The sequence below is a fragment of the Schistocerca nitens genome, chromosome 7 (genome assembly GCF_023898315.1).
Source record: "Schistocerca nitens isolate TAMUIC-IGC-003100 chromosome 7, iqSchNite1.1, whole genome shotgun sequence".
NCBI lineage: Eukaryota > Metazoa > Arthropoda > Insecta > Orthoptera > Acrididae > Schistocerca > Schistocerca nitens.
The window spans coordinates 218,483,876-218,709,940 of NC_064620.1; the positions used below are offsets into that span (position 1 = coordinate 218,483,876).

Here is a 226,065-nt window from a genome sequence, read left to right on the forward strand (position 1 = left end):
CCCTGCCTGTCGGAACTAGTTTCACCGACCTGCCCGCAGGCCAGGTCTGTTTGCATATGGCGTAATTTGATGTGGCGGATTCTCATGGTTCATCCATGGACCCAGTACAGATGTGCTCCTCGGCAGGCTAGAGGCCTAGGGCGACGTTTTTCAGGAGTTATGATTGTCTCACCGTAAGTACATTGTACAGTGCGGCATTTTATATACATTTTATGTATTGTAGTATATTAGTCACTTCGAAAGAAGTTTCTATGTTAGAAAGTATGGGTGGCTGGAATATTCTCTTTCAAATTATGAACGTGGCAAGGGTCAAATACAGGGAACGAAAGGCTATTTACAATTTGTACAGAAACCAGATGGCAGTTATAAGAGTCGAGGGGCATGAAAGGGAAGCAGTGGTTGGGAAGGGAGTGAGACAGGGTTGTAGCCTATCCCTGATGTTTTTCAATCTGTATATTGAGCAAGCAATAAAGGAAACAAAAGAAAAATTTGGAGTAGGAATTAAAATCCATGGACAAGAAATAAAAAATTTCAGGTTCCCCGATGATATTGTAATTCCGTCAGAGAAGCAAACGACCTGGAAGAGCATTTGAATGGAATGGACAGTGTCTTGAAAGGAGGATATAAGATGAACAACAACAAAAGCAAAACGAGGGTAGTGGAATGTAGTCGAATTAAATGAGGTGATGCTGAGGGAATTAGATTAGGGAATGAGATAGTTAAAGTAGTAAAGGAGTTTTGCTATTTGGGGAGAAAAATAACTAATGATGGTCGAAGTAGAGAGGATATAAAATGTAGACTGGCAATGGAAAGGAAAGTGTTTCTGAAGAAGAGAAATTTGTTAACATTGAGTATAGATTTAAGTGTCAGGAATTCGTTTCTGAAAGTATTTTTATGGCGTGTAGCCATGTATGGAACTGAAACATCGATGATAAATACACTCCTGGAAATGGAAAAAAGAACACATTGACACCGGTGTGTCAGACCCACCATACTTGCTCCGGACACTGCGAGAGGGCTGTACAAGCAATGATCACACGTACGGCACAGCGGACACACCAGGAACCGCGGTGTTGGCCGTCGAATGGCGCTAGCTGCGCAGCATTTGTGCACCGCCGCCGTCAGTGTCAGCCAGTTTGCCGTGGCATACGGAGCTCCATCGCAGTCTTTAACACTGGTAGCATGCCGCGACAGCGTGGACGTGAACCGTATGTGCAGTTGACGGACGTTGAGCGAGGGCGTATAGTGGGCATGCGGGAGGCCGGGTGGACGTACCACCGAATTGCTCAACACGTGGGGCGTGAGGTCTCCACAGTACATCGATGTTGTCGCCAGTGGTCGGCGGAAGGTGCACGTGCCAGTCTACCTGGGACCGGACCGCAGCGACGCACGGATGCACGCCAAGACCGTAGGATCCTACACAGTGCCGTAGGGGACCGCACCGCCACTTCCCAGCAAATTAGGGACACTGTTGCTCCTGGGGTATCGGCGAGGACCATTCGCAACCGTCTCCATGAAGCTGGGCTACGGTCCCGCACACCGTTAGGCCATCTTCCGCTCACGCCCCAACATCGTGCAGCCCGCCTCCAGTGGTGTCGCGACAGGCGTGAATGGAGGGACGAATGGAGACGTGTCGTCTTCAGCGATGAGAGTCGCTTCTGCCTTGGTGCCAATGATGGTCGTATGCGTGTTTGGCGCCGTGCAGGTGAGCGCCACAATCAGGACTGCATACGACCGAGGCACACAGTGCCAACACCCGGCATCATGATGTGGGGAGCGATCTCCTACACTGGCCGTACACCACTGGTGATCATCGAGGGGACACTGAATAGTGCACGGTACATCCAAACCGTCATCGAACCCATCGTTCTACCATTCCTAGACCGGCAAGGGAACTTGCTGTTCCAACAGGACAATGCACGTCCGCATGTATCCCGTGCCACCCAACGTGCTCTAGAAGGTGTAAGTCAACTACCCTGCCCAGCAAGATCTCCGGATCTGTCCCCCATTGAGCATGTTTGGGACTGGATGAAGCGTCGTCTCACGCGGTCTGCACGTCCAGCACGAACGCTGGTCCAACTGAGGCGCCAGGTGGAAATGGCATGGCAAGCCGTTCCACAGGACTACATCCAGCATCTCTACGATCGTCTCCATGGGAGAATAGCAGCCTGCATTGCTGCGAAAGGTGGATATACACTGTACTAGTGCCGACATTGTGCATGCTCTGTTGCCTGTGTCTATGTGCCTGTGGTTCTGTCAGTGTGATCATGTGATTTATCTGACCCCAGGAATGTGTCAATAAAGTTTCCCCTTCCTGGGACAATGAATTCACGGTGTTCTTATTTCAATTTCCAGGAGTGTAGTTTGGACAAGAAGAGAATAGAAGCTTTCGAAATGCGGTGCTACAGAAGAATGCTGAAGATTAGATGGGTAGATCACATAACTAATGAGGAGGTATTTAATAGAATTGGGGAGAAGAGAAAGTTGTGGCACAACTTGACTAGAAGAAGGGATCGGTTGGTAGGACATGTTCTGAGACATCAAGGGATCACCAATCTAGGGCAGCGTGGAGGGTAAAAATTATAGAGAGAGACCAAGAGATGAATACACTTAGTAGATTCAGAAGGATGTAGGTTGCAGTAGGTACTGGGAGATGAAGAAGCTTGCACAGGTTAGAGTGGCATGGAGAGCTGCATCAAACCAGTCACTGGACTGAAGACCACAACAACAACAACAGTATATTTGGCACTTCGAAAGAAGTTTATGTGTTATAAAGTATGGATGTTAAGAAGAAGAAAATTGTGGCAGTTGCTCTTGATTTGAACGCTATGTACTCATACATTTGTGGACAGAAAAATCACACATTAACTGTAGAATAATAAATGTAACTCATGGGTAATAATCAAAAATAATGAACATAGTAGAACCAAAATTTTATTGGCAGCCACCTATCACGTTGGTTTACACAACTCTTCCCTGCCTTATACACTTCTTTCAAGAGACCTACTTTTTCTGAGGTTATTTCTGAAATCAGTGAAGGTATTTTAAATCCGTATTGCGACTCCAAGGAAATACATTTTTTGTCACCAAATGTGTTCTGTTTTATTGAAATAAAATAACAACAGTGGTCTTAATGAAACACACAAACCATTTGGCTTGCTTTCTCCATCTAAAAACATTTCTTTTCAAAAGATGTTGATATTAGAGTTTAAGAGTTTTGCTCACATGAGGGAGAAATACAGAAGTCCTTATATTATTTGTCAACTGACGTACCCTTGAGAACCCAAAATTTGTCAGGGAAAAGTGCTGAACTCGTCTGGAAATCAGGGAAATATCAGAGAACTTAACTTGAGGAAACTTGTGGCAAACCTCAATTTGCTTTGCTGCTGGTGCAGAAATTATATGTTGTGCGTGTGTTACCAACATGCAGTCGTCAACATATGAGTATCTCCAAATTACAGGATTTACTGTCGAATAACCAATTTGTTAAAAGAGTATAGTTTGTCCATAATGGACGTGTGAGGGATGGTTTTTATGAGAAGTTAGAAATAATTTTAGTTTTGTAGTGATCCACACTAATAATTTTCTAGTCTGATTCCTCTATGGATTGAAATCTTCCACACATAGTGCTGTAAAGTATTTGGTAACATGGTATTTCTTTCTTGGTTTTTATATTACAGTGGTGTAGATTTGAGCTCATAGTTGGCTGCAGGACTGCTTTTAATTATACACATAGTAATTATAGTTAAAATGTCAGTTTTTGGACATAAACTTTAGCAATATTCTTTAAATCTAGCCTCACAGAACATTCTCACAGCTGTTTTCTGCAAGACCGGCAGCCTATCTAAGTTGTCATTCCATCATTAATATCTGAGGCACTAATGAATAATTTACAGTCTTTAGTGTCACAGTGTCTTTACATTATTTAGCTAAGATACATTTGCACAAATATTTTTGTGTAGTTTTATTGTGAAGTAATTTACTGATCTGAATGAAAGATATGTTACAATTGAACTGTGTTTGAACAAACCACAACATCCAAGACATCCAAACTTGGTATCAGCGATTATGACATAGTTATGGCAATAACAATAGCCAAAGAACAAAGAAAGCTAGAACAAGCAGAATGATACAGGTGACAATTATTGAACTATATGAAAAAAACATAAATTAGTTACTAACTACGGTGTACACACGCTTTATTCAACAAGTAAATGTCATTACAGATATTCGGATTTAGGTTACGACGTGTTCGACATGCCTTCCACTCTTGGTGATGCTGTGACGCAGACGAATAGCGAAATTCTGCATCACCCGCTGAGCTGCCGGAACATCGGTTCTGTCGATGATCTTGTGAATGACGTGTTTTCATCTCAGCAATGGTTTTTGCGTTATTGCTTTACACCTTGTCTTTAATGAATCCCCACAAAAAGGAGTCGCATGTAATCAGATCCGGAGAATATGGCGGCCAATCAAGGCCAATGCGAGCGGCCTCTGGGTACCCCAGAGCCAGAATGCTGTCCCTGAAGTTCTTCTCCAGGACATCAAACACTCTCCTGCTTCGATGTGGTCGAGCTCCGTCTTGAATGAACCACATCTTGTCAAAATCAGAGTCACTTTGGATAATGGGGATGAAATCACCTTCCAAAATCTTCATTTACCGTTCGGTAGTCGATGTGCAATCAAGGAATATCGCACCGATTATTCCGTGACTGGACACTGTACAACACACGGTCTCCCGTTGAGGGTGAAGAGACTTCTCGATCGCGAAATGCGGATTCTCAGTACCCCAGGTGCGCCAATTTTGCTTATTGACGAACCCATCGAAATAAAAGTGGGCTTCATCGCTACACCAAACCATGCATGCACATACTAAATCCCATCATGTCCCGTCGCTAGCGGTGTAGTTTGAACGTTCTAACGCAAACCGTTCAGAAGTTATGACGATTTTATTTCATATAGTTCAATAATTGTCACCCTCTATGTGATTCACGTAAATCATTGCGTTAAAAGCTATAGAGTGAGAACGCGCCTGTTGACGTCAATCCAGACGGCCACTCATCATAAGTTATGATTTTATCATCTATTTTCGACAAACCATGGTTTCTTATTTGTACTGAGTTTAAAATCCGGTTACCATTTGTTCTACTTCCAGTGTTTTTTGTGTTGCCGCAATCTCCATTGGCGACTAGTTATCAATTGCTGGCACGTTCATTTCGTCGGACTGCGTTACTTCGTCCAGTTTTTCACTAATGTTGTTTCCTTCCATTGTAAAATTCTAGCAGTAATTTCTATATTTACTTAGAGATACTACTTATTACTGCGGATATGACTAGTTTGCTGGCAGAATGGTTTCTATCTATATCTAGAATTAACAACAATATAAATGGCTACACAATCCGTCACTATATATAATACGCTATTCTAATAAATGAAATTATCTGTACGATAGTAACAAAAACTATTTACCCAGAGGTACTAAGAACATACTTCCAAAAGAGTTGTACGTATTGGATGCTAATGTGCGTACTATGATTCAGTTGATATTAATAACTGAATTTTTACTCAAATCTTCCAAAGACGACTATGTTCGTGAATGTCTTGTTATATTCTGTAATTACTTATCACATTAATGTATTCCGTTCATACACTGGAAAGTTTTTCATGAAATGGTAAATTATTAGCGTTAGTACACGTTCATCTCAACAATTCTGGAAAATTATATTCACACAAAATTGGTACTTCTGTTTTGACGAGGTCAAAACTCTCGCATGATTCGAATGGGAGACAAATAATTAGAATTTTATACAGGTCCTGTCACGCAAAGGAGCCATTATACTGCAATTAGTTAGTAGACCTACAGATGATGATGCAAAGGCGTGAATGACCTCGTAAAGTCAGATGTCTGTTACAAAAATCATTACATTTCGTTCAAGTCAGATTTGGAACTCGCGTATTTAATTTCAGGTCTGTAAAGTTTCTTGTATTTTCTTACCAGACTCTTGTGTAGTGATTTTACTTTCGCGCAGGAGAGAAATTATTCCGACGTCTTTTAGTAGCCATAATATTGTATCTATTATTTCTTGATTGTTTCGTCTAGAAGACTGCAAGATGCCTGCTTTTTACATGTAAATGTAGTGATGTGTGTAGTACTTCGATACTAAGAGGAAGTGGGGGTGATTGTGTAGCAAAATCTCTTTACGTTTCAGAGTAATTACAAAAACGGCATTCGTGTATAGTGAACAGCCCTTTCTCCAAAAGAATCTCATCGCTTCGAATTCTTCTGCAGTAATAATGCTATGATACATGTGAAGATACGTTTCTGAAATGCTAGTGGAGAAACAACTCATGCTAGCTGCACGGAACCCGGGAAAGTGGATTAATTCTGAGTTTCAACGTTACCTGCAGGAATATGATTACAATGGGAAACTTTTTAAAATTTCGGAGAAAAATCCCATTTTCAGTGTAAAATTTATGAAAATAATAAATGATTCACTAGATATTGACACTCTGCGCAATCATAATAAATTTGTTATTAGAATTACTTGGGTATGAAAGAAAAGAGAGCCCTGACAGCGAGATTCGAACCGGAAACCTTGCGCTTATGAAAATAAGCGCTTACTCGCCCGCCTGCGGACTACTAGCGACAGTACAAAATATACAGAGTGGTCTGCTTTCTCTGCCCGCTAGCAACCGAAATACAATCGACGAAACTGATGCCAAAGCAGAGTTACGAACACAGCGTTTCGAAATTCCTTCATCAAAGAAGACGAAGTAAATATTCCTGAATTCCAATCAAGAACAGCTGCAAACATGAGTAATGTAGAAATAGATATTCTCGGAGTAGTGAAGCACCTTAAATCGCTTAACAAAAGCAAGTCTTCCGATCCGTATCGTATACCGGTTAGGTTCCTTTCAGAGTATGCTGATACAATAGCTCCATAATTAACAGTAATATTCAACCGTTCGCTCGACAAAAGATCCGTACCCAAAGACTGGGAAGTCGCACGCGTCACACCAATATTCAAGAAAGGTAGCAGGAGTAATCCACTACATTACACGCCCATATCATCTAAGTCGATATGCAGCAGGATTTTTTGGAACATACTACATTGTATTCGAATATTGTGCATTACCTCGAAGAGAACGGTCTATTGACACACAGTCAACACGGATTTAGAAAACAGTGTTCTTGTGAAACATACCTAGCTCTTTACTCACACGAAGTGCCGAGTGCTATTGACATGGGATTTCAAACTGATCTCGTATTTCTAGATTTACAGAAGGCTTTTGACACCGTTCCTCACAAGCAGCTTGTATCCAAATTGCGTGCTTATGGAATATCGTCTCAGTTATATGACGGGATTCGTGATTTCCTGTCAGAGTGGTCAGTTCGCAGTAACTGACGCAAAGTCATCGAGTAAAACAGAAGTGATTTCTGGCGTTCCCCAATGTAGTGTTATAGGCCCTTTACTGTTCTTTATCTATATAAACGATTTAGGAAACAATCTGAGCAGCCGTCTTAGGCTCTTTGCAGGGGTTGCTGTCTTTTATCGACCAGTAAAGTCATACGAAGATCAAAACAAATTGCAAAACGATTTAGAAAACACGGGGCAAAAATTGGTAACTGGCCCTAAATAACGAAAAGTGTGATGTCATCCTCATTAGAGGTGAAAGGAATCCGTCAAACTTCGATTACACGGTAAATCACTCAACTCTAAAGGCAGTAAATTCAGCTAAATACGTAGGAATTACAATTATGAACAACTTAAATAGGAAGGAACACACAGAAAATGTTGTGGGGGTGGCTAACCAAACACTATGTTTTATTGGCAGGACACTTAGAAAATGTAAAAGATCTACTAAAGGCACTGCCTACACTACGCTTGTCTGTCCTCTAGTAGAATACTGCTGCGTGGCGTGGGATCCTTACCAGATAGTACTGATGGAGTACATCGAGAAAGTCTAAAGATAGTCAGCACGTTTTGTATTATGCGACATAGGGGAGAGAGTGTCACTGGAATGGATTTGGGCCCGAATGCGAAAATATTTAGTTGACATCAACCTACATGGGGAGAAATGATCATTATAATAACTTAAGGGAAATCAGAGCTCGCACGGAAAGACATTGGTGTTGGTTTTTGCGCGCGCTGTACCAGATTGGAATAATAGAGAATTAACGTGAAGGTGGCACTTAAATGTGCTTTTCAGAATATCCTTGTAGATGTAGAAGCAATCTGAAAAGCTTGTAAGGGTGGTAAGTGTGTTGCAGTGGAACCTGTGCTGAGAAATAACTCTTAAGAAACAAATTCGCTAACTTTTCCCGTTCCCGACTAAATTAAGTATGGCGTGTTCTTCGTTTGGTTTTCTAAAACCGAACTAGGAAAAAAAAAGGGCATGGGACGATAGTAAGGATCGAACCTGAGCCAGAGGCTGAGCAGTCTCGTGCGCCAGCCCAGAATGGACAAAAGCAGTTTCAACAATGGTGCACTTACAAACAAATGGCTCCAGTTACTTTAACATCGTCTTTTAAAAACTTCTTAATCAGTTATTTCAACACTCCCATTTTGTTTAAATGCTCAGACTATTCATAGTATCGAATAGGAGCCTATCACAAGGTTAGTGACTCAGGAACAAGCAAGATATACAATGGACTGCTGCACTTGAACAACTATATTGCAGAAACTTCAGCAAACGTCTGGAAGTACAAAACTAAAACATTACTTTGCCTGATGGTGTAAACGGAGGCGATCTTCTGTGTTGATCATGTACCGCAGTATGGCGCAGTCATAGCTCTTGATGTAATGTGCTCTATACTTTTCTTTTTTCATCATCATACATCTACAGAAAACCTATAGAGGCCGTCTTGCTGATGCTAACAGCCATTTCCATCCGAGGCATTTTAATCCACTTTTGTAATTACGTTAGTCTAACTGAAAACTTGAGATTTTCACGCTTTAAAGGCTAACCACAGATTCGTGTCAACAGAATCAAAGGTAAGCTAACTTCACACATCTCCGCCTTTTTCTTTCGTGTCTTAATCTTCCCGTTGTGGATGGACTTCCTTCCATCTTTTTCTACTAATTACAGTACTATAACTCTTACGGATGTGCCAGCTAGATTACTTAACAACTGACACAACCACTGATCAGCCAGAACATTATAATCACCGACCTACTATCGATATAAACCCGCCCAGGCTATAGTTGCGCCAACTGGCGAGGAATGACTGCTAATCAGACGCACGCACGGTGCATGTACGTAGTATCAGTGAGCGTGCTACCCATATGTAGAATTGGGAAGACGCGCCATCTATCAGAGTTTGACCGGGGGCAGATTGTGATGTCCCAGAGGCCCGCACGAGAATTTCGGGAACTGCACGACTTTTCAGGTGTTAAAGGAGTGCTGTGGTGAGTGTTTTCAACATGTGGTGAAACCAAGGTGAAACCACGTTCAGATGTGACGGGGTTGGGAGGCCACCCCTCGTTACAGATGTCAGACGTCGGACGTCGTATGCTGGGCTGACTGGTAAAACAGTACAGGCAGCGAATTGTGGCGAAACTAACATCAGACGTTAATGCTGGGCAGAGCACAAGTGTGTCTGAATGCTCAGTACACCTAACACTCCCAACAACGGGCCTCCAAAGCAATCGACCCATGTGTGTGCCAACACCACGACAGCGGCAACTATGATTGAAATGGGCATGTGACCGTCAGCACTGGACTTGGCAGAGTGACAGAGTGTCGCATGGCCTGATGAATCCTGATGCCTTCTTCATCATACTGATGGGAGGCCGCGAATCTGTCGTCTTGCAGGTGAACAGCTCCTTGACACCTGTACTGCAGGATGGAAACATGGCAGTGGCGGCTCCGTAATGCTCTAGGGAAGATTCATGTGGGCATCTATGTGTCCAGTGGAGCTTGTGCAAGGCACCATTATGGACAAAGAGTATCGTAAGCTGGTTGCAGACACGTACAGCACTTCATGACGATCATGATTCCTGATAGCAGTGGCTTTTTTCAGAAAGATAATGCGCCATGTGACAAGGCCAGGAGTGTGATGGAGTGGTTCGAGGGACACAGCAGTGAGCTCCAATTGATGTGCTGGCTTCCCAGTTCACCAGATGTGAAGCCGATCGAACACATCTGGGATGTGGCTGAATGTGGCATTAGAGCTCATCGCCCCCTCCCCGGAATTTACGAGAATTAGGTGACTTGTGTGTGCAGATGCGGTGCCAACTCTCTCCAGTGACCTACCAAGGCCTCCTTGCTTCCATGCCATGATGCAACGCCATGGTTATTTGCGCCAAAGGTGGACATACCGACTATTAGGAAGGTGATCCTAATGTTCTGGCTGATCAGTGCATATTCTACATAGGGACAGATTTTAAAATGAGCTTTACAGAAGAATACAATGCAGAAACTTACAAAAGTGAGAAACATTTTCATATTCATCTTTAAGTCAATGAAGTTCATGGTTACAGATATTACAGGATCGATATATTATGTAGACGTTACATGGTGACCAGATTTGTTCTTTAGATACTGGTAGTAACCTCATGAGGAATGTCTGGGGGAAGAATATGTGCCAGATGATGCTCTTGGTTAGCAGAGATGTAGGCCTCAGACGTCCTATAATAAACGCGAACATTTCATTTAGTGCCTTCTAGTTGACTTCTTTGGGATGGGCAGACGTTTGACAAATGAGGCATTCGTATTCTGCCACAGAACAGTTCGTAGAGGATAGTGTTGAACTGAAAATTCGTAGGTGTGAGCCCCATGTAATGCCTGATATCTTCCTTGGGATGTCATTCACAGCTTCCGCTTTTAGCTTTGTGACATGGAAATTCTGCTTTTAAGTGAAGGTGCGACCAAGTACAACACATAAATATTTACGATACAGTGAAGCATACAGTTTTACTCCATGACTTGATGCACACAGTGTAGTCTGTGCCTGGCTTTGTTTAAGACGAAAAGCACAAAGCGGAGTTACATCTGGGTCTGGACGAAGTTGATTCTTTTCGTAATAAATACTCTTCTTATTCAAAGCACCTGTGAAGTGAACGTCCAGTTTCAAAATGGTTCAAATGGCTCTAAGCACTATGGGAGTTAACATCTGAGGTCATCAGTCCCCTAGACTTAGAACTACTTAATCCTAACTAACCTAAGAACATGACACACATCCATGCCCAAGGCAGGATTCGAACCTGCAAATGTAGCAGCAGCGCGGTTCCGGACTGAAGCGCCTAGAACCGCTCGGCCACAACGGCCTGCTGAATGTCCAGTTTCTCAGAGGACTTAGTCTGAACTGCTGAAGCAAAATGATCTGCGCAAAGAAAACTACTGGTTTGTTCTGGGCTTCAGGATCTCTCTTTAGACAGATCTTAAAAATGCCTGTAATTTTCTGTCTGGAATGGGCAGGACATCTGTTGTGTAGTTATGCATGGACTATTTGATGTCCAGTGAAAAATCTTCAGATAAGTACAACGACATATATGTTAGACACTACAAATACTTGTGGCACTTTAGAGTCCCATCAATAAAAAGGGACGCCATACGACACACTGACTGACTAAGATCTCATGCATCCACTACTCTTTTCCACCATGGATATTCAACTGACTAGCAATGCGTGATACGAGTGTTGGTAGTAGTAGAACAAAGTATGTATGGCCCGACTCTCCATTGTTGTCAGATGTATCCAAGATAGCGGCGAACACGTCATCCAAGATAGCGGCCTGTAGACTGGGCAACAGCGAATGACGTAATCCAAGATGGCGGCCACGACATCAGCTAATGATGCAAGTGCCATTATCCAAGATGGAGGCTTTAGGCGGGAAAGTGCAACGCCCCCAGGTGAAAAGTTTGAATTTTGGCGGAAAATTGAATTATGTGCTTCTACAGGAGCCCCGCCGCCACTTTCCGACATTTTTGCATGATGGTACCTCGTCCTCTTGGAAAATGTGTGGGAATTTCGAATTTTGGAGGGATTTTTTTTCCTCCACTCACGTGACCTGCCTTGGTGGCACACGTTCAGTCTTTGCTGAGCTGTCATTTTGCAACCATCATGATGTGTTCGACCATCGAGGTGAATGCGGAGGATGGAGCGGCTTTCAATAGCTGCATTACATGTACACATTCGAAGGAGGACTGTAGCCACAGTTCACTACATGAGGTATGGAAGACTATGATAATGGAAGAGTGTTGGAGGAAGAAGCAGAAGAATTCAGTTCAGCATATTGTGACAATGCAGAGGGATGGGGCCAAGATGAGTGTCATAACCCATACATGCTCATGCGCAAACTGTCGAAATGTTCCATATAAAGTAGTCATTCTCCCAAAATGGAAGAGGAGGGCAGTTTATGTCAATTCGCTTCAATGGAAGCATATTCGTATACACGATATACACCATTGAAGAGCAACTGCTCATCCCCATCTAGTTCCCCTCCACCAACCCATCCTTGTGACTGTACGGAATGTGTTCTGTCGAAGAGCTATTGGTGTCTGACTGGGAGGAGTTTAACAGCCATGTTGCCTTTAAGCATACAGCCGAGGACTGCCCCCATAGCCTCCTACACGAAAAATGGAAGCGAGTATTAATGCTTGAACATATGAAGATGAAGAATACGGTTCTGCAAATAAATGCTTTGCATTGAGATGCATTAAATATGCATTACAGAATGCATGAAACGTGTGTCACAGCAGGAACTGTCTGTCATTTCTAAAACCTATATAAAAGCTCCCACCCCAGAAAAGACAACTGGCTCCGATCCAGCAGACCAAAGAACAGAGCAAGGTCGCGAGTTCACCGCTAGAGGGCACTGCGATAGGTCACATGATCATGCAGTTCAGCTAATAGGAGCTCAGCATCATGATGATGTAGACATAGTGTATATAAGGAGACCCGAGCAGCTGCTCAAAATCTATCACCTTCAGTCAGACAGTCAGTCAGCCAGGATGATGAAGCGACAGTGGGCCCTGCAGAACAGGATGAGGAAGCAGCGGAAAAGTAAGTATCTACTTTCTTCTATTATTATTATGATTTCTGTAGCAGCAACATATTATGCTGATGATTATTTTTCTCTTTCCACCAGATGTATACATAGAGTCCCCCTCCAGCTTGTTGCGATTAGCACACATGTCAGCTAGATCCAATCTGTCGGCATCGGCAAGTTCCATCCCATTGGGTCCAGCACATGTGGTGGTGGCAAGCTCCAGCCTGTCAGGGTTCGCAGGTTCCAACCTACAGGTATCAGCACCCAGGCATTGGCGGTTGCAGTCTCAGCCATGGAGGACCCTCTAACGCAGCTTCTCAGCATGCTGGATCAGGTTAATGAGACTCTTGTCTGTGCTGCTAGATACTATCAAGGGTGCAACATCGTACTGGGCTCCATCATAAGCACCATCCATTGAGCCAAGCGAGAGACATTCCATCATCAGTGCAAGAACAGATGGCTAACTGCGCTGGTGTGGATGTTGTGGATGAGAAGCAACCCATCCCCAGTGCACAGACACCTTTACTATTTGCTTCATGCGATACCTTAACAACTAGTGGTTCAAACGTCATCTAGGAATTGAAATTTCATGAGACAGTGACATGTCAGCTGTGTTAGTGCTTGAAAATGTGCCAAAAAATATTAAAGTGCGTTTTCCAGACTATGAGTGGGATGAACTTTGTCGTGCAAAAGCTTACATCATGAGGCATATGACTATGGAGTATGTTCTGGCCCAATCCTACCAGGACATCTACTGTGGAGATCTAACTGTGAGTATATTATCAATGTATGATGATGCTACACTAAGAGTTAAAAGTGCAGATGGGCAGAACATTTACATGCAGCACTCAACAGTTGATAACATGTTCAACCTGCACTCAGTGATAACTACTGTGATGGAAAGACTAACCAGATGGCTCCCTTATGTTCGAGCTGTATACATTGATATCATGAACTGGCTTCGTACATGCAGCGTTCACTTAGAAGATATAGATCATTGTTTTAGTACCTGTATAAGTGCTGTGCCAAAGTCTTACGCTATCCGTACCAGATAGGGTTGATAGAAGACATAGAGAAGATCCAACAGAGAGCAGCGTGCTTCGTTACAGGATCATTTAGTAATCGCGAAAGCGTTACGGAGATGACAGATAAACTCCAGTGGAAGACTCTGCAGGAGAGATGCTCAGTAGCTTGGTACGGGTTTTAGTTGAAGTTTCGAGAACATACCTTCACCGAGTAGTCAAGCAGTATATTGCTCCCTCCTATGTATATCTTGCGAAGAGACCATGAGGATAAAATCAGAGAGATTAGAGCCCACACTGAGGCATACCTTCTTTCCACGAACAATACGAGATTGGAATAGAAGGGAGAACCGATAGAGGTACTCAAGGTACCCTCTGCCACACACCATCAGGTGGCTTGCGGAGCATGGATGTAGATGTAGATGTAGATTCGTCGAATAGGTGTGGAAAATGTTGAAATTAAATTTACTGATGGAATACCAGACTATTGCAATGCACTGATAACATTGAGGGATATACATGAAGAATATGAGAGATATAAGAAGCAGTTATTTTCCAAATACTGCACTGCTGCTGCACCAATTAAAAAGAAAGAAGCAATTGATTTTTTTTGATGGCGACAATGCTATGTATAATTGTCAATGGAAAATAAACAAATATATTTGCTATCTCAAAGATGTGTTTGCATTATTTCTCTATACAAAATGACCCTGCATATAATGTCACATGTGGTTAAGCACATTTTCTTCTTATATAAAAGCCTATTACACACAAGGACCTACAACAGTATGTATCATGGCAGGCTGGGTGAAGCAACCTCGCCACAAGGACTTTGTTGTAGGTGACTGGTCCTGCGACAATGAAGATCTGGAGAAGAAGACTAAGAAGAATGGAGTGCTCCTTCCCGACAGTAAACGAGCTATAATTGTAGTTTCCTCCACCTGTGGCAAGACAAATGTTCTCACAGCTCTGTTAACAGACATCGATGGAGTCCGCTTTGAGTGTGCCTACATATTCTCCAAAACACTATTTCAACCCAAGTATCAATTACTGCAGAGAATATTAGATGGCGTAGATGGTGTAAGTTACAGGGCATTCAGTGAAAGCAAAGACATCCCTCCACCTGAAGAAGTAACGCCAATCATGGTCTTCATACTTGACGATGTAGCTGTTGAGAAACAGGACCATATCTGTAGATATTTCTGCTTTGGTCATCATATGTGAGTCAAACTTATTCCAGGATCCCAAAACAGTTTTTGAGGGATAACGCCAACCTCATTATAACATTCAAACAAGACAATCTCAATTTAAAACACATTTACCAGGCTCATGTAGGGACTGATGTGTTATACAATGAATTTGTAAAGATATGTGGATATTTCTGGAATCATTCACAGTACAGGTTTCTTGTTATTGATAAAACTTGAAAACTGAATGATGGTAGGTACAGTCAGAACTTCCAGGAGTTTCTCCATATATAATAGTAAAAACAGGTGAATGCATCAGTATACTCTACACCATGGACTAGTTTGCACGCATGTTGGGTGCATATACACTGATATGAAACTCTTGAGGGAAGACTTATCATACTTGGTAAGGCTGTAAGGGAATTAAACGACAATCAGAAAGTTTTTGCACTTGACCAACACTGGCTAGAGAAAAGAATTAACACAATTGAGGGGGAAATAGAAGCTGAGGTTCTTATTATTGAGGAGGAGGAGGATCCGGGAAAGAAGAAGAAGAGGAACAAAGCTTATATAAAGCCTCGCAATATACAGAGTTCAGATTGGTTTGTGTCAAGATGTCAACTAAGCATGAAGTCATTCAGGTGCATAAAGCTGTTTGAGAGAAATTACGTTTGTTGAGGATGAGGCATATGGAGCAGTAGCAAACACTTAAGAGAGACATTTAAACCCATTACCGAATCTATCAGAAAGCTAGCATCTTGAGATGATGACAATGTTGAGAACAATCCAATTGCTGAGTTCACTAACCAGTACATGACTAGGATAGATAGAACATTCATTGTCAGCAAGGAGAGGCCGCACATGCTCGGCTCTCAATCTATAAGTTTAACCGATAATACAATACGGATCTGGGCTAAAGAGTTAAAAAGAACACCTGGCTTAATGAAACTCATCTTCCTAAGAGCCTCAAAAAACTTAAAACACTCCACCAGTGATCACAAGGCGTATGGAGAAATACTACAGTCGACTGAAGTATATAAGAATGCAGACAGAACACTGAAAAGCCCACAAGATTCTAAATACCCTAGCATTATACAACCTTTACTGAATGAGCAAGCCCAAAGCATTGGTGAAGGTCCTGACATTCAACATTCTTAGTTGGCGACACTGCGCCGACGCGGACTCTTCGAGTATTTGCTGCACTAAATAATTATAAAAAGCGTTGTTATTAAGCTATTTTTAGACGTGTTCAGGTGTTATAAATATAATATAAGTTTTATAGAATTAGTGGAAGTGTTAGTGAAGTATAAAATAAGATTAAACGGGGTAAGAAGCGTATTTTTCTTCTCGCGCCTGTAGCACGAATCCTAGGCCTAATTTCACGCGCGCGAATCGTAAGTAAGCAGTGAATTAAACTTATAGATAAACGTTTCCAGGTGGTATAGATATAATATAAGTGTTGTTACATTAGTGGAAGTGTTAGTGAAGTGTTAAAGAAGATTAAACGGGTAAGAAGTTTATTTTCCTTCTCGCGCCTATAGCACGGATTTTAGGCTTAATTTACGCGCGTGTATTGTAAGTAAACAGTGAGTTATATGTAATCACCAGTTTTTTTTTATTCAGTACTCTTTCAATTTATTTATATCTGCCTGAATAGTTTCTAGGGTCCTTTGTTTACGTTTTAGTCACTACTTAAATCAGCTTATACGATTTCTGTTTTTACCATGAGTGAGAAGTGTGTGACATGCCGTAAGATCGGTATGGTGTGATGGGTGCTGTAGTTTCTTTCATTGGGGCGAATGTAGTGGCGTGGGAAATGGGGACATAAATGAGGCTCACCAGTGGTATTGTAGGATCTGCAGTAAAGATAGGAAAATACTGGAACAGGAAGGGAAAATTGCAGCCCTTCAAGCTGACCTAGACAAGGCAAGGGAGGATCTGGACAGGTTAAAGAGGGAGGAGGGTGAACAGAGGTGGGAAGTGGCAACAGGTAATAGAGTGAACAGGCAAAGGAGAGCATCAGACAGCTTTGTCATAAATCTTGAAAATAGATTTGACCTGTTGCCTCAGTCAGAATCGGATGAGCCTCATGTAGCTGAAGCTGTAGAAAGGGCACAACAAGCTTTCAAGGACTTGAAAAAGGTAGGGAAATTTGTAAAGAGAAAGAAAGTTCTGTTGTTAGGTAGTTCCCATGGTAGAGGTGTTGGCCAACTACTGCAGGAAAAATCTAGGTCCAGAGTACCAGGTCACAAACTTTTTCAAGCCTAGTGCAGATCTGGGTCAGGTAACAGAGGATGTAGGTGCTTTATGCAAGGATTTCACAAAGGAGGATGCCGTGGTTATAGTGGGTGGTCCGGGAAATAGCATTGGCAGAGACCCTGAATATTCCATAGAGAGTGACCTGGTGAAGATAGCATCAGCAACGAAGCATAGGAGTGTGGGATTTGTGTCTGTGTTGAGACGCCATGATCGGCCTCATTTGAACTCTTCCGTAGGGAGGGTGAACTTCGAGTTGGAGTGGCTGCTTAGGACGGATATAGGGTCCCATATTGGTTTGATTCCTGTGGATGCTATCGATAGGTGGGACTACACTAGGCATGACCTTCACCTCAATAGGAAAGGGAAGGGAAAACTGTCTGGGTTGATTGCAGAAAACTTAAGGGGGGACACTGGCACAAGTGGTAAAATACCAGTGCTCACAGGTGTCAGAGGGATGCCTTTTTTAGGATAGGGAAGGGGGAAAGAAAACGAGTTTTAAGAGAGATTGGCAGACACACTCAGTTTGAGGAAACAGATGAACAGGAGTCAGATTTTATCATACAGCCTCCATTTAAACAGTGTTTAACAGAAAGTAATCAGAAACTGCCAGTTCATCTTCGCCAAAGCAGTTACAATCCCACTAGTATGCAGTATCAGTTATCTTTATTACACCAGAACATTCTGGGACTTAGAAATAAAATTGATGAACTACTCATTTGTATCGATGAAATGAATTCATCTAACCAAATTGACATAATCTGCCTGTCTGAACATCAAGTGACCACTGATATAGATATGTTAGACATTTCAGGATTTAAGCTAGCTTCCTACTTCTGCAGAGTAGATATGGATGGAGGAGGAGTTGCCACATTTATCAAAAACTGCCATAAATTCAAGAACATTGACATTAATAAATTCTGTTTAGAGCAGCATCTAGAAGCATGTGCAACAGAAGTAGAGTTCCATAACAGATCCTATATAATAATAACTATTTACCGAGCACCTGCAGGAAATTATAATCTATTCTTAGATCATCTAGAAGCTCTTTTGGGTTATTTAACAGGAAGAAACAAAGAAATTTTGATTGCTGGTGACTTTAATACAGATTTTCTAATGCAATCTTCCAGTAAACATTCACTGCAGTTAGTAATGTTGTCTTTCAATCTAACTCACACTGTAAACTTTCCAACTAGGATCACTAAATCCTCAAGGACAGCCATTGATAACATTTTATAGACAAATCAAAGAAACAAAATCATATCATAAAACCTGTTATAAATGGACTATCAGATCATGACATGCAGCTCCTTGTTTTAGATGTAAATTCTAAGCAGATTATCAAGACTGCTAAATCTGAGTACAGGAGAGTAGTCAATCAACCAAAAATTGAGTGTTTTAGAAAACTGCTCAAAGATATGAACTGGAAAGATGTTTATAGTGCTCATGACATGAATGAAAAATATAACACATTCATGAACAATGTCAGTAACATGTTTGAAAACTGTTTTCCTCTAAAAGTTACTCAAATTAAACAGAAGTCTATAATAAAACCATGGATTACACAAGGAATAAAGATTTCCTGTAAGACAAAAAGGAAAATGTATCTGTCGACCAAGAATAGCTCCAATGCAGATGATTTAGCTAAATACAAGGAATACTGTAAAACATTAAAAAAAGTAATTCAGATATCTAAATAAATGCACTACGAGAAGAAGATAGCAATGTCAGGGAACAAAATAAAAACAATATGGGATATAGTGAAAGAGCAGACTGGTAGAACCAGAAAGGAACAGGAGCAAATAGCACTAAGGGTAGATGACACATTAGTAACTGATGGGCATAGTGTGGCAAATCTATTTAACAAGTACTTTATATCCATTACTGATAGAATGGGACTTTCAGGATCAGTAAATAATGCCCTTGAATATCTGAAACTAGCCTTCATAAATAGCTTCAAGTACATGAACATATCACTCACTTCACCAAAAGAAATAACTTCCATAATAAAATCTTTAAAAACAAAGCATTCTAGTGGGTACGATGAAATATCAACAAAGTTAATTACGGCATGTTCTTGTGAGTTTAGTACAATTCTAAGTTACTTGTGTAACCAGTCAATTATAACTGGGACATTTCCTGACTGGCTAAAATATGCAGATGTTAAGCCTCTATTCAAGAAAGGAGATAAAGAGATACCATCAAACTACAGACCGATTTCACTTTTGCCAGCATTCTCAAAAATTTTAGAAAAAGTAATGTACAGGCAGCTGCTCAACCATCTGACCACAAATAACATATTATCAAGAACACAGTTTGGATTTCTGAAGGGTTCTGATATCGAGAAGGCTATTTACACCTACAGTGAAAATGTACTTAATTCATTAAATAACAAATTACAAGCAGCAGGTATTTTCTGTTATTTGTCAAAGGCATTTGGTTGTGTGAACCACAACATCCTTTTAAGTAAATTAGAATTCTATGGTATCACAGGCAGTGCTGCAAAATGGTTCAAGTCATACCTCACTAACAGGAAACAAAGGGTGTCAGTGCAAGGGACTAGTGAATTAAGTCATCAGTCATCATCAGAATGGGAAGAAATTACATGTGGTGTCCCACAAGGATCCATCTTAGGGCCATTGCTTTTTCTTGTGTACATTAATGATCTCTCATCAGTTACACTGCCAGAAGCAGAGTTCGTTTTGTTTGCAGATGACACAAGTATTGCAATAAATAGTATGTCAAGTGTAGTTCTAGAAAGATCTGCTAATGATATTTTCATGGATATTAATAAATGGTTTAAAGCCAACTCACTGACATTAAACTTCGAAAAGACTCACTATATGCAATTTAGAACCTGTAGGAGGTTTCCACCCAGCATATGCATAAAATACGAAGAAGAGAAGATAGAAGACGTTGACAGTCTTAAATTCCTGGGATTACAACTTGATAATAAATTCAGTTGGGAAGAGCACACCACAGAACTGCAGAAACGCCTTAACAAATCTGTATTTGCAATTCGAGTGTTAGCAGACATAGGCGACATGAAAATGAAAAAGCTTGCATACTTTGCCTACTTTCAGTCCATAATGTCATATGGTATAATATTTTGGGGTAACTCTTCAAGTCAAACAAAAGGTTTCAGAGTCCAAAAGCGTGTAATACGTATTATTTGTGGAGTAAATTCACGGACGTCCTGTAGAAACCTCCTCAAAGAACTGGGTATACTAACTACTGCCTCTCAGTATATTTACTCATTAATGAAATTTGTCCTAAATAATATATCTCTTTTTCCAACAAACAGCTCAGTTCATACATACAATATCAGGAACAAAAATGATCTGCACAAGGACTTAAAAGCACTTACTTTAGTTCAAATAGGGGTCCACTACTCAGGAACACCCATCTTCAATAATTTGCCAGTAAACATAAAAAATTTAGTTACAAATAAACATCAGTTTAAAAGGAGCCTGAAAGACTTACTAGTGGCCAATTCCTTCTACTCCATTGACGAATTTTTTAATAGAAACAAATGATGTATTGTATATATTCATACTATTAGTATTGTTATTTCAGCTTAAAAAAAAATAAAATAAAAATTGACATGTTCCACATCCACGAGGATCTCCTCAGCATGGATCTATGGAACGTAAACTAATCTAATCTAATCTAACATAAATGAGTGAGCAGTCAACCCCCCCCACCCCCAGTATGTATATTATGATGAGGCAGATGAACTAACAGGTAGACTTTGGCTGTTGATGGTTTCGGCTGCAGCAGGTAATACAGCACATTCGAATGCGGTAGTCTGAATAATTTCACAACTTAGAGAAAGAGGAATTATCAAATAGTAATAGAAAGTATGGAAACAGAAGTGTGCGATTTGCAGGGGGGGGGGGGGATGGGGGGGATTTCCCCCCCTCTGCATCAGACCATCCCCTCCTCTGGTTTTACTTTATGCATCCCAACCTGGGATGTTTATTTCCCACGCACTGGAGTAAAACTTTACATATAATTTAAATTTGTGGAGCCGAACACTGAAAGTTTACTATTAATACTATTAATGTGTTTGCTTATTAATTTTGAAAAAGTGTTATGTAGTAGTTAAGCATTTCAAAACATTTAGAACTAAATGACAAGACGACGCACGCCACATTTCCGTAGCATGCCACAATGTTGCAAGACGTCGCCCCAACGTAAACGAGGCTTTAGAGCCAGGTCTGTATTGTATGGTGGATGTGATGTGTTGCGTATGAAACTAAAACCTGCAGTCAGATCCAAACGTCGTGGAAAACTGAGAAGAGGTGTCATCCTGCAGCAAGATAACGCTCGCCCACATTCTGCCAAACGGACAGCCGATGCAATAAAGGAGTTGAGATTCGAGGTGCTGAAACATCTACCATACAGTCCAGACCTGGCTCCAAGCGATTTTCACATGTTTGGACCCTTAACGGAAGCACTACAGGGAAGAAGATTTGAAAGTGATGAAGACGTCATTGCTGCGGTGCAAAATTGGTTACAGATGCAACCGATAAACGTATTTTCTGATGAAATAAAAAAAAAAAACTCATAAAACGTCGGGAAAACTGCATTGAAGTCCAGGGAGGTTACGTAGAAAAATAACGCATGTTTCAGTTTTCTATCATCAGAATAAGTATAAGTATAGCTTTTCACAAATGTGCCTTTACTTTTTGAATTCCCATCGTATACCTGTATGTAGATGATTTTGTAAATAAGCTTTACCTATAATGTACTTTTAATGATATAACAAGGGATGGTTTTTCTGATAGTGCATACGCGTGAATAGTGAGTTTCGGCATTAACATCTATTTATAAATAACTGTTTAACCATGGGTAACGCCACGGTCCAAGCTAGTAACATATATAATTATACTAACTCCCTAAAACATCCCCCCCCACTGGTAAATGCACAAATCGCACACTGGGAAACAGTAGTTCAGAAACTGCACAAATTAACATGCAGAACATACCCTCACACACATGTGATGATTAAAGGACTGGATGACTTATGGCAGATGGATCTTGTGGATATGGGTCTGTACAACCGTGGAATAAAGGTTTCAAGTATATTTTAATGGTCATTGATACATATTCTAAATTCACATGGGCATTACCTGTGAAAACAACGACAGGAAGAGATGTTGCTGCGGTGTTTTTGCTGCAAACGGGAATGAATCGATGTCCAGACAATCTTCAAAGCAATCATGGTGGAGAGTTTTACAATGAACATTTCAAGACTGTGATGGAGCAGTACGGAATACACCACTACTCAAACTTTACCCACCTGAAAGCGAGCATTGTTGAGCATCTGAACAGAACAGTGAAAGCTCAAATGTGGAAGCAATTTAATCTTCGTGGGTCAGACAAGTGGATGGATATCCTACTGCAGATAATAGCAAGGTATAATCGAACCAAGCAAAGTACAATAAAAAGGAGACCGGTTGATGTTCATGACAATTCACTCATGCAGTCGGTATATTTCCACATTAAAATGCTGGATCCACACAAACAAAGGTTTAATGTATGTGACTTAGTATGTATTTCAAAGCAAAAGGCTGTATTTGAGAAATTGTACCTATGAAACTGGACAGCTGAAATATTCACAGTATCCAAAGTGCAGAGAACGAACCCCCGAACATATATCTTAAAGGATAGCAAGGGTGAAGAAACTGCAGGATGCTTTTTCACAAAGGAATTGCAGAAGAGCTCTGTACCAGATGTATTCCTCATTGAATGTGTAATAAGATGTCGTGGGAGTAGAGAACTAGTTAAATTGTTGGGATTTCCTTCATCAGAAAACAGCTGGATTAATGATGATGAATTAGTATATAACAGGGTGCATGGACCTCAATCTTCTCAGTAGCGTACAATGCATGATAGGAGACACACCATAATAAGAGGTGGAGTTAGTATTCTCAACAAATTACCAGTTGAATTACGCATTCTGGGATATAACTTCTGTGGACCAGGAAAAAAGCTTCAGAAACGCTTGGCACATGGTGATACAGGTATTAACCTACTTGACGAAGCCTGTCTAGAGCACGACCTAACCTACGCTGCAAATAAGATCTCCCAGCATGTCATGTCACAGATGGAATTTAGGCTAATAGAGCCAAGAAAATAAAATGAAGAAAAGATTTTGGTATAGATCAACGTGTGGCTGCATTTGTTGTTGATAAAAGCTTGTGTGGTAAAGTTAAGTTAGGCTTAGGAGTGATGAATTTCAAATGAATTATGAAAGCAGCGCAGTCTGCTTTGGGAAAGAAGAAGAAGAAGAAATCAGGCTGCCTGAAAAGCTGCATTCTCACCTCGATGTGTGCAGCTAAGCATGCAATGATGAATAAGAAAAAGAACAATAACAAGAAGAAGGGAACACTTAAACCACCTTGCGTTCTACCTTTACCCAAGACATCAGGTGGAATAATTCCGTTCCACGTTCCAGCCCTTGCGGCTCTATCAGCAGTAAGATCACTCACAGGAGGGGCTGCAGCTGTAGCCAAAACAGTCAAGAATGCTCAAAACGCCCAAGCACAGCTAGAGGAGCCAAGAAGGCATAATCGTGTCATGGAAAGTGCAGCCATTGGAAAGGGTCTATACTTGAAACCATACAAGAAAGGACTGGGCTTTATCATAAATAAAAAAAAAATAAAAAAAAAAAAACTGTTAGCTATTCTACCTGATCAAGCATTCACAAATAAAGATCTGCTTAAGGTTGTTAAAAAAAAGAACTCCACGTTCCAGGATTCTGTGGTGTCTTTATGTGAGATATATTATCAAAGACAATGTGGCGAACTAATGAATGCGGAATTGTGAATTTAGATGTTGCAGGATGTCCTGGAACCCATTGGGTCTCAAATGTCAAGAAAAGTGCAACCCCCCCCCCTCCCCCTGTCCATCAGTTGAGGTTTAGATGCGATACCATACACTCTGACGTTAAAAGAATGAGTGTCTGTATTACGTGCAAAATTGCTTTCCACCGATTGATTTAAGTTCTGGTGATTGAAGTATTATGCTGATTGCTCTGGAGATGTACAACAGCATCCCAAATATCACAAAGCCCAACAATAAACTGTATCTGGAAACTGACAGCCAGAAGGAGATTCTAGAAATACAACCTGGTGCCTACGACATTGATGATTTAAATGAAGTCTTAAAACACTCTGGAAAAGGAATTGAACTACGTACAAACATCAGTATGCTTAAATCTGAAATACAAACAGAGAATGTGATGGTCGACTTTAGGCAGAAAGATTCAGTAGGTTCACTGTTAGGTTTTGCAAAAGACCGTGTTTTGGTGAAGGATTCCAGTAAATTTTTTGCATCAGATCAGGCTGCAGACATACTACCAGTCAGCACAATCCATGTTGAGTGTAATATGGCTACAAACTCATATCTCAATAATAAGTTGATTCACTCTACTATGAATTCTTCCCTACAGTTGGAACCAGGTATAAGATAGTTCAGACCCCCCACAAACGCGATATACCTCCCGGTGACAGTTCAGACATTGAACTATCTAGAGATATGAATTGTGGATCAGAATAATCGACTTGTTGACTTTTGGGATGAAGAAATCATTGTACGTCTGCATCTAAGACAAGATGGGGGTAAGGTATGAGGCTAGCATGCAGAGCTCACAGTCAGTCAGCGTGCCAAAAAAGTGCAAGGTGGTAACACACCTTAATTAGAGTACCTTATTTCAATTGGTCTCAAGCTGTTCCATGACATCACTCAATGCAACACAGTCAGTGGAGTATGATGATCGAATTATACGTCATAAATTCCACTCACATAAGCCCTATGCTTCAACCACATTTAACAAAAATGATAAAATTAGGATTGTTATTCAGCACCAGGATGCTTTAACACTACCTTGCAAGAGCTTTTTATATCTGGACTGCACATTTAAGAAAGCTGATGGCACTGAGGTAACTCTCGAAGCTGACACGTAATGCTCTAGCATTCCTGTTTCAAGAGCTCCGTTATGAACTTAATGGAATAGAAATCAACCATACACATAATGTTAAGCTAGCACCAACCCTTAAGACGTAAGTTTCAGTCTCAATTTCTGATTCGAACAGCTTGGAAAATGCAGTTCATAGATGTGCCAGATGTTGGATACACTCGATTTACTACTTGCATCCCTCTAAAAATGCTTATGGGTTACTTTGAGGACATGCAGTCAATTATTATGAATGCCAAACAGGAACTTATTTAGGTGCGGAGTGCAAGTGATGCTAATTCATACACTCAAGCAGAGGCAGAGGAAGTCGAAATCAAGATTAATAGTGTAGTATGGAAAATGTCCCACATCAGTGTTGCTGATGAGGAGCACTTGAAATTTTTAAAAGTTCTGAATGCTGGCACTTATCTGCTGCTAACTTTCTGATCATGGGAGCTTTTTGAATACCCTGTGTTACCTACAGCATCAACACATACATGGGCTATTAAAACATCAGTTCAATTGGAGGCACCTCGACTCATCATACTTGCACTTCAAACTCAAAGGTGAGGGAATGTATCAAAAGACTCAAGCGAATTTGACCACTGCAAGTTAACTAATGCCAGAGTCTACTTGAATTTGGAATGCTATTCAAATGAGAATTTACATCTACAGTGGGACAGCAGTGTATATAGCATTTGACATGTATGCAAGATTCTGTGCATCTGACTACGAAGAACTTGAAAATGAGGGATGTCTACTCACTAAACAGTATTTCAAGAAACTGGCACCAATAATTGTGATTGACTGCTCAAAACAGAATGAGATAATTAAATCAGGACCAGTAGATATATGGATTGAATTTGAATCTTCAACAAACTTCACAGACCACACTGCAGTGTATGCTCTAGCTCTGCATGACGGTAGTCCATTCACAGGTATTATGCAGCGAGTTGTATAAACTAATAGGTGCTCTGCTAGCTCCAGCACAGTTCACGAAGTTACCCCAGGGTGTAAGAATCATAACTGACGTTCAAGGGTTCTATTACAATGAATGCAAGCGATTCATAATTAAAGACTGTGCAGTAATAGCCTTCACACAAAGTGATGCAATAATAGAAACATTCACAACAAGCATTGCATCGCTGAAACCTTTCAAGGATGTGAAGTGCATTAAAACAAGGAGATTTTAAACATGTCTGCAGCAGCAACTGTTAAAATTCTTCAGAATAAAGGATGACAGCCAGAAACAGTTGCAGGATAGAATTTTTTTATTAAAACTCTTGACCACGGTTTCGGTACATATAAACATACCTTCATCAGAAGTAAAACTTCTAAAATTACATCATGCCATGGAGAATAATAAAATAATTATGCCAAAGGCGTCGTCAGTAATTTAAAACATCTCCATTTATACGACATGGCATGATGTAATTTTAGAAGTTTTACTTCTGATGAAGGTATGTTTATATGTACCGAAACCGTGGTCAAGAGTTTTAATAAAAAAATTCTATCCTGCAACTGTTTCTGGCTGTCATCCTTTATTCTGAAAACAAGGAGAAGTGCAAAGTTGCTAACACGTTTCTTTCATGGACTTCACTGGGACGATCCTGGTATGCCTTATTATTCAATTATCCTGAGACCATCATCTTTGTCAAAGGCAAGAAGAAGATTGCATGGATGCAGTGAATCTTCAAGTTTGCATCTAATGTATTCAAGACTTGAAATTCTAAGGCTGCCCTGCTATCCATAAACTCAAGAAGAAGAAGAAGTGCAAAAATAGTGTTGTGTCTGCCTATGAAAATGTAAAATTACTTTTAAGTTGGATTAATGAAAATAAATGAATTTTGTACCTCTCATTCTGTGTTTTTCTTTCTTTCTTTCTATCTAGCCCCTACTTAGATAGCACCTAGCTATGCCCAGATCCTTTGCCTGTGGCTTTGTTCAAGCACAGGAGATATAATTCCAGCCATGTTTGCTACAAGTCTTTGGAAGTGGACACGATCACGCACTGCCTCTTCCCAAAAACCTCAACATGGATCTCATCGAGTGCTCTTCACTGGCAAACAGCCTCGCAATTTCCATTGCACGGCTTCAGTCCGAGCGCTCTGCAGTCGATGATCTCCGTACTCACAATGCCAAACTGAATCACGCCATATTGTCGGCTATGCAAGCCCTCACCGAGACATGATGCCTCACACAATGTCTGTCAATACCACCACTCTCTGACTCCAGCAACGCACCATGTGGGACCTTGATGCCGCTGCCCCCTGCACCGGAGATGCACCTCGTGGAACTTCGTCGCTGCCAACGCGGACAGCTTATCTGGCACATCAGGTTAGTGACTCTCTTGTGCTACCGATTCCTGTTCGCAATGGTCCCCGTGCAAGTTCGCCAGCCCAGCTGAATGCTGTCACAAATTGTACAACACACAAAATTGTCACAACGGATGGGACACCAGTGTGTCATAAAGCATGCTGACTGCTGCTACATAAACTACGCCTCACTAAGGCCACAATGGAGGAACTTCTGCGGGCAGGTATTGTTCATCTGATCTTCACCCATACATTTAGTTCTCAAATAGGATGGCACAGTGCGCCTTTGGATTGACTGTTGCCGCCTCAACACGTGGACTGTATTAAACAATTAACCGATACCTCATATACAAGACTTTGCACAAGTACTCAGCGGAGCACGCATCTTCAGAGCCTTGGACTGCTGCAAGGCATATTTACAGATACCCATGGTACAAAGTGACATACCAAAGACTGCACTGATCACACCTTTTGGCCTCTACAAATTTTGTTACATACCTTATGGTCTCAAAAACGTTGCCCAAACTTGGCAACGTTTTATAGTCTCCCTTCTGTTTAACTGCACGTATTGTTACACATACCTCGACAACATACTCATATTTTCCCCCTCTGACAGAGAATACGAACTCCACCTGGCCATTATACAAGACTTATTGATGCGTAACGGAGTCAAGATCAATATCGACATGTCAGAAGTCCACTGCACCACTGTCACTTTTCTGGGGTACGCCATCTCCTCAGAAGGTATACACCCCCCTCAGGAGTGGGTTGGCTGCATTCGCAATCTAACTCTCCCAGTGTCATTTCATGAATTACACCAGTTTTTAGGAACTATCAATTTCTACCGTCATAACCTGCTGATGGTGGCAGCAATCCAAGCCACTCTGACTGACACATTGGCTGGGAAACAAACCTCGGGCAATTACTGAGTACAGTGGTATGACAACATGGTGAGAGCTTTTGAAGACTGTAAGTCAGCGTTAGCATGTGGTGTCACTCTCGCCCACCCTTTGCCAGAAGCCTGCATCTCTATTACAGCAGATGCAAGTGATTGTGCAATCGGTGCAGTCCTCCAACAGCATGTCAGTGACACGACACAACCACTCTATTTGTTTTCCAAAAAACTATCTATGGCTCAATGTAAATGGTCAGCATTTGACAGAGAATTGCTTGTGGTTTATGAAGCTGTATGATATTTCTGCACAGACATTGAAGGAAGGAACACAGCTATTTTCACAGACCATTGCCCCCTTGCAGAGACTATCCGTAACACCGCTGTTGACCTTCCCCACGTAGATTTCGGCAGATGGATTTAATTTGCCAATACACAACAGACATCTGATACATCTGAGGTTCAGAAAATATGGTGGCCAACTATCTCTCACATATCACTGCAGTTTTGTCCCCCATTAATTTGGAGAAATTGGCCCGCTTACAGGACAATGATACCAAATTGCACAACCTCAGACAGGATCCAGATACTTCCCTCCAGATACTTCCCTACAGGGCTCCGTCAGGCCACTGTGATGCGATATGTCCATGGGCACTACCTGGCCCATTGTATCCCTGTGCTATATCACCAAGTATTCACTACATTACATAACCTCTCACATCCGGATGCTAAGGCTACTATGCACCTTGCTACAGAACGCTTTGTGTGACTGGGTGTGAAGAGGGATTGTCGTACTTGGGCTTGTGCTTGTTTACAATGCCAGCACAGAAAAGTTAGCAGGCACACACAACCCCGTCTACGTAAATTTGACATCCCAAAAGGCCGCTTTCGACATGTGCATCTGGACCTCATAGGACCATTACTGTGTCTGATGGTTTCAGGTATTTCCTGTCTGTCATTGACCACATTACACGTTGGGTGGAGGCAATACCCCTGCAGGACATCGCAGCAGATTCCATAGCATGCGCATTCTTATCCTCCTGGATAGCTTGATTTGGCTTCCCTACATCCATCACCACCGACCAGGGGAGGCAGTTTGAATCCCTGCTTTTTAACAAACTCTGCGTACTATGTGGGGTGGATAGATTCCGCACTATGGCTTACCACCCACAGAACAATGGACTGGTTGAGTGGTGGCACAGGACTCTGAAAGTGGCCCATATGTGCCATGCGGTGAGTGGTCCGATGCCCTTCCTTGGGTTATGTCAGTAATACGCACAGCTTACAAGACAGACCTCCAGGTTTCACTTGCAGAGGTCCTGTATGGCGAGACCCTAGTTCTCCCCACAGAGTTCATCAACAACAAAGCAATCATCGACCTGTCCAACATCCCACTCTTGTCGAGCGTGTCCGGACGCACGAAGCTGCAATCCGCACACCCCCTCCATGACCACACACCCGTCCTCGGGTCTTTCTGCATTCTGGGCTCTTGCGAGTTCATTGTTTTACAGGTTGACACAGTCAAACCAGCATTACAGTCACCTTACTGTGGCCCACATTGAGTTGTGGCTCACATGGACAATACTATGGACATTCTCATCAGTGGTCATTGGCAGACAGTTTCCCTTTAATGCATGAAACTAGCCTGGACGATCGGGGAATCTGTACCAGCCCTCTCGAGTCGAGTGTTCCTCCATCAGGTGATGACTGTGATCTCACACAGACTGCCCACTCCCCTGTGTCCCACCACGATCATATGTGCATTGAGCCTCCATCTGTGGGCAGCTCAGTTGTTGCGTGTGATGATACTCTACCCTTGTATCACTCAGGCACTGCGTGTGACAATCCACAACCTCAGGCCCAACCACATGTTGTGTGTGACATTACCCCATCGCAAGTGTTGGCACCCAATGCCCCCACAGAGTGTTCCAGTGTTTCTCCTGAACTACATTATTTTTCACCACTGCCTTCCCTAGTGCCCCCTATGTCCACTGTTGATGAAATCAGCATCTCAATCAATGCCTCTGAGTGCCCATGCGACGAGCTTTCCTTGCAGCTCCACAAGGGATCCATCTTCGTCCTCCGCATGGGGGACACTTCACGCAAGTCCACCCCTAAATCACATATCACCATCCTGCACACAGTCCCCATCCCAAACAGGGTAGATATGGCTGGCATAGCTACAATGTTCAGCACCGACGGGATGCTCAAGATTCGCATCCCCCCTCTGCCTGTACTGCAACACCAACATTTTCCATGCCAGTCCAGTTCACATTCACAGGTGCAGGTCGACCAGTCTGTCCCCACCACTGGATGGCAAACTATACCAGCGCTAGTCCACCCTGCACAGACAGCATGGACTCTTCGCACACGCCTCTATCAACCAGCGAGCATCCCACAACAGCACTACACAGGAAGATGCCCATGTCATTCCCCCAGTGCTCGGGGAGGGAGGGGGGGGGGGGAGGCCTCTGTGGTGACCATCGACATCGAGTAACTGCCACCTACCAAGTGCAGAGTAAATGGTCTCTGGGGACTTGAGGTTCTTTGGTTTTGGTCTTGTGGACTTCGGTTGCAATGTGCATGTTGTGAATTTCCGTAGGGTTTTTCTTGTGTTTTGTATAATTATACGAACTTAATAAAGTGTCTGATCGTAATTGGTTGGTCAGTCACTACAGCCAGAAAACCCACAAATTAAAACGTAACTCATTAAATTAACCGAATACATTGAAAAATTGGTTCTTTTTAACAGTTTCTTCAACTACAAGAGTTAGGCTGAATTATTTGTTTAAATCACGAAATTAACAAATATAGTTATGCGAACAATACTTTTGACAAAACTGTTCATTACTTTGGAATTAATCAAGGGCTGACTTTTCTAACATGTTTTCGAATATAGCCAAATACATACTTTAAGATGGCTCTGAGCACTATGCGACTTAACGTCTGAGGTCATCAGTCGCCTAGAACTTAGAACTAATTAAACCTAACTAACCTAAGGACATCACACACATCCATGCCCGAGGCAGGATTCGAACCTGCGACCGTAGCGGTCGCTCGGCTCCAGACTGTAGCGCCCAGAACCGCACGGCCACTACGGCCGGCACATACTTTAAGGTCACTAATATTTCCTCTTCCAAATGTTTACAATTATTACAGAATTTATATTTTTTTATATGTTAACAATAGAATTTAAGTTACAAAACAATCACTGATTTCACCCTATAATGAAAGATACTAACTAATAATAGTCAAAATAAATTAGAAAATCAATTTCATACATAAAACTAAGCACAAAATTAGATCTGGTGTTATATTCTTTAAAACTGAGGGCCAATCTTTCTCTTTTATGGAAATGCAGATTGTATTCACATATGTTAATGGTAATTAGTTAAAATTGAAAAAAAAAAAACGAATTTTAAGGTGGCAGATGGCAAAACAATAGGGAAAGTAAAAATATCCCAGCTTGCTTCGTCACATGTACCATTGTATGGAATACTCCATTTTTTTGTGGCTGTGTGGATACTGGGAACTTGGAGATAATTCTGTATCAGTAGCTATGTTTTTTTTTCTGTAAATGGCAAATTTGTGTTTTCTTGTACTAAAATCTGTATTAAGGTCCAAGTTATTTATAGAAGAGCCTCCCAGCTCAGTTGTAAACTGAAAATATTGTGATTTTAAATGGTGTAGGAATGTACCTAATTGTCTGGTGATACTAGTTCACAAACACAGCCTTTCATCAACATATCTGAACCAGTACTTACTTTTATTATTCAGTGCCTCCTTTTACACACATATGAGTAGCATCAATTATGTCATGTAATTCTATTGGAGCTGGGAAATTTTTCTATAAATTTCTTGGACCTTAACACAAATATTAGTACAAGAAAACCCATATGTAGCATTTACAGAAAAACATAGCTAATCTCTGCAAGTTCCTAGCATCTACAAATATGGATCTTTCCATTCAGTGGTGGATCACCTCATATGTGTTCCATTATCCAATACAGCCTTACAAACAGAACTACAGATCATCAAATAAATCACTTTCAGCAATAGCTATAGCTCTGCCCTGACTGATAATATTCTACACAAAAAGAAAATAAATAAAATAACATTACTTCTGTATGCTGGCCAACAGCAGTCACTCAATAGTTACAAAGCGTGGTGTAAAATTCCATATATTTGTAACATTTCAGACAATCTTGCCAAAGTGTTAGTCTCACAACTACCGACTTGCATTTTATAATGCCACTAAAATATCAGAACTTTTATTCAGTAGTAAAAAACAAATTGCAACCCATGGCAAAGACTGATGTGTATAAGATCACTTGTAAGCAGTGTCAAAATGTGCATGTTGGTCAGTCAGGCAGAGCTGTGGCAGTTAGGCTACAAGAACATGAGAGAAAATGGTGGTTAAGGAAAGAATGATTCAATCTTTGCCAATCATTATTTATCAGAAAACCATTCATATGACATAGAATGTAAAGTTTTACATTTTGTCAAGAAAAGCAGAACGATGATCCTACTGGCAATACTGAAAATCAACAAACTCATGACACAGAATGCTGCCTAGTATTAAATGATCAGACTCCATTTACATTTTCCCCTTTGTTAAATTAAATTTTTGTTACAGGAACTAGATTCAAATTGTAAATTTATTTTATTTCTGATCATTTGTTGAATGTATCTCTACATAAAAACTTTGTTTGCACCTTTTGTAGTCAGTGTCATTATTGTAATATTTTCCTATGTAAACACACTGTCGTTTTTGTATCTTTTGTGCAAATAATACCTATGTAAGTCACACTTCATACTTCATGTTTATCTCTGTTTTGACACTGAGCTGTCAACTGAAGATGGACTGAGAAGCCAAAATCCAGTTTGAGACCAAACAAATATAATTTTGCAGAATATGAAGAAGTGTTTTTCCTTTTTAATACTATTATCATGTTCTGCCAAGAACTTGATGGAAAATTGAGTTACTGTTATAAAGCTATGATAGTTTCATATACTTTTATGTGTGACTATCAGCAATATAAACTTCTTACTTCTTTAAAGTATGTACTGGTCAATAGTTCTGTCTCATAACAATAAAACACATGCATCATTTAACAGTACATTTTCACACTAATTTAGTCTCCTGGAAAATCTCACACTAAGGCTCTGCAGTTTATCATACTGACATCTGATCATCTTTTTTAATGCAACATCTCACTCATTAAAATTTTTCAGGCAAACAAAAATGGATGTTGCAACCACATGATAGCATGTGTACTGTTTGATGTTGCGAAATGAATCAGTAGCATAGAACTAGCTTTATGGAATAATGTGTTCATTATGTGCATGGTCTGTGCAGTGACTAGCATTAAAAAATGGATGAATAGAGTTACAATAGGTTTTTACACAATTAAATAACATCTTTGCAGATTGTATGAACAAAACAGTATTGTACATTAAGCATCAACCAAATGAGGTTGTGCTGTTTTTCAAGACTGGCCTTGTATTCAAAAGGATGCAAGCTCTAATCTGTATCTGACTATCCTGATTTAGGTTCTCTGTTGTTTCCCTGTATCACTTCAGATAAATGACAGGATGCCTCCTACTGTGAGGCCACTGCTGATCACCTGCCACATCCTTGTGAAAATAGACTTGTACTTATGTAAATGCATCCATACATAAATTATGTTCTGTGTTCTTAAAATATAATACCGTGACATTCTTAGAAAAGTGATCTATGGATGAATGAAACTACCATTGCTGTTAGTACTACTTCTACTACCAATACTACTACTACTACTACACCAATGCTCTAACCTCTCAGTGGCTTGGATGGACTACCAGTGATTATCAAGACCCGTCCAACTGAGAGAGCTGAAAAGGGAAGTCCTCCAAATCTACACTCAAATTAAAGACAGCAACAGAGCACTATTGTGCCATAATCAGTTTGATCTCATTAAGGGAGGAGGTAGGTTTGAGGTGGTGGCAGATTTGATGTGATCTCCACCTCTTACACTCATATAGTGTTCTGAAGCTACCAGGTACCTATAAAGTTGTGTACAAGCTGCATTATGACATCATTCAGTAAGAGAGGTCAGTGTCCAACAAATAATAATATTACTGAGAATGAGAAAGCTTGTGAACTCGACAGCACAGTGACCTTTACCAAAGATATTGTGACATGCCATGACATGATGGACATTGAACTAAAAATGTTACAGGAAGAATGGTGAGAAATTGGGCTAACACAAGTGAAATATAGAATAAAGAAAGTAGAGAAAATGTCAGCATTCAGTTTTACTTTCAACACACTTGCATTACCAGAATATCTAACAACATATACATTATGACAAATCCAGTGAGGTATTTCAAGTGCCTGAGGCTTGGTGCACTGCAGTACACGATAAGCTGAAACTTTCTGGCTGTAGACGTGAAAAATCAGCAAGTGCACAACTATCAAAGTGAACATCCCATGTGTAGCAGGAATGCAATGTATGCACTACAGAATGGAAAGTATAGAATCATAAAGAAATTCAACAAATCTTTTAGGATGAAGGAAAACAAGCATTCAAGTCTGTGGAGCCTCTAAGTTTTACAGCCTCCTTGGTCACAGTACCAGGGAAACTTGTATGTAAAGCTAATGCTACTGTACAGGTGCAAACTGTCAAACTGCCAATACTGGTTCAAGTACCTGTATCTACAAATGGAATTGCAAGGAAAAACCTATTATACTGCCCATAATTGCTCCCAAATCGACAGTTGTGCAGAAGGAAGAGATCTCACTGTAACAATGGAAAACTATAATGCAAAAGCATCCCATGTCCATGCCAGCAACACCTTATGTAACTACTGGAAACTCAGCAAGAAGGTTCACAGAAAAGCAAAGGCAGCATACTTAAAGTCATCAGCTCATAGAACATACTTATCCACAAACAGAGAAAATATTTATGTGGGTGAAACAAAAAGATCCCCTACCACTCCCCTTATTAGTTGATGCAATTTGCCATGACAAAGAGAATGAGGGGAAAAATACACCCACTGTCTTTCAGGATTCATAACCCACGAAGAAGAGTTGAAGTTTTTATTTCTACTGCAGGAAAGACCACTAGGCTCATGTTTACAAGAAGTATACTCCAAAGATTCTGATGCTATTTTGGCAAGATGAAGGGTGTACCTTAGTGTTAAAGAAGCAAAACATCATATGGCTGTGTGTATCAGTGAGGTGTACCACTCCAGTCTTACCACTGTCACCATTTCCTTGCAAACAGTTGCAGTTGCTATTGAGTTATGTCATTGAAATATTAAGATATCAGATGACACTAACTGCAATTATTAGTGACAGGAATTAAGTCTTATTTATATATTTTAGTATCACTGGGGACATGGAAGGTACCTCCTAGAATGTAGAGTGAAGATAGGGCATCCTTGGCATGCAGCTGGTTAATCCTGCAAAAGCCAGTACACCAAAGAGAAACATGAATGTGAACAAATGGTCCTTTTCAGAACAAGCCTTAAAATGACTTCAGTTAAAATGGAAGGTTTATCTGCAAATACAGAACTTTTACTCTCTGACATGTGCAGCAAATGCAAATGTGATATTTTAATCTTGCACGAAACCCATAGAGGACCTACCAGCCATAGAACAAAAATCAGAAGCATCATATTAGCTTCAGAAATATCCCATGAACAATACGGGAGCTTAATGTTCACAAAGCCCGGCCTTATGGATCGATCAGCTGCAACGATGCATATAGATAATATATAAATTTTAACACTTGAGATGAAGACAAGCACAGTGACACCTCCATCTGCAAGCTCCCAGGAGCGGTTTTCAGGTTCAGAGAGCCAAGAGCTTTCAAAAACAGTCAATCAAGTTCACAATAGGAGCTTTCAGTAGTCACAGTGCAACATGGGGCTACCAAGAGACAGATTCCAATGGAGAAGAAGTCAAGAGATGGGTAGAGAGATCTGGACTGAAGCTTATACACAATCCCAAATTACTAGCTTCTTTCAACAGTGGAAGATGGGCTGTGGATACAACCATGACACTATATTTGGAACACATTGGCTAACTCAGCAATCAGTTAAGTTTGTAGAAGATGCACTACCAGGAACTCAAAATAGACCCATTACACTGACCATACAAGCTGTATTTTGCCCACATATCAACACATTTAATAGGAGGTTCAACTTCAAGAAGGCACATTGGAGATTTTTCACAGAAAAAATGGACCCAGAGATTGATGAGATACCTCCAGTTGCTAACTCTTATGAAAATTATACAGCTCACCAGACAAACATTTTGGAAACACATCCCTAGAGGCTGCCAGAAGGAATACCCAGCTGGGCTTCATGACAACATACAAATAACCCTTGAAATGTATAAGTGGCTGTACAGTACTGGTCTATTATCTGAAGATGCTTTAGAGACTGGGAGGAGCTGCTCCAAGTCTTAACCTCTATTAGAAGGGAGAAGTGATGTGATCTAGCCATGGAACTGGGTACAAAACAGAACAGCAGAAAGCCTGGAATCTACTCAGAAATCTCAGCAATGACCCAACAAGCTCCAAAACACTTCAGACTGTTGCAGGGTATACAGGCGGACAAGACAAAAAAATTCCTGATTTTCCAGTTAAAAATTCACTTTTTCCTGGATGAAAATGTAATTTTTCCCAAGTGAAAGTCACTTCTTCCCTGTTAAGTGACAGTACACTTTTCCTCGGAGCTGTAAAGATTATTGATCCTTTGAAGAGCAAGGTTTTATACACCAATGTACAACTTCTCAGCACTTTAGGAAATGAAATTCAGCAAGAAAGAATGTGTTTTGAAAAGATCTTTGATGTGCGGCAACAGTACAATGCATATTATTACATTACAAAAGTATAAATATGAATTCCACCAAACACAGAATGGTAGCTTCTGAAGCACTGAAACTTGGATTGCATTGTGCTTTTGTCAGTCAGTCATAGCTCACATCATGTTATCTTGCCAGCCAATTACAGGAGATATTCAGAGCATAAGGCCACATGGGGTAGTTCTAAAACATTCCTGGGGTTTTCTGGTTTTTTTTTTTTTTCTTTTTTTTTTTTTTTTTTTTTTTTTTTCCCCAGAATGAAAATTTTTCCAAGATTTTCGGATTGTCCCAGTGTGTATACAACCTGTAGTGTTTTGGCAAACCAAATCGCCCATCAGTTTCTGCTCAATGGGAAAACCACCCACAGATTACCCTGGCTTTCTATCATAAGAGACCTGGAAAATGAATACTATTCATTTGAGGCACCTTTCACAGTCGAAGAACAGCGGATGGTAACAGATGAAATGAAAAACAATAAGGCAGCCAGCCAAGACAATTTAAGGATTGAACAAATTAAACAATTTTGCACAAAAACTCTTATGTGGCTAATAGACCTGATGAACAATTGCATCAACACCATGCAGATCTCCACAATCTGAAGAAAAGCAAGAGGAGTACCCTTGTTAAAACCAGGGAAGGATTCAACAGGTGTAAATAACTTTTATCCAGTATCTTTGCTGTGCCAGCTGTTTGAGGCCCTTGAGAGAATGGTTCTCAATAGAATATCCAGACCTGTAGATGAGGTCGTAAGGCCTGAACAAGCTGGCTTTAGACCAGGACACTCATGGACTGGGCAGATTTTGAATTTAACCCAGCACATTGTAGACAGATATGAAAGAAAGTAGGTTACTGGTGTGGTTTTCATTATCTGAGTGAAACCTGTGGTAATATTAAACCTCAGTATACTGATGTATAAGGTTTGTCAGTTGACTAAGGATTTTGGATTTTCAGAATTTGTGCACTGTTTACTACAGAATAGGTGCTTCTTTGTTACCATGCAGGGGAAAAATAGTGAGTGGAAAAACCAAAAGAATGGTCTCACTCAGCACGTGTATTAGCTCCATTGCTGTTTAGTGTATACTCCAACAACCAGGCAACGCATCCCTGTGGCAGGCATTTATATATGTTGACGATACGGCCGTGGCTGCTCAAGAAAGCATCTTCAAGAAAACAGAAGAGAAATTAAGTAGCAGCCTTGAAATACTGGAGGAATCAACGAAACCACCTAAAACCAAACCTATTTAAATAAAATAAAATAAAAATAGCAAAGATGCAGGTTTGCAGTTTCACCTGAGGAATACGGGAGGCAAAAAGAGACACCATGTGGTTGGAAAGGGCAAGAACTAGAGCACTGCTACACTTCCAAATACTGAGTTGAAAAGTTGGACAGCACTCTGTCAATTAAAGTGCACTGTTTGGGCACTAAGCAGGTCAACGCTAGGGATAATATTGTTTGTAAACTGACCAACATAAACTGAGGTGCTGATCCACAAGTGCTTTGAAGAAGAGCTGTTGTACTCAGTTTTTGGCAGCTGAATATGCCACACCTGTGTTAAAGAATTCGACCCACATGAAACACATTTGTGTGGCCATAAATGAGTTGTCTCGCATCATATCAGAATGTCTGAGGCCCACATGGACAGTGACAGAGAGGATCTACCATCTCACGGAGATAGCTTCCACCAGCATGCACCGGCAAGATGCTGAGGAGGCAGAGAGGGAGAAACAGAGGACATAATTGTCACCCTCTACACAGGCATCAGCAACAGCCCAGGCAGCTTTGTTCAAGAAAGAGCTTGCTTTGGACATCAGAGCCAATCAGTGTCACCATTGAGGAAAGGAGACTTTAGCTGTGGAAGGAGGCAACAACAGATCTTATCCTGGAGCTGAAGGAAAAACTTGCAGCTGGAAGTAACAGATCCTTCACAACCTGGAAGGCTCTCAACAGGCTGAAGACTATGGTCTCAAATTGCAAGAATAACCTTGCTTGTTGGGGCCACTTTGATGGGGAAGCACTGTGTTAGTGTGGGAATGTCCAAACAGATGACCACCTACTGAAGTATCCAAATCTCAGCACAAACTGTACCCCACAAGATTTATAGCTAGATGATGATGATGTGAACTGTGTAGCTGATTATTGGATAAAACATATTTAAAGTTAAAATTTTATTACAGTTGAATTATACTAAATCTTGACGTATGGTGTTCTAGACATGAAAAATAAAATAAGTAAATAAATTAGTATTGATGATGTTATTTAGCTATTATTCATGGAGTAATGTGAGATAAAACCTGAAAATGATTAGAGGCTGCAGTGTTGGTGTGGACATTCTTGTCATCCGGCTGCAAAGCATGTAGGAAGAATATATAGTCACCTAAAATCTTAAAAATGTGGTGTTATTTCACAGTTGGAACTCATGGGAATTGCTCAAGTGCAATGCAATTTGTGAAAAAATAATTGTGTATGTCCAACTGGTGTCAAGGCAATATTCAAATAAAATCAGGAGCCATTATTGTTCCTGACACAGTAACTGTGGTTGCAGAACAACAGGAAACCTCCAATATTCATTTTCTGAAAGTCCTAAGCCAATGTTCACAATCCTATGAAACTCAATTCATGATAAATAAGAAGTTCTTTGTCTTTTCACTTCATCAGCTGTATTAACTATATTCGTACAGCTATTTTCAAAAGATAATAACTGCTATTTTTCACATCTAGAGCCATAAAATATTTTAATTAACTTTATCAGCATCAAAGGCTGCCTCAGCAAGAGGCAGAATCCTCCAAAAGCATATTTTCCTTCTCTCTCAAGTCTAGATACCTAAAGATAATAATATAACAATGCACACAATAAACTCACTGCTTTCTTTTAGTTGTTTCTTTGCTGATGGCAGAGATGCACAAAAGCCATAGATATTCCACTGCATCCTCACAGCCAAATCATTGTAGGCCCTTTATAAAATGTAAGAAACTATTAAACAATGCAACTATCAGCACAATTGTGTGTCTTTCATGCAAAAATGTCATCTGTGCCTTTTCATGGCAATAAACAAATATGTGTAAAAGTTATATTACACTCTTTGTGCATCACATAACAGGGAAAGACAAGCAGCACTGGGAAAGTTCAGGTCCATACTATCATGAATGAACCTAACACCTTCTGGATCATGATTGTCAAGGCTTAGCAAACAAAGAAAGTATAAGAGACCATGGCAAGAATTTCTGAGTTCCTCAGACTTTTACACTGTGGCTACAAGAGTGTAACTAAACAGTTCTCTTTCAAATTACACACACTATTGCACAGTCAGTGGTGGAATATTTTTACAGTAGACCAGTAGTGTGAGTCAAGAATTCACCTTCAAACAACACTGGAAAGTCGCACAGAAAAGAACATTAGATTTTGGGTTTGCCAGTATAGAAACCTATAACCACCTCTTCCTCAGTGAAAGTCAGAATGTTCCTTGTCTGTAGAGAAGAACACTGCTCATGGCTTTGACAGAATTTGTTGTGGCATTCTGATGTGCAGCTGGATCCCTAACCAAAAGTGATCACCATGGAATTTTTTTAAACAAGATGTGATTGGAAGCACAGTATCCCTACTACTGGAAAGAACTATGCTGGCCACTCTCCTGAAACCAGGAAAGGATTGCACAGTCCCATGTGGTTATCACAGTATTGCTCTCAACAGCTGTGTGAGAAATATTCTTACAAGGATAGTCAGAAGCCACAATACGTGGATCCTGGTGGAAAGGAGTCTTTTGAATTACTTCCAGTGTGATTTCAGAATGTATGCTCATATTGTGTATAATCTTACCTGACTGGAGGTAGCTATACAGAAGTCCCTCCTTCATGAACGAAACATAAAAGGAACATTTTTTGACATAGAGAAGGCCGGTGACACTGCTTGGAAGTACAATAACATCTGTCAGCTTCCCGACTGAGTATTCCATGGATTACTTCCTATTTTACTGAAATTCTTCCTTTATGAGCAATATCTTAGAGACCAAGTTGGTATTATCTTCTCTCAGACCATTTTATTCAGAAGAATTGCAACTCTCAGATTTGTATTTTAAGTTTTACTTTTTTTGTTGATGCTTTTATTAGTATTTCATCCATGGTAAAGAAAGAGATTAATAACTTTAAGTTAGATATAATGGGAATTAGTGAAACATGGTGATAGGAGGAACAGGTATGACTTCGAAACCAAGGGCCAATTGTCCCAATGGAAACTGCCTGAAGAGCCAAGACTGGAAAAAATTCAAAAAGATCAAGCATTTGTGAAGGTTGTTCTCAAGGTTTTCTTTGTTTACAATGGGATAGTGCATCATGAGCTCCTGCCTTATGGTCATACAGTCAGTAAGGAATATTACCTGGAAATTAAGTGCCATTTGCATGAAGCAGTCTGAAGAGAATGACCTGAACTGTGGCAAAACCATGTGTGGAAACTGTATTATGATAATGCTTCCACTCGCACCTCAATGCTTGTTCATGATTTTATGACAAAAACCAAAACCATTATGTTGCCTCAGCCACCATATACACTTACACAGTCCCCTGCAACTTCTTTCTGTTTCCAAGGCTGAAGAGAACCATGAAACAACAAGTTTGTTTGCGTGGCCATCCTCCACAGCAAGCACAGAAATACTTGTTTTGTAAATAAAACTGCCTTTTTCTTGCAGCAACTTAATTCATTTTTCCCAGACATGTTTCACTCTAAGGCATCTTTAGTGAGATCCAGAATCATACAAATAATCTCAAAATAACAAAACTGTATTGTTATAGATCCCACTGAAGATGCCTTAGAGTAAGAAAGAGGCAAAATGCATCTGGCAAAAATAAATTAAGTTGCAGCAAGAAAAGGCAGTTTTATTTACAAAACAATTAGAACCATGAAAGGATGTCATTTTGCCACCTGAAATGAAAACAGAATTGCTGATGGAGCAGAACACCATAGCAAGTGAGTTTTAGAAATGCTTCCAAGATTGGAAAAAGCAGTGCCGCAAGTATACAGGCTATAAATTGTATAGGCTGACACAGAAAATCCTTTTAGTAGAACACAAGTAACTGATTTAAAATGTCTAGAAAGATGTGTGTCCATTTCCTACAGTTGTCCCAGAAAAAGTAGTTCATCATGGGACCATGTTTTTGGAAAAGTGGACATTACTGCTGCGGGTATTGACATCATGAGTGTGAGTCACAAACATGTAGGCCACAATTGCCATTGAGGTTGAGTCACTGGAAGGATAAGCACAAAGTGAGATGTGTATAGCATGCGGGACATGACACGATACTACAGCGCGACATGCATCTTCTGCACATGCCACACTGGTCCAGTGCATCATATTGAGGTACATACACATGGTTTGCATGCGTCAGTTGGTGATGCTCTGCTCTGACAGAACTGAAGTGCATGTACCCTGGAATTTTCTCAAACAGTTTTACAGAAACTATTCAGTGAAAATATTTTATTTTTGCCTTATTTGTAGCATTATATGTCAGCTTTGTGGCAAAGTGCCCATCTCACTAATGGTCATACTTATTGTGATACACACATTTTAGCAAGATACTGCGAAAAATTTGAAATGTTTGCAATGAAGAATAGGGGTTGCTATGATTTTGCAATTGGTGGATATTACACCATATTTTGCAACATATGAAATTTATCTAACATACTGAATTTTTCTTTAGACTTGAGAGGAGGTCTCTATCTGTCTCCGATTTCGAGAAAATGGATTCTGTGCAGCATGTTCACTCCCGATCTCACATCCATGTGAGTGAAATATTCACAACATCCCTCATACTTCCTAAACTGCTTGAGACATTGAAACGAGATGTTGGTGAATGATAGCACCCAGGGAGGAGAGTATTTTGCCAATTCATAACACATGGAACTTTTTTACCTCTGGTGATATATCAAAAGTGTGGGGTCCGCCCACTCATCTCTTACAGGGTGTCTAAAGGATACTGCCTTCTCGGATAGCTATACAACAATTCAAGCAAATCATATTAATAGTTTTTATTACAATAAAGAAGATTGACAATACTTAACTTTCGATTTACAACGAGTTGTTGCAAGCAATGGGTGGCATGCAAACAAGCAGTGTCCTTCAATATATACAATGTCCATGAAAGCAGTCACACTTGCCCATAAGTCATTGCTAACATTAATATCACTGCTCTTCCAGGCCTCTCTGGTAGTGCCTCTGCTAGTGTCCATCTTCTAACTGTCCTGCCGAGTCTGGCAGGAGTGGCACTTATATTCTCTTTGTATAGGGGGTGTTCCTGTCAAGGTGTAGTCCTAGTCAGCAGGCTATTGGCTGATGATGTCTCACAGCCTTCTCTGCTCTTGCGTTCTTCATCTTCGTGTTGGCACTTTTCATTATGCCGAAACATGAAGTTATACTTTCTGTTTTATTCTTTTTCAATCCAGGGACTGTAATTTTTTAAGGGTTACAGACAGCTAGTGAAACCAGAGTTCCCTAATATGACAATAATCATGAACTTTCTTCTCTTATGTTACTGGAAACTGACACAATGAGGTTTTTTGTACCATATTGAGCTCTCTGGTTGCCAGTTACCAGTTCAATGGGATACTCTGTTTCAGAGTTCTGTAGCAATAGCTGCTGCAAGGCGAGTTTGCACAAATTATACTGTGTTTTGGCAAAAGGACAGTTAAACCTGTCAACAAGAGAAATGTGATCATTACTCATAAATGGTGATGCTTCTTCAACTGAGCAATTCACACAAAAATAGATCGCCAATTCTGTTGGAGTTTTTGTTGATTCCCTATTACCTATTGTATTTTGACACTGAATGACTGGAATGGGAACTTACTAAAGGGTTTTATTCCTTTCCATCATCTGAGCAGTATTAAAACAATAATGAGCATACCCTTCAGGAGGAATGACTCACACATTCCAAATGCTGGTTACTCAATCACAGCCTGCCAAACTGACAATGTGTGATTCGCAAATAAAATAGCTGTTATTGAGAAAAGTAAACAATTGATCCATCCCACAACATAATGGTCAGTGTATCTTCAGCAGCTGAGAATAATGTGTGTGACAGGAATGCAGAAGCTACCCAGGTGTACCTTATGAGAGAAAGAGTTTACGTTGTTCGAAAAACATTGTCATGAAAGTAGATCTGCCTCTGTCAGTGATACATTTCAGCACTCTTTCAGGATACTTATACTTTCAGAATAATGTTGACCACTTCTCCATTGGTGTAGTCTGTCATATAATTAATTTATTAATGCTGACAAAATGTAAGCAATGACTGAAGTACTTTTTCTTGTCACTACGAATCAGTTAACACTTATTATTCGTGAGGGCTTCTCAACTGTTTCTAGCTTGCAGTGGAAATGTGATGTCCACATGTATGTAGTATAATGTCTCTTATTACATCCACATCCAAGTAATGACAGTGAAACTTACATACTTCAGATCTTGGATGCTTTTTACCAGGAGCACAAAGGGGTCATACCTGTGGAAATTACCCTTTTTTGACTTTTTATTACAGATCATAGAGAAATGCCAGCATAGCAGGAAGCAAGTAGATAACTTTGTTTTACTTTCCTGTCTTGCTTCTAGATCACATGATTTTGTAATATCCCTTACTTCCTTATTCACTACCCTTATGATGAATCAATCGTCTGTCCCTTGTTATGATCTGAAAACATTGTGGAGGCAGAAGATATAATCCCAGTGGCTAATGGCTCACCAATTATTGAACTGTGCGTTGTTCTTGACAAAAGAGTGAACAAAACAAAAGACTATACAGACATATGTAACTGAGGACTATTATGTACTAACGGAAAGAGATGGAGCGCTTAAACGGCAAAAAATGAAACACTACTCACTGAAAATAAAATTCAGTATACTGTCAGGCTGTATTTTTTAGATTAGTGATATTTCCACTGCCCATATGCGCCATGCCGAACTGAGCTTATGGCAGGACTGCCTACCTTCTCCCTGACTCACCCCTCCTGCAGTGATCATGTGGTGTGTGGCATGAGAAACTGTGCTGCAACCACAATGCCTCGCGACCTGATGCAGGTGCATTTCGTGTCCCCGTTACATCATGTCCCAATTTGTGCAATCCCATTTGAAGCTGCGAAGTCACAATGCGTACCGTGCTGCGCTGCGCCACGCCACAGGCACTATACGCATCTTAATTTGCACCTAGCGTAATACGCTGATTATCGGCAGTCATTGAGTTACCTGTGCAAATGTTATTGCAACTCTGTTAAATGTTAGGATGGAAGGGAGATTTACTATCACTGAACTATGTGATATTCATTTACTTTAGGGTCAGGCAAAAGGTGTTACAAGGACAGCTGTATGAATTTATCGAGAATGCTTCCCACAACGAAGACTTCCTGCACTATCAACAATTTTTGTTCTTCACCAAAGGTTTGTATCATCATAATTCTCTACTTTTACTTAATTATTTTGTGATTCATTCATAGCAAACTACAATAGTTTTCTTTATCTTTAATTCCATATGTGAAACGTGTTGTCTGTTTTGATATGCTTTCATTTTATTATTAAGTAAATCATGACAGAATACACTTGCGAGTACATATTTAATTTGCATAGATTGAGAGATACTGGCTCTTTACTACCCCATGCAGAAGGCAGAGGCCCACAATGCAAGAGTGTATGTTGGAAGCTGAGGAACAAATTCTGGACAGTATCCATGAAGATCCTATTCAGACTACAAGAAGAATACACACTAAGTGGTTGTACTGCACACGTCATTCACTGCACTTTGCAAGAGAAGCATCTGCCACCTTACCATATTTAGTGCAGACAAGCATTGGAAGAGAAAGATTTCCCTCTGTGACGAGAATTCTCAGAATGGTTTGTTACAAAATGTGGAGCATGATTTGGAAACAGATGAAGCGTGTTTCATTCACGATGGAACAACCAATTTTCATAACATGCACATGTGGAGTGCACACAATCCATGCCAAATGGTAGCAACACATTTTCGGCATCGCTTTTCCGTAAATATATGGGCCAGTATAATCGATGATTACAATATTGGGTCTTGCATTTTACGTGCACAAGTAACTGGTAATTATTACTGAGCCTTTCGAGAGGAAACATTGCTACCAAACTTTATTACAAAATATTCCATTAGCTGTATGTCATAACATGTAGTTCCTCCATGATGGTTGTCCACCTGACAAAGGTTGCAGAGTATGGAGATATTTGAATAGACAATTTCCAGGATGATGGATAGGAAATTTTGGTCCATGTTGATGGCCAGCACACAGTCCTGATTTAAATCCACTGGATTTATATTTTTGGGGTCATATGAAGGAACTTATCTATGCTTAGCATGTAATTAATGTGGGCAAACTTATGCAGATGATTTTCTATGCTGCCAATACCATAAAGGCAAATGTGTGTGTGTGTGTGTGTGTGTTTGTGTGTGTGAAAGAGTGCAACAAAACTGGTTTCCCCATAACAAAGCATATGTCGAATCAAATAGTGGGTATTTTGAACACTTATTAGAGTATTGGTGTAACAGGGAACAAAGTACAGTGGGTTTCATTTTCGTTACAGTACTGTTGTAGAAAAGGAAAATAATCTGAATTTAATTTTCGTTATGCTAGTGTTGTAAAAAGAGGAAGAAGTTGATGGTAATTAGTGCATAACAAATTATGTGGTAACTGGTTGATTTTGTACTAAGGGGAACACGTTTCATTTGATGTTAGCTTTTCTTTACTATAACAACCTTCATTATTGTAATGTTGTAAAAGAGAAAACGTCTGGTTGTACTTAATTCATTGTTTGCATAAAATGAATTACACATTCTTGACAACACAGTGACTGTTAACAATGTTTGTTTCAGTATTGTTGTACACATCCAATTTTTATATGGTCTGGTTCTTCCGTTACCTTTTTCTGACCACTGCACCGATGTCGGCAATACACAAACAAGGTCATGTGCCGTCAGATAACAATTAAACAGAAATGCATCTACTATCAAACCTATAGATATCTATCTTTTAGAAATGCAAAAATAAAGAATGACATTTTATTAGACTTTTTTGTAAAGCACACCAAGATGTACCGTCTGTATAATTTTAGCAGCTTATATACCATCTGAGGCAATTACTTCGAAGGAGACAATGTTGATGTTGATGAATAAATAAAGATTACTTAAGAAAAACAAAAACTCCTATTACTTTTAGATCACAGCACATATTAGTAAATGAGGTACCAAAAGTAGTAGATGAGTTTTGTTGTTTTCGCTGCAGAATAACTGATAATGGCCAAAGTAGAGAGAGTATAATATACACACTGATAACAACAGAACAAGCATTTCTGAAAAAGAATAATTTATTAATGTGAAATATAAATTTAAATGTTAGAAAGCTTTTCTCAAGGTATTTGTTGTGAGAGTACTCTTGTGCAGAAATGAGATGAGAGTGCTCTCGTACACAAGTGAGAAGTGTATGATAAACAGTTCAGGCAAGAAAACAGAAGCTTTTGAAATGTGGTGGTACAGAAGAAAGCTGAAGATTAAATGGCTAACTTGGGTAATTGTTAAGTTGGTGCTGAACAGAACTGAGGAAAAAAGGAATTTATGGCACCACTTGACTAAAAGAAGGGACTGGTTGATAAGAGATACTGAGGTGTCAAGGGATCATCAATTAGATAATGGAGGGAAGTGCATGGGTTCCACTGTAGAGGGAGACCAAGGTATGGCTACAGTAAGCTGGTTCTAAGGGATGTAGATTGCAGTAGTTCTACAGAGATGAAGAGGCTTGCATGGAATAGACTACTGTGGAGACTTGCTCCACACTGTTCTTTGGACTGAAGACCACATCATTTCTATGTTTTAATACCTTCTCTACAGCAAATATTTTCAGATTTTATTTGTTAAAACTCAGTGATTCAGGAATGAAAAAATTCATGCTGAGTGTGAAAAAAATTTGAAAATAGTTTGCTTGCGCACCTTTTCCTGAATGAGCATCAGACAGTGCTCCATGGAACTCCATTTCATGATCTTCTTCCAGCTGCCTAAAATAGTACTTATATTTATTTGAATCAGAAACGAATAGAATACATGGTTATTACCATTAAAAGCAAAAGAAAGAAAGAATTATCAAGCTGCATTACTTGTGACCAAAATCTTGCTACTTCAATTGCACTTGGAGTTGCAAGCAGATCTTCTGTATGAGACACAAGGCACAGTTAACACTCCAGTATGTGTTTTGTGGTCTGTGCGTCGCCTCTGTCACAGTTGCTGGTGTTTACAGGTGAGTGCCATTCCTGGAGATTACTGCTGATCTTCCAACTCCAGAACAAAAGCTCTTGAGTGACCTTAACATGAAGGGAGAGGGAGATCAGAGTTGTTCTCGAGTCAAGAAATCCACAATTGTTTTCTTGCTGTAGCTGCTGTTGTTTGAAAGACGGAAGTGGGCTTGAGGAAACTTCTTCTGGACCTCAACCTTGTGGCTGCTTGAACTTTCCTATGTAATGAATGGTTTTCCTGATTACCTTGATTTTTTCTCTCCATGCTGGCAGCTACTGTGTGATGAGTATCTGGTGGTGCTGTGCCTGCAGGCTGGATGAGTTGTACAAATGGTATTGGTTTCAAACAGCTTGTAACAAGTCTATATGTTCTGTTTTGTACTTGACAACTATGCGTGCATGGATAGATTTGCACCAGACTGGGTGCACATACCTTGCAGCACTGTAAGAAGTTGCCAGAGTTCCCAGGGTTTGTGATCAAGACCTCCATGTACTACCAGTGATCTTGCAAAGGGTATTATTTCTGGTTTCTTCCTCCATTCTCATATTCTCACAGTGCTGCTTGTTCATCAGAGTACCATCCAGAGTGACTCCCAGATGTTTAGGATGGGGCGTATTTACTAACTGAATCTCTTACCATGTGATGTTGGTTGGCAGTCAGCCAGATAGGCTTCAACACCCTCAAAAGATTTCCCTTGACTCACTAATGCCATATCATCAGCACAAATGGAACTCCTTGTGTTTACTGAAGGGTATTGGTCGTTGTTATAGGTGTTAAATAATATTGGTGGAAGAACACTTCCTTGTGGTAAACCATTTCTTTGACATCTCCAGTGACTTTGCTGATCTTGGAAGTTGCCATAAAATCTCCTGCTTTGAAATAAACTTTGAATAAGTTTGTTGAAAACTTAATCTTTGGTTATCACGCAGAAAATGTACAATGACTGAGAGTGTCATAAGTAGCCAAAAGATCGATAAAAGCTACTCCTGTAATTCTCTGGTTTTAAAAGCCATCCTCAATAAGTTGTGTGACATTTAGGACTGAGATGTACAGCTTTTCCTATGTTAGAACTGGCTTTGCAAGTGAGTAATACACATTTAACCTTTACAAAAAATTTGAAAAATATGGCCCATCTACTTCACATTCACACTTCTTTTGCTATGTGCGATTTACTTAATCTATTCTTTTCTTTATGCTTGTATTTCTGTGTCATTTTCTGTATTTTATTTATAAATCCTTGTCCTGTTTGCTCTCTCATAACTAATCATAGGACTTAGAATTATTAAATCTGATGTATTTATCACTTCATGATTGCACTGTTCTGGCTGACAAATATTATGGTAACACTACATCTCAAAAGGGGGAGGGATAGGGTGTAGTGACTGGGGAGAGAAAAGGTGGCAGGGAGATGTAGAAAGGGTTGGAGAGAAGTTTCAGTTGAGTAACAAACAATGTAAGGAAAAGACGGATTGCTACTTGCCGTAAAGATGACACTTTAAGTTGCAGACAGGCACAAATAGGAGACACTTACATATTAGCTTTCACCCACAGCCTTTATCAGAAAAAGAAGCGCACGCGCGCGCGCGCGCGCGCGCGCGCGCTCGCGCACACACACACACACACACACACAAATTTCATTCACACAAGCAAGCACACCTCATGCACATGACTGCCGTCTCTGCCAGCTCGGACCAGAATGCCAACTGTTCAGTAGTGCAGGAGTCACAAGTCTGATTTCTCCTGAATTTACTGTTGTATGAATGGCATGAAAGTTGCAGTATCTGGATGAGCAGAATTACCTGCATCCAAGCACAGATGTGAATGAAAGTGTGTAATCTTTCTTTCATGCCCTACCATCCTTCTTGTAATATGTTCTAAATGCTTCACAACGAACTATTTTGGTCAAAGATGTTTTCAACATTCTGTTTTTATATATTGAATGAAACAGTCACAAATACACAACACTGAATTTCAGTATTTGTTAAGTTAATGCAACAAACAAGTACCACTATTAGCAGTGAAATATATTCAAAGGCTGTTTGAAGGCAGGTGCTCATAGACACAAGTGAATAATTATGAATTTGAGAATGAAATTCAAAATGTTTGAGACACAGTATCTCTGTAAACACACAGTTTATATTTGTACTGGGTAAACTGTTAGTGAGAACTCATTTTCCCATAGCTGACACTGTCCACTGCATGACAAAATAGTCACATTACCGATGTGAAGATTCCACACTACACAGAGTACACTGTTGCAAGTATGATGAACAGTAGACAGTAGAGCAGAAAGCACAAGCGATCAATAGCTATTGCTAGAAGAATCCAGTTAACTTGATGGCGTCGATGTGAGGATGTACGTGTCAGAACACGTCGGCTGTCATCACCAATGCTCACATTGCCCCCGCTACTTGAGGCTTCAATGCTGCTGTCTTCCATTCCTGAACAGCTCTCATGGCGGTCTTCTGCTGATGGTACCTGTGGATGTACAGTTGGGTATGAAATGTTAGTTACTAACTAGATTCTCTTACCTGTATTTTGCTTAGAAATTATATCAATTACATAATGGAATTTAGTACAACATAATGGATGAACAACAAAACAAGTTTGTTATTTTAAATGTTCATAAGTTTTTATATCAGACCACATAGATGAGGACTGTGTGCAAAGAAGCCAAAACATTGGTAGTTTTAACTTACCATAACAAAATTATACAGCCAAGTAATTTTATTGAAGAAGTTCATTAAATGAGAGATTTGTTCTGCTTGCAGTGCTGTCAACAAAGAGCAGTAGAATCAGTATGTCAGGCATGTGATGGACCACTACTAATCATATAATTAGCGGGGAACTTGCTCTTTTGCAATGACCACAATCATATTTCAGATGAAATGACATGGATTGCTTCTCTATTGTTGTTGTGGTTTTCAGTCCTGAGACTGGTTTGATGCAGCTCTCCATGCTAATCTATCCTGTGCAAGCTCCTTCATCTCCCAGTACCTACTGCAACCTACATCCTTCTGAATCTGCTTAGTGTATTCATCTCTTGGTCTCCCTCTACGATTTTTACCCTCCGCGCTGCCCTCCAATACTAAATTTGTGATACCTTGATGCCTCAGGACATGTCCTACCAACCGATCCCTTCTTCTAGTCAAGATGTGCCACAAACTTCTCTTCTCCCCAATCCTATTCAATACCTCCTCATTTAGTTACGTGATCTACCCACCTAATCTTCAACATTCTTCTGTAGCACCACATTTCGAAAGCTTCTATTCTCTTCTTGTCCAAACTATTTATTGTCCATGTTTCACTTCCATACATGGCTACACCCCATACAAATACTTTCAGAAACGACTTCCTGACACTTAAATCTATACTCGATGTTAACAAATTTCTCTTCTTCAGAAACGCATTCCTTGCCATTGCCAGTCTACATTTGATATCCTCTCTACTTCGACCATCATCAGTTATTTTGCTCCCCAAATAGCAAAACTCTTTACTACTTTAAGTGTCTCATTACCTAATCTAATTCCCTCAGCATCACTCGACTTAATTCGACTACATTCCGTTATCCTCGTTTTACTTTTGTTGATGTTCATCTTATATCCTCCTTTCAAGACACTGTCCCTTCCGTTCAACTGCTCTTCCAAGTCCTTTACTGTCTCTGACAGAATTACAATGTCATTGGTAAACCTCAACATTTTTATTTCTTCTCCCTGGATTTTAATACCTACTCCAAATTTTTCTTTTGTTTCTCTTACTGCTAGCTCAATATACAGATTGAATAACATCGGGGAGAGGCTGCAACCCTGTCTCACTCCCTTCCCAACCACTGCTTCCCTTTCATGTCCCTCGACTGTTATAACTGCCGTCTGGTTTCTGTACAAATTGTAATTAGCCTTTCGCTCCCTGTATGTTACCCCTGCCACCTTTAGAATTTGAAAGAGAGTACTCCAGTCAACATTGTCAAAAGCTTTCTCTAAGTCTACAAATGCTAGAAACGTAGGTTTGCCTTTCCTTAATCTTTCTTCTTAGATAAGTCGTAGGGTCAGGATTGCCTCACGTGTTCCAACATTTCTACGGAATCCAAACTGATCTTCCCCGAGGTCGGCTTCTACCAGTTTTTCCATTCGTCTGTAAATAATTCGCGTTAGTATTTTGCAGCTGTGGCTTATGAAACTGATAGTTCGGTAATTTTCACATCTGTCAACACCTGCTTTCTTTGGGATTGGAATTATTATATTCTTCTTGAAGTCTGAGGGTATTTCGCCTGTCTCATACATCTTGCTCACCAGATGGTAGAGTTTTGTCAGGACTGGCTCTCCCAAGGCCGTCAGTAGTTCTAATGGAATGTTGTCTACTCCCGGGGCCTTGTTTCGACTCAGGTCTTTCAGTGCTCTGTCAAACTCTTCACGCAGTATCTTATCTCCCATTTCGTCTTCACCTACATCCTCTTCCATTTCCATAATATTGTCCTCAAGTACATCGCCCTTGTATAGACCCTCTATATACTCCTTCCACCTTTCTGCTTTCCCCTCTTTGCTTAGAACTGGGTTTCCATCTGAGCTCTTGATATTCATACAAGTGGCTCTCTTTTCTCCAAAGGTCTCTTTAATTTTCCTGTAGGCTGTATCTATCTTACCCCTAGTGATATGCGCCTCTACATCCTTACATTTGTCCTCTAGCCATCCCTGCTTAGCCATTTTGCACATCCTGTCGATCTCATTTTTGAGACGTTTGTATTCCTTTTTGCCTGCTTCATTTACTGCATTTTTGTAATTTCTCCTTTCATCAATTAAATTCAGTATCTCCTCCATTACCCAAGGATTTCTACTAGCCCTCGTCTTTTTACCTACTTGATCCTCTGCTGCCTTCACTATTTCATTCCTCAAAGCGACCCATTCTTTTTCTACTGTATTTCTTTCACCCATTCCTGTCAATTGTTCCCTTATGCTCTCCCTGAAACTCTCTACAACCTCTGGTTCTTTCAGTTTATCCAGGTCCCATCTCCTTAAATTCCCACCTTTTTGCAATTTCTTCAGTTTTAATCTACAATTCATAACCAATAGATTGTGGTCAGAGTCCACATCTGCCCCTGGAAATGTCCTACAATTTAAAACCTGGTTCCTAAATCTCTGTCTTACCATTATGTAATCCATCTGATACCTTTTAGCATCTCCAGGATTCTTTCATGTATACAACCTTCTTTTATGATTCTTGAACCAAGTGTTAGCTATGATTAAGTTATGCTCTGTGCAAAATTCTACCAGACGGTTTCCTCTTTCATTTCTTAGCCCCAATCCATATTCACCTACTATGTTTCCTTCTCTCCCTTTTCCTACTGTCGAATTCCAGTCACCCATGACTATTAAATTTTCGTCTCCCTTCACTACCTGAATAATTTCTTTTATCTCATCATACATTTCTTCAATTTCTTCATCATCTGCAGAGCTAGTTGGCATATAAACTTGTACTACTGTAGTAGGCATGGGCTTCGTGTCTATCTTGACCACTATAATATGTTCACTATGCTGTTTGTAGTAGCTTACCCGCATTCCTATTTTCTCATTCATTATCAAACCTACTCCTGCATTACCCCTATTTGATTTTGTATTCATAACCCTGTATTCACCTGACCAGAAGTCTTGTTCCTTCTGCCACCGAACTTCACTAATTCCCACTATATCTAACTTTAACCTATGCATTTCCCTTTTTAAATTTTCTAACCTACCTTCCCGATTAAGGGATCTGACATTCCACGCTGCGATCCGTAGAATGCCAGTTTTCTTTCTCCTGATAACAACGTCCTCTAGAGTAGTCCCCACCCAGAGATCCGAATGGGGGACTATTTTACGTCCGGAATATTTTACCCAAGAGGACGCCATCATCATTTAACCATACAGTAAAGCTGCATGCCTTCGGGAAAAATTACGGCTGTAGTTTCCCCTTGTTTTTAGCCGTTCGCAGTACCACAACAGCAAGGCCGTTTTGGTTAGTGTTACAAGGCCAGGTCAGTCAATCATCCAGACTGTTGCCCCTGCAACTACTGAAAAGGCTGCTGCCCCTCTTCAGGAACCACACGTTTGTCTGGCCTCTCAACAGATACCCCTCCGTTGAGGTTGCACCTACGGTACGGCTATCTGTATCGTTGAGGCACGCAAGCCTCCCCACCAACGGCAAGGTCCTTGGTTTATGGGGGGAGGTGCTTCTCTATATCTGCAGCTAAATCCATACTCTGAAATCCACTGTGAAGTGCATGGCAGAAAGTAATTATCTTTTTCGCACATACAGGGATAGGCAAAACAATGCAAACACCTATACCTACTTGGGAATGGCTTATTAATAAGAGGTTGGACCCCAATTTGCCCATAATACAACTGCGATTTTTCTTGGAATACTGGCATATAGTGAATGTATAGTCTCCAGAGGAATGTTATGCCATTCTTTGATCAGAACCTCTTGGTCTGCACTCCAATACCGCCCACAAGGGTTCGATAATGTTTGAGTCAGGGTATGGTGCTGGCCAGACAAGATGCTGCAGTTCAGTTGCATGTTCCTCATACCACAATTGTGCTGTCCTAGCTCTGTGAATGGGTGCATTATCGTCCTGAAATGTGGCATCACTGTTGGGGAACAACATTTGAATCATGGTGTACACTTTACCTAAAATGTTCACGTAATCATTGGTTGTAACACGGCCTTTAAGAGTAATGATGGGACCAGCAAAATACCAGGATAGGGCTGCCCACACCATCACACTTGCACCTCCATGCTTAACTGTTGGAATCAAGCAATCAGGATTGTAGGCTTCTTTTCGGGTTCTCCATCCGTAAACCCGCCCAATATTGGAAATAACGAGAATGTTGTCTCGTCAGACTATATGATGTGTTTCCCTTGATCAGCCATCCAGGATTTATACTCCTGACAACATGTTTTACACTTCTTTGTGTTGGTTGTCATCACTAATGGTTTTGGTATAGCAGCTCATCCACGAATATTTGCTTTATGGAGTGTCAATATATAAGGGGTCTCAAAGATGGCTATTGAGCCCTGAAGTCACTTTTACTGCTGTAGTTTTGTGTTGATCAAACAATGGCTGAAATCTTTAACTGTGAAAGTCTTTTTGTTGTGCTTATCTGTGACTCATCATCTCTGCTATGTGGCCAGTAACAACTTTCCTTCTTAAAATGTAGTTTTGTGTTGTTTTGACACAATTCGTGTTAGCATATTACAATCTCTGTCTTTCAGTTTTGATTGGTGCCAACTATTACGTTTACACAATGATGCTTTGTGTAGGCTGTCATGACTGCTGAAACAGTTGCTCTTGAGACATTCAGTAAGTTAGCTGTCTTGGTTACTTATGCTCCAGCTAATCAGGCCCCCACAATCTGCCCTCTTTGGAACTCTGTTAGGTCTTTCATTGCACGTTGTTCTCAGCCTCTGAATGCAAGTACGAAGTGTGCACTACTTGTAAACAACCTGCGCTGATGCCTAGTCCATACTAAACATGCACGGTCCAGCATGATATGTGCCTTACCTGTATTGTAGACCGTCAAACACAACCATCTCATTAGTACCACTGTTCACATTATTTTGCCTATCCCCTGTATTTAGCATCTTTCCAGTTCTATTTTCATATGGAGCACAGGAAGAATAGGTACTTAAATACCACAGTGCATGCTGCAATTAGTCCAATACCGTCTGTGTAGTCATTACAGGAGCAGTACATAGGAGGCTGCAGAATGTTGCTAGAGCACTGCCTCTATTAATATTTCTCCTTGAAAGTTTCTAAGTATGATTTTTCAATGCAGCTGATGTCTCACTTCAAGCATCTTTCAGTTGTGGTTTTTCAGCATATTTTTAATGCTCTCTCTTGAGCCAAATGATCCTGTGACCATTCATACTGCTCTTCTTTGTAAGTGTCCAGTATCCCCTGATAGTTGTATTTGGTAGGGGTTCCACTCAATAGACTAGTATTCTAGCCTGGCACTATACTGTAGGATGAAAGGTTAGTGGCAAAGAAACCACTTAAAAGTTATTAGTGAGGAAATGCATTTGCAAGAGTGGTTTGATAAATGGTAAATTTCTCATACGAAGTTGCCTGTTTGGCATTTTCATATGAGGGGCTAGGCAGCTGTCTAGAGTAAAACTGAATTGAATGAATTCTTGTGCCTCAGATAACATTAAAAGAATCTTTGCTTCTTGATTAATTAATTGAAACATGTTTAAAGAAGCACAAAAGATGAAGTGCACTTGACTGCTCACATTATATCACTGAATAGGAAAGCACTGAAAAACTTAATGTTGTGGTAATAGAAGGTCACAGAATAAAGGTGACTCAACTGAATGAACACACTATATCTTGCACATAAAACTAGGTATGAAAAATCCACGTCAACAATTGCTGTCTTAAGAGTAAATCTTTTGACTGATGATATGCTTTAGTTTTTGCAGTGGACTTGCCAACTCATGTTATCATTTTGTTAAGATGTTGTCGGCTCTGGTCTTTTGTGCGATTTCTGCATAATTATTGTGAAGTATTGTTGAAGCTGTGCTATTATTTATAGCTGTTTTACTTTCAATATGCAATTTTGTTCTATGACTTTGCCAGCCTTGCAAATCCTTACAGCATCCTTCAGTGAATGAGATGACCAGCAAGGTCTTAATAAATTTCATGCAGGATATCACAAGAAATTCTTAATTTTATCCATTTTTACTGGATGTTGAGGCTGTATCAAGATTTTGATAGTTGTTTGTCAGCTTCATTCACAATGTTCACCAATGCTAATAACATTATTATACATATGGTGAGTTTCAAGAAATGGCCTCACGTAAGTCTGTAAGATTCCCAGACAAGTTTTTCCTTATGTGAGTGTGATCAGTTGAAACATATAATGTGTATAATACTGTGACTAACATGATTGAATATTGTGGAAACAGACAAATAAATTACAAAATAAATGCTAGAATTGAAACCTCCAGCCTCGTTTATAATGTTTTCTAAACTCCTTATTCCTTAAAAGTTTTCTTTAGCTATTATTCCAGGTTTTGTGCTCCTTGCATGACTGATGCCCTTTCCTATAATTTGGCTTGTTTACAAGAAGTCTTCAACAGTAGCTGTAATATATACATTTTGTTTGTCCAGTGCTCACCAACAATTGTTGAAGAGCAACTTATAATTGACATGCTGCTCAGATTAACTAAATTAAAATTTTTGTATCTGTCCTTAGGGGATAATGTGTATTGCAGTGATTAAAAACTTCTCAATAGACTTCCAAAAAAAAGCTAAGTTTTGGTTTTTAGTTTATACAAATATTAGTATATTTATGCACTTACTCATTTTGTACACATTAGTGTTTACTGAATGTTGTTGTTGTCAGTCTGAAGACTGATTTGGTTTAACTCTCTATTCTAGCCTATCTTATGCAAGTTGTTGTTGTCATTCTGAAGACTGGTTTGGACTAACTCTCTATTCTAGCCTATCTTATGCAAGTCTTTTCATATTTCCATTACATGACTACTCCGCACTTTACGCTTAAATGCTAGACGGAAGGTTCACATAACAAATTTCAGACTATTGCACGAGCATTCCACTATCCAGTCACACGTGAGAAGAATTAGCATCTAAATCTTTCCATGCAAGCTCTGAATTCTAGTATTTTATTACGAAGGTCATTTTTCCCAATGTAGGTGATTGAAATTTCATGAAAAAATCTTGCCGCAATGTGAAACACCTTTGTTTTAATGATTAACACCTCAACTCTCGTATCATATTGATGAAACTCTGTCCCTTGTTTCACGCTAATACAAATTGAGCTGCCCTTCTCTAAACTTTTTTGATGTCCTCCATCAACCCTACATAGTAAGAAGCCTGTATTGTGCATCCGTATTCCAGAAGAGGATGGATAAGCATAGTTCCATCTTCTAAGATTTATGCTGATAAAATGCAGATTTTGGTTTGCCTTCCCCACAACATTTCCTATGTTATGGTTCCAATATAAGTGCTTTGTAGTTGTTGTCCTCAAGTATTTAGTTGAATTGACAAACTTTAAATTATTATGGTTTGTTGTGTAACCTGAGATTCAACAGGTACTTTTTAGTACTCAACTGGAGGACTTCACACTTTTTATTGTTTGCCACTTCTGCACCATTCAAATATCTTTTGTAAATTATTTTGCAATTTGGTTTGCTCATCTGATGACTTTAGTAGGCAGTAAACAACACCATGAACTGCAAACAATCTAAGAGGGCTGCTGAGATTCCCTCTTACATCATTTATATAGATCAGGAACAGCAGAGATCCTATAACACTTCCCTTGAGGAGTGCCAAATGTCAGTTGTATTTCAGTCAGTAACTTGCCATTGATCACTACCAGCTGTCAGCAAATCACGAATTCAGTTACAGAACTGAGGCAACACTCCATAGGCATGCAATCAGATTATAAGCCACTTGTGAGGAACACTGTTAATGTCTTCTGGAAATCTAGAACTATGCAATCGACTTGAGAACCCTGTCAATAACTCTCATTACTTCTGGTGAATAAAGAGCCACTTGTGTTTAACATGAATGATATTTTCTAAATTCATGCTGGCTATGAGTCAAAAGATTATTTCTTCTGGGTATTTCATAATGTTAGAACACAATATATGCTCCAGAATTTCATTGAAAATTGATGTGAGTGTTATGGGTCTATAGTTCAGCAAATTACTATTATGTCATTTCTAGCCTGTTGCTGTGGCCTGTGCAACATTCTAATCTTTAGGTAAGGATCTTTTTTTCAAGTGAGCAGTTTATATGATTGCCAAAAATGGAGATATTTCATCGACACACTCCAAAAGGAATTTAATTGGTGTGCAATCTTGTCTTTATTGTGTGACTTAACAACATTATGAAAAGGATAGTTGCTACTCACCATATAGCAGAGATGCTGTGTCACAGATAGGCACAACAAAAAGACTGCCAGAAAGTGAGCTTTTGGCCAATACAGCCTTACACACACACACACACACACACACACACACACAAAACCACAATCTCTGGTTGCTGTGGCTTCAGCAGTCAGAGACTGCGGTCATGTTTGTATGAGTTGTGCCCTTCTGTGACTCAGCATCTTTGCTGTTATGGCACAAAGTCAAGTGCTGGCACACCAGTTGGGAATGACAGGGAAGAGAAGGCTGTGAGAAGAAGTCAGCCAATCACATGCTGACTGGACCTTCCTCCAGAACGACAACATGACAGCAGTGGCCACCATGTCAAGAGGACATAAACGCTGCGACCAACTGGTGAAAGCCAGTTCAATAGCAGCTTCAAGATTAGCGACTTCAATAGCAGCGTAAACAATAGTCACTTCACTTGTACTCTGTACATACCATAGACTTGGGATTGTCTATACTGAAGAAGATTGATCATTTTGCATGTCGTCCTTTGCTTGCAACTCATCTGTGTGCTTGCCAAAGTTAAGTTTACTTTCACATTTACCTTTCTTATAAGGCTACACTTCAGACAATGTGCACCAAGCTGCTTAAACCATTCTATAAACAGGCGAACAGAATTAAGTCATGCCCTTGGTGATATTCACAGCATGAACATCAAGATTTCCTGTCCAGACAAGCACAGTGTTAAGCTTGTGGCATTAAATGTCACAATTTGTATCTTTGCAGTGGAACAAACATAAGAATTCTGCCCACTCACATAATTCTCGTCACAAGGCCCATGTAATCAATGCAGTGTATTCAAAGCCTTCTGCAGGCATTAGCAAAACTCACAAGCAGTCTGTTTCTTCAGTGCTATGACACTCCAACAAACTTTTTGTTCATTTGCATATTAGTGGAAAAAACGTGAAATTTCAGTTGGACATGAGTCCCTCTGTTAAATTTCTGAATCATAACACATATGAACTGTTAGGCTCTCCATGCCTGTCTAAAACTAGCACACACCTGACGGCTTATAATGGACAAGACATTCTCGTTCTCGGAAAATGTACTTTGCCTGTCATGTATTGCTCGCATATGCGATCTGTGACTTTCACTGTGCTACAATTCTGTGACTGTGAGAGCATATTTGGCCTTGATTCATTTGATTTATTTGTCTTTCAAATTCAGGACAATGTGTTGTCAGTGTCTGCATTCAATGCAAATGACAGTGTAGCTTGCTGAAAGAATTCCTTGAACTCTGTTCTGAAGGTTTAGCCAAGGCTAACAATTTTGTTGCACATATTACTATGAAAGACAATGCTCAGCTGAAATTTTGCAAGGCCAGAACTGTTCCCATAGCATTACAGGACAAGGTGCCTGTTGAAGTTAAAGAATTGCAAGATAGCGGAGCTATTGCACCCATACAAGCTAGTCAAAGGGCAAGTCCACTAGTTTTGCTCCCCAAACCTTCAGGTCGCATTCACCTCTGTGTTGACTTTAAGTCTACAGTCAACACACAAACTGTGATTGATACTTATCCAATGCCACCCCCAGAGGACAGCAGACAGATTAGACACTGGACACTGCTTTTCAAAAATTGAATTGTACGATGCATATCATCAAATACCATTAGATGAAGAATCTCAAAATGTGTGTTGCCAACACTCATTCGGGCCCTTCAGTCACATTTGTTAGCCATATGTGATCTGCCAGTTCCTTGCAATGTCACAGTATTGCAGCCAGTCTTACAGTGAAAGTGAACTATTATATTCGGTTCATATCGAAAGCTGCACAAATTGCAGCTCCACTGTATTGCTTGTGTCAGAAGAATTTCCCCTTTGTTTGGACAAATGAGTACCAAGAAGCTTTTCAAAAACTTAAAGATGCATTTCTCAGTGATCGATGCTTGGTTCACTTTGATCCTGAGAAACCAGTTGTGGTGCAAGTTGACACTTCCTCTTTTGAATCAGTGCAGTGCTTTCACACAGATTTGGTGATAAAGACAGGCCTGTTGTTTTCACATCAAAAGTGTTGTCCAGAGCTCATTGTAACTATTCACAAATAGAGAAAGAGTCATTGGCTACCATGTATGGTGTCACCAAATTCCACCACTATTTGTATGGCAGAAAATTCTACTTAGTAAAGTCCTTGTTTCATCCCATGAGGAGGGTTCCTGTACGAACTACCCAAAAATTGCGAAGATGGGCTTTGCTGTTGTCTCAATACAAGTACAAGATTGTGTATCATCTGACAGCTCAACATGGTAATGTGGACGCACTTTCACATCTTCCGATTGACACTGATTCAGACTATGATGCTTCTGCTGCATCTTCTTGTTACATTGATGCTCAGGGTTCTGAATTGCTTCAATCCCTTCCTCTAAACTATAGGAAAATTGCACAGGCCACGGAAGCTAGTTGAGATTTGAACATTTTGCTACAATACATTCACACATGTTGGCCTCGCTCATCACATAGCATAAAGAAATCAGTAGTGCACCGATGCTTTGCATGTCAGCATAGCCTCACTATACAGCAAGGTGTGATTCTTGTTCAAAATGACAGTGGACAGTCAGGTGTGTTGGTCCCCAAAGCTTTGCAAAATGAAGTGTTGCAATTACTTCACCATGGATACTGGGGGATTGTTCATATGAAACAATTAGCGTGTCAACACTGTACTTGGCAGGGTATAGACACCCAAACAGAACAGATGACATCACAGTTGCACGCATGTGTGGAAAATCAGTCTGATCCACCACAAAAATTCTCTGCTTGGCCTAAGTCGCAATCACAATGGCAATGTGTGCACATAGACTTTGTGAGATCTTTTTGGAACACTTGTTGGTTGATTGTGGTAGACTCTTATAGCAAGTTTCCTTTTGCTGTGTCAGTTAATTCGACAATGTCATGTAGCACAGTTCAGGTGTTGGCTTGTATTTTTTGCCTCAATGGTTTGGATGAAGTCACAGTGTCGGACAACGGTCTTCAGTTCACATCGCATGAATCTGAAATGTTCTGTGAACACAATGGCATACAGCATCTAACTAGTGCAATTTGTATGTTTGCAGTGGAACAAACATAAGAATTCTGCCCACTCACATAATTCTCATCACAAGGCAGCAAAGTAGAATGTTTTGTCAGAACCTTCAAACAGAAGATGACCAAACTTCACCACACACACCAGGGATCAAGCATTGCAACTGTTTCTCACCTCCTGTTGTTCGAATCCATGAGATGGACCATTGCCGGTGGAACTGCTTCATGGCCAATGCCATCGGACACCGCTTCACCTGCCCCAGCCTCCTCAGCATACGGTGCTGAAGGAAGACTGCAAGTATCACTACCTGCCGCATGATGTTGTGTTTTTCAGGGTTTTTAGTGACAGCAGATGGTTGGCGTGAGGCGAGATTCTTTGTTGACTTGGTGCACGCATGTATCTCATTTCAGGCCCAGACAGATTGCAGAGCCGAAATCACAAAAAAATTTGCCACTGTCATGTGCATGGTGATCCTTCTGTATCTCTTCCCCCAGATTCACGGATCCTGAGGACAGTGCGGCCACAGCACCTGCCAGAGGGTGACATCATGACACTGCAGGATGACCCCATGGAGACAGCCTTCAACTCCTCCGCCTCCTCTCATCCTATCGATGGAGCTGGACCCGCCCATGCCGCAGCAACTGACACCTCTTACATATGAGTATGGTTCTCAGGAGGTGGACGCGTACCCTTCTAGGCATTTTCTGGGGACATTTCCACCAGAGCGAAGGCTGGATGGCAAGGTATGACTGGAAATCTGACGACCCCTGCAGTCACAGCTTCCAGTCCATCAGAGCCTCCACACTCCTGCCTCTGCTCCTGTTGTCAAGCTCCATCTATGATGATGGTCTGTCACTTTGGGGAGGAGGAATGTTATGACATAAAGTCAAGCACCAGCATGCCAATCAGGAATGACAGGGATGAGAAGGCTGTGAGAAGAAGTCAGCCAATCGCACACTGATGGGATCTCCCTCCAGGACGACAATGCAACAGCAGTGGCCCCTGTGTGAAGAGGACATAGCGCCGCAACCAACTGGTGACAGCCAGTTCAATTGCAGCTTCAAGATTAGCAACTTCAATAGCAGCAACAACGATAGTCACTTCGCTTGAACTCTCTATGTCGACAAATTTGGGGTTCTCCATACTGAAGAAGATTGCTTATTTTGTATGTTGCCTTTTGCATGTGACACATCTCTGTAATTGCCAAAGTTAAGTATTTTAAATTTCTTTTTGTAACAAAACTCATTAATATGACTTGTTTAATTTTTTGTCTAGTCATCTGAATATGCAGGCTTCCTAGATGCTACATTTTCTATATGATGACTAGCAACTATCCTTTTCATAATATTGTTACATTCCATCTTGGATTTTCCATTTTGTGACTTAAGTTGCTTTGCTGCACATAAGGGTATCCATTCCCAAGTTATCAATGTTGGCAGCAGATATTCATTCAAATTCTGCAATATTTGCTGCATCTTCTATGGCCTGGGGCTACAATTTTTGCACCGCACTCTTCCCACAAAATTAAATTTCCCTTGATACCTCACTGTGTGTCCTAGCGATCTATTACTTCCTTTAATCAAGTTGCGCCATAAAGGTCTTTTCTCCCAGATTGATTCAGTGCCTCTTCACAGCTTACTCAGTCTACCCACCATTCTTCTTAGCAGAACATTGCAGAAGCTTCTATTCTTCATGTCTGTACTGTTTACTTTCACATTTACCTTTCGTATAAGACTACACTTCAGACAAATACTTCTTAGAAAAGACTTCCCACCCCTCAAACACACAATTTATGTTAACATATTTCTCTTTCTCAGGCAGGCATTTCTTCCTATTATGAGTTTTACAAATTATGGTTCATAGGTATTCCAAGGAGACTGCAACAGAATTGTGTGCTGCCTTTTGAAGGCAGCCAGGAAGGCTCTTTTGACCCTGACAGTACATCACTGCCTCTACACAGTAAATTTGCCCTCTAGGTATCCATTACCAACAACAGTACTGTACAAACTTTCCAGCATCAAGGTGTTCAAATCAGTTGGACAAGATAACACACAGAATGAAATGTAAATCAACAGCATTGGGCTCCCTACATTAGCAAATGCAGAATTTGTCTGATCCCTAATGATCATCGTAGAAGGGTTTGGAGGAGGTCACATACCAATGCATATCTGAACTATGCAGTCACCAGCAGTATATTTTGAGTTCACAGATATGCAAAGATGGGCACATTTAAACAGTCTATTTTTTATGTTGGTGTTTATTTTATTCTTATTTCATAGTATAGTTATTTTTTTATAATTTAAGTGCACACACATTTTCAGAAATGCAGATGAAGCAAGTTTTTTTTTTTTTTTTTTTTTTTTTTTTTGAACAGTTCATTCAAGCCTTAAAGCTACATCTGAATAACATTACACAATTAGAAGACAGCTTGAAGAAAGACAAACTTGAGTTTACAGCATTCGTAGATTCAGAGATAGCTGGAATACACTCTTTAAAATTTCTGAATATAGCAGGGATAAAATACATTGAATGACAGTTTGTTTAGGCATTGTGCAGAAATCAGGCTGCAGCTATAAGTGTTAAAGGAAATAAAAGGAAAGCAATGGTTGCAAAGGAGCAAGAGCACTCACAGGATAGTTTGTAAGGGGAGGAGCAGGGGGAAACCTGGGGATATAGGGTATGGAGTGTTTTTAATACTTCAGAAGATAAATGGCAACTTGTAAGGAGCTATAAAAATGTAAGAAGCTATAAAAAGGTTCCAGTTGCGACCTAAGTAATGCTGACATTTAAATAATATTTTTTTGAAAGAAAAACACCTGACTACATTATATATATTTTTTTCCTTCTTTAAGAGCTAGGGGTTGGAGGGTCTCGATCCCCCTTGCTCCCAGGCATAGATGCCCTTGGAAGAAACTGAAACAGGATAGTAGACAATCCTAACCGTTATTCAATCTGTGCATTAAGCAAGCATTACAGGAAACCAATGAGAAATTTGAGGTTTTCCAATGACATTGTAATTCTACCAAAGACAGCAAATGACTTGGAAGAGCAGTTGAATGGAATGGATAGCGTCTTGAAAGGAGGTTATAAGATGAAGATCAAAAAAAGTAAAACGGGGGTAATGGAATGTAGACAGATCAGGTGATGTTGAGGGAAGTACACTGGGAAATGAGACACTAAAAACAGTAGCTGAACATTGTTATCTGGGCAGTAAAATAACTGATTATACCCAAAGTAGAGATGATATAAGATGCAGATCAGCCATAGCAAGACAAACATTTCTGAAGAAGGAATTTCTTAACAAAGAATATAAATTTAAAGTATTATGAAAAGGAAGGACTGTCAGCAAATAAGCTTTCAGCCAAAAAGGCCTTCATCGAAAATACACACACACACACACACACACACACACACACACACATGACCACAGTCTTTGGCTGAGACTGTGGTCACGTGTGTCTGCATATGTGTGTGTGATGTCTATTTCCAATAAAGGCCTTTTTGGCCGAAAGCTTACTTGCCAACAGTCTTTTTGTTGTACCTATCTGTGACTCAGCATCTCCACTATATGGTGAAAAGCAACGACCCTTTTCATAATATTGTCTTATTCCATCCTGGATTTTTCGTTGCTTAATATAAATTTAAGTGTCAGAAAGTGTTTTCTGGTGGTATTTGTCTGGAGTGTAGCCTTACCTTTTTATTGTTTACTCAGTCCACCCAGCTAATTTTCAGCATTCTTCTGTGGCACAGTATTTCAAAAACTTCTATCCTGGTCTTGGCTGAACTGCTTACCATCCACTTTTCAGTTCCTTACAAGACTAAATGCATGGTCAACTGTTCTTCTACACTTGAACTATTGTTGTTCTATATAATCTTGCACAGACGTTAGTGTTTCGTGTTCCTTTTTGAGAGTAACACAACTGCCACTTTTTCTGATTGAATATTGTTGTCGTCTTCAGTCTGAAGACTGATTCGGTGCAGTGCTCAGAGCCACTCCATCCTGTGAAAGCCTCTTCATCTCCAAATCACTGACATGTACAACCATTTGAACCTGCTTACGTATGCATCCTTTGGTCTCCCTTTACAAATTAGTGATTGCTTTCTGCCTCAGGGCATGCCCTATTAATCAAGCCTTCCTCCTAGTCAAGTTGTGACAAAAATTTCTTTTTTCCCCAATTCGACTGAGTACCTACTTGATCTACCCACTTAATCTTCAGCATTCTTCTGTAGCACTGTATTTCAAAAGCTTTTGTTCTCTTCTTGTCTAAACTGCCTATCATCCACTTTTCATCTCTGTGCAAGACTACATTCTTAACATCTAAATTCATGTGAGGTGTTAATAAATTCCTCTTTTCCATAAAGAAGTTTTGTGCTGAAGCCAGTCCCTACTTTGACCATCATTAGTTATTTTGCTGGCCAAACAGCAAAACTCATCAAGTGCTTTTAATGGCTAATTTTGTAATCTAATTCATTGCCTGATTTAATTCAACAACATTCTCTTACCCTTGTTATACTTTTGTTCATCGTACAATGTTCTTTCAAAACACTATCCTCTCTGTTCAACAAATCTTTCAAGTCGTTTACTGTCTCTGATAGAGATATAATGTTGCTGGCAAACCTTAAAAATTTTATTTACTTTTCTTGAAAATTGATTAGCTTTCCAAATTTGTCATTGGTCCTCTTTACTGCTTGCTCAGTATACAGACAAAAAATATTGGGGAAAGTCTACAACCCTGCCTCACTCCCTTTCATGTCCTTTGCCTCTTATAAATAGTCTGGCTTCTGCACAAGTTGTAATAAACTTTTACTCCCTGTATTTTATCGCTGCTACCTTCAGAATTTAGGAGAGTTTATTCCAGAGAACATTGTCAAAAGCTTTCTTTAAATCGAGAAATGTTACAAATGTAGGTTTGTCTTCATTCATCTTACTGTCTAAGATAAGACATAAGATCTGTATGACCTAATGTTCCTACACTTCTCTGGGACCCAAACTGTTCTGCCCTGGCTCATCACTACCAGTTTTATTCATTCTTCTTGAAATAATTAATAACAATATTTTGCAAACATGACTTATTACACTGATGGTCTGGTAGTATTAACACTTGTTGGCACCTGCCTTCTTTGGAATTGGAATTATTATATTCTTCCTGAAATCTGAGGGTATCTTGCAGGTCTCGTATGTCTTGCATGCCTGTTGAAATAACTTTGTCCTAGCAGGCTTCCCCAAGGATCTCAACAATTCTGTGGGTGTGTTGTTTATTCCATGGGTCTTGTTTTTGTTAGGTCTTTAAATGCTCAGACAAATTCTTCTTGCATTATCGTACCTCCCATTTCATCTGCACCTATTTCCTCTTCTCTTTCTATAATACTGTCCTCACATTTGTAACCCTTATATAAATCTTTTAAGTATCACTTCCCTTTTCAGCTTTCTGTTCTTTGCTTAGTACTGGTTTGTCATTTGAACTCTTGATTTTTGTACAGCTGCTTCCCTTTTCTCTGAATGTCTCCTTAATTTTCCTTTAGGTGGCATTTATTTTACCCTTAGGCACGCATGTTTCTACAGTCTTGCATTTGTTGCCTTGCCATTCCTGTTTTGCCATTTTGCAGTACTCATCAATCTCAGTTTTCAGACATCTGCATAGAAATGCAGCAACTGAAGAAGACTAAAGGGAACATGAGCTCCTTGTCCAGACGAGGAAGGCTCAAGGGACATTGACTGGCCACTGTCTCATCTTCTGCCTTGTGCCATCATGCTGATACAGTATGGAGTTTTGCCAACTTTCCAGACTGTAGAACCGCTACTTCTCATTCAAGTAGCTCCTCAGTTGTCATCATGAGGTTGAGTGCACATTGCACCAGTCCTTCCGCCAAGAAAAAAATTGTTGGCAACATCAAGAATTAAACCCTGGTCCTCTGCATGGCACCTATCGCTCAGCTAAGGAGGTAGACTGTCTTCTCTATTTCATCTCTCAAGATGACCACTTGGTCTTCTGTTGTGTTCATTATACTTTTTTGAGCCAATCATTAGGTAATGCTCCCTTTGAAAGTCTGAGAAATATTTGGTTCTTTTAACTTATACAGGACCCATGTCCTTAACTTCATACCTTCCTGGAGTTTCTCCAGTTTAAATTTTCAGTTCATAACCAATAAATTATGGTCTGAATCCACATCTGCTCCTGGATATTGACTACAGTTTAAAATCTTTCAAGATCTGTCTTACCATTGTGTAAGTTCTTTCAATCTCTTTATCTACTATGGAGCTAGATGGCATATAAATTTGTACTACTGTGATGAGTGTCAGCTTTGTGTCTGTCTTGGCTACAGTAATGCTTCTACTATGCTGTGCATAGAAGCTTACCACAATTCCTATCTTGTATTCATCTGACCAGAAGTCCTGTTCTCCCTGCCAACACACTTCATTAATTCCCACTATATCCTTATTACACCATTCCATTTATCTTTTTAAATTTTCTAGCCCATTTACCAAACCAAACAATGTAACATTCCAGCATCATTCTGAGTATTCCCTGTCCAGGGATCTGAAAGGGGGATTATTTTGCCTCTGTCTTATATTACCCTTGAGGATGCCATCATCATTTAAGTGTGCTGTAGAGCCTGCATGCTCCCAGGAAAAATAATGGCTGTAGTTTCCCCTTGCTTTTAGCTATTCACAGTATTAGTATAGCAAGCCCACGTTGGCTAACGTTACAAGACATTTTTTATAGATCAGTCAATCATCTGGACTTTTATGCCTGGTACTACTGAAATCCTACTGCCCCTCTTCAGGAATTAGCCTCTCCACAGTGGCTGCAGTTTCGGCTATCTGAGTTGTTGGGGTACACCAACTACCCCACCTCATCAAGGTCCACAATTCATGAGGGCGAGTGGGGTCTGTTCAGAACATCTAATCTTCTAAACATATAAATCTGTCTACTGGTTATAGCTGCCCCTTGTAGTTAAGTCATTGTTGCTATCACATGACCACTGACAGCAGTTTCACTATGGTCATCCTTGAAGAGGTCAGGTCTGTTTGTTGCCAGTAGGTCCAATATATTTCCATCATGTGGGTGTTTCCAAACTATTTATTCTAGGTAGTTTTCAGAGAAGATTTAGTAATGTTTTGCAGATTGTCTTATCACGCCCACCACCGATGGAATTAATTATCCCAATTGATTGTTGGATGATTAAAGTCTCTGAGAGCATTACTAAGGAATATTCATATAATGAATTGAGGTTTTCTTTAAAGTTTTCAGCTGTGTTGGGGCTGAGTCTGGCAGGGGAGAGAATGTCTTGCCTAAATAATTTTGCCTGTGGTTTCAGTTGCTGTTTTGGTGGATTTAACTTTCTCATGTCCTGTGAATACCACAGCATCTCCATTTTCCGTTAGCATATCCTTTCAGTGCACTTCGATTTACCACAAAAATTTAACTGCTGTCGATTTCAGGTTTTAGCAAGCTTTCTGTAAGTGGTGTTATGATTTCCGCTGCTTTATAGGACAGTTTCCGACTCTGCGGCTTTGTTGCAAAAGCTTCAGGAATGAATAACTAGGAATTTCATTTCATCTGTGAGGGCCATTGCTTTAAATGTTTCAGGGTTCCTACAGCTCTTCTTATCTGGAATGTGAAATGTAGCAAGTTTGGACCACTCCATCTGTATTGTTGTACTCCTATTGACAATTACATTTTTCCCCTTTATATTTCTACTGTGTCTGATGGATCAAGCTGTGTATATATTACATATACTCAGAATAGCCTCAATACTGTACTTGAATATCTCTCATTAATTTATTTTCAGTTGATAGTTTTCAACTTGCTGGTTACAGTGATATATTTAGTTCTGTTTAAAGACATGTTCAATAAAAGTAATGTATAACTGGAATTACTATAACAGCATTTACTGGAGATATTCGAATGAGCATATCATTAGTTTTGAGAGGACTAGTCCACTCAGTAGAAGTCCTCGGTCCATGTTTTCCAGTAGCTATCTTTGTGTGTCCAGAAACTAACTAACTTATAATTGTAATTAAAGTTTGGACCTATCCAAATTTATTTTTGCTATTTGAGCAATTATATTTGCTATATCCTTCAGTATTCGGTTAAGTCATTAATGAAGAGTTAGTATAAAGTTACATAATTTCAAACATGGCAACTGTACTTGTAGATAGATAATTCACAGCAGAGGCATAGAAAATAGTTCTGCAATCTTTTTTACTTTGTAACTAACCATATATTATGTAAACTAAGTTATTGTTTGAACATATATCTCATCTGCAAAAGTAAATTCTTACCTTACAGTTTTATAAATTAATTTTTATTTATTGAAGCCATAAAATATTTCACCTATCGACAAATATTCACCCCCTCCCAGAAAACCTGCAGTTTGGGCTTGGAAATTGAGGTGGCAACATCATTTAGTACCATGTGTTGTAATTTGTTCATGTCTCTGTGTCAGTCTGTGAAGTAACCACCTGGATAACATCTCAATGAAAGTTCATGGCTCGGATTATGGAAAGTGTATCAAAGTTCGTACTTAGCAGTCACCAGTTTAATTTATCTGTGAGAGTTCGTAGTCACTCATATCATATTATATAGTGAAATGTATGAAAGTCAGTCTGCCATCAGGACTGTTTCAGTTCACATCTATGTGTCCTTCAGTATCTTTGTGAACTTCTTTGATTGAGACAAACAAGAACTATGTTTTATTAGTTTGCACTTTACAGTTCTGTTATTGTCTTGTGCCACAATAACTGTTTATAGTGACTATGTTTATATGAACTATGGTTAGTGGAAGAATGAGGTCTATGACATGTATTGTCACTGATTGTATGGACTGGCCTGATTTTTGTGATTTACAAAGAGAAGAGTTAAGAAGCTGGTCATAGTTCAGAAAATCAATTTCAATTTAATAAATGTTTGAACAAGTGAAACTAAAAACAATGGTGAAGTGTCTATTATTGTTTAACACCATAAAGTTTTCAGTTTTGAGGTGGTATTACTGAGAAGAAGAGGCTATAACTAGGTTAGTACCATTATAAATGGATGGAGAGTCATGTAAACTAAGGATAAAAAATAAAAATACTCACAACCCTTTGGTGTAAGTCCAAGAAGTCACTGGATCCTTGAATTCTCTGGATCAAGCCTTCTAGTTGGCTCAGAACCAGAGAGTCTTAATCAGTTCTGGAGCGATGCTATATTAATGACTAACTCTAAATACTATAAATGATCATCATTGTCATCATTCTACTGATTTACTACTGGTTTTCCAATTACTTGTATGTTAATCACATTTCTATAAACATAGCATATTGATCTATGGAAAATATTTAGCTATGTACCCCAAGACTGAAAGTATCTTGTTCTGTTTGTATTATCATTTACAATACTAAACTCTAAAAATATTATGAAAAGGATAGTTGCTACTCACCATATAGCAGAGATGCTGAGTCTCAGACAGGCACAACAAAAAGACTGTCACAAAATAAGTTTTCACCCAACAGGGCCTTTGTCAAACATAGACAACACACACACACACACACACACACACACACACACACACACACACACACACACTGACACTCCCACATGCATGACCACAGTCTTTTTGACAGGAATAATAGTTACACAAGAGGGAATTCAAAAGTAACTAGAATAAGTAGGATAGGAAAGTTCTGGCAGTTGTACAATGTGGACTGCTACTCTTAACAGTTAATAGACTGAGGGATGAAGTGTGATTTTATGATGGAGAGAATATACCTGATAGTATTCTTCTCAAATGAAAGTATTTTTCAAGTGTGATTTGTATATGTCATACGACTGTGAGAAAGTCTTCAAAACAATTTTATTATTTCTAATCTACTCATCTTTTTAAAAACATAATGTAGTCTATGTCTCCTTACATGTCTGCTTGTGTCTGTGTATATGCGGATGGATATGTGTGTGTGTGCGAGTGTATACCCGTCCTTTTTTTCCCCCTAAGGTAAGTCTTTCCGCTCCTGGGATTGGAATGACTCCTTACCCTCTCCCTTAAAACCCACCTCCTTTCATCTTTCCCTCTCCTTCCCTCTTTCCTGACGAAGCAACCGTTTGTTGCGAAAGCTAGAATTTTGTGTGTATGTTTGTGTTTGTTTGTGTGTCTATCGACCTGCCAGCGCTTTTGTTTGGTAAGTCTCATCATCTTTCTTTTTAGATATATTTTTTCCACGTGGAATGTTTCCCTCTGTTATATTCGTCTCCTTACATATGTGTTTATTAGGTGTGTATAACATGGAATATGGTGCTGTAAATGTTATCCCCCAATACATATGGTACACACAATTTATTTGCAACAGTTTAACAATTTTAGGTCAGTTAACAAAAGAAGAAAAGAAGATTAATATTTAACTTCACATCAAAAATGGGTTCATTAAAGATAGAGCACAAACTTCCATAAGAGAAGATTGAGGAAGGAAACTGAATGCAGCATCAGCATGCTTTAACCATCGAGTGATGTTGCTTAGTAACTAGATTAAATTCCTGCTGCATGAGCACTATCTCAAGGACATTTTCCATCAAGCTTAGAAATGCTGTGAGTCATACATTTTCTGGACAATGACTTTATGTGCCTAGCTTTACAATCCTATCAAATTATGTAAGGTAGATTTCATTACACTACTGCAGAAACTGTAGTGAAGCTGCCACATACTGAATGATAGGTAACTGTGTATCAGTTTCACTGAGATCTTGTGACTTCCCCTTTCACAATCCCTGTCAGACTATGCTTTCCTAGTTTTCCTTTAATCTCCATTGGCTGTTCTTTGTTTGTCAGGGGATTGTCAATGTATTAATGCAAGATGGTATTCATAAGCCATTAATTTAAGGTTGTTACTGTGTAGAGATGTAGCTTCGCTCCCTTTCTCAATAAGCTACGTAACTTCAAACTGTGTTCAAAATAAAATCTGTGGTGAGAAAATGTTCATATAAAGCTTCTGAGAGATTTCTCTCTGGCACTGATGTACGTATTTGGCAGGACTTTTGAACACTGTAAAAGGACCAGATAGAAGTTGTCATCTACATACCAAATGAATTGTTCATATAATAATTCCAACAAGTGCTTTCTCATTTTTATTTATCCCTGAGGCAAACATGATTTGTCACTATACCATATGCTCACTAATAAATTCAGAAACAACACGTGGCAACTCTGATAAGAATGATCAATAGTAATTTTTCATCATATTTACTCAAGTAGCATTCATAAATCTGTGACACTCACCAGCAAGACAATGTGATGTAGCCCTAACATTCTGCCTGGCCAACCAAGGAGCAGTGATTGCAACACCCATGGAACTGGAATGCTGTAGCAATTGCGTGATAGGTTTAGGACAACAACAGTCACCACCAGTGACAAAATCACAAGGTGCAGTGAGCTACTGTAAAAGAGCACTGAAAAACAAACAAAAATGTTTGTTAGAGGTAGTTGGAAATGATTGAGTCCAGAGTAAATCGAAACACTTGAAATGATTATCTCCCATTTCTCTATGAATTCATTTAGCATATCAAATGCAGTGAGAAGTTTTAATACAGGAAAAAACTAAGATTTTATTTCTCCTTGTATAAGGAGAAAGAAGTTTAATGAATAGAGAAAAGATAAAAACTTCTCATTCTGGCAATGAAGGAAAAAATTAACATATTTTTATATTATATTTCCCTTTCAAATAAATGTACTTCATCCTTTGGTTTTCCCCCTGCAGATCCTATCCATGTAGTGTGCTTCTGCAAGGTCTGCAGAAATCTCTTCTACACTGTGTGTGTGTGTGTGTGTGTGTGTGTGTGTGTGTGTGTGTGTGTCTGTGTGTGTGTGTGTCTGTGTGTAAAGGGGGAGCTGTTTTCTTTCTGGCATGAAGTAGTGGACCCACATCTCTCTCTTGCTAATAAATTAGTGCATAAAACCAGTTGGATTCTTCTTTAAAGTGGACCAAAGATCAGGGAGAAGTTTGTTTTTAAAATTGCTTTTGGTCAGCTTTCAACAAAGGTATCACCTTTCTTGCACAGAGCTTACATAATTCTTCATGTACAATGTTCCTACTAGTTCTTCTGACATTCCTATCTCATTAGCTATTTCATACAATTTTAATTACTATCATCAAATATCATTTGCAAATTTTACTCATGGCTTGTGTTTAACAGAATTACAATCACTTTTGAATTTAGTAATTCAGTTTTTAACTTTTGAAAGTGAAGGATCAGATTCACTATAAACCTTACAAACTACGGATGAATTTATTTATTTATTACCCCTGTCATAAATGGATATGCAAACTACATCATCAAATTCAGTTACTGTTATGTCACTATTATGTGACACTGTGAGCCATCAGGCCTGATGTTTGTGGCAGCTTACCACATGAGCCACAAACCAGAGCTGGTAAAAGGCTAACTCTGGCCTGCCATAAGCCACTTCACTGTTTACCTCTGTCAGTGCTCTGCCGTGAACCTTTATACCAAATTGTAAAATTGTTATGACTGTGTTTGTTTTGTGATTCTGACTTTACCTGTGTCTGCTCCTGCTGTACTCATGTTAAAGGACATCTTCTAAACACCATGCACTACACTGGAAATGTTTATTAGCCGAACCAGTATTTGGGCGTATAACCCATTGTCAGTGGCATATTATGTATCTCAATATCAGTGACATGGATGTCGGTTATAAATTCTGTGTGATATTCAGCTTGATGTGCATCCAGAAAGCAAACAACCATTTGGATACAAAGAATCCAATTACAACCATGTCTATGTGAAAATTATAGGATGTGAAATCATTCCTGTCTCACAGAACACGGGTTGTCATGTATGTTACTGCTGTCACATCTTAGGCAGTGACAATTCTTGATCGTGTCCGACATAACTGATGTGTCAGACATGATCAGGAAATGACACTGCACAAGATATGACAGCAGTAATAATATACATGACAACCTGTGCACTGTGAGATAGGATCAGTTTCATATCCTATCTTATTAAACATAGACATGATTGTAAATGGGTTCTAGACATCAATATGATAGCTTTCTGGATGCCCATCAAGCTGAACGTCATACATAGCATTGTTGATATAGAGATACATTACATACAACTTTAGACTGGTTATACGCCTGAAAACCCGTTTGGCTAATACACATTTCAAGTGCAGTTCATGATGTTTAGAAGGTATCTGTCAACAAACATCTAAAAGCTGTGGAGCACCAAGCATTCAAAGTTTTTGATGTATTCATGCTTAGTCTTGGACTGTGATAGGATTTTTTTTTCATGGCTTGACTGATGAACTACTCTGTTTCGCAGTTTGTTTCAGGTATTTGTGTTGAGTTTTATGTGAAAATAATTATTTAGTGTTGTCTACAACACTTTTGACATTAAACTGTCCAAAACAAAGAATTTTGATAATTCATGGTATTGCAGTTTATCCAATTGAACAAAATACACACAGCAGACCTTCTATAAAAGCTATACACAAAAAGGTGTTCTACAGATTAAGTTGACTCTTGACTCATGTATCAACATGACAAAAGAAGGGAGATTAGGATTTTACATTCTCAATGATGAGGTCATTAGAAACAGAACACAAACACGATGGATTGGAGGATGGAGAAGGGAGTTGTCAATGTCTTTTCAAATCTACCTGCCCAAAATTTATCTTAATTGATTTGAGAGAACCATGGGAAACCTAAAACTGAATGGATCTGAACTGCCATCCTCCCAAATATAAGATAACTGATTCTTGCTGACATCAGTGCTCTCTCTCTGTGTCAGATGCTCTCCTAGTAGGGTATGCACACACAATGAGAAGTAGAGTGGACAGCAGGAAAGTTTTCCAGTTTGCCAAGTGACTGTGCAGCTAGTGGTTCCAGATTTTACAGTCTTCACACATATTACAATATATTTTAATCTGTGACAATACATAATGATGTGCTAAGATATTATTGAGGCTACAGCCACATCACATTGTTCAAACTCTATGGGCTTTTGATTGAGTATTCCTCAAATTGGAACTATTGAGAGTTGTGTGGTTGAAGACACAGTCCTTCAACAGAACATAATGTTAGTGGTGCCTAGTTGTAACCACACAATACACTGTTTTCACACTGCATCTGCTGTATCCCTATGAACCTAGCAATGTCTGAGATCCGCACTGTACTCTATTGCAGGTTATCCTGTTTATTAGGGCGGTATCTGCTAATTAATAGCTGTACCCATTTGTGGTTCAATTCAATTCAATTCAATTCAATTTATTAGCATCCTTGTAGTACATCATCGAAATGATACAGGACTTGTCAATAAACATTACAATTTAAAATACATATACATGAAAATTTGTAATTGAATTTACTTGTCACTTAGACATTACAATTTTAATAGAACTTTTAGAACATTAACATAAAAATATACAAGTAGGATAACAACGTACAAAAAAAAAAAGTTAGTGATTCTCACATCAAAGATTATTTACATTCTTACATTAACACTGTTTCACACTTTCATAGAAACAGCAAGTATTTAAATGTGAGCAATTACACATATTTATTATGTCAGGGAAATATTAACTGCACTTTTATTGTCAACGATTCATAAACTCTTCAATACTGTAAAAACTATTGCTCAATAACATGTTTTTTAATTCTCTTTTAAATATGTACAGGTTTGGTATTATTTTTAGTTCTTTGGGGAGAGCACTGTAGAGGATTTTGGTTTGGTATAGTACACTTTTGTGATACATAGCTGTTTTATGAATTTCTCTGTGGAAATCATTCCTATTCCTTGTTTTGTAGTTGTGAAATTCTCTGTTTAATGTAGAAAATTCCTCGTGTTCTTTTAAGAAACATATGCTTTCGTATATGTATAAATATGGTAGTGTCATGATTTTTAATTCTTTGAAAGCTTGCCTACAAGAGTCTCTATATCCTATACCTTTTATTATTCTGACTGCCTTCTTTTTTAGTCTAAATGAGTGTTTTGTTAGACTGATGTTCCCCCAAAACTGTACGCCGTATCTTAATAAACTGTGCATGAATGAGAAATAAACACATAACACTGTTTTAATATTACATGAGCTTTTAAGCATTCTAAGTATATAACATGTTTGACATAATTTTTTGTTCGATGATATTACATGCTTTTCCCATCTTAAGTGTTCATCAAACCATACTCCCAAGAATTTAGTGTATGATGCTTGTTCAATAGTACATAATCAGATATATTACGTTCTGCTACCTTATAACAATGCTTATAATGATATAGTCCTTTCAACAAAGACTTTAAGTAATTATAACTGCAAAATCATATGTTATGATTAAAATTGAAATGAGCAGGGTATTTGTTTGTCAGTTCATGTCCTTGATGAAATCAGTTTCAAAACATGTATTACAATGGCATGAATAGTTTCCAAAACTGCCTTATTTAATATACTGAAAATTATATATTTCACAAAGGAAATATCTGTCGCCTTTAATAACATGTATTGTGAAATTAGATATGTAAAAAGAATTGTGATGTGTTAAAATATTTTGTGAGAAACAACAGCACTATCAGAGTATTTGATTAATTAGAACTGTGTACTGTTAAAGAACAGACAGCTTTGTTATAAAACTACTTCTTTTTAAACTACATAAATGACAGAATTATTTGAATGTTACTGCACTACTGCTACAAGAAATATCTGATTTACAAATTTATTTTATTACTATAGTATTTGAGCTTTAATTTCTTCGCATAATATCTTTCAGGCTTTCACAGAGCCCTGAGCTTCTATAGAAAATTATTTCCAGATATTTCTAACTTCATCAAGTTGCTTTTTTGACAAATTAATTGATTACTTTTCTTTAAACTAAATTTTCATCTGAAAGCAAAGAAAATAATCAAACTGAGGACACAATCATACCTACTAATGGTGTGTTTCCTGCCATTGCAGGTAACTTCTGAGAAAAATACAGCAGGAACAGGCATATAATTATTGCTGTACAACCATTGAGCAAAATCTTTTCTCCTGCATTTGGAGGTAACCAAAATCCTGCCAGTGTCATCAGAACAATTGCTGAAATATTTTTTAAAAAACATAAATTAACACTATAAAACAAAAATTATGCTATCGCTTCACATGCACATTCATTTTAAAGTACTTAGGAAGACAGGAACATTAGAGTTTAACATTACACTGATGATGAGGTCATTAGCCATGGAATACACATTCAACTGTGCCCTTTTAAAGGGACCAACCAATTCCTTAAGTGATGTAGGGAAATTATGGAAAATATTTGGAGGGATCAGAATGTTTTTCTTCTATTCAGTTTATTTTATGACCATCAGTTTTATTCAGACCCCTGTCTTCATCCTTGATTCAAGTCTTCATATCCATTAAAACACTGGTACCTGACATCAATAATGCTCTTTGTGTATTTGAAAGATAGTTTTTCTTTATATAAAGTCCATCAATGTTTTGAACTTCAGTTAAATCATTTAACTACATAAAACATACATGATACAGAAGTTCTCACCCTGAACCTTCTTTAATGACTGGCAATTTTTATTACAAGAACACAGAAAATTATGTAAGAAAAATAGTTTATGACATTACTAAAAAAGACAAGTAACACACATTACAGTCATTTTCAGAGGCTCCTTCCATGTTCCTGAACAATGGCCAGTGGACATGTCACACCACTTACTGTTCATTGTACTTAGGCTTCAGTCATGCATAGTACATGGCTGTGCCATACCGCTGAGGAGACCGAAAATTACCAGTAGATCAGTATACCAACTTTGAAAGTCAGTTACTAATAGGATTTGATATGAAAGCTGGTATCATTCATTTATGAATCTGATGCCACAAATTTGTACCCTTTCAAGTTACATATGGAAGGCTGATGGGGATTTTAAGTGTTGTCTTCCTGAATAGGAGTCCAATGTCTTACCACTGTGTCACCTTGCAGGATCAAAAGATCTGAACCTTCACATTAATGAGAAGTATCATTCACTGTGTTAAATGATTACTGAACTGTAAGTGACTGAGAAGAGATCAGTGCAAACAGCTACTCCAACTGGCATTTAATCCTTTCATGTTGCACACTGTAAAGTTTATGTACCATACAGTACCAAACAATTTTGAATGGACATCGGACAAATCATTTACTCAGCAGTGTGCACCATTTTGAAATTTCTGTCAGGTTAAAACAATATCCCTGAACCTGAAACCCTGTCTTTCGCTTCAATGCTTTTGCCTGGCATAGTTCCTCATAGCACTTCTGCAAACATTTCTTGATTGCAGTTACCAATAGCTGTTAAGTATTTTATGAAATACATACATCATGTAAGTAACTAAAACTACTATTTGTACTTCCATCAAAGTTGTAATGACAAATATCCTTTATTTGTTAAGTACATGAAGTCCATTATCAAATCATGACCTTCATCATAAGTATTGAAATATAATACAACTAGTACATCTGTAAACAGCGAGTCTTAGCAGTCATGAGTGCCATGTACAAAATCATCTACAATATATTATCAGTGCGCCTTACCCCACAGCACCAGGACATCATGAAAATATTGGTTCTAAATGGACAAAGTTCAAGAGCATTGTACAATACAGCTTACACAGATATTTTCCAAGCAAAGTTGCAAGGATTGGAAAACACCTGATATTATTCAACAAGCATTTTATAAAGCTGCTCTGAAGGCAAAGAGACCTTCACTGCAGATCTGGATGTAGCCAAAGTCTCATAGACAAACAAAACTGAAAGAAAGCCACAATTAGTGTAAGAAGAGGGATGAGTCAAATGCTCATTGAATTTAGAAGTGCAATTCCACCTACTAATCTAAGAGATAATCCAAAGATGTTTTGTTCTTATGTTAAAACAATAAACATATCAATCATCAAACTGGAAGAGGCAGGGAGGGAGGGGGGGAGGGAGAGCAACTTGAAAAACTTAATTCCTTTTCCCAAATTTGTTTCATTGAGGAAGATCGAACCACCATATTGAAGTAAGTGACTGTGGAATAGAGTCAAATAATACTGCTCAACAGAGGAATACAAGTGGAGTATCTATGTGATTCTACACAGCATATGCAAGAATTTGCTTCCCTTGTAGCAGCAACCTAAGATAAGTTGCTGGAGGAATGAAGCATTTGTAGTGACTGGAAAAATCTGCATTCATATTTTAAAGGAGGACTGTCAAACATGCACATAACTTTAGACTCATATTGCTGACATTAGTTATTTAGGAATTTTGGAACATGCTTAATGCTTCTGGAGACTGAATATCTCTGTAAGAATTAACATGGATGAAAATGTGTCATGGTTTCTATGTTGGAATGCTGGCACTGCTTGTACAGTGGAACTACTAGTAATCCAGCACTTTGAATTCACTGTTAACTGCTACTGAAGGAACAAATAAATTCCAGCCATGAGTTAAATCCTACCTCCAAATTAAAAAAAAAAATGTAAAAATGGAAAGACAGTGGGGCTAAGGAGAAACAATGGGAGAGAACCAATAAATCAATAACTGTTTCCTGCAGCAACTTATTATTCTTCCCAGATCAACAAAGCACTCTCTTTCCTCATATTTCCCATCATTCCATTTCTCTGGGTCAATGAGTTTATGGTACATGTACCAAAAGATTAAAATTCTTAGGCTCATTAAAAAAAAAGGTTCCTTATATGTTTGCTAGTTGATAGTATTTGGCTGTAAAGCAGACCAAACTCTTTTGTTTAAAATATTGGTAATGTTCATATCTGATGACTAATTTGAATCATATTTAATGTTAAGTTAATCAATGCTCCATGATGCATACCTGCAGCTGGTGTGATCACAATGGCAGAGTAAGCAGGAGATTGTCGACGGAGAGTGATGTTGTATGTGATGTCAATGTATGGTTCTGTACAACATGAGTAATACTGTTCAGCTCGATTTCCTTTTACATCCACTATCTGCCATTCAGAATTTGTATTCCACAGGTCCATCTGCAACTCAGGTAATGACAAACAACATTGCCACATTGAAAGAATGAAGTAGTAGTTAAAAATGTTTCCAAATGTATGTACATTTAATAGCTGAAACATCTAACTCAGTTAAAATTAGTTGTCACCTGACTTACTGCACACAGTAAACATCTCTTTGAAATTATATTCTCATCCCTGTTCCTTTTGGTGTTTGGTACAAAATAATGGAGAAAAATATTGGGATGACAGGTGCAGGAAAAGCCAAAGCTGTGAATGTATGATTCAAATGGCCTCAACAAGATTCATACTTCACAATGCCTATCTGGACTTCTCGATGTATTACATAAAATGTAAGACTACTGCACATGAAAATTCCAGAATTGGAAATTATGTGGGTTCCATCTTTGCAATTTTACCAGGCTCTAAAAGCTTGCCAGTTAAAATAGTCTTTTAAGTGTGTGTTCTGCTGCTGCTTGGTGAGTAGATTTTTTAACTATACTAATTAATTATATTCATGTGTTTGCCTGCTAAATTTAATCAAGTAAATTAGAGGAAAAACTGCTACTTTGTAAAAAGCTGCTGTATCTCATTTACACTAAATAGCTCCTGTTTACCTCTTATATGTAGCTTAATATTTACTTGACTACAATAGCATTTTTCACAAAAAATTTATATAACTGCTTCTGTAAATACTGAGTTCTGTTTGCAGCACATAATTATGTATCATGCAGCTTGCAGCATTACAATGTCATGTAGCCAAAAGGACTTCCCAATCCTTGAATATGTATATTACTATAATTTGTGGAAAGACAGTCTATGAAGTAATGTTTTTAATTATCTTTTAAATTTGTTGGTATTCCAGATTTGTTGTTTGATATTGGATTGGAGCTTGTTGAACATTTTTGTACCAGAGTTGCCAGCAACAAAAACCATTAAGGAATAAATGTATTGGAAAGTGAGTGTAAGCACTCAAAAGTCCTTACAAACATATCTGAAAGATGTAAAGTACTTTTCACAATATTCTTACTGCCAGCTTCTATGGAACAAACATTTAATTTACTTTGGTTGCAATGCCTCACAAGATAATTCCTGAAGACAAAAAGGAGTGAAAATATGCACAATAAGCCAACATCCTTGCCTTTAGATGAACACGATGAGAGTTGATTGTAAGAGGAAAATATTCTGAACTGTTCTTATGTAGTTGATGTTGGACTGTCGATTGGAAACTACAATTGTTTATTAGATAAAAGATAAAATAAAACAGTCAGCCATGTCAGTCATATTTATTTTCTCCCAGTACATTTTTGAAAGGCTAATACTCTCACCTTCAGGTGGATTATTGGTTTAGATAACTGTTTTGTTTGGTGGATGTAGCCAGTTGTCTCTTTTGTAATTCATTAAACTACAAATAACAGTGAAATGAAGTTCAAAACAGACAACTGGCTATATCCTGCAACCAAAACTGTAAAGTAAACCACTGATCCACCTGAGGTTAGTGTGTATGCCCTTGAAATACACTGTGGGACAAAATAAATGTGACTGATGTAGATAGTTAAACAATGGAAACTCCAGGCTGGAATATAAATTCAGACATAGATAGTTGTTTTAATTTGTCTTTTATGCTGAAATGAGCTTCTTGGTTATTTTATCCATGTGTTGATTCCATTTTAACTCTTTATCCAAATGAACCACAAGGAATTTTATATAGGATTTTTCTTTTAGTGTAAGGTCGTTAATGTCTGCTTCTGAAGAAAACAGCATCTCCGCTACATGGTGAGTAGTAATCTATCCTTTTCATAATACTGTCATTATTCCATCCTGGATTTAGAATTGTTTGATATAGTCTGAAGACAACAGGTCATTTTTGCTTGTTTTAAATCACGTGATATGTCTTGTAGGCTTGTTTAATCTCAGCTATGCCTGCTAACATTGAGTTTGAACTTTTGATGAGTTTGCTTTTATCATCAGTAAACACTACAGTTTTTAAACTGACCTTTAAAGTCACTGGAAGATTATTAATGTAAGTAAGAAAAAGAATGGGCCCAGTACCAACATTCTGACACCATACTTGTTATGTTCCGTTAGCCTGAGATTAGTTTCATGCTTCTGTAGCAGTCTGTCAGTGAGACCCTCTGCTTTCTGTTACAGAAATAGGACACCATCCATGCAAGAAGGTCACCAAACAAGATATTTTTTCCTTATTTAGCACTATCAAAGCTTCATTTGTGTGGTCTTATAATGCTTTCTCCATGAAGAATCCTTTATGAAGGCCAAACGGAGAGCAAGTTAACAAGTTCTGCTCAGTTAAATAACTCAGTATTTTACCATAGACCATTTTCTCAAACACTTTTCAAAAGAGCGGTAGGAGTGAAATAGTATGTAATTAGAGGTGGTTTGCTTATCTACAAATTAGAAAAGTGTGCTACTCAGCACATTTAAGTCTTTCAGGAAATATGCTCAAAGTCATCAACTGGTTTCAAAGAAATCTTAAGTGTCATATTATCTAGATGGTACAAGGTTGTGATATTCTGCTAGAAACACCATTGCAGCCACCCACAAGGATTACAACATTTTAGTGACATGGTGAATTCTGTAAGAGTCCTTGAAGGCTGTATTTTGAAAACTAATGTTTGTTTGTAATGCAGAGTGTGTCTGCGCAAGTAACTCTAATGCATCTGTATTTGGTTGTTTATTAGTGGATGCAGTGTTCTCTGCCAGTGTGAGGAACTTACCACTGAATGTGGTACTCAGTGATTTGAAAGTGTCACTATTTCTGCCAGAAGTATTTTCTGGAGGCTCATTTTCATTTGGCTCTTTTTTTTTGGTTTAATAATGTTCCACATTTTTTGTGTTATTCTTGGAGAGTTTCATTTTCTGAGTATAGTGTATGAGTCCCACTTTTTTAAATAACAAACTAGAGGAGTATACAATATTAGTTGTAGCAGAGTTTCAAGTTTTGATTGCACCTTGTCCTCTGAATTAGGTGAGCCCTCTCTCCCTAGCACAAGGTACTTTAATCTCAGGAACAGTCCATCCCTTAACCTTTCTTCTGTTCGATTACGAAAGAGCTAAATTTTCCATCTACATTGTCTGTTTTGTAAATTTCTCCCCAGCATTCCTTCCATTAAATGACTTGAGCAACTCATTTTTCTGATTCTGCAATACAGTACTTGTTTTCTATGATATAAAACTAACTGATCAGCGTATTTCATTGTTAACATTTGACAATCATACACATATTCACCATTAACTACTGGTTTTACAGCTACATTACTGCAGATTGCTGAGTCTAAAAACAAGTTGCAATGTTTGTTGCACTTTATCCTTCAGTCCTTGTAGGGAATTTTACTATTGATAATAACCTAAATCTGGACCTCAATCAATACTACCTGAAAGAAAATCAATATTAAAGTCTCCACAAACAACGATTCTCCAATTAAGTCTGCATAACCCTATTAAAACTGGCAAAGGTCCCAAGTTCGAGTCTCGGTCCGGCACATAGTTTTAATCTGCCAGGAAGTTTCCTATTAAAACTGTTTATAGCTACTTTATGAAACTTCCAATACTTCCTGTTGGTAACATGGGAACATTCAGTATTGCAAGTTTGTGTATTTCCTGATCTACTGTTGCGGTAAAACATTCAAATACCTTAATCATTTCCATTTTTTGCACGATATTTTGACAACCAACCAGTCCTCTTCCTCAGGTGCTGTGAGTTGCACTGTCATATGTACTTACAGCTTTGACTCCAACTTGACTGTGAACTATTGCCGGTCCCACGCCACTATTCAGCTGACAGTGAGTTTGACTTTCAACACCCACTATGCCCTTTTGTTTTTCAGAGCTCATACTGAGATTCCTCAAAAATGCATTCTCTTAGCATTTTACAGCTCTGGTTGATGTGGTGGCCAGTGAGATCATAATAAATTAATTGCTGAACCCCAAGCCCTGTTTAAATTGAATCCCCCATCCCTGTTTATTAGATTTTATGACATCCTTATTTAGATAGATTCCTTTATTATGCTGTTCCAGAAACTTAATGTTTGATGTTTGAACACAATAATTGCCTCCTTGTATTTCATTTCAGCATTATATTTGCAACAGTATTCAATGACAGCTTATTTGCATGGTTGTTTCAGTTGGGTGCATTGCTAATGTTCTTCCCATCTCTCCTCAACTATTTTCATAGTGTGTCCCATGTAAAACATGCCACTTTCAGATGGAATTTGGTACACACTGAACTTTCGATTATCTAGATCATCCTTAACATTGCAAAGAAGACTTTTCATCTTTTGAATGACACTGCCTACAGACAGATAGATGTTGATCCTATGAATAATATTGAGAGGAAGATAATTACTCCTCTCAATGAGGCTCTTATAACTTGATAACTCAAGCAGTTGCGCTTTCACAACTCTATGACATTCTTAAGGTAAACAAGGAAGGCATTCTTCTTAGACTCATAGTTGAGTGATTGACTATTTTTTTATTGGCACGGTTTTAGCATTCCGCACAAATTGTACAACTGATATTGGACAGATTAAAAAAAGTTGCAATAATACATAGCAAATAGTAGGCAAATTAATATTAGTTTCTTACAGTTTAATTTTTAAGTAACTTTTTTTGGTATATATTCAGAAATTCTTTTACAGAATAGAAACAGTGCTTTATTAGAAATGTCTTTAGTTCAATTTTAAATATGGGATACATAGCAATTTTTATTTCCTGTAGCATCTTATTGTATAGTATTACACCAGTATTAATTATGTTCCTCTGGAAGGCTGTGATTCTGTGTTATTTTTATGTATATTTAATTTTCCTCTGGTACAATAGTTGTGCACAGTTTTGTTCTGTAGTAGTTTTCCTGTATTCAACAAGTAGTCTCTAGTGAACAAGCTAGTTTCATAAATGAATAAGCTTGGAACATTCAGAACACAAGCTCAGTAAAAAGAGATACAAGTCTCCATCCTTTTAAGGGCACAGATTATCCTTAGAGCTCTTTTTTGCATTCTAAAATCCTTTACACTGTGATTGTCCCCAGAAAATGACCCCATACCAAAACAGTGAGTGGAACTGGGCATAGTATGGGTGCAGTACTGTTGGTTTGCTTGTTGTAGACTTTAATATTCTTAGACCATAGAACATGGATGAGAGTTTCCTAAACAATTTATTTATATGTGTGTGCCACTTGAAGTCTTGCTGAACTAACAGACCCAAAATGTTGTGACATTACATTTTCTAGGTGATGTACTTGAATAGATGTTTGATTAGAGGGAGGAAATAAATGAAAGTTGACACACATAATTTTCTTCAGATTTTCAATGAGTTTGTTTTTGTTGAACCACTCAGAAAGTCTTTTCATAGGACTTTCTACAGTTGAATGCAATGTCTCTCTGCTGGATTCAGCAAGCAATAAGCTGGTGTCATCGGCAAATAGCATAAAGGTTTGGGGACTCATATATTCAACAAAGTCATCCACATGAACCAAGACAAGTAGTGGACCTAATATTGAGCTCTGTGGTATGCCATATTTTATTGGAAATTGCTAGAAAGAAAGCTGTTGTTTCTCATTTTATTCTTAGTGTTGAATTCATGCTGAAGTGATACCTTCTGCCTGTGGGTTTTTAAGTAAAAACCAACCAGCTATATGCTACACCTCTTACCCTTTGTCTTTCTAATTTTTCGAGCAGATTTTTATGGTCCAAGCTGTTGAAGGATTTTGATACATCTAGAAAAATACCTGCATTGAATTTATGTTGACCAAGCGATTTTAAAGCATTATCTAAGAATTCAAAAATCACTGTCTGTGTGGATTTAGACTTTCTAAAACCATGACGTGTACAGCAAGAAGAGAATGTTTATTTATAAAATTTAAAAGCCTGTCATAAAGAGTTTTTATAGAATTTTTGAGAAGGAACCCAACTGTGACTCAGGTCAGTAGTTCTATTTTTCATCAGAAGAACCATTTTTAGCAGCAGTGAAACTTTTGCTATTTTGAGAATATCTGGAAAGACATCAATTTCTAGGAGAGCTTGAAAATTTTCACCAATGGTGAACACATGCTTTTAAAATGAAACAGGTACTTCATCAAGGCCACTTGACATTTTATTGCTTAATGATTCAATTTTACTTATAATTTCATTAGGATTTGTTTCAAAAACATACATAGAGGCTTCCAAGATCACCAATTTGCTGAAGGAACTTGGGATTGGTTCTTTACAGTTTACTTGATTGTGGTCTTCAGCTAGTGAAGTGAAGTGAAGTATTCATTGAATTTTGTCATGACTGATTTTGGGTCTGTGACTTTTGAGCCCTCTAGTGTTGATGACACTTCCTTTCTTTTGTACTGGGCTACAAGTTTCTTTCTTTACAGCTCTCCACTTGGATGTCATGTTGTAAGATGAGTTTCTTATCAAATTGTCACTTACATAATTTTTGCCTCTCTGACTAATCCATCAAAGATTCTTTTGTAGGCTTTAGAATAATCTGCAAATTCTGGTGTAAATCTACACTTCTTACAACAATACTGCAGAACTCACTGGCAATTTTTATGCCTTTAATTACCCATTGCTTATTGTTGTTACAGTTTACCAGTTTTACTTCTTTTGGAAATGCTGCTGCATTAAAATAGTAAAAAAAGATAACTCATGTACATACAATCAACATTGTTCTGAAAGCAGATGCTTTCCCAATCTTCCTTACCCAGTAAGAAATTAAAAATTCTAATATTATCTTCAGAAAAATTTCTTTTTTTTTCTACTTTTTTGCAACAGCTACTACCTTTTGGGTATTTCTAAACATAGCAGTTCTGCCTCATGCTCACTATAACCCATGCACAGTAGGCTACTTCATTTGTCACAAGTGTCTGAGATGAATATTTGGTCAATGATGGAGTTTGCATATTCTGTTAATCTCATTGGGCAGTGCACTTTGGAGATCATATTGAATGTGTTGGTCATATTTATCAAAGCATCTCTGGTACTGCTGTCATTTGAAAAATCAATGTTGAAATCACCACAAATATTGTCTTCATATTTAATGCACTGATCCTGCTCATCAGAACCTCTAGGTTGATCATGAAGTCTGGCAGATTTCTACTAGGTGCTCTATATATGTTAATAATGATGAAATTAGGCTCTGGCAGCTTAGTAATGGAAGTTTGAAGTCTTTTTAGTTGGATCAATGTAACTTTTATTGATATCACAAAAATATATCTGCCCTTGCAGAAAGATATCAGAGCCATCATGTTTGGAGGACTCTTGGCTAAAATGACTTGCTAATGCATATCCTGAGATTCACATTAATTTTACTTTGTCTTTTGTAGCCAATTAGTAATGCAAATTATGTCTACATTTAGTGTATACTGGAGTAGTTTTATTCGTGAGTGCTGAACATTACAGCATAATGCAGCAACATCTGTGCATTTAGGAACTTTAGTTGCAATGATTTCTAGTTCTTTATCTAATGGCATTTCTAATACAGCATTAACCCTACAAAGTTGTCAGTGTCTTTCTTATATATGGCTTATGCTTGCTGGTAGCTATCAATAGGTGCATTAACTTCTGGAGCTTCTATAAGTTTTGCCTCATTCACCTCTACCCTCTTCAGTTTAAACCATTTCATAATTTGAGTTTAATTGACAACTAGCTTGTTTGCTTCTGGCCTATTTGGTTTAAACCAGTAGGAAATTTGCATTTGGTTGATGACAATGTTGTTTGTAACTTGTCTAAAACACTTCATAATCTCTGTTTGTTTGCCACTTATCCTTTTTTCTTCTCTCTTTCTCAAAATGCAAGTGCATATTGTTCGGCTAGTAATTCCTTTCTGGGCATTTAAGTGAAGTCCATGGACTGTATAGAACCTTAGTTCCAACCTACTTACGCCTACAAGATAAGCATTGTTAAAGTGAGATCTTAAACTCCAGTGATAAACTTGTTTGCAGCACTAATTTTGCTGTTCACCTGTGACCAGGGTGTTAAATCATCATAATGTGGGATATTCACAATGAGTACATTTGTATGAACTAAATTATTTAAACACTTTCTCATTTCCATAGTACCCTTGTATGTTGGTAATATTGGCACACCTACATACCAGCTGGCAGACTATCCGAAACACATTCTCAGTGAATATGCAACACCGCTTAATTTGTACACCATCTCAGGCAATTGCAGCTCCAGGATACAGGTATTGTGATCAGTGTCGATGCAATCTCTCTCTTCACGGGAGACTCACTTACTGAATTCTTGGAACTGATTGTGCAAACGTTTGACAGCTGTTGTGCTGTTCTTTTTTAGGCCCATACTGATTTCAAGTTATTTCTTGTTTGATGGTACATACAAGGATCATTTCATAATTTATGGCAACTTACTGGCTTGTGATAATGCAGCAACATGGAAATCACATGATGTGCATTGAACCAGAAAGGCAGTGTGTATCTGAATTACAACGTAAAACAGGGTTCCAGTACAAGAGGTCACAGCAAAAGGGTGAAATGAAATACATGCCTTGAAACTCCATGCAAATTTATTGTGCACAAATACAAATAGAACAAAAATGAATCAAAATCAACTACTATCCTTCAAAATAGTCACCAAGTCCATCCACTCAGCGTCACCAACGATGGGAAAGGCATTCAATGCCATTTTAATTGCCATCAATGTGTACCACATGTTGCTGAAATACCATGAGGAATAGCACGGTGTATGTCACTGACAGCACAGGAGAAGTTGCAGTTGTATTGGGCATTGATGGTGTGGCTGTCCCTAACAGAGTGACACTCCAGAATACCATGCCTGCCGTAGGCCAGGATAAGCAAACCTTGATGGGTGATGGATTCCGTCATACCTGGTGCCATCATGGTGAAGCTGGATAACACCATTTTGCTGATAGGGTCTTCAATTCTAATTCATATACTCATGCCCATGTTTCATCAAGTGCAATTGCCTTCCAGCTCAGTTCAATCCAAACTGATACTACTAGACTCATATCATGTCCACTTCTGCACTTCTGATATGGACACCTGTTGTGCACCAAGTCCTGGCATAAAATGTGGGATAGTGCTTTGAGTGACATACCCATCCATGATGTTAATCCCTGCACAGTCCAACATTGGTCCTCTGTTAAACATTGTTCAATAACAGCCACGGACCTGTCAGTAACGACTGAAGTGGGCCGCTCACTTCATGGCGAGTCTGTCATTGCTGCACGTCAATGTCTGAAAGCCTCCACACAACATGCAACTGTTCGATAGGACAATGCCCTGTCACCAATAGCTGCTCATAGTCCTGCATGACATTGAGTAGCACTTCTGCCAGTGAAAAAGGGATTTTCATGTATGCTCAGTCTTCAGTTGAGCTTACAACCACCTTGTAGCATGGCCAAGTTCACACTGAATGTTTCAGGCACTGGTACTGAACCATACTCACATGTGGTCATGATTTGTTGGTGGATTTTGGTATTGTTTGCTGTGGGCTTTTGAATGTATTTACTGTAATTATGGTAATGCTACATGTGTGTGAAACATACCATTGTTGCCATGACTTATGGAATGACCCTTGTATTATGAGCAAACCGATGGTGTGGCAGTGTATATTCCATTATTGCCTGTCATGGTGAATGCATACATTGAACACTTTGAATCAACAGAAGTTCATTATTTCCTTCTATCTCCAGCATAATTTGATGTTTCAGTGCTGCAAATTCAGGTGTTACAGAATGTAGGTGATGTTGTCCATTTGGCTAGATAAAAAAAAGAAAAAAACACAGGGGCTTGCAGACAGCTGACACCAACGTTTCTTCTACAAATTCTTCCTTAAACATACTGGCCACCACTAGTGGTAGAGGACAACTCATTAACATTCCATCTGTTGTTCATATAATTTCCATCAGATGAAAAGTGGGTTGACATAAGCATGAATTCAACCAATGTTGTTAGTGCTGGCCCAAACTTTTCTCCTGCGAGGCTTGAGGAGTCTCTTAAAGGTATTATTGCAAAGAGAGACACCATGTTGAAGCTCTTCTTGGCCCAACTAGAAGTTCTGGAGCTGCTGGATGAAATCTGCTGAATTCTGTGTGTGGTGCAATTGCCCACAAAGGGGCTGAACATCACTGTCAAGTGGTTTGCTAATTCATATGTTCGTGCACCAATGTTGCTAACAACTGGTTCAAGTGGTATTACTTCCTTGGGGACTTTAGGTAGTCTACCAAGTACTGGTAGAGCAGCTGCTCTTGGATGAAGTCTCTTTCCCAAGTTCTTGTCTTGGAAAGTGTGTTGGAGAAGCTCAATGGTCTTCCTCTTCAATCAGTTGGTAGGATTGTTTTCTACCCATCTGTAGGTATTGTCTTCTAAAAGGTCAAACATTTTTTGCTTGAATATTTCCATCATAACCGGTCTGTAGAATTTTCTTTATCTGCTGGGAGAATGACTTTCTCAGAGACATTTCTGTTCTTTCCTCTCTTACTTGGAGACGTTTGGTTTTGGTGGAACAGCCCTGGTACATGCATGGCACATTTCACATTTTGTTTCCTACATGATGTCACATGGAAGTGCAAGAGCAACCTGTTTGACCACACTGATAAATTCTGCTGTTGGTAGGGTCATCGGTGTCAGTGCAAAATTTAGTCCCATTCCTAGTACAGATAAGGTAACATCATCATTATGTTCTCTGTACTGTTGATTACAGTTCTCCAAGGATTTCCTCTGGTGGTTTAGCTGTAAGACATTTGTGTTTAGCAGATTGTCTGAAAGTGACCAACAGCCATACTTATCTAACTGAGTATATCAACTCCCACAAGGCAGGGAAAAATGTTGACAACAACTGCAGGTGGACTGTGAAGAGCTCTCTTGAGGTCTCGTCAAGTCTGTGTCAAACGTAGCAGATCCTCTCCTTAACTAGGGCCCTGCTGTCTCTTCTGGTGATCCGTTGCTGTGTGGAATTCTGGTGTGATAAAAGACCTTCACAAAAGACAGTATGTTATGGTCCACTCAGCATCTCAGTCGAATGACAAAAGACTCCAGAAGTTGTCCTTTCCTGTTCAGGACCTTATGAAGCTTCTTAATTTTGCTGTACATCTCCTCACCATGGAGGTATGGAGGTATGTGATGTGTGATTTTAGATTTTCCCAGTGTGATTTTAGATTTTCCCAGCATAGCAAGATTTTGAGCCAGGCTGTGGCATCCCGAAGGTGCAATATTTCAGCAAGCTGACTTCTTGCTGTTTTCAGGCATTCCTGATGACTGACAGTCATCTGCTGAGTGCAGTCTTTATATCCTCTTCCCTCTGGCAACATATAGCAAGCCATATCTGCATACACACCTGGCACAGTGGTGGGGAAAGTGTGTTGCCAAAACATGATGCAATGTCCTCAGTCTTGTTGCCACCAGCACTGGACACAGGTCTCTGCTGGTGCATCCATAGATTACATCTATTCCTCTTGTTTCAGTCAGGCTTTGCCTACTCCTGCTTTTAAAACTCTCATGAACCTGTGGTTTTTTCAGTTTATTCAGGTTTCATCCCCTTAGTTTCCTACATTTCTTGATTTTTTTTTTTTTCAATTTTAATTTTCAGTTTGTAACCAGTAAATTATGATCACAATCCACTGCTGTCCCTGCAAATGTTTTGCTGTTTAAAATATGCTTTTAGAAACTCTGTATGATAATGATACAATCTATCTGAAACCTCCAGGTGTCTCCAGGTCTCTCTCATATGTACAACCGCCTTTCACAATTACTGAGCCAAGTGTAAGCAATGACTAAATTATGCTCTGTGTAAAATTCTATCTGCCAACTTCCCCTTTCATTCCTTCTCCCACTATATTTTCTTCTCTTCCTTTTCCTCGCTGTAAAATTCCGGTCCCCCAACAGAATTAAATTTTCATCTTCCTTAATTATCTGAAAATTTCTTTATCTCAACATACATCCTTTCAGTCTCTTCCTTCACTGTGGAGGTAATAGATGTATAAATTTGTACTACTGTGATGAGTGTTGGCTTCATGTACATTATGGTTACAATAATGCATTCACTATTCACTAGGCCATTCATAATAGCTAACCCACAATCTGATTTACTTATTCATAATTGCCCCTACTATTTGATAGTGGTGGCAGAACACTCACATAAAAGAAGGTTATAATTAGGCAAGCTTTCTGAGTCAGTGGATCCTTCTTCCAGCAGAAGGATTGAAGGGGAAGGAAGAGAGGTGAAGGAAAAGGACTGGAGAGGTCTAGGAAAAGGGATGGACTCCAGAAAAGTCACCCAGAACCACGAGTCAGGGGAGATTTACTGGACGGGATGAGAAGGGAAGACTGATTAAGTCTGCTGTACTGTAAAAATATTAACGATGTCCTTTCATGTTGTCTAAAGAGACTATGTTAACTGATCTTTCCAATGGATGATGTATGCTTGTGGCTTGCACTGGTATACCAACTGGCCCTAGGTTCCTTTGACCATAGACATTTTTGTAAGTTTGTGCTATTGATTGTGCCTTGTTAATGTTCCAGTAAAGAAAATGTTCAAATCCAAATATTCTTTCATGACATGTTTCCTTGATTTACCATTCCCTTTTACCCTGCTCACCTAGTAATACTATTGTATCTGTATGTTGTGTTCAATAAGGAACAAATTCCCATAAAACTGCTCTCTTTCCTGGTGAGAGATTTTAGCAATGTCACATCAGTTTGTTATGTGCTCTTGCGAAGTAAGCATGGCTGTGTCACTCTCCATTTGCCCCAGTGAAGAATAGCATTCTGTAATCAAGTTTTTTGTGGTCTAAAGGTCTACCAGAAGTTGAAATCTGTAAAGAACTTCAGCACAATATGGGGCAATGCTTTACCATGGCGAAGTGTTAATCAGTAAACTGAACAATTCAAAAGCAACCAACGAGGTGTGAAGGGAGAGGAAATGGCAGTATGTTGTATCACATCCACAACTGATCACAGCATTGAGTGTGTGTCTTGATTTGGAATAACCGAACATGACTGTTGATGAAGTGGCAAACCAAATACACATAATCAAGACTCTGCAATGACATTGCCCATAAAAAGTTCAACTTTCATAAAGTCTGTGTAAAACAACCAGTGATAATTGCAAATAGCATTACATGGTAATCTGTCAGCAGATAATGAAGGTGAAATGTTTTTGAAACGAATCATCACTGTAGATGAAATGTGAACTCAACACTTTGAATCATAAAGCAAGTGCCAGAGCATGGAATGAAACCACCCAGATCTCCAGCCAAAAATAAGTTCAAGAGTCAACCATCTGCAGGTATAGTGATGCTAATAGCTTTGGGGTGAAGAGTAAACAGGCAACGTTTCAGTGATATCCTTTGCAATGTGTTGATGCCTGAAATCTGAAACAAATGTCAGTATCTATTGTCAAACAGCATGGATTTTTTGCATGACAACACACATCCACATATAACTGTCCACAGTGTCAGAACTATTCAGAACATATTTTGAGATGCTGGGGCATTATGCATACAGGTCTATCAAAGGTGAAGAATGTGGTGCATATGTGACTTCCTGCTCAACAGAAAAGCTATTGGGAAGCTTGTGCAACAATAGATGAAGTGTACTTAAAAGCAGGATGACAGTTGAAAACGATGTCACTGTAAATTTTGTACTGTTATAAATTAGAAAAAATGTCATGTAGATGCTTTTTGACTTATTCTTGTATGAAAGCTGTTGCGCATCTGTGAAAACATGAAATTTCCATATAGTTTCATCTTCATTCTATACTGTTCTCTATTTTAATATGCAACAAGCCATTATCTAAATGTTATTACCTTCAAAGCTAGATTCCTGAGACATTGTGGTGGTAAATCAAAGATTTTTTTACCATAAACATTATTATGTTATCATTCCTCACAAGTTAAACCAAACTCTGAGTATAAAGCAGCATATTAAAATGATATATTTTACCTCAAAACCATCAAATGGTACACCAAGTTGCAGATCCACTTGATCTCCATCATAAGTCCAAGAGCCAAGTGTTAAATGACAAGTCTGTGTATCATAAGGCCACAGACGAAGATCAAGATCACAGAAGACAAGAAACTGTGCAGGGGGTACCCAGAAGACTTCTCCAGTTGGAAACACAACACAATGAGAATTCCCATAATGATCAATACTTGACCCGGATGCACTGTTGGAAAATTAAAATGAGTTAAAATAAAGTTAAAATTAATTGCATACCAAATATGTACAATTTATACACAACTCATCTGTTACTAGTGTAATTAAACACTTACAGTATAGAAAATAAAGCGAAAAAGATAAAAATATTAAGTTGAAAGTACTAAGCATTTTACATTGTCATGCCAATCATCACAAGCCATCTGACTCTTTAAAAATTTTTGTTCAGTTTTCAGTTATAGAAGCCACCAATGATGAAAATTTATTTATTTATTTTCTTTCATTTTTTTTTTCTCTCTCTCTCACTCACATTCACTGTAAACTACCAAAGTATCGTTTCTCTACATTACTGAATTTTGACACACCACTGTCAGTGCATACCTTACTGTTGCCACTTCAAGGAAAGCCACAGGTACCTTTACCTTTACACCAAATAAATACAGTTTCATTAACAGATATCTTATGTCTACTACGTGTAGAAAGGAAGAAGGGTGAGGGTGACATGTATGTTGATTTTCCAAAGTCTTTATTTGCATTTTCTGTAACATGGTAAGTCTTGTAGGCGATGATGTCTCTGTCGACGAAACTTTCCAGTCCAGACACATTTTTGCATTTTCTGTAACATGGTAAGTCTTGTAGGCGATGATGTCTCTGTCGACGAAACTTTCCAGTCCAGACACATTTGGAACACCTGTTCCTCCTCGTACAATGGCCACTGTCAGCCATCCATTGCCATGAGTAAATGTATCGTTAATGTCAATGCTGAAGTTAAGTTTACATCCACAGAATACTGCAGGTCCATCTAGAAGGGCGTGTGCGGCGACAGATTTGATTGTGTTCTTCTTCTTGTCGGCGGCGGAAGTTGTCATTTCGACGTCTTCTATTGTTTTGTATATTGTCTGTCTTGCACGTTGCCGTTGTGCAAGACAGACAATATACAAAACTATATATACTACAGAAAGAGAAAATGAAGTAGATGAAATGAGGTGGAAGATATGATAATGCAAGAAGAATTTGACAGAGCACTGAAACACATAAGTTGAAACAATGCCTCTGGAGTAGATGACATTCTCTCAGGACTGCTGAGGTCCTTGGGAGAGCCACCCATGACAAAATAGTTCTGCCTGGTGTGTAAGATATATGAGACAGGCAAAATAGCTTCACATTTCAGGAAGAATGTAATAAACCTATTTCCAAAGAAGACAGGTGCTGACAGGCATCAACACTACCAAACTATCAAATTAATAAGTCATGCTTGTTATATAGTGACATGAATTATTTACAGAAGAATTGAAGAAACAATAGAAGGTGACGTCTTGGAAGATCAGTTTGAGTTCCAGAGAAAGGAAGGAACACACTAGGCAACACTGACCCTACAATTTATCTTAGAAGATAGACTGAAGAAAGTCAAACCTATGTCTATAGCTATTGTAGGTTTAGAGAAAGCTTTCCGTACTGGGACACACACTTGTAAATTCTGAAAGAGGCAGGGATAAAACACAGGGTGTGAAAGTTTATTAAAACTTGTGCAGAAACCGGACTGCAATTATAAGAGTTGAGGACATGAAAGGAGACAGTGTTTGAAAAGGACGAGACAGGGTTGTAGCCCTCCCCCATTGTTATTACATCTGTACATTGGCTCAGCAGTAAAAGAAACCATGGGCAAATTTGGTGAGGGATTTAAAGTTCAAGGAGATAAAATAAAAAAAAATTGATGTTTACCAAGGAAATTGTAATACTGTCAAATACAATAAAGGTCTTGAAAGAGAGGTTGAAGGGCATGAATGGCATCTCCAAAAGAGGTTATCAGATGATTGTCAACAAAAGTAGAACAAGGAAAACACAATGTAGTTTAATTAAATCATGTGACACAGAAGGAATTAGATTAGGAAATGAGACAATAAAAGTTTACATAAAACAAGGGAAAGACAACCATTCAACTACAGTGGATCAATGCATGGAGCACAGAAACCCATAGCAGAAAACAGCATTCAAAGGGGTGAATATTGTTTTTTGTTGTGTGTTTCTGTGCTCCACACATCAATCAGCTATAGGTAAGTGATTGCCTTTTGCTTATTTTATATATTGCTCCTGGCAGGAATTTCTATTAATGTTAGACACTAAAAGTTTGCTACGTTGGCAGAAAAAAACTGACAATGGTTAAAGTCATGTAGACTGTCTATAGCATGAAATACAGTTTTAGAAAGTGGAAATTGTTAACATCTAATGTAAATTTAAGTGTCACGAGATCTTTTCTGAAGGAATTTGTCTGGAATGTGGCCTTGTACACAAGTAAAATGTGGAAAATATGCAGTTCATGCAAGAAGAGAATAGAGGCTTTTATGTATTTATTTATTCATTCTTTGCCCATGGACCCCAGCTGAAAATCCAGCTGAGAGTATTGGGTGTGTCATACAATAGCCTATTAACATCAAATTTGATTTCATTATATATAAATGAAACAAATAATTAAACAGAAATAGTCCATAATCATACAAAGGTTTTACATGTTTCACATTATATGTACACACAAATCCAAACAACATACAGAAATGATAATTTTTAAAGGTACATTTCAGTAATGATATATTTCAACACCATCTTAGTATTCACTCAAACTGTATATACATTTCTCTGTGAGATATAGTTTCAAATGATTTTTAAAGCATTTTAGATCTGTTTCTTTTTTAATGATTTTGGGGAGTTTATTAAAAAAAAACCTTTTGCCTGCTTCTTCTGGGGCAGTCATAGACAGTTTTAGATTTCTGTTTATCATGTAGTAATCTTCATTTCCTCTTGTACCGTGTTTGTGTACATCTTTATTTAGGAGGTGTTTATCACTTGACCTTACCGCCATTATGCTTTGGTATATGTACAGTGAATATACTGTCATAATATTATAGTGTACAAAAGCTTGCCTACAGGTCTGTCTTGGTGGTATTTTTGCAATGCATCTCACTGCCCTTTTCTGAACTGTGAATATTCTTTTTAGGTAGCCAGCTTGTGCATTTCCCCATATATGAACTGAATAAGACAAATGTGGGAAGACAAGTCCATAATACATTGATCTGAGGACTTTATAATCCACAGTCTTAGCTGTTTTATGCATGATGAAGATCTGTTTGTTTATCTTTAAATGTTATGCTACAGGAGATGGCTGAAGATTAGATGGATAGATCAAGTAACCAATTAGAAGGTGCAGAATCGAACTGTAGAAAAAATAAATATATGGCACAACTTGACTAAAAGGTAGGATTAACTGATTGACAGGTCACACCCTGAGGCATGAAAGAATCATCAGTTTGGTAATAGAGGGAAGTGTGTATGTGTGGTGGGGGGGTAGGGGGGGGGGAAGGGGAGGAATGATAACAAAGTGAGGGGGAGAGAGTGAAAATTGTAGAGAGATATGAATGGATAAATAAAGCAAGTAGATTAAAATGTAAATGAATGCAGGTTTCAGTAGTTATTCAGAGATGATGAGGCTGGTGCAGGATACAGTTGCTCGCAAAGACCTTCATCAAACCAGCCTTCATACTGAAGACCACTGCCACCAGCACTAACATAACAACAACAAACTCTCAGAGATGAGGAAAAATTCAAAACCCAATGTCAGCATTCAGTAACTATCAATTATCAATATCAGCAAATTGTTGCCCTCATATTTAAAACATTTTTATACAGGAATGAAGAAAAATGCTAAATTTCATGATGTTATGGAAGAACCACTGATTTTACTTTATGTTACCAATGATAAGAGATTTTGTGTTATTTTTCATTTTAAAATTGATGCAAAGTTTTATTATCCCTATTACTCCTTTTATAACTCCTCATCAAATATGTACTATGCAATTATGCATGACCAAGCAAGTTCTGAAAGTCAGGATAATTTGGTGTATTTTTGTGTGTGTGTGTATTGGCAGTACTAATAATTTTGACTCCATAGGGTGAGTGCTGGATAGCTATTCTGTCTCATGGTGATACACAGAATATATACACAAAATCTACTCACCAAGCAGTGATAGGAGAACACACACATAAGAAAAGGTTTTACTTACACAAACTTTCAGTGTCAGTGTCTCCTTATCCTGGCTGAAGAGTTGTAGGGGAAGAAAGAGGGACGAAGGAAATGGACTGGACAGGTTTAGGAAAAGGGGTAGAGTTCAGAAAAGTCTTTCCTTCTCACCCCATCCAGTAAGTATCCCCTGACTCAGGATTCTGTGTGGCTTTTCCTAACTCTACTCCTTTCCTAAATGTCTCCAGTCCTTTTCCTTCACCCCTATTCCTTCTCCTTCAACCCTTCTGCCAGCAGAGGGAGCCACTGGCTCCAAAAAGTTGCATAAGTAAAACCTCTTTTATGTGTTTGTTCTCCTGCTACCACTTGGTAAGTAGATTTCTTTTTATCTTTCCAATTACATTATGTTGTCTAAAACTGATTATTCTCATTGTTACAGAACACATTTAGTAGTACTGCAAATACCACAGCTTATTGGTGCTTGGTGCTTAATTTTCCATAATGACTCAGCAAGACAAAATTAATTATTGTTGATCTTACCATAGGAATAATGCTGTCATTTCATTATTTTTTGTTTAGGATAATTAAGTGTTGTTCTATCTTTCATCATCTTGTTTTTAAGTAGTCACATTGTGGTTATGAGCCAAGTACATGAAAATGTAGTGGATGCAAGCCGGTCTGTCCTTCTATGGAAAATGCAAAGCAAATCCAGTGTAGAAGGTATTGTATGTAAGTTTAATATAAAGAGATAAATTTATAGTAAAGAAAAACAAAAACAGCAAAGTAGCTTGGAGACATTATCATATACGTAATTTTATGACCATCATTTAAGAAGATAACAAATTGTACGAGTGAAAGTTTGTAAAAGGATATGAAAAAAATAAACAGATAGGAGAAAATAAAAATGAGGTTGCTAAATTTGAGCAAGGTAGTGCATTGTCTTACAACAGCTGTTTAAATCATGTGATAAAAGTGGCATCCTTTATAAGAAGTGCTGTAGGTAAAATTGTAACTAATAGATAGACTGCTGTGCACCACAAGAGTCACAGACAGACACAATGAAAAACAATATATAGTCTTGTTCTGCATCATACTATTTGTTTTTTAATATGCATATTGTGTATTTACTAGCAATGTACTTTACCATCTGCATCATGCATTTATAATTAGCATTTATTCCAAATGTTGCAAATAACTATTTAACATCAATATATGTTGTAAACATGGCTGCCTTATCATGCACAGGTGCCTGTAGTAACCTGCTGGCTACTGCACCTACTGCTTATGCAACTCAGGCCACTATGACAAGCATAGTGCTCATGACACGCATAATACGCACTGACATTCAAATGGGGCACCCACAGATACTCAAGGCAGTAGCCAAGGGCAGCACTGTCACCAACCACTGTCACCTGGACTGCCTGCTGGGTGGGGTATCGAACTTGCTTCAGAATTATTATGTACTGCAAAATCACCTCTCCCTCTTGGATAGCATTATTATCTTGTCACTGGAAGAGTTCACTCCCAGCATTATGGTTCCAGTGGCTCTGCACAGTGGGAAGTTCTCCACTTATCATATCAGTCACTGGGGGACCTCTCACACAAAACTCCTGGCATGCTCTCATGTGTTTTGGCTGGGCATTGATTGGGAACTGGAACACTCTGTCATGGGTTGCCGCAAGTGTTCAGGTCACCAGGCAGTGCCGCACAATGTTTTTTTGCCATTCCCAGGCCCCTACTTAGCATTGGGAAAGAGACCACCTGATTTCTCTGGTCCCTTTTTAGACACCTTCTGGTTATTAGCCCCTGATACTTTTCCTCATTTTCCTTATGTCATTCATTGTCCATCTCCAACAGCAGATGCAGCTGTCAAGGATCCGTCAAAGATTTTCTCCGTAGAAAGCTTGCCTTGCACCCTGGTTTCAGACAGTGGTCATCAGTTCGTGGTGCAGTCTTTTAGGAACTTTTGTACATACAATGGCATTCACCACATCATGGTGCCTTCCTTCCATCCATGGTTGAATGGTGAGGCAGAACACTTTGTCCAAATATTTAAGACACTGATGCACAAATATGCTGAAGATTTTCTCAACTCAGGATGCTCTCACTTTTTTTAGATCACAAATAATGGCATTCATAGGGGCCACAAGTTCCACCAAGCTCCTGCACGGCCATTAGCCATGGGCACTACTCAACATCTTGGTGCTCCAAGAGGACATCCACAGCGGTACCAATTTTGTCAACATTCCTGCCCAGCATGGCTGTCTGGGCCATGGATTTTGGACAATGTCCTCACTCGATTCTAGCTGTCATCCACAGCCAGTGTGCTCACCATATCTTCATGCTTTGCACTGCAGATTAACTCAAGGCATGCCACTAGAACCAGTTGGATGCAGGGCCCCCTCCTTGGATCATGCACCCAATGCTATGCTTTTCATTGGCCCTTGCTGCTCTTGGGGTTGGGTAGGCCTCACTATGCCCACCTTCTCTGTTGACCGATGCTCCATCAGCACAACCAGTGGGTTTGCTTCTTGTGACTAGTGCTCCTGCCACTGCATGGAGCAGTCGCTGCCATCAGCAGGAATGGAAGCCAGTTCCCTTTCACCAGAGCCCCTTCTCTCTAGTCAGCAATTGTCACCCTTGGGTGATGCCCCTCATCATGGACTCTGAATTCCAGATGGTTTCTTCCCCCTGTCATCGGTCCTGTTCACCAATCACCCAGGAGCCCATAGGGATCCCCTTGTACCAATCACTTTCATCCAATACATGATGGCCCAGGAGGATCGGGAACTTCTCACACATTTGGCTGCCACCCCTAACACCTCCAAAGACACAATGGATGTCTCTGTAGTAACAGTATTGTGAACAGTGACACATAGCACTTCCCCCACAAGGAAAGAGGAGTGTAGTAACCCGCCGGCTGCTACACCTACCACAGACACAAGTCAGGCCACTACAGCAAGCTGACATCCAAACAGCACAGATACCAGGGGCCACACCATCAGCGACCACAGTCATCTGGACTGCCATGCAAATGCAGCACAAAGCCAGTGATACAATACAGAGACGACATCTTTATAAGGCTGTACAGGAGTCTCCGGCCCCTCAGTTGTTAATAGTTCAGAGATGTATAAACTATCTGCTCCGTATTCTTGTTATTGTCACTCTGTCACTCTGCCAACATTGTACTCTTGTTGTTGTCATCACTCTGTGACCTAATAAATTTGCATTTCTTTTATGGCAGTGTGTTTCCTTATGTCCTTAGTTGGAACAGTGCCTTGTACACAGATGCATATACAATGAAGAGCCAAAGAAACTGGTACACCTGCCTAATATTGTGTAGGGCCCCAGTGAGCATGTAGTAGTGCCACAACAAGACGAGTCATGGACTCGACTAGTGTTTGAAGTAGTGCTGGAGGGAATTGACACCATGAATCCTGCAGGGCTGTCCATAAATCTGTAAGAGTACGAGGGGGTGGAGATCTCTTCTGAACAGCATATTGCAACACATCCCAGATATGCTTAATAATGTTCATGTCTTGGGCATTTGGTGGCCAGCGGAAATGTTGAAACTCGGAAGAGTGTTCCTGGAGCCACTCTGTAGAAATTCTGGATGTGTGTGGTGTCACATTGTCCTGCTGGAATTTCCCAAGTCTGTCAGAATGTACAATGGCCAGGTAATCAGACAGGATGCTTATGTACATGTCATCTGTCAGAGTCATATCTAGATGTATCAGGGGTCCCATGTCACTTCAACTGCACACGCCCCACACCATTAGAGAACCTCCACCAACTTGAATAGTTCTCTGCTGACATGATGGGTCCATGGATTCATAAGGTTGTCTCCACACCAGTACACGTCCATCCGCTTGATACAATTTGAAACAATACTCGTCTGACCAGGCAACATGTTTCCAATCATCAACAGTCCAATGTCAGTGTTGATGGGCCCAGGCAAGGTGTAAAGCTTTGTGTTGTGCTGTCACCAAGGATACATGAGTGAGCCTTTGGCTCCAAAAGCCCATATTTATGATGTTTCGTTGAGTGGTTAGCACACTGAAACGTGTTGAAAGTCCAGCATTGAAATCTGCAGCAATTTGCGGAAGGGTTGCACTTCTGACATGTGAAACAATTCTCCTCCATCGTCGTTGGTCGTGTTCTAGCAGGATCTTTTCCCAGCTGCAGCAATGTTGGAGATTTCATGTTTTACCAGATTCCTGATATACACAGTACGCTCATGAAATTGTCATATGGGAAAATCCCCACTTCACACTACCTCAGAGATGCTGTGTCCCATCGCTCGTGCGCCAACTATAACACCACATTCAAACTAACTTAAATCTTGATAATCTGCCATTGTAGCAGCAGTACCCAATCTAACAACTGTGCCAGACACTTGCTGCCTTATATAGGCATTGCCAACTGCAGCACTGTAATCTGCCTCTTTACATATCTCTGTATTTGAATATGCATGCCTATACCAGTTTCTTTGGCACTTCAGTGTGTAATAATGTCAGTTGCATGAAAACGCTTAAAGATGAACAAATGAAAGGAAAATAAATAAATATGTGATTGCTTAATGCTGCTATGAAAACTATGATATGGCAGAAATTACAAAATTTCTTCTTCCATGAACTTTTTATTGGAAAGCTATGTGAACTATTCTTTTCTTATTTCATTATCATTTCTATTTACCTGTTGTAAAGGATAATATCTGGCTGCCAAATTTCATGATCAGCTAAATGTAGCTCATGGAGTCCACCCCATTCTGTTTTATTCCACTTCAGTTTCTCATCTGTCCATGCCTGCAACAGTTGTATTACTGTATAATAACTTAAGAGTAGTGTTATATTATTGCTGAAAAATTAATCTTTAGTCACAAGTTGACAAGAATGCACTAACAATTGCTTTCATGGTCATTAGTATCCAGTTATTGAAAGTATGAAGAATATGCCTGCATTAATGTTCATAGAACCTTTACGCTTAACTATTCTTTCTTTGAATGCATATATATAAAGCTCAAAAATTTGATGTTGTTGGCATTAAATTTTGGATTACACAGCTAGTGTGTTAAGAATCTGAGAATTTTATGTGCACAATTTCATACATCAGCATGAAGATAAAATTAACTGGAATTACCACACAGCCAGCAAAAAAAGATTTTCCAGGAATAAACGTGATAAAACTTTGAATAGTAATAGGCATTGTGCTTTTTAAAATAATGCAGCCACTAAACAAAAGGGGTAAACATTTAATGACTGCTAATAATATATCACAGAATGAAAAGCATTCTCACTCTGACCATGAGACTGTAAAAAGTACCATTAGGAGGCAGAACAGTGGTAATATTGCAATTTAGTATTCCATGGCTGTGGAAATAAGAATTCCACAGTAATTATCAAATATTTATAAAAAAACTAATTGTTTAAGTATACAGTTCAAAAGTACAGTAAAACTGAAAACTACACTGCACTGTGAGCTGCCATTAACATACACAAGAATATGCCTTGCCCATAGGTATGGGCACCCTTGATGACGTTATGCAAAGCTTATAAAATTGTTAACTTCCATGCTCCCACCTATTAAATGAATAGCAAGGATTTTGAAAAACTAGAAAACCTCTGCAGTGAATGAAAAGAAAAACTGGATACATTTACTAAACATCATAAAATTGTCCACAAATGTCAACCTCATTACCCAGGTTGGGATGGAGACGAGGTTCAAAAGTAGTGTCAGAAAGTACCCAGCTCATAAAAGAACCAACAGGAATAGTGAACAACTGATCAACCTATGTAGAAACTACAACTAGGTCCATAAAGTTGTGACATCCAAACATCATTGCAGGAAAGCTAAGACACGTAATGTCACAATACTATGTTAGAGGAGTTTTCCACTGGAACATAACCTGCAATATAACAACACAATAAAAAATTGTAGTACCAAAGAGCTTGCTGGTAACTATTCTTCATGATACCTAAATAAAAAGAACAAGTGTATCAATTAAAAATCCAGGGAACAAACAGCACCTTCAGAAAGGGCAATAATCATTACAGACATACCAAAGGGATTGATAGAGGTGTTCTGGAGGTGAACAATGAAATGTCTAAAAGGTAAATGAGCAGAAGACAGGACAAACAATCTTGCTTGAGAATACAAAGAAGATACCACAGGAAATGCGTTGCCTGGGGCACTGTTGGTTGTGAACGTGGAACTCACGTGGACTCAAATGAGGATACCACAGGGCACGGCAGGGCACTGGTTGTGCGGAGCCTGACAACATATGATCATAAGTGAGCTCACTTGAGGTGATGCCACTGGCAATGGCTGGGCAGAAAGGTGTGGCCCCCATGAGAAAATATAAGGCAAAGTACACTGCCCATGAGTCAGTTAAGCAGTTAGAATTCAGGTGAACTCCACAGTTAGCACAGATAGAAGTATACTCACATTCATTCGGTTTGTTCAGACAAGCAGTAAAGATTGTTGTTGTTATTCCCGACCTAGTACCAAAATACCTGAAAGCATCTGGTTAGCCAACATCATAAATAGCTAACTGATCAGACCTCCATCATTATATCTACATCTACATCGTGATTCTGCAATTCACTGTCAAGTGCATGGCAGAGGGTTCATTGAACTATCTTCAAGACATTTCCCTGCCGTTCCACTCTCGGACAGTGTGTGGGGAGAACCAACACTTAAATCTTTCTGTGTGAGCTCTAATTTCTTTTTCCTTTTTATGATGATCATTCCTCCCTATGTAGGTGGGCACCAACAAAATATTTTCAGACTCTGAGGAGAAAGTTAGTGATCGAAATTTCATGAGAAGATCCAGCCACAATGATAAACACCTTTCTTTAAATGACTGCCACCCCAACTCATATATCACATTCGCGGTGCTCTCTACCCTGTTTTGTGATAGTATGAAACAAGCTGCCATTCAGTGCAGTTTTTTTGTTGTCCTCCATTAATCCTGTCTTATGTGGGTACCACACTGCACAGCAATACTCGAGAAGAGGACATCAAGCATAGTATATGCAGTCTCTTTCATAGATCTGTTACATTTTCTCAGTATTCAGGCAATAAAACACAGTCTTTGACTTACTTTACCCACAACGCTATCTGTGTGATTATTTCAGATTCTGCTATTTGTAATTTTAGTCCCTAGTTGCATTTATATTCTTTAGATTTGTGTGATTTGTTGTGTAATCAAAATTTAGCAGATTCCTTTTGGTACTCTTGTGGACGACTTCACACATTAATTAGTTAGAGTCAACTGCCACTTTTCACACCATGCAGACGTCTTGTCTAGCTTGTTTTGTAATTTTTATTGATCATCTGATAATTTATACGATGGTAAATGAAGGCATCATCTGAAAACAATATAAGAGTGCTACTGAGATTGTCTCCTAAATTGTTTATGTAGATCAGGAACACTTCCTTGGGGAATGCCAGTTATTACTTCTCTTTTACTCAGTGAGTTTCTGGCAATGACTACAAACTTTGACCATTATGACTGGAAATCACAAATCCAGTCACCCAACTGAGACAATAGACCATAGGTATGCAATTTGATTAGAAGTCGCTTGTGAGGTATGGAGTAAAAAGCCTTCTGGAAATCTAAAAATACGGAATCAGTTTGAATCCCCTGTCAATAGCACTCATTACTTTGTGAGAATAAAGAACTAGCAGTGTTTCACAAGAATAATATTTTCTGAATCCGTTTTGGCTGTTCTTCAATAAATCGTTTTCTTTAAGATAACTCTTAGTGTTAACACAGCATACATTACAAAACCCTACTACAAATCAATGTTAGTGATGCAAGTCTATAATCCAGCAGATTACTCCTATTTCCTTTCATGGATATGGGAGTGGCTTGTGCAACTTTCCAGTCTTTAGGTATGGACCTTCCAATGAGCAACTGGTTGTATATGATTGCCTAATATCAACTTATCACATGAGCATACTCTGAGAGGAACCTGACTGGTCTACAATCAGGACCCGAGGCCTTGCCTTTATTAAGTGATTTAAGCTGCTTTGCTACACTGATATGTATTTCTAAGTAACTCAAGTTAGCAGTTGTTCTTGGTTCTGGGTATTTGCTTCATATTCTTTGGTGAAGATGCCTAGGCTGCTTGGTGGATGTGACATAACTTTATTTTATGGTGCTAGGTGTGTGGCATTGGTCACGGATTATCAAGGATTGTCTGCTGTTTGAAGAAACAATAACTACATGCTACAAATTATTGGGGTAGGTCACCGTTCTTTGAAACATCAAATCTACTCAATCCAGCATCAAACAAAAAGATGGAATGGCTTTGAAAATCTTTGCAACAACAAATATGCAGGTCAATGGCAGAGCCAGGAGTGGAAGAGAGCCTAGAGGGCAAGATAGATGGATGGCAGGAGAGCACCTGGAGAAAATAGAAAATGAGGCCAGAGTGAGCAGCTGCAGATGGGCAGTGCCTACAGGTCAAGGTAGTCATCCCAAAAGCTGGCCAGGGTTGGAGCAGCAGCAGTGGTGGATGGCAGTGCAAGAACAAAGACGATGTGCAGAGGCAGCACCCAACAGCTGCACGAGGACACAGAGGAAGCTCTGTAAATGATGGCACATGGCAGCAAACAGTGGTAGCAGTATGATTTCAGGTGATGAGTGGAACACCTTAGCAGCCACACCACAAGACAGGGATTGTGTTTCAAGCAATGGCACTGGAGCTCAAGAGACACCCAGCTGGCAGTTTGTTAATTTGTCGGAAGCATTCAAATTAATACTGAAACCGTTTGATGACACTAAGAATACTCTAAATGAGTTCCTTGACAACTAAAATATTGCATTTGAACTCATAAATCCAGAGCAGCATGACATTCTGCTAAAATAGCTGGCTCAGCACATGGAACATGTTAGTAAGAGATTCAAGTTCCTCTTTGTGAGATGTACATGGCATTGTTGTAGAAAACTACGCCAGCAAAAGAAGACTTGATTAGTAGGCATGCAAAATGTTTGTGAGTTCACAAGAACATGGGAAAGCAAAGCATAGTGAGGCTTGCAGTTGGATGCAATGCAGCACTTCTTTAGAGAAGCTTTCAGAGGTACCATGTGAAAGTCAAGAGTTAGAAGGTAGCCTGATACTCATCTGGAAGTTAAGCAGAATGGTTTTCATCCAAGGGGTTTTCAACAATAGGATTAAGACCATAGTGCATGTGCACGTTGAACAAAAAACATTAGCAGAGGCTATAGAGGTCACTCTGATGGAAGAAAGGGCACAATAGTCTCAGCCAGAGAGAAAATAAGCACTCAAAGTGGCATTGTGGCACCAAGAAACAAAAAGAAAGTAACGGACTATTTTGCATATGGTAAACCAGTGCACATTTCAAGAGACTGTCATGCTGATAAAAGAGTAAGAATGGTAGGGCGGGTTGTACCAGGAAATGGAGGAGAGAGTACAAGAGTGCCAGTGAAGACGGACAACATTGGTCTCACCGTGTTCCTTGGAAATTGCAGGGAAACAGCAGGAATACGTGCAGCAAGATTTTCACAGCATAACTTACCCAGGCACAGTGGCCTGTGCCCCCAGTTGAAGTCTTTAACATGTTTTACATGCAAACAAACCAGTCACTACACAAGAGACTGCACGGTGTGTGAATGGCAAAACTCAGAGGAAAAATGAAAGGCAGAGAAACCAAGTAAGGGTGTAAGAAAGCAGTTGCCTTATACCTTGCCTGGAAGGATATTAACAGTCAATTGTGAAAGCAGAATGAATCTTTAAAAAACTGGAGTGAATGGCATGAGATTTCACATGGATTGGAGGGGGGGTTGCAAATAAGCCTAGTTTGAAGAAGCAGCTTAAAGTATGTTGGGAGGTATAAATCATCGAAGGAATTAGGATTCAGGAAATTGCTAATATGGTTGCAAAGACTGAGGAAGCTTTAATCTTCAGATTGCAGATGAGAAGCAGAATGTAAGTGAGGCATTGCTTCCACATAATCAGGAAAGCTGTAGATCTTCCATTTGACTGGCTGGTGGGTAGAGACTTATTTAATGAAAATGGACTCATAATTAATAACACTACCAAGGGCCTGTGTATCCATGGGGAATGGATTAAAACAAAGATGAAGCAAGAGTGAGAACTCTGAACAGTGTTCATAAGAGAAAGATAAGACTCTTTCAAAACAGGCTGAGATGCAGAGACACAGGCACATAGATTAATAAAATTGGAGCAAGATAGTGAGCTCTGCACAGTACATGCTCAGAATGGAGAAGGCTGTTTTGTAACGGGCTCAGTTGTGGAGCAAATGTATGTACAAAGGTAATGATCAGTAGTGACAGGAGCCAAACTGTCAACCAATAGCAAGAAAAGAAAACGAGGATTGCCGGAAAGAAGTTATAGGGACACAAGCTATTATAAAGAAGGCCCTTAAGAAGAACAGGTATTCAGGTTAAAAACAGAGGCAAACAGAATAAGAGAGACTATCATTTCAAAATAGGAGGTCACCAAGGACATCTATTTACCTGAGGCACTGGGAAAAGTGGACTCAGGAGAATGCATAATGAGTGTGCTGAACAATACAGATGAGAGCGTGTCAGTAGAATTCCCACTGCTGATAGCGGGAATGGTACCAGAGTGGAACTTGTTCTAAGTAAATCACTTTTATAAAGATAAGCCACAGCTGAAAGCTCACATAAGTATGCTAAAAGAGAATATCTGTGCGAGTCATATGGATGTGGAAGAAAAAGACACAGCTATTGAGCTATGCAACATGAATAGTAATGTTTTTCATTTGCCAGGAGACAAGTTATATACAGATAGCATCAGGCGCGAAGTAGAGTGATTTGTTCATGATCCTACAGGATACTGCAAGCACAAAAGGATATGCTGCTGAAAGAGATTTAAAAAATGTTAGAACATGACATCATAGTACCAAGCATAAGTGGTTGAAAGTTTCCACTGATAATGCTTCCAAAAAAGATGGACGCCAATGGAAAGTCAAAATGGGATATAGTCACAGACTACACGCAACTGAATGGAATCTCCCTAAATTCAGTTTATCCATTGCCGAGGATAGGTGAAATTCTTGGTGGTCTAGGAAAGGCAAAATACTTTTTGATCTTTGACTTAGCAAAAGGCTATTAGTAGATCTTATTAGGTGAAGAGGGTTGTGAAAAGACAGCTTCCTTATTGCATATGAGCATTATAAATACAAACAAATGCCCTTGGGCCTTAAAAGAGCTCCAAGTACATTTGAGAAATTGATGAATTATATTTTGATAGGGGTACAAAGTGACAAATTATTTATCTGCTAGGATGACATGGTGATTTTTGGCTCTTCCTTAAAGGAACATAATGTGCAACTAATACAGGATGTACATAAATTCCAGAAACACTTTCAATTATTTATTGCACAAAAACTAAACATTGTACAGATGTCATACATATTTCATTTTGAAGAGAAACTCTGAAATTTTTTCTTTACAAACTTTGATATGTGAACCATGAGTGACCTGGCAGACATCAATATGGTAATCGAATTCTTGTCATACCCATCCCAGCATGGCATTGTCGACTGTGGCAGTCGCTTCCCATATTCTCTCCCGGAGGTTTGCTACATCACATGGTAGAGGCGGTACATACACCAGATCTTTAATGTGTCGCCATAGAAAAAAGTCACATGGAGTGAGATCTGGTGATCGGGGAGGCCACTTCATGAAACAGCTGTCCCCTTCTGTAGCACAGCCAATCCATCGATGCGGTAGCTCCGTATTCAGGTATCCACGAACTTCATTATGAAAATGGGGTGGAGCCCCATCCTGCTGAAAGATGAATGGAGAGTCCAATTGCATTTGAGGCAACAGCCATTGCTGCAACATGTCCAAGTAGGAATATCCAGTGACAGTGCTCTCGGCAAAGAAGAATGGCTCGTACGGTTTTCGACATGACAAGGCACAAAAAACATTTACCTCTGGGGAATCACGCTCAAATTCAATGCAGTCATTTGGATGCTTTGTACCTGAGATTCAGCAAGTCCACTGTAGCACTCTTGTTTTTGCCGAACTCCAACACAGAGAAAGCTTGCCCTGCACCTGAACTTGCCATGTTTGTGACTAGCGCTGACTATCGTCAAATTACTGTGGCAGTATACATGAAAAAAATCTTTCAGGGTTTCTCTTCAAAATGACAGTGTAAGATATATGTAAAATGTTTGGTTCTTGTGCAATAAATAATTGAAAGTGTTCCCAGACTTTATGGACACCCTGTAGAATTGTTTGATTGGCTTGGATTCTACATACTAAAGCTACAGGTGGACAAATCTGAAGTTTTGCAAAAAGAAGTGTTCCATTTGAGTCATACCCTATCAGCCAAGGGATTGAGGCCAGACTCCACAGAAGGTCAAAGTGATAAAAGAGTATCGACAGCCTAAAGCAAGGAGGCAACTGAAGGCTTATCTAGGTATCGTCATATACTATAGGCATTTTATAAGTAACATTAATAAAATTGTAAAGCTTTACATGAATTATTAAAGAAAGAAGTTCCTTACACCCTGGTGGTCGAGCAAGAAAATGCTTTTCAGCGCTTGAAAGAGAAGGTGACCAGTCCACTGATACTGCAGTACCCAGACACTGAAAAAGGACTTCACAATCACCAAGGATGTTAGCCAGATTTTTGTTGGGGTCATCTTAAGTCAGGGAAAGATCAGAAGTGACCCACTTGTCGAGTATGTCTTGAGGACACTGAATAAAGCAGAATGGGGATACAGTACTACTGCGAGGAAGATGTTAGCCAGATACTTTATGCCATATGTATTTGGCAGAAAGTTTCTGATATGTACTGACCATAAACCCCTCACATGGGGAAGCAGCATATTAGACCCATCATCCAGATTAATGATATTTAGATTAAAGCTGGAGGGATATGACCAGGTAACACATAAAATCAGCAAACAAAATCAAGTTGCTGATGCAGTCTCATGAGTGAGAGAGGCCAGGGTGGCTAGCACATGACTGGAAAGTAACAATAGCCTAGGTCATGAGGTGGCAGAAGAGTAAGCCAATGCATAGGTGAGGGACTCACAGGCAGGTGAAGACAGCAAGATGGTTGACATACATGATCAGATGGGACGTCCATCCTCCAAGGACACAGAACACAAGGCAGCTAAACCAAGACAGTGGAAGAAATTAATGGGGACAAAAAAAGCTGTGATACTACAACATAATCATGGTTCTCCAGTTGAAGGACAACAAAGTACAAGAAGAATTAATGAATGAATAAAAAAAGTACTGACTATAGAGCAGAATTAAAAAGGATATAGAAGATTATATCCAGAAATGTGAAAGCTGCCAGAAGAACAAACTCACTAGGAAACACACAAAGATGCCTCTAGAGATCTTTAAGATTCCCAAACACGAGAAGTGTCATATTGATTTGGTAGGTACAGAATACCATCAGTGATACTGAATGAGGCAGGAAGCAATTTCATAAGTGAAACCATGAAAACAATGTGCAAATTGTTGCATAGTGAGAAAATGCAATATACCAGCTAACATACTCAAATAAACAGAGCATGAGAAAGGTTGAATCACATGTTAACAGAAATGCTTCAACATTGCATAAACAGACTGCAAACAGACTGGGACAGGTAGCTTCTGTATGTCGATTTTGTGTACAATACAACACCACACAGCACAATAGGATATATACCATACAAATTATTCTTTTTATAACAATGAAAACAATCAATTATTGACAAAATTATTTAATTGGATAGATAAAAAATCTACTCACCAAGTGGCAGCAGAACACACACATAAAAGTCTGTTGTGATTGGCAAGCTTTTGGAGCCAGTGGCTCCTTCTTAGGAAGAAACGTTGAAGGTGAAGGAAGAAGGGTGAAGGAAAAGAACTTGAGAGGTCTAGGAAAAGGGGTAGATTTTGGGAAAGTCACCCAGAACCGCGGGTCAGGGAAGACTTACCGTATGGGATGAGAATCCTTCTGAGAATGTCTTTCCTCCATATCCTGTACGGCAAGTCTCCCCTGACCCATGGTACTGGGTGATTTTCCCAAAATCCACCCCTCTTTCTAAAATCCTTTTCCTTCACCTTTCTTCCTTCCCATTCAACCCCTCTGCCTGAAGAAGGAGCCACCGGCTCCGAAAGTTTGCCAATCACAACAGTCTTTTATGTGTGTGTTCTGCTGCCACTTGGTGAGTAGATTTTTTATCCATACAATTAAATAGAATTATTCTTTTTAGTGTATACAAAATTCCAGGGATACTACAGAAGAATCTGGTGAGGCTTATTATAATTTTAATGATTATATGGGAGAACTGAAAGTGTGGATGCAAGATATGCACCAATGTCAGAGAGGACAGAATACACAATGCAAGATAAAGAACAAGAAGCATTATGATAAAACACATAATCCAAAATAATTCTATTTTGATGATACAGTTCTATTGTTTGCTTAGAGTATACAATGAGGTAGATCGTGTAAACTAGATACCCAACGGTGAGGTCTGTACACGGTAATGTGAATGAAGGGACCCAGTTTTGTAATCTCCCTAAAAAGAAATCAATATCTTATGGTTCATGCCTACAGGCTGAAGGAACTAAACAGTGTACGTGAGTGGGCATCCAATAATAAACTAACACTAAATCTTAAAAAAACAAATGCTGTTAACTTCTATGTCTGCAAAAAACCACACTATAACAACTTTAAGTTAAACAATGAAACTATAGAATGTGTAGACTACACAAAATTTCTTGGTATGCATGTAGACAGTCAGTTAAAGTGGGGAGAACATATTAAAATACTTAGTAACAGAATCGCTACAGCATGCTATGCTCTGAGAATTCTGACTGCAGTTTGTGATACTACATGTGTCAGATCTGTATATTTTTCTTATATCCACTCTGTTATTACCTATGGAATAATATTTTGGGGAGTCAACAGTAAAAATATTCAAACAGTTTTCAAATTACAGAAAAGAGCAATTCGTATAATAACCAAGAGTGGCAGTAGGGCTCACTGCCTTGAACATTTCCAAAAGCTGGAAATCCTAACTGTCCCTTGTGAATACATTTTTCAAAGTGTTATGTATGTAAAAAAAAATATTGACTGCTATATGAAAAATTCTTTAGTACACAGCTATGAAACTAGAAACCAATACAATCTGCATCTAGAGAGGAAAAATAAAGTTAAAACTCAGCAGAGCTTGTTGTACAATGCTGTTAAATTATATAATAAATTACCCCAAAAAATAAAAGATATTGACACAATCGGACAGTTCAAAACAAAACTAAAATTCTTTTTATTAAATAAAAGTTACTACGCAGTAATGGACTATCTGAATTAAAACATGTAGTGTAATTAAAGTATCCTGCATTGTAATACATGAGGAAATCAAAAATTGTACAGTACTATAAGAAAATTACAAATTACACAAGGATATAAAACTAATTTAAGATACCTCAAAAATGTGTGTAAATACAAATTTTATGTGTATAATTGTAGGTATATTGTATTGTATATGATTTTGCTGACGAAATCCACACAATGTAAATTGTTACATGGGTTAATAAAGAAATCAATCAATCAATCAATCAATAATTCCAGATGTCAGCATTGTACTACATCATTGACATTACTCTCCTGCAGTTGGAGTTTAGCACACTTGAAAACAACCATACACACAGGTCACAAAATTTCAGCCATCACCCAGACTGTATTATGGCGACATGGGAAAAGCAAAAATTTATAGTGTAGCTTCGAGAACTGTGAATTATTTCAGTTTGCTAGCACTATGGGCACAACATATGAGGGAGATGAGGAGAATTTGAATACAGGTTTTGTCCCAAGATTTGAAGGTGATGAGGGTGTTGTAACTTCAACAAGAAAAGGAACTTGTTTGAAGATGGTGTACTACCCAGACATTGCCCTTTCCTGCATGAGGATGACCCCCCTTCCCCCCTCCATGCCATTTTCAGATTTCAGTGAGGAATTGGAGCCATGGCCAGCCTAATCACAAGACTATAACAGCATTTTATGGCCTCCAACAGTTAAGGTACCACATGAAATCAAGATTTTCTACTTGCTTATTCTGGAGCTAAAGTATTTTGACTTCTTCAGATGTTTAATCCAGGTCTGGATCCAAGTAACCTAATATACACTCTGTTGAAGAACCAACTAAATGCCTACTACACTTTGCTTAATGTTTTCAGTACAACCCATGACATCATCTACAATGTTACACGACTCTCTGCCAGTCCTTCAGACCTGTAAACAAACTCAAAGCCTGAAACAATTATGTTGCCACAAGGCTGGTATCTACTCCTACCCTTTGGGCACAATCAATATAAAGGGTCCCAATAACATATGAGCAGGCATGTCATGTCCAGAACATTACATTTCCATTTGGGCAACATTTCAGGGAACCAGTTACTTACAGGAAGTTTTATCTGAGAAGTGTAATGATTCATTTTTTACAGCAGTTAACAATCTGCCTACAGTATCACTTGGGATAGTCAATGAATTCATGCCTGATGCACACACAAACTCTGTGGAATCCTCCAATCCGTTCGCTGCCAATATTATTCCATTATCTGAACAATCAGCTGACCATCTGTCATGTATCAGTGAGCTTTTGCCCCACAGGTTTTCGACAGCAGGGAATAACACTCATGGTAACGCCATCACTCCTGTCTGTGAGCAGTGTTCTGCCCACATCTCCATTGAAGATATCACAATCACCAGTCTTTCTGGACTCTACTGTATTTGAGATGTGGACCAATCGATGCCCAAGTGTTGCACTTCAATCTCTTTTAGCCTCCCACAGTGGCATAGCATCACAGTGTTGGGCATCTCTCAGGACTACTCTGTATCCCCGACTTCTGTGCTGAGTGGTGACAATGATACATTCACAGATAGTGGTGCAGATTTAAATTGTGATACAATGATGCACTATGTGAAGTGCTTCACAAAGCTGTGGATGCAGTTGATGCTTCTTTGACAGTGGTTCTCTTAGCCCTTGCACCATGTCATTAGCACAGGACCAGGTACCTACACTTGCTACTTCAACAAACACTCTTTCCTCATAGTCACCTTCAGGACCTGCCACAAACTTCTGCTACTCTCCTCAATGGCAAAGTCATCATTCTCTGGAATTATGATGCACATCTTGGTTTTACATTTTCAACAGTCTCTTGCCATCACAGATACATGTCTCATGACTTGCAATGTTTTCAGGGAGAAGAATTGGCACAACACACAACTCCATCCAATGGTCCATGCCTTGGAACACACCTACACAGTCAACCTCTCAAGACTCTTCAGGCTCGTGTCAGTGTGGTTGACCACAAAAGCCCATTGCTGCACACAGGGTTGCTGCTATTGCTTGCACGGATATACTACAAAGGCTACTGGCAGAACTTCCCAGTTTTTCGATTATTCACTCTTAGAAATTCAAACACAAATACTGGCCCACACCAGGAAACACCTCCATCCACAGTATATGGAAGAAGGTTCAATCTTCAGTGACACAGATTTTGTAGCTGTTCTTTCTTCAGATTCACTCCGAATGGTACCCATCTGGACCAACCTCAGCATTCGTATCATCATCCAGGATGGCTGCAGCATTGCTAAAGGGCTCTTTATGACGTCAGCTACAGGGACTGGGAGACAGCCATCGAAGTCACCCACACTCATGGGTGTCAACAACAATGACCCAATGTGCCAAATGCATGGGGACACCACTGTCAACGCCAATCTCTACACCATTGCCATGACTTTGCCATCTCTCCTACTGGGGGTAGTGAAGTGCTGTATCCCCATGCTTCTCCTAGGATGGCTATTACACAGTAATAAAACCAAGGTGGACCACTTTACCTACCAACAGGTGTCCACTGTCAGCATCACAACACTGGCTGGCATACATCACTTGCATTGCCACTAGTGGTGCTACAGTTGTGGAACTGTTTTGCCTCTGTTGACCACATGTCCACCAGGGGCTGAAGTAGGTAACCATCAGTCTGGCTTGTACTTAAGCAGATGCCATTTGTTAGCAAGACAGTTCCATATGCAGAGCCTTACCTGCATCTACTCTGTGCAGTCCTTGAACAGACAAGCCATTGCCATGAGCGGCTCCACTTAGCAATGACCACTGCCTCCAGAGCTAATTGTTCAAATTTTTCCATGTAAAAAGTGAATAAGAAACCATGTCAATGGTATCGATACGTGGATGATACATTTGTGGTTTGGTCACATGGCAAAAAAGCTTTACAGGAATTCTTTTGTTATTTAAATAGTATAAATCTTAAAATCCATGGAAATGGAGAAAGACAATGCAATATCCTTCTTGGATGTCTTCGTTATGAGACAGACTGATGGCAGCTTGAAATATAAAGTCTTTCAGAAGGTTATACGTACCGACAGATACTTGCATAAGGATTCCAGTCATCATCCACAATAGAAAAGAGGTGTAATTAAAAGTCTAGTGGGCAGAGCTAAAAGGATTTGTATGCCGGAATACCTGGATGCAGAGTTAAAACACCTAAAGCAGGCTTTTGAGAAGAATGGGTACTCTAGTAAGGAAATAAATAGAGTTTTGCAACCAAATAACAGGAGGCCTAAGGACAACAATAGGACACAGCACTGGACGAACGCTGTTTCTTTACCCTTCATCAAAAAAGTAATGGATCAAATCGACAAGATTTTAAGGAAACATAATGTTTGACCAATTTTCAGACCAACTAAGGAAATAGGCCAAGCAGTTCGTTCCATTAAGAATAAACGTCCCCCTCTGTCTGCAAGTGGTGTATACAAAATTCCGTGTACGTATGGTAAGGTCGACATTGGAACTACAAAGATAAATATAAATACACGGATGAAGGAACATAAAAGTCTTTGGCGACTATGGAAAACAAACACATCAGCTGTGGCAGAACATGATCTTCAGTCAGGTGATCACATAGTGAAATTTTCAGAAACTTAAGTTTTATGTACTTTGTCAAACTATTATCCACGACTACATAGAGAAGCCATCAAAATAAATAAACATGGGGATAATTTTAACAGAAAAGAAAAGCCATGAAACTCAGTGATATATGGACAGTGGCACTACAGAATCGATGAGAAGTTTTTATCTTTGACATACTATGATCGATAGTTATATTTTATCTTTGACAAGGTTTATCTCTGCTATCACATGAAATCCAGACCACGCCCACTTTCCACAGTATTTAGACTGCACTTCAGTGTCCGACTCATCAGTCGGCAAGACTCGGCACAATCAGGGTCACCTCTAAAGATGTCCAACATAGCCTTGTACGAAACTTCAGGGATAGAAAAGTTCCATGGACCACGGCCATACAACCCAGAAGAATTCTCATCAGAATCAGTTAGATGAACTCATCAGAGAAAACTGTCAGATGAAACAGACACAGCTCTCAGATAAGTGTGGCATATCATGAGAGCATGTAAAGATATCATTGCAGAACTGTAATTCAGAAAACTGTGTTCCCAGTGTGTGCCTTGAATTCTCACTCCTGACATGGAACAGTGGAGACTGGACATCTGTCAACAATTTCTTTTGTGTTTTGTGCATGAATGTGATGGGTTTCTTGACAATATTGTGAGAGGAGATGAAGGATGTGTTCCCTATTTTTAACCTGAAAACAAGACAGCATAAACGGAGTTTCACCAGAAAGGATCACTAACACCAAAAAAGTTCAAGATAATGTTTTCTGCAGGCAAAGTGAAGCTCACAGTGTTCTGGAATGTTCAAGGTGTGGTGCATTTTGAATTTGTGCCTAAAGGCACCACCATAAACTCTGCAACGTACTGCAAGACCCCCGAAAAACTGGCAGCTTGAATCAAGAGTTCATACACATATAGAGCACCCTCTCCTGTAGCACAACAATGCCAGATCAAACACGAGTGCTGTGACATCTGTAACAATCTTGAGTTCACTGTCATGGCTCATCCTCCTTACAGTTCTGACTTGACCCCAGCCAATTTTTATCTGTTTCTTACACTACCACCCTTGAGGACTTAACTTTGATAGTGATGGAGTGGTGCAAGCAGAGCTGAGGTTGTGGCTTCATCAACAAAGTCCAAGATTCTATAGTATAAGTCTCAACATATTAGTCTCTCATTAGGAGAAATATGTTCATTGCACGGTGACTATGTCGAGAAATAAATATGCAGACAAGAAGTATAATGATGCAGAACGTTAAAAGAGTTCGCTTTATTTTCTAATAAAAGAATTTTCACACAAGAAATTCAGAGGCATTACTGCTCACCATGCCCTCATATATTCTATCCTTCAGTAAAATGAGAAGAAGTCTTAAAGCATAAAATAATAAAAACTATCCTCAACTGCCTAAATTATAGTGATTCACAGAGAGGAGACATTGACGTAGACTGAATGGCACATCAATTTTCCACAACCAAGCTCTTGTCATCCACTTCTCTAAGACATGCAGATTGAACTGAAATTGTGAAGTAGTCTGTAAACCACATTTAGATATTGCACAGAATTGCCTTTAAAATGCTTACATTCTGGTCTGAGAACAGGTCTGGTTCATTATTACACTATGTTAGAAAATGTTCTGCTTGTTAAATGTAATTCTGTGTAATATAAGCAGATAATACTTTCCCAGTTTCAATAACTGTTAAGTTGATGTGCAGTACTATCATTTATTACAACTGTGGTATCACCAGCAACCGATACCATGCAGGGGGGATCATTCCACTATATGAAGTTGGCAACGGTGGTTATGCAGATTACCATGAGAGGCAGCCACGGCCAACCGCTAACCGCAACCATCAACTACCTAAGAGACAAGCCCCATTGGATCAGCACCATGAGCTCTTTCGGAGACTGTGCTTACCACCACCAATTACCTATTAATGTGCATGTGTTTCAAATTTTTTCAGAGGCCAATTTATTTTTGCCATGTGTGACTTTTTTTCACTGTGTTGTGAATCATGGCTACGGCATCGCCAGACATGTTCTTATATCAAATCATTCAGTTGTAGGCTCAGCTCATGGAAGGCATGAATAAGTTACTGCAATTCCACAGTAATATGAAGGCAGAATTCTCTGCTGCCCAAACACTGCCACAACAAGCAATGCCTGCCTATGTGCCACAGCTCTGACCGTTCAGTGCTCAGCAAGAGGAATGGTCTGAATACAGGGTGCAGCTTGATGTCCACTTCTCAGCTCATCAGATTCAAGGTATGGACAGATATCCATATTTGTTTGTTGTCAGTAGGCATCAATGGATATTGTCTTCCGTGCAAATTGTTTTCTACCACCCTCCTGAAAGTATTCAGTACAAGGAATTACTTGCTACTTCAGACAAATATTTTGATGAACAACTGAGTATGGCAGCTGCTCATACAAATTTTTTAGACAGCTTACGGAGCCTAACCAAACTGATAAACATTAGGTAGCAAACATACAGGGCCTAATTAGACAGTGCAAATTTCATTGTAACTGTGGCAAATATTACAGTGATGCTAAGTTGTATGATGCAGTTACTCAGAACGTTTCAGACACTTGCATTAGGAATCAATTTTTGAAGTTTTCAGATACAGCATTAAAACAAGAGCTAGATTGAGTGGAGTCACAAGACACTCTGGACAGTGCTGCAGTTGATTTTGAATCCTCACATATTTTTATAGTGCATACAAGAAGTGACAGTAAACAGCTTGTGTGTTCAGGTCGTGTGTACTACTGCCATATGGAATAGGCAATGCCGCATTGCAACTTGTCAAGTGGCAGGCATGAGGTGCAAAGTCATGTCTGCTTGTGTCTGTATATGTGCGGATGGATATATGTGTGTGTGTGTGTGTGTGTGTGTGTGTGTGTGTGTGTGTGTGCGCGCGCGCGCGCGCGCGCGCGAGTGTATACTTGTCCCTTTTTTCCCCCTAAGGTAAGTCTTTCCACTCCCGGGATTGGAATGACTGCGTACCCTCTCCCTTAAAACCCACATCCTTTTGTCTTTCCCTCTCCTTCCCTCTTTCCTGATGAAGCAACTGTGGGTTGCGAAAGCTTGAACTTTGTGTGTGTGTTTGTGTTTGTTAGTGTCTCTATCAACATACCAACGCTTTCGTTTGGTAAGTTACGTCATCTTTGTTTTTAATAGAGGGAAACATTTCACGTGGGAAAAATATATCTAAAAACAAAGATGATGTAACTTACCAAACGAAAGTGCTGGCAGGTCGATAGACACACAAACAAACACAAATATACACACAAAATTCTAGCCTTCGCAACCAATGGTTGCTTCACCAGGAAAGAGGGAAGGAGAGGGAAAGACGAAAAGATGTAGGTTTTAAGGGAGAGGGTAAGGAGTCACTCCAATCCCGGGAGTGGAAATACTCACCTTAGGGGGAAAAAGGACAGGTACACACTCGCACACACACCCACATCCAACCACACACACACACACAGATACAAGCAGACACTTCTAAAGGCAAAGAGATTCGGCCGAATCTCCTTGCCCCCACGAACGCCCGCCCGCGCCCTCGCATGTGCGGCCGGACACGGGTGCATGTGCGAGCGCACACCCGTCCTTCCCCCCCCCCCCTCCCCAAGGCAAGTCCCTCCGCTCCCAGGACCGGAACGACTCCCCACCCTCCCCCCCCCCCACTCCCACATGGAATGTTTCCCTCTATTATATTCTTATCTTCTAATTATTTAGATGAAACTGAGGTTTTTGGTCACTCCTCTGATAAGCATTTAGAAAAATTGAGGAGTCTCCTTCCAGCACTTTCTGCTGTCAGATGGAAATGCAACAAGGACAAGTGCGCCTTTTTAAAATGGAAATCAAGTACTTAGGACAGGTGATCAATGCTCAGGCTTTTCACCCAACACAAGTCCATCTCAAAGCAATTCATCAGCTCACAAAGACCTGTAATATGAGTGAACTGCAAACAGTGTTAGGGAACCTCATTTATTATATTGGGTTTGTCCCAAATTTGGCCTAAATTGTTGCACCATTCCATCAACTTTGTTGGAAGACTGTCCCATTCATATTGTCCAAGTAGTAAAAGTCAGCCTCTTGAAAATTAAAGGAATCGTCATTGAGTGACACTTGTTTCAAGCAATCTGATCCCACCAAGCCTGTCATCTTAGCAAATGACACTTCCTCACATGGAATTGGGACAGTTCTTTCACACAAGATGGAAGCTTCAGACAACACTACCACATTTGCATTCAAACTATTAAATAAGGCTCAGTGCAATTATTCACAGCTGGAGAAAGAATCACTTGCAATTATTTACTGAGTGAATAAGTTTCACAAGCACCTGTATGGGTGAAAACTATCTAGTAACAGACTACAAGCCATCAACATCATTTTTCAGCCTACACTACCCATTCCCACCATGCACAGAAGTTGCAATGTTAGTCTTTAATTCTGTTGAACTATCAGTATGAGATCATATACAGACCAACCACCAAGCACCCCAATATGGACACCTTTTCTTGTTTGTCTGTCAGGAATGATTATTCGGATTCTAGTTTTTATATGGACACACAGGATTCAAAATTCTGCAAGGATTCTGCATTATGCATCAGCAAACTGCCCAAGCAACGGCTGCAGATAATTACCTACAATTCTTATTAAGGGACATTCACACTGGATGGCTACACCTGGTCAAGGCAATTTTCAGCTCTCTGGTTCGGCGCTACTTTGCACACTGCCATGATCTGTTGGATCAACAGGGTGTCATCTTGATCCACACAGAGTCTGATCATTCACATGTGCTGATTCCACAATTGTTACAGAGAGAAATTCTCCAATTGCTGGATGAAGGTCATTGAGGCATGGTGTGAACCAAACAACTCTCCTGACGCCACTGCACAAGGGTCAGGATGGCTCCACAAATAGAACAAATGACTGCTAGTTGCCAGATATGTGTGGAGCATCAAGCTGCTTGACACCAAAAGTTTTTTGAGTGGCTCAAACTGAACACCCAATGGCAAAGACTTCATATAAACCTTGCAGGTCCGTTTTGGAATAGTCGCTAGTTGATGGTTGTTGACTCTTTCAACAAATTCCCTTTTGTGTTATCTACACAGGGCACAATATCATCACGCACCATCAAGTCCTCAACTCCAGTTTTTGTATAGTAGGCCTACTGGAAGTGATTCTCCCTGACAATGGACCCCAGTTCACCTCTGGTGAGTTTAAAAAGTTCTGTGATGCTAACAGAATTCAATATCTTACTAATGTACCATTTCATACACAGTTGAACAGAGAAGCAGAAGGCTTTGTCTGTACATTTAAGCAGCAAATGAACAGACTATGTGCATCCCACAGTTGGGAGCAAGTATTAATGACCTTGTTGGCAACCTACCTTTCTCAGTAAAGTAATGGCACATCACTTGGGAAAATTCCTGCAGGGACGCTACCACAGCACATTACTGCATCTTCTGCATCTGGCGTGGTCAGCTGTGGTTCTGCAGTGCACTAAATTTAATGTTAATGAGACTTTTTGGTGGTTGCAGATGCTGAAACTGAGGCATCATTGTTAAAGTTGTTGGTAGCTCTCTCTACATGACTCAGGTTCCCTCTGGTGTGCATAAGCAGCATCAAAATCAAATTTGCACTTGTTGCCAACATGATCCTGCCCATAGTTTCTCAGTTCCAGATATAGCCCACAACAGATCTCACCACCTCAGCTGCCCTCACCCTCCCAGCCGTCCAGCCAGATGAGGAAACAATGGTGGTCAACGTGGTGGCACTGATGTCACCATGGTACCCGCAGCACATGACATTGAAATTCTGCTGTCTTCGCAGGTCTGCCTTTCTACCTGACTCTGAGGACTCACCAATTGCTTCATCAGGCATGGGAGAGCCTCAGTTGCTGTCCATGTGTGTGTACCCTACATCTTGTTTCTCACCCATTATTGCCAGGCATCCTCAGGGTGAATGTTTGGGTGCGAGCAGGAGTGATTCATTGGACACAGCTCCACTTCCTGCCTCCTCAGTGACACTTGTAGGCAGACCTCTATTACTTCCCACCCCCCCCCCCCCTCACTTTTCCATTGTTCTCATTCTTTCATTCCCATGGTTTGTGGAGGGATGGGAGTGGGGGTGGGTGGGGGGGAGAGGAATGTGATATCATCAGCAATCAGTATCACAGAGGCTGCATCATTCCACTATACAAAGTTGTCAATAGTAGTTATGGAGATTACCATGAGAGGCAGCCAAGAGCAGCTGCTTCCTCCAACTGCCAGCTGCCTGAGGGACACACCCCCTTGGATTGACACTGCCAGCTCAAAGCATCACACTAATAAGTGGCCTCCATAGGGAACCTCCAGTCTCTACTGTTTGGGCTCTAGTTTTTTGGACTCAGCATTCCAGTTACAGTATTTGAGTCTCCGGTATCTTCAATCTTCAGTTTAATTAAAAGCAGCTTAGTCAAGATATAGATGTGAGTACAAGGGAAAATGACTCAGACCTCTGATTGTTACCAGATAGTGATTAAAGTTCAAATAGGACTTATTAGTGGCATTACCTGTACATACTCCACACTACTATCTGCATTTATATCAGGACATTCAGTGGAATCACTGTACCAAGTTAAGTATATAGTTATATTAAATATTTAACTGGTGTATGTTTTTTTCAATCTACAATTCTGCCACAGAACCCAATGCCATCCCAATAGGAAACAACAGTAATAACAGAGAAGAACATTCATTAATACAAAGCATCTCTCATGATGATCAATGCTGCAGAAATTATTTATTACAACAATTGAAGTGAACAGTTATAAATCAGATACTAAATATATCTCATGATTATCAGTAATATTAAGTATCATTTATTATATTAGTGAAGAGCAATATAAATCAGATACTAAGTGTATCTCCCTTAGGCTGAAATATTTTCATTGTTTCATCTTCACAATCTTATCAATCACATCTGTCACATATCGTAAATATTTGAAGTGAGGAAATCAGTTCAGCTTGTCAAATCTGGTTTATCAAGCATGACAGATTTTAATCATACATACCATTCTCATCCAGCCATATACTGTCATCACTGATTTTAACTCATCCTGAAACATAAAAGCCTACTTTAGCAAGTTGTTGTAACCCAAGGCACTATTAACAAGTTCCCTATGCAACTGACCTACACAAGAAATAACAATGACATTAAAAATTGTAATAATAGAGACCATGCTCCAAAAAGCAGAAGTGTTGAGTAGTCAAAATGCACATGCAAAAAAGAAAGAAAACTTGCTAGCTTTCACAGTAATCTGTGCTGAAATCTGCAGGCCCTTCCCAGAAGCTCACTCCCAAGTCCATCTTCCTCCTGACCCCAACGACACCCCAAACACCCACCTTCTACATGCTCCCCAAAATCCACAACCCCAACAATCCTGGCTGACCCATTGTAGCTGGTTATTGAACTCCCACTGAAAGAATTTCCACTCTTGTTAACTAACACCACCAACCAATTACCTGAAACATAGCCTCCCATATTAAAGATAGTAACCCTGTCCTTCAATGACTCTCTGCCTCCCCCACCCCTTTCCTTCCTGGATCCCTACCCATCACTGTTGATGCTGCCTCTGTATACCTTCTTGGCCTCTTGGTTCAGATTCATTGATGATATCTTCATGATCTGGACATAGGGCCAAGACACACTATCGTCATTTGTTCACAAACTCAACATCTTCTCTCCCATATGCTTCATCTGATCCTTCTCAACCCAGCTTGCTACCTTCCTGAATGTTGATTCCACCTCTCAGATGGCTCCATCCACACTTATGTCCACATTAAACCAACTAACCACAAACAGTACCCGCATTTCAACAGCTGCAATCCCTTCCACATCAAAAAAATCCCTCCCATACATCCTGGCCATGAGTGGATGATGTATTTGCAGTGATGAGAACTATTTTGCCCAGTGTGCTGAAGGTCTGATGAAGATCTTCACAGACAGGAACCCATTGAACAATATCCTTCGTAAGGGCTTCCATTATCTCTCATAATGCCCTGAAATGAGGGACATCATAACCAAGATCCTTCCCATCCCTCTTAAACTGGTGTTCCATCACCCACCCAACCTACTCAACATACTAATCCATTCCTAAGCCACTCTCACCCACTCTCCCTATGGGAGAAGAAGGTGCAAGACCTGCCCAATAACCCTGCACTTCCTGCTCCAGTCCTTTCACAGGCACAGGCCTCCAGTGTAAGCAGCCATGTAATATACCAACTCTGGTGTAAACACTGCATAGCTTCTCATGTCAGTATGACTACAAACCAGCTGTCCATCAGGATTAATGGCCACTGCCAAACTGTTACCTAGAACAAAGTTGACCACCTGATGGCACAATATGCAATTGATCATAACTTGCTGAATTTCAATGACTGCTTCACAACCCATGTCATTCAGATCCTTCTCTCCACCACCAGCTCCTCTGAACTATGCAGATGGGAGTTATCTTGCATAACATCCTTCACCCCTGTAATTGTCTTGTCCTCAATTTCCAGTAAGCCACTGCACCACACCCTCCACCTAACAGTCTCCCCTCCCTCCATCCTGTCACCTCTTCCCAGTTCACATCCCCATATCACCTTTAGTATGTGCTGCTCCTAATTGGCTCCAACAATCGTGCATCACATGCCTAGTCTGTGCACCTGTCATCCTTTCCTACAACATTCCTAGCTGGAAAACTGGCTGACTCCTTCCAAGCCATTGGCCATCCATGCTCAACCCCTCTGTCTGCCTTCTCTCTCTCTCTCTCTCTCTCTCTCTCGCTCTCTCTCTCTCCCTCCCTCCCTCTCTCCCTTCATCCCTCCCTCTACCCTATCCCACCCAATGCAACCTGCACTCCAGCACAGGCATATTGTGTCCAGCCGGTGCCCTTTATGGGCACAGACATATTTGTACTCTAACTCAAAAAAAGATTGCTTCAAAGGCTAGCAAGTTTTCTTTGCTATTTAAGTGTGCCTGTCAGTGACTCAAAAACTCAAAGCATCTGCTTTTCAGAAAGTGGTTTCCTTTACTCCGAAGTATTTACATTCCATCAGCACTTCCCTACAAAATAATAATTACAAGTTATTATTATCATGACTATCATACAGTTTTTTCCATGATGACATTATTCCTTCAGATTTTATTCAAATTTTAGTTTACAACTCTGACGTAATATACATTGCATGACAAGCAGTCCTTTGTACAATAGCATCTTTGCAAAACTTGCTAATGATATTGATTACTAATAAGTTCTTATATAACTTATCTGCTAAAGATTCAACATGCATTTCCCGCTCCAGATTGCATTGAATGATTAAACCACAGAATTTTACTCTAAACTCTTTATCTTATGTGGCTACATACCACATCAGAACCGCTGCAGTAAATAGAATTTTACGAAAGACCAGCCATGCTATTGTGAAAGAGAGGATACGTCATACCAGGTATGAACTAGACATGAACGCTCGTCTGTTATTTAGTTGCCATTTACTTCTGGCCGGAGTCCTCTCACCATTGGACTGGGAATGGGTGGATATGACTTTGGCGGCACACCAACGAGCCAATTTAAGCAGGACTACGGTGAAACAGGCCGATAAATTTGAGCGGCTTAACCGTGATCAAGAAACTACTGGGTCCAATGGCATTCACCGCACTGTTATCAACTTCTCTGACAAGGAACTTGATGAAGCTACCATCTCGGCTCTCAGTAAAGGATTGAACTTTGCCCCAGCTCCACGTAAGTTACCGGTGGTTGAGATTATTAGTGGAGTGGAACAAGCAGTTCGTCATCTTCCTCAAGAAGCAGCGGACGACGTAAGGCTTGCTACTAGCCTGATTTTAGCGACATCCAAGCCGCCTAAGTCAAACATCAACAGAGAGGAGAGACAAGGACTGAAATTGTTGCAGAAAGATGAAGATCTAGTTGTTCTACCTGCTGACAAGGGAAACGCCACGGTAATCCTCAATGCTACAGATTACCACAAGAAAGTTGGATTATTACTGGAGGATAGCACATACAGGATTCTCAGACGGGATCCCACATCGGCGCTCAGCAGGAAGACAAGGGAGCTACTAAAAAACTCTGGCCTCTCCGACGAACTGGTGAAGAACTTACGGCCGAGAGCGCCTAGGCCACCAAGACTGTACGGTTTGCCAAAGGTTCATAAGGAGGACGTCCCGTTGAGACCGATTGTTAGCGCTATTGGCTCTCCTACGTACAGGCTTGCAAAACACTTAACTAAATTGTTGGCGCCTATAGTTGGTCACTGCCCACATCATATTAAGAATTCAAAAATGTTTGTTGATATCATAAAACAGATGAAGATAGGCCCAAGTGATATCATGGTCAGCCTCGACGTGGTTTCTCTGTTCACCAAAGTACCTGTGGATGACACCTTACAACTGTTGGCTGCTCATTTTTCCTCAGAAATTTTGAAGTTGTTCCGGCACACCTTGACGACCACTTACTTTTTATACAGTGGAAATTATTATGAAATGACGGATGGAACAGCTATGGGTTCGCCGTTGTCACCAGCTATAGCGAATTTTTTCATGGAGGACTTTGAAGAACGAGCGTTGAACAGTGCTCACCTCCGCCCATCATGCTTCTACAGATACGTCGACGATACTTTTTTAATCTGGCCACACGGCAGCGACACGCTGCAGCAGTTCGTCGAACATTTAAATGGTGTACATCCAAACATAAAATTTACATTGGAGGTAGAGAAGGAAGGGAACTTACCCTTTTTAGATGTGTTGGTAGAGCGAAAGCCGGATGGACGACTGGGCCATTCTGTGTACAGGAAGCCAACCCATACAGACTTATATCTGCATAGCCATAGCTTCCATCATCCGTCTCAGAAGAGAGCTATGCTGAATACTTTAATACACAGAGCCAGGACTATTTCCGACAAGGACCACCTCGTTCCCGAGATTAACCATTTGACGACTGTTTTCAAGAGGAATGGTTATTCTGCCGGTGAAATTAAATCAGTTTTGTCCAAGAAAGTAAGACACGATGCCAGCCATATACAAGAAGAGGACCAACACATAGCGCGGCTTCCTTTTTGCGGTGCTACAACGAGCAAGATAGCCAGAGTCCTGAAGAGGCAAGGAATAAAACCAGTTTTCCGACCACCTAGGAAAATTAAGGAAATGTTGAGATCAGTCAAGGATAGTCTCGGCTTAAGAGTGCCAGGAATTTATACTATTCCTTGCGAATGCGGCAAGAATTACGTGGGCCAGTCTGTAAGAACCGTTGCCGACCGCTGCATCGAGCACCAGTGCCACCTAAAATACAGGTATTTGGAAAAATCTGCGGTGGCTGAACATAGCCTGCTTAACAAACATAAGATTTTATTTGAAGAAACCAGAGTAATAGCCCACGCATCGAATTACTGGGACTCTGTGATCTGGGAAGCAGTCGAAATTAGACTCAGCGATAATAACTTTAACAGAGACAATGGCTATGCACTTAGCAACACTTGGAAGAGTGTACTGCATAAAGAAAAATCGCAGAGAAAAACTTCCCGCACTTTACCTCCTGATTCAAGGGATGGCGCTGCAAGCAACGCAGGATAGAAGCTACATCTATGGAAGCAGAGGGCACCACTTCACTACGCGCCATATCGCTGTTGCTATGACGTATTCCAGCCAATCAGAAGCCATCCTTGGCATATAAAAGTGGGAACCTCGCTAGCTCACGACAGTCAGTTTTAGCCCTGACGACGACCATGGAGGTAGTGGTCGAAAGCTTGGAGTTTTATCCAGAATTGACGCGGCATGTACACCGAGAGATTTTTATTCTTTATCTTATGGTTTCACTACGTATGTACAGTTTAATTTCATCACTGTTTACTATTGTCGAACTCCATGAGATATGTCTTACTGGTGCTTATATTAACATGGCTTTTGTTGAAGTATTGAACAATTTCGTTTGTCACAATACTGCAAAGAATCTCTGATTCATTAAGTGATACCTTTTTTATACATGATAAATATATGCGTAAAGATGTACTTCGCAGCTTGGAGATCAGTAATGAATGTCATTCCCATAAATCAAAAACAGAAGAAGGCTCAATACTGCCACACCTTATTTTAAATTAGTAATTTTAGAATTGTGATGACTATTTTCAGTTTGAAGAAGTACAAACTATTTCAGTTACTCAAGACATCAGTGTCACATGGCAAGGAATGACTGCTAGTCAGACACATGTACGGTGCTGTCTCTGTGTAGAATGGGGTAGGTGTGCAATCTACCTGAGTGTGACTGAGGGCGGATTGTGATGACCTGGAGGAAACTGCACAACTTGTTGGGCGTTCAAGGAGTGCTGTAGTGAGGGTCTTCAGCATGAGGCAAAACCAAGGTGAAACCACATCGAGATGTTGTGGTGATGGGCAAAAACCTCTCATTGCAGATATTGGACTATGTAGGCTGGGTAGACTGGTGAAACAGAACAGTCATTAAACTGTGGCAGAACTAACATCAGTCTTTAATGCTGGGCAGAGTGTAAGTATGTCCAAATAAACAGTGCACTGCATACTCCTAATTATGGGCCTCTGCAGCCAATGACCCATGCATCTGCCAATGTTAACACCATGACGTTGATGACTACAGCTGAAATGAGCATGTGACCATTGACACTGGATGTTGGTGCAGGGTCCGAGTGTTGCATGGTCTGATGAATTCCAATACTTTCTTCATCATGCCAATGGGAGGGTTTGAATCCATCATCTTCCAGGGGAACAGCTCCTTGACACCCATACTGTGGGACAGAGACAAGCTGGTGGCAGCTCCATTATGCTCTGGGGAACATTCATGTGGGAATCCAAGAGTCCAGTGGAGCTCATGAAAGGCACCATGACAGCCAAGTTGTACTGCACACTAGTTGCAGACCATGTACACCTCTCCGTGACAATCACGCTTCCTGTCACAAGGCCAGGAGCGTGATGGAGTGGTTTGAGAAACACAGTGCTGAGTTCCAATTGATGTGCTGGCCTCCCAGCTTGCTAGATCAGAACCCAATCAAACACATCTGCGATGTGATGGAATGTGGCATCAGAACTTCCACCTCCCACCCCCCCCACCCCCTCCAAGGAATTGATGAGAATTAGATGACTTGTGTGCACAAATGTGGTGCCAACTCCCTCCAGTGATCTACCAAGGCCTCAATACTTCCATGTCACGATGCATCACACTGTTATCCATGCCAAAGGTGGACATACCAGATATTAGGTAGGTGGTCATAATGTTCTGGCTGATAAGTCTATATAAGGCTGTATTACTGTGTAATGTATGATCATGTATTATTTTCTTTGTCCTACTTTATGTATATATTAATATGCTGAAGTGACAAAAGTCATGGGATAGTGATATGCACATATACAGATGACAGTAGTATCACGTACATGTAAGTATAAAAGGGCAGTGTATTGGTGGAGCTGTCTTTTGTACTCACGTGATTCATGTGAAAAGATTTCTGACATGATTATGGACCGATGACATCGCTGTTTGGTCCCCTCCCCCAAATCAACTAATGAAGCTGACATGTCATGGCCACATGATGGGAATTAACAGACTTTGAATGAGGAATAGTAGTTGGAGCAAGGTGCATGAGACGTTCCATTTTGGAAATTGTTAGGGAATTCAGTATTCTGAGATCCATAGTGTCAAGACTGTGCTGAGAGTACCAAATTTCAGGCATTACTTCTCACCAAGAGCAACACACTGGCCTTTACTTAATGACTGAGAGCAGCAGTGTTTGCATGTAATTGTCAGTACTTACAGAAAGGCAACACTGCATGAAATAATAGCAGAAATTGATGTGGAACATACAGCTAATGTATCTGTTAGGACCCTGTGGTGAAATGTGGCATTAATGGGCTATAGCAGCAGATGACCACCGATACTTTAGTCATAAGATACCTTTTTTTTCATTTTGTGAAGAGCAAAATTATAAATTTCTGAAGTAAATTGTCAATATTTTCATGGGTTTGGAATCTTATGACAATCTGATTGGATATTTTGGTAATTCCTTTTATCAGATAGCACTTCATTATAGATTACTGTATAATCTTTGAAAGTCTGAGGCAACTATTAAAGTTGTCTGACAGGTCTTTAATATACTGGATGGAAAGCACTGTCATGGGGCATCCCTGAAGTTACTTCTGTTTAATATAATACTAGAAGGAGAAACAATTTACATAATCCAGCACTCAGCCTTCGTGTGGCACAGAAAAGAATTAAATATTCAGCCATAAAAATTTTTAACCAAGTTCCTAGTGCACAAAGAGTTAACAAAAGTAACTTCAAACACAAACTTAAAACATATCTGCTTGACAGCTCCTTCTACTTGATAAAAAAATTTCTGACTGTGTAGTAGTATTGCTTTGTGTGTGTGTGTGTGTGGTGTGTGTGTGTGTGTGTGTGTGTGTGTGTGTGTGTGTTTTAAATGTTGCACATATTTTCGACTAATTAGATGTACTGTAATTATAAAACTGATTCATTCAACAGTATAGCAATAATTCACATTTATAATCCATGAAACATGCTGATAACTATCTAACTAATATTCATCAGTGATGCTTCATCTGCGATAACACGCAGTCACAAATTTCGTTTGATCACTTTATCTTAGTTCTATTAATAAGTGTTGGTGTTCTACTGAGTCAAAAGCCTTTTGGATGTCAAGAACTACTTTACAAATTTACACATTGCAGCCATTTATATCCAGTTTAAGTTGTACCATTTTGAATTTCTTAAATGAAATTGTGTAATTTTGATGTTTGCTATTCCTGCTACATATTTTGTGTGGCAGTTGCAATGTACTGTACTTACAAGTTCAATGTGTCGGAAAGTTAATACCATCTTGACAACAGTTGCATTAGTGTGCTGTGCAGGTCTCGAAAACTTGTCATAATGTGTTAAAAGCTTACGCTTCAGCTTATCTGTCCAGGTGGCATTCCATAGTGGTTTGGTATCATCTGTATTTGGTATCTCTGGACTGCCTGTAAAAAGTTAGAAGGTGCCTTACTTAACAAACTTTAATACATTTATATCACTAAATGTAATGCCAGACTGGAAGATGTTAAAACATTGCTGAATAAACTGCAATGACTGTAGCATTTAATTTCACTTTGTAATTGGTAGTCTATTCTGTTTTCTTACTTATTTTGTGAGTGGTTACTTACATCTTTCTTCAATTTCCACAGATCTATATCTACAGTGACAACAATAGTAATGCATTTGTAATCCAAATAACTGTGCTCTACAATAATTAATTAATTTTTAACCTACATTATCTATAGACATTCTGAAAATACTATTGTCAGGTGTAAACTACTCATTTTTGGAACGTGTTTTCTTAATTATCCATTGTATGTGATTTCTCCCTTATATAGCAACATTTCTGGAAGTGTTTCGAGATACGAGTATGTCTGATAATTGTGGTGTTGTGCTGACCATAGCCAAGCCTGCATGTGGCACAGTTGTTTCTGAACATGAATAGCACCTGTGCAATGCCCTCAATGTGTTGCAAGTGTCAATCATGGTCAAAACAACTTTCTGCATAGGTGTGACTGCACTATATCAGAGCTAACTGAATTTAAAAGTGAGCAAATTGTTGGCATTCATATAGTGTACACTTCTGTAAGCAATGTAGCTGAAGAGTTTGGTGTTTCAAGAGGCACTGTATCGGAGATTTATACACCATAAAGGCAAAGCAGAGAAACGTCATCTGCTTAGTCACAACACAGATGAAAATGTATGTTGAGTTATAGTGACAACAGTTATTGAAGAGGATTGTGATGAAAAATAAGAGGGTGACAGCTGTAGAACACTGTAGAACTGAATGTTACACTCACGAACCCTGTCAGCATGAAAACAACATGAAGGGAGCTACATAATCTGGGGATTCAGGATGAGCTGGGATTCCAAAACAACACATCAGTAATGCTGATGCCTGTACCAGGAAAATGTAATGTCAAAGGCATTGAACGTGGGCTATGGAGCAATGGAAGAAAGTCATTTGGTAGTATGAGTCTGGTTTTACATTGTCTCCAACTTCTGGCCAAGTTTGTGTCTAGTGTATGCTGCCCAAGCCTACGATGCAGACTGCTTGCTGCCAAGAGTAAAATTTGATGGGGGTTTAGTGATGATTTGGGCACTCATGTCATGGTATTCCATGGGTACCTTGGTAACTGTGCAAGGCTGCATTGCTGCCAAGAATTATGTGACCATGTTGGCTGATCATATCCATCCAGTGTGGTATAATGTTTGTTCTTCAATGGTGATGCTATGTTTCAAGACAACAGGGCCCATCTTAACACAGCTTGCATTGTCCAGGACTCATTTTGTAAGCATGAGGATGAATTTTTGCATCTCCCCTGGCCACCACAGTCATCAGATCTCAATATTATTGAGCCTTTGTCGTCTACTTTTGGAGAGAATAGTGCTCGATCTTTATCCACATCCAGCATCTTTCCTGAACTTGCCACTATTTTGCAGGAAGAATGATATTAAATTCCTTTGAAAACCATACAGGGTCTGTATGTATCCATTCTGTGATGACTGGATGCTGGTTTGAATGTCAACAGTTTTCCTACACCGTATTAGGCATGGTAATGCATCGTGTTTTTAATATTTCCACATTTTTGTCCAGCCCCTGTACTTTCACTTTCTTATCGGCTCAATTTTAATACCATAGTCTTAAAGCACCAGGGCCTCCTCTTCTACTGTGATACCTGATTTGTCAGAGGGGGATGATTGGCCACTTCAGTCTCTATCATTCTGGGAGTGTCTGTGCCTTCTAAGCACTGTCTCATATCATGGAGTATTGTTGCCATACACTTCCACCAATTCAGTATGAACTACTGCAGCAGTATTCCCCATTTTGTTTTGGCAGCTATAGCTTTTTGCTATGGTATTGAGTGGGGGAATTACAATGTGTACCATGTCTGAAGACAAATATCTGCAAACAAATAAAAAATTAATTACATAACTTTTTTGATGTGATAATAAAAACTTTATGAGTATTCCTCACATATCTTGTCAAAACCTCTTCTGCTAAACATAATGTTGAAAGAAAAAAATAATGATAGAAATGGGAGGGCATCACAAAGAAGTGTTGTCTCTAGGAGAAGGGAGCTGTTATGAAACAGATTTTTGTACGTTTTGTACTTAATTTTGTGTCTAGAGATGGTGGTGTCAATGTAATCAGTGTTGTGCAAACTGTGTGTGTGTGAAAAAAAAAAAAAAAAAGTTCTTGCTAAAGCTGCTGCTGCTAAGTATCCTATAGGAAAGCAGTGGCTTCTGCAGCATAAGAAGTACACAAACTAGACTCCTGGTGAATGAAAATATATGATGTGGTCTGACAAGTGTAGTTCTTACACTGTTTAGTGCTGCAGGATTTGTCGAACTATAGCGAATACTAGCAAAAGTCTAAAATGAAGGTTGTTTTGTTACAATCTTGAAGTATGGTGGAAATTATTTAATGGTTTGAGCAGTCATATTATTGTGTTTTGTGGATCCTATTAGCATTATGGATGAAAACACTAGACGAAAACACTGTTGAAAAACATGCCAAAGTGTCAGATGGTAAGTTGCTTAACTCTGCAAGCACACACTGGCCAAAACATCATTTTGTCAAACATTTTCTTGCCAGAGTTAGAGATAAGAGAAGATTTGTAACAGGAGTAGGTTGCAAGCAAGAGAAAATGGCCTGCTTTCATGTGAGGTAAATCTAAAATGCTATAACAGCTGAAAATGTGAAAATTTTCTGGAGTCACTCAAACTTTAAAAAACCGTCAGGGAAAAGACAAAAGCACCACTGCAAGCTACTTCTGTAAAGCTTACTAACAACAAACTATGACTAGCACTAGTCTACTCACACGGACAATCACAGGAATTATTTCTAGATCTCATGTTCAGTTTTTGGCATTTCCAGGGTGCACTTAACCCCCTAACGTCAACTGAGGAGCTGCTTAAGTGAGAAGTAGTGGCCCAAGATCTACAGAGCTGACAATGACCAGGAGAGCATTGTGCCGGCCCCACACACTCTGTATCACATCTGAATGATGACATTCTTAGAGGATAGCATGGTGACTGGTCAGCACTGAATGGTCCATCACAGACAGAACTTGGAGCTGGCAAATGTATAAGCACACAATACAAATTATTAGTCACTCCCTTAAAGGAACAGACTGGTTGCTGTGGAGTACTGTAGATGGTATAAAACTGGTACTAACAGGTCATGCAACCATCCACCAAGGATGCAGAGCAGTGAAGTGGTATGTATGTGCCAGTCAGTTGTATGATATCAGCACTGTGAAAGATGTGAACATAGAGACATGGCAGAGACACAGAATGGGGCATCATATATGGACATGTTATGTTCACACTGCAACTGTGGTTACTGGACTTGGAGTATCAGCGTGAACTGTTCAGTGTGTCTACAAGGAACGATGTATCACCACAACCATGTAACACAGCATGGGAACAGTGGCCATAAAAAAATCCCAACAGGTAGGAACCAGACATGAAAGTCACACTTGTCAATGACAACTGGTTTCAATCCTGCTGCTGTCAGTGAATGCAGGTTCATCTCAACCAGTTCCTAGGCAAGCACTGCAAAGTGAACTGCACACAGCAGATGTTTTGAATCAGGTGCTTTGCAGAAGACCATCTATTACCATGGTACACAGAACTGCACATCTTCCGTAGGCCAAACCACACAGGAATTATACGGTAGCTGACTGGAGACGTGGTGAGGTCTATGGAGTATTGATTTTACCTCTTTCAAAACAATGCACAAAATCAAGTATGCAATGAGACATTTAACACGCAGTGTGTGGAGGATAGTTCAGTCTGGAGACCGTTCTGCGATGTTTTGGGTGGTGTTTCTAGGCACTCTCATTTAGGACACTATTAACATGAATGAGGATGTTTAATTCAATATAACTGGTGACCAAGGCTTGCCGTATCTTCTATATCTTCATGATAACTATGCTGTGGACACTCCTGTTTCTCAAGATAACTACAGCCATATTCACGGGGTTGCACACGTAGCTTTCTGGATTAATAAACATTCAGGTGCACTATCACACCTCAACTGGTCTGCTAAATCATCCAAACTGAATCCCTCAGAAAATTTCTGAGACTGTCTGGAACACTGCATGAAACATAGGAATCAATATCCCCACAATCTGGTAGCTCTGTGGAACCTAATCATTAGTGAGTGATTCATCGGGATATAGCACTCTTGAAGAAACTTGTGAACTCTCTTTGTTGCTGAACTGAGACCATTATTATGGCTAAAGATCATGTTACATGGTATTAGCTTGATGTCTCCTAGGGTGACAAATTTGCAGTCTGCTGTACTTATACAATTATATTAGGAGAAAAGCGACTACTTCAAGAAGGACAGCCACTGCTTCTCCAATTACACAACTCAGCTGCTGTTTCTGTCTACAACTTCATACTATACACTTATGTAATGTTCAGAGACAACTAAAGCTGCCTATGTACTGGAAAAATTAAAATCCTATTTAATATGCACATTAGTGGCAAGTGGAATTTTCATCCCTAAGTCCAGATATTCTGAGGGGTTATAGAAGATGTATACTGCATGGCAGTAGTCCCACACAGATATGCTTTTATTCATCTATTATATGGGTTGTATACTCTATTCAGACATCCAAACAAATGGGTACTGGTGCATTATTTATTCATACCAGGCAAGTCGACTGACATGTTCGAGAAAGTGACTGAACCACAATGCCCCCATGATGCTGCAGCCCCAGCATTCGCTGGACAGCCACTTCTATAATCAGCCTGTCATTCATAGGCTGAGGTCCAGATGACACCTTTGTGATATGGAATCATGCTGAAGAGGAACTGAGTGATTTTTTGGTGCACATAAACAGTTTCAAGCCAAAGATACAATTCACCACGGAGAAAGAGAGTAATGGACAACTAAATTTGGAATCATGCTGAAGAGGAACTGAGTGATTTTTTGGTGCACATAAACAGTTTCAAGCCAAAGATACAATTCACCATGGAGAAAGAGAGTAATGGACAACTAAATTTTTTGGGTGTATTGGTTATTAAACGGGCAGATGGGACTTTGGGGCACAAGGTATATAGGAAAGAAACACACACCGATCGTTACCTACATAAGGATTTGAATCATCATCCTAGGCAGAAGAGAGGAGTCATAAAAACTTTAGTGGACAGGGCTAATAACATTTGTGAGCCAATTTATTTGCAAGATGAATTAAGCCATTTGCGAATGGCTTTCAAGAGAAATGGGTACACTGACAACGAAATAGATCGAGCACTCCTCCCTAGAAGAAAAGTGTCCAAAAATACACGACAACAACAACCGTTGGCTGGAAAAGTTTTTCTTCCATTTATTCATAACATCACGGACCATATTGGAAAAGTTTTGGCCAAGTTTCAAGTGGAGACAATCTTTCGACTTACCAAGAAACTTAGTGAAAGTTTAAGATTGGTGAAATACGTACGACACCCGTTGGCTACTCCAGGTGTGTATAGAATTCCGTGTACTTGTGGCGTGGTTTATATTGGAACTACTAAAAAGAGTGTTAATACCCACCTAACGGAACACAAAAGGAACTGTAGATTGGGACAAATTGACAAATGAGCTGTAGCGGAACACGTTTTCAAAGACAGTGTTCACGAAATAAAATTTAGTGAGACAAACGTGATAGCTTGGACCTCACATTATTATACCCGCATGTGTAGAGAAGCTATAGAGATCTACAAGCACAAAAATAATTTTAATGAAAAAGAAGAAGGATTAAAACTAGACAAGATATGGTGGTCGACTCTGTAGGCTACCAACGAAGTGACTATCAACTACCTATAATTGAGAGACATGTCACTAGCCAGAGATAGTTTTAAAGTCGAAAGCACGTGATGAGTGGTGGCACCATCTAAGCGCTCTATATGAGTGGGAGCTCCAGTGCCTAGCAGCCAGTCGCCGACTCACCTCAGAAGATGTTGCCCGCAGTAGGCAACGAAACGTCAGGAAGGAGAAGCAGTTTTATATATGGACCACAGCAATTCAGTCTGGAAGTTTTAATTAATGAAGACGCCGGCTGTGAAAGCTTACATGTTATGATTAGCACTGTCAAGCCTCTGTACCAGTACCTTGTGAGATGCTATATTTCTGAACTTTTTGCTCTTACTGTCAAAACAGATTTTTGCTGTCAATAAACTTGTTGGGACTTATCACTGTTGTCCCTATGAGGGATACTTCAGTCTTGCCTTCACTCAATTTTTTGTGGTTTGTCGCTTCCACCAGTTGACTCTCACACCATGTCAGAACTGTTGTTGATAGTATTTTTTTCCTTACTGAAATGTTTTCAACAACCAGTAAGACCGCAAGTCAATAATCCACAAGGAAGTAACTGAAAAGTATGCTGGAATGAATCTTAATTATTTTTTTGCCATTTGTGAGACACTTGGTTCTTACGGAACTAATTCTCTGAATGCTAGCTGAAAATTTTGGGATTTAATGTATGTAAAAATACAAACACTTTTAATAGAATGTTGCTTTGGACAAGGGGGTGCCCATGACACCTTCCTGCCCCCTCCCCCCCCCCCCCCCCCTCCGCCCTCTTTGATCTGTGTCTCGAAGCCAGAGGCTAGACAGTTCCAATACAATTAACATGCCATATCACAGAACAATTTTCCTTCCTACGTAAATGAGGAACACAGTGAAACCTCTCTATATACAGGTGAATCACCTAAAACCTGCACTGCAAATAATGTGTAAATGGAAAATCCTACTGTAATGTGGTTTTCACAGAGAGGTTTGGTAGTCAGGGGCTCATATTGTTAGCCAATAAGCAGACTGTAATAACATGTAGAAAGTGTATTTTTGTGCAAACATGAAGTTTCTGAAACGGAACAATGCCTAGTGACATTAACAAAAGTAGGGTAAATTGGAATGTAAATGGTGTTTGCTGTGGGATTCTAGTGTAAGTCATTTACAAGATATTTGATTTGGAAAAGTTTCCACACTGACACTTGTTTGTGCCATTTAACCTGCATAGTTGCTATGTATGATGTTTTATGTTTCCTTACAGTTTGCTTGTATGCTCCTTGAGTGCATTGCAAATTGCTAGTCAGTTAATGTGTGACAGTCGAAGCAAAGGGTCACGAGTGGACGATGGGCTTTACCAATGCAGAAAAAGCCAACTTGCTCAAGGCATATGGAGAGTGTAGGAAGAATGCAGCTTATTCTTGTACGATGTATGTGGCACGATATCCCAATAGACGTAAACCATCTCAACAATTATTTATCAGCCTCTTCAACCAGTTATGTGAAAGTGCTAGTGTAACACAATGTAACTGAGGGAAACAAGCAATGACAGAAGAGGGGCAAATTAATATTCTTCCTGTTGTTGCAGTGATCCACATGTTAGTCCTGCACAGCTGCACGAGGAAGTGGCATGTGTCAGGCAAGTGTCCTACACATTCTCCATTCACATAGGTTCCATACCTACCACATCTTTCTCCATCAAGAGCTGGATGGAAACAAATATAATAATTGTGTTAACTTCTGTACATGGGCTTTATGACAGGATACTCCAGATGTATCTTTTTGAGTGATGACGCCACATTTACCAGTCATGGCCTGGTAAACCATCAAAACATGCACTATTGGTCTGTTAGCAATCCCCACTGGGGAAATTCAGCATCAGTGGAGTGTAAACATGTGAGTGGGATAGGGAACCACCAGGTCATGGACCCATTTTTCATAAATGGAACACTGAACGTGCACAAGTATCACAGCCTCCTAACAGACCATCTTCCATGGGTGCTAGAAGACGTTCCACTGCAGACTAGTAGGAACCTTTAGTACCAACATGATGACTGTTGAGCCCATAGCGCACAAAGTACAACAGCATATCTTCTTAAACTGTTTTTAAATAATGGACTAGACACAGAGGACCTATACTTTGGCTGGCCATTCCTTGGATCTGACACCTGTACAATCTTTTCTGTGGGGCAAACTGAAAGATGCTGTCCACAAGGGCATACTAATTACACACGATGACATGCAACAACAGATTACTGCAGCCTGCTCGGACATCTCTGCTGAAATGCTTCCACGTGTGCAGCACTTGTTCCATACCAGACAGGAAACATGTGTTGCTGCTAGCAGTGGTCATTTTGAACACAACATATGATGGTAGATTATCTCATTGCTGGTCAGAAATAACATAACCAGCACATGCACTTGTGTTATTCTTTTGTGTGTTCTACCACAGGTATTGTACAAGTGTCAGTGTGGGAACTTTTCAAAATATAATATCTCACAAACAACTCGCACTCGGCTCCTGCAACAAACACCACTGACATCCCAGTTTACCCTACTTTTAGTCTGTTAATGTCAATAGGCATTGTTTCATTTCAAAAAGTGTATGTTTGCACAAAAAATACACTCTCTCAGTATTGTTATAATCTGTTTATTGGCTGACAGCGGGAGCCCATGACTACCAATCCATCTGTGAAAACCACACATCAATAGCACTTTCCATTTCCACAATATTTGCTATGCAAGTTTTAGGTGTTTCATCCTGCATATAAAATCAAGTTGTCTCCTCACATCCGTCTGTATGTGCAGGCTTATCTCAGGAACTGCAGTTGGGATTTTGATCTGGTTTCCACTAACAGATACACTGATTCGTGAGGAAGGTTTTTGTGTATAATTTATAATATTTCATTCAAATTGTCTGAATTATGATGAATTATAGTTAAAAATAATATCTGTGCTACCTAGCAGACAGCTGTCGTAGCTCAAGAGAGCATCAGTATCTTTAGACAGCAGAAACTGTAACAAAATTCACTTGCGGTGTGGATGTTTTGCACAGCATTATATTGAAGACAGAATGTTCTGAATGGTAAACAGTGAGGAAGGAAAGAGATTGGCTGATTCCTGGAAAGGCAAAGAAGACTGTGTCTGTTGTACATATTTTAAAGTGGCATTATTGAAGACAGAAAACGTCAGTAGCAGTAGACAAGAAAAGTCTGGTTGCACCATTTCTTGAGGAAAGTTTCTTTTAGATTATTTTCGTTTAGCCTTTGAATTATATTTTTTGTAACATTATGTTTTACAGGATTTTTATTTGTACATATTTACTAATCATAATCACGTAATTTTAAAAAATTACAACAATAATTAAAAAATTATAGCACTGTGGATCCTGTCGCCATGGAAGAATTTTTGGAAATAATTGGGTGCCTGAAGACGAATAGTTCATTTTTTATTATGGATAAAAGTGGCGGTACCAAGCAGGAGTAGCTCTGACCCCTTTTTTCCCCTATCATTCATATCTCAGTAATATGCAGAATCGCTTCACACAAAACGTGGCTTGGTTTCCATGATAAACTGTAGCTCCCCCTTCCCAGTTGGATAACTTGCAAGTCGCATATCTCCCAAGTCACCCCGATTACATGGATCCCCAAACCTTTATTTTGTAAATCGATTTTTCAATATCGCTTTTGGTTGGTCATGTATAAACACCTAAGAATCGATTTTGAAATCCGCTTCTAGTTGCCGGTTTCTAGCAAATCCGCTTCAGACGTTAACATGTAAACGTGACAACGAAAAACAGTTTCCGAAATTCGGCTTTCGCGGTTCGGAAGAAGTGACGCATGTACCGGTAAACGTAGTGAGTGACTTCCAATTGATTGCAGTCGTTTCAGAACAACTGCATAGCGAAAAAACATGGTATGGGATGCATATTTACTTAGTTTAGAAAATTTCGCAGCAGCGCAACAGACGACTTCTGCTTTCCTTGAATCAAACACAGATGCCAGTACGATTCTCTTCTTGGTAGGCAAAGGATATTGTTTAGATACTTTCAAACTATACTTAAGATTGGTAAACGAATCTCTATTGGCGAGAAAGAGATTTCGGCCTTTCAAACATCATAAACACATGGGCACTATCGTACTGAATGGGATTTAGAAATTGCTTGTGGATGAAGACACAAGGTTTCGATATACTTTTACAGATAGTTATGGGACGGCGTTTCGAAATATGACGACGATTTCAGACTCCCGATTCCTGCTTCCCTCATTACCAGTCGTAATTCGCATTCTTAATTCATTGCAAATTCTTCGAACAACGGGCGATGAGTTACTCAACTTTGAAGTATCGTAATATGTATGACCATAACGAAATGATAACCGCCTCATATCAGGTTGCGATGTGAGACTTACAATTGGAAATAATCAAATATTTTATCAGTAGTTTATCTGCAATCGTTTGAGAACATCTGCATAGCCAAAAAATCTGAATCCAAAAATTTGGTGTTTTATTTTTTATGTTTCAAGTAAAACATTTTCCGAAGAAACACTTCAGCAACTTTGCTTCGTTTGCATACAATAGCCTATGCTCTTTCAGCAGCGCACCAGATGACTTATCTTTCAGCTTTCTGCTTTCACAGAATCGAACCTAGTTGTAGATATTGTGGACAGTGTTCGCGATTCTCTGCGTGCCGCGGCAAGAAGTCTGCCGTAAAGAGCCCACGACCAACAATCAAGGGCAATGAGTCCCAACAATGCATCACAGTGCGCACTAAGTTTCACAAGATGTGCGCTGTTAAAATGAGCTAAACATGTATGCCCTGCGTGTTTTTTGTTATTTTTTCTTTTATTTGTGCCACCTCAGCTAGCCTCCGATACCTACATACTGAATCTCTCAGACACAAATACACTCACGATTTGTATACGATGTTTACAAACACATTACTTACATCACGATGTGCTCCCATCTTCCCACGAGATGTCTCTTCAAATGCCAATTCAATATGGAAGTCATGTCTGTAGACAACTTTCCTAGTGCGTTCGCTGCTTACATTGCGTAAGTTTTATAAAGTGATAATATTCAGTTATTTACGTTGTTCTCTGAATTTTATTTGTGGCGCCCAAACAAAATACCCTACGCCAGACTGGCCATAGATATTTAATGCAAACCCTGCGAAGCCGGGTCTTGTCATTAGTCAATGATGAAGTTCTCAAGCCTGTCACGAGATTCTAGAGTAACCCAGAAAACAATCTGTGTGAATCGTTGGATTAAAATAACGTAATTGATGAATGAATATGTGTATACTTGGGTATAGCAATGCATGTTGCAGAATCATGGAACATTGTAATTTAATGTGGTGGTTGTGATTGGTTAGCTACATCTTTACCTTGGCTTTTTAACTTCATTCATCATAAACGATGTTTCTGGAAAGCCTTCAGCTGTCGTTCACGGTTTAAATAATAAAGCACTGCACCAGATTTATTATTTCATTATTTAGGTACATTATTTAAACCGTGGCATGCGTTAGCTTGAGGATAAGTATAGTATCGGGAACAAGGGTAACACCTCTAATGGTTAACCAATTCGGATGAATTATTGGTGTAGAGAAATGCCTGAACACTAGTTTTACCACCTAAATCGTCAATTTTGTCTGTCAAATTAATCATTCACGCTAAAGAAAGCAGAATTTAACGTACAGATTAATTTTAAATTTTATCGAAAGTCTCGACAGGGTTCGAGGATTTTAATACCCGATACTAAGACGGACAGATGTGTTTACATCACTTTGTACGAGGTGAGAGATTAACATAATCAGATGATAAAATAAATAATGGTGGTACCTATAAACAGCATTCTAGTTATAATTAATATTAAAGAATTACTGAATAAAACGGCAGCGAATAAAAGCTTTCACATTCCCTGGTTCTTTGTTCATTTTTAATTGCATTGCTTATCAAAGGAACAATCAGCGGATCTGGATTCGTAGATAAATGTTATATGTCTTACGCGACCGGTGATGCTTGCTGCTGCGCTAGCGGCCGAGGTTGGTTCTCGCCCGAACAGCAGGGCTGATTGCAGCTTCCTGCATTATTATCTCATTGAGCTGACAACACGGCGCCCCCCGCCCTATCTCACCGTACCAAGCTTGCAGGGCTGTTACGTTACCATGCTTGTTAGGATACGGCTGATGTCTGGAGCACGGAAATCTCTATGACTTCCGGCAATATGCACTGCTGCAACATGAATGACAAGAACTTTCGAGACAATGAGAAGATTTCCTTTCCAGTACGGTGTACAGAAGATCATTAAACAAAAAAAGAAAATACTTGACCGATCCATCCCCAAAATTTAAAATGATAGCACATGGTAAAGAGAATAGCTGTAGTGCACGAAACTCACGCAGTAGCCTTACAGCTTAGGTATTACCCTACCAGAGTTCTATCATGGAAATAACAAAACTTCTCTCTTGCAGAATAAAACAAAAGTACCTACACTGGTCAAGTATGATTAACTGCGACTCAAGAGAAAATAATCATGTTAAGAATATCAGCTAGGCCTACTTGTGTTTAATTGTCGATTGCTGTTTTCTGTCCATTAAAAAATTCCAAGTCCGTTACAAATATTCTTCATTAAAATTTATGTATATTTCAGTTTTGGAGCTTGGTTAATTCTTCGCCATGCATTTTATTCTAATGAAAACTATTTTCGCATTACGTACACCTACACTCTGCACACCATTGCGAAGTGTAAGGAAGAGGGTATTTATGATTGCACCACAAAATTACGTCTCCATCCCGTTTCATTTCCGAATGGAAGGCGGGAGGAATGATTGCTTAAATGACTCTGTATGCACTGTAATTAGCCTAGTCTGATCTTAATGGTCCCTACGAGAGCGACAGATTGGTAGGTGTAGAATATTCGTAAGAATCCTTACTTAATCTTGGTTCTTGAAACTTTTTCAGTAGTTTGCACTTGTCTTCGAGTGTCTGTCAGTTCATGTTTTACAGCATTTCCCTTGTTTATTTATCTGTGTCAGAAGCATAATAAAACGTAATTATTTATTTGTGTGAGAAGCATCATAAAACGCACAGACAAATTCAGCGTAGGCTTATATGTACAGGGTGTTTCTAAATGAATATCCGGGTTTTAATGCTTTGTAACATCGATTACATTCAACTTACAATTATAAATAGTACATCAAATGAAAGGGAAACTCAAACAGTTTTTCTTACAAGTGTTTAGTGTGAGCACCTTTCGTCACACGGCACACTTGGAGTCACCGACGAGTTCTTCCCAAACCTAGATGAGTGTGTCTGGGTTAATTGTTGCAACAATTATACTTACAAAGTCAGGTAGATCAGCTAATAGCGGAGGCACATCACATGATCCTTTATGAATCTCCGAAGGTAAAAGTCGCATGGGGTCAGACCGGGTAAACGAAGAGGTCATGCGAAACAACCTCTATCCTCCCACACCTTGCGCCGAATCCAGCGGTCGGATACGCAATCGTTTCACCAATCGCCTATTGTGTTATCCCAGTATGGCGACGCTCCATCTTGGTGCCAAATAAAGTTCTGCGGTCCACCTTTTTCCAGTTGAGGAAAGAGCCATGGTTCTTGAGCACCGAGGTCAGACACACCAGTCACAGTTACTTCACTGAAAAGGACGCCCTTAACTTTCCGCCGAGATATGGCACAAGAAACATTCAATTTAGGGTCTTTCGTTGATATTGAACCATCTCTTGGGGATCTGCTGACCCAAGGCGTGCACGTAATATGTGTTCACATTTCCTATTAGGTGAAACGTCATTTCATCACTGAAGATAACACAATGCAGAAAATCGTAATCGTCAAGAAGCAATATTTCGTTTGCAAAGTTGGCATGAAAATAGTATTATGTAGGCTTTAGAGTTTGCAACAACTTCAGACGACAAGAACATAGTTGTAAGCATCCTCACAGATGTCACTAGAATTGCTGATTCACGACTAGCCTTCCGAACCGATCTCTCGGGGCTACGTGTGGAAAGTTCTCTCACTCGTTCACTTTGCTACTAGCGCTTTCCTACAGAATACGCAGGAAACAGTGCATGGGCACAGGTACGCTCTTTCATTTGAGTGAATTATAAATGGTAGTTAGTAAGTTAAATGTAATAAATGTCACAAAGCGCTAACTCCCGGATATATTCATTTTGAAACACCCTGTATTTGTCATGAAACAAAACTCTTACATCCTTGGCCATTAAAATAGAAACATCAAGGAAGATAGTAAATAACAAAATTCTATCCACTGTGCATATACACTACAGTAGGAAGAATATACGATTAAATTCGAAGGTGACTTGAGTAAAGGCCTGCACAAGATGGGAAATTTGGTACACAGAGCTGTCATATCTGGCAGCATCGAGCGAGGCGGAGCAGTAGCATAGCTGCAAACCATAGGGACACGTCCCTGTGCGTGGGGACTTCTGGCTTTCTTTTCCAAAATGGAGGGACATGGGGACTCATTTGTAATCGCTCTATAAAATTTAGAGACTTTTTGTCCAAGAAAGAAAAATTACAAAATAACAAATTAAAAAAGAAAAAGTTGCAGGTACACCACAAATTTTAAACATTGTACACATTTGTCGTCATTTCGTATGGATAGTTGACAAATAAGCGCCTTCATCAGGGACAAGAAAGCGCCTACATCAGGGACAAAACGAGGTTTCACAATAACCTGAAGATTGAAACTTTGTGAAACCACGAAATCATTCGAAGAAATAAAAATTTGCTTCTGGAAGCTAACTCTCTTTCTTAGTATAATGCGGAACATCTATTCCTCGCCTACCTCTATCAGCATTACTCTGCTTGCCAAGTACCCAATGACCGGCGGCCTTAGATGAAGGGAACAGACAATAAAATTCGAAAAATCCAAAAAAAGAAAATCGGAACTTGGAATTAAAAAGGAGATTTTTCTTTTCAGACACTTCCAATGGAGAATAACTGGAAATAGAGCATCATTTCCAGTAATTTCCAAAAGAAAGACTCCATTTCACTGAGACTGTTGGTGCCTTTAGTAGGAAGCACAGAATGATTACTGTCGCAGAGGCTAAAAGCTGCAAGATTCACGAATAACGTGGTAAATATTGTGTTTGAAAACAGTGACCACTCGGTGTGCAAAATTGTTAATAAAGGCGAAGTGTTACTACCCAATATGTAATTTTTGGTCGTCAGTCTAGAATTTTTTTCGTTCGTACTCTCAAGGTGAACGTAGGGACTTCTCGCAAGTCGTGTACGGACATGGTCCAAAATGAGTTGGCAACACTGCGTAGTAGTTAGCATTCTGGACTCACATTCGGGAAGATGACGGTTCAAAATACTGCCCTGGAGAGATTTACCTAAATCGGTCGAGGTAAATCCGGAATGGTTCCTTTGACAAGGGCGCCGCTGATTTTCTTTCCCATCCTTTCGTAATCCGAGCTTATGTTCCGTCCTTAAGGACCTCGTCGTCGACGGTATGTTACACTGTCTTCCTTCCTTATTTCTAGCAACAATGACAACGGCTGTACTTGGGATTTGCTTAAGGACGTTTGAATGGAAGTGACGTCAACAGTAAGTCGTCTGCTACCAATGGCACCCATACGATAGATTTAGGGGGTTGGGGGTTGGCTAGACAAGGGTTTGGAGTATTTTTAATATTTTGGAAGACGAATGGCGACTTGTAAGTAGCCATAAAAAGTTTCAGATCTTTTAAATAATTTTCTTTAAAGAAAAATGCCTGATTACACTATATTTTCTCTTTGCCCTGAGAGCATGGCGGAAGGGTGGGGGTGGAGGCGCCCCCCTCCCCTTGCCATCGGGTATGGGCTCCCTAGTCAGCTACATAGTTCATGTGTGCAGTGAAAACTGATTCTCCTAGCCGCCTCTTAGCTAAAAACACGGTATTGATATAGATGCTCTTAGGAGTCTTACGACTGCTATTATGCCTCGGAATTAACCGTTATGTTGAGTGCTTCAATAAGTTATATTTTCACACACACGACATTTTATGATCGCGAGTTGCCGAATCACGCGCTGGAACGATCTCATCGCATTCCGGCAAATCTGAGTCGCGCGCTGCAACAAGCTTTCGCGTCAACTGCGCCCCGCAGAATCTCTCGTGAACAACTGCGCCACGCCCACCATGGCAATTACTGACTTAAAGCGACAAAAGTGATCCTTAGTCCGATTGCCGTGAAATCCCCGCCCTTTTTGGCGCATAATGCAGTACTGTGGTTCGCCCAACTTGAGAAGCAATTTGACTTGGCCCACGTCACCTATGACGAAACTAAATACAGTTACGTGCTGACTGCATTTAACTTGCTACGGAAGTGCAAGACACCCAAGCTTCACCGCCCAGCATTGACAAATACGCTTGTATCAAGCATTTACTGCAACGCGCTCGTATCAGGCAGGAGCTAAACGAGTTGAAACATAGCTCCGCATTGAAGAACTCTCCGACCGCACACCATCTAAACTACTTCGCCGTCTTCGCAAGCAGGCAAGCAACGCGCTTAACGACGATATTCTACGGAATATTTGGCAGCTGCGCTTACCTGTGGATGAACAGAAAATACAGTTTGCGCTGGTGACCTAAACACTCTCGCTCAAACTGCCGACAGAATAGTCGAGGTGCATTCATCGACAGGCGTCGCAACTTTCTACGCCGCAACACAGACTTCTCAGGGAGCAAGTAGCTGAACTGTCTAAAGACTCGCCCACATGCAATGATTTGTCAGCGCACATCACATCTGTGCAACAGATCTGACGTGTGTGCAAGCTATTGTCCAGTGTGTGTGTATGATGTAATGCTACACACAAGTGAACGTCCCGTGCAAGATCATCTTTCGCTCAGTCTGTGACCTGCGTATGCTTTTTGGTTTCCTGGTATTTTATTATGTAGTTTTGTCCACTCACTTGAATGGCATATTATGTTACGGCTTGTTTTAAAGCCAATAAAGTGAGTTATGCTAACCCGCAACAGTTGGTGACTCCGACGTGATATACAATGTTCACAGGCGTTAAATTCGACTCACGTTTCCGCCCTGTACAATGTTGCGTCGCACGAAGTACAATCGCGTCGCGCGTCTTCCGGTATGGCTTGCGCAGTTGGAAGGCCAATTTGTGCTAGCACAAGTCACCCGGACCATACAAGATATAGTTATGTTATTGCAGCGCTCAGCGAAGAAATGGCACTGAAAGTGCGGCATGTTCTATCGTCACCGTCGAATATAGACCGACATCTGGCGATTAAGAACCCTCCTAATCACTCAACTTTCACAGTCAGAGGCGAAAAACTATTTCGTACCGAAGAGTGGGCCACCACACGCCACTGCAGCTGCTCCGCTGATTCCGTACGTTATCAAGCAACGCTGTAAGCGACGTCATTCTGCGAAGCATTTGGCTATTACGCCTACAGCCTGATACGCAAAAGATTTTCTACTGTGTACGCCGGCGATCTACATTTCTCTGAAAATTATTTCGAGCAGTTAGTTCATGAGCCCACGCGAATAGTAAACGTTTGTGAAAACACACTTGACCTCTTAGCAACAAATAATCCTGAGATAATAACGAGCATCAAAACGGATATAGGGATTAGTGAACACAGGGTTGTCGTAACGAGAATGAATATTGTAACCCCCAAATCTTCCAAAAATAAACGAAAATTATACCTGTTCAAAAAAGCAGATAAAAATTCACTTGACGCCTTCGTGAGAGAAAATCTCCACTCCTTCCAAATGAATGATATAAGTGTAGATCAGATGTGGCTTGAATTCAAAGAAATAGTATCGGCAGCAATTGAGAGATTTATACCAAATAAATTAACAAAGGACGGAGCTGATCCTCCTTGGTACACAAAACGAGTCAGAACACTGTTGCAGAAACAACGAAACAAACATGCCAAATTTAAACAGACGCAAAATCCCGTAGACTGGCGATCTTTTACAGAAGCTCGAAATTTATCGCGGACTTCAATGCTTATAACAGTTTCCACAACGAAACTTTGTCTCGAAACCTGGTTGAAAATCTGGTCGTATGTGAAGTATGTTAGCTGCAAGAAACAATCAATGCCTTCTCTCCGCGATAGCAATGGTGATACTATCGAAGACAGTGCTGCCAAAGCGGGATTACGAAACACAGCCTTCTGAAATGCCATCAAAAAAGATAACGAAGTAAACATTCCAGAGTTCGAATCAAGAATAGCTGCCAACATAAGTAACGTAGAAGTAAATATCCTCGGAGTAGTGAAGCAACTTAAATCACTTAATAAAAGCAAGTACTCTGGTCCAGACTGTATACCAATTAGGTTCCTTTCAGCGTATGCTGATGCATTAGCTCCGTACTTAACAATCATATACAACCGTTCGCTCGACGAAAGATCCGTACCAAAAGACTGGAAAGTAGCACAGGTCACACCAATATTCAAGAAAGGTAGTAGGAGTAATCCACTTAATTACAGGCCCATATCATTAACGTCGATATGCAGCAGGACTCTGGAACATATATTATTGTGTTCGAAAATCATGAATTACCTCGAAGAAAACGGTCTATTGACACACTGTCAACATGGGTTTAGAAAATATCGTTCCTGTGAAACACAACTAGCTCTTTATTCACATGAAGTGCTGAGTGCTATTGACAAGGGATTTCAGACCGATTACGTATTTCTGGATTTCCAGAAGGCTTTTGACACTGTATACCACACAAGCGGCTTGTAATGAAATTGCGTGCTAATGGAACATCGTCTCAGTTATGTGATTGGATTCGTGGTCAGAGAGGTCACAATTCGTAGTAATTGACGGAAAGTCATCGAGGAAAACAGAAGTGATTTATGGCGTTCCCTAAGGTAGTATTATAGGCCCTTTGCTATTCCTTATCTATATAAACAATATGGGAGACAATCTGAGCAGCCGTTTTAGGTTGTTTGGCAATGACGCTGTCTTTTATCGACTAATACAGTCATCAGAAGATCAAAACAAATTGCAAAACGATTTAAAAAAGATATCTGAATGGTGCGAAAATTGGTAGTTGATCCTAAATAAAGAAAAGTGAGAGGTCATCCACATGAGTGCTAAAAGGAATCCGTTAATCTTCGGTTACACGATAAATCAATCAAATAAAGGCCGTAAATACAATTAAATACCTAGGAATTACTATTACGGACAACGTAAATCGGTCGCAGGTTCGAATCCTGCCTCGGGCATGGATGTGTGTGATGTCGTTCGGTTTGTTAGGTTTAAGTAGTTCTAAGTTCTAGGGGACTGATGACCTTAGAAGGTAAGTCCCATAGTGCTCAGAGCCATTTGAACCATTTTTGAACAACGTAAATTGGAAGGAACACATAGAAAATGTTGTGGGGAACGCTAATCTAAGACTGCGTTTTATTGGCAGAACACTTAGAAAATGTAACAGATCAACAAGCAGACTGCCTACACTACGCTTGTCCGTCCTCTTTTAGAATACTGCTGCACGGTGTGGGATCCTTACCAGACAGGACTGACGGAGTACATCGAAAAAGTTCAAAGAAAGGTAGCGCGTTCTGTATTATCGCGAAATATGGGAGAGTGTGTCACTGAAATGATACAGGATTTGGGCTGTACATCATTAAAAGAAAGGCGTTTTTCGTTGCGACGGGATTTTCTCACGAAATTTCAATCACCAACTTTCTACTGCGAATGTGAAAATATTTTGTTGACACCGAGCTACATAGGGAAAAACGATCATCACGATAAAATAAGGGAAATCAGAGCTCGTACGAAAAGATATAGGTGTTTGTTCTTTCCGCGCACTCTACGAGATTGGAATAATAGAGAATTGTGTGATTTGATGAACCCTCTGCCAGGCACTTAAACGTGATTTGCAGAGTATCCATGTAGATGTAGATGTAGCGCGAACTGTCCATAGAATATTTGAAATGCATCCGTCTGTGCTCCGAACCCCCCCCCCCCCCCCCTCTCCCACACCAGCATGAACCATGGACCTTTCCGACTTGCGTGCCTCAGCGATACAGAGACAGCCGTACTGTAGATGCAACCACAACGGAGGGATATCTGTTGAGAGTCCAGACATATGTATGATTCCTGAAGAGGGGCAGCAGCCTCTTCAGTAGTTGCAGGGGCAATAGTCTGGATGATTAACTGATCTGGCTATGTAACACAAGCAAAACGGCCTTGCTGTGAACGGCTGAAAGCAAGGGAAAACTACAGCCATAACTTTTCTAAAGGGCTTACAGCTCTACTGTATGGTTAAATGACGATGGCATCCTCTTCGGTAAAATATTCCGGAGGTAAAATAATACCCCATTCTGCTCTCTGGGTGGAGACTAATCAGGAACACGTCGTTATCAGGAGAACAAAACTGGCGTTCTACGGACCGAAGAGTGAAATGTCAGATCACTTAATCGGGTAGGTAGGTTGGAAAATGTAAAAAAGGAGAATGGCTAGAGTAAGACGGAAATTAGTTAAGTTCTTTGGCAGGAGGAACAGGACTTCTGGTGAGGTGAATATAGGGTTATAAATACAAAATCAAATAGGTGTAATGCTGGGATATGTTTAATAATGAATTAAAAATAGGAATGTGGTAAGGTACTATGAACTATGGGTAACTTTTTAAGGAAAGCATTATTGTAGCCAAGACAGACACAAAGCCCACATCCAATGCAGTAGTGCATGTTTATATGCCAACTAGCTCCGCAACAGATGAGGAAGATGTTGAAGAAATGTATGACGAGATAAAAGAAATTATTGATATAGTTAAGGGAGATGAAGAGACCTAGAGACACCGGAAGGTTTCAGATTGACTATGTGATGGTGAGACAGAGATTTCAGAACCAGGTTTTAAGTTGTAAGACATTTCCAGGAGCAGATGTGGACTCTGACCACAATTTATTGGTTATGAACTGAAGATTAAAACTGAAGAACTCCAAAAAGGCAGGAAATTAAGGAGGTGGGACCTGGATAAACTGAAAGAACTAGATGTTGTAGAGAATTTCAGAAGGTACATTAGAGAACGTTTGGCAAGAACAGGAGAAAAGAATACAGTAGAAGAAGAATGGGTTACTTTGAGAGATAAAATAGTGAAGGCACCAGGGGATCAAGTAGGTAAGAAGACGAGGTCTAACAGAAATCTTTGGATAACACAAGAGATATTGAATTTAACTGATGAAAGGAGAAAGTGTAAAAATGCAGCAAATGCGGTAGCCGAAAGAGATTGACAGGAAGTGCAAAATGGCTAAGCAAGAATGGCTAGAGGACAAATGTAAGGATCTAGAAGCATTTATCACTAGGGGTAAAATAGATGCCGCCTACAGGAAAATTAAAGAGATCATTGGAATGAATGTCAAGAGCTCAGATGGAAAACTAGTCCTAAGCAAAGAAGGGAAAGCAGAAAGGTGAAAAGAGTATGTAGAGAGTCTGCACATGTGAGACGTACCTGAGGCCAATATGAAGGAAATGCAAGAGGACGCAGATGAAGATGAGATGGGATATATGATATTGCATGAAGAATTTGACAGAGTAGTGAAAGACCTGAGTCGAGACAAGGCCCCGGGAGTAGGCAACATTCCGTTAGAATCACTGATAGCCTTTGGAGAGCCAGAGATGACAAACTCCCCTTTCTGGTGAACAAGATATATCAGACAAGCGAAATAACATCAGACATCAAGAAAAATATAACAATTCAAATTCCAAAGGAAGTAGGTACTGAAGGGGGTGAAAGAGTCAATGAGCACAAAAGGGAAGCAGTTGTTGAGATGGGAGTGAGACAGGTTGTAGCCTATCGCTGATGTTATTGAGCAAGCAGTAACGCAAACAAAAGAAAGAAATTGGAGAAAGAAAGGAATTGGAGTGCAGATCATAGTCCAGAGCGAAGAAATAAAAACTTTGAGGTTTGCCGATGACATTGTAATTCTCTCAGAGATAGCAACGGACTTGGAAGAGCAGCTGAACGGAATGGACCGTGTCTTGAAAGGAGGATATAAGATTAACACCAACTAAAGCAAAACGAGGATAATGGAATGTAGTCGAATTAAATCACGCGATGCTGACGGAATTGGATTAGTAAATGAGAAACTTAAAGTAGTAGATGAATTTTGCTATTTGGGCAGCAAAATAACTGATGATTGTCGAAATAGAGAGGATGTAAAATGCAGACTGGCAGAGGCAAGAAAACTGTTTCTGAAGAAGAGAAATTTGTTAACACCGAGTATAGGTTTATGTGTCAGGAAGTCTTTTCTGAAAGTGTTTATGTGGAGTGTAGCCATGTATGGAAGTGAAACATGGATGATAACAGTTAAGACAAGAGGATGACAGAAGATTTTGAAATCTGATGCTACAAAAGAATGTTGGAGATTTGATCACATAACTAATGATGCGGTACTGAACAGAATTGGGGAGAAGAGAAATTTGTGATACAACGTGACTGGAAGAAGTGATCGGTTGGTAGGACACATTCTGAGACGTCAAGGGTTCACCAATTTAATACTGGAGGGAAATGTGTGGGTGAAAATCATAGAGGGAGACCAAGAGATGAACACAATAGGCAGATTCAGAAGGATGTAGTTTGCAGTAGTTACTCGGAGATGAAGAGGCTTGTACAGGATAGAGTAGCATGGAGAGCTGGATCAAACCAGTCTTTGGACTGAATACCACAACAACAACAACAATATCCATCTATGTTTTGCAGCAATTAGTCCACAGCCGCAGACAGACGGCAACTTTGCCGCGCTACAAGCTCAGATCGCCATCTTAACCACACACGTCGCTGCGCTGCGAACTCAGAACTATCACCAATCTCGCCACTAACGCTCACCTGGGAAATGCAGCCACCCACCTTCGGCTTCCAAAGTATGTTGGTAACACCGCCGATTTGGGTCCAAGGCACGAAAGTGTTGCCAACCTTGTGAGCAAGGAAACACCATAGGAGCTCAGTGATGACAGCTACTGACGCTCCGAACGGCTTTGTCACAGACTAAGGTACAAAATTACAGTTTTTAATAGACGCAGGTGCAGATGTATCACTCTACCCACCTGCCCGTCTGCCACCTCGTAGCCGTGATAGTTACTGGTTCAAATGGCTCTGAGCACTATGGGACTTAACATCTATGGTCATCAGTTCCCTAGAACTTAGAACTACTTAAACCTAACTAACCTAAGGACATCACACAACACCCAGTCATCACGAGGCAGAGATAATCCATGACCCCGCCGGGAATCGAACCCTGGCGCGGGAAGCGGTGATAGTTACTGCTGTGTTGTCTAAACTAGACACAGCCAGGCCAAAAGCACCACAGGCGCAAAGATGCGAGCTGGTTCCAGTGCCGGCGAGACTCACTGCTTGCGCTTGTTCCACCAGTGCCACGGGCGGCTCTGAGGATGAAGATATCGACTTCGCCTCGGCCAGTTGCCGGCCCAGTACAGTCCGCCAACGACCAGACGACAATGGACAGAAGCCTATTCGGAAGATAGAAGAGCAGCTCTCGCCTACTTGGTTATACAGGGTGTTACAAAAAGGTACGGGCAAACTTTCAGGAAACATTCCTCACACACAAAGAAAGAAAATATGTTATGTGGACAAGTGTCCGGGAAAGCTTACTTTCCATGTTAGAGCTCATTTTATTACTTCTCTTCAAATCACATTAATCATGGAATGGAAACACAAAGCAACAGAACGTACCAGCGTGACTTCAAACACTTTGTTACAGGAAATGTTCAAAATGTCCTCCGTTAGCGAGGATACATGCATCCATCCTCCGTCGCATGGAATCCCTGATGCGCTGATGCAGCCCTGGAGAATGGCGTATTGTATCACAGCCGTCCACAATACGAGCACGAAGAGTCTCTACATTTGGTACCGGGGTTGCGTAGACAAGAGCTTTCAAATGCCCCCATAAATGAAAGTCAAGAGGGTTGAGGTCAGGAGAGCGTGGAGGCCATGGAATTGGTCCGCCTCTACCAATCCATCGGTCACCGAATCTGTTGTTGAGAAGCGTACGAACACTTCGACTGAAATGTGCAGGAGCTCCATCGTGCATGAACCACATGTTATGTCGTACTTGTAAAGGCACATGTTCTAGCAGCACAGGTAGAGTATCCCGTATGAAATCATGATAACGTTCTCCATTGATCGTAGGTGGAAGAACATGGGGCCCAATCGAGACATCACCAACAATGCCTGCCCAAACGTTCACAGAAAATCTGTGTTGATGACGTGACTGCACAATTCCGTGCGGATTCTCGTCAGCCCACACATGTCGATTGTGAAAATTTACAATTTGATCACGTTGGAATGAAGCCTCATCCGTAAAGAGAACATTTGCACTGAAATGAGGATTGACACATTGTTGGATGAACCATTCGCAGAAGTGTACCCGTGGAGGCTAATCAGCTGCTGATAGTGCCTGCACATGCTGTACATGGTACGGAAACAACTGGTTCTCCCGTAGCACTCTCCATACAGTGACGTGGGCAACGTTACCTTGTACAGCAACAACTTCTCTGACGCTGACATTAGGGTTATCGTCAACTGCACGAAGCATTGCCTCGTCCATTGCAGGTGTCCTCGTCGTTCTAGGTCTTCCCCAGTCGCCAGTCATAGGCTGGAATGTTCCGTGCTCCCTAAGACGCCGATCAATTGCTTCGAACGCCTTCCTGTCGGGACACCTTCGTTCTGGAAATCTGTCTCGATACAAACGTACCGCGCCACGGCTATTGCCCCGTGCTAATCCATACATCAAATGGGCATCTGCCAACTCCGCATTTGTAAACATTGCACTGACTGCAAAACCACGTTCGTGATGAACACTAACCTGTTGATGCTACGTACTGATGCGCTTGATGCTAGTACTGTAGAGCAATGAGTCGCATGTCAACACAAGCACCGAAGTCAACATTACCTTCCTTCAGTTGGGCCAACTGGCGGTGAATCGAGGAACTGCAGTACATACTGACGAAACTAAAATGAGCTCTAACATGGAAATTAAGCGTTTCCGGACACATGTCCACATAACATCTTTTCTTTATTTGTGTGTGAGGAATGTTTCCTGGAAGTATGGGTCGTACCTTTTTGTAACACCCTGTAGATCAATGTCCAGGGCTGACTTAGACAGGGAACGCCATCTAGTGAGTTCTTGGAAGTGGACAGACAGTTATTGTAAATTGCATTTGCTGTGTACTGTGAAGTTTACTTACGAATATTTGCACTTACAAGGGGAGGCCGCCAATTGTGAAATTCAGATTCGGTTCATACTGCGCATAATAAAAGCTCATGGCCAGAGGTGTAATGTGGCAAAGCACCAAGATGCACTTCTCAGCCGTTGTCGAGAAAATCGACAGTTAAACAAACCGTTGCCGTGAAATACTCTCTACGATCATCGATTTTCTGCATCGTTGTGGCGCAGCGGTACGCGCTGGGGTTCGTAATCCGAAGGTCGCAGGATCGAATCTCACCCCATGCAACATTTTTTTTTTTTAGTATTAGTTCATTGTAATTTATATATATATATATATATATATATATATATATATATATATATATATATATATATATGAATTACAATTCATTAATAGTATATACTATTAATGAATTGCTTATGCATGTTGGTGAAGGCGGATCGCTCTCCAATTGTACCGCCTCCATTTTTCCGTTTGTTTAACAGGGTGTACCAAAGCTCTCACGTCCGCACTGATTTTCGGCTATGTTATAAGTTGCGCTAGGGACCGCATCTACCTTCTTTCGAAGTTAGCAGGGAACTACGCTGTTATGCGGCGGCTCGTTTCGGCCCATTCAACGTCTGTCCTTCAAGTGTAACGAGCGAGTAACGGAGTTTATATTTCATACCTGCCACAGCAAATTTGTGTTCGTGGGGTTTCTATTCTAATTCGAACGTTTGACTTACGCTATACGTATTCGTTTCGGACTATCGTTTCTACGTCTTCCGTTAACTATACGTGGTTAACATTATGAAGACAATTAATAACATTTGTGAAATGCAACTTTGTTTGCGGAAAACATAATGATGTTCGAAGTCGCCAGTTTTTCCACGACAAACGACTTTCAACAACTTATTATATGCATAATTATTGCAACTGATTGCCGGGAATTGCATATATATATATATACATTTGAATTACAAAAAAATACTTTAAAAAATAGTTGCATGGCGCGAGATTCGATCTGGCGACCTTCGGATTACGAACCCGAGCGCTTACCGCTGCGCCACGACACTGTAGGAATTTATCAATCGTAGAGAGTATTTCACAGCAACGGTTTATTTTAACTGTCGATTGTCTCGACAACGGCTGAGAAGTGCATCTTGGTGCTTTGCCACATTACACCTCTGGCCATGAGCTTTTTTTATGCGCAGTATGAATTGAATCTGAATTTCACAATTGGCGGCCTCCCCTTGTTAGCCATGGAGGGCGTTTTTTGTGCTATATTACATGCAGTGTTCCAGACTTCACTATTCAAGTCACAAAGATAAGTAAACCTCTTTAACTCATTTGTGTGACTTTGTTACTAATTAGCGGAAGTGTTGTAGAACCTTCGATCTCCTATCCTATTACCTAACCGTGAGGAAAAGCTGTGTAACAATGGCAGAGAGAAATTGTCTTAGTGGTGTACTGCAGCAGCAGCCCTTCCAAGAACTCACAAACTCGGCCTACCGTAACAACAGTGGCAAATCGGTCTCCAGAAGTAGCGACGAGGCCTTTACAGAATGGGCGACGAGAGTTTAAAAGTGTTACCACCTATTTGCAGCCAATCGTTCTACAATAGCTACGTATATGTGTACCACGTTAGTGTTAAATCTAGGACTACGACGCAGGCTTGAGTGGTAGTTTGTCACGGCAGGCATCACATGTCGTGTAGTGGGAGCAGATTTTCTATTATTTCATGGGCTTGCGCCTGGGCATCGACACCTACTGAACACAAGTACTGACTTGGCTAGCACAGGACTAGTATGTCATGTGGGAGACGCTGGTGTCCGGATGATAACTGGAGATTCTCCATTTATTGAACTTTTGAAACATTTCCTCGAGATCTCGTGTCAAGCTCCCAGGTTAGCTCTCTTGCAGCACTCCACAGTGCACTACTTCGTTATCACACCCAGGCCATCTCTTCATGCTCGACCACGTCATTTAACGCCACAGAAACTGAAAGTGGTTAAACAGGAATTCACATCCATGCTATCACAGGCGACCTGCATCTTCCCTCCATGTGGTACCGAAAAAGTGCAACAGGCGACGTCCTCGTGGTGGCCATCGACAGCTAAACGCAAGAACGACGCCAGAGTAGTATCCTGCATAACGGACAGAGGATTTCACATCCATCGTTTATGGTAAAAGCATACTCTCTATGCTTGATATCGTTGGAGCTTTTTATCAAATACCTGTGGCACCAGAGGGCGTTCCTAAGACAGCTGTATGCACGCCTTTCCGTGCTGTTCGAGTTCAGACGCATGCCTTTCAGGCTACGTAATGCTGCTCAGACGTTCCAAACATTTATGAACGAGGTTACACGCGACTTGGATTATATATATACGACATAAGAATTCAGGCTTCGGCGAATCTCTATGGTAAAATCTTCTTGGGTTGACAGCCGAGTCAATGTGTTGTTTCAGCAAGTTTCTTACTTACCATCTTCAGGCGAAGTGACAATGTTTTGGTTATGTCGCGCTCAGCAACTGAGCATCTGTCACAGCTACAACAGCTCTTTACCTGCCTATGTGAGAATGGCCTCATTATTCATCTGTTCATATGCGTCTTTGGGCAACAGATGTTCAATTTCTTGGCTATATCGTTAATGCTCAAGAAATTTAGCCATCAAAAGAGAAAGTAGAGGCAATACTTGGTTTACCACGACTAACAACAATCAAGGAACTACAACGCTTTATCAGTGTCACGAACTTTTATCGTGGTTTCATCGTCCTAGTTGCATCACTGAACAAATTCCTACAAGGCAAACCAAGACAAAAGGATAACTCCAATGGAATACAGAAGCTGAAATGGCATATTCTGATCTGAAGACTGCCATTGCTGAAGCAGCACCCTTGACACACCCAGTTCCACGGGCTCAGCTTGCACTGATGGTTGACGCATCTGCCTCTGCAATCAGTGCTGGACCACAACAATGCGTAGATATACACTGGCAATCACTAACCGTCATCAGCAAAATGTTATCACCTACACAGCAAAATTGGTCAACATACAACCGTGTTTATATGCTGCCTGTGTATTCATCGACTAATGTTCGAGGGACACTCCAATAATATACACTTTCCGACAGCGCCCAGTAAAAGCTTCACCACAACAACTTCGACATCTTGAGTTCATCGGTCAATTTACTGCCAGCGTCATCCATGCTGAAGGCGAACTGAACGTTCCAGCTCTCACGCACAGAATCTATTTGTGAAGCAATTGTCTATGAAGCTCTCGTGGTGGCGCAACAATCGGACAATGAATTACATGATTTGTTGAGACAACCGTCGGGCATGCAACTCCGCCATATCATGCTGCCACCGTCAACTGTCCAGCTATATTGTGACGTTGCCATAGCAGACCATGACAATTCATGACGGCCGGGTTCCGCCAACAGGCAATCCCCTCGTTGCACAAGACGTCGCATCCAGAGGTTAGAACCACAACAAACATATTGAAGCATGCGTTCGTCTGACCGCGTAGGGACAGGGATTGTAAGCAATTTTTACGACAATGCGTGGCCTGTCAGCGCAATAAAATTAGCAGACATGTCAGGGAACCGCTGGGAAGCTTCATCCTCTGTATCCACAATTTGAACATATCCTTATAGATCTCATAGTACCTCTTCTACCGTCGAAAGAATACACTTATTGTCTCACAGCTACAGACCACTCACTATACGCACAGGCCTGAATATTCCCGATAATTAATGTAATCGCTGAAACTGTCGCTACCGTATTCTTTCGTGGGTGGTTTGCCAATTTCGGTGTATCCCTGCGCCTGGATGTGTGGAAGGTATCATTTTTATGTAAGATGGCGCACCTCCGCACATTGCATATCCACTTACGCAGCTGCTGAAGTGCCATTTCGGAAGTGCTAGAATTATCAGCCGCCATTTCTCTACAGCCTAGCCGACCCTATCACTTGATCTTAAGCCGTGTGACTTCTGGCTCTGGGGCTATCTGAAAGATGTTGTGTCCAGTGTTCCGACTGCAAATTTAGCTACATTGAAGGCACACATTGCGCCACACATTCTGAACTTGACCCTGGAAACTCTTCGATCAGTTGTGGAACATGTTGTTTCTCGATTTCAACTTGTTGCAGAAAACGGTGGACAGCTTATTGAAGATGTTTTGCGCCAGTCACACAGAAATTAATAATCCGATTTGATTTTGATTGATACTTTTTATGCGGTTTTTGACTTCAGGAAAATTAAAAAATATATGTGATTGATGCTTTTTATGCAGTTTTTGGCCCCAGGACAATTAAAAACCGATGTGATTTATGCATTTTATGGGCTTTTGGCTTCAGGACAATTAAAAACCGATTTTTCTCATCCGATGTGATATGACCTTGCCGTGATGGATGGGCTTACGTAACTAAAATATAACAGTATCACACCTGTGCACCCATGCACACTGAGTAGTACAATTTGTTTAATGTCAAATGTACACCTGAGGCATTGATTATTAGATTATAATACATACAGTGCCATCTATTGCTACATTTTGTAACTATTTAGTCGTACGTTTTCCCCTTCTCCGATAATATTCCGTTGCAATTTGACGTCATTCTGACCAGTGGTGTTATTTCTACAGCGGTTTGAAAGTTTAACTTTAAATCACCCTGTATATTACTGAGAATCTATATGAACATGTTTATGATTTACCTTCACATGTAGGTCGTTACATCGCTCGGATACGAGATGCGTGCGAAAAAATGCCTTATCGACTGTACATTGTTACCTCTGAAAAAACATAAACATTGACCCGGTAGTTAGAACTGAAATCTATAAAATGAAGCTTTAGTTACTGACGTCAGTAATGACGCAAGGCCATTTTGTCACTGTTGCACATCCTCAACAACATTTGTACTCGCAAGCCATCTTGTGGTGTGTGGAGGAAGGAACTGTATCTGCCACTGTCAGCCGTCCAGCTCCTCCCCCCCCCCCCCCTTTCTTGTTCACAAATGGTTCGTGGGAATCGCAATGGCGCAATTGTTGGTAAGCCTCCATGTGAGCTAGAATCTTTCTAATTGTACCTTCATGGTCTTTTCGTGGGATATATGTATGAGGGGACAAGACAACGTCTGTTCAGAAAAGTTCCAAAATTGGTTTTATGCCTTGCGTATAATCGACATCAGTGCAGTAATAACAGGGAAGCTTGAACTAATAACTGCAAATAACAGATGTTCATTCAACCAGTCAGCTGCGAGCAGCCACATTCATAGACAATCATGTTTACACGCGACACAACTTCCAGGAGAATAATACCAAATTTTGCAAACCCCAACTTTTGCTGTCATTTTAAGTACTGAGTGTTTTTGCTACCCCGATTCAAATATTGTGTCTGAAAATTTTTCCGTATCTGATTAAGTCACCGCAATGGCTGTTTCTCTTCTATTAAATATTAGCAGTACACAACTTAGTGCACAGTCTGATATTTCTGTTTCTCCATCACAGCGAAAACACTTCTCTGCCCAGATAAAATATGTAACTAGTGCAGTTCATCATTATTTCAATAATGACCTCAGTATACTGGTGCAGCCTGTCTGGTCGTCAGATAGTTTGTGTTCTATGTCTAGAATCCCTTCCTAAGTATAAGGCAGCAGGAACTCAAACAATTTTGGTATCCAAGACTCCTATGATGTTATTGTTCAGTTGCTCTAAGTTTAAGTCCACTTGTGGCACGCTTAAACGACTGCAAGCACTTCTGGTATAGACTAGGAATGTTTATGTCATCATGCACTGCCCCAGGTCTTGAATAAAGCTACAGTGTACGTTTACACTGCCTGCGATGCGATGTGACGCGACGCGACGCGATGCTAGGCATAATGGCCAAAGCGATGCAATGCGATGGAGCGTTCACATGGCACACGATACAGCGCGTTCGCGCGCGATGTGGACAGCAATTGAGCAGTCTCGGCACGATGTCGTGTTTCCTCGACCCAGTAAATTTCTTTTTTATTAGAAAACAGTGCTCTGAGAATTCAACGCAGTCGTGAATGGGTGCATGAAATCAACAAGGAGAGGAGGGCTTTAGGAGAATTTCATCATCTGTACAGTGACTTGAGAAAAGATGAGGATAAATTTTGGAGTTATTTCAGAATGAGTACAGAGACACTTGATTATATAGTGTCGTCTGTTTCAAATAGATTACAGAAGCAAAACACAAATTTCAGAATGGTTATTACCCCTGAAGAGAAAGTTATGATCACCATCGGGTAACTACAGTATTAAGTTTACAGCAATCATTTTATTATGAAAAATTTGCAAATTGTGATAGATTCAAACTTTCTTTTAATAAATTTTGACATAGTTGACAAGGAGAAGTAAAATACATCACAGTTCACTCACGTAAGTATCAAAGTTTTCAGAATCTTGGTGGCTTGAAATAACAACGTCATCAGGTTGAATTTCAGAAATGACTATTTCATTCTGCGGATTTCCAGCAATTACGATTTCAACTGGATTTTCAGGTGCATAGGGTGACATCAACGAATGTGCAGTGGAAGTCGTTGATTGTTCCAATTCTTCCAAAAGAACCTGCTGAATTTTTATCCTGACTCTCAACTGAGCTGCTGGTGATAGTTTACGCATTGCTGGCAGCAAACTCACTACAAAATGACAGCTGTCATCTTGCGTTTCTGATTTCGACATTTGTTGCTCAATTAGCTTCAACTTTTGCTTCTCTATATTTAGCAACTCAGTTTGCCGATTTCTTGGATCTCTTGTTTTGGTTTGTGTGTAGGGTGGGTGAGGGAGGAGGCATCGAAACGCTACTCTCTGAACTTACAGTCTTGAAGACCTGGCTTGGTTTGTTTCATCAGGTGAAACACTCTCTCTCTCTCTGTAAGAGCTGGTGAAAATGATACGTCGTCGTGTGCGTCCTCGTGTTGCGATGCTGTTCTTTTACTGTGATGAACATTAAGTCTTCGTCTTCCGGGGCGTCATTATGTCAGTGAGGAAGGTCATTAGCTCGTACCACAGCCATTTGTATTGGAAAGGCGGCATGCCACCTTCGTCTCCTGAACGTTCAGCACGAGTTTTTTTGAATTCAGAGCGGAAAGTGTCACGTAGGTTCTTCCATTTATTCTTCAGTTCCTCGCCTGAAAATATAGACGTGAAATTCCAAAATGACAGAGCAAACAGTAGTGCTTCAAGAAGAGCGAGGAGTGTCAGAGAGGCCTTCAAAAACTATGTCAACAGTTATTAACGCAAATATATTTCATGTCGAAATTATCAAATACTGTAACTACTGTGAACGTCATTTCATTATCAAAATACTGTAATAGTATCTATACACAATTAAAATTAGATAATAAACGAAGTTGTTTGTGTTACTTATTTCTTGGAGTCTTGTAGCTATTTATTTTACTTTTTTGTACTTACTGTCTGTTCCACAATCTTCAGCTATTTCATTCCATTCTTGACGAACAAAATCCCTATTGTGGTAATATTTATTTTTCTGCTCCCACAACACAAGGCGTTCTCGCACACTGTTAATTAGTCTTTCGATGTCCATTGCAAGCAAGCAATTACTTCAGACGCAAGCGCAAACAAGCAATCGCTCCAAACACTCGCGCGAAACTCGGTTGCGACTACAGCGGAGTCATCGCATCGCACCGCATCACATCGCTCGGCCCAGCCTGCAGTCTAAACGGGCACCGCTCTGTTGCCACTGTTAAATCAAGCCTGCCCATTGTCACGCGATTTCAGCGCTTCATCGCTCCGCTCGGCTCGGCATCGCATCGCATCGCATCGCGGGCAGTGTAAATTTAGCCTCAGACTCACCCTTACTGTTGCTGGTAAGGCCCATATGTGCTGTTGCCAGTAGAACAGGCTGCACCACCACTAGCAATTGGAGAGAGCTGCCAATAAGGCTCCTGCACCACTAACCTGCGACCACATCACAGCCCACAGCAGACATAAAAGTCCGACACAGCACCAGCCAAGTAGCTGGAAGTCACACCACTGTCGGCCGATGACAGCTCGTCACTCACAGCCACTGCACACATACTATTGATTCGATAACCTAACACGAGGTGGAGGACAGACGTTCTGTCACCTAAGTTAAAATGGCAAGGAAGTTGGAAAATGCAAGAAGCAAACCTATACTTTAACCAATACCGAAAAATGGTGGGAAATTCGAAATGAACAATAACCCAAATATCAATGACATCATGCATTGTTGTCAGATTTCTTCCCCTCCCCCAACGCTCTGATATATGCCAGTTGCATTATGCATAAAAGAGATAGGAAATTCAAAATAGTCAGGGTTTACCCCTTCCTGTGACGTCACTATAGAGGTAGAGCGGCTATCTGAGTGTAAAATGTCGGGAAATTCAAAAATCCAAGATGGTTAATTGTCCTGCTGGTGCGAAATCCAAAAAGATCAAGATGGCGATCCACAACAGCTCAGCCTGTTATACTGTTGCAGTACTATGATGTCAGAACTCAAGACTGGGATCCGAGACTGCAGAGCTGAAGATATTGGCCCAGCTGTAAGATGCCACAATCCAAGATGGCGAGCAAGGTGGTGAGCAAAGGATACTGGGCCAGCCTGTATGACATCCGAATCTAATATACTGGACCCTGGGATATGGAGCCAGCCTGTGTGACATCAGAATCCAAGATGGCGACTCAGGAGTGCGTTTTTTGCATACTTGCCCAGCGTGTGCTATATTACAATCCTAAATGGCGACCTTGGCATATGAGGACAGCCTATATGATGTCGCAATCCAAGATGGCGACCTGGGCATACTGAGCCAACCTGTATGATGTCAGAATCCAACATGGCTAACCCAGGGATAATAGAGGAGGCTGCTCGAATGCCACATTCTATGTCCTTTCATCAGTATAAAATAGTGGGAAACTCAAAAATTATTGGTATCTGTGATGTTACAGTTCATTTGTACTCTGCAGAAGCAACTGTCACCACTACTGATGTAGAATAGCAGTTTTTATGTCTTTATTCAAACAAATATTGCACCAGAGAATGCACCAGAACTCAAATCATGCTAAGTGCAACCGACTCACCAATACGGCTGCCAGGAAGGTCCGCACACATCATCACCACCAGACTGAGCTGCACCACCATTAGCAGTCAGAGAACACACCCAATAAGACCCTGCGCCGCTACTGCTACCACAACCACATTATAGCTCACAGCAGACATATGAGTCTGGCATGACATCAGCCAGGTAGTCTTGAGTCACACCACTAGTGATCAGTGACAGTTCAGCACCCAGGGCCACCGCACACTTACTGCTGATTCAATAGCCTAATGTGAAGTGGGACACAGAAGTTCCAGTTCCCACTGCTAGTATGCTGATATGAAAGCGCTGCAGTCGCAGCACATACTACCTCAGTTAAAATGTTGGGAAAATTTGAAAATGCAAAAAGCACCCTAATTTTAACCCATATTGAAAAATGACAGGAAATTCAAAATGAACGACAACCCACACATATATTCTGCAGAGAATTTTCAGAAAATCAGGAGATGCAAAATCGTCCTCTTGGAGAACATTTTCAGTGGCTCAGAAGCCTAAAAAAACACCAAGGTGCTATGCTTGTAAATTTCACCATGGAAAATTAATGTGCGGGTATCAACGCGCAAGTCGGCGACGTGGCGTCAAGTCGAAAGACTTGCACCCGGCGAACAGTCTACCCGTCGGGAGGCCCTAGTCACACGACATTTATTTTTTATTTAATGTGTGGGAAGGACGAAAGCTATTAAACTAGTAGTAACATACCTTTTTCAAAGCCCCAGTTCTGTCAACATGCATTAATCTTATAACACCCACATGTGGACACCACATTTGAGAACTGAGTAGGTTATGTGAAATGACCAAATGAATAACGATCATTAAAAAGTGTGGCAAACACAGTTGATGAGAAAAGAATGATCTTTTATGCCAGGTAGTTGTCCACACCCTTCTTATGCGCAGCATTTCAACACGAAAACTATTCGACAGTGCCAGGTGCAAGACCCAGATGCTTCCTGTCAGATAAGAAGTATAACTATTTGGGCGAGAGTGGTCCTCCGAGCCAGCTCTGCAATAGTGTGAGGTCTCTGTAACCAGATTCCAAAGACAATAGCGGCAATCGATGGACCACTGCTGCCTCCAGTCAGAGGACGATAGGCACTGGCCGCATGCATGATGCCAGCCAGTGCAGACCTCTGATTACATCGCCAGCTCCCGTCAGCTACAGAGACATGTTGTTGTTCTAGACAAGGCTTTCTGATTGTGAGATACACAATAGCGTTTAGATACAATGTAATCATCCGCTTTAAGCAGTGCCAAAGCTTTCACAATTCATCCATCCCCATATGACTGTAGGTCGAAATTTTGTGAAACAAATTGAATGTTCCAAACAGATTATTCACATGTCCAACCAGCGGCAGCCCATACCAGAGCTGTGTGCCACTAGCGGCTTTCAAGGCCTGGCTAAGAACACATTGCACCACCCATACCTATAATTTAAGGAAGTGTGTTGTTGTCCTAGTCAATGCTTTTCGCAGCATAGCATTTAGATACAATCTAACCATCCTTTTAAAGTAACATTACAGCTTTCACATCAGTGTAGGTGAGAATGTTGAGAAACAAACTGAACAGAATTTGCCTCTTCTCATAGAAAAAAAGACACATGCAATGCAAATACACTGAGGTGATAAAAGACATGGTATAGTGCGAATTTTGACTTTCTCGGCGAATCTCGATGATGAAGTCGTCTTGGGTTATCAGCCAAGTCAAGGCGTCGTCCTGTATCAAAGTTTCAACAAGTTTCCTGCCTATCATCATCAGGCAAAGTGTGAGGTTCTGTCACTGTCACTAACAGATGACCATATCCTTGAACCGAGGTCAGGATTCTAAGCATATTTACATGCTGTTCCTCCTCATCCTTTGTTGGAGCAAGAACAAGTTTCTTTCATGGTAGGACATTTTCGAGGGGACACCGTTAGATGAGCTAACGAGGTCTGCCGTACCTATACCAATCTATCAGAATTTAAGGACAAGATTTTAAAAGGATATTGGTCTGCAGAAATTCAAAGAGAGTTGTTAGAGGGTTTCTGGAGTGGTAGCAAATATCTAGCAGAGCATGGGACTATGAAGGAACTCTACGAATTTTGGTGGAAGCGAATAAAATATCTTTACTCTGATATGGCGATTGAATTGGTCGCTGTGGGTATAGAACAAATGTTGCCATTCTATATCCGTAGGAAATTGGTAGCAGCACCAAGGGACAGTTATAAGAGGTGTGTCAGTTCTCTTGAACAGGTGGAACGCATGCATGTCTAAGACAACAGGTAGCAAAATACGTCGCCACGACACGAAGACGTGATGCCGGTACAGCTTATGCACAGCAGCAGGTATTTACATAATGCACATAAGGCCGACAGAATATGATACCTTGTGAGTAAGGGTCAAATATGGCAATCAAATGGCTCTGAGCACTATGGGACTTAACATCTATGGTCATCAGTCCCCTAGAACTTAGAACTACTTAAACCTAACTAACCTAAGGACAGCACACAACACCCAGCCATCACGAGGCAGAGAAAATCCCTGACCCCGCCGGGAATCGAACCCGGGAACCCGGGCGTGGGAAGCGAGAACGCTACCGCACGACCACGAGATGCGGGCTATGGCAATCAACCTATTTCTTATCACCCATTAAAATAAGCAGTGTCTCAGTGTGGAATCGCTTAGAAGCAAAGCATTCTGAGGTACTAAACTAAGTGCCAAAGAATCTGGTATCGGCATGCATTTTCAAATACAGAGATATGTAAAGAGGCAGAAAACGGCGCTGCGGTCGACAACGCCTATATAAGACAAGTGTCTGGCGCCGTTGTTAGATCAGTTACTGCTGCTACAATAGCAGGCTATCAAGAGTTAAGTGAGTTTGAATGTGGTGTTATAGTCGGCGCACGAGCGATGGGATACAGCATCTCCGAGGTAGCGATGATGTGGGGATTTTCCCGTACGATCATTTCACGAGTGTACCATGAATGGCAGGAATCTGGTAAAACATCAAATCTCCGACATCGCTGAGGCCGGAAAAAATCCTACAAGAACAGGATCAACGACAACTGAAGAGAATCGTTCAACGTGACAGAAGTGCAACCCTTCCGTAAAGTGCTGCAGATTTCAATGCTGGGCCGTCAACAAGTGTCAACGAATCATCATTGATATGGGCTTTCGGAGCCGAGGGCTCACTCGTGTACCCTTTACGACTGCACGACACAAAACTTTACGCGTCACCTGGGCCTGTTAACACCAACATTGGTCTGTTGATGACTCGAAACATGTTGCCAGGTCGGACAAGTCTCGTTTCAAATTGTATCAAGCAGATGGACGGGTACGGGAATGGAGACAATCTCATGAATCCATGGACGCTCCATGCCAGCACGGGACTGTTCAAGCTGGTGGAGGCTCTGTAATAGTGCGAGGCGTGTGCAGTTGGAGAGATATGAGACCCCTGATACGTCTACACACGACTCTGACAGATGACACGTATGTAATCATCCTGTCTGATCACCTGCATCCATTCATGTCCATTATGTATTCCCATGGGCTTGGGCAATTTCAGCAGGACAATGCGACACCCCACACGTCCGGAATTGCCACAGAGTGGCTCCAGGAACACTCTTTTGAGTTTAAACACTTCTGCCTGCCACCAAACTCCCCAGACGTGATCATTATTGAGCATATCCGGGACGCCTTGCCATGTGCTGTTCAGAAGAGATCTCCACCGCCTCGTACTCTTACGAATTTTGGACAGCCCTGCAGGATTCGTGGTGTCAGCTCCCTCCATCAGTACTTCAGACATTAGTCGAGTCCATGCCATGTCGTGTTGCAGCACTTCTGCGAGCTCCCGGGGGCCTTAACAATTTTAGGTGTACCAGTTTATTTGGCTCTTCAGTGTATTATGTAACGAGAATTCGGCAAGGAATCGTACGGAGAGCGAGTGTTCGCATTTCAGCCAGCGGAGACCGCACGTAATTTCGACCCTGAGGCTCAGCCTTGGGTGTGGGTAGTAGGTCCAGCAGCCAGTGTGCTGAAGCGGTCAGCAGGCCACGTGAGCGACTTTGGGAAAGAAGTAGGAAGAGGTAACCTTGATGGGGGTCACCGCCAAATAAAAGAAGAGAGCGCACGAAACTGTAGAAGGTGAGGCCAATACAGGCGGTGTGTGCAATACTTTGAAGTAATACGAAGTTCTGGAGGTGGGATGTGTTCGGAATCGCGAGACTGTTTGAAGAACAAATACCGATGGCACTGAGAACAGGAAACAATAAAGGTTCACTGAGTCAGCAAGTGTGAGATTTATGGAGTTCAAAATCATATATTCAAGCTGGTAAGAACGAAAATTCTCCCAAGGGACAAACGAGAGAACTGGTACCAGCAGCAAAAATAGAAAGCATGGGAGTCCCGAGCAGAGAAAGCGTCGTTATCTTTATATTTGTGATCGAGAAAATCTCTGAATATGAACGGCCCTTAAAGTTAAGTAATGAGGAATTGATGATGCAGTTATCTGTAATGAAGCACTGTCTGAAAGAAGTGCATAAATATACAGTCAGATGTTGATAAGAAGTGGTGCAGAGATAGGCAGCTGCTGTAAATGTTCAGAAATGTACAATTTTGCCTTTCACAAAACGATAAAACATAGCATCCTATGACTATAATATCAATGAGTCACTGCTGGAATCAGCCAACTCATACAAATGCTTGGGTGTAACATTTTGCAGGGCTACGTATGTAATGGAATGATCACATATGTTCAATTATTCGTAAAGTAGGTGGTAGACATCGGTTTATTGGTATAATACTGTGGAAATGCCATCAGTCTACAAAGGATAAGCTCTCGTGTTACCTGATCTAGAATATTGCTAAAGTGTGTAGTACCCATACCAAATAGGACCAACGGGGGAAATTGAACGTATTCAGAGAAGGCACAAGTTTGTTTGATCCATGAGAGAGTGTCATAGGGATGCTGAAGAAACTGAAGTGACAAACTCATGAAGATAAATGTGAACTATTTAGAGAAAGCCTACTTATCAAGTTTCAAGAACCAGGGTGAGATTTTCACTCTGCAGCGGAGTGTGCGCTGATATGAAACTTCCTGGCAGATTAAAACTGTGTGCCGGACCGAGACTCGAACTCGGGACCTTTGCCTTTCGCGGGCAAATCTCATTCTGGAAACATCCCCCAGGCGGTGGCTAAGCCATGTCTCCGTAATATCCTTTCTTTCAGGAGTGCTAGTTCTGCAAGGTTCGCAGGAGAGCTTTTGTAAAGTTTGGAAGATAGGAGACGCGGTATTGGCAGAAGTAAAGCTGTGAGGACGAGGCGTGAGTCGTGCGTGGGTAGCTTAGTTGGTAGAGCATTTGCCCGCGAAAGGCAAAGGTCCCGAGTTCGAGTCTCGGTCCGGCTCACAGTTTTAATCTGCCAGGAACTTTCAAGAACCAGCTTTAAATGATGACTCTAGGAATATACTACAACCCCCTATGTGTCGCTCCCATAAGGATCTTGGGGAGAAGATTAATTACAGCACAGAGGCATTTAAACAATCATTCTTCCCACGCTCCATATGTGAATGGAATGGGAAAACACCGTAACAACTAGTACTGTGTGCCATGCGCTTGACAGGAGTTTGCGTTTTCAATTTCTTTCCTTTTGAAAACAGAAATCTGAATACGAGAAATTCTAAAAATTCAGCGCCAATATCTACATGATTGGGTCCATCCATATGTTTCCAGGGTTGTACACTGCAGGAGTTCCGCCGAGAAGTCGTTACATGTCCTCCATACAGTCCCGATCTCTCCCCATGTGATTACGCCTGGGTACAATCATGTTTCCGCAGGCAACCACAAACATTGTTCCAAGAAAGCATTGACCACCTTGACTCATACTGGGTTAAATGTGTTTATAGTTATGGCGACTGCTTTTGAAATAATAAACAGTTTACTTACTTTTTCCGTGTGTCTCATTTTCATTTGACTACCCCTTATAGATGTGGGTGTAGATGTAGGTAACTGTTCTATCTATAAAACGCAGTCTTTAGTTCGCCTATCCCACAACATTATCTACGTGATCGTTCTAATTTAAGTTCTTCATAATTGTAAAGCGTAGATATTTAGTTACATTGACTGCCTTTATATTTCTATAATTTAAAGTGTAACCGAAATTTATCTTATTCCTTTTAATACTCATGAAGATGGCCTCACATTTTTCGTTATTTACAGTCAATTACCACTTTTCGCGCCATACAGATACCTTGTATAAATCATTTTGCAGTTAGTGTTGATCGTCTGATGACGTTACTAGACGGTAAACGACAGTATCATTTGCCTACAATCTAAGAGGGCCGCTCAGATTGTCTTTAAGTCGTCAATATACATCAGGAACAGCGGGGGGCCTATAACACTTCCTTGGGGAATGTCAGATATCACTTTCGTTCAGTTACTAAGAATTTTGAACTTTCTGACAGGAGATCACTAATGCAGTCGCACAACTGAGACGATACTTTATAGCCATAATTGTTACCCTTAGTATTTGTAACACTACGCATTATCCATCAGAACAATGGCGGTGCTTCAGACTTCGAAGAACACACCACGGTCCATTTGTAAATGTCGATGACCTTTAGTCTGTATTCCCACTTCTAAGGTCTCTTTTTCATGGCAATCTGCATGCGCTGCATGCAGGGAAGCTTTAAAAAAGCAGGACGACAGAACAAAACCCACAGTATAGGTTTTTTATGTGGTCAGTATCTGGTTAAAAACAGCAAGCATAACGTGGAAGTGGGAAGTAAAACGAGTGTTTCGTCCAATCTCATATATCCAGGCGATAAAGAGGTACGAAAAGCAAGTGAAACACTGGAGTACTGTGAGTTGATATGGAATATACAGGACAGAGCTTCCGAATCATTATGAACTGCTGGTTTAAACATCAATGATATTATACAGCTAACTAAGACGTAGTTGAAGAGAACTGCATATCTCTGAACCATGAAACAAATTACAGCAAGTAGTATTTCAATAGATCTTCAGCAGTTCCATCATTAAAGCAGCAACCTAAATTCGGGTATCTGATGATGCCATCAACTATGACAGCGATTTCTAAATAAATAAGGCCACTAATCTCTACACACTTTTCAAATGGAATCAAATGCGAACGCGTTCGGGCTGGCCCACCAGGCAGGCTACCCTCGCAGCTAACAATGGATTATACGTCTCGAAGGTTGGGTTTCGTTAGCAGAAAAATGGCTCAGTCGCCGTCGTCGTCAAAAGGGTTGCTGTTATCATACTTGGCGCTATAATAAAAATAATCATTTGTCCATGACGTATGCATCAGAATAAATAATCGTTTTTTATAAACAGGCGGAATATGCTGAATAATGTTCGCCAATTGTAAGTTTTTAAGTTAAAATGTAACATTTTATTCAACTTTTTCACGAACTAAGTAGCAGACTAGTGAGTAATTTTCACAGCTGCTAAGCGAATCTAAAATAACCAATATAGTGGTTTGTAAACTCATTATACTCTCCTGGAAATTGAAATAAGAACACCGTGAATTCATTGTCCCAGGAAGGGGAAACTTTATTGACACATTCCTGGGGTCAGATACATCACATGATCACACTGACAGAACCACAGGCACATAGACACAGGCAACAGAGCATTCACAATGTCGGCACTAGTACAGTGTAAATCCACCTTTCGCAGCAATGCAGGCTGCTATTCTCCCATGGAGACGATCGTAGAGATGCTGGATGTAGTCCTGTGGAACGGCTTGCCATGCCATTTCCACCTGGCGCCTCAGTTGGACCAGCGTTCGTGCTGGACGTGCAGGCCGCGTGAGACGACGCTTCATCCAGTCCCAAACATGCTCAATGGGGGACAGATCCGGAGATCTTGCTGGCCTGGGTAGTTGACTTACACCTTCTAGAGCACGTTGGGTGGCACGGGATACATGTGGACGTGCATTGTCCTGTTGGAACAGCAAGTTCCCTTGCCGGTCTAGGAATGGTAGAACGATGGGTTCGATGACGGTTTGGATGTACCGTGCACTATTCAGTGTCCCCTCGACGATCACCAGTGGTGTACGGCCAGTGTAGGAGATCGCTCCCCACACCATGATGCCGGGTGTTGGCCCTGTGTGCCTCGGTCGTATGCAGTCCTGATTGTGGCGCTCACCTGCACGGCGCCAAACACGCATACGACCATCATTGGCACCAAGGCAGAAGCGACTCTCATCGCTGAAGACGACACGTCTCCATTCGTCCCTCCATTCACGCCTGTCGCGACACCACTGGAGGCGGGCTGCACGATGTTGGGGCGTGAGCGGAAGACGGCCTAACGGTGTGCGGGACCGTAGCCCAGCTTCATGGAGACGGTTGCGAATGGTCCTCGCCGATACCCCAGGAGCAACAGTGTCCCTAATTTGCTGGGAAGTGGCGGTGCGGTCCCCTACGGCACTGCGTAGGATCCTACGGTCTTGGCGTGCATCCGTGCGTCGCTGCGGTCCGGTCCCAGGTCGACGGGCACGTGCACCTTCCGCCGACCACTGGCGACAACATCGATGTACTGTGGAGACCTCACGCCCCACGTGTTGAGCAATTCGGCGGTACGTCCACCCGGCCTCCCGCATGCCCACTATACACCCTCGCTCAAAGTCCGTCAACTGCACATACGGTTCACGTCCACGCTGTCGCGGCATGCTACCAGTGTTAAAGACTGCGATGGAGCTCCGTATGCCACGGCAAACTGGCTGACACTGACGGCGGCGGTGCACAAATGCTGCGCAGCTAGCGCCATTCGACGGCCAACACCGCGGTTCCTGGTGTGTCCGCCGTGCCGTGCGTGTGATCATTGCTTGTACAGCCCTCTCGCAGTGTCCGGAGCAAGTATGGTGGGTCTGACACACCGGTGTCAATGTGTTCTGTTTTCCATTTCCAGGAGTGTATATTGAAAATAAGCGGTAACAATGTTCGTAGTCTAAAAGTTTTCTATGTTCAGATCAACACTAAACACGAGAAGTGCAAATCCATCAGACACTCTCGATGAAATAATTTCAAATGTTGACCACTGCTTAAGTAGTCCCCAACGGAACATGGCTGAGGTCCAGCCCCTGACTGTGAGTTTTAGAATGCGTCAACGTGCACCGATAGGTTGATGCGTGGCTCACACCTAGCGCTGCGCGGCGACAGCAGCGCTCGCAAATACACTCCTGGAAATGGAAAACAGAACACATTGACACCGGTGTGTCAGACCCACCATACTTGCTCCTGACACTGCGAGAGGGCTGTACAAGCAATGATCACACGCACGGCACAGCGGACACACCAGGAACCGCGGTGTTGGCCGTCGAATGGCGCTAGCTGCGCAGCATTTGTGCACCGCCGCCGTCAGTGTCAGCCAGTTGGCCGTGGCATACGGAGCTCCATCGCAGTCTTTAACACTGGTAGCATGCCGCGACAGCGTGGACGTGAACCGTATGTGCAGTTGACGGACTTTGAGCGAGGGCGTATAGTGGGCATGCGGGAGGCCGGGTGGACGTACCGCCGAATTGCTCAACACGTGGGGCGTGAGGTCTCCACAGTACATCGATGTTGTCGCCAGTGGTCGGCGGAAGGTGCACGTGCCCGTCGACCTGGGACCGGACCGCAGCGACGCACGGATGCACGCCAAGACCGTAGGATCCTACGCAGTGCCGTAGGGGACCGCACCGCCACTTCCCAGCAAATTAGGGACACTGTTGCTCCTGGGGTATCGGCGAGGACCATTCGCAACCGTCTCCATGAAGCTGGGCTACGGTCCCGCACACCGTTAGGCCGTCTTCCGCTCACGCCCCAACATCGTGCAGCCCGCCTCCAGTGGCGTCGCGACAGGCGTGAATGGAGGGACGAATGGAGACGTGTCGTCTTCAGCGATGAGAGTCGCCTCTGCCTTGGTGCCAATGATGGTCGTATGCGTGTTTGGCGCCGTGCAGGTGAGCGCCACAATCAGGACTGCATACGACCGAGGCACACAGGGCCAACACCCGGCATCATGGTGTGGGGAGCGATCTCCTACACTGGCCGTACACCACTGGTGATCGTCGAGGGGACACTGAATAGTGCACGGTACATCCAAACCGTCATCGAACCCATCGTTCTACCATTCCTAGACCGGCAAGGGAACTTGCTGTTCCAACAGGACAATGCACGTCCGCATGTATCCCGTGCCACCCAACGTGCTCTAGAAGGTGTAAGTCAACTACCCTGGCCAGCAAGATCTCCGGATCTGTCCCCCATTGAGCATGTTTGGGACTGGATGAAGCGTCGTCTCACGCGGTCTGCACGTCCAGCACGAACGCTTGTCCAACTGAGGCGCCAGGTGGAAATGGCATGGCAAGCCGTTCCACAGGACTACATCCAGCATCTCTACGATCGTCTCCATGGGAGAATAGCAGCCTGCATTGCTGCGAAAGGTGCATATACACTGTACTAGTGCCGACATTGTGCATGCTCTGTTGCCTGTGTCTATGTGCCTGTGGTTCTGTCAGTGTGATCATGTGATGTATCTGACCCCAGGAATGTGTCAATAAAGTTTCCCCTTCCTGGGACAATGAATTCACGGTGTTCTTATTTCAATTTCCAGGAGTGTATTAGGAGCGGTATATCTAGGGTGACCAGACGTCCGGATTAATCCGGACATGTCCTCCTTTTTAGCTCTTTGTCCGGGGTCCGGGCGGATTTTTACAGTGTCCGGCTTTTTCGCAAAGTTGAGCGTAACACAATTAAATTTACAATTCGTCCCGTTCTACTGTTTATTTCTTAAATACTTTTAACTCTTGTCACAGCCTTCGAGATAAACATGCACGAAGGCAGTGTTAGTAGGTGGCACCAGTATTGTCGATGTTATTGGTGATCTACTTATAAGCGAATGCAAATATCGATTATTTAAAATTTTCATTTCGTATCTTCACATTTTGTTGGCTTGGCCTCCTGTAGTGCACGTGCGATTTGTGAGTGTAATTTTTAACCGAGTGAGTTACGTACAGTGTTTGGCTATGCCTAAACGAAAGTGTACATTTTCTGATGTCCTTTCCTGCAAATATCCGGCTTTAAGAAAGGGAGAAATGAATTTGAAGCGGAATGTAAGATATGTGGAGCTGGAACGTACGTCTCAGTGGCCAATAAAGATAAGAAATAACTCGACAGATTAACTGTCATGGTTTTATTTCATTGTTCCATAGTCACTCAATTTATTTGTATTCGGAAGGTTAAACTGCAGTTTACATGTCGTCAGCTGCTGCTTGAATTGTAGATGTTGGTAGCGGTGCGTCGAATGAAGGGAGGTGAATGGTCTCACGTTTTTCCCTTTGTAAACAATTTCGTGTTGTTGACATAACAAAACAATTGACGCCACAATGTCACCACAATCAATGTTTTTAATTTTTTTTATATTGCTCAGTTAACCACCATCTGACCATAAGTAACAATTAACTACTAGTTTTACCGGTAATTCAAATGGTTCAAATGGCTCTGAGCACTATGGGACTCAACTGCTGTGGTCATCAGTCCCCTAGAACTTAGAACTACTTAAACCTAACTAACCTAAGGACATCACACACAGCCATGCCCGAGGCAGGATTCGAACCTGCGACCGTAGCAGTCGCACGGTTCCGGACTGCGCGCCTAGAACCGCAAGACCACCGCGGCCGGCCTTACCGGTAATTCCCGGCAGTGACGTGACTTGTCCAAAACTGACGGGTGGTATCCACATCTGCAGTTGACCCGTTTGATGTGTCCTCTTTTTTCTTATTTTGTCCTCCTTTTTGAAGCTGTTTGTCCTCCTTTCTAAACAATTGCATCTGGTCACCCTAGGTATATCAGACATCTTACCCATTCTCTTGATGCCTCTGCAAAAGACGCCAGAATCACACACAACATCCAGCGTTAAAATGATGCGCTCTCATGCGTGGCCGAGTGAAACATTTCAGGCACACTGCCGCTACGAATCGACAAGAAAAGGCATCAGCGGGTGGCATAAACCGCGTCAATGAAGTCATTGCCTCTCTTGGGGCGTTCTTTTACACACATTTCGCAGACGAAAACGTCTATTTGAAGTGCTATGTGCAAATGCGCTATGTTGTTGACAACGTTTGTCATTGCTGACAGATACTGACCACTTAAAAAACCTATATTGTCGGTTGTGTTCTGTCTTCCTGCTTTTTTTTTAAGCTTCCCTGCATGCAGCGCTTGCAGATTGCCTTTAAAAAGAGACCGTAAAAATGGCAATACAGGCTAAAGGTCATCGAAAATTGAAAAATGGGCCGTAGTGAGTGCCTCGAAGTCTGAAGCACCGCCGTTGTTCTGATTGATAATGTGTAGTGTTACAAATACAGAGGGTAACAATTATGGCTTTTCTGCCTGGGCGACGTCAGGTCACGTTTACATGTTTACAATTCAAAATGTTTAGATCAGATTTATTTCAATATATTACCAGTTCGATGTCCTGGCGAAATTAGATGTTTGAAGTCGTTGGTAGGCATAAAACATCGTCCGAAATTGCATTAAATCCTTGCTCCGAAAATAATTTTGTGCAGTTAGTTCAGGAGAGCATGCGAACTTTAAATGGTTGTGAAAACATACTTGACCATATAAAAAAACTGAACTCCGCCATAACAGGCAATGAAGGCTCAACGGTAGCGATTGGCCGACGTGTCATCATCAACCCACAGGCGTCACTGGATGCGGGTATTGTATAGATACATGATGAAAGACTCCCAAGATATCGTAAAATTAATATTTATTAAAAAACAAAAAAAATGAAACACCCATCGACCAGAAGAGTTGGCAAAGACATTAGTTATGAGTGCGTGGTAAGGCGCAGACAAACGAAAAACATTCATTCAATTATTTGTACAGTTTTTTGTTTTTACACACTCTCGTACGTAGAAGGACGATGAAGATGTGCAATTTTAAATATGAAGAGTTACGAATTCTGTGTATCATATGTGTGCATGAATAATAGTGTATTGAACAACAATATCAAGTATTTTTTATTTATTGAGGTGTGTTGAAAACCATATACGGAGGATTTTCTTGATTATGATAAGCGCCGGTGTTCTCGGAGACCGCTGCCTGTAACCACAACTGAAATGTAAGCGAAGTCCGATAGCCAAGAAAAATTCAAATATGCACAGAACATTTCTAATAATGCAATCGTATAATATGTAGGATATTATGCGATTGCATTATTAGAAATGTGCAATCATATGAATATTCAATAATATTTAGTAATAATAATTTTTTTATTACAATACAATATGGAGGGGCATGTGGTCAGCACACCGCTCTCCCGGCCGTATGTCAGTTTACGAGCTGCTGCTTTCATCTGATACTTTCCCCTCTTTGGGGAAGTGTGAGGGGGAGTTTGTAGCCTTTCGGCTTTTACTCCCCTGTGTACTTGTGTGTGTGATTATTTCTGTACTTTTTTGGTGTCTGTGAAATGTGATGATTGTTCTGTGTGAGTCTGGTACTTGCCTGAGGTTTGGCGAGATAATTGTAGTAATTTGGGTAGGAGCAGGATTTGGGAATGGATATTGGGATTTTTCTCTTCGACTTAGTCGTCGAAGATCGTTATGGGGCGATTGTGTTTATCGCGGGACATGTCATACCGACCTAGGGAGTGGATGAGGGCGTTTCCCGACCTGGAAGTACCTTCATAGAAGGCCCTTGCCAGGTCTTGAAAACGCTCTCTCAGGAGTGGGATTTCCGCAGCGGCATGCAAATCGTCAATGGGGAATCCAAGAGGTAAGCGCAGTGCCCTCCTGAGGGCGCGGTTCTGCAGCCTCTGGAGTTTGTCCAGGTGCTGCTTCGCCGCGTATCCCCAGACAGGACACGCGTATTCCATGACTGGCCGGATCAGGGCCTGGTATACGTTCACTCCTACTGAGCAGGAAAGGGAGCTGGATGAGTTGAGGATTGGGTACAGGATGGACATTCTGGCGCAGACCTTCCTATGGACCTCGTCTATGTGGGGTTTCCACGTAAGACGAGAGTCCAAGGTTACGCCAAGATACTTGGCGGTTCTGCGCCAGGGGAGTTGGGTTCCGTTTAGGTGAAGGTGGAGGGGGGGGGGGGGCGTTGAGGAGGTTCGCGCCTTCCGAGCCTACGGGTAATCAGCATCGCCTGCGTCTTTTCGGAATTGATGGTGATTCGCCAGCGACGGCCCCAAGTTTCTGTGTCATCTAAAACCCTTTGTAGCCTACGGATGACCAGGTCCTTGTTCGCGTTTCTTGTGTAGAAGGCTGTATCGTCAGCGTACTGAGCGGTGTGCACCAGGGGGGCCGTTGGTGTGTCAGCAGTGTACAGACTGTACAAAACGGGCCCCAGGACCGATCCCTGTGGCACCCCAGCACGAATACGCCTCTTGGTGGAGGTGGCTGTTTCTACTTTGACAGAGAAAGTTCTGTTCGTGAGATAGCTTTTGATCTGCTTAACTATGCTCCCGGGGAACCCTTGAGTGTACAACTTGTAGAGTAGCCGTCTATGCCATACTGAGTCAAAGGCTTTGGCTACGTCTAGTAGCACTATCCCGCAGTAGCCTCTGTGGTTGAAGCCCTCTGTGGTTGATTCAACCACTCTCATGATCTGTTGTGGGGCAGAGTGGTTCTGCCGGAATCCGAATTGGAAATCCGGCAGAATTTGCTCTCTGGTAATATGTTCTTGTATGGGTCTTAGCAGGAGTCGCTCATAGATCTTGCTGAGAGTTGGCAAGAGGCTAATCGGCCTGTAGTGCTGCGGGAATAGAGGGTCTTTCCCTGGTTTGTGTATTGCGACCACTTCCGCGTGTTTCCAGCAAGCTGGGAACTCGCGGGTACGAGTAATCTCGTTGAAGACGTTCGCGAGGTGTTCGATCGCCGTGGGTGGGAGGTTTTTGACCAACTGGTTGGTGACACTGTCATGTCCTGGCACCTTTTTGGAGGGGAGGGACCTAATTACTTTTGCCACGTCTTCAGGGGCAAAAACTGTGGGTTCGTCTTCTGGGTCCTCCTCAGCATTGAGGAAGACAGCCAGTTGACGACGGACCACTCTTTCATGCTCAACATCCTGGGGTTCAGCCGCTTGGAACTGCTTCTCGAAAGTGTCGGCGAGGGCGTTGACCTTTTCAGCATGGCTCTAGGCCAGACCCCGCTCGCCGTGCAGTGGCGGCATCCTAGCGCGTCTTTTTGTGAATTGTTTGGTTGCTTGCCAAAGTGTGTGATCGTCTACTTTGAGGGTTGTGAGGCGGTTTTGCCATTGCTGGCTTCTGTGCTCATTGAGCGCTACCTTCAATTCTCTCTGTAGACGATTGAGCAGCCTCCTTGTGGCCTGGTTTCTGGTTATCTTCCACTCTTTTGCCACTCTGTTCTTATGTCGAATTTGAGCTAGCAAGTGTTCCGGGAGCTGTATTTGCGGCGGCGGGCCATCCCTTTGTGGAGGGGTGGCCTCTTCTGCTGCCTGCAGGATGGTACCTGTTAGGTCTTGTAGCGCTTGTTCTACTGTTTCGGCAGTAGGTGGCGGAGCGCGAGCGATATCAGAGGCGACAGTTTCTCGGGATCGCTCCCAGTTTGTACGTTTGTAAGACGTCTGGTACCGTGGGAGTGCTACCCATTCTCCCACGTCGACCTCTAGGATCACTGGGTTGTGGTCGGAGGACATTCTGTTGATTGTCCTCGCGGTCACAAACCCCGTAATCTTCCTAGTGAGAGCTATATCTAACACGTCGGGCCTGCCTCCATTTTTTGGAAAATGTGTGGGCTCGACTGGACCCCATGTTTCGAAATGGTGGTTGCGCGCTAGTTGTTGCAATCTGGCGCCTGCTCTGGAGGTTACTCTAGAATTCCAATCAGGATGTTTGGCATTGAAGTCGCCCCCTATTATGAGTTTGCCTTCAATTTGCCCTAGAGTAGCTATGTCTCCCTCATCTATCTGGTCTTGTGGGGGTCGGTAGATTGCAACGATTGTTAGGGGTCCAGTGGCAGTGGCTACTTCCACCGCCACTGCTTCGATTTTATTGGTAGCTGGTAAGAATACCTGGTGGTGGGAGATCCCTCTTTTTATGTATATGGCCACTCCTCCGCCTTGGGTTGGCCTGTCTTTGCGATAGCTAACATAGTTGGGGACTGTCGCTTTTATTCCCGGTTTTAAGTGGGTTTCCCCCATCATGCATATGTCGATGGAGAACTCCTTCATGAGTTCTCTGAACTCGACCTCTTGGTTAACAATGCCGTCTGCGTTAAAGACGCACATTGTCAGGCCATGGATGTTTGGTCGTCTATCCATGATGGGGTTTTGAAACTACTGAGGAAGTCGCAGAGGGGAGCGACTGCTGGACTGTTGCCTGAAGGGCAACGAGGATCTGTGTGTTCTGCTTCTGGGCTTCCCTGAATCCCTTCATCATTTCCATGACGAGGTTCATGGTCTGCACCATTACGCCTAACAACTGATCCATGGGGGGGGGGGGGGGGAGTGTGTGGGGTTCCCTAGAGCTTCCTCCGTCATGGTGGACCTGGTCGTTGATGCTGTGTATTTCCCGGTGTTGTTCTCGTGATAGTGTCTGATGTTGTGATGATTGGGCCACGCTTTCATGGTTCCTCGGAGGAGAAACCACTTCCGCATATGTCGCCCTCGGTGTGTCCGGCCTTGGTTTTACCCCGGCCTTGTCTGTGTGTGTTGTTGTATTTTGTTTTCTTGTGTGACTGGTTGGGTTTGTCGTGTTTTGTTTACGTGTGTGGGGGGGGGGGGGCGGCCTTTGCGCCCTTTGCCTGCTGTGAGTGTCTTTTGTGGACCTCACAACCTTGGTAACCCGCTGTGTGGTTTTTGCCACACAGCGCGCACCTAATTTGTGGGTCCGTGTGTTTTAGTGTGCATGTCCTGGTGTCATGGGCCTCGGCGCACTTCCTGCATCTCACTGGCATGGTGCAGTGCGCAGCGATGTGATTCAGGCCCTGACACCTGAAGCACTGCACCGTCTTGTTTTTATGGCGCAGCGGCTCCGTGGTGACAGGCACAGCCAGGACCATCTTAATCTCCCTCTTGTTTTGCGGTATGTCAGGGAGTGTTACATGGTACAGAGGCCACTTGCTGTCTATGCTGCCCATTTGCTGTACCACCTTGACGACGTACTCCCGGGCAGTCAAGTCTGTTTTGATTGCCCGGGGGGACACTCGTCTTGGAAGGTCTCTAATAACTATGTTTCTGTTTCGTGTCTTTGTTGTTGGGAATGTGTAGTGAGTTATGTTTCTTGTGTTGAATAGTGTTTTGACTGTGTTGTAGTGTTCGAGTGTGTGTACTGTGACTTTTATTTTGTCTCCACCGGAGGGTTTTGCCTGGAAACTGCCTCCCCCGATTTCTGTCTTGAGCAACTCGAAGAGCTCCTCGTAGTTTTGAGGAAACTCTACGACAATCGGGGGGAGGTGGTGGGCGACTTGGTTCTGTGTTTGTGTTGTGTTTTCTGTTGTCTCTGGCTCTTCAGAAACCGCCTGAAATCTGTTTGGGGTGGGTTCCACTCCCCGGGCTGGCGGAAGCCTCGGCTGGCGAAACGTTTTCTTCGCCAGCACGAAACCATCCGAATCCTGCCCGGTTACACTGTTCCCTTCCAGTGCCGGTGTTTCCTGGTCCCCTCCCAGAGCGACTACAGGTGCTGTCGGGGGCGCAGGCTCCTCAGAGGGTGTGGAAGTGGTTGGGGTGGGGGTGGTGGATTGCTTCTTCCCCTTGGAGTGCTTCTCCGTCCTGTCCTTCTTTACACGCCGCTGCTTGGATGTGGTGGACTTGTGTGGGGGGGATTTTAGGTATTTGGTTCTGGTGGAGGGCTGGGTCGAGGTGGTGGGTTTGGGGAGGATTGCGACCGGCTGACGGGTCGTCTCCTTGCTTTTGTTCAGGGAAAGTATGAATGAGTAAATGGTTTTGGTGGCGCTAGCAAGCAGGAGGGGGGGGGGGGGGGAGGGATGGGATTACAAGTACTGACGATGTATGAGGTTGTTGGTGTTCTGTGTAGGATGGCATTATTTGCTGTGTTATTTGCCATGTCCGGAGCAGGGAGGGGGGGCGCTGCCAGGGGGGTGCCAGTTACAGCCGTCGTTGACACCGTTAGGTTTCCCGGCTGCATTGCTGGCCCTACTATGTTCGTGGACGCGGAGGTCTGGACGGCGGCGGCGGAAACCTTTTCTGCGGTTCCGCGGCCGGCTTCCAGGTCCTGGCCCACAATTTCCCTACCCTTAGGGGTAGCAGAGCCTGGCTCTGCGGCAGCTGGGGCGCTCGAGACGGCCAGCGACGCGGCCCGCGGCAACGACAAGACGCGCCTCTTGTCGACGGCGGTTGACCGCTTCGACCCCAAAGCACCACTGGAGCTCGACATCCCGCAGAACGAAAAAGGACACAACAATTCTGCTGTCGGGCGTCGCAATACAATGAATCCTGCCCGCCGTTGCTTGCTGTAGACCTGTACGCGAGTTACCGCCAATGCTTTAATAAAAGCAGAGCCGAGTAATCTCCTGTTTTGTCTCCCGTGCAAGCGGGGGCCTTTGGCTGACAGTGAGCGAGTGAGAGGAGCGATGCTCAACCCTCGACTGCTACTCAGCGAGAGTAACACCCATCGACCAGAAGAGTTGGCAAAGACATTAGTTATGAGTGCGCGGTAAGGCGCAGACAAACGAAAAACATTCATTCAATTATTTGTACAGTTTTTTGTTTTTACACACTCTCGTACGTAGAAGGACGATGAAGATGTGCAATTTTAAATATGAAGAGTTACGAATTCTGTGTATCATATGTGTGCATGAATAATAGTGTATTGAACAACAATATCAAGTATTTTTTATTTATTGAGGTGTGTTGAAAACCATATACGGAGGATTTTCTTGATTATGATAAGCGCCGGTGTTCTCGGAGACCGCTGCCTGTAACCACAACTGAAATGTAAGCGAAGTCCGATAGCCAAGAAAAATTCAAATATGCACAGAACATTTCTAATAATGCAATCGTATAATATGTAGGATATTATGCGATTGCATTATTAGAAATGTGCAATCATATGAATATTCAATAATATTTAGTAATAATAATTTTTTATTACAATACAATATGGAGGGGCATGTGGTCAGCACACCGCTCTCCCGGCCGTATGTCAGTTTATGAGACCGGGGCCGCTACTTATCTGTCAGGTAGCTCCTCAGTTTGCCTCACAAGGGCACCTGGTCACATAGCAACAAATAATATCGAGCAATAGGAAGCGTATCAACGGATACACGGATTAGTGACCATAAGATCGTTGTAGTGGGAATAAATACTGTAAAATTCAAATCCACCAAAAATAAACACAAAACTCGCTTGACGCCTTGCTAAGAGACAGTCTCCATTCTTTCCGAACTATGTAAGCGTAGACAAGATATGACTTAAGTTCAAAGAAATAGTATCGGTGGCAACTGAGAGATTTACACCACATGTACTAATATGAGACGGAAATGATCGTCCATGGCACACAAACCAGGTTAGAATACTGTTACAGAAGCAACAAAAATTGCAAGCTAAATTTAAAAGAACGCAAAATCTTCGAGACAGGTGATGTTTTACAGAAGATCGAAATTAAGCGTTTGCGAGAAGTTTTTAATCATTTCCACAACGAAACTCTGTCTGGAAATGTGGCAGCAAATCTTAAGAGATTCTGATCGTATGTAAAGTTCACCACTTGCAAGGCCCGATCAATACCTTCACTGTTAGGAATGGTAATGTTACTGATGACAGTGTCACTGAGCGGAGTTACCAAATATGGTTTTCCGAAATTCCTTCACCAAAGAGGACGAAGTAAACATACCAGAATTCGAATCAAGCACAGCTGCCAACGTGAATAACTTAGAAGTAGATGTCCTTGGTGCAGCGAAGCAACTTTAAAGTTGTGGTAAGTTCCTATATGACCAAACTGATGAGGTCATCGGTCCCTAGGTTTACACACTACTTAATCTAACGTTACCTAACTTACGCTAAGGGCAACACACACACATGCCCGAGGGAGGATTCGAACCTCTGACGGGGGGAGCAGCGCGATCCGTGGCAAGGCGCCTAAGACTACGCGGCTACACGGCGCGGCGAAGAAACTTTAATCACTTAATAAAGGCAAGTCTTCCGGCCCTCATTGTACTCGTAAACCAGTTAGGCTCCATTGAGAGTATGCTAACATTGTATTGTATTGTCTGTTAACCAGGGGAATAGAAACGACGGAGAGGCCCCGTCCCCGCCGCAGCCGCAGTGGTCCACAACCCCTCGACGACTACCGCAGTCCACTTCACCGCTCCGCTGCCCCACGCCGAACCACTCTTTCAGGGTTCATGGACCACCCTCCCCACAGGGAACGTCTCACATCAGCCGAGTGTAACCCCTATGTTTGTGTGGTAGAGTAATGGTGGTGTACACGTACGTGGAGAACTTGTTTGCACAGCAACTGCCGACATAGTGTAGCTAACGCGGAATAAGGGGAACCAGCCCGCATTCACCGAGGCAGATGAAAAACCGCCTCAAAACCATCTACAGACTGGGCGGCTTACTGGACCTCGACACAAGTCCGCCGGGCGGATTCGTGCCGGGGACCAGGCGCTCCTTCCAGTCCGGAAAGCTGTGCGTTAGTCCGCACAGATAACCGGGCGGGCTATGCTAACATAATAGCTCCGTGTTTAGCATTCATACATAACAGCTCGCTCGACGAAATATCCGTACCTGAAAACTGGAAAGTTGTACAGGACACACCAGTAATAGGAGGAAATAGGAGGAACCTGCCTAATTACAGACCCATATCACTAACGTCGATCTGCTCTTAGATTTTGGAACATATATTGTGCTTGAATATTATGAATTACCTCCAATAAAACGATCTAATGTCAAACAGTCGGCACTGATTCAGAGAATATATTTATTGCGAAACACTACTAGCTCTTTATTCACGCGAAGTAATGAGTGCTGTCTACAGGGGATCGCAAATTCATTCCATATTTCTAGATTCGCAGAAGGCTTTTGACACCGTTCCTCACATGGGACTTCTAGTCAAACTATGTGACTATAAAGTACCGCCTCAGTTGTGCGACTGCGTTCGTGATCTCCTGTCAGAAACTTCAAAATTCGTAGTAACCTAACGAAAGTGATATCTGACATTCTCCAATGAAGTGTTATAGGCCCCCCGCTATTCCTGATATATATAGACGACTTAAAAGGCAATCTGAGCAGCAATCTTATAATGTATGCAGAGGATACTGTCGTTTACCGTCTAGGAAAGTCAACAGATGATGAAAACCAATTGTAAAATGATTTATACATGGTGTATGTATGGCGCGAAAAGTGGTAATTGACTATAAATAAGGAAAAGTGTGAGGCCGTCTACATGAGTAGCAAAAGGAATACGCTAAATTTCGGTTACACGATAAATCACACGAATATAAAAGCTGTCGATTCAACTAAATACTTAGCCTTTACAATTATGAAGAGCTTAAATTGGAACTTCACACACATAACGTTGTGGGGAAGGTGAAGCAAAGACTGTCTTTCATTGCTAGAACACTTGCCTACATCTACATCCACATCCACACACAACAAAAACGTTTTGCATCACCTCGGTTTCGAGAGTTCCGGAACCTGTACAGAAAATAGTAACAGAGATCAACATAAACATCATTTCCGCCCTTTTTATTGCTCATGAAAACCACACATTGCATGTTGCACCACCATACAGTGTGACCTTCAGAAGTGGTGGTCCAGACTGCTGTACACACCGGTACCTCTAATACCCAGTAGCATGTCCTTCCTTTTGGATTGATGCATGCCTGTATTCGTCATTGCATACTATCCACATGTTCATCAAAGCATTGTTGATCCAGATTGTCCCATTCCTCAATGGCGGTCCGGTGTAGATCCCTCAGAGTGGTTGGTGGGTCACATCGTTCATAAACAGCCCTTTTCAATCTGTCCCAGGGATGTTCGATAGGGTTCATGTCTGGAGAACATGCTGGCCACTCTAGTCGGGCGATGTCATTATCTTGAAGAAAGTCATTCACAAAATGTGCGCGATGGGCGCGTGAATTGTCGTCCATGAAGACGAATGCCTCACCAATATGCTGCTGATATGGTTGCACTATGGGTCAGAGGATAGCATTCACGTATCGTACAGCCGTTACAGCACCTTCCATGACCACCAGTGGGGTATGTCAGCCCCCCATAATGCCACCCCAAAACAGCAGGAACCTCCACCATGCTGCACTCGCTGGACAGTATGTCTAAGGCGTTCAGGCTGGCCGGGTTGCCTCCAAACATGTCTCCAACGATTGTCTGGTTGAAGGCATATGCGACACTCGTCGGGGAAGAGAACGTGATGCCAATCCTGAGCAGTACATTCGGCATGTTGTTGGGCCCATCTGTACCTCGCTCCATGCTGTCTTGGTTGCAAATATGGACCTTGCCATGGACGTCGGGAGTGAAGTTGCGCATCATGCAGCCTATTGCGCACAGTTTGAGTCATAACACAACGTCCTGTGGCTGCACGGAAAGCATTATTCAACATGATGGCGTTGCTGTCAGGGTTCCTCCCAGCCATGATCCGTAGGTAGTGGTCACCAACTGCAGTAGTAGCACTTGGACGGCCTGAGCGAGGCATGTCATTGACAGTTCCTGTCTCTCTGTATCTCCTCCATGTCCGAACAACATCGATTTGGTTCACTCTGAGGTGTCTGGTCACTTCCCTTGCTGAGAGCCCTTCCTGGCACAAAGTAACAATGCAGTTGCAATTGAACTGCACTGTTGACCGTCTAGGCATGGTTGAACTATAGACAAAACGAGCCTTGTACCTCCTTCCTGGTGGAATGACTGGAACTGATAGGCTGTCGAACTCCCTCTGTCTAACATGCGCTGCTCATGCATGGTTTTTTACATCATTGGGTGGTTTAGTGACATCTCTGAACAGTCAAAGGGACTGTGTCAGTGATATAATATCCACAGTCAATGTCTATCTTCAGGAGTTCTGGGAATTGGGGTGATGCAGAATTTTTTTTGATGGGTGTATATGGGGCAGTTAAATAAAAATGAGCCACATGGAAAAAAGTAAGTAGACTGTTTATTATTTCAAAAACAATCGTAACTGTCAAAACATTTATCCCAGTGTGAGACAAGGTGATCAGTGTTTTCTTGCAAAAATATTTGTTGTTGCCTATTGTAATCTTCCACCTCCTTCCATCTTCCATCTATTGTCCGCATTAAACATGCCCAGTCCAAGTAATTAATAAGCAAAGTCTTTTATGAAGGTTTGAGAGAAGCAAAGATTACAATAAACTTTCAAATTCACTTAGCTTGTCGTGTTGAGACGGCTCCAATTCTTCTTGTCTAGGGGTCTGTTTCTTGAAGCTGAAAATCTAACATCAGGTCCTCCAATTGGTTTGAACTAAATAGACTGGAAGATTGTTGTTGTAGAAGTTTTCACGTAAAAATATTTTCCCCTGATTTTTTTCTTATTTTTCTTTATCGGACAGTATTTTGATTTTTCACATTAACAAATCCAAAATTTCTTTGTTCTCACCTATTATACAAAAATAAGTCTGATCACATCAGAGGCAGGCTTACGACTCCCACACTCTGCGGAAATAACAACATTCCAGAGGGATTACAATTTTTCTTAACAAATGAATTCATACTAGTTTTCGTCACATTATTAATTTCGATCATTATTTCATAAGTGAATCCAGAAATAAACATAGTAAACAGTACCAGATTGCATAATTAATAATAGAAATTTAAAGTGTGCAAATAATTCTTGATTTCAAATGTTTCTAAAAAAAATGAAACTGCACATTTAGAACTAGTACTTATTGATTATAACATAAAAACTAAAATATTTTTTTCAAATCATTTCTTTTCATAAATTTTAGCTTGAAATACCCTATGTGATCAAAAGTATCTGGACGCCCCCCAAAACATAACATTTTTCATATTATGTGCATTGTGCTGCCACCTACTGCCTTGTACTCCATACCAGCGACCTCAGTAGTCATTAGAAATCATAAGAGAACAGAATGGGGCACCCTGTGGAACTCATGGACTTTGAACGTGGTCAGGTGATTGGCTGTCACTTGTGTCATACATTTGTACATGAGATTTCCACACTCCTAAACATCCTTAGGTACACTGTTTCCAATGTGATAGTGAAGTAGAAACGTGAAGGGACATGTACAGCACAAAAGTGTACAAGCCAACCTCGTCTGTTGACTGACAGAGACCGCCAATAATGGGAGAGGGTCGTGATGTGTAATACGCAGACACCTGTTCAGACCATCACACAGGAATTCCAAAATGCGTCAGGGTCCACTGCAAGTACTATGACAGTTAGGCGGGAGGTGAGAAAACTTGGATTTCATAATCGAGCGGCTGCTCATAAGCTGCACATCATGCCAGTATGTACCAAACGACGAATTGCTTGGTGAAAGGAGAGTAAACATTGTACGATTGAACAGTGGAAAAACGTTGTGTGGAGTGACGAATCAAGATACACAATGTGTCGATCTGATGGGATGGTGTGGGTATGGCGAATGCCCGGTGAACAGCATCTGACAGCTTGTGTAGTACCAACAGTAAAATTTGGAGGCCGTAATGTTATGGTGTGGTCGTGTTTTTTGCGGAGGGGGCTTGCATCCCTTATTGTTTTGTGTGCCAATATCACAGCACCTTCTTGCTTCCCACTGTTGAAGAGAAATTCGGGGATGGCAACTGCATCTTTCAACACAATCGAGCACCTGTGCATAATGCATGGGCTCTGGCGGAGTGGTTACACAACAATAACGTCCCTGTAATGGACTGGCCTGCACAGAGTCCTGACCTGAATCCTATAGAACACCTTGGCATGTTTTGGAACATTAACGTCATGCCAGGCCTCATTGACCAAAATTGATATCTCTCCTCAGTGCAGCACTCTGTGAAGAATGGGCTGCAATTCCCCAAGAAACCTTCCAGCACCTGACTGAAATTATGCCTCCGAGAGTGGAAGGTGTCATCAACACTAAGGGTGGGCCAACACCCTACTGAATTCCAATATTACTGATGGATGTCGCCACGAACTTGTAAGTCATTTTCAGCCAGGTGTCCAAATACTTTGGTCACATAGTGTATAACATACCGTGTATAAAATTATATGAAAGTTTTCAGAAAAGCAACTGAGATAATATCGACCTGTCCAAAATTCAAAAAATAATACTGCTATTGACAACTACTGTTGAGGAAAAGTAATGCTAGAGGAGGACGTCCCGTTACGTGATGGAACCATAAGTGTACACAGGTGTAATCACACAGGGAGAGATGGGGACTGGTTGGCTGATTTGTGAGAAGGGACCAAACAGCACAGTCATCAGTCCCATCGGATTAGGGAAGGGCTGGGAAGGAAGTTGGCTGTGCCCTTTTCAAACGAATCATCCCAGCATTTGCTTGAAGCATTTAGGTAAATCATGGATTTGAACTGTTGTCCTCCTGAATGAGAGTCCAGTGCACTAACCATTGTGCCATCCGACTCAGTGAGATCGGGACTGGAGGATGTGTAAGTACTTCTCAGCGAAACTCCTGCAGCATACAACTCTGGCAACATGCGGATGGGCCCAGTCATGTAGATGGTAACTGTTATAAATACTCACGATATTGGTACTAAATTTTTAGAATTTCTGGCATTAAGATTTCCTTTCTCAAAAGAAAGAAATTGAAAACGCAAACATCTGCCAAGCGGATGGCACACAGTACATCCCATTGTACTTTTTATTGGGGTGTTTTCCCATTCCATTCACGTATGAAGCGTGGGAAGACTGATGGTTTAAATGCCTCTGTGCTGTGATTAATCTACTCCTCAAGATCCTTCTGGGAGTGACATATAGGGGGTAGTAATACACCACTGGCCATTAAAATTGCTACATCACGAAGATGATGTGCTACAGACGCGAAATTTAACCAACAGGAAGAAGATGCTGTGATATGCACATGATTAGCTTTTCAGAGCATTCACACAAGGTTGGTGCTAGTGGCGACACCTACAACGTGCTGACATGAGGAAAGTTTCCAATCGATTTCTCATACACAAACAGCAGTTGACCAGCGTTGCCTGGTGAAACGTTGTTGTGATGCCTTGTGTAAGAAGGACAAATGCGTACAACCACGTTTCTGACTTTGATAAAGGTCAGATTGTAGCCTACTGCGATTGCTGTTTATCGTATCGCGACATTGCATCTCGCGTTGGTCGAGATCCAATGACTGTTAGCAGAATATGGAATTGGTGGGTGCAGGAGGGTAATACGGAACGCTGTGCTGGATCCCAACGGCCTCGTATCACTAGCAGTGGAAATGACAGACATCTTATCCGCATGGCTGTAATGGATCGTGCAGCCACGTCTCGATCCCTGAGTCAACAGATGGGGACGTTTGCAAGACAACAAGCATCTGCCCGGACAGTTCGACGACGTTTGCAGCAGCAGCAGCATGGACTATCAGCTCGGATACAATGGCTGCGATTACCCTTGACGCTGCATCACAGACAGGAGCGCCTGTGATGGTGTACACGACGATGAACCTGGGTGCACGAATGGCAAAACGTAATTTTTTCAAATAAATCCAGGTTCTGTTTACAGCATCATGATGGTCGCATCCATGTTTGGCGACGTCACGGTGAACACATATTGGGAGCGTGTATTCGTCATCACCATACTGGCGTATCAACCGGCGTGATGGTATGAGGTACCATTGGTTACATGCCTCGGTCACCTCTTGTTCGCATTGACAGCACTTTGAACACTGGACGTTACATTTTAGATGTGTTACGACCCGTGGCTCTACCCTTCATTCGATCCCTGCGAAACCCTACATTTCAGCAGGATAATGCATGACCGCATGTTGCAGGTCCTGTATGGGCCTTTCTGGATACAGAAAATGTTCGACTGCTGCCCTTGCCAGCACATTCTCCAGATCTCTCACCAATTGAAAACGTCTGGTCAATGGTGGCCGAGCAACTGGCTTGCCACAATACGCCTGTCACTACTCTTGATGAACTGTGGTATCGTGTTGAAGCTGCATGAGCAGTTGTACCTGTATACACCATCCAAGCTCTGTTTGACTCAATGCCCAGGCGTATCAAGGCCGCTATTACGGCCAGAGGTGGTTGTTCTGGGTACTGATTTCTCAGGATCTATGCGCCCAAATTGCATGAAAATGTAATCACATGTCAGTTCTAGTATAATATATTTGTCCAATGAATAACCGTTTATCATCTGCATTTCTTCTTGGTTTTAATGGCCACTAGTGTATATTCCTAGAGTCATCATTTAAGCTGGTTCTTAAAACTTGATAAGTAGGCTTTCTCTAGATAGTTTACATTTATCTACATAGGTTTGTCAGTTCAGTTTCTTCAGCATCCCTATGACCCTCTCTCACAATTCAAACAAACTTGTGCCCTTCTCTGAATATGTTCAATATCCCCCATTGGGTAATGGTGGCCGAGCAACTGGCTTGCCACAATACACCTGTCACTACTCTTGATGAACTGTGGTATCGTGTTGAAGCTGCATGAGCAGTTGTACCTGTACACACCATCCAAGCTCTGTTTGACATGGATGGGTCCTACACACTTGAGCAATATTCTAGATTGGGTAACTTGAAGATTTGTAAGCTTTCTCCTTTTTAGACTGATGGCATTCCCCCTGTGTACTACCAATAAACTGATGTCTGCCATCAGCTTCACTCATGACTGAACCTATGTGATAATTCCATTTAATAGCCCTACAGAGTGTTTCACCCAAGCATTTGTATGAGTTGGCTGATTCCAGCAGTGACTCATTGGTGTTATAGTCAAAGGATACTATGTTTTATCGTTTTCTGAAGTTCAAAATTGTACATTTCTGAAAATTTACTGCAATTTGCCAATTTCTGCACCACATTGAAATTTTATCAAGATCTGACAATATTTATGCAGCTTCTTCCAGACAATGCTCCATTATAGGTAACTGTATCATCTGCAAAAAGTCTGAGGTTATTATTAATATTGCCCATAAGGTTGTTAATATACAGGGAGTTCATAATTAAAGTTCTGGTCTCATAACGCTGTAGAAAGAGAACCACTGCTCAAAATAAAATCAAATTTGAACGGTATCTTGAAGAATCGCGCACTACTGGTAAAAGCTCTTTCACAAGGATGGTGGCTGGGCGCCATTAGTCCTGTAGAAGGGATATGAAAAAAGGCATTGGTCTGATGCCTGCTAAGAGTCTGGAGAAAATGATTACAAAATTTGAAAAGACAGTCTCTCATTTAAAATCACCCATATTCATCAGTTGCTTCCTGCTGACTTGCAAGACAAACGTTACACTGGAATTTCTTGTCCTCTTGGAAGTGGACAGTGAATGGCGATGGAACATTCAGTGGATGTATGAAGCTTATTTCCGTTTCTAAAGATGTGTCAACATGCAGAACTGCACACTATAGGCAACAGAAAATCCACACGCCCATCAACCGGTACCACTTCATTCTGCAAAGGTGACAGTGAGCTGTAGGCTGACAGCATCGTTTATTGTAGGCCTGTATTTTTTTGAGGAGGCGAGTCCTGCATATTCTGTACCTGTACTGTCACTGGTAAATGCTATGAGAGTCTTTTAACAGCTGCAGAAAAAATTAGCTGTGAAGGCTCAGTGGAAGATGCGATAACCCTTCTGCATAAAGCTAACAAAACCAGAGTTTGCCAGATGCAGATAACCCCCATAGCAATTAGTGAAATCAATAAGACAATCAGAGAGATGAAGTCAAAAAACTCTTGTGGGTTTGATAATATTTCAGTTAAGATACTCAAGCACTGTAGTAAATACAGTCTTGTGTCACATTTTTAATGAATCCCGAAAACAAGGTATTGTTCCACTTAGATTAAAATATGCCTGTGTGAAACCACTCTTCAAGAAAGGTGAAAATATTGTTATAACAAACCACTGCCCAATATCCCAGCTAACAAGTTTTTCGAAAGTCCTTGAGAAACTGGTATATAGGAGAATTGTTAATCATCGGAACAGCCATAACATACTCAGTCAATGTCAGTTTGGTTTTAGCAAGGCCTATCAATTGATAATGCTATTTTCTCTTTCGCCGATCAAATTCTCGAATCTCTTTACAGAAAATTGGCACCAATTGGAATCCTATGTGACCCATCCAAAGCTTTTGACTGTGTCAACCAAGAAATTTTGCTAAATAATGGAAACTACTATGGGTTAAGTGGAATAATGAGGACATGGATTAAATCCTACCTTTCAGATAGGAAACAAAGGGTAATAATTACTGACAGTAGTGGAATCCCAGCTTTACCCAAGTGGGGAGTGCCTCAAGTCTCAGTACTGGAACCCTTACTGTTTCTTATATTTATAAATGACCTCTCACACTGCACCACGTCAGTAAGCAAGTTCACCCTATTCACTGATGATATTACTCTTGTAGTTGACAAAGCAACAGGGAACAGCCGGGAAACATCTGCAAACAATGCACTTGATGACATTCTGAAATGGTTGAACTGTAATGTACTCCCTCTGAATATCAAAAAAACTCATTATGTGCAGTCTCATATGGCACATAAAGAACTGTGGAATAAATATAGCAAGTCAACTCAGCTAAGTTCTGGGGTGTGTACATAGACTGCAAACTAAATTGGTCCAACCATATCCCAGATCTAGAAAAAAGGCTTCATTCTGCAACATTTGCCTTGCCCATAATTGCATCAACCACACATAAGGAGGCAATAACAGCTGCTTATTTCGGATATTTTCATGCACTTTTGCCTTATGGAATCATCTTTTGGGGCAACCAGCCCCTGGCAAATAAGGTTTTTATTGCTCAGAAGAGATCTATATGTATCATGAGTGATGTGCAATGAAGACAATACAAGAGGTGCTGAGTCGTGTTAGGCACAATAAAAAGATTCACACAATCATAGCTTTCGGTCATCGAAGCCTTTGTCGGCAGTAGACACACATACATGCCTATCGCGACTCAGCACCTCCGCTAAATGGTGAGTAGCAACTTTCCTTCTCATGTATTGTTACATTCCATCCTGGATTTTCCATTGTTTGATTTGTGCAACCAAGACACTCATGCAGGAGTCTGTTTAGAGAACTACAGGTATTTACAGTTATATCTCAATACATAACTCCCTTGTATTTTTCATTAATAAAAACCACTATCTCTTCAAAACCAATAGTGAACATCATGGTCACAACACAAGGTCAAAACAGCACTTTCATAGTAACCAGTCAAACTGTACCCTTGCACAGAAAGGAGTAAATTATATAAGCATCTAAATTTACAATGCTCTAACCAGTGTCATCAAAAGTCTTGCTCCTGAAACACCAAAGTTCAAGAGCAAACTGAAGGAATACCTAATACAAAAGTCATCCTATTCAATTAGTGAATTTTTTAGTGCTTAGGAGCAAGTTTTTATTACACAACTGAGTTAGCCATGCAGTGTAAGCATAAATGTAAACTATTTCTTGCTGTAACGTTATATTGTTGCTCAAATACTTTGATATTGTTAATATGAATTTAAACACATAAGTGTTAATTCTGTTATATGTTTATATTTCTTCTAGTGTCCCATGTTGTTACTATGAGTCTTGTCATGAATTAACCATATTGTGTGCTGCTGTATTGTTAACATTGTAAAAATACTGACTCATTCCATATCCTTGCAACTCCATTGCTATCGGGATCAACAGAACCCGCAATAAAATAAAGTAAAATAATAACACTTCAACAGTGTAGGTGTATGTGTAGGATCATTTTTATGCAAGATGGCGCTCTTCCGCACATTGCTCAGCCACTGAAGCGGCTGCTGCAGAGGCATTTCGGAAATACTAGAATTATCGGCCGTCATTTCCCTACAGCATGGCTGTCCACACAGTCTGATCTTAATCTGTGCGACTACTGGCTGCATGGTTATCTGAAATATCTGTTCAGTGCTCCAGTGACGAACAGCTGAACTGAAGGCACACATTGTGCAACGCATTCTGAATGTGACCCCCGTCACACTTTGATATATTGTGGAACATTCTGTTTGCCGATTATGACTTGTGACAGGAAATGGTGGACAGCATATTGAACACGTCTTGTGCCAATCTGATTAGGAACTGATGTCATTTTGCTTTTTATGCGGTTTTGCCCTCAGGACAGTTACAAATCGATTTTTCACTTCCGATGTGGTACGACATTCCCGTGGTGGATGGGCTTTCCTAACTAACAGCACTACAACTGTTGGCTGCCGAACTTATGAAATCACGCACTTTGAACAGTACAGAAAGTGTAATGTGCAACTTAAACCAGAGCCGTCGTATGGCCAATTCCATTTACGTTACGACACCTACAGCGCCATCTATTGGTGAAATTTCCGTTAATATTTTTGGTCCATTACATTTCCACCTGCATCATTCTGAGCAGTGGTTCTCTTTCAACAGCATTTTGGATCTGGAACATAAATTGTGGACACCTTGCACAACATGAACAGGAAAGATCCAATGCACTACCCTCGGGCACACCCGAAGTTCCTCCTACATCTGTCGATGACTTTCCACCCGAAATAATTTTCTGTGTTCTCCCAACTGAAAAATCCTCAATCCAGTCACAAATTTGCTTGGTATCTCATACATTAATGCTCTTGATAATATGTATACGTGTGGTATTGAGACAAACGGTTTTCAGAAATTGAGAAATGCTGCATCTACTTGACTGCTTTGATCCAAAGTTTTCAGTATGTCATGTGACAAAAGTGCGACTTGGGCTTCACGTGATTGATGTTTTGGGAATCCATGCTGGTTGGCATGGAGGAGGCCACTCTGTGCGATATGTCTCAAATTATGTTCTAACAGTCTACAACAAATTGATGTCAAGATCTACTAAAGAGACCGCCTACACTACACTTGTCTGTCCTCCTGGAATTTTGCTGTGGTATGGGATTCTTACCAGATGGGATTGACAAGGGACATTGAAAAAGTTCAAATGAGAGTAGCTTGTTTTGTATTATTATTAAATAGAGGAGAGAGTGCGGTGGCGTATATGATACATTAATTGGAGTGGCTTTGAAACAAAGATGATTCTCGTTGCGGCAAGATCTTTTCACGGTATTTCAACCACCTAATTTCTCCTCTGAATGGTAAAGTACACTGGTGTGCAAAAGGTAAGGACGAAAGTAACTTACACATGTTGTGTCACTGCCAAGTAACATAGCTCTATTAAACTTGGTCCATACATAGAAAGAACTGCTGCTGTATACTATAGAAGGAACTGAAAAAAAAATGCAAGGAGAAGAACTGAAATGACACTTTTATTCAAAGACAAAAGCTACACTGCAGTCGCCACGGTTTATCATGGTTCCCCCATATTACAAAATGTGGCACATGGTTCTTAATAAGGTGTTTGTCTGCAAAGCATACTCCGAACGTGGTCCCATGCTAGCTACAAGATTGCTAAGAAGTTCTTGCAGTAGAGCAGTCCATTCCTCCATTAGTGCAGTTGTCAACTGATGGATGGTCGGTGGCACATCTGGGCATGCTGCACTACATCTCCCCCATTCATGCCATATATGCTTGATGGGTTTTAAGTAGGAGAAAGGGCAGGCCAGTCAACTAACCAAATATGTCATTCCAAGAGTTCCTGCACCTACACAGCTCAATGTGGTCACTCATTGTCACCTATAAAAGTGAAGTCAGGGCCGAATGCTTCCCTGATAAGATGCACATCGGAAAGGAGCACAGTGTCATGATAACACTGACAGTGTTTTGTAATCTGTTCTCCATTGTGTGGCGATGAACCTCTGTTAGGCGCTGTTGTTGGTAGTTATGACAATCTGTCATGCCTATTTCAGATCATGGTTGCTGTTTGTGTGGGAACAGGGCTTCGTGCACTTTGTAGCTATAACTCCAAAGCATCAGTGAAACCAACAAATGCCTGTTGTGGTAGCTTTAGGTAGTTTGTAATTTTGGGACTGCAGAGCCAAATTCATCGTGAGTGAGTGTTGTCATCAAGATTAATTTGTAGTTGTAACATCTGTAGCTGTCTTGTTATCTTCTCAACTACAGCACAGAGATTTCATAGCTCATCAGAGACAGTCGATAAGTTGTGGAGTGTAGTGGCAGCACAGTGACACATTGCACCAGCAGGCAGACTCAGTGGCTGTGAGCCATCCTCAGCTGAATTGATGGTTGATGTTGCAGCCACCATGGTGGTTGACTCGAGTGTAGCGTGCACTCTGTCAGCCACCTGGAGCAACTTGTGTAATGGCCGCCTCTTGTGTACGATTAAAGCCACTCGTACCTGAGGAAGTATTTGTTGTTGCCTGGTGTGCCATTGTCACCAGAACTCCAACAGAGTTTTGTCGCCCCACTTCTCATGATCTAACACTTGCATGACCTTCTGGTCTGGCAATGTTGTGCAACAAGAAATGAGAGCCATCTTGAGGGTGAGGTAGGCTTGTTTGCTGTGTTGGGTGTAGAATAATGTCTGACACTAACGACACTGCTTGCTGGTGCTGGGTACTGATAACCATTGTAAATTGTTCATGGTCTTCATAATGCACTGATTGGGAAACTTTCCCACAATTGCGAACCATAGTTCTGGATGGGCAGGCACAAACAGCGGAAATGTAAACAGGGTGTGGTAGAACCAACAGAGTTAATGGATGGAAAATCTATTGCTCTGGAATGCAGTTATGATGTGGATGAAAACAGTGGAACCAGCAACATATCTCTATTACTCTTAATGTCCCATCCTGCCATAGTGGGGACATATGAAATATTACTTACTTACTTCTTGGCTCTACAGCCCTTGAAGTGCCTTGGCCTGCTTGGCAATATCCTGCCATTCTATCTGGTCCATGACTTTCCATCTTGATCCTCTGACACCCAGCTTTTTCATGTCCTCTTCAATTCTGCCCACCCATCTCTTTCTGGGATGTCCCTTCCATCATCTGCTTCCAGTCTTGCCATCAAAAATCTTATTACATGTTCTCTCCTCCTCCATTCTGACCATAGTTCTACTCACCACTGTCATCTTATTTTAATAGTAGTGACAATGTCAGATGCTTCAAAAAGTTGTTTTAATTCTGCATTTGTATGGATGTGCCAACCTTCTTGATTGTATATTGAGCCATATTTTATGCAGGACCTTTCTTTCCCAAATGCTAAGGACACTTTCCTCATTTGCAGTCATGGTCAATGTCTTGGCACCATAAACAAGAACTGGTCTTATAACTTTTTTGTAAATGAGGATTTTAGATTTTCGTGATAGAAGTGAGCTCCTAAGCATTGGTAGTACAGCAAAGTAGCATCTGTTGCCTGCTGCTATTCTAGCTTTCACCTCGCAGCTGATGTAATTTGTCTCTCTGATAGTTGATCTAAGGTACTGAATTCTTGTCAGCTAAACTGAGATTTGATAGGTTTTGCTGGATGATCACTGTGATATATTTGATTGCTTCAAAATTGACTACCAGGCCAAGTTCCCTTGTATCTCTCTGCAGTTGTTGATAAGCATTGGCCAGCACAGCAGGGTTTTATGCGAGTAATGCCACATCGTCTGTGTAGACTAGGTACTGCAGTGAACGATTAAAACTGGTTCCTCCTCAATTTAACTCTATCTGACTTATGACTTTTTCTAGGCAGAGGTTGAATAGCAATGAGGAAATATTTTTATCCTATCTCAGTCCCTTCTTCACTTCAACTTCTCTGGAGATTTTGCCCTGTATTTTTACTTTACAGTTAGTTTCACTGAGGGTCATCATAGTAAGTTTAACAAACTTCTTAGGTATTCCAGCCTCTTCCAATACATTTCACAATCCCACTCTTAAGATGCTATGAAAGGCTTGTTTAAAATCAATATAAAGCTAGTGTATGTTTATTTGATGTTCATAGCATTTTTCAAGTAATATGTGTAACATGAATATTTGGTCACTTGTTGATCTATTCCTTCTAAAGCCACTCTGATAGTCTCCAATTCTCTCGTCCACATAGGGAGTAATCCTCCTAGTTAGGATCTTGGAGAACACTTTATGTGTAGTATTTAGCAGGGAGATTCCTTGATAGTTCTGGCAGTTTAATTTATCTCCTTTTTTATGTACAGGGCACATAATACCCATTTTCCACACCATTGGCACGCCCTCCTACTGCCAGATGCTCATATTACTTCATATATTGCTTTCCACAGTGTTTCCCCACCACATTTGAGAAGTTCTGCCTGGGTCTGATCTTCTCCAGGTGCCCTATTGTTTTTAAGGTTTTAATAGCTTGTATCACTTCCTCCAGTGTTGGTTCTGGTGTTAAGACCCTTGGTCCATAATAATATGAAATATTGTCTTGTATAAATAGCTCTAAGTGTCAAGTGATCACTCAGTGTGGATGCAGCATATTTTCAATGTCATATTTCTGTATGACACGGCATTGTTCCACAAGCGAGGAGAGTTCCAAAATCTTGATTTCCTGATGGGTGTGCTGGATTTTATCGCCAATGGTGTGCAGTAGGTTACCCACATCCTCCATGACAAAATCACAATGTACGGGAATCACAGAAAATAACCTGTCCACAATAAAGCTAATTCTTCTTCAAGGTCACCAATGATGTAAGGCTATTATCAACTACATACAAAACATGTACACTAATTTCAGATGTACTTAAGACCACTCTTTTTCATCACAGACAAAATACACAATGTCAACACTCAAAAAACAATACAGAACAAAGATAGTCCATATGTACAAAAGGTGCTTCACTGATCAAACTCAGTTAATTGACTGTTTTAGTGTGACACCAAAAGTCATTTTTGTTGCATGAAAGAACACCACCAAAATCTTTAAAACAACACTTAGAAAGTACATTATTTAAAATTCATAAAGTGCCAACAAACAATTAATGCATTTCAACTTGGTGAGCGGCATTTTTTATCCCCATCCTCTCCAGCTGCACTGCTAGATCACCACAAGTGAAAGTGAAAGGATCAAACATGGCTGTGTTACTGTGACAAGTCGCGGTGACCAGTGGGTGTATGGCAGGTCACACGGTCAAATCGACAAAGTGTAGGTCTTGTGGGAGCTGTGTGTTAAATAAGGAACATGACTCAGTGCAGGCAAGTTACGTGACAAAATTTCCAATGCGTTAAGCAGTTTAAATACAACCCTGAGACTACTACAGCTCATAGCAGAGTATGATGACTTTTATAAATATCAAATTAAAAACTATGCAAGTTGTGGAAGCAGTCATATAAACTACTTTTCATCAACAATTAGTAAGTTGTGTAACTATTTACGAAATGAGCTTTCAATGAAGTTATCTCTCTCATCAAGCAGTCAAAATACCACTCCATATCATTAGACTCAATTCCAAATGTAGTTGCATGAAACAGCTTGCTTTAATAATCAGGTGTTTAGAGGAACACACCCCTATTGAAAGATTTGAATCATTTATGCCTAACCAGGGTCACAAAGCTAAGATAAGTTTCAAGACTTGAGCAAGTGCACAATAGATAATGATTTGGATATTAAGAACCACCACAGTCAGTCTTATGACATTGCTTCTCTAATGAATGAAGGGCCATCAAGTGTTGATAATGGCAGAAAAAGTATTCAATTATGGGTGACTTGCCCGCCCGGTTAGCCGTGCGGTCTAACGCACAGCTTTCTGGAGTGGGAAGGAGCGCTTGGTCCCCGGCACGAATCCGCCCAACAGACTTGTGTCAAGATCTGGTGAGCCGGCCAGTCTGTGGATGGTTTTTAGGTGGTTTTTCATCTGCCTCAGCGAATGCGGGCTGGTTCCCCATATTCTACCTCAGCTACATTATGTTGGCGATTGCTGTGCAAACAAGTTCTCCATGTATGCGTACACCACCATTACTCTACCAGGCAAACATAGGGGTTACACTCATCTGGTGTGAGACATTCCCTGGAAGGGAGGGGGGGAGGGATCTACCGGGGGCGAAACCCCACAATAACCCTGAAAGAGTGGTTCAGTGTGAGGCGGCGGAGGGGTGACATGGACTGTGGTAGTCATCGTGGGGTTCTGGATCACTACACCTGGGCCAGGGACGGAGCCTCTCCGTCATTTCTAGGCCCCTGGTTAACATACAACACAGTGAATGCGTTACTCTGGACATTCACTCAATCTTGTTACAGACAGGTGCTGAGTGCTTTCACACTTGCGAAAGATATTTTTTCTTCTTTGATAATGATAGTCAGTTAAAGTCTAACAATGACCTTGTACGCCAAAAACCAGTTGACTCAATAAATTAATCCTGTAGAACATTAGCAATATAATGGTTCTCATTTACTTTTGGAGGAACTTTATGTACTTTTTACAGATTCAGCTAACAGGTATAAAGTTCTGACTGACCGTTAGAAAAAATGAAAACCTGAGAAATCCATTTTATAATCTGGAAAGGACAATAACAACACATCAGTCATGCTGAGTTAATGTTACAAAACCCTTCCCTCAGCCCATGAATTTTCATTTTGTTTCCTTCTCTCCTTCAGCATGCTTCACTATTTTGACCTATAGTGTATATATCATACCTTATTCCTTATTCCAAAAGCTGCTCTTTGAAGATGAGTTATTTGGAACATGCTGAATGCATAAGTGAATCTTGTGCATACTAGGCTTTTTCTAATTGGCTTACCCAGAAATATCTGAATGCTTAGGTGACATAATGGCCCACACGGAAAATGTGTACATAAACGCTGAATTGTCATAATATTGAAAAGAGCATCCAAAGCACTTATGAAAATCAAATCCAGACCAATGCAGAATTAGATAAAAGGAAGTTTAGTTTAAGAGATGTATTTTATGTAACTGAAGGATATTTATATGAGGAACATTACAAAAGTAAGCTTCATCATTGTTTTTTACCTTGAAACTTTATTGCCAAAAACAAATACACCCTGGCATCACAAACTATTCACCTTGCACTATTTTTCAACATAGTCACCACCTACATGGAGACATTTGTCACAGCACGCAGCCAGGTTGAAGAAACCACTCTGATAAAATTCGGTGCCCTGCGAAGCGAGGAATTGTCACATAGCCTCTAGCAATGTTGTTTTCATTCATGAATGTGTAGGGGCACTCACTTCAACTTTTATCCTTCACACTCTGCCTTCATTCTCTGAGCAAGCAATACCAGTGACCAACCATTTGATGAGACATGACCTCTTCACCATACACAGTCTGTAGGTGTTCATGGATGACAGAGACACACTGGATGTATCTTTTGGTGCTCCTGGGGGCCATGTCAAGGTCATAAACCATTCTAATAAGCACGCATACTCCCCAGCATCTGCCTGCACAACTTTGGCTGAGAGCACCACTGCACAATGGTGGAAGCTTGAAATTACCAGGCCAGTTACACCATCCACCAAGTGTGCATTCGCCAGGTCTGGTAGCAGGTGGTAATGCACCAACAGATCAGTGCTGATGCTGGACTCAGTGACATTCATGATTGTAAAATCTCACGAGTGCTCAGCACAGCCCCAGGCCTAATTTCATACACTAGGTGACGTAGGTCAGTACTGAAGAGTTGTTTGCAGCAGACAAGGTTCCTGGTCTACAACAACATAGTAATCTCAAGGGAAAGACACACAAGTCTGACCTGGTATCCACGAGATACTTGTAGCTTGACTTCCGATCACTGATAAAAAGGGGCTGGGACAACGCTTGGCAATCAGAGACACTGTTTATGTCTGATGGCCGCCAGCATTTTGGTATGTGCATAGAGATTTTCATGTGTGTGCCTGGTTCCCTGATCCTCTGAGGTACAGTAAGATAAGATACCAGCAGACCGGGGACTTTTCTTATCTGTATGGTGATGAGGTAGCTGAGGAATGACTTCTAGACCTCCTGCAGTACTGGTTTCTATCACCGCTGATGTCACACTGGGATAGTTGTTCATAAATTCACTTGGTGGGGACTTGGACCTTAGCTGCCAGATTTTTTGTAATCTGCCCATGTGACCCTTGTTGATGCTAGGCCATGACACATCACAGTGGGTGCATCAGTTGAGGCAGAGAACATCGTCAACAGTACTGGATTACTCGACGCTGTCGGCATGCTGTTATACACAGCAATCGGTGCACCAATCAAGGCAGTAAGTATAGTGTCCACTGTCCTGTCAGCCAAGATGGCCACCATGTCCAAAAGAGTCTCCATCTGCCTGTGGTGACAACATCTGCTCTACAATGTGCGCAGCAGGTTGCCCAGCATAATCCCAGTGTCCACCCTGTTGTGAAAATGCCGTAAATATTAGGAAATTTCTCAGTCCCCTATATCCTCTTAGGTTAACTCTTGCCAGAGGTGTTTCTCCTGTGATGTGGAAACATGTGGTATCAACTCCAATTTCAGCTTTTCATATGCACTGGTTTCAATTGGTGTGGTGATCACATATTCAATGGTGCTCTAGCTGACTAATGGCCAACATGAATTTAATTGAGTCAGCTGTAACATAGAGGAAACTGATTTCCATTTGCATAAACCATAATGCTGGGTTGTGTAGCCACAAGGGGGCAAGGGCACTACAAGCTGTGAAACTGACAGACTCGTCAGCTCCGATGAATCCCTCATAACAGATCCGGAGTAGTCGCACCTCCTGTTGTTGCAGTCTTAGATCATATCAGGGTCACCACTATAGATGTATTGTTAGATTTGTCAACCAATTCGTCATCCAACCTGTAGGTGCATGAAATGATTTATTATTGTAGATAAATTGTCTCGTTATTACATTTACCTAAGGAGTTGAATGCTCTACAAAGAAATAGAAAGTTCGTGGTTTGACAATGCACACACAGTCTTTGTACAGATTAAATGTATATGAACTAAAAAAAATTTCTTGTTACTAAGATAAGAAAAACACAAGAACACATAAAAATTATAAAACTCTCTGACAGCTCAGAAAAATTCACTATTGATATCAGCGCCTCTGACAGCTAACACAGAAAACTGATTGACAGCTGCACTGTAATGACATGTATACATTCGCATGCACATGACACAACTCTGCACTACTCTGCAAGAGAAACTGAAGCTTGGCTGCAACACTTACTACGCATATTTTCATACTCATATAGTATAATGCATACTGCTATGGCAAAAGAAGGTTGTCAGATGTGTTACTGGTGTCTCAGAAAGCAGTGAAGTCTGGAGGCCAATTTGTGAAAGAAACGAAGTATTAGGACAGTTCTCTTGTTAATTATACTCAGTTACCTACCACTCAGAAAATCAAATAAATGAACTACAAACTAAGACGGCCAGTTCATCAACATAACACATGCCACAAGTGACCAACCCACTAGCAAGATTTAGCAAAACAGAATAGCTACAAACACGTAGGCTTTGAACTTTTCAGTGCAATACCTTCACAGGCACACACTGTGTCATTAAACATTTTTAAGAACGTCATACAAAATTGGCTAATTAAAGACATCTTATACTATTGATGAAAGGTGTACAAACAAATGTTGGTTCAGGAGATGGCTAGCTACAGCTAGTTAAAATGCTCATATTTTTCTTGTAAAAGCAATGTCTATCACCTTTTCTACATAATCACATTAAAGATTTCTAAGTAATTATAAGAAAAGTAAAAATTGCCCATCTTATCAACAAAAAATGGAAAAATTAACTGTTAATATGAAAATCTGTTTAGTTCTAATAAGATTGTGTGTTACCATCTTTAGTAATGACTAACAAGCCAGTTATTAAGTATATTATTAGTGATAAGTTTATTTCATTGTCAGTATGTGTTGGTCAAAGAAATAAAGTGAGTGGTACTGGCAAAAAATTTGACAAGAATCAAAAATAATCTATTGCTTCTAGTATTCTAAGCCTGTGAAGATTAGAAAAGGAATTTTAAAGTGTAATTCAATTCAAGTTTTCCACTCTCTTTCTATTTACTCCCATTCACTTTTTATAACATGGTTAAGTAGATGCTATTCGAGTATCTATTTTCATATTCATGAGATCATTCTTTAACTCATTGAAAGATTTGCTAGAAATGTCATTGGTGGCTCAGTAGTTGTACACTGAAGTAAAAGTCCTTTAAGGCAAATTTTTTTTTACACATTCTTAGCTCTAAAGTTATGTGACACTATTCTGTTCAGAATGATTTTTTCTTCTGGACAAAGTGTGAGTTATTTTTGAAATGCTAAGCTTAAGGAAACAGATGAGCTAAACACAACTTCAACCAAAGTGGAACAGACAAAACCATGCTTATCAGGCATTATGAGACATACACTCAGCAAAATGTATTTGTAATTTCACTTGCATCCTTATACCACTTACTGCTGGCATCTCTCTGACATTTGACTTTCTATCCTGTTTTAATATTTCACTGTCTCATACTCCTGACCAAACTGCTTCCTTAATCCCTACACAGCCCCTTTTCCTCCAAATCCTTTCTTCCGTTACCAGAACCTCTGGTTCTAAGAACTAGCGGTTTTCACTTCCTATTTTTATGTGCATATGTTAGGTTGTAGTTTTATATAGTGATATCTGAGTATTTTCTTCAGTCAACAGACTACTTTGGTATTTCTCTCCTTTGAAATAGCAAAAATAAAATGCAAGTAACCATATACATGAAATCTCGCTTGCAAAATTTGAACAACACAATACAAAGGCAGAAGAGTCCATAGATTTGAAGAAAGAAGTTTAATGTATTGATGACAATAAAATGTTTGAAATAAATTTCATACACAACAGTGCTTTTGAGAGAAAATCCAGGTTGCCTCAGAAGTTACTTCAGAACAATGACGCAAGGGACAATATGAAGAAAGAAAAAATATTATCAACAAAATAGGGCAATCTCCGTTTTTTACTGACTGTTGGCAGTTACAATGTGTGTTGCAACTATTAGTTAGCTGTAAGTGTCCTCTTGTACACAACTACACAGCTATATAATTTTTTTCATATTTTGGAGTTTTATTGTGCCTATCTGCAACTCAGCATCTCCGCTATATGGTGAGTGGCAACATTCCTTCTCAGTATTGTTACACTCCATCCTGGATTTTCCATTGTTTGATTTTTTCATATTTTGATACATTTTCTTCAAATAGTATGACATCAATTATTCTGATCTCTTACAAGAAGGAATCAATCTAACTTTATCACTGAGTAAACAAAGTCTTTTAACAATTTGTTTTAAAAGTATTTCTTATCTCTACACTGCTCTTATCCAGCTTTCTTTCCTATTCTGTGTATTTTGAAGTAGATGAAAACTTTATGACTGGAAGGTTCATTGTTCATTAAAAAAGTCCTCAAATACATTTATGTTGAGAGCATCCTGAACTACTTTGCACTAATGGAGCTAAAAAGTACTGCAAAAAGAAATGAAAGCTGTTGCTAAATTAACTCCACTAAAATGTTTGGGTCAAAAACTGTTGCCAATTTGATTTTCATATCTTCTCTGCAATTTGTGTGCAGTATATTTTAGACTAGGCACATTGCTCAAAAATATTATTATGTACAGCTATACAACATAATTTGTTTGTGAAATTATAGACTATCACTTAAGAAAAAATAACATATTTTTATTACTTACTTGATGCAAAGACACATGCTAACACAACAAACACTAGGGCCAAACAACACTTTAAACAGCCCATGTCACTATGATTGAAGCACAACCACGCACACCTTCACACTGACAGCTGAGGGAGCAGCCACAGCTATCAAAGAGTGGGTAATTTCAGATCAAGCCACTAGAGGCAGCACCGTCTAGAGATCACACTTTTTCTTGACAAAGTTTGCTATTACACCTGTTAAGGAGTGAAGTGGTGCTTAAAACTACAAACATACTTACTTATGGTTTGGCATGAAATGTCACTGAATAAACTCTGTGAAATAATTTGGAAGATTCAGGATTCAAAGACTGCTACATACTCATTTGTCACCTTTTGCTCTTTAACTTGAGACCACTGTGGCATATTAGTATCCAGAATTCATTACTTATTAATTATCTGTGTTACTAAATGTTTCTTGCATTTTGGTACAATGCCTTAAGAAGTTCTCTTTACATTCACAGTATTGTAGCTAATATACATCTAGCTACAGGTTTCTTGTTAATTATTTATGTCATCATATTTATGGTGATACATTAATATCTCTCTCACACACACATACATGTGCCATATGTGAATGCACATTCTTTGATGAATCATTAGATGAACTACAAAGAAAATATTTCAAAAACTAGTCCACAATCAAATGAGGGTAAATAACTTCTACTTACAGATTGAAAGCTGTCACAGATATGAACAAAGAAAGAAGAAATTGCAACTGTATGGCCACTTAATCCATCAGTAGTGTGTCTATTTTTATTCTCAGGACTTCTAGAGAGGCTATTTTCATCTTTTCAAATTAAACAACATATCAGTCGGAAGCTATGCTTTTCCTTATAACATTTTACCTGCAGTATGATTAATTTTCTTTAAGGTGTTCCAGCTGCAAAACATGTCATCTGAGAACTTCTATCATATATTATTGCACTATATCAATGTCATGGGCTACCACATCAAAGGCAGATTTGCCCATGAAATAATTTGAGTAATATATATGAGCTGATACAAACTACCGTTCAGTCTTATATGTCAGTATAATATGCACTATGCTGTCAATAGAGGAGAAAGGTAAAACAGAGATTCTACACGAACTATCATATATTAACTTTTTGTATAGACGTAGTCAGTTCTGCTAGCCATCTTGCATATTATTTTCTTGATATTGTCTTTTTTTCATTTTATTTAACACTCATTCACTTTGCATGGATACCATAATGAAGGACGACCCTCAGGAATACAGAATAAGTGAAGCTTAACAAATTTAATCAGCTGTTAAAAACTGGCCTGATGATTAATTGTTATTAAATTCCTATAAACTATTAGTGCTTACTCTAGCTAACTTTACAATAAGAAAGCTGTTACTTAGAAAAAGAAACTGCTGCTTCTTTAGTTACATTAAACAGATGCTGTTATCTCCCACTGATAACTTAAAATCAGCACGACGACACTGACATTTATTATAGGACAATAATTATCTGTCTGTTTTTTAAGATAGAGCCTTTTGCAGAGAGTATTCATACTTTCCATACAGCCAAAAGGAACCTCCAATTCCTGTGTAAATAATGAAATACTTTGCAGAAGCAGTGATTAAATAAGAAATTTTCTATTTGAATTAATAATGAGTCACAATTTCTCACTTCGATCAGACGGAAGCAGATTAAAAGTTTTTTGCAACAACCTCATTCAGAATGCTACAAAAACAGCTAAGACTGCAGGGAAATACTCTTTCTGCTTTTATTATGATTGTGTAAATGTACAGGATAAAATAGTGCAAGAACTCCAAGATCTTTCAAGAATCCTCAGCAAAATGTTTGGTTATCTACAGCCGTTAGCTATCTTATTCTTACTGCTTACTGAATATTTCCACATTCAAAAACGTATTTAGATGGCAGAACTTTGGTGTTACACACACACACACACACACACACACACACACACACACACACCACACACACACACAGGGTAAGGCAGCTAAGCTAGCCCCAACCCCCAAATACGCTACCAGAAAAAAAATTCAGCATCCCCAAGGACTGTTTTCAGTGGCACAGTATGAATCACTGATTCATTTGTCACAGTCATCAGTGCTCAGGTGGCACTGAGGAGGTCTGTCTGCATGCCCTCTGTTTTGGCTCTGCAGGCAGTAGCTATGCTGTGTTAAGAGGTGAACAGTGTGTGCAACATTCAGTCTAGGGTACAACCATACCCCAGCGATGAATGTATACTCCTGTGGAAAATCTTCAGTCATTTGAACAGAGTCGCATTGTTGGGCTGCGGGAAGCTGGAGTGATTTATTGACAAGTAGCTGCACATGTGCACAATGTATTGGTGCTGTGTCACTGCTTTCAATAGTGGCCTGTGGAACATTCTCACATCCGTAGACATCTGCGTAGTACAGATGTACATTGAGATCAACACATTGCGATAACAACAGTGGCTGACTGAACATCATCCAGGGAAGAAATCTGGGCCCATATTGAGCCTGATGTGTCACTAAGGAACACTGGGAATGTCTGCTTGCAGTTAAGATCATGTGTTCCTTTCGCCAGGCTACTACTGACACCATGAAACTGCCAAACCCAGCTACTCTGGTGCCCTCAAAGTGTCAACTAGAGAGTGCAAAGGCATTTTGCTATCTTCAGTGATGAGAGTATATTCTAATTGTATGTGAGTGATGGATGTTCATGTGTACAGTGTAGACCTGATGAGCGGCATATTCCAGAGTTCATTCAGTCATGCAGTCACACAGGTCCAACCCCAGGATTCATGGTGTGGGGGACCGTAAGTTACATCTCGTGGTCACATTTGGTGTTTCTGCAAGGTAAAGTATCCAGAGCCCTCTAATTGCACAGGTTGTTAATCCTGTGCTACTACAATTTCTACAACAAGGTGATGTGCTTTTTCAGCAGAACAATGCATGTCCACATGGGGCTGCTCTGACACAGTGTGCTCTTCATGGTGTACAATTGCTCTGGCCAATCAGATCACTGGATCTCTTGCCAGTGTGGAACATGATGAAACTGGAAATTATTCATTCTCCAGAGCCTGCAAGAACCATTGCCAAATTGCAACAAAAGGTGCATGGTGATTGGGACAGTCTATCACAGGACAGCAGCTTTATGATTGTTTGCATGATGTGGGAATTCGCGCTTGCATTGGCATCAGGAGGCTGTGCACGGTATATTGAAGCGACTGTTTGTGCTCCCTAGACTCTAACATGTGATTTGTTTGGTCTGGATTTTTTTCTTCTTTTTTTTCAGCGGTGTATATTCAGACTGGGTAAATACATCAATATGGCAATATTTTTAAAAGGGCTTTTGAATAGGACTTCAATGAAGTAACAAGTATGGAACTTGATAACAGTGCCACAAACCACAGTCCTGCCATCAAGAGATCCCATAAACATTTGCCCTAATGTAGCAAATGCAAGTAAACATGTAACTCAAGTACTGTTTGTGTGTGTACTGTCATGTGAAGCCCATCAGTTTGAGCTCTCACTGGTGTAGTTTAAAAAGTCAAAAAAGTGGATATGGTCTTCATTTGTGGTGAATGTCACCAAACTCTTAGAATAGTGGTGTGTTGTATGCTGAAAGGTATATTGATACTGGTAAGTCCTCACAAATTATCTTTTCAAACATTAGAAAAATGTTTCAAAAATTCAAAATGTAAGGAATAAAATACGCCAATGAAAAAGAAAAGTAATTGATGAGGAAAATGCAACCAACATTTTAGCAGTGGTAACACACAATCCACAAGTCACTAAGAGGCAGACTTGAATGTGCAAGTGATATCAGGCCAAGGAGAGTACTATGAATACTACATTCCAATGTATTCATGCTTTCCACACTTTGCTCCATCAAAAATTTCTTGGCAATTAGTTTCAAAATCAGTTTCAGTTTCCCAAACAGTGTATACAAAACCTGCACCATGGGGAAATCAGTCTTCACTATATGTTTCACTGATTATATAAAAATCCACTCTGGTCAACAGAAATGAATAAACAATGTCCTCGGACTGCCAATGCAAGGTGTGAGCTTTTCGAGAATCAGATCATTGGTTCCAGTTTTACTAATGGAACTCTAAATAGTCAAAGGTACCTACTTATAGTTCTTAATAGATGTAAGGTTGCAGTTATTGGAAGACATAAGACAACCTTGTGGTACCAACATGATGGATGTCATTCGGGAAACAGAAAATTGTCTTCACGCTCACGCACCTCTGGACTTTTATATGTGGGGAAAATTGAAACAAGAGGACTGCAAGAAACGAATGACAGTTCCTGACGACATGTCATATAACATGGACTGTGTTGCAATATGTCCATATGAAATCAACATGCAATATTTTTTGGCCGGAATCAGTTTATAGTGTGTGTCAGTGCCCAGAGTCAACACTTTGAGCATATATGACAATATATGCTCAAACATGACAATAATTATTACAAAAACACAAACTGTACCTCACTTACATATTTGCGTGCATCTGGTGAAATAGAGTAGATGACTATGGAACCTCTTCTCCTGAATGCAGGCCAATGGGTTGCACCACTGTTATCTCATTGCTATTTGATCAAGTTCCACATTTGTTACATTGCTTAAGCTACCTTCAGAGGCTCTTTCCATTGACACAGAAAAAAGTAAGTAGTTTCCTTTAAAAAAGTCAGTATGATAATTCGGCAACTATAAACATAAAAAATACTTGAATGTGACAGAAAATTAGTTAAGAGTGGTACCCAAAAATAACATTGTCGTGGGCAGAGCTCGTGTAGTACACATTTTGCTACTAGGTGTGTATAGCACAACTCATTTACAGTTCAGTGCTGCCTGTGTTGTCGACCTGACTTGTTCTCTTCCACTGCAGTGATTGTTTTCACTAGCATTATTTTGTTCTTGTTTCGTTTTTTATGATGGCAAGTTTAAGTGAACAATACGCAGCTGTGAAATTTTGTTTTTTACTTGGTAAAAATGTTGCTGAAACTGTTTTAATGTTGAAAACAGCTTACCAAGATGACACTATGGGGAAAACTCAAGTGGACGAGTCGTTTGCTTGATTTGAAAATGGCAAAATGTCACTGATGTCCATCAGCTGTCCATATTGACAAAAATACTGAAAAAATCTGAAAGCTGGTGCTCAAAGACTGTCGACAGACAATTGATCAACTGCCAGAGATTAGTGGGTTATCTCGGAGCTCGGTTCAATCCTGATTTGTGGCAGACAGGAGACTGGTTCTTTCGCCAAGACAACACAGCTGCACACATAGCCATCTCTGTTAGACAGTTTTTTGCTAAAAATGGCATGTTTCCACTGCTCCACACACCTTACTTAGCTGACCTGGCTTCATGCATTTTTTTCTTATTTCCACACATGAAAATAGGCATGAAAGGACACAAATTTGACAACATTGAAGAAATCAAGAAAAAAATGAAGGAGGAGCTGTCAGCCATTTCTAAAGATGACTACAATAAATGTTTCGAACTGTGGAAGCACCAGTGGGGCAAATGTATTAGTTGTAATGGAGAGTATTTTGAAGGGATAAGGTTGTTTTGTAAACAATTTAAAAATAGATAACTAAAAACTTTTTTTTGGTGTGCCCATCTGTACACTACAATTTATCAAAAACTGTACTTCAGTATATGTATTTAGTCTGTCATCATGATCCCTGTGGGAGTATCATGCATGGGGCTGCAGTATACAGGGAGAGTCACCTGTAATGTCAAAAACCCTGCAGGAATGGGGAAACCTGAATATTCCAGTAAGGTATGGCTAAGGTGGTCTATCTTTTGTAGTATGAACCAAACATAGGTGCCATCTTGAAATTGGCCATTTGGAGTCTAAGTCAGTTATCTTAAATGGGAAGGGGATCATGTGATGTATCAAATAACATCAGCATTTTCTCAAATGTTCATTCTTGTAAATAGATTTGAAGTAGCAGTTATGGTTCAGAAGTTAAAACACATTTTGGTTAGAATTACAGGCTAGACTGTTCTCAATAAAGCACAGTCATTTAATGTGTTCAATATGGTGACCCTCTTGCACTTTTTCAATGCATTGCTTGGTGGGTGTTTATTATTTTTTTCTGCATATATGAGTTGCTTTAAATGACCCCACAGATGAAAGTCACGTGGTATGAGGAATGACCCCACAGATGAAAGTCATTTGGTATGAGGTCAGATGATCTGGGTGGCAATTACACGAAACCACATTGGGCAATCCAACGACCAGGAAATTGACCATCTTAACTACTGACGAATACTGCTCCGTAGTGTGGTGGAGCCCCATCCTATTGAAAGTAAGTGGAAATATGCCATCTTTGGTCAGAACTAAGAGAAACACCACTTCTTGCAGTATTTACAGGTAGTGTTGAGCATTTAGGTTCTGGTCAATGAAAATGAGTCCAATTACATGGGTACCCCAGTTCCAGACCACGCCATCACTTTAACACCACCAACTACCTTGGAAGGTTCCATCCAGTGTCTGGTCACTCCAGTATCTGTGGTTGTGATGGATGACATTACCACTGACAAAAAAAGTTTGCCTCATAGCGGAACAAAATGCTTTGTGCAAAAGAGGGATCTTGTTGAACTTGCTCTAGGGTCCAAATGCAAAACTGCATATGTCTGTCTGGGTCATCCTCTACAAGGTGCTGTAGTAGCTGAATCTCGAACAGATGCCACTGATAAGCATGTATAAAATCAATGACTGGCTGATTCCACATTCTGCTGACAAATGTCGTGTGCTGCAGCATGGAATGACAAAACCATTGTTGAAGTCACCTCATCAATAGCACTTTTCGGATGGCTACTACATGCCTTGTCAGCCACAGTCCCAGTTTCTCGGTATTTGGAAATGAAGCACCTGACAGTGTCATGTGAAACTGGAGGTGTTTCAGGATGACAGTTGTTAAAATCTGCTGTTTTGACATGGAAATTCCATTCTCCAACCATCAAAATGGCGTCAGTTCTCTCCTCCTTGGTCAAAGCTGTCTTCAGTTAGCAGGAACAAAAAAAGGAGTTATAACTTTTGAACCATAACTGCTACTTCACATGTTTTTACAGGTAATGAACTTGTCAGAAAATGCTGCTCTTTCATTAAAAAAAAGACTGAGATTGAAGATGGCCAATTTCAAGAAGGTACCCATCTTTGGTACATACCATAAAAGATACACCACCTCAGTCATACCTTACTGTAATATTCAGATTTCTCCAATCCTGCAGGGTTTTTGACATAACAATGTGTACCGTGATTTTTGACTCAATCTCTATTTCTAGATTCAGCATTTAAAGCCAATCCTTGAAACTCTGTAAAGAGGCTTTCTTGGAATGGCATACATCCACTGTATCTTCGAATGTCTGCCTGTTCAGTTTTAGTTCTCTTTCCCCCCTGGGTCAATCATATCTGTAACCATTTGTGATGCCCTTCTCTGTATACACTCAATAACTTCCGTTAGTCCCACAAGTGAGCAATATTCCAAGACATGTTGCATGCATGTTTTGTAAGCAACCTCCTTTGTCAGCTGATTACATTTCTTTGATATTCTGCCAACAAACTGAACTGTGCCACCTAATTTACCTACGACTAAGCATATGTGATTTCGTATCTCTACAAATTGTTACAATCAGACATTTGTCTTAATACTGCCTGCAACGTCATTAATATACAATGTGAGCATGGGTCCCAACATGTTTCCTTGGGCTACAACTGAAGTTATGTCCACATCAGTCAACAACTCTTCATCCAAGATAACATGCTGCAACCTTCTTACCAAGGGATCCTCAATCCAGTCATAAATTTTGCTTGATGCCCCATATATTCATACATTTGACAATAAGCGTAGGTGTTGTACTGAGTCAAATGCTACCTGATTGCCTCGATCCATGGCTTTCAGGATGTCACATGAGAAAAGTGTGAGTTGGATTTCACATGATCCATGTTTTCAGAATCCATGCTGGCTGGTATGGAGGTGGTCATCATGTGTGAGATACGTCCTTACATTTATCCTCAAAATTCTATAACAAATGGATGTCAAGGATATTGGACAGTACTTTATTCAGTTACCACTATGTGGCAAAATTATGTGGCCAGTGATTCAAGCCCAGATCCCAGCCACCACAAGCAGTACTCTACAAATTACATCATAAAAGCAAACCTCAGGCATCAACATGAAGCATTAACTTGTCATGGGCTCCTCCCTAAATTTTCTTATTAATTTTTCACCAAAATTCCATTTTGCAAATATGCAGACTGAAGCAATGAATGAAAATTTGTACTGAGGCCAGGATTCATCTCCTGTTCTCTAGGTAGATGCATTAACCATCATGCCACCCTAGCACAGTGGCTTTGCACAACTATATGGAACACCCCAGCACACCTCCCTCCTCAGTCCAATTTCACATTCACATCAGCCCACTTAGTGTTCCCCTTAAACCTGAACAGCACTGCAGAGGCTCTCTTAATGTATTGAAATAGCATCTCACCAACAAACAAAATGGGGGATCCTGCCTGAAACCCAAGTATACGTGCTTAATCAAATGAAACTATATGGTTCCAGAGACCTTTTCAAGTCTCAGGCATCTATGACGTATATATGCAGACCGCAGCGACAAATGAAAATTTGTACAAAGGCCGGGATTTGAACCTGAGTCTCCTGCTCACTAGACAGATGTGCTAACCACTGCGCCAACTGAGGAGGGTGGGGTAGTGGTTGAGTATCTACCTAGTGAGCAGGAGATCAAGGTTCAAATCCTGGCTTTAGTACAAATTTTCATTAATCGCTTCACTCTGCATAGATATATGATACATGCTTTAGACTTGGAAAGGCCTCTAGAACCATGTAGTTTCATTCATTTGCTTGCAAATATGCTCTGTAGATTTGGAGATACACTGTGACTCATAGCTACCTTGTTTCAGTTTGCTGTGCATCTGTGTGTATTCTGTCTCTCCTATTTTTTCTTTCCCTTTGACTGATGTTTTTAGCAATGTACCCCCAGTTTCCAGTTTTATTATGCATTGCAACAACAAATGTAGGGGTTTTTTCCACCCAAAGTACCCCCAGTTTCCAGTTTTATTATGCATTGCAACAACAAATGTAGGGGGTTTTTTCCACCCAAAGTGCAGAAGTAAACCCTGGTTCGAAGAAGAATGTCAAGAATCTCTAGAGACCAGATCAGCAAAGAGGCTAAAATGGCTAGAAAAACTTTCAGAAGATAGAAGGATAGCTTATTACAAGGCGAGGCTTAACACAGATGAGCTCACAAGGAAGAAGAAAGAGGGACATCATAAAAGTCTGTTGACAGCAGATGAAAAATCAAAGTCTTCAGACTCCTTTTTCCAGGCCTCAAGATTTGCCAGGCGTATCTACCGACAACTTACATTGGTTATAAAGAATGCAACTGGTCAAGTGCTACTAGACTTTATGTCTCATCTTCAAAAAGGATGATGCTACATAAGTATCATACTACTGAAGGATTTCATTACCTGAATGTCTATAAAGTCTTCACAATGCTGTTGCTAAACAGCACAAAACCACTGGCAGAAGGAAATCTAGGCCCCTCCAATGTGGCCTTGTCCCTGGATGGTCGACTCTTCATCACATATTTACCTTGAGCCAAACAACAGAAAAATTTTACTAGTTTGAATGAGAATTACATCTCACCTTCATTGAATTTCAACAAGCTTATGACAACATTGGCACCACTCCATGTTATGGATGATGTTGGAGGAATTTAACATCCCATTGAAATACACCCAAATAATTGCAGCTTGCTACTATCAAAGAAAGCTGGCACTGACAAGTGTGAATGTTAACAAACTATCAGTTTAATATGTCTCAGTCGCAAAATACTAATATGAATTGTTTACAAAAGAATGGAAAAAATAGTAGAAGCTGACCTTGGGGAAGATCAGTTTGGAATCCAGAGAAATGCAGGTGCTCACAAAGTAATACTAACACTACACTTATCTTAGAACATAGGTTAAGGAAATGCAAGCCCACATTTATAACATTTGTAGACTTAGAGAAAGCTTCTGACAATGTTCACTGGAACACATATTCTTTCTGCAATTCTGAAAGTAGCAGAGGTAAAATACATGGAGTAAAAGACTATTTACAGCTTATACAGAAACCAGACAGCAGTTATAAGAGTTGAGTGGCATGAAAAGGAAACAGTGATTGAGAAAGGAGTGAGACAAGATTTTAGCCAATCCCTGTCATTATTCAGTCTGGACAGTGAGCAAGCAGTGAAGAAATCCAAAGAAAAATTTGGAGAATAATTAGAGTTTTAACATAACAGCAGCAAAACAAGGATAATGGAATACAGTCAACTTACATCAGATGAAGCTGAGCAAATTACATTAAGAAAATAGACACTTAAAAGTAGTAGATGAGTTTTGATATTTGGGTTGCAAAATAATGGTTATTGTTGTTGTGGTCTTCAGTCCTGAGACTGGTTTGATGCAGCTCTCCATGCTACTCTATCCTGTGCAAGCTTCTTCATCTCCCAGTACCTACTGCTACCTACATCCTTCTGAATCTGCTTAGTGTATTGATCTCTTGGTCTCCCTCTATGATTTTTACCCTCCACGCTGCCCTCCAATGCTAAATTTGTGATCCCTTGATGCCTCAAAACATGTCCTACCAAACGATCCCTCCTTCTAGTCAAGCTGTGCCACAAACTTCTCTTCTCCCCAATCCTATTCAATACCTCCTCATTAGTTACATGATCTCCCCACCTTATCTTCAGCATTCTTCTGTAGCACCACATTTCGAAAGCTTCTATTCTCTTCTTGTCCAAACTGGTTATCATCCATGTTTCACATCCATACATGGCTACACTCGATACAAATACTTTCAGAAACGACTTCCTGACACTTAAATCTATACTCGATGTTAACAAATTTCTCTTCTTCAGAAACGATTTCCTTGCCATTGCCAGTATACATTTTATATCCTCTCTACTTCGACCATCATCAGTTATTTTGCTCCCCAAATAGCAAAACTCCTTTACTACTTTAAGTGTCTCATTTCCTAATCCAATCCCCTCAGCATCACCCGATTTAATTTGACTACATTCCATTATCCTCGTTTTGCTTTTGTTGATGTTCATCTTATATCCTCCTTTCAAGACACTGTCCATTCCGTTCAACTGCTCTTCCAAGTCCTTTGCTGTCTCTGACAGAATTACAATGTCATCGGCGAACCTCAAAGTTTTTACTTCTTCTCCATGAATTTTAATACCTACTCTGAATTTTTCTTTTATTTCCTTTACTGCTTGCTCAATATACAGATTGAATAACATCGGGGAGAGGCTACAACCCTGTCTCACTCCTTTCCCAACCACTGCTTCCCTTTCATGCCCCTCGACTCTTATAACTGCCATCTGGTTTCTGTACAAATTGTAAATAGCCTTTCGCTCCCTGTATTTTACCCCTGCCACCTTCAGAATTTGAAAGAGAGTATTCCAGTCAACGTTGTCAAAAGCTTTCTCTAAGTCTACAAATGCTAGAAACGTAGGTTTGCCTTTTCTTAATCTTTCTTCTAAGATAAGTCGTAAGGTTAGTATTGCCTCACGTGTTCCAACATTTCTACGGAATCCAAACTGATATACCCCGAGGTCCGCTTCTACCAGTTTTTCCATTCGTCTGTAAAGAATTCACGTTAGTATTTTGCAGCTGTGACTTATTAAACTGATAGTTCGGTAATTTTCACATCTGTCAACACCTGCTTTCTTTGGGATTGGAATTATTATATTCTTCTTGAAGTCTGTGGGTATTTCGCCTGTCTCATACATCTTGCTCACCAGATGGTAGAGTTTTGTCATGACTGGCTCTCCCAAGGCCATCAGTAGTTCTAATGGAATGTTGTCTACTCCTGGGGCCTTGTTTCGACTCAGGTCTTTCAGTGCTCTGTCAAACTCTTCACGCAGTATCTTATCTCCCATTTCATCTTCATTTACATCGTCTTCCATTTCCATAATATTGTCCTCAAGTACATCGCCCTTGTATAAACCCTCTATATACTCCTTCCACCTTTCTGCCTTCCCTTCTTTGCTTAGAACTGGGTTTCCATCTGAGCTCTTGATATTCATACAAGTGGTTCTCTTCTCTCCAAAGGTCTCTTTAATTTTCCTGTAGGCAGTATCTATCTTACCCCTAGTGAGACAAGCCTCTACATCCTTACATTTGTCCTCTAGCCATGCCCGCTTAGCCATTTTGCACTTCCTGTCGATCTCATTTTTGAGACGTTTGTATTCCTTTCTACCTGCTTCATTTACTGCACTTTTATATTTTCTCCTTTCATCAATTAAATTCAATATTTCTTCTGTTACCCAAGGATTTCTATTAGTCCTAGTCTTTTTACCTACTTGATCGTCTGCTGCCTTCACTACTTCATCCCTCAGAGCTACCCATTCTTCTTCTACTGCATTTCTTTCCCCTATTCCTGTCAATTCTTCCCTTATGCTGTCTCTGAAACTCTCTACAAGCTCTGGTTCTTTCAGTTTATCCAGGTCCCATCTCCTTAAATTCCCACCTTTTTGGAGTTTCTTCAGTTTCAATCTGCAGTTCATAACCAATAGATTGTGGTCAGAATCCACATCTGCCCCTGGAAATGTCTTACAATTTAAAACCTGGTTCCTAAATCTCTGTCTTACCATTATATAATCTATCTGATACCTTTTAGTATCTCCAGGATTCTTCCAGGTATACAACCTTCTTTCATGATTCTTGAACCAAGTGTTAGCTATGATTAAGTTATGCTCTGTGCAAAATTCTACAAGGCGGCTTCCTCTTTCATTTCTTCCCCCCAATCCATATTCACCTACTTTGTTTCCTTCTCTCCCTTTTCCTACTGACGAATTCCAGTCACCCATTAAATTTTTGTCTCTCTTCACTACCTGAATAATTTCTTTTATCTCGTCATACATTTCATCAATTTCTTCATCATCTGCAGAGCTAGTTGGCATATAAACTTGTACTACTGTAGTAGGCATGGGCTTTGTGTCTATCTTGGCCACAATAATGCGTTCACTATGCTGTTTGTAGTAGCTAACCCGCACTCCTATTTTTTTATTCATTATTAAACCTACTCCTGCATTACCCCTATTTGATTTTGTATTTATAACCCTGTAATCACCTGACCAAAAGTCTTGTTCCTCCTGCCACCAAACTTCACTAATTCCCACTATATCTAACTTTAACCTATCCATTTCCCTTTTTAAATTTTCTAACCTACCTGTCCGATTAAGGGATCTGACATTCCACGCTCCGATCCGTAGAATGCCAGTTTTCTTTCTCCTGATAACGACGTCCTCTTGAGTAGTCCCCGCCCGGAGATCCGAATGGGGGGACTATTTTACCTCCGGAATATTTTACCCAAGAGGACACCATCATCATTTAATCATATAGTAAAGCTGCATGTCCTCGGGAAAAATTACGGCTGTAGTTTCCCCTTGCTTTCAGCCGTTCGCAGTACCAGCACAGCAAGGCCGTTTTGGTTAATGTTACAAGGCCAGATCAGTCAATCATCCAGACTGTTGCCCCTGCAACTACTGAAAAGGCTGCTGCCCCTCTTCAGGAACCACATGTTTGTCTGGCCTCTCAACAGATACCCCTCCGTTGTGGTTGCACCTACGGTACGGCCATCTGTATCGCTGAGGCACGCAAGCCTCCCCACCAACGGCAAGGTCCATGGTTCATGGGGGGGGCAAAATAATGGACAATGGCCAAAATACAGAGGATATAAAATGTAGACTGGCAACTGCAAGAAAAGCATTTCTGAAGAAGAGAAATTTGTTAATGGCGAATACAGATTTCAGTGTTAGGAAGTCTTTTCTGAAAGTATTTGTATAGAGTGGAGCCATGTATGGAAACGAAATGCGGGCGATGAACAGTTTAGGAAAGAAGGAAATAGAAGATTTTGAAATGTGGTACTACTGAAGAATGCTTAAGATTAGATGGGTAGAGCATTTAGCTAATGAGGAGGTATTGAATACAATTGGGGAGAAAAAATTCTGGTGCAACCAAACCAGAAGAAGGGATCAGTTGATAGGACACATTCTGAGACACCAACTCAGTATTGGAGGGAAGTGTGGAAAGTAAAATTATAGAGGCAGACCAAGAGATGAACACAATAAACAGATTCAGAAGGATGTAAGTTGCAGTAGTTATTCGGGGATGAAGACCTTGCACAGGATAGAGTAGCATGGGGAGCTGCATCAAATCAGTCTTTGGATTGGAGACCTCAACAACAAACATCTATCAATCAACTTGTCAAGCATGCTTCGACAACCACCTATTGCCACCATACAGTATTGAAAATGGACTGAGACTAGCAGATTCATTGACACCAATACTATTCAACTTGGCTTTGGAAAAAGCAACCTGTGCCACTTCTCAGATCACAGGAATGGAGATGATGTTAGCAGATACAATCCTGGCATTCGCTGATGATGGTGTGATTCATCTAGAGCAAGTATGTGCTGATACTTCCCGATTTCTCCACAATGTGAAGAAAAGTGGGGCGGTGATGAAAGATGATAAAACAAAATATATTATTGTATCATGCTATCAAGCTCTCCTTCCTTCCATCATTGACAGGCACACCTTTGAACAAGGTTTATAATTTGAGTACCTGGGATCCATACTTACTAATAAAAGTGAGCTGGTATAAGAAATGCATCAACAGATGATAAATGCTAATTCCATTTTCCTTATTCAGAACAATGTATTGTCATATCTAATATCACAGAAGAATAAGATGCAGCTGTACATGACACTATTATGGCTGCTGTTTTTGTATTATCATGGAGCCTGGGTGACATCAGCAACAACTGCAGAAGCAATCTGTGCCTTTGAGAGTATGGTACTTTGAAACACCTATGGTCCTGTCTACAGTACTACAGTAACTAAGGGTGAAGAATGAAGGAAGGCCTGTACCAGCAGTTTGTAAAGCCATACACAGAACAAATATTAGGACGGAAGAGGCTATAGTGACTTGGCCACATTTTTTGTGCTGATGGATCCCTGCCTAACAGTCCTTCATTCTCAACCTGCGGGAAAATGCCCATGGTGATGTCCCGGGATGTGATGGAAGCATTGAGTACTAACAATCCTTAAACAAATGGATACAACAGCATTGGAAGATTTTGTATCCAGCCTGGAAGGCGGCGCGTGGGTCTGCTCCTGAAAACTGAAAGGTTGGCCGAGTGAAGGAATGAGTAGGATCAGGTGAGGTAAAACACGTTGGTACTGCAGTATGAATTTAAATCACCTTTACTCTAGCAAGAAGAACACATAACTTTGCAATGAGGTGCGAAGTGTCCTGGCCGTCTGCCCTTGAAATGGGAGAATCTGGAGCGGAGCTCGTAGATCTGCACGGCACCAACTAGAGGGTGCTGTCGTCGGTGTCTGTCGTAGTGCCAACCTAATAACTTTAATACGCTGTGGCATCGTTGTTATCGATACCACAGAAGATGACGCTAGAGACCGGCAATGATTGGCTATGATCTACAGCAGATATCACCTCTGTTTTGACTGACTGACTTCCATTTATTACTGTGCTTTGTGTAATGTGTTTCTTT

General features: G+C 40.7%; 1 protein-coding gene across 2 annotated transcripts; it reads right to left on the minus strand.

Annotated features, from left to right (window-relative positions):
• Window positions 1-50,736: 50,736 nt before the first annotated feature.
• On the minus strand, window positions 50,737-210,593 carry LOC126194803 (acetylcholine receptor subunit alpha-L1-like). Of its 2 annotated transcripts, XM_049933114.1 has the most exons (9): window positions 210,475-210,593; window positions 133,655-133,824; window positions 125,843-125,887; window positions 104,517-104,626; window positions 95,597-95,819; window positions 81,525-81,693; window positions 78,616-78,768; window positions 73,957-74,126; window positions 50,737-51,237 (listed from the first exon to the last, which is right to left on the minus strand). In XM_049933114.1, exons 1-9 carry the CDS (start codon window positions 210,536-210,538, stop codon window positions 50,998-51,000), a joined length of 1,344 nt encoding a protein of 447 aa, XP_049789071.1. In that variant the 5' UTR covers window positions 210,539-210,593; the 3' UTR covers window positions 50,737-50,997. The 2 variants fall into 2 exon arrangements, with proteins under 2 accessions (XP_049789071.1, XP_049789072.1); XM_049933115.1 differs by lacking the exon at window positions 133,655-133,824 and having other exon boundaries at window positions 210,475-210,565.
• Window positions 210,594-226,065: the final 15,472 nt, after the last annotated feature.

Coding starts and splice junctions, on each gene's coding strand:
- LOC126194803 (XM_049933114.1), bottom strand. CDS start 210,538: ATGGGCTGTTTAAAGTGTTGTTTGGCCCTAGTGTTTGTTGTGTTAGCA. Junction 95,820..104,516: donor GATATTATCCTTTACAACAG/GTAAATAGAAAT, acceptor ATTTTCCAACAG/TGCATCCGGGTCAAGTATTG. Junction 78,769..81,524: donor TGTGATCACACCAGCTGCAG/GTATGCATCATG, acceptor AAAATATTTCAG/CAATTGTTCTGATGACACTG.